Here is a 227,210-nt window from a genome sequence, read left to right as displayed (position 1 = left end):
TATAAACACCATGATTCACACCCAGAGTGTAAGCACCAATGTAAATACCCAGGGTAGGAATGCTGTGTAATCTTGGTTTTCCAGCAGCAACACCTGCTTTCCAAGCAGAAATTGAACTTAATTGCCTTTAGCATTTTGATTTGTTACCCTCAACACATCTATTTTCTTTTTATGAATTGCTACTCACTAAATAAATATTGGCAATTTATTAAGGTTATTGTCTGTTGTCATATAGCCATTAAATATATTTAGCGGACCACCTTTAAGTATAGAGTAGATTCCAGATCTTTGAGCCCTTGTTTAATTGGGGTGGTCATTTATTTTGGACAACTCTTAAGGAACAAAAACTAATTGAGAAAGTAGCTGAGATTCTCTTTTCTTCAGGACGCTATGCTGCTTAATTGGTACTGGACACTGTTGCCGAACAGTTGCTAACTGGTGTCAGTCGCATGCTTTTCCATGCCCATTGAACACCACGCTATGCTTTGAGCGGTAACCTGCTAATTACCATCAATTGCATGAGTTTGTGCTGAAATAATAGTGATTTTTGTCACTGATAGTTGCTGACAAAATAAGCAGTATGGCAATTCGGAACTGTATTGCTCACTGCAGCATCAAGCATTCAGGCTTAGAGATGCCAGAAATGGCCAGGAGTGAAAATGAAATGATTTCACCACATCAACAAGTTAGAAATTATGAAGAATTTAAAGGCATCTTGAACATTACAATGAAAATGAAAATTTGAAGAATGCAATCATCTAAAGCATTGTGTGAAGGCAGTCCATATCTGCATAAGACCATAAGACATAGGAGCCATTCGGCCCATTGAATCTGCTCCACCATTCAATCATGGGCTGATCCAATTCTTCCAGACATCCCCACTCCTCTGCCTTCACCCCATACCCTTTGATGCCCTGGCTAATCAAGAACCTATCTATCACTGTCTTAAATATACCTAATGACTTGGCCTCCACAGCCGCTCGTGGCAACAAATTCCACAGATTCACCACCCTCTGACTAAAGTAATTTCTCCACATCTCAGTTCTAAACGTTCATCCTTCAATCCTGAAGTCATTCCCTCTTGTCCTAGAATCCTCTACCATGGGAAATAACTTTGCCATCTCTAGTCTGTTCAGGCCTTTTAACATTCAGAATGTTTCTATGAGATCCCAAGAGCTACCAGACGTTCCTCATACGGTAACCCTTTCGTTCCTGGAATCATTCTCCTGAATCTTCTCTGAACCCTCTCCAATATCAGTATATCCTTTCTAAAATAAGGAACCCAAAACTGTACATAATACTCCAAGTGTGGTCTCACGAGTGCCTTATAGAGCCTCAATATCACATCCCTGCTCTTATATTCTATACCTCTAGAAATGAATGCCAACATTGCATTCACTTTCCTCACAACCGACTCAACCTGAAGGTTAACATTTAGGGACTCCTAAGTCCCTTTGCATCTCCGCATTTTGAATTCTCCCTCCATCTAAATAATAGTCTGCCCATTTATTTCTTCCACCAAAGTGCATGACCAGCACTTTCCAACATTAAATTTCATTTGCCACTTCTTTGTCCATTTCCCTAAACTATCTAAGTCTCTCTGCAGGCTCCCTGCTTCCTCAACACTACCCGCTCCTCCACCTATCTTTGTATCATCAGAAAATTTAGCCACAAATCTATTAATCTCATAGTCCAAATCGTTGGCATACATCATGAAAAGCAGCCGTCCCAACACCAACCCCTATGGAACTTCCACTGGTAACCAGCAGCCAGCCAGAATAGGATCTCTTTATTCCCAGACTCTGTTTTCTGCAGTAGATGTCTGCACTGATTTTGTTCATTTACAGTCAATCAAAAGAACTAGGCAAATGAATCCCTCTGTCGGTAACTTTTTGTTATTATTACACAGTTTTATAATAGTGTGGACTTATTGGTGGTGTTCTAATTTGTTCTGTATTTCACTTAAATGCTTACTCAGTTAAACAGCAGTATGTCTTTTTTATACCTTTTACCTGTTTCCATGAATCTTTGCGCATTGGGGCAGCAGCTTAGTTGGGCTAAAATGTACTGATCCCAATGTGTCCCAATTAAATGGAATACACTGTAGATCATAAAATATATTTAAGCTGCCTCATTTAACATACTTAAGATACAGTTAAATAGGTCTTTGCATCGCAGAGGAACAAAGAGTTATGGGGGAAAATGCACGTAGGTGGAGCCCAGTCCACGGTCAGATCAGCCGTGACTCCACTGCATGGCAGAGAAGGCTCGATGAGCCAGGTGGCCGACTCCTGCTCCTGTTTCCTACGTTTCTTATTTTCTCATTGGAGCATTGGAGAATGAGGGGTGATCTTATAGAGGTGTGCAGATTTTTTAATTATTTAATGATACAGCAGAGAGTAGGCCATTCGGGCCCTTTGAGCTACGCAGTCCTATCAACACCCGATAAAGCCAATTAACCTGAACCTAATCACGGGACAATTTTACAATGACCTAATAACAGTCTTTGGACTGTGGGAGGAAACTGGAGCACCTGGGAAAACTCATGCGTTCCACAGGGAGAACATATCGAGGGTGCTGGAATTGAACTCCAAAATGCCCCAACCTGTAATAGTGTCACGCTAACCGCTACACTACCATGGTGCCATTTTAATTAGGGGCATAGACAGAGTGAATGTACACAGTCTATTTCCCAGGACTGAGGGATCAAGAGCGAGGGGGCATACGTTTAAGGTGAGAGGGGAGAGATTTAATAGGAACCTGAGGGCCAAATTTTCCACCTGGAGGGAGGGTGGTCAGTGTATGGAATGAGCTGCCAAAGGAAATCACTGGGGCAGGAACATTAATAACATTGCAAGAGTATTTGAACAAGTTGATGTATAGGAAAGGTTAAGTGGAATATGGGCCAAATGAAGTCAATTGGCTCTAACTTAGACAGGAATCTTGGTCAGTAGGGCCAGATGGGCTGAAGGGCCTGACTCCATGCTATATGGCTCTATGATTCTGTGACTCATCTCCTCCACTGAGATTATTCCTTAACAGCAGAGAATTGTCTCATCAAAATTGCTTTGTCTCAATGGTATGGCGATCATTGAACTGTCCATTCTTGAGTGACACGCCACCAAATCCAAGAGACTAAAGAGAAAGATTAGATCTATTTGTCACATGTACCTCGAAACATACGGCAAAATCACCGTTTTGTATCAATGACCTACACTGTTTGAGGCTGAGCTCGGGGAAACCCCCAAGTCTCCGACAGACAGTGGCAGGAGTTGAACCCAGAATACTGGTGCTCTAAAGTCTAACACTAACTGCTATGCTACACATTCCATTCTTACAAAGATGTAAATCAGCTGAGTATCAATAAGTGGATACATGCAATTATTATTTTTATTATTATTACTACATGTAATTTACAATGTCATTAAATTACGATGTACTAATTTCCAGTTAACTTTTCCTAGCCATGTTCCTGTCCAAGTACTCTTTAAATTACCATGTAATTTAGTTAGACATAATTTAAGGTGTAAAGTAATCTACGGTTTTAAATGCTTTGCCACACCTCTGTGAGAACGTATGAGGCATTTTTGATAGCACTGGTCCTGTACTTGCAGGAGTTTAGAAGGATGAGGGGGGGTCTCATTGAAAGCTATCAAACATTGAAAGGTCTAGATGGAGTGGACGTGGAGAAGATGTCTCCAATAGTGGCAGAGTCTCAGACCAGAGGGCGGGCACAGCTTCAGAACAGAAGGGTGACTCTTTAGAACAAAGATGAGAAGGAATTTCCTTAGCCAGAGAATGGTGAACCTGTGGAATTCATTGTCACAGACAGCTATACAGGCCAAGTCATTAGGTATATTTAAAGCAGAGGTTGATAGGTTCTTGATTAGTCAAAGATAACAGGGAGAAGGCGGGAGAAGGCAGGAGAATGGCATTGAAAGGTATAATAAATCAGCCAATATGAGAAGGCAGGGCAGACTTGATGGGCCAAATGGCTTGGTTCTGCTCTTGTGTCCTATAAACTACAAGGCTCTCTAGCAGTTGTGAGGGGATCCAGGAGTGCCCCTACTAACTGTTTGGAGAGAGACATTTATCATTGATGGTTTGTTTGGAAAGGAGAGAGAGACAGAGTTATTTACCACCGATATATTGCTTTTGGAAAAGAGAGAGAGAGAGACGAAGATTAACAGTTGGACTGTCACTTTAAGGCATTGGAAGTAACTTTGGACTTTTACGGAGTTGGAGACAGCACCGAGCAGCTCGAAGGTTGCTGTGGTGACCAAAGGCAGATGCTTGATATTTCTTCAAGGACTTGTTGCCTGCTTGCACTCCTTTACAGACAAAGGAGGGAGAGACTCTTTGAATGGCAGGTGATGCTCAGCCTGGTGAAATAAATGAGAGGTCAGATGATACAGACCTCAGACACATGATCTGGACACTGAATGAGCATTGTTGTGCCCGCAGAAAAAGTGGGTTTTGGAGGATCGATCAGGCGGATCGATCCAAATTGTTATTCCAACGGTGAAGAAGGGGTTGACTGGTGGGGAGTTGTCTATGTGTCCACCCTCGCCTGGGTGATAGCTCCACCACAGAAGACCGGTCCCCCTGGTTAAAGTCACAGTCGGTGACTTGTAAAGGGTTTCGGAGGACGACAAGAAGATCAACGGCATCAGCTCACCTGAAGACTCAACTCACTCTCTCTCTCTCTCTCCCTCTCTCTCCATCACTACTCAACAAAATACCATGAACTGAACTGAACTGAACTTTACTCAACATTGTAAGACTGTATATTTTTACCCCTAGACTTAAAGCTTGGTTTTCATACATATATATTCCACACTTACCTTTATATATAATCATTGCTAACCTGTTTGATTTATCTACATTTATATTACTGTATTGCATAGTTACTAATAAATATTATTAGTTTATAGCAATACGAGACTCCAAAGTGTTTTCCATCTCTGCTGGTTTCTTAACTCCTGTCATGGGGTCCGTGACACAGTGCATCTGTTAGGGAGAAGCAGCCATGGATCGAAAGTATAATGTAAAATAAATGGCGACTATGAATACAAACAAGAATCAATTTTCAATCTGGGACTAAACAAATTAATACCATTGTCTGTAAAGGGAGTACAAGGGAAGGTTGAATAGGTTAGGACTTAATTTCCTAGTGTGTAGAAGAACGAGAGGGGATTTGAAAGAGGTGTACAAAATTATAAAGGGCATAGATAAGGTAAATGCAAGCAGGCTTTTTACCACTGAGGTTGGATGAGCCTAGAACTGGAGGTCACGGGTTAAGGGTGAAAGGTGAAATATTTAAGACTAACACGAGGGGAAGCTTCTTCACTCAGAGGGTGAGGTGAGTGTGGAATGAGCTGCCAGAGAAAGTGGTGGATACACATTTGATAGCAAAGATTAAGAGAAGTGTGGATCAGTACATGGACAGATGGGGTATGTAGGGTTTCGATCGAGGTGCAGATCGATGGGACTATGCAGAACAAGAGTCCAGCACAGACTAGAAGGGCCTGTTTCTGTGCTGTAGTGCTCTATGCCTCCATGAGCACACCACTATCTACATAATGCATGGAAATATGGCTCAGACCCGCCATTTCACTTTGCTTCTTGGAAACATGGCTCACTCCTGCCATTTTGGACATAATGCTGTAGCTTGATGGCTCCATCGTTCTCTGGAAAGACAAGTCCACTGAGTCTTTTAAAGGTATTGTAGGGGTAGGGTGTATGCTTCATCGTGCTGCACAGACTGGGTGGTTTTGTCTCAGTGCTGCTTACCCAACCTGGAACATCTAGCAGTCAAATATCATCCATTTTATCTGCCGAAGGAGTTTCCACCATCATGCTGGTAGTAGTGTACATTCCACCTCAGGCCAACGTCAGTCAGGCACTGGAGGAGCTGAGCATTGTGATCAGCGGCCATGAAACAGCACACCCTGATGCCTTCCCTGTCATTGCAGGAGAATTCAACCAGGCCAGCTTGGAGACTTCTCTGAGCAACTTCTGTGGAACCAGAGAAGCCACCGTCAAGAATGCTTACTGTGCCATCCCATGCCCACACCTTGGAAAGTCCGAACACCTGGCTTTCCTACTAGTCCAGGTGTGTAAGCAGAGACTAAAGACAGTACCACTAGTGGCAAGGACCAAGGGAGATCAAGGGAGGCAGTAGAGCACCTACAGGAATGCTTTGAGTCAGTGGACTGGATGATATTCATTGATTAACCTTTGGACCTGAATGAATACACCACAGTTGTCACTACTTCATCAAGACCTGTGTGGATGCGTGTCTGCCTTCGAGATCAAACATACCCGAACATCCCCGAAATAAAAGCTGTGGATGAACTAAAAGATTCGTAGTCTGCAGAGGGGTAGGTCTGTAGTATTCAAGGATGGTGATCCAGAACTATTCAAGAAGTCCAGGTACTCTACTTTAAGAGCAAAATAACCCAATTCTGATTGAAGTTAGAGACGAAATCAGATGCAAGACAACTCTGGCAGGGTTTGCAGGCATTACTTCCTACAAAGTGATACCTAACATCATGAATGGCTGTAATGCTTCACTCCCAGATGGACTCAATGCCTCTTTAGCATGCTTTGAAAGGGAGAATAAAACTACACCTGCGTGAAATCCTGCAATATCTGGTAACTTGTGATCTCTGTCCCGGAGGTTAACATCAGAACATCTTACCATATAACCATATAACAATTACAGCACGGAAACAGGCCATCTCGGCCCTTCTAGTCCGTGCCGAACGCTTACTCTCACCTAGTCCCACCGACCTGCACTCAGCCCATAACTCTCCATTCCTTTCCTGTCCATATACCTGTCCAGTTTAACTTTAAATGACAACATCGAACCTGCCTCAACCACTTCTGCTGGAAACTCGTTCCACACAGCTACCACTCTCTGAGTAAAGAAGTTCCCCCTCATGTTACCCCTAAACTTTTGCCCTTTAACCCTCAACTCATGTCCTCTTGTTTGAATCTTCCCCACTCTCAATGGAAAAAGCCTATCCACATCAACTCTATCTATCCCCCTCATAATTTTAAATACCTCTATCAAGTCCCCCCTCAACCTTCTACGCTCCAAAGAATAAAGACCCAACTTGTTCAACCTTTCTCTGTAACTTAGGTGATGAAACCCAGGTAACATCCTAGTGAAAATAAGGGTGAACCCTCGCAAGGCGTCAGGCCAAGATAGTGTAGGGCACTGAAAACCTGTGCCAACCAAATGGCTGGAGTGTTCAAGGATACCGTCAATCTCTCACTGCTGCAGTCAGAGGTTCCCACAGTCATACCAGTGGCCAAGAAGAGCAAGGTGAGTTGCATTCACATCTGCTATGATGAAACGCAGTGCTTTCAGAGGTTGGTCGTGGCTAGAAGCAACTCCTACCACCTAAGCGAGGGCTTGGACCTGCTGCAATTTGCAAATCACCGTTAATAAGTCTACAGTGGATGTAATCTCACAGACTCTCCCTTAGACCTCGGATAACCTGGACAATAGTAATACTTACGCCAGGCTGCTGTTTATTGATTACACCTCAGCGTTCAAATATCATACCCTTAGTACTAATCAACGAGCTCCAAAACTTAGGCCTCTGTAGCTCCCTCTGCAACTAGATCTTTGAAGTCCTGACCAGGAGCCCACAGTCAGTGCAGATCAGAAATAACATCTCACATTTCACGTTGCAATGTACGTGAGACAAATAAACTTAACCAATCAATCAATTAGAACTCCAGGCTGAGCTGGGCTCTAGGTTTGCTTTGTATCTGAAGGAAATCTAAGTGGTCACAGAGAGAGCAAGGGGTCTCCACACAAACAGCCAGAGGTCTTGTAGTCTTGCCGCCAAACATCAGTAATTCTGAGCCTCCAATCTGATGGCATGAATATCGATTTCTTCCCTAATTTCCATTAATTTCAGCCCCCCTCTCTTTTTCCATTTACCATTCTGCTTCCCTCTCGTCCCCTTCTCATTTCCTCACCTATCCATCATCTCCCTCTGGATCCCTATCTTCGACCCTTTATTCCATGGTCCAATATCCTCTCAAATTAGATTCTTCCTTCCTCTAGGAAGAGGTACAGTCGACATTTCAGGCCGAGACCCTTCGTCAGGACTAACTGAAAGAAGTTTAGTCCTGACGAAGGGTCTCGGCCCGAAACGTCGACTGTACCTCTTCCTAGAGATGCTGCCTGGACTGCTGTGTTCACTAGCAACTTTTATGTGTGTTGCTTGAAATTCCGGCATCTGCAGATTTGCCCATGTTTCCTCCTTCCTCAACCATTTACCTCTTCCAGCTACCACCTCCCAGCTTCTTACTTCATTCCTCCCTCCGCCACCCACCCACCCAACTGGTCTCACCTATTATTTGCCAACTTGTGCTCCTTCCACTCCCCCCACCTTCCTATTCTGGTTTCTTCCCCCTTCCTTTCCTGAGGTAGGAAGAGCCGCTGAGGAGAAGAGAAGTTGTGAGAGTGTAACTAGAATAGAGAATGGAAAAAGAGAGCGGGGGAGGGGAGAAGTTACCGGAAGTTAGAGAATCAATGTTTATGCCAGCAGTTTGGATATTCTGGTGCTGTCTGTACGGAGTTTGCAGGTTCCCCTCGTGACCATGTGGGTTTCCTCTGCATCCATGGATATGGATTATAATTGGTAGAAAAGTGGAACTAGTGTAAAAGAGTGCTTGAGGGTCATTGTGGAATCAATTTTTTTTTCAAGATGGTACAGGAGATACATGGCGACGTTTTTCAGGCAGCTCACAAAACTTCTAGATAGACTTCTTCTGGAACAGCTATTACCCCTCAACCATCAGGCTCCTGAACCAGCATGGGTAACTTAATTCACCTCAACGCTGAACTGATTCCACAACTTATAGACTCACTTTCAAGGACTCTACAACTCATGTTTTCAAAACTATTTATTATTCATTTCTTTTCCTATAGATGCTGCTTGGCCTGCTGCGTTCACCAGCAACTTTGATGTATGTTGCTATTATTCATTTATTGTTATTATTTAGTTTTTCTTTTTGCATTTGCACAGTTTATTGTCTTTTGCACATTGGTTGTGTGTTTGTCTTTGTGTGAAGTTTTTCACAAGATCACAAGACAAAGGAGCAAAAGTAGGCCATTTGGCCCATCGAGTCTGCTCAGCAGCTCCCCCATGAGCTAAACTATTCACCCATCTAGTTCCAATTTCTGGCTTTTTCCCCATATCCCTTGATACCCTGACTAATTAGATACCTGTCAATCAATTTCATTGATTTTATTATGTTTCTTTATATCTACTGCAAATGCCTGCAAGAAAATGACTTTCATAGTAGAACATAATGACATATATGTACTTTAATAATAAATTGAGTTTGTACTTACCTTGTGTAACGCCCTGGTTCACATTTTTACTGTTCTGCTGCAGGTATTTCATTTAGCAGCTCTGTGCTCAACCTGCCTTATGCAGCCAAGGAAACCAGGGTGTTTCACTTGTAATGGGCCGAAGGGCCTGTTTCTGTGCTGTAGGCTTTTGGACAAGTTATGTGCCTGAGAATTTTTTTTTAAAAAAGGCGGGGGACCTTTTATATTCCTTTCAGCACACCCACATCAATCCGGTATTTGTGCAACGTGGTTACTGTGTGAGAGTGACGAACCTTCGCACATCAAGCTCGAAATGTGAAAATGACCAGTAATTTTATTTTGGTAATGTTAATTAAGGGACAAACAGGAATAATATATTGTTTTTCATAATTGCCTTAGCATTGTCATTGTGGACAGCACAGGGCTAGCATAACTCTTCACAGCAGCAACCATGTCGGAAGAGGTTTGCATGTTCTCTCCATGACCGGGCTGCTTTTCCTCCGGGTGTTTCAGTTGCCTCTCACATTCCAAACTGAGTTGTGTGCATAATATGTTGGTGCCGGAAGCATGGCAACATTTGTGGGCAGCTCCCCGCACACTTGGACTGTGTTGGTCATTGACACAAATGTTGCATTTCATTGAATGTGAGAAATAAAGGTAATCTTTACTTGAGACCTGCCCCCTGACCTTTGCTTGGTCAAACATTAAGGCTTGGCCACAGTCAAAAACAGTGTCCGAGACTCGACCCCACATCTCCCCTTTCGTTAAACCTGTTCTCATACGAACTTCAAGCAACAAGTAACAGGATTATGACATCTAAATGTGTAGCGAGAGACACTGGCAAATTTCTACAGATGTACCACGGAGAGCAGTCTAACTGGTTGCATCGGCTGGTATGGAGGGGTCATTGCACAGAATCGGAAAAAGCTGCAGAAAGTGTAAACTCTGCCAGCACCATCAGGGGCATTGGCCTCCCCATCAAGGAGGAGGTACAGGAACCTGAAGGCACACACTCAACATTTTAGGGACAGCTTCTTCCCCTCCATTTCTGAATGGGCAATGAACCCATGAACACTACCTCAGAGTTTTTTACGTCTCTTTTTGCACTATTTATTTATATACATATATACCTTGTTGTAATTTATAGTTTTTATTATTATGTATTGCGAAGTACTGCTTCTGCAAAATAATTCACAACATATGCCAGTGATATTAAACCTGATACTAATTTATTTTCTAAAGTTAAAAGATCAATATTATACAAATTACATCTCTAAGTTTGGGTAATTTTTAGAGTGTAGATACAGCATAGGGTCTGTTAGTTAAACATAATATAACTATTTGTCATGTAGAACTCTACCTTGTAGATACAATACTCAGAGAAAGGAATCTCAGAATGTAGAGTACCTTCTAAATTTGTCATTAAAAAGCAGCCTGTTCATTGAAAAGACTCCAGTGGCCCTCATTCCAAATTTTTATGTAAAATTAGATTTTTGGAACACTGAACAATACAGTCGTTTCAGCACACAAAGTTGTGCCGAACTTTTAAACTACTCCGAGATCAGTCATAGAACACCAGGACAAGAGCCCTCCCTACCCCTCTCATTCACGTACCTATCCAAATTTCTGTTAAATGTTGAAATCGAAATCCCCTCTGGGTGAAGTTGTTTCCTCTTCAATATTTCACCTTTCACTCATAACACATGACCTCTAGTTCAAGTCTCACCCAACCTCAGTGGAAAAAGCCTGCTTGCATTTTCCCTATCTGTACCCCTCATAACTTTGAAAAACCTCTATAAAATCTCCCCTCATTCTTCTGCACTCTACGGATGAGCTCTAATCTATTTAACCTTTCCTCATAACTCAGGTCCTCAAATCCTGACAACAGCCTTGAACATTTTCTCTACAGTCTTTCAATCTTAGTGATATCTTTCCTGTAGGTAGGTGGCCAATATTTATACAATTTCAACATAACATCCTAACTCCTGTACTCAATACTTTGATTTATGAAGGCCAATGTACCAAAAGCTTTTGTTATGACCCTAACTACCTGTGATGTCACTTTCAAGGAACTATGGATCTGTATTTCCAGATCCCTCCATTCTACTGCTCTCCTCAATGCCCTACCGTTCACTCTGCAAGTCCTACCATGGTTGGTCCTCCCAAAGCGCAACATCTCACACTTGTCTGCATTAAATTCCATCCTCTATTTCTCCAGCTGGTCCAGATCGCACTGCAAGCTTTGATAGTCAATCCCTCCCACATCATCAATAATTTTTTTGGCGGTACCACAACTAGTGTCTGCCATCTGAGTTCCAGCAACGTGGGGTCAATCCTAACTTCGGGTGTTGTCTGTGATTGTACAGCCATTTGACATTTGACGGCTCCTCCATTTCAAAAAGAGTGTGCTGGTTCGTTAGTTACCCCCGATATGGGAGTATGATGGCACATGAATGAGACTAGGCTACAGGGCATTGCGGGGGGTGGGGGGGGGGAATATGGGACCAATGGGAGTGCTCCATGAGTTAGCAAAGTCTCCTGGGGCCAAGTAGCCCCCTTCAATAGGTTGCAGGGCAATGTGGGAAAGTAGGACCTCCTTCAATATAAGATCATAAGATATGTTTGTGATGTTTCTGAGAGGGTCCACAATATCCTGAAATGGGAGGGTGAGCAGCCAAAGGTTGCAGTACATATTGGTACCAACGACATAGATAGAAAAAGGTTGCAGGTCCTAAAAGCAGCATACAGAGAGCTATGAAGGAAGCGGAGAAGCAGGACCTCAAAGTTAGTAATCTCAGGATTGCTGCCTGTGCCAGTCGCGACAGTGAGTATAGGAATAGAATGAGGTGGAGTATTGGAGCAGGGGGCAGGAATTCAGATTTTTGGATCATTGGGACCTCTTCTGGGGCAAATGTGACCTGTACAAAAAGGACAGGTTGCACTTGAATCCGAGGGGGACCGATATCCTGGTGGGGAGGTTTGCTAATGCTATTCGGGAGGGTTTAAACTAGATTTGCAGGGGGGTGGGAACCGGTGAAGAAGTAGAGAATGGGGAGGTTGGAGCACAAGTAGAGACAGCTCGTAGGGAGTTTGTGAGGAAGGATAAGTAGATGTTAGAGCAAAGATGCGCTCAGCCTGATGGTTTGAGATAAGTCTATTTTAATGCACAGAGTATCATAAACAAGGTGGATGAACTTAGAGAGTGGATCAATATGTGGAACGATGATGTCGTGGCCATTACAGAGACTTGGATGTCTCAGGAGCAGGAATGCTAGGCTTTAGGTGCTTCAAAAAGATCAGAGAGAGAGAGGCAAAAGAGGTGGGGGCATGGCATTGCTAACTCGGGATAGTGTCACGGCTGCAGAAAAGGAGGACATCATGGATGGATGGTCTACTGAGTTAGTGTGGGCGGAAGTCAGAAACAGGAAAGGGGCAATAACTCTACTGGTTTTTTTTTTATAGACCCCTCAATAATAACAGGGCTATTGAGGAACAGATAGGAAGGCAGATTCTGGAACAGTGCAATAACAATAGGGTTGCTGTGATGGGAGATTTTAACCTTCCTAATATTGATAGGCACCTGCTTTGCACAAGGGGTTTAGATGGGGTGGAATTTGTTAGGTGTGTTCAGGAAGGTTTCCTTATGCAATATATAGATAAGCCAACTAGAGGAGAGTTTGCACTTGATCTGGTTTTGGGAAATGAACCCGGCCAGGTGTCAGATCTCTCAGTGGGAGAGCATTTTGGAGGTAGTGATCACAACTCTATCTCCTTCACCATAGTGCTGGGGAGGGACAGGAGCAGACAATTTGGGAAAACATTTAATTGGGGTGGGGGAAATATGATGCTATTAGGCAGGAACGGGAACATAAGTTGGGAGTAGATGTTCTCAGGGAAAGGCATGGCAGAAATGTGACAAATGTTCAGGGAACCTTTGCATGGAGTTCTGCATTGGTATGTTCCATTGAGGCAGGGAAAGGATGGCAGGGTAAAAGAACCATGGTATATAAAGGATGTAGAAAATCTAGTTAAAAAGAAAAGCTTACAAAAGGTTCAAGAAACTAGGTACTGTTAGAGCACTAGAAAATTACAAGGTTGCTAGGAAGGAGTTTAAGAATGGAATTAGGAGAGCCAGAAGGAGCCATGAAAAGGCCTTGGTGAGCAGGATTAAGGAAAACCCCAAGGCATTCTACAAGTATGTGAAGAATACAAGAGGATGAGACATGTGAGAACAGGACCAACCAGGCGTGATAGTGGAAACGTGTGCATGGAGTCAGAGGAGGTAGCAGGGGTACTTAATGAATACTTTGCTTCAGTATTCACCAAGAAAAAGACCTTGGCAATTGTGGGGTTGATTTACAGTGGACTGAAACGCTTGAGCATATAGACGTTAGGAAAGAGAATATGCTGGAGCTTTTGAAAAGCATTAAGTTAGATAGGTCACTAGGACCGGATGACATATACCCAATATACCGGATGTTGGAAGTGAGGGAGGAGATTGCTGAGCCTTTTGTGATGGTCTTTGCATCATCAGTAGAGACGGGAGAAATACCGGAGGATTGGAGGGTTGCAAATGTTGTTCCCTTGTTCAAGAAAGGGAGTAGAGATAACCCAGGAAATTATAAACCTGTGACTCTGACTTCAGTGGTGGGCAAGTTGTTGGAAAAGATCCTAACAGGCAGGATTTATGAGCATTTGGAGAAATATAATTTGATTAGGAATAGTCAGCATGGCTTTGTCTAGGGTAGATCATTCCTTACGAGCCTGATTGAATTCTTTGAGGATGTAAGAAAACACATTGATGAAGGTAGAGCAGTGGATGTAGTGTACATGGATTTCAGCAAGGCATTTGATAATGCTCCCCATGCAAGGCTCCTTCAGAAAGTAAGGAAGCATGGTATCCAAGGAGACCTTGCTTTGTGGATTCAGAATTGGCTTGCCCACAGAAGTGCTTGTAGATTCTTTGCATTCTGCATGGAGGTTGGTGACCAGTGGTGTTCCGCAGGGATCTGTTCTGGGACCCCTCCTCTTTGTGATTTTTATAAATGTCCTGGATGAGAAAGTAGAAGGGTGGGTTAGTAAGTCTGCTGATGACACAAAGGTTGGGGGTGTTGTGGATAGACTGGAGGGTTGTGAGAGGTTACAGTGGGACATCAATAGAATACAGAACTGGGCTGAGAAGTGGCAGACGGACCTCAACCTAGATAAGTGTGAAGTGATTCATTTTGGTAGGTCCAATTTGAAGACAGAATATAATATAAATAGCAAGATTCTTGGCAATGTGGAGGATCCGAGAGCTCTTACGGTCCGTGTCATAGGACACTCAAAGCTGCTGCCCAGGTTGACAGTGCTGTTAAGAAGGTGTATCATTCGTAGGATTGAGTTCAAGAGCTGTGAGGTAATGTTACAGCTGTATGAGACCTTGGTCAGACCTCACTTGGAGTACTGTGTTCAGTTCTGATCACCTCACTACAGGAAGGACGTGGATACTATAGAGAGAGTGGAGAGGAGATTTACAAGGATATTGCCTGGATTGGAGAGTGTGCCTTATGAAAATAGGTTGAGTGAACTTGAACTTTTCTCCTTGGAATGACGGAGGAGAGGTGACCTGATAAGAAGTGTATAAGATGATGATACACTTTGATCGTGTGGATAGTCAGAGGCCTTTTCCCTGGGATGAAATGGCTAACATAAGGGGGCATAGTTTTAAGGTGCTTGGAAAGAGGTACCGAGGGGATGTCAGGGGCAAGTTTTTCACGCAGAGAGTGGTTGGTGCATGGAATGCACTGCTGGCGGATGCAATAGGGCCTCTTAGGTAGGTACATGGAGCTATGCGCTAGGGAAACTCTAGGCAGTCTTGAGAGTAGGTTACATGGTCGGCACAACATCGTGGGCCAAAGGGTCTGTAATGTGCTGTAAATTTCTGTGTTCTATGTTTTATATAGGAGCAGAATTAGTCCATTTGGCAATTGCATCGTGGCTGATCCATTTTCCCTCTCAGCCCCAATCTCTTGCCTTCACCTTCCCCCCCACCCCCCCGGTCCCTTCAATGCCCTGACTAATCAAGAATCTATCAACCTCTGCCTTAAATATACCTAATGACTTGGCCTCCACAGCTGCCGGTGGCAACGAACTCCACAGATTCATCACTCTCTGGCTAATGAAATTCCTCCTCATTTCTGTTCTAAAAGGGCATCCTTCTATTCTGAGGCTGTGCCTTCCTTCAATATCCTCTATTGAAGCCTTTCGACATTCAATGGGTTTCACTGAGACCCCTCCAATTCTTCTTTCAAGCCCAGAGCCATCAAACACTCCCCAGACAACAAACCTTTCAAATCCAGACACATTTTTATGAACCTCCTTTGAACCCTCCCCAAAGTCAGCACATCCTTTCTTTGAATAGGGGCCCCAAAACTGCTCACAATACTCCGAGTCTTCACCAGTGCTTTATATAGCCTCAACACTACATCCTTGCTTTTATATTCTAGTCCTCTTGAATAAATGATATTATCACATTTGCCTTCCTCACAACTGACTCGACCTGCAAATTAACCTTTAAACACATCATAATGACCTATAAGGGAGAACATTAAATCTGAGGGGTTTAGACTCCAGTGGGGGCACACTTACTGACCACTCCATTTCTCCACCTGCTGCTGAAAAACTATAGGACCGACTTTAGTACGGGGCAGATCCGCAGGCACTACTCAGTTGGCAGGCCCAGATGTTGAGACACCAGTGATCCCCAAGGATGGAGGTCAAGTCAATAGGCACTGAAGATCATGGCCTGTGATCCCCAAGGTTAAGGACTGCAGCCTCTGCCCCATTCCCACCCCCGAGGACAAAGCCCAGTGATCCCTGATGCGGGATGGGAGGTAGGAAGAGGCTTGATTCTGCTGCTGTCGTGTCTTTCTTCTTGTATGTTGGCTGTGTGTTGTTCTGCTGAACATTGTGAGCATGGTATGTTGCCATTGATAACAGTGCCAGGCTGCCCAAGCACATCCTCAGGCTGTGTTGGTTGTTAACACAAATGATCTATTTCCTTGTACATGTAACTAAAAATTGAATGTATAATGCTACATATATATAATCTAACTGCTTTAGAATTTATTGAAAGAAAACAGAAAATGTCAAGCTGCATCTCTGGAAAGAGAAAAGAGAGTTAATGTTTCTGGTCCAAGCGTTTTCTATTCTGTCTGAGGGTCTTTTTGTACCTTGTAACACCAGGACAGCTTCTATAATACTATTGAACAGCTCTGTTGTGTAACAAGATAGACTCTAGACCTCACTACCTACCTCATTATGGCCACACCAGTCTGCCATTCCATGATGGCTGATTTATTATCCCACTCAACCCCATTCTCCTGCCTTCTCCCCGTAACCTTTGATGCCCTGACTAATCAAGGAGCTACCAGCCTCCGCTTTAATTATCCCAATGACATTCCCTCCACAGCTGTCTGTGGCAATGAATTCCATAGATTCACTGGCCTCTGGCTGAAAAACTTGCTCCTCATCTAAAAGGACATCCCCTCTACTCTGAGGCAGAGCCCTCTGGTCCTAGAATCCCCCACTATAGGAAACATCTTCTCCACATCCACTCCATCTAGGATTTTCAATATTCCATCCTGGAATGCATAGGTTTCCTCCGGGTGCTCTGGTTTCCTCCTACAGTCCAAAGATGTACCAGTTAGTAGGTTAGTTGCTCATTGTAAATTGCCCTGTGGTTCGGCTAGGGTTAAATAGGTGGGTCGCTGGGCAGTGTGGCTCACTGGGCTGGGAGGGCCTGTTCCACACTGTATCTCTACAGAAGTAAATAGATTCATTGTCACAGATGGCTGTGGAGGCCAAGTCATTGGATATATTTAAAGAGGAGGTTGATAGGTTCTTGATTAGTAAGGGTGTCGGAGGTTACGGGGGAAAGGCCCGAGGATGGGGTTGAGAGGGATAATAAATCAGCCATGATGGAATGGTGGAGCACACTCGATGGGCCAGTTCCCTCTCCACGGATGCTGCCTGGCCCGCTGACTATTTCTAGCGTTTGCTGTTTATACATCAGCTCATGGCAGCTCTCTGATTTTTAGGGTGTGAAAGGAGGTCTGCTCTTTTGGAGGGAGTTAGCCGTCTCTGGCCTTTACCGGAACTGCTTGGCGCTGGCCTCAGATTGTGAAATGTAGAGTATCTGCTCTTACACATCTCGCACTGTGGCTTGGTGGCAGGATTAATTAATAAATCAAAAGTAACGTAGAACTTAGCGCCACACCTTACAGCTTCAGCTACCAAGTTCAATTCTGCTGCCGTCTGTAAAGAGTTTGTACATTCTTCCCGTGACCATCTGGGGTTCCTCCGGTTTCCTCCCACATTCCAAAGACGTGCGGGTTAGGGTTAGTAAATTATGGGCATGCTGTATTGGTTCTGGAAGCACTGTCACACTTGCAGGCTTCCCCAGTGACACAAAGCGACACCTTTCCCTGAATGTTTCGAAGTTTGTACATGAGACAAGTAAAGCCTATCACTCTTTATCTTTGAAAGGTGGCGTCTTTGGCTGACCATGCTGAAGGAAAGGCGTGGTCCAAGTTTATTGGATATTAACTAACTGGATGAACATTTAGTTAGCATGGACCGGTTGGGCCGAACAGTCTTTCTGCACCGTACGGCTCTGAGAGCACATTTTGAATTAAGACAATAGTCAGAAAAATTTTAACAATAAATGCAAGTGTTGTGTCTTTCAATGCATTGAACATTGCAGGATGGTCTATCAGTCCAGACAGCAATTACCAATACATAAATACAAGAAATTCTGCAGATGCTGGAAATCCAGAGTAACACACACAAAATGCTGGAGGAACTCAGCAAGTCAGGCAGCATCTGTAGAGGATTTTAACAGTTGATGTTCTGAGCCAGGGTCCTTAACCAGGACTGGTAATGATGGGGGCAGAAGCCAGAATAAGCCCCAAATTCTTATTACCTGCCAGCTTGTACTCCTTACATTTCTTTCATGGCCGTCTCCAATCAGACTTTTTCTTCAGCCTTTTACCTTTTCCACCCATCATCTCCCAGCTTTTTGCTTCATTCCCTCTCCCCCACCCAGCCACCTTTTACATCATCAGGACTCACCTATCACCTAGCAGCGTGTGCTGTTCCCCCTCCTTCCACCCTCTTATTCTGGCTTCTACGTGAGCTGACGTTCAACTCCACTTTGCTGATTAAAGCTTCCATCATTCGCCAATTGAAGCGATGAGGAAAACTGAAGCACAGAGGAGAATGGGGAGGCCGAGCGTCGACGGCTTTCTGATTTCTGGTGGGGTTGCTCTGCTGCTGGACAGGGAACTTGTGTGGCCTATCACTGTGCCCAAAGTTTCTCTCTTTTGATAATGCTGGTGAATGTTACCGAGGTTTCTATGTATGAATTTTGGTCTATGTACCACGGACTTTTTTCAGTCTTATGGTTTATATATTCTGTGTTTTTGCCCGTTCTTCCATTGCTTTTTTTGTGCAGGGAAGGGAGATCTGGTGATCACTGTTCTTGTGACATATTGTGCTGGGGGGGGGCATTCTTTTTTTGTGCATGTGGGGTGTGTTTGCTAGTTCTCTCTGAACTGATTTACATGGTTTTTCTTTGTTTCATGGCTATTTGGAGAAGAAGAATCTCGGAGGTGTATACAGCATACATACTTTGAAAATAAGTGAAGCTTTCAACCTTTTTTATTCCAGAGATGATGAAGAGACAAGGCTCGGATCGCCAGCTGTTCATTCCCCTCTATAGGTGCTGCCCGACCTGCTGAGTAACTCCCCCATTCTCTGTGTGTTGAAGTGCTTTAATTGTCTGTAACTCTTCCAAGTGACCAAATGAATTGATGTAAAGAAATCATCTAGAACCATTTTATTAAAGTATACAATGCAACTTTCAGCTACAAAACCATCATTCAGGGTCACATCTCCAAGTTATATATTTCTCTTATTCAATTTAAGATTCAGTGATCGAATGAAGAGGTGAGATAGGGTGCAGCTACCCTTGGCTATGTGAGGGAGCCTTTCTCCTCTATACGGAGAGTCCGTTGGTTTGTTCCTGAGGGATCTGATTCTACTTGCTGCTCTGACCTTAGTGAGACTTCACCAATTGTTAGGTACCTTTTCTTTTTTTTTGCCATCGCCCGAATGGCAACCGACGGAGCGGGGTAGGGGTAGAGGTGCGGAAAGCAGCGGCCTGGGGTGTCGATGATCCACACCGCTTTAGACTTAATTTCCCACGAACTCAAGCCGTGAAACGCTACTCATAAAAGGAAGAGTTTTACACGAAACACAAAACGTCAGAAGGTCTGCAATATGATTTCACTGTCGAAGTTCCTCGTTTGTTCCTATATGAATTATAAGGCTTACGGTGTTTCCTTGAAGGAGTCTATGATGTGATTCATAATTGTACACATAATGACTGAGTTTAACGTAAGGATAAAAACCGACCGTCTCTTCTGTGTCTTTCCTTTGCTGTCTGGGGCTGTCCTCCAGTCTGGTGACCAGACCACTAAAACATAATGAACATCACACAGAGGACTGACAGACACAATCCAGCAGATGGCTGTCCACCTCACTGTCCCAATTGCTTACCAATTGGCGTCACAGGAAATCAAACACCCCTTCATTCTTTGCTGTGGTGACAAGGGAAAAGAAAAGCACACAAGAGGGTCAGGAGATTATTTCATAGGAAAATAAGATGGGAAATGATTGTTCGTTTTACAATAGATTCAGAATACTGTTTGTTTTCTTTTTTTAAAAAAAACGAAACCTTACAAGGATGAAAGTGTTAAAAAGAGGCAGACAGACAGGGTATTGTCCATTTACAAATGCAGTCTGGTTTTATAAAAGACTAAAGGTTGCAGGGCAGGGTGGGGAAAGGAAAGCAAAAAACAAGTATTTATGGTGATAAATCTCGCAAGATTAGTGCTGAATAAATATAATCCTGTTCACACTCCAGATCTGCTACTTCATCACACAGGGGGAGGGGAGGGTCCGCATTTTAGTTGTTCTGCATTTAGTAGGGCGACAGAACAGGTGATGCTCTCTTTACGGAGCATGAAGGAGGCAAGTCACATGACATCAACAAAGAACTCACTGGGGTTCCCCATCGCCATTCGGAAGGACTGCCGGCTGGCCGTTAGTTCAGGGGGCACCGAGGCCAGGTCGCGGACCGGAGGGGCTCCAGGGGGTGCCGCGGCTGACGGCGGGGGCATCATCATCAGGGGCGGGCTGTAGAGCGGGGGCAGGCCGGGCGGCCCATACGACTGCTGCGTGTGGTGGCTGTGGGCGCTGGCCGCCACCGAGTGGTGGCTCCGGTGGCTCAGGCCGCTGTGGTGGCTGTGCTCGCTGGCGGGGGCCGAGCGCTCGCTGGGGGCCCGTTCCCGCCGCAGGCCGCTCCGCGTGGTATGGTCCGACTCGCTGCCGCTGCCCCCAGACTTGGGCTCGCCGGCCTTGGCCTCCTTCTCCTTCCCTCCCCGCCGCTCGCTCCCACTCCGGTTGGACCCACTGCTCCGGCTCCCTGGGGGCAGAAACAAGCAGAAGGGGGTTCAGACACTCAGCCAGGGCTCATTACCAACAAGAATCAGAACCACCAGTAACGTCCACTGTTTATTTCCCCTCCATAGATGCTGCCCGACCCTCTGAGTTCCTCCAACATTTGGTGTGTGTTGCCTCAGTATCTGAATCAGGCATAATATTACTGACTTACGCCATGAAATTTGTTGTTTTCGAGGAGTAGTACAGTCCAAGACAAAAAAAATAGCAGACATTCTGATAATAAATAAATAATGTAAAAGAGGAATTCATGGACCATTCAGAAATCTGATGTTGGAGAGAAGGAAGCTGTTCCTAAAATGTTGAGTATGTGTCTTCAGGCTCCCGTACCTCCTCCCTGCTGGTAAGAGGTCCCCAGTGATAGATGCCACCTTCTTGAATCACTGCCTCGCGAAGACGTTCTCAACAGTGGGGAAACTTTTGTCTGTGATGGAACTGGCTGAGTCTACACCCTCTGCACTCTCACAGTGGACAGAATTCTGACTGGTTTCATGACCATCTGGGATGGAGGCTCCAACGCACAGGGTCACAAGAGGCTGCCACGGATTGCAGTCTCTGCCAGCTCCACCATAGTCACAAAGCTCCCCACCATCTTCAAGAGGCAGCATCCATCATTGAGGGTCCTCACCACCAGGAACCTGCCTTCTGCTCATTACCATCATCAGGAAGGAGGTACAGGAGCTTGAACACCCACACTCAACGAGTCAGAAACAGTTCCTTCCTCTCCCCCACCATCAGATTTCTGAACGGTCCATGAATCCAGGAATACTGCCTCGGTACAATACACACAAAAGCATAGTGTGGCAGTAAGCACAATGCCATTACAGCTCAGGGCGTCTGGAGTTCGGAGTTAATCCCAGCATCCTCTGTATATCCTCCCGTGCAATGTGTCTGTTTTCTCCGGGTTCTCCAGTTTCCTCCCACAGTCCAAAGACATACTGGGTCGGTTAACTGGTCGGTGTCGATTGTTCCACGATTAGGTTCGGGTTAATCGGGTTTGTTGGGGGTTGCTGGGGCAGCGTGTCTCGAAGGGCTGGAAGGGCCGGCTTGACGCTGTACCACTAAATAAAAATAAATTTAAAATGCTGGAGGAACTCAGTAAGTCGGGCAGCATCTATGGAAGCAAATGAACAGTCGATGCTTTGGCCTGAAACTCTTCATCGGGACTACCCTGTTATCCCTTTGTATCGTACTATGTAGGTTTTGGTTTGTTTTCAAGTAACTGCTACGTACTGTTAACTTATTTTATAACTTACGGTATTCTTATATCTTTGTACCACTGCCACTAAAAACAAGTTTTTCACTTTATATCTATGCCCTCTAGTGCTTGATTGCCCAACCCTGGGGTTGCAGAGTTACATTCACCCTATCTATGCCCCTCATGGTTTTATATAACGTCACCTCTTATTCTCCCACTCTCCAGTGAAAAAAGTCCCGATCTGCTCACACTCTCTCCATAATTCAGTCCATCGAGTCCCGGCAACGTTCCTGTCAACCTCCTCTGAACCCTTTTCAGCTTAATGGTGTCTTTCCTAGATCAGAGTGGCCAAAACCATAACTTTCCCATAGCAAACGCTGTCTCACCAACGTCTTGTACCACTGCAACTGCTTTGATGAGCACCTTCACTCTGTCTTGAACGGGGAGCATTTCCCAGTGGCAACCATTTTAATTCTACTCCCCATTCCGACATGTCGGTCCATAGTCTCCTCTACTATCACAATGAGGCCACTCTCAGGTTGGAGAAGCGACGTCTCACATTCTGTCTGGGCAGTCTCCAACCTGACGGCATGAACATAGATTTCTCCAACATCTGATCATTTCTCCCCACCCCTCCTTTTACATTCCCATTTCTGGCTTCTTCTTACCTCTTTGCTTCTCGTCACCTGCCCATCACCTCCCTCTGCTGTCCCTCCTCCTTCCCTTTCTCCCATGGTCCACTCTCCTCTCCTATCAAATTCCTTCTTCTTTAGCCCTTTTCCACCCATGTCCTCCCAGCTTTTCACTTCAACCCTCCGCCACCTACCTATCTTCCTCCTCACTTGGCTACACCTATTTCAACTCCTCTCCCTTCCTATTCTGGCTTCTTGCCCCCTAATTTTACAGTCCTGATGAAGGGGTCCCAGCCCTAAGAAGTTGACTGTTTATTTCTTTCCATAGAGGCCGCCTGACTTGAATCCCTCCAATTTTTTGTGTGTGTTGACACAACTTCTGCTCTCCATGCTCTGAAGCTGTGAGAGGACACCTCGTGTAGGGATGGGGGGGGGGGGGTTGAGAAATTTGGACACACCCCTCCCCTTACCCACACAATGCAGGCTCCTCACCTTCACTAGGCTGACTGCCGGCACTGCCCCCTCCGTAGGTAAACCCCGTGACGTCGTGGTACCCCGGAGGCTGGGCGTTGTAGGGGTGCTGTGGCGGGTACTGGTAGGGGAAGGCGATGGGCCAGGGCGCGGCCCCCGGGTGAGGCAGTGGCGCCAGCGTGTCCTGGTCGGAGGCGCCGCTCGATCCATCGTGGTCGTGCAAGGTCAGGTTGGCCATGTCTGTGGGAGCAAGAGATACGGCACGTCATTAGTTCTATCACACGCCAAACGCCACAGCTTCAGGCCTGGAAGGCAAGAGCGAGGGAGGCCCGGTGGCCGAGGGAGGGTATTTCGATGCAGGAGAAGGGGGAGGAGGGGTAGCAGTAAGCCACTCGGCCCATCATACGCCACCTTTCAAAGAGAGATTAGGTTTAATTGTTCCATGTACATCGACCATACAGTGCAAAGTGCCATTTGCGCTAATGACTGACACAGTCCGAGGAAGTGCTGAATTCAGCCCACCAGTGCTGCCATGCTTGTGGCACCAACACAGTGTGTGCAGAACTTCCTAACAGTAACCTGCACATCTTTGGAACGTGGGAGGAAAGTTCTAACAGCGCAGGACCAGGCCTTCCGGCCCACGTTGTCTGTGCTGTCAATCCAAAGCGTGCTGCAACAACATTATGCAACTGCTACGCTAATGTGTCACCCCCCACACCCCACCTGCTTCAGCACCCTCCCCAAAACCTCAGCGTCCTACCTGTAATGGGCTGGCCAGGGAAGCACACAATGCAGCCCAAGTGAAGTGTTATACAGCAGCAACACGACTTCCCAATGTTTACGCTCACTGGCGTGCCCAGCAAGGGCAAGCGTACTTTGCACCTCCCAATACTACCCTATCCACTTGTGTTGTCGTGGACCTGCACCCCAAGGTCCCTCTGCTTATCCCTATTCTTTTAAAGGGGGCTGGCATGATGGTGTAGTGGTTAGCACAATGCTTTACAGTACCAGCAACCCGGGTTCATTTCCTGCTGCTGCCTATAAGGAGTTTGTACATTCACCCCATCACCCCCTGGGTTTCCTCCGGGTGCTCTGGTTTCCTCCCACAGTCCATAGACATATGGATTAGTAGGTTAGCTGGTCGTTGCAAATTGTCCTGTGATCAGGATAGGGTTTAATCGGTGGGTTGCTAGGCAGCTCGGCTCGAAGGCCCAGAAGGGCCTATTGCGTACCGTATTTCAATAGACACAAATACAACGCAGTAACAGGCTCCTCCGGCCCAGGGAGCCCACACCGCACAACTAACCTACTAACCTGCCCCTGTGGGGAGGAAACTGGGACACCCAGAGGAATCCGCCACGGTCGCCAAGATGTTAGAGAGAACGTACAAACTCCACACAGACAGCGGAATTGAATCTGGGTCACTGACGCTGTAAGTGATCATCATCAAGTATTTATCTATTAATCAAATATTAAATATTCACCTCCTGCCTCCAGAGATGAAGCCTCCACAACCCTCTGGCAAGCAGACGCCATAGCAAAGGGGCGTAGGTGTACAAGTTTCAATGATGGTTACCCCTGCTCCGTTCCTCCTGAAGGCACTGGTTCCAGAGGGGCAAGCAACCTCAATTATAAACTACCTGTCTAAGCAGAATGGAAGAGTAGCAGGCCATATTCTCCTGTGGGGTATCACAGCCCAGCCAAATACTGTCCTCCGCAGCTAGGAGCGGGAAAGTTTACCATGAGATGCATGATATTCCTCAGGAGAAAGGGACAAAGCACTAGCCCCTAAACCCCAGCACTGCACTGAAAACGAGTTCAGTTTGGGTTGCCCCATAATGGGAAGGACGGGGAAGTTTCAGAGCGGAAGCAGAGGAGATTTACCAGGATGATGCCTGGACTAGAGACTGTGTCTTATGAACATGGCTTTGGAGCAAAGAAGGATGAGTGTAACCTTAATAGATGATAAGAGACATTATGATAGAGCGGACAGCCAGAGACTTTTTCTCAGAGCAGAAATGGCTAATACCAGGAGGGATGATTTTAAGGTGATTGGAGGAGAGTAAAGGGAAGGTGTCAGAGGTAGGTTTTTTTTTTACACAGAGAGTGGTGGGTGTGGGGATTATAGTGCCGGGGTGGTGGTAGAGTCAGATTCAGTATATACCTTTAAGAGTCTCTCAGACTCAAATAGGCACATGGATAAGAGAAAAGTGGAGGGTTATGCGGGAGAGAATGGTTAGATGGATGTTAGAGTAGGTTAAAAGGTCCTCACAACATCGTAGGCTGTACTGTGCTGTAGTGTTCCATGTTTACTCTCCCCAAGACTGAGATTCATTGGCAGGGACGAATTTGGGCACAAGATTCCCACCAATGTGTGGCGAGTCGCAGGATTGAAGGGAAGCTAGTCTATTGTCGATGCATTGACTTGCAGCGTGTGCACTCAAGGAACCTGAGAGCGTGCGTACACAGTGTATATTTGCGTCTGTCCACGACATGTCTCAGAGTGCGTGCTGGCATATACCCGTGGCAGCACAAAGAGCATGCCCCTGTATATTCCAAATATACGAGCCAAATATTCAGCGAGGAGGAGGCAGATGTCAAGAGAAATCTTGCCCGACAAATCTGTTGGAGTTCTTTGAGGAAATAACATGCAGGATAGACAAAGGAGAGTCAGTGGACATTGTTTACTTGGATTTTCAGAAGACCTTTGACAATGTGCCACACATGAGGATGCTAAAACAAGATAAGTGCCCATGGTAGATAGAAGATTGGTTGATTGGCAGGAGACAAAGAGTGGGAATAAAGGATTGGCTGCCAGCGAAATGCAATATTAGCATTCATTTCAGGAGGACTGGAATACAAAAGCAAGGATGTAATGCTGAGACTTTATAAGGCACTGGTCAGACCACACTTGGAGTATTGTGAGCAGCTTAGGGCTCCATTTCTAAGAAAGGATGTCCTGGCATTGGAGAGGGTCACGAGAATGATCCCAAAAAATGATTGATTAACGTACAAGAGAAGAGTTTGATGGTTGCCTGTACTCACAGAAGTTTAGAAGAATGAGGGGGATCTCACTAAAATCTATTGAATATTGAAAGACCTAGGCAGAGTGGATGTAGAGAGGATGTTTCCTATAGTGGGGGAGTCAAAGACAAGAGAACAAGAGGGATGTCCCTTTACAGCAGAGATGAGGAGGAATTTCTTCAGCCAGAGGGTGGTGAATCTGTGGAATTTACTGCCACAGACGGCTGTGGAGGCCAAGTCATTGAGTATAGCTAAAGTGGAGGTTGATAGGTAATGGCATCAATAGTTATGGGGAGAAGGCAGGAGAATGGGGTTGAGAGGGAAAATAAATCAGCCACGATCGAATAGTGGAATAGATGCAAAGGGCCAAATGGCCTAATACTGCTCCTATGTCTTATGGTGTTATAGATAAGACAGCTCTTGGGCATGTGGTTGACACAGCTAGAAGAGAAAGCAGGAGCTCAGTAGGTCAGGGAATAAACAGTCGACATTTCGGGCTGACACCCTTCATCAGGTCCTGAGAGATAGTTAGAAATACACTTGACCTTTTTCTATTTATTCCTAATGGCGATTAATGGCGCCAATTGGCGACCCTTTTGCTTGCATCTTCGGAAACAGCTCTGTTTCCATCTTTAATATCTGTATTTTTCCCCTTCAGGGTTCTTTTGAAGACCCTGACCTGGAGTTACACGCTGACTACGGTTCTTTGCAGGAATGTGATCGGCTCATGGGGTATCATAACTGGCCGTTGATCGGCACGCCAAAGGCTCAGCCTCAGAGCCCAGCTCGAATTCGGAAGCCTAGGATCTCGGGGCTCTGGAGACGGACGGATCAAGGGTTGGTGTCACAACAGGAGACCTGTGTGTCATTGAGGGAGTTGGAATATCTGCTGTGTGCCTGGGGACCCAGGATCTTTGCGATCTTCAGGCACAGAGCTCGAAAAAAGCGACATAACGGACTTATAACATCGTAAACCAGTGAGCTGTTTGTTATGTCTCCCAGCTCGCTGGGAAAATGGAGACACCTCTTTCTCCCCTATCAGGCAGAGACAGAACCTTCAGTATGTCATATAGCAGGAGAAACACAAAGTCTTTGGGGTAACTGTAAGTCTGTGTCCCGGCTATTGCTTTGCTTGGTCGCAGTGCTGATGCTCGCTGTTGTTTTTTGCCGGCGGGAGAGGGGGGATTGCTGCTCACTGCTGCTTATGTGCGGGAGGGGGGAGCTGGGGGGGTGACTTTGGGGTTCTAACATTTAAATGTCATTCATTCCTTAGGGGCACTCCTCTGTTTTCATGGATAGTTGTGAAGAAACAGCATTTCAGGATGTATATTGTATACACATCCCTGACATTAAATTGTACCTTTCAACCTCTGATTTCCATCAATATTTCTGAATTTCATTAGATCTGGGTGATATTAATTAATTTTAAATTCAGAGAGAATACAGAACAGTTCAGCACAAGAGCAAAACATTTGACCCTGAACTAATTAAACTGGCACTAAATACCAAACTAAGCTAATTCCTTCTGCTTATTCTTCCATTCCCTGCACATTCAAACAGTCTCTTCAATACCATGGTAGTGTAGCAGTTAGAATACCGCTTTTTCAGCGCCAGTGACCTGCGTTCAATTCCGCCAGTGCCTGTAAAGACTTAGTACATTCTCTCCATGATTGCACGGGTCTCCTCTGGGCCCTCCACATCCCAAAACGTATGGGTTACCGTTAGTGCGTTGTGGGTATGCCATGTTGTGCTGGAAGTGTGACGGCACTTGCAGGCCACCCCAGCACAATCCTCATTGATTTAATTTGAATCAATATGGCACATTTGACTGTACATTTCGGTATTTCAATGTACATGTAACAAATAAAGCTCACCTTTATATCCTTTTTCCCTCCATCACCAATTCTGACAGCACAGTCCTGGCACCAAACAATCCCTGTGTAAAAAAACTTGCCCCTCACTCCTCTTTTGAATTTACCTCCCTCTCACCTTAAATGCATGGCCTTAAATGTATTTGACATTTCAAGACTGGGAAAAGAGATATTGTCTGCCTACTCTGTCAATGCCTTTTATAATTTTATAAATCTCCATGAGGTCTCTCATCAGCCGCCACCTCTCCAGAGAAAACAACCCAAGTTTGTCCACATGCTCCCTAATCCCGGCAGCATGCTGGTGAGACTCTTCCCCACCCTCCCCATCATCCTGTAATGCAGGGGTTCCCAAGCTGGAGTCCCAACACCCCATGGTAAGTGGCTGGGGTACATGGCATAAAAATGGTTGGTAACCTCGGCTGTAACGGGATGCCTGACAAAGACAACCTGTAGTGATGAGGTGACCAACTCACTGCCACAGAGGTCCCCGAAGATGTAGTAACACTGCTCCGAGAAGGTGATTTTGTTCACGGTGTGTCGGATGTAGCCAGCTTTAAGCAAGTTGCTGGCGTATTTTCGGGCTTCTCGCCGGTCTGGAAAGCCCTCGACATGATTGTAGAGCCAGTCGACGACATCAGAACCTGGAGAGATGTAATCGCATGGTAGACAGTCAGTCAGTCAATCTCCATTTCTGAAACAATTAACCCATTAAGATCAGCATAATATGCAAATGTTTCCCTTCAGTCAATTATCACAGAGCGAGTAAACACTTTTATATGCATTTTTTACAAAATGCCAGACAAATTTCTGTGTTTACGGGACAGACAGCTATAGTTTCTGCTCACGCTGTTTTAGTTTGCAAACAGTTAGAATGTAAATCAAATTTCATTAATTAAGAATTTGTAGATTATTGTTGACTCCTCTTCTTCTGCTCTTTCAGGAAGAGCTTTCCTGACCATAATGGTTCAGTGCTGATAACATTTTTAAGAACGTGTTAACTCAAAAAAACCTGCTTCAACATCTTTTTTGGGGTGAAAGACAAACTACATTTTAAGAACGTAAGAAATAGGAGCAGGAGTTGGCCTTCTGGCCCATTGAGCCTGCTCTGCCATTCAGTAAGATCATGGCTAATCTGGCCATGGACTCATCTCCACCTACCTGCCTTTTCCACATAACCCTTAGTTCCCCTACTATGAAAAAATCTATCCAACCTTATCTTAAATGTATTTACTGACATAGCCTCCACTGCTTTAAACTAAAGTATTTGTTGAAAAGTAAATTATTCAAAGTCCAAAGTAAATTTATTATCAAAGTATATATACATTACCATATACTACCTTGAGATTCATTTTCTTGTGGGCATTTACAGGAAAAAACTATAAATACAATAGAATTTACAAAAAACTGTACATAGACAGACAAACACCAACAACCAATGTGCAAAAGAAGACAAAATAAGCAAATAACCAAATCAATACTGAGAACAAGAGTTGTAAAGACTTCTTGAAAGTGAGTCGGTGCATTGTAGAACCAGTTCAGAGTAGTGGGGTTTGAAGTTGTCCACGCCTATTTAGGTGACTGATGGTTGAAGTGTAATAACTGTTCCTGAACTTGGAGGTGTGGCACGTCCTGTGCGATGGTAGTAGTGAGGACAGCATAACCCGGGTGGTGGTTGTCCTTGATGATGGATGTTGTTTCTTGTGGCAGCCCTCAACGTTAACGTGCTCAAGAAGGAAGGGTTTGCCTGTGACGGATTGGACTTTAGGCACCAAAGCTTTCTTATAGACAATAGACAATAGGTGCAGGAGTAGGCCATTCACTGTGATCATGGCTGATCATCCGCTATCAGTTTCCAGTTCCTGCCTTATCCCCATAACCTTTGATTCCACTATCTTTAAGAGCTCTATCCATCTCTTTCTTGAAAGCATCCAGAGACTTGACCTCCACAGCCTTCTGGGGCAGAGCATTCCATATATCCATCACTCTCTGGGTGAAAAAGTTTTTCCTCAACTCCGTTCTAAATGGCCTACTCCTAATTCTTAAACTGTGGCCTCTGGTTCTGGACTCACCCATCAGCGGGAACATGCTTCCTGCCTGCAGTGTGTCCAATCCCTTAATAATCTTACATGTTTCAATAAGATCCCCTCTCAGCCTTCTAAATTCCAGAGTATACAAGCCCAGTTGCTCCAATCTTTCGACATATGACAGTCCCGCCATCCCGGGAATTAACCTTGTGAACCTACGCTGCACTCCCTCAATAGCAAGAATGTCCTTCCTCAAATTTGGAGACCAAAACTGTACACAATACTCCAGGTGTGGTCTCACCAGGGCCCTGTACAGCTGCAGAAGGACCTCTTTGCTCCTATACTCAATTCCCCTTGTTATGAAGGCCAACATGCCATTAGCTTTCTTCACTGCCTGCTGTACCTGCATGCTTGCTTTCAGTGACTGATGCATGTTGCAAACTGTACAAAAATCTGGCAATACTCAGCTGTTCAGAATGGATAAAAAGAGCTTGAGGTTTAGTTGAAGAGTTTTCATCAGAAATGAAAAGAGTAGTGGTCTTCACCCACCAATCACAGGCAAGTCAGTGGTATCTGCAGGAGATGCTGCCTTAAAAGGGCAACATCCATGTTGAGTTAGTGTACAGGAATAAGATAGGTCACTTGATTGACTGGGGCCTCAAAAACGCCCTTTCACTCAACATCAGTAAAGAATTGTCTTGGATGCTTCTCTTGCGACTGCAAGACCCTGTTGAAAATTGGTAATGTAAAATACTGCAGGTCTGTTTCCTTTGTTTATTGGTGAGACAGACTGCGTGGCCCCGTAGTGAGGTCTAGGCTTCAAGCCGCAGGCTTGCCTGTTGTAGCCGCCCTGGAGAGGAGACTCCAGAGGTGGTGCAGTGTGGCATCCAGGCAGGGTTGGGGGCTGACCCCTCCCAGCACTACTGCTCCCTAGTGTTTGCGCAGTGGAATGACAAGCTAGATTGCATGTGTGCATGCATATATTCATCTATGGATTGCTGAAAACTGCTCGCTGTTGCCGATAACACCAATGCACCATCGACTTACAGGGCATGCCACTCAGGGACTTGGGCTATATTTTTTTTGTGTGACTGTATATAAGTGTATATAAGGTACTATATATAAGTGTTGATACAACGTTTTGTACCTTGGCCCCAGAGTAATATTGTTTCATTTGGTTGTATTCATGGGTACTCCTGTATGGTTGAATGACAATAAAACTTGAACTGATTGTTAACTTCAAAAATGGGAAGGATGGAGACCTGGCACCCGTCTACATTGGAGGTTAAGGAGTGTAGAGAGTTAGCAGCTTTGAATTTCTGGACGTTAACACATCAGATGACTTGTCTTTGGTCCCCTCCTGACACCCAGCTCTCACCTGTGGCTCCAAGTAGCTCTCTGCATGCGACAGCCGCCACACCCGGTACACCCACTTCGACTGGCAGGCTGAACCAGGTGAGGGGTAGCCGGCAGCCCCATACCCCAGTGAGACAGGATGCAAAGTCAGCATTAGCAGACCTGGCAGGTGAGATCTACAGGGAGATCCAACGGCCAGGAGGGTGGTTCTGTAATGCTCCGTGCAGAGCGAAGGGCAGGACAAGGCACAGAAGGCATCGTGGTCATCCACTGCAACCAGGGAAGACCCCAGTTTGTGATGCTTGTTCATACCACCGGATCTGGACTTCTGTGGAACTATCCCAGTGCAATGGCTCTTCCCACACAGGTTTCCTGTCATCATCGGATATGATAGACAACCACCAACAACTTATTCTTGTAATTTATAGTAGTTTTATGTCTATGCACTTTACTACTGATGTACAACAACAAATTTCACATCATAATTTTATGGCACATCAGTCAGTGATAATAAATTTGATTCTGACTCCAATCTACACAGTTAACTGGCCTACTGGCTGGGTTACACATACCAATGAAAGCGTTTGGGATTGTTATTTTAAGCCACATCCGGTCTCGAACTTCCAGGCCTGATTCCGGAGATGCCATCGCCTTGACAATGGTGACGATGTCACTGTGAATCGATAGATGGAAATCATCGAAGCCTGCAGGATGAATAAGTACATGAATCAACTCCTGTTGATGTGGGCTCTGGTGTAAGTGACAGGACATCATCTAAACCCTTTGCCGCCAGCTGGCAGGATCGTCCGCGCACCCAAACCTAAGCTACAGATTTCACCGTGAATGCAGCAAACGAATTCTGCAGATGGTGGAAACCCAGATCAACACACACAGACTGCTGGAGGAACTCAGCAGGTCAGGCAGTGTCTATGGAGAGGAATAAACAGTTGACGTTTCGGGCCGAGACTCTTCTTCAGCCCTGGCCCAAAATGCCGACTGTTTATTCATTTCCATTGAAGCTAAATCACCAGCTGAGTTCCTCCAACATTTTGTGTGGAGTGCTTGGAATTGTTGTGTATTTATTTATTTATTTATATAGCCGAGAACGGACCCTTCCAGCTATCCACTTAATTAACTCTAGCCTAATTATAGGACAATTTACAACAACCAATTAACCATCTGGGAGGAAACCAGAGCACCCAGAAGAAACCCACACATCATGGGGAGAACATACAAACTCTTTACAGGTGGCACCAGAATTGAACTCCAAGCTCCAATGCCCCAGGCTGTGATAGCGTTGCACTAACTGCTACGCCACCCATTGCTTTGAGACTAAGAAGAGATTTACGACTTCATTAGGTTTGGAGTTTTGACACTTTCCTTGGCGTGCTTGAGATAGATTTCTTGGCTCAGAGCCATCATAATCTACCTATGGTAGGGAGGAGAGTTGAACCATCAATGGGTCACTAGATTCCTGGATGTGCCCAAGAGTCTCCTAAGTGTCCCTGAAGTACCTTTCCTTACCAACACCCCTAGCAGTGTGTTCCATGCACTCATCACTCTGTACAAAAACCCTACCTCTGACACTCTCCCCCCCCATACATTCCTTTAAAGTTATGCCCCCCTGTATTAGCCATTTCCACCCTGAGGAAAAAGCCTGTGGCCATCCACTCAATCTATGCCTCATCATCTTGTACACCTTGACTAAGTTGCCTCTTATCCTCCTTTGCTCCAAAGGTTGTGGGTACGCTATGTTGGTATCGAATCTACGGCCAACTTGCAGGCAGCCACACCCCACCAATCCACTTGCACATCCTTAAGTTGTGTCGTTCGCTAATGCAAATGAAGCATTTCACTGTGTGTTGTATAACAGAATCTTTCCATCCTTCTGGCACGAAATGCATTGTAACTTCCGGGTGAACCCAGGCAAATGCAGGCGCGCGCAGACACAAGCAAACCGTGGAGCGATAAGCTGAGCAGCTCGGTGATCTGAGAGCCGTGCTGCGTTAATGCCAGGCAAGCGATCAATGGCAACGTGCAGGTGGGACTTACGTTCGGTTTCTGGGATGGAGCTGGTGATGGAGGAGCTGGTGGAAGTAATGGTGCTCATGGACGGGCTCATACCATAGGGCTGATAGGCTCCCGTCATGGCTGCAGTGTGCGAAACCCAGGCTGCTGGATCAATTGGGCGGATGGGCTCACCTGTAGGACACAACAAGCAGATGTTAGTACAGTCACCAATTCACACAGCTTGGAAACAGGCCCTCCAGCCCAACTCACCCATGCCGACCAATGTTCCCATCTAAGCTAGGCCCATTTGTCCGTGTTTGGCCCATACCCCTTTTAAACCCTTCCTATCCACGTACCTGTCCAAGTACATTTTAAATGCTATTAATGTATCTGCCTCAACCATTCCCTAATTTCCCACCAGTGTTGCCCTCCAGTGTTTACTCAGTGGAAGACAAGCTGGACTACATTCGTCTGTGGCTGCAAGATGAGGAACTGCTGCATGCTCGTTCCTACAGAATCGTAACTGCAGGACAAAATCCCATGCAACGTTAATCTTCAGGCCATGACACTCTGGGACTTGGTCTATATAATTCTTTTTGTGTGACTGTACGTTTTCCTGGGTGAAAACATTGTCTCTCGGGTTCCCATGAAATCTCTCCCTTCTCACCCTAAATATTTTGTGTGCCCTCTTCTAATTACTACCATCAGGGAAAAGGTATAGAGGCCAGAAGACACAAACTCAATGAGTCAGACACATCTCCTTCCCCTCTGCCATCTGACTTCTGAGCAGTCTATGAGTGCTTGAACACTACCTCATTATTTCTTTTTAAATTTTTTATTGAAAATTATAGCAATTTTCTCTGTCTTGCACAGTCCTGCTGGCACAAAACAACAAATTTCACAATACTCAGAACACTGGTGATAATAAACCCAATTTTGATTTGCTTTCCCTGGGGAAAAGCCCATGACCATCCACCTTATCTATGTCTCTTTCGTGGTGAAAAAGACTAAGGAGCTGGTGGTAGACCTGAGGAGAGCTAAGGTACCAGCGACCCCTGTTTCCATCCAGGGGGTCAGTGTGGACATGGTGGAGCATTACACATACCTGGGGATACGAACTGACAATAAACTGGACTGGTCTAAGAACACTGAGGCTGTCTACAAGAAGGGTCAGAGCCGTCTCTTTTTCCTGAGGAGATTGAGGTCCTTTAACATCTGTCGGACGATGCTGAGGATGTTCTACAAGTCTGTGGTGGCCAGTGCTATCATGTTTGCTGTTGTGTGCTGGGGCAGCAGGCTGAGGGTAGCAGACACCAACAGAATCAACAAACTCATTCGTAAGGCCAGTGATGTTGTGGGGATGGAACTGGACTCTCTGACGGTGGTGTCTGAAAAGAGGATGCTGTCCAAGTTGCATTCCATCTTGGACAATGTCTCCCATCCACTACATAATGTACTGGGTGGGCACAGGAGTACATCCATCCAGAGACTCATTCCACCGAGATGCAGCACAGAGCGTCATAGGAAGTCATTCCTGCCTGTGGCCATCAAACTTTACAACTCCTCCCTTGGAGAGTCAGACACCCTGAGCCAATAGGCTGGTCCTGGACTTATTTCCTGGCATAACTTACATATTACTATTTAATTATTTATGGCTTTATTACTATTTATTATTTATGGTGCAACTGTAATGAAAACCAATTTCCCCCGGGATCAATGAAGTATGACTATGACTATTTTAAGATCAAATATACTCCAGAGTCACATCAAAACCTCTTTGGCTGTATCACCCAAACCAGAACGGCCACAAGGGCAGCACAAGCATTGATTTGAAAAGGATACCAGACCATTTGCATACAAAATTATCAGTGATGATAGGGTTATCCGGTATAGATAGGGTTATCAGTATAGATAGGGTTAATGGGAGAAGGCAGGAGAATGAGGTTGAGGGAGAAATGACAGAGCAGATGCGATGAGCTGAATAGCCTAATTCTACTCTTATGTCTATGCTCTAGGGTAAAGGGAGAAATGTTTAAGGGTAACATGAAAGGGAACTTCTTCACTCAAGAGGCCGGTGAGAGACTGGAATGAGAAGTGGTGGATGAGGGTTTGATCGCAACATTTAAGAGAAGTTTGAATGAGTACATGGATGGGAGGGGTCTGGAGGGCCGTGGTCCGGGTACTAGGCAGTTTAAATGTTTGACATGAAGTACAAGAGCTAAAGGGCCCGTTTCTGTGTTGTGACTCTAAGGCTACGTCCACACTACGCCGGATAATTTTGAAAACGAAGCCTTTTCTCTTCGTTTTGACCCTCCGTCCACACTGAACCGGCGTTTTCATCCCCCGAAAACGGAGATTTTCGAAAACACTCTCCAGAGTGTGTAAATTTGAAAACGATGGTTTCACGTTGCAGTGTGTATGGGGTAAACGGAGAGATTTTAAAACATTGTCATGACAACACCACAACAACAATGCTTTTTCTGCTTCTGTTTGGGACTGCGCAAGCGCTGCCGGATGGCTGTTCTTGGTTCTTGATCTTCCAAAATATTCCACATGGAATTTAAACTGGAGGTGGCTTTCAAGCTGGTCCCCTTGGTTTCTGTGTTTGCATCCTCTGTTCTTCTGCCCGTACCCTCCGGTCTCCCAGTCTGTGGTGGTCGTACCCTCGACCTCCTGTACCCCGGGGTCTCCAAACCGGCACTGTCACTGACTGACCACCACTGTTATAGCGCGCAGTCAGTGTGAACGGCGTGAGAGTTAAATTGTAAAGTGAGCTTTTTTGACTAGATCCCCTAAGTTGATTTGATTGAGTCTATCTTTAAAAATATTAATGTCAGAAATACTGCGCAGGTCTGGCGGCAGAAGATTCCACTCTCATGTTGATCTTGGGTAGAGGACGGCTTCATGCGTGTGTTGTTTACTTTATTGTCCACGTTAATAGCTTGTTTGGAATTAAACATCTCCACTGCTTTGCTGACTTTGTAGTCGTTTGTAACTCACAGGAACAGCTCGACCTCATTGTCTGTCTAAACAGAGAAGTCCGGTCTGAATTTTCCAGCGGAGGTTTTCTTTGTGTTCCTCGAAGACATTGTTGAAAACTGAAAACTTTCTTTCGCTGTTGTTGTTGGTACTCTGGTTTTATTCTATGGAAATTGCACAACGCCACCACGGAAATGTAAATATTGTACCATTTCCTCTTCGCTTGTTTTCTGTAGATGTGTCTGCGTATGCCCAGTAGGAGTAGATTCGCCCAAGTATCCGTTTTGGTGTGGACAGAGATATTTTGAAAAACGCGTAGAGTGGATACCTGTCATTTTTACTTGAAACTGGTGTTTTCAAAATTATCCGGCATAGTGTGGACATAGCCTAAGTATTCCTCCACTTTTCCTTCCATAACTGTGTTTGTATTGCCCTGTCACAAGATGTATCCCAACTCACACCTCCAGAAAATTTCCCATTTTCTCTTCATCTTTTTTTTTTATTATGACGGATCTGTCCATCAGTTTGAGATAATAAATTCAATTCCATGCCTTATTGTCTAATCCAGTCTTATTGTGGCTGGACCTCCCTGTCACTGCTGTGCTCCAGCTCCACCCAGTGGAAGGAGGGTTAGATTACAGCATGAGAAGTTTACATCGTTCATTCTTACAGGAGAGTTTATAATAGAAAACAAAGAGCCACAGAAACAAAAATTGCTGACGATACCTGAAGAGGTGGTAGTGTAGAAGCCTATGAAAAATCACAGGGGATCCTGTTTAGCTCGTTATAGGAGCTGAGGACTGACAAGTGGGGTATGTTAGCGTAGGGGTATGCACAACACTTTAAAGTGCCAGTGATCAGTAATCGGGGTTCAATTCCCACCGCTGTGTGTACATTCTCCCCGTGATGGCGTGGTTTTCCTCTCACGTTCCAACGATGTTTGTCTTAGGGCTGGTAAGTTTTGCGCACGCTATGTTGGTGCAGGAAGCTTGGTGACACTTGCGGAGCGCCCACAGCACATTTAAGAAGCAAACGAAACATTCCACAGTAATTTTTGATGTACATTTGACAAATCAAAGCAAATCTTTAACACGTTGTGCACATCCAGATAAATGTGAGATATTGCACTTAAGGAGCTGAAACCGGGGTAGGACTTGTTCAGGGAATGCTAGGGTCCTGGAGAGATTCACAAATCAGAGGGACCTCACAGTGCAAGTTCACCGAAAGCGTCATTACAGGTAGACAGGTGTTGAAGAAAGTGTCTGGCACACTGGTCGGGGCACAGAGTGTAGGAGTTGGAAAGTTACGTTACAGGTATATGCGGCATTGGTGAGGCCTCAGTTGGAATACTATGTACAGTTTTGGTCACCCTGTTATAGGAAACGTGTTAGTAAACTAGAAGAGTAAATATGTACCAGGATGTTGCCTGGACTTGGGGGCCTGAGTTATAAGGAGAGGTTGTGTAGACTCGAACATTATTCCCTGAAATGTAGGAGATTGAGGGATGACTTGGCAGAGGTTCAGTATAGAAGATCATGAAGATCATATAGGGCCTCTGCCCCTTCCCTCTTCAGTCCTGACGAAGGGTTCTGGCCCGAAACGTTGACTGATCGTTTCCACGGATGCTGCCCGACCTGCTGAGTTCCTACAGCATGTTGTGAGTGTTGCGAAGATCATGACGGACATAGACAGGGTGAAAGCACATAGTACTTTTCCCATGCAGGGGATGGTAAAACAAGAGAGCATAGGTTTAAAATCTGAAGTATACAGGTAACGTCAGCAGCAACTTCTTCACACAAAAGGTATTGCGTATTGGAACGAGATGTCAGAAATAGCGGCTGAAGCGGGCACATTGGCAACATTCACAAGCCATTTAGATAAGAGGATAGATAGGAGAGGTTCAGGGAGCTCCAGGCCAAACACCAGCAGACAGGACTGAGCTCACTGACCAACAGTCAGCATGCATGAGTTGGGCCGAAGGTCCTGATTTTGTGCTGCAAATTCTGTGACACCGATAAGAGATGGCAAGTCTCATTTCATCCTCTTTTCTCCCATGTCTTATACAAATATTTTTCTTCAGGATCAATGTACAATCTCTGGAAAGGACTTACTTCTGGGAAGTGTGAAACAGGCGCGAGGAGTGGGGTCCCAGCACTTGGCAACGGTCAGTGTGATAGGCCTGAGGGAGAGAATGCAAAAGAACTTAGAACTTCCACATACCTTGATCTCTGTGTCTATCCGCACTGTACTTTCAGCATAGCCGTTACACTAGACTCTACGCTGTTATTGTTTTACCTTCTGTTACCTCAATATACTGTGTAATGATCTGACCTATATAAACAGCATGCAAGACAGGTTCTTCACTGTGTCTCAGTACAGGTAATAATAAAAAAAAAATTCCAATTCCAACTGCACAAGAAAATACTTCAAGTATTTTGTTCAGTTCTGGCCACCTCGTTATAGGAAGGATGTGGAAGCGTTAGAGAGGGTGCAGAGGAGATTTACCAGGGTGCTGCCCGGATTAGAGAGCATGTCTTATGAGGCTATGCTGAGTGAGCTGGGGTTTTTCTTTCTGGAATGAAGAAGGATGAGACGTGACTTGATAGAGGTGTATAAGATGTTAAGAGGCACAGATAGAGTAGACAGCCAGCCTTTTTCTCAAGGCAAAAATGGCTAATACAAGAGGGCATAACTTTAAGATATACGAGGGGTGATTGATAAGTTCGCGGCCTGAGGTAGGAGGAGTCAATTTTAGAAAACCTAGCACATTTATTTTTCAACATAGTCCCCTCCTACATGTACACACTTAGTCCAGTGGCCGTGGAGCATTCGGATCCCTTCTTTGTAGAAGTGGTCCACAGCAGGGTGATTGATAAGTTCGTGGCCTAAGGTGGAAGTAGATGAGTTATTAACTTCAAACTTTCTGCGTTATCACTCAAAGAGTTGAACTGCACGTGCATGTAACAAGAGCGTCTTGGACCTCCAGGTGGTCCACAGCAGGGGTGATTGATAAGTCCGTGGCCTGAGGTAGAAACAGATGAGTTACACAGCTCTTGTTGCATGCATGTGCAGTTCAACTCTTTGAGTGAAAATGCAGAAAGTTTGAAGTTAATAACTCATCTATGTCTACCATAGGCCACGAACTTATGAATTACCCCTACTGTGGACTACTTCTGGAGGTCCAAGACGCCGACTTCTACAAAGAAGGGATCCGTATGCTCCACAACCGCTGGACTAAGTGTGTAAATGTAGGAAAAATAAATGCGCTAGGTTTTCTAAAGTTGACTCCTTCTACCTTAGGCTATGAACTTATCAATCACCCCTCCTATGAAGGGATGTCAGAGGTAGATATTCACGTAGTGGTTGGTGTGTGTGCAATACCGGGGTGATAGTAGAGGCAAATACATTAAGGACATTCACGAGATCTTTAGAAAGGCACATTATCATCATCATCATGTGCCTTGTCAAATGACGTAGGCGATCATGGTCTTTCCATGACCATGATTGTTCTTGGCAAATTTTTCTACAGAAGTGGTTCGTCATTACCTTCTTCAGGGCAGTGTCTTTACAAGACGGATGACCCCAGCCATTATCAATACTCTTCAGAGATTGTTTGCCTGCCATCAGCGGTCACATAACCAGAACGTGATACGCAGCAGCCACCATACTACTAAGCAAGTGCTACACCTTGCCCAAGGGTGACCTGCAGGCTAGCAGAGGGAAGGAGTGCCTTCCATTTCCTTTGGTAAAGACGTAACCCCACCCACGATAGGCACATGGATGAAAAAAAATGAAGGGCTATGTGGGACAGAAGGATTAGATTGAACTTGGAGTAGATTAGAAGATTGGCACAACATTATAGCCCAAAGGGGCTGTATTGTGCTGTACTGTTTCTATACACTAAATAAATAAAACAATTAAAAATTTCAGAAGCTAAATAGATAAATGAAACAAAATTATTTCAGCATCTGTTCCTGATGTACACTATAGCACCGGGCTGCATGAAAAAAACAAATGAGCAATGTGAATCTGAAGTAACGGAGACTGGCTCACGCCCATTCTCTCCCTCAGTTAACTGTTCCTTTCTGAAGACTGCTCAAAGAATTATTTTATAGCCCCTTTATAAACTGTTGAACATGTCAAAGTGCTTTACAATCCCTGGAGTAATTAGAATATAATCCTTGTAATGTTGGAAGTGAGTCAGTAGGTTCACCAGATTGATTCCTGGGATGGCAGGACTTTCATATGATGAAAGACTGGATCGACTAGGCTTATACTCGCCAGAATTTAGAAGATTGAGGGGGAATCTTATTGAAACATATAAAATCCTAAAGGGATTGGACAGGCTAGATGCAGGAAGATTGTTCTCGATGTTGGGGAAGTCCAGAATGAGGGGTCACAGTTTGAGGATAAAGGGGAAGCCTTTTAGGACGAGATTAGGAAAAACTTCTTCACACAGAGAGTGGTGAATCTGTGGAATTCTCTGCCACAGGAAACAGTTGAGGCCAGTTCATTGGCTATATTTAAGAGGGAGTTAGATATGGCCCTTGTGGCTATGGGGATCAGGGGGTGTGGAGGGAAGGCTGGTACAGGGTTCTGAGTTGGATGATCAGCCATGATCATACTGAATGGCGGTGCAGGCTCGAAGGGCCGAATGGCCTACTCCTGCACCTATTTTCTATGTTTTCTATGTTTCCTATGTTGTGAACGAGGTTCAGGAAGTTATTACCCCTCAACCATCAGCCTTGATGTTGTAAACAGAAGGTACTCTAAAGCAGCAATGGTGAGGTTATAATTTAACTGGTGTAGACCTGGCAATCAATATTAGGGAGACCTTTCTACATTTCCTTGGGATTGTATCACATGATCTATCAGCTTGCTTTCTGGTCTCACTCAGTATGTCACTGAGAAGAGAAAGAAGAGACGACAGTTGCTGGAATCTGCAGCAAAACCCAATCTGCTAGAGGAAGTACAGTTGTGGTTATGTGATTAACAGGATCAGAAAATTTGCGGATCACTCCAAGATTGGGGGTGTAGTGGACAGTGAGGAAGACTATCATGGCTTGCAGCGGGATCTGCATCAGCTGGAAAAATGGGCTGAAAATTGGCAGAATGAATTTAATGCAGACAGTTACGAGGTGTTACACTTCAGTAGAACTAACCAGAGTAGGTTTTACACAGAGAATGGTAGGGCACGGAGGAGTGTAGTAGCACAAAGGGATCTGGGAATACAAGTACATAATTCATTGCAAGTGGTATCAAGTAAAGAAAGCTATTGGCACGTTGGCCTTCATAAATCAATGTATTGAGTACAGAAGATGGGATATTAATGTTGAGGTCGTATGAGGCGTTGGTGAGGCCTAATTTGGAGTATTGCGTGCACTTTTGGTCACCTACCTACAGGAAAGATGAAAACAAGGTTGAAAGAGTGCAGAGAAAATTTACAAGATGTTGCCAGGTCTGGAGGACCTGAGTTGTAAGGATAGATTGAATAGGCTAGGACCATACTCTTTAAAACATAGAAGATTGAAAGGAGATTTGATAGAGGCATACAAAATTATGAGGGGTATAGATAGGGTAAATGCAAGCAGGACTTTCCTACTGAGCAACACACATCAAAGTTGCTGGTGTACGCAGCAGGCCAGGCAGCATCTCTAGCAGCAGCATCTTTCCTACTGAGGTTGGGTGGGACTACAATCAGGGGTCATGGGTTGAAAGTGAAAGGTGAGAAGTGTAAGGGAAACATGAGGGGAAATTTCTTCACTCAGAGGGTCCTGAGAGGTGGAATGAGCTGCCAGCACAAGTAGTTTACGTGAGCTCAATTTCAACATATGACAGGTTTGGATAGATAGCACGGATATGGAAGGGTATGGTCCCAGAGCAGGTCGAGCACCATCTGTTGTCAGGAGGTGTGGCCGGGAGGGGGGGTAGAGTTGTAAGGATTTAGCAATGCAGGGTTTTGACCTCAAACATCAACAGTTCCTCTCCTCGCACAGATGCTGCTCAACCTACTGGGACACTTGGGGGTCTGGATGATGTGGGACTTGAACCCATGACTTTCAGACTCGAACGTGTCTACAACAGAATCATGAAGGGAAACTCTCTTACCCGGGCTTGTGCACAATTTCCCTCAGAACCCGGACTGCGTCATCATTACTCATATTCTCAAAGTTGATGTCATTAACCTGAGAGGACGGAAAAAGACCAGTTAGAGGCAGGAACATAAATACACCACACACTTGTTCAAAGCTGTTCCACCTTCAACATCGTAACCTATTCCAGCCTAATCTCCACTTACAGTACACACAGGTCTGTACTGAATCTTGTATCATCCACATGCCTCTGCAAAAGATTCCAGACCTACACAGTGGTCACTATATTAGGTATGTCCTGTACCTAATAAGGAGTCCACTGAGTGTATGTTCGTGGATTTCTACTGCTGTAGTCCATCCACATTCAAAGATGCTCTTTTGAACACCACTGTTGTAACACGTGGTTATTTGAGTTACTGTCGCCTTCCTGTCGGCTTGAACCAGTCTGGCCATTCTCCTCTGACCTCTCTCATTAACAAGGCATTTTCACCCACAGAACTGATGCTCACTGGATGTTCTTCTTGTTTCTCACACCATTCTCTGTAAACTCTAGAGACTGTTCTGTGAGGTTCATTTGTTTGCAGGCATTCACAGTAAATACAAGGAACACAATAGAATCAATGGAAGACCACGCCCAACAAACTTCCACATACAAACTAATTGCCTTTGTGTTCCATTACACACTCTTGTGCCCTACCCTAAATAGTCTCAGTCAGGGGGTCCCAACCTGAGGTCTACGGACTTCTTGCTGAATGGTATTGGTCATGGCATAAAAAGGTTGGGAACTTCCGGTCTAAGTCCTACGCTAGCTTGACTTTCCAAATTGTATCACCTCACACTTATCTATACTGAAATCCATTTGCCAGTCCTTAGACCACTTCCATAACTGATCAAGATCCCCCTGTATTCTATCATAACCTTCTTCACCATCAACACCTAATTTTGTGTCATCTGCAAACTTACGCATCTTTTATTATTAGATTGTGAGGACACTCAGTCCTCGTTTATTGTCATTTAGAAACGCATGCATTAAAAATATGATACAACGTTCCTCGAATGATATCATAAGAAACACAGGACAAACCAAGACTAAAACTGACAAAACCACGTAATTATAACATATAGTTACAACAGTGCAAAGCAATACCGTAATTTGATAAAGAACAGACCATGGGCACGGTAAAAAAAAGTCTCAAAGTCCCGATAGCCCTATCATCTCACGCAGGCGGCAGAAGGGCGGAACTCTCCCTGCTATGAACCTCCAAGCGCTGCCAACATGCCGATGCATTGGAAGCACACAGTGGACTGAGTCCATCCAAAAACTTCGAGCCTCCGACCACCATCCTCTGCCAAGCGCTTCGACCCCGGCCGCCGAGCAACAAGCAAAGCCGAAAACTCAGGGCCTTCTCCTCCAGAAATTCTGGACCACACAGTAGCAGCAGCAGCGAAGCAGGCATTTCAGAAGTTTAACCAGATGCTCTTCCGTGCTCTCACGTCCGTCTCCATCAAATCAGGATTGTGTACGGCACTCTACTTGACAAATAACAGACACCACTACCAGAGTGGCCGCTGCGAACTGTGTCGCACCGCCATCTTCTCCTCCCACCTCAAACTTATGCATCCCCATCCCAATCATTGATCAACTAAATATAAAGGGTCCAAGCACTGACCCCAGCAGGACACAACGAGACACTGGCCTCTATTCTGAGAACCAATCTTGAACCACCACTTTCTAACTCTCAGAGACTCAAGAGATTCTGCTGATGCTGGAAATCTTGAGTATGTATTATTGATTGGGAAGGGAATCAATTAAGAGGAGAAGGCAGAAGAATGGGGCTGAGAGGGATATAAAATCAGCCCTAATTAAATGGCAGAGAAGATTCAATAGGCTGATTTGCCCAATTCTGCTTCTATGTCTTCGGTCTTATGGAATACACACAAAATGCTGAAGTTACTCAGCAGTTCAAGCAGCATCTATGGGGACGGGGGAAGAAACAGTTGACATCTTTCCTATGGAGGATCTCAGCTCAAAACCTCGACTGTGTATTTTACAGATACTGCTTGGCCTGCTGAGTACCTCCAGTATCTTGTGTGTGTTCTACAAATTATTCACCAAACATTTAGATTTCAGGGACACTGATTATCTACTGTAGGTTCTCCAGCACAGAACAGGCCATTTATCCCGACAAGTCCGTGACTGAGTTTATGCCCTTGTCACCTTTTAACACTTCACTTACGTACAAGACGTTGGTGAGGCCTCATCTGGAAGCATTGTGTTCAGTTTAAGTTGCCCTACTATTGAGAGGATGCCATCTAGCTGGAAAGAGTGCAGAGATTTAGGAGAACGTTACTGGCATTCGAGGGACTGAGTTATAAAGAAAGTTTGAGCAGGTAGGTGCCTTTCGCATTAGAGTGTGGGAGAATGAGGGATGATCTTACAAATATCATGTAAAATCACGAGGGTGCATAGATAGGGTGCCTGTGCACCGTCTTTTTGTCAGGGAATCACAAACTAGAGGGCATAGGTCTAGGTGAGAAGGGAGTGATCTAATAAAAACACAAAGGGCAACTTTTTCCACTCACAGAGTGGTCAGTACATGTAACGAGCTGCCAGAGGAAATGATGGTGATAGGTACATTAACAAAATTTAAAAGATACATGGGTAGAAAAAATTACAGGGGGATGGGCTAAACAGGGGCAAATGCAGCTAGACTAAAGCCAACATGAACAAAGAGTGATTGGCTGAACAGCCTGCATCAGGCCTGTACATTCTAAGCTGCACCAGCTCTTTCCAGTTTCGAGTCATTCTTCTGTCTTTGACAAATGTCATTTTCTCAAAGTTCTTTTATTTGTATATTGGCTGTCTCTCAGTCTGTATTTTTTTTTTATAAATTCTAGGCATTTCTTTATTCTTCTATAAATGCCTGAAAGAAAATGAATCCCAAGGTAGTAGATGGTAACATACACTCAGTGGCCACTTTATTAGGTACATCTGTTCCTTAATGTAAATGCCTAATCGGCCAATCGTGTGGCATCTACTCAATGCATAAAAGCATGCAGACATGGTCAAGAGGTTCAGTTGTTCAGGCCAAATATCAGAATGGGGAAAAAATGACTTTGACCATGGAATCATTGTTGGTGCCAGATGGCATGGTTTGAGTATCTCAGAGCCTGAGATTTTCGCACATTACAGTCTCTAGAGTTTACAGAGACTAGTGAGAGAAAAAAAAATCCAGTGAGTGGCGGTTCTCTAGACAATAACGGCTTGATAATGAGAGAGGTCTGAGGAGAATGACTAAATTGGATCAAGCTGACGGAAAGGCAACAGTAACTCAAGTAACCACATGTTACAACAGTGGTGTGCAAAAGAACTGAATGCACAACACATCGAACCCTGAAGTGGATGGGCTACAGCAGAAGACTATGGAAATACCCCCAGTGGCCACTTTATCAGACACAGGAGGTAGCTAATAAAGTGACCACTGAGGGTATACATACTGTGATAATAAATTTACTTTGAAATTTAACTCATGAACACACTGGTGAGGTATCGATATAGGGCAGATATTACCACACACTCACCTGCAGTAACATGTCCCCCGGTTCGATTCTCCCATCGGCAGCCACAGCCCCTCCCTTCATGATGGAGCCAATATAAATCCCTCCATCACCCCTCTCGTTGCTCTGACCCACGATGCTGATTCCCAGGAAATTGTACTTCTCTGAAGAGGATAAATGTAACGATCACAGCATTGCACAGAAACGAGCCATTACTTGTCCACCGATTCCACCTGCTCTGTCCAATATCAAAACGATCCAGATACATAACATCTCACAATCCATCCCTTCATTTCTTTTATTCAACGAGATAGTCAATCAAGAACTTCCCTTAATTTAATTTTAATTGTTTTAAACTTTTGTAAAAATTTCTGAAATGAAGCAGGGTTACAGGCCCTTCTGAGCCAACAAGCCAGTTGTACCCGCGTGACCAATTAACCTATTAACCCCGAACATCTTTGGAGCGTGGGAGGAAACTGGAGCACCCGGAGGAAACCCATGTGGTCACAGGAAGAATATACAAACTGCTTACAGACAGTGCCTGGAATTGAACCCTAGGCACTCATGCTGTAATACTGTTAACGCTGACCACCACACTACCATGTCACCCTTTGTGGAGCCGGTGCTGACTGTGCTTTATTCCATTTTCAGTTCACAAGTATTTTTCCACCACTCATTCCTAGACTGAATGAAGATCTTGTGATCTTTCCCGCCACCATTGTTAAACTAATTAGTGATGTCACAAGGGACGGTAGACGCTGCAATCTGAAGCAACAAGCAATCTGCTGAAGGAACTCATGGGGTCGAGCAGCAGCTGTGGGGGGCGGGAGGGAGGAGGAATTGTCAATGAAACCCTGCATCAGGACACTAATTTATTTTTAGTTCCATTAACTATCGAATCATCTTTTAACAATTATACTTATACTTTATACTTTACTGTCACCAAACAATTGGTACTAAAATGTACAATCATCACAGCGATATCTGAATCTGCGCTTCACACTCCCTGGATTACAGATATTAAATATTAAAAATAGTTAAAATTAGTAAATATTAAAAATTTAAATTATAAATCATAAATAGAAAATAGAAAAATGGGAAGTAAGGTAGTGCAAAAAAAACCGAGAGGTAGGTCCGTATATTTGGAGGGTACGGCCCAGATCCGGGTCAGGATCTGTTCAGCAGTCTTATCACAGTTGGAAAGAAGAATTAATGACCAATTTGCCAAACTTATAATTCTATTTTATTTTCCAACATCAACATTATACAATCTGCTAAATCTTCCCCTTGTTTTTTAATGTCTGCAACAGCAATACATCTGGAGCAGGGATTTTAACATAGAAACCATAGAACCATAGAACCTACAGCACAGAAACAGGCCCTTTGGCCCTTCTTGGCTGTGCCGAACCATTTTCTGCCTAGTCCCACTGACCTGCACACGGACAATATCCCTCCATACACCTCCCATCCATGTATCTGTCCAATTTATTCTTAAATGTTAAAAAAGAACCTGCATTTACCACCTCGTCTGGCAGCTCATTCCATACTCCCACCACTCTCTGTGTGAGGAAGCCCCCCCTAATGTTCCCTTTAAACTTTCCCCCCCTCACCCTTAACCCATGTCCTCTGGTTTTTTTCTCCCCTTGCCTCAGTGGAAAAAGCCTGCTTGCATTCACTCTGTCTATACCCATCATAATTTTATATACCTCTATCAAATCTCCCCTCATTCTTCTATGCTCCAGGGAATAAAGTCCTAACCTATTCAACCTTTCTCTGTAACTGAGTTTCTCAAGTCCTGGCAACATCCTTGTAAGCCTTCTCTGCACTCTTTCAACCTTATTTATATCCTTCCTGTAATTTGGTGACCAAAACTGAACACAACACTCCAGATTCGGCCTCACCAATGCCTTATACAACCTCATCATAACATTCCGGCTCTTATACTCAATACTTTGATTAATAAAGGCCAACGTACCAAAAGCTCTCTTTACGACCCTATCTACCTGTGACGACACTTTTAGGGAATTTTGTATCTGTATTCCCAGATCCCTCTGTTCCACTGCACTCCTCAGTGCCTTACCATTAACCCTGTATGTTCTACCTTGGTTTGTCCTTCCAACGTGCAATACCTCACACTTGTCAGTATTAAACTCCACCTGCCATTTTTCAGCCCATTTTTCCAGCTGGTCCAAGTCCCTCTGCAGGCTCTGAAAACCTTCCTCACTGTCTACTACACCTCCAATCTTTGTATCATCAGCAAACTTGCTGATCCAATTTACCACATTATCATCCAGATCATTGATATAGATGACAAATAACAATGGACCCAGCACTGATCCCTGTGGCACACCACTAGTCACAGGCCTCCACTCAAAGAAGCAATTCTCTACCACCACTCTCTGGCTTCTTCCATCGAGCCAATGTCTAATCCAATTTACCACCTCTCCATGTATACCTAGCGACTGAATTTTCCTAACTAACCTCCCATGCGGGACAATTCACTCTCCTGCAAACACAGCTGTCATTATGTCTTTCAAATCTCTTCTAGTCTCAGGTCACCATGTTAGACTGTAAATCTGAGGCTAAGAAAATATTCTGTATTGATATGAGGCTACAGGAGAGAAAAAAAGTGAATGATTTAACTTAATTGTTAATGGAATCGAGAAAAGGACTTTTTTTAAAAATGGCCAGTTACTACGTTCTGAAAGGGTAGATTCATCAAGAACAGTAAACAGAAATGGGATTAGGTGTGAATTTGCGCAAATCTGCAAGGCTGTGGGGTTAAATTGGTTTTTCAGAGACACAATGGGCCGAATGTCCTTTAGTACATTATGTTGCATGTCAGATATGATGGCCAGCTCTTGCTACACTCTCTCACTTGCTAGTATTTATTTATTTGTTCAGGGACACAGTGCAGAACAGGCTCTTCCAGCCCAAAGAGCCACACCGCCCAGCAACCCAGCTATTTAACACTAGCCTAATCACAGGACAATTTACAATGGTCAATTAACCCATTAATGGGGAATGCGGGAGGAAAGTGGAGCATCCAGAAACACCACAGCTCAGGGGGAGAACAAACAAACTCCGTACAGACACTGCTGGAATCGAACTCAATAGTGTCGCACTAACCTCTAGGTGTTGCAAGAGATGGTCAGGCATCCACAGCCCAGAGCCGCGCACTTACCCATGTTTAAAGTGACCGTGATGATGTTGAGGGACATAGTGGAGTCTGTGATGCTGCTGAAGGACGAGGACTGAAAGAAAACACAAACATAATCCGGTAAGTCCAGCCATGCTGCTGGGACCAGAACACAGATCCTCCACAGGGTCCCTGAGCGATAACGGGGAATGGTTCTGAAGGGACCGGTAGCGGAATGGTCCCTCTACGGATCAACACGATTACCACTTACATACTCTGACAGGCACTTCTGCAAATACCCAAACGTTAGAGGGAAGGGTTAAACCACCAGACTCAAAAACAGTTACCCAGGCAGTAAGGCTGATCATTACCTCCACACCCCCCAACCACCACTTGTTTATCATTTCCTGTCAGTCACCTTATATACAGACACTCCTGTGCCCAGTGTCACTCTAATCAATCTACAGTTTGTACATAAACTATCTTATGTATTTATATTAATTGTGTTTTTTTATGCAGTATCAGATTCGACGTAACAATTAACTTGTTCTCCAAATCACTTGTGTACAGGAAATGACATTAAACAATCTTGAATCTAATCTTAAGAGTAGGTTTAAGGATTCTATTTTCTAACACTTTGTCATTCAATTTGGAGTGAAGGAGAATGAGAGGTGACTTAATAGAAGTGTACAAGATGATGAGAGGCATAAATCTAATTCTACCCACTGCCTCGTGAGGAATCCCCACACCCCCTGGATGAATGCCCCCACCCCCTCAGTGAGGAATCACTTCACTCCCTCAGTGAGGAATCCACCCACCCCCCTCAGTGGAGGAATGCCCCCACCCCCTCAGTGAGGAATCCACCCACCCCCTCAGTGAGGAATCACTTCACTCCATCAGTGAAGAATCACTTCACTCCCTCAGTGAGGAATCCACCCACCCCCCTCAGTGGAGGAATGCCCCCACCCCCTCCGTAAGGAATCCATTCACCCCCTCAGTGAGGACCGCCCCTACCCTCCCCGAGGACCGCACCCACCCCCTCCCCGAGGACCGCCCCCACCCCCACCCCCTCCCCGAGGACCGCCCCTACCCTCCCTGAGGACCGCCCCCACCCTATCCCCGAGGACAGCCCCCACCCCATCCCCGAGGACCGCCCCCACCCCCTCCCCGAGGACCGCCCCCACCCCATCCCCGAGGACCACCCCCACCCCCTCCCCAAGGACTGCCCCTACCCTCTCGATGCGGGGGATCCGGGGTTTCCGCCGTCGCCGCTTGTGTCGCCGCATCAGTTTGGACGAGTTGCTCTGCTCCGTGGAGCTGCTGAACCTGGAGCGAGTGACGGACAGACTGTTAGGTCATCGCAGGTCGCCGTACACAACCTCCAAAATTACCTCAGCCTTTCTTTATTCATTTATTGACATACAGGGCACAACAGGCCCTTCTGGTCCTTCAAACCACACACCCAGCAATCCCCCAATATAACCCCATGGGACAATTTACAATGACCAATTAACAACCGGTACGTCTTTGGAACGTGGGAGGAAACCAGAGCACCTGGAGGAAACCCACACGGTCACGGAGAGAACACAACGCAGCCTGAGGTACTTAGCCCAGCTGGGGTCAAGAGCATGAGGCAGCACCTAGTAACCTCACCCTCTCCAGCCCACGCCGCACAATGGCAGGTGGAGGTCACAAAGCTCAGACCAGGGAGAGCAGACGCACAACACACCTTCATCAAAGTCTCGAGCTAAGGCTGTTGGATTGCTGGCGTTTACGTCCAAGTGGCTGGAGTCTAGAGGGATGGGAGGGATGGCTCATTGCAAGTCCACCACTCCCTGAAGTGGTGCCTATCATGGTGGCACGGGAGCGTAGCAGTTAGCACAAAACCGTACAGCGCCAGCGACTGTGTTTGGGATTCAGTTCCCGATGCTGTCTGCCAGGATCTTGTACCTTATTCTGTGACCGCCTGGGTTTCCTCCGGGTGCTCCAGTTTCCTCCCACATTCCAGAGACATACAGATTAGGGTTAGCGGGTTGTGGGCATGCTCTGTTGGCATGGCGATACTTGCAGGCTGCCCCCTGCACATCCTCGGACTGTGTTGGTTGTTGATGCAAACAAGGCATTTCGCTGTTTGTTTCAATGTACATGTGATCAATAAAGCTGATCTTTAATCTTTCATTGGTCAGGGTGCCGAGTGTAGACATTAGCAAGTCATATTGCAGCTGTATAAAGCATTGGTTAGGGCCACATTTAAGAGTCATACAACATAGAAATAGGCCCTTTGGCCCAACTGATCCATTCTAACCAAATCTAGAATTGGAAGTAGTTCATTATTGTCACATGCACTGACATACAGTGCAAAGCTCATCTTGCATTCTGCTCATAGGTTCAGATCATTACACAGTGCATTGAAGTAGAATAAGGTAAAACAATAACAGAATGCAGAATAAAGTGTAACAGCGATGAAGTGTGTGCAATGCAGGCAGACAGTAAAGTACAAGATTATAATGAGAAGGGCTGTGAAGTCAGGCAAACTGCTACGGTACCATGGTGCCCATGTTCTGTCTGCCCTATTGGCAGAGTACTCGGGTGTATCTCAAAATCATGGTTCTGGATGTTAGGCAAGGGTTAGAGATTTGAAGAATAAAACAGATTAGAGAAAACCGTTTAGCTCCTCTGCAAAGATGAGTTCATCTTAAACCTGATTTATACTTCTGCGTTAACTCGACGCCGTAACCCACGCAAGTGGCCTATGCGCATTGTGAGCATTTATACTTGTGCGGGGGTGTGTCTACATCGCTCTGCAATTCCCACTTGTCGCACATGCGCACTCACCTGCCCGTGCAAGGCTTCATGGTCATGGTAGTCTTTCTCGGGGTAAACAAGAAGCGAGCGTCTTTTTTCGTAAAAGCAAAATGTGTCCTCCGTAACTTCGGAGGTCTGTAAAGCTTTATGGAAAGCATTGCAGCCAGAGTTCCTTCCCTGCCCTTCAGTCGCCCAATGGGAAGCTATTGCAGTGTGGGAGGAAATGCGATGCTACCAAGCAGACCAATCACAGTTGTTGTGGTCTGCGTTGCCCTGACGCGTAGTTACATTTTGGGAGAGGTGCGCGTCAGGCTATGGCGTAGGGATCCGCGTAGGCTCTGCCTAGGGTTCACGGTGACGCAGTACTTACTGCGTTGAGTTGACGCACAAGTATAAATCGGCCTTCACTCATTGGTTTCAGCAGTAAAGCGCAAGAAGCCAATTCTGCCACTAGAGGGCAGGAGGTATCATAGAAACAATGTTTTGCTTGGAACATTAAAACTGAAGAAAAATATTAATCAACCTGTCTCGATCATACTAGGTCATGTGGGTGCAACATGTTCAACACAGTGAAATGTTTTGTGTTTTTCGCAGGAGGATGTACAGCTGAAATGTTAAACTGAGCTACACGAGATGTATACACAATACCAAGAATGGGTGTCCTGCGGACAGAGTGAAGGGCTCAAGGTTCCTTGGTGTACACATAACGGGTGATCTAACCCGGACCCACAACACCTCCTCAGAAGTTAAGAAGGCATAGCAGTGTCTGCACTTTCTGAGGACATTGAGGTCTACAAGTCTCCCTACCCCCGTTCTAACAACTTTCTACAGGAGCACGATCGACAGTGTCCTGTCTGGCTACATCACTGTGCGGTACGGAAACTGCAAGGCATCGGACCACAAGACTGAACAGAGGACAGTAAAAACTGCTGAGAGGATCACCGGGCTCTCCCTCCCCCCACCTGACACTTACTGGGAGTGTTGTGGACCAAGGGCCCAAAATATCGTTCAGGATCCCTACCACCCACCCCACAATCTCTTTGACCCACTACCATCAGGAAAGAGGTATAGGAGCATCAGTACTAGGACTGTTAGACTGGGGAACAGCTTCTTCCCTCAGGCTGAAACTAATGGATACACTGCCACTACTGAGGTCTCGTCACCAGGACAAAAAGTGTTTTATGTTTACCTGTATTAGGAATTATATTTTATTAACTATTTGTGGTAATATTTTGTTTCATGTGCTATGTATGATGTGTTTTCAGGGTGCATCTTGGATCCGATGAATGTTGTTTCATTTGGCTGCATGTTATGTTTACACACACACACACACACACACACACAGAGTCAGATGACAATAAACTTGAACTTGAACGTGGCCCCATCCTCTTCACCTTTGGGCATCCAGTATGGAGGGAGGAGAAAGTCCGAGTTAACCCACTCCTGTGGCTGGCTAAGACATCTATGTGGGTCCTGGAGAACGGGCAGCGGAGGGTTCTGCCTGAGCTGACTGCCTGGCCATGTTCAGGGGGATATGCCTGTGAACGGGTAGCCATGGAAACAGCACGCGATATCCATGGTTAACATGGATGCATTTCGGGGCCACTGGGCACAGCGGGGGAAAAATGCCATCCTCACTGAGGGTGGGAATGTGTTAGTTTAGTCTGTGTTAGGCACGATTCATCTGGTTTTTGTTTCTAATGTGATTGTACAAGAGCGCCATAGTAGTTTGAATTGATAATAAATGCATTTTTGTAAAAAAAAACAGTATAAGAACAAGTAAGGAATTGAGCTGCTTGAAGATGGGAGAAAGGCACAGAGCTAATTATTCTGGAATCAGGCCCTCATCCATCCAAAGTTCAAAGTAGATTTATTATCAAAGTGCATATATGTCACCATGTAACACCCTGAAATTTAAAAGCAGGTGTTAAAATCAGGATTAATCCTACAATCACCATTTCCCCATGATTCGATTTGTACTGAACACTCTGGTAAACTTATACAGGTGTAATATTGCAAGTGACCTGTCCCGTTGCATCACAGCAATTCGAATGCCCAGGAATGCAAGAAGCTGCAGAGAGTGGTGGACTTTGCCCACTACATCACGAGCACATCCCTCCCCAGATCTACAGGAGCTGCTGCCTTAAGAAGGCAACATCCATCATCAAAGATCCCCTCCATCCGGGCCACACCACCTTCTCACAGCTACCATCGGGCAGGAACATAGAACATAGAACAGTACAGCACAGTACAGGCCCTTCGGCCCACAATGTTGTGCCGACCCTCAAACCCTGCCTCCCATATAAGCAAACAACAGGAATTCTGCAGATGCTGGAAATTCAAGCAACATACATCAAAGTTGCTGGTGAACGCAGCAGGCCAGGCAGCATCTATAGGAAGAAGTGCAGTCGACGTTTCAGGCCGAGACCCTTCGTCAGGACTAACTGAAGGAAGAGTGAGTAAGGGATTTGAAAGCTGGAGGGGGAGGGGGAGATGCAAAATGATAGGAGAAGACAGGAGGGGGAGGGATGGAGCCGAGAGCTGGACAGGTGATAGGCAGAAGGGGATACGAGAGGATCATGGGACAGGAGGTCCGGGAAGAAAGACGGGGGGGGGGGTGACCCAGAGGATGGGCAAGAGGTATATTCAGAGGGACAGAGGGAGAAAAAGGAGAGTGAGAGAAAGAATGTGTGCATTAAAAAGAGTAACAGATGGGGTACGAGGGGGAGGTGGGGCCTAGCGGAAGTTAGAGAAGTCAATGTTCATGCCATCAGGTTGGAGGCTACCCATACGGAATATAAGGTGTTGTTCCTCCAACCTGAGTGTGGCTTCATCTTTACAGTAGAGGAGGCCGTGGATAGACATGTCAGAATGGGAATGGGATGTGGAATTAAAATGTGTGGCCACTGGGAGATCCTGCTTTCTCTGGCGGACAGAGCGTAGATGTTCAGCAAAGCGGTCTCCCAGTCTGCGTCGGGTCTCACCAATATATAAAAGGCCACATCGGGAGCACCGGACGCAGTATATCACCCCAGTCGACTCACAGGTGAAGTGATGCCTCACCTGGAAGGACTGTTTGGGACCCTGAATGGTGGTAAGGGAGGAAGTGTAAGGGCATGTGTAGCACTTGTTCCGCTTACACGGATAAGTGCCAGGAGGGAGATCAGTGGGGAGGGATGGGGGGGACGAATGGACAAGGGAGTTGTGTAGGGAGCGATCCCTGCGGAATGCAGAGAGAGGGGGGGAGGGAAAGATATGCTTAGTGGTGGGATCCCGTTGGAGGTGGCGGAAGTTACGGAGAATAATATGTTGGACCCGGAGGCTGGTGGGGTGGTAGGTGAGGACCAGGGGAACCCTATTCCTAGTGGGGTGGTGGGAGGATGGAGTGAGAGCAGATGTATGTGAAATCCCATATAAGCCCCCACCTTAAATTCCTCCATATACCTGTCTTCCTTTGTACTTAAGGAAGTACAAAAACCTTAAGTCCCACATCACCAGGTTCAGGAACAGCAAATTCCCTTCAACCATTCGGTTCTTGAACCAACTGTCACAGCCCTAAACACTCCAGTTTAGCAACAGTACGATGCATTCCACTGGGTGTTTCGATGCACATGGTGCCATTAGTGCGACACTATTACAGCTCCAGGTGTCAGAGTTCAGACTTCAAATCCACCCATCTCTAAGGTGCTCTCTGGATGAAATGTAGATGTGTAGGTTAGTAAGTCTGCAGATGATACAAAGATTGGTGTGATACAAAGGATAGAGTAGAAAACTGGCAAAGAATTCAGCAGGATATAGATAAGCTGTAGATATGGAAGGAGAAATGGCAGCTGGAATTTAATTCGGCCAAATATGAATTGCTGCACCTTGACTGATGAAATATGAAGAATAGTACACCATAACACTGGGGGGGGGGGGGGGCTCAACTTCAGCTTCTCAGGCAGTATCTATGGAAATGAATAAACAGTTGAAGTTTCAGGCTGAGAACCTTCTTCAGGACTGTTAAGGGCAAGACTGTAAATAGTGTTGATGAGCAGAGGGATCTTGGGGTCCATGTTGATAGCTCCCTGAAAGTAGTTATGCAGGTGGTTAAGAAGGCAGATGGCGTCCTTGACTTCATTAGTGGAGGCACCGAGTTCAAAAGTCAGAAGGTTACGTTGCAGCTTTATAAAACTCTACTTAGGCCGTATCTTGAATATTTCACACAGTTCTGGTTGCCCCCGCTATAGAAAGGATGTCGAGGCTTTGGACAGGGTGCAGAAGAGGTTTACCAGGATGCTGCCAGGATTACAGGGCATCTGCTATACCGAGAGGTTGGACAAACTTGGGTTGTTTACTCTGGAGCAGTGGAGGCTGAGGGGAGATCTGATAGAGCTTTACAAGATTATGAGGCATAGCACATGCCATCTAATCCTGGTGAACCTCTTCTGCACCCTCTCTAAAGCCTCCAAATCCTTCCCGTACTGGGAAAAACTATCGCACACCACAGTTTATTGATCTTTCACGGCAAACCACCTATCACACATACATCCTACTTGAGGTCCTTGAGATCATACTCATGCATGACATCCCAGGAGAGGTCTCACCAAAACCTAATACCATTGCAACTCTCATACCTGCTTGTTGAATCATCTTCATCCGAGTCAAAAAAGCTTGTGGACTCGAGCTCGCTGCTCATCAGGGTGGAGGAGCTCTCATAGCCGCCAATCTCATGTCGCCTCTCCATCTTCGTGTGGCCATTGACTCGGGGAACTGTAGGAGATCAGAGGTTAAAGGTCACCATTGTATAGAGAGGAAAGCATTGGAAACACATCAAGGTTCAGAGAGGTAACACAGATGTACAAAGTACGTACACTATGTCAACATTTAAACAGAATCAGATTTAATATCACCGGCATATGTCATGAAATCTGTTGTTTTGCAGCAGCAGTACAGTGCAATACATTAATAGTGAAAACTGAATTGCAGTGCACAAGTTACCTTCAATAAGTAGAGCAAAGAAAATAGTGAGGTAGTGTACATGGGTTCAACGTCCATTCAGAAATCAGATGGCCGAGGGGAAGAAGCTGTTCCTGAATCCTGATGGTAGCAATGAGAAGAGGGCATGTCCAGGGTGATCGGGGTCATTAATGATAGATGCCACCTTTCTGAGGCATCGCTCCTTGAAGATGGCCTGGATGCTGGGGAGGCCAGTGCCCATGATGGAGCTGACTAAGTTTACAGATCCCTGCAGCTTTTTTCGATCCTGTGCACCTCATACCAGACAGTGATGCGGCAGGGTAGAATGCTCCGCACGGTAGGTCTGTAGAAATTTGTGTGCTGACCATGAAGTTCTAAACTCAGATGAAGGTTTTAAGGTCTATTGGACAAAAATAGCCACGTACCCTCACTAAAGGGAAATTAAACTGTGACTATCTACTCTGAAAAACTAGTTGACTTCCCTGTTTCTCCTCCACTGTGAGGTTATCTGCCAATGCTCACTATTTGAGTGGAGGAGATACTTCCAGCTAACAAATCAGTGTAAACAAAGTTCACATGTTTTAGTGATGCATGTTTAAATTTAAATTTAAATGTGTATCACTAAATATAGAAATAGTGACTACCATTAAAAATAAAATGCCAGATTTCTGGTAATGTGCTCAGACACAACGGCCTCTATGGCAGTCAACAAAAGGTGCCATTGTCTTTTTAAATGTATTTCCAAGGCCCTGCTGAACATTTAAGAACTTTTAAGTACTGCAGGCCTACCCCATCAGTGAGCTGCTCATTGGTGGAGAAAGTGAAGGAGCTGGACATGATACAGACCGTGCGACAGAGTGGAGTTAATGCATGAGGGAAGTGTGCAATCTATCAGTGAGCGACTGTTCTTGTGATTGTAAGACCCTGTCAAACATTGGAGGTGTGGAATGCTGCAAGCCCAATTTATTGGTTTATTGGTGAATGGCTACGTGTGCCTTTTGTGTGAATGTTGGTACTGTGTTCTACGCCTTGGCCTTGGAGGAACAATGTTTTGTTTGGCTGTATTCATGGGTATTTACATACGGTCCAACGACAATTAAACTGGAACTTCTACAAAATTCTTAAACCATAATTAAAGCTCACAGAGGATTTCTATCTCATAAAAAAAATTCCAAATTGCCAACAATTCTAAAATGCAAAGGATTTCCAAACACAGGTACATTTCCTAAAAGCTAAAACTACATACCAGCGAGTTGCAGATGAACGAATCGTCCATCATAGAAACTGAAGGGGAAAGAAATAAATTCTAGTTCACTCTGTCTTTCTGTCATTCTTCTTGATGTTCTTTGGCCATTCCTAATAAGTCTGACTGCTCTCCACATTTATAAAAATTGCTGGTGAATGCAGCAGGCCAGGCAGCCACTGGTGACTTCACACACACAAGAGACCTTTTCACACAGGTGGTCTAAAAGCTCCTGAAGGCAGAGCTCCCACATACCCACAGTGAATGCTGTGAAGCTGACTCTTTGAGTATATAAATCTTCCAACTATTAATAGACCAACTATTTAATGTGCTAAGTGATAGTATCAATCTGGTTTACAAGCTTCTTTGAAATAAATAACTTAGCCAGTGTTGTCTGGTTTGATGCAGGCCAATTAACATAATCCCACTGTTTAACACTGCATCTCTTGAGCAGTCAGCCCTAGATGTAGGCCAGCAGTCTGAGCTCTGTCAAAGGTAATTTACTTTTGCAAAGCTGTCCTTTAACCTTTGGCCTGATTATTGCTTGCAAGTTACATTAAGAATTGAAGACTGGCTCCCATTTATGACAAGAGGCTGAATAAAGAATATTGGTTGGAAGTTTAACTTCCTCAAAATCAATGCTTTGATCTCCAGAAGCTCACAGCTGCTGTATTCGGAAAGCTGAGCTTGGCAAAAACGAAAGGGCCCCAGGCCCTGGACAGTGAATATCCATCACAAACTGATCCAAGTGTTGGGGAGCACAGAAGTGTAGTGGTTAGAATAATACTATTACAGGACGAACGACCCCGGTTCAATTCCCACCGCTGTCTGTAAATGGTTTGTACATTCTCCTGAAGACTGCGTGGCTTCCTCCAGGTGCTATGGTTTCCTCCCAAATTCCAAAGACATACAGTTATGGTTAGCGAGTTGTGGGCACACTACGTTGCCGCCGTTAGCATCCCAACACTTGCGGGCTGCCTTGTACTGAGTTGGTCACTGATGCAAAGAACCCATTTCACTGTATGTTTCAATGTACACGTGAAAATGGCAGCGGGAGAAGAAGATGGCGGTGCAACGCAGCTCGCAGCGGCCACTCCGGTGGTGATGTCTGTTATCTGTCAAGTAGGGTGCTGTGCACAATCCTGATTTGATGGAGACAGACGTGAGAGCATGGAGGAACATCTGGTGAAACTTCTGAAATGCCTGCTTTGCTGCTGCTGCTACTGTGTGGTCCAGAATCTCCGGAGGGGAAGGCCCCGAGTCCTCGGCTTTGCTTGTTGCTCGGCGGCTGGGGTGGGGTCGAAGCGCTCGGCAGAGATGGTGCTCGGTGCTCAGTGTCGGAGGGCTGGTCGGAGACTCGAAGCTTTCGGACGGACTCAGAGTCGGCTGCGGTCAGGTGCTTCCAATGCATCGGCAAGTCTGCGGCGCTTGGAGGTTCATAGCAGGGAGAGTTTCTCCCTTCTACCGTCTGCGTGAGATGATGGGTCTATCGGGACTTGAGACTTTTTTTTAAACTGTGCCCATGGTCTGCTCTTTATCAAATTACGGTATTGCTTTGCACTATTGTAACTATATGTTATAATTATGTGGTTTTGTCAGTTTTAGGACAAACCAAGACTGTGTTTCTGTGATATCTTTCTGGAGGAACATTGTATCATTTTTTTAATGCATGCATTTCTAAATGACAATAAACGAGGACTGAGTGTCCTCATAACCTAATCTAATCTAAAAGGATTGGCTTTATTTGTCACCCGACAGTGAGCTGTGTTGCAGTGGGTAAAACAGTACTGCAGAGGAGGACCCCACAAAGATGACATTTTAATTGAATGAGGTGGGTGGCACCCGGTGAACTCAGGACATTACTAGCAGACAAATCCATCCCAGGATATAGATCATATTGCTGACACTTTATTTTTGCTTCTGAATCTGCAGTGAGTCCAGTCTAGTAAGAAGCTGTATGTGAATACTGGCAGCAAGACAATCTGTAACCAAATATTTTGGCTCCCGAGTCACAGAAGCTGGAGGTACGGTAATTTCTCGAGTAGCTTTCGTGATATCTGGAAAATCTGGTAGAGAGTCCTGTTGGCTGCTGATGGAGTAGCATCATTTTAGATTGCTCCTACCCTGTTTACTTAATTGTCTCCTACCAGTCTTTTTTTTAAAAAACCTTATTATAATACTTTAATACTGCTTTACTGTGGCTGGGAAAAGAACCAAAGAGTCTGCAAAAGAAAGAGAAACAGGAGATCAATTCCCAGTCACTTTGGATTCAATCAGTGACTTCCTTAAACGGCAAAAATCCAAATTTTCTGAGGAGTTTCAACGACTTAACGGCAAACTGGATACAATTCAACAAACTTTATCAGAGCATGAGAACAGAATTCAGGAAAATACCGCGAAGCTGACGACACTTGAAGAGGATGTTGACGATACAATTAAACCCTGCAAACAGTTATCTCTATCCAATGATAAAATGCTGAAAAAGATCATCAGTCTCGAAAATAGAAACAGGAGAAATAGCTTGCGAATTCTGGGTCTTGAAGAATCGATTGAAGGCGCTGACCCTACAAAGTTGTTTGCAAGCTTTCTGAAACAGCTTTTCCCTGCTTTATTCACTTCCGAGCCGAAGCTCGATCGAGCATATCACTCACCGACTTTGAAGCCATTGTCGGCAGCGGCAAAACCCAGATCGGTCATACTAAGCTTTAATGAATTTTGTATTAAGGACCTTTTAATTCACCAAACCCGTCGACAAGGAATGATTGATTTCCAAAATTACAAGGTTAGATTTGTGGACGAGTATTCGCCTGAAATTATGGCTGATCACAAGAAGTATAAAGAAGTTATGTCGGAATTTTACAATAAAGGATATAAACCATCCCTTCGGTTTCCCACCCGTCTGAGTATTGTTTTGAAGAACGGATTGTGAAAAAGAATAAAGTTGGTTGAAGAAGCAAAAGAGTTTCTGAAGGATGAAGTTTAAAACTGCTATATTTCTTATTTGATCAATTTTTTTTCTTCTGTTAATATGAATTTGAAATAAGGTTTCATTAAGCTTATGTTTTGGCCGTTCATATATTGTCTTTTGTTATTTTTTTTGATACTTTTTATTATATCCCTTTTTGAGGCTTTATTTTAATACAGCTTTCTTTGAATTTGTTTAAACTGATCCTTTCATATTTTTGAATACTGAGTTATTTTTCTTTTTATGTTGAGTCTTGGTAGGGACATAATGACCTTGTGGGACCGGAGTTTTTTCTGTCAACAGGATTTTTTGGGGAGGGCACTTAGTTCTTAGCTCACTGACTGTCTATTGGTCAGCTTTCGCACTTTGGGTGGGAGAGGGAGTAATGCCTATTTTTCTCTGGGAGCTATGCTGGGTTGTTAGTCCTGACGAAGGGTCTCGGCCCGAAACATCGACTGTACCTCTTCCTAGAGATGCTGCCTGGCCTGCTGCGTTCACCAGCAACTTTGATGTGTGTTGCTTGAATATATGTTTGTTTGAATACCTTACCTTATGGTTTGCTTTCTAGTTTTAATAACTTATGGCCAGATCTTCTAATTACACGTTGATTGGTATTTAAAATGGTTTGAAATATTAACTTATTTAGTTTGAATGTGAAAGGGCTGAATCACCCCATCAAAAGGAACAAAGTGCTTGCTTATATTAAAAAATTTAAAGCACCCATTATTTTCTTACAAGAAATGCACATAAGCAGCTGTGATAGCTTAAATATTTTTACTCGGTGGAAGGATATGCAGTTCCATTCTTCATTTAATGCAAAATCACGTGGAGTTTTGATTTTTGTAGATAATACAGTTTCCTTTGTTCAGCATAAAGTTTTTTCGGACCCTCATGGTCGATTTGTTATTGTATCAGGGAGCTTAGACAGTAAATTAATTGTTTTTGCTAATGTATATGCCCCCAACATACACAATCCAGCATTTTTTGAACGTCTATTTTCATTTTTGCCAGATTTGAGTACTTACTCCCTTGTGAGGGGAGGAGATTTTAACTGCTGGTTAGATCCAGTATTAGATCACTCATCTGTCAAACCAGCCACACTTAATAAATCAGCTTTGTTTATCCAATCCTTTCTAACTAAATGTGGTATAGTTGATGCTTGGCGTTTTCTCCATCTGACAGACAGGGAGTACTCTATTTTTTACTCATGTTCATCGTTCTTATACCAGGATTGATTTTTTTTTATTGTAGTCAAATGATTCCATTGGTTTGATCGATCGAATATAAAGAGATTGCTATTTCTGACCACTCTCCTGTACTTCTATTTTTAAATCTTCCTGGTCCTATCCCTATGAGTAGATTTTGGCGATTTAACTTAACTCTGTTATCCGACAATGACTCTTTAAAATTTATCTAGAATCAAATTACTCTTTGTTTTGAAGAAAATACGTTGGAAGAGATGTCTAGTCTTATTATATGGGATACTTTTAAAGCATACATCCAGGGTCAAATTATTTCTTATACTGCAAACATCATTTAAAAAGCTAACAAAGGGAGAAATGAATTAGCCAATCAGTTAAAACAACTGGACCATAAATATGCTTCAGTACCTGATCCTGAAACATATAAGAGTTGTATTGAAACTAAAATGAAATATGATCTTCTTTTAACGTATCCAATTGAAAGCCAACTTTTAAAAGATAGAATTCAATTTTATATTCACGGTGATAAAACTGGTAAGCTACTGGCTAATCAATTGAAGCCATTTACAGCCAAGTGGCAAATTAAAGAAATACGTAAAATTAATGGGAACATGACAACTGACCACCTTGAAATTAATGACACTTTTAGGGAATTTTATTCTAAATTGTATTGTTCTGACTTTGTTAATGATAATATTGCAATGAATAATTTCTTAGATCAATTAAATATTCCTAATCTTTCGTTAGATGATCGTAGGCATTTGGATCAACCCATTTCCCAGGAGGAAATTGCTTAGGCTATTTGAGAATTGCATTCTGGGAAATCCCCAGGACCCGATGGATTCTCTGGAGAGTTTTATAAGGCTTTTTCCTCCTTGCTTATACCACTTTTATGTTCTGCCCTTACAGATTCCTTTAAGATAGGAAGACTATCACAGTCTTTTTACGAAGCTTCCATTTCGCTCATTCTCAAAAAGAATAAGAATCCTACTGAATGTTCTTCATATAGACGTATCTCTTTACTCAATTTTGATACTAAAATTTTATCTAAAGTGTTGGCTCGCAGACTTGAAAATATTATATCTTCTATAGTTTCGGATGACCAGACAGGATTTATTAAAAATTGATATTCCCGTTCTAATATACAGCATTTGTTAAATGTTATGTACTCTCCGTCTGAGGAATTATCGGAATGTGTGATATTTTTGGATGCGGAGAAGGCTTTTGACAGAGTTGAATGGAAATTTCTATTTACATCCTTAGAAAAATTTAATATTGGACCTAATTTTATTCATTGGATTAAATTACTTTATCTATCTCCCTCCGCTCGGGTTCTTACTTATTTTCAGAATTCTAAACCCTTTAATTACTCCAACGTGGAACTAGACAAGGTTTCCCTTTGAGCCCTCTGCTTTTTGATTTGGTATTAAAACCCTTAGCAATTGCTTTTTGAGAGTCTAAAGTGATTACTGGTATTTTAAGGAGAGGTACTATTCAAAAAGTGTCGCTCTATGCTGATGACTTATTCCTTTTTATATCGAATGTTACAACCTTTTTACCATTTGTGTTCTGTTTACTGACTAATTTTAGTCAGTTCTCAGGATATAAATTAAATTTATAGAAGAGTGAACTGTTTCTTTTAAACAATTTAATGCCAACTGATATTAACCTTCCCTTTAAAATTTTAAGAAAACAATATACGTATTTAGGAGTAACAATTACTAAGAATTATAAAGATTTATTTAAGGAAAATTTTTAAAGTTTATTGAATTATGTTAAAAAAACACTTTCTAATTGGTCGCCTCTCTCTTTATCACTGATTGGCCGAGTCAATTCTATTAAAATGAATATCTTACCTAAATTTATATACCTTTTTCAAGCTGTGTCTGTTTTTATTCCTAAATCTTTTTTTGACTCCTTGGATTCAATTCTTTCTTTCTTCCTATATATGGAAGAATAAAAAACCTTGTATAAATAAAGCTCATCTTCAAAAAACCAAACAGAATGGAGGATTTGCCTTACCCGATTTTAGGTTATATTATTGGGCAGTTAATATACGTAATACTACGTTCTGGATATATTACATTAACCATGAGAATTCCCCTACATGGGTTTCTCTTGAAGTCAACTCTGTTATTAAATTTTCCATTATTTGTTTACTTGGATCCTCGCTTCCTTTATCTTTAAATAAACTAATTGACAACGTGGTGGTTAAACATATATTGAGGATTTGGTTACAGTTTAGAAAACATTTTGGTTTATTGAGATTCTCCTTCTCAAGTCCCATATTTTCTAATTGTTTTTTTTAAACCATCTTTAATTGACTTATCTTTTAAAGAATGGGATAGATTGGGTATTAAACGATTTCAGGATTTGTTTGATGGAGGGAATCTCTCCCCTTTTGAGCAACTTTCAACAAAATTTAACCTTTCCAACACTCACTTTTTTCGATACTTACAGATTAGAGATTTCTTAAGATCTCAATTATTTGCATTTCCTATAAGTCCAGATAAGAATATATTAGATACAATTTTTAATCTGAAACCCTTTGATAACAGTTCAATATCTTACATTCATTGTCTACTGTTGGGACTGAAAAAGGCCTCTTTAGATAAAATTAAAGGAGATTGTGAAAAGAATTTACAGATTTTCATAATGAATGAGATCTGGAAGATATTAAAATTGATTAATTCTTCATCATTATGTGTTTGTCATTCTTTATTACAGTTCAAGGTGGTACATATAGTTCATATGTCTAAAGCTTTCCCGTTTCTATGCAGATATTTCCCCTTACTGTGATAGATGTACTGATGGAGTGGCCACACTAATTCATATGTTTTGGACATGTCCGAGCCTTGAAAAATTCTGGAAAGATGTATTTCAAACTTTTTCTGCACTTTTCAATGTCAGCTTTAAGCCCAATCCTTTGACTGCTTTGTTTGGTATTGTTGAGGATAGTGCTACAAAACTGAAGCCATCTAATTTGTGGGTATTGGCCTTTATGTCTCTTATGGCCAGGAGGACGACCTTGCTCAAGTGGAAGGAGGCCACCCCACCCACTCATGTTCAATGGCTATCTGACGTTATGTTGTGCCTTGATCTACAGAAGATTCATTGTTTGATTTCTGATTCTAAACATGATTTTCTAATATTATGGGGACCCTTTCTGAATTATTTTCACAATCTTTGAACTGTTATTAAAGTATGGATCTGAGCCATTATTATTATTATAATAATATCATATGGTGAGGTATTCTTCTTTTTTCTTCTTTTTTTTTACCAACCAGCTCATTTTGGTAGTGGGGGTAATTTTTTTAATAAAATACAATTATTTTATTCTATTTCATTTCATAATTCAATCTTTTTTTGTACATGATTGATTTGGAATGTGGGATACTGTGATCATATTACTGTGATTTAAATGTAATGTAATTCATATTATTTACTTGTATCCTTATGAATTTTGTATTTGTATTCATGTAATTTATATAATATCAATAAAAATATTGAAAGAGAAAACCTGAAATACTTTGCAGTCAGCAGATATATTGGTTTATTTTTGTCACCTGTACTGACAAACAGTGGAAATATTCTGATTTGTTGATGTGTTGCCATTGGAGAGGGTCCAGAGGAGGCTCATGAGAAGTATTCCCGAAATGAAAGAAGTGTTTGATGGCTCTTGCTGGAGTTTAGAAGAACAAGGAGAGATCTTATTGAAACCTATCGAATATTGATAAGCCTACATAGAGTGGATGTGGAGAGGGTGTTTACTATGGAGGGGGAGTCTAGGATCAGAGGGCGCTATCTCAGAATAGTGGGACGTCCATTTAGAGCCAAGGTGAGGAGGAATTTCTTCAGCCAGAAGGTGGTGAATCCATGGAATTGGTACGTATCGAACAGTGGGACAGACTTGATGGGTTGAACGGCCTATTCCTGTGTCTTGTGGTCTTTTGTATGCCATTCATAGATATTATTTTGTTACACAGTGTATTGAGGTTAAACAAGAATGCAGAACAAAGTTTTATATTTACAGTATAACACTGACTCACAATCTTACTGACATTACCCTGGCTCATTTCCCTTCCCACCCCGTCCACATTGTCTAGGAATCACACAGCACAGAACCACACTATTCGGCCCACCAGATCCTGACTGGCCAGGAGTTAGTAGAAGTACAGTAATCTTTTGCGCATTAATCCATAAGACAATAAGACTTAGGAACAGCATCTGGTCATCCGGCCCATCGAGTCTACTCTCCCATTTGATCATAGCTGATTTATTATCCCTCTCAACCCCATTCTGCTGCCTTCACCCAATAACTTTTGATGCCCTTACTAACCAAGACTCTCTCAACCTCCGCTTTAAATACACCCAATGACCTGGCCTCCACAGCTATCTGTGGCAATGAATTCCACAGATTCACCACCCTGCTCCTTCCTTGTCTCCCATGGTTCACTCTCCTCTTCTATCAGACTCATTCTTCTTCAGCCCTTTACCTCTTCCATCTATCACCCTCTGGCTTTTTAACCAGCCTTCCCCAGCCACCTATGTTCCCCCTCAGCTAATCTCACCAGCCAGCTTGTACCCCTTCCCCACAGTCCCCTCCCCACCACCACATTTTAATTCTGGCTTCTTCCCTCTTCTTTTCCAGTCCTGATGAAGGGTCTCGGCCCGAAACACCAACATGATGCTGCCTGACCTGCTGAGTTCCTCCAACTGCGTGCGTGCGTGCATGTGTGTTGTTTTTTTTACTTATTTATTTAGAAATACAGATCCTTTCTGCGCCTCTCAGCAACCCACCCATTTAATCACAGGACAACTTACACTGACCAAGTAACCTGCTAACCTGTACACCTTTGGCCTGTGGGAGGAAGCGCGTGCGGCCCAGGGAAAACGTACAAACTCCTTACGGGCAGCGCTAGAACTGAACTCCGAACTCCGATGCCCTGAGTTGTAACAAAGTTGTGTCAACTGCTGTATTACCACAATGCCCTAAGTATGCCACGTGCCTTCTTTACAACCTTGTCTACTATGCGGCCATTTTAAGGGAGCTATGCACCCCAAGCATAGCTCTCTGTCACAGGATGAAATAACACACTGATAAAACTGGTGGGGATTTACAACATTGTCATGGACAAGCTTGTAAGATGTCTACTCCTCAACTGTCCTGTCTTACAAAACCTCACAGCACACCATTGTGCATGTGTGTTCTTTCAACACACACGCACAATGCTGGAGGCAGGCAGCATTTGCGGAAAGGAATAAACAGTCGATATTTTCAGGCTGAGACCCTTCATCATAATTGCAAGTCTTTCACAGCCTTCCCATAATAAACTGTTCACCACACCCAGAATCCAATTAGATTGGTCAGTACCCCATCTGAGAATTCAACTGTAATAAGAGCACTTAAAGGTGGCTTTCAATGTTCCTTATCTCATTCATGTTTAAGGGAAACTGATCCTATTTGAGAGATTCTCTCCCTCTCTCGTTGTTGTACACTTCCAGAGAGCATCAAGTTCAACGTTAACTCCTCCAAGTCTGAACCTGTGGAGGGGGAGCACGGAGAGATGAATACCACAGTCCCAAACCACAAACCAGAATCATAAACGACAATAAGAATATTTCAAATAGGATCTAATGCCCATGTGCTTGTGAGGCAACTGCAAGTTTCTCATTGTGCCAGTGCATGCATGTGTCAGAATCAGAATCAGGTTTAATATCACTGGCAGATGTAATGAAATTTGTTGTTTTACGCAGCAGTAGATTGCTATACATAATAAAAAAGAACTGTAAATTACAATTTAAGAAATATATATAATTAATAAGGGACCACGAAGTTACATCAATGATCTTCAGATCTCGTGTCTGACAGTTAAGTGTGGAGCAGTCTTTAGAAAAAGCTTGGTGCCTTTAAGGGTCATTGCCAAGGCCAAGACTGTAACCGCGGCAGGAGAGGCAGAATTCAAACCAGACAGTAGCTCAGAGGGATGAGGCCTCCTCTGTCTACCCTCTTGTTAGTGAATGCACAGTCACTTGAAAATAAGTTTGACAACCTCAGGGCAAGGCTGCTGTATCAGAGGCGGATCGCAATTGTTTGTTGCATTCAGACTTGGTTGACAGTGAACACAGCGGAAACAGCTATCCGACCAAACAGCTCAATGATTTTAAGAATGGATCGAACCTCGGATTCTGGTAACGAAATTCTGGCAGCGTATTGTTTTTAGTCAATTCTCATTGGTGCACAGACGTTGGAGTTATCTCACTTCTTGTTTCCCTGACCAACGATTTAATGTTGGCCATTCCACTTGCCTTGAGAGTTCTCGTCCGTGATCCTGACTGCAGGTTACAGACCACCAGTGGCCGATTACCAACAAACACACTCAAAACTGCGCAATGTTGTCTGTAAACAAGAAACGGCCCATCCCAATGCATTTCAAGTTATCATCTGCGACTTTAACCAGGCCTGATTGAAGAAAACCCCGCCCGATTATCACCAGCACATAATGCACCTGAGGTCCCAACACACTAGGTCATTGCTACACTACAATAACGAGTGCCTATTGTTCCTTCCCGAGACCGCATTTTGGCAAGTCGGATGATTTGGCTGCACTCCTGCCACTTGCATACAGTCAGAGCCCAAAGAGCAAGCCTCCAGAGATTAGAACAACCCAGAGGTGGTTGCTGGAGACAGAGGAACAGTGAGAGGATTGCCTTAAGTCAGTTGACTGGACCATGTTCAACAACTCATCCAAGGACCTGAGAGACTACACCCGGGTCGTCCCCACGAAATCGTTCCGCGTCTTCCCTAATCAGAAACCCTGGCTGAACAATGAAATCTGGAACCTGCTGAGAGACAGATCAGAGGGATTCAAGTCTGAGATCAAGAATGCAACAAAAGGTGTAGGTACAGTATGTTCTCTGACAAACCTTCTCTCACGTGAAGTGGAGATTCCGTTCTACACGCGAATCAATGAGGGATGCTCGACAGCGGTGGCAGGATTCGAATGTCATAACCTCCCACTATCTGCATTTGGACAATTTGTTTACAGTAACAGTTCCTGATGTTTACAGTTACTGTTCTATAGATTTGCTAAGTATGCCTGCAGAAAAAAATCTCAAGGTGGAGACAGGTATGTACTCTGATAATAAATGGAACTTTGAACTTTGAATTAAATTAAACATATAGTGCAAAAAAAGGGAGAAAAAAGAAAAAGATAGTGAGGTAGTGTAAATGGAATCATTGTCCATTCAGAAATCTGATGGTGGAGGGAAGGGGCTGTTCCTGAATCGTTGTGTGTGTTTTGTCAGGCTCCTGTACCTCCTCCCTGATGGTAGCAATGAGAAAAGGGCATGTACTGAGTGATGGCAGTCCCTGAATATGGATGCTGGCTTCCCCCTCATCTATACTGAGTTGAAAGGCTTCTAAGGTTCATAAACACATACACACAGATCCACACACATACATACACATGCACCTAAACACAAATACACATACGAACACAGACCCATATTCTTTGAGGAAATAACAGGCATGATAGAGAAAGGAGAGTCAGTGGATGTTGTTTACTTGGATTTTCAGAAGGTCTTTGGCACGTGAGTCTGCTTAACAAGAGCCCATGGCATTACAGGAAAGATGGATAGAAGATTGGCTGACAAGCAGGAGGAAAAGTGTTGGAACAAAGGGGACCTATTCTGGTTGGCAGCATGAGACTAGTGGTATTCCACAAGGGTCAGTAATGATACTACTTCTTTTCACATTATATGTCAATGATTTTGATGATGGAATTGATGGCTTTGTGGTCAAGTATGCAGGTGATACAAAGGTAGCTGGAGAGGCAGGTAGCTTTAAGAGAGAAGGGAATCAAAGGTTTCAAAAGTACATTTAATGTCAGAGAAATGTATACAATATACATCCTGGAATTCTTTTCTTCACAAACACCCATGAAAACAAGAGTGCCCCAAAGAATGAATGACAGTTAAATGGTAGAACCCCAAAGCCCTCCCATGCATAAGCATCAGCAAAGCAACGACAACCCCCACCAGCAAAAAAAGCATCGGCAAACCCCCCCCCCACCACCAACCACTCAAGCGCGCAGCAAATCTTCAATAATGACACAGATTTGCAGTACCCTAAAGACGCCTGGTAATTCGACATACCACAGGCTCTCTCTTCCCCTAATAAGTGAAAAAGAGGTGCCCCCAAAGGGCCTGGACAAATTGGGAGAATGGGCCGAGAACTAGCAGATAGAATACAGTGTAGGGAAGTGTATGGTCATGCACTCTGGCAGAAGGAATAAAAGTGTAAACTGTTTTCTAAAAAGGAAGGTAATTAAAAAATCTGAGGTGCAAAGGGACTTGGGACTCCTTGTACAGGATTTCCTAAAGGTTAATTTACAGGTCAGAATCAGAATCAGGTTTATTATCACAGGCATGTGACGTGAAATTTGTTAATTAAGCAGCAGCAGTTCAATGCAATATATAATCTAGCAGAGAAAATAAATAAATATTTTTTAAAATAATAAACAAGTGAATCAATTACGTATATTGAATAGATTAAAAACATGCAAAAACAGAAATACTATATATCAAAAAAGGTGAGGTAGTGTTCATGGGTTCAATGTCCATTTGGGAATCGGATGGCAGAGGGGAAGAAGCTGTTCCTGAATCGCTGAGTGTGTGCCTTCAGGCTTCTGTACCTCCTTCCTGATGGTAACAGTGAGAAAAGGGCATGCCCAGGGTGCTGGAGGTCCTTGATAATGGACGCTACCTTTCTGAGACACCACTCCCTAAAGATGTCCTGGGTACTTTGCAGGCTAGTGCCCAAGATGGAGCTGACTAGATTTACAACCTTCTGCAGCTTCTTTTGGTCCTGTGCAGTAGCCCCTCCATATCAGACAGTGATGCAGCCTGTCAGAATGCTCTCCCCGGTACAACTATAGAAGTTTTTTGAGTGTATTTGTTGACATACCAAATCTCTTCAAACTCCTAATAAAGTATAGCCACTGCCTTGCCTTCTTTATAACTACATCAATGTGTTGGGTCCAGGTTAGATCCTCAGAGATCTTGACACCCAGCTGCTCACTCTCTTCACTTCTGATCCCTCTATGACAGGGGTCCCCAACCTTTTTCGCACTGTGGACCGGTTTCATATTGACAATATTCTTGTGGACCAGCCGACTGGGGGGGGGGGGGGGCGGTGGTAGGGCTGTCAACGAACAAGAGTAGCAGTCACATACGTTGGGTTTACCCCGATAAGACCACAATGACCATGAAGCCTTGCGCGGGCACCAGTGCGCATGCGTATACGTGCCAATTGTTTTCTACAAATCGGTTTTGGCGATTCTGTCTGGGGGGGGGTGTTAATCACGAACGCAATATCGGTGATAAGTGGCTAATACACTCAATTTCGTTTCTAAAAAGGTTTATCTAATGAGTTTAATATTAAACACAAAGCGCATATTTTCCTCGCATGAATATAGTGATAAGTCAATTATCAGGGGAGCTTGAAGTAAGTGTTGAACGAACTTCCAGTAGAAGTAGTAGAGGCAGGTTTGATATTATCATTTAAAGAAAAATTGGATAGGTATATGGACAGGAAAGGAATGGAAGGTTACGTGCTGAGTGCAGGTCGGTGGGACTAGGTGAGAGTAGCGTTCGGCATGGACTAGAAGGGCCGAGATGGCCTGTTTCTGTGCTGTAATTGTTATATGGTTATATAAGTCAATAGCATCATAACATTTTAAGTAACATTTGGATATTATACACATAGCACATATTTTCCCCTTATGAACATATAAAATCATTGCAACACACCAATATCGCTGAATCAGTGGGAGCCCTGGGATTGTTTTCCTGCAACAAGACGGTCCTGTCGAGGGGTGATGGGAGACAGCGATACTCGAACGGGGTTCCTTATGTCCACTCTAATCCGCAATTTGGTTTTCATTGCATTCATTGCAGAGATATGTTGGAAATGGAAGCAACGTTTTCAGTGCTTTCGTGGCTATCTCAGGATATTTAGCCTTGACTTTGATACAGAATGCTGGCAGAGATGTTATGTCAAACATGCTTTTCAGCCTGCCGTCATTTGCAAGCTCGAGGAGTTGATCTCCTTCCCGCGCTGACACGGATGCCACGTGGGTAATGACCTCGCGTGCGTTCAAGCCCAACAGTGGGCGTGACACGGAATGAGAAAAGGTGCAGCTGACTCCTATCACCAAATCATATTGTTTCCTCGCGACCCGGTAGCACATGCTTTGTGGCCCGGTACCAGTCCACGGCCCGGTGGTTGGGGACCCCTGCTCTATGAGGACAGGTGTGTGTTGAGACTGTGCTAAGGAAGGCAAATGCAATGTTTGCATTCATTTCGAGAGGATAAGAATACAAGAGCAGAGATGTGATGCTGAAGCTTTCTATGGAACTGGAAGACCACACTTGGGAATATTGTGAGCAGTTTTGGTTCCCTTATCTAAAAAAGATATGTTGTCATTGGAGAGGGTCCAGAGGAGATTCACAAGAATAATTTCAGGAATGCAAGGGCTAACATATTGAATTGAATTGAATTGACTTTATTACTCCCCAAGGATGTAAGTAAAAATCTTTATGTTAAGTCTCTGTCTAAGTGTGCAATATGCAAATACTTTGAGAGGCTGGCAGGATCTGTGTGACTGGTCTGGGCCTGTACTCGCTGGAGTTTAGAAAAATGAAGTGGGATCCTATTGGAACCTATCAAATATTGAAAGGCCTTGGATGTGGAGAGGACACTTCCTGTAGTGGGTGAGTCTAGGACCAGAGGACGCAGCCACAGAATAAAAGGATGTCCATTTAGAACAGAGATTAGGAAGAATTTCTTTCACCAGGGTGTGGTGAATCTGTGGAATTTATTGCCACAGACGGCTGTGGATGCCGATCATTGAGTATATTTAATGCAGAGGTTGATCAAGGCGTCAAATGTTACGGGAAGAAGGCAGGAGAATGTGGATAAGGGGGAAAGTAAATCAGCCATGATGAAATGACCATGGAATTGATGGGCCAAATGGCTTAATTCAGCTGCTATGTCTTATGCACCTAAACACACACACACACACACACCTAAACACACACACACACACACACACACACACACACACACACACACACACACACACACACAGCCCCAATCAAGGAGGAGATGACAGGTGGGATCATCAATCTTTCAATCTCTCCTTAATTTTGTTCGGAGCATGCACACAGTTGTCATTATTGCCACTTAATATTGCTTTCAAACATCTTACAACTTAATGAGTCTGTAATTATCCTCAGATACAATGCTCCTTTGCTCAGTATCACTATCTTTCTATGTCTGAGACACACTGAGGCACAACGCCTAGGTATCTGCTCCCACCAACACCCCTACTCCCATGTCAAGCTCCAATTCCACACAATTAATTGGGATAGGGAGAAATATGATGCTATTAGGCAGGAAATTGGGAACATAGATTTGGAGCAGATGTTCTCAGGGAAATGCACAGCAGAAATGTGGCAAATGTTCAGGGAACATTTGCATGGAGTTCTGCACAGGTATGCTCTATTGAGGCAGGGAAAGGATGGTAGGGTAAAAGAACCATGGTATACAAAGGATGTGGAAAATTTAGTTAGGAAAAGAAAAGCTTATGAAAGGTTCAAGAAACTAGGTACTGTTAGAACTCTAGAAAATTACAAGGATGCCAGGAGGGAGCTCAAGGATGAAATTAGGAGAGCCAGAAGGGGCCATGAGAAGACCTTGGTGAGCAGGATTAAGGAAAACCCCAAAGCATTCTACAAGTATGTGAAGAGCAAGAGGACGAGCCGTGTGAGAATAGGACCAATTAGGTGCAATAGTGGAAACATGTGCATGGAGGCGGAGGTACTTAATGAATACTTTGTTTCAGTATTCACCAGGGAAAGGACCTTGGCAATTGTGGGGATGAATTACAGTGGACTAAAATGCTTGACATATTGAGAAAGAGGATATGCTGGAGCTGTTGAAAGGTATTACATTTGATAAATTGCAAGGACTGGATGAGATATACCCTAGGCTACTGCGGTAAATGAGGAAGATTGTTGAGCCTCTGGCGATGATCTTTGCATCAACAATAGGGACGGGAGAAGTACCAGAGGATTGGAAGATTGCAAACGTTGTTCCATTGTTCAAGAAAGGGAGCAGAGAAAACCCAGGAAATTATAGACCAGCGAGTCTTACTTCAGTGCTGGGCAAGTTGTTGGACAGGATCTGTGAGCATTTAGAGAGACATCATCTGATTATGGATAGTCAGCATGATTTTGTCAAGGGCAGGTCATGCCTTACGAACCTGATTAAATTCTTTGAGGATGTAACTAAACACATTGATGAAGGTAGAGCAGTGGATGTAGTATGGATTTCAGTAGGGCCTTTGATAAGGTTCCCCATACAAGGCTCATTCAGAAAGAATTGAGGCTTGGGATCCAAGGAGACCTTGCTTTGTGGATCCAGAATTGGCTTGCCCATAGAAGGCAAAGGGTAGTTGTAGATGGTTTGTATTCTGCATGGAGGTCAGTGACCAGTGGTGTTCTGCAGGGATCTGTTCTGGGACCCTTCTTTGAGATTTTTATAAATGACCTGGATGAGGATGTAGAATGGTGGGTTAGTAGGTTTGCTGATGATACAATGGTTGGGGCTGTTGTGGAAGGTTGTCAGAGGTTACAGCGCAGTATCAATAAGATGGGCTGAGAAGTGGCAGATGGAGTTTAACCCAGATAAGTGTTAAGTGGTTCATTTTGGTAATGGTAAGACTCTTGGCAGTGTGGAGGATCAGCGAGATCTTGGAGTCCATGTCCATAGGACACTCAAAGCTGCTACACAGGTTGACAACGTTGTTAAGAAGGCATATGGTGTGTTGGCCTTCATCAACTGTGGGATTGAGTTCAAGAGCCGTTACAGCTATACAAGACCTTAGTAAGACCCTACTTGAAGTACTATGTTCAGTTCTGGTCACCTCACTATCGGATGGATGTGGATACTACTGACAGAGTGCAGAGGAGGTTCACAAGGATGTTGCCTGGATTGAAGAGCGTGCCTTATAAGCATAGGTTGAGTGAATTTGGCCTTTTCTCCTTGGTGCAACGGAGAATGAGGTTGACCTGAAAGAGGTGTAGAAGGTGGTGAGAGGCCTAGATCGTGTGGATAGCCGAAAGCTCTTTCCCAGGGCTGAAATGGCTAACATGGGGGGGCACAGTTTTGAGGTGCTTGGAAGTAGGTACAAGGGGGATGTCAGAGGTAAGTTTTTCACACAGAGAGTGGTGAGTGTGTGGAATGCACTGCCAGTGACAGTGATAGAGGCTGATGCAATAAGATCTTTTAAGAGACCCTTAGATAGGTACGTGGAGCTTAGAAAAATAGAGGGCTAAGCAGTAGGGGAATTCTAGGCAGTTTCTAGAGTAGGTTGCATGGGCCGAGGGGCCTGTAATGAGCTGTAGGTTTCTATGTTCTATGCTCTATGACCCACACTGCACCCAGACACCAAACTCTTGTCCAACTCTCAGAGTCACACAGCATGCAAACAGGCCCTTCAGCCCAACTCAACTGCGGGAAGAAGCCAAGGTCAATGAGCCAGTCCTCACTGGGGGACTGGAGGTAGAGAGGGCCAGAAGCTTTAAATTTCTTGGCATGTCACCAAAAGCTTTGACAAACTTCTACAGATGCACAATGGAGAGAATCTTGACTGGCTGCATCACAGCTTGGGATGGGAACACCAACGCCGAGGAATGAAAACGTCTACAGAAAGCAGTAGATACAGCCCAGTCCGTCACAGAGAAAGCCTTCCCCACCACTGAGCACAGTTACGGGCAGCATTAACACCGGGCAGCATTAACACCAGGCAGCAGCATCCATCATCAAGAAACCCCACCAAGTTCAGGAAGAATTATTATCCTATAACCATCGGACTTCAGAACCAGTGTGGATAACTTTACTCCCCTCAACGCTGATCAGATTCCACAATATATTCGATAAGTTTCAATGAAATCCCCCCTCATTCTTCCCGTGAGTGCAAGTCTACAGCCTTCAAACACTCCTCGTACAATACCAGCACATCCTTTCATTGATAAGTGGCCCAAAATTCCCAATGGCCAAAGATGCTCACAACACCCCTCATGATTTTACAAGGTATGTATCTCCATCCCATCCTATTTCTGTAGGTGTGCTCCTGAGCCACACTTAAAACGTGCATCTGATTACTAAACTAGGCTTGTGTCAAGGTCCAGCTCCTGACACCTGCGGAGGTTAAGAAGCAACACACACAAAATGCTGCAGGAACTCAGCAGGTCAGGCAGTGTCTTTGGAGGAATAAACAGTGGATATTTCAAACCAAGACTTCTGCGGGACTAGGCAAGAATAAGGAAGTGGAGGGTGGAGGGGGGAGGAGAGGTGATAGGGCAGGTGATGAGAACAGAAGGGTGAGATGCTAACCAGAACAGGAAATGGAAAAATCAATGTTCATGCCATCAGATTGGAGACCATCTCCATTGCGTGTTTGGCCTCATCATGGCAGGAGCGGGGGCCATGGACCGACATGTTGGAATGGGGATGGGAAGTGAAATTGAAAAGCATGGCTATTCACTTCCATCCACAGATGCTGCCTAACCTCCCGAGTTCCTCCAGCATTTTGTGTGTTGCTCAAGATTTCCAGCATCTGCAGAATCTCATGTGTTAATGTTGTGGTTACTAGACTGGAGTGTGGTGACTTGATGCAATTACAAAGAAGGCACAACAGTAGCTGTATTTCATTAGGAGCCTGCGGAGAATTGGTGTGGAAAGCATTCAAACTGGTCACATCACCATCTGGTCTGGAGGGGACTCTGCACGGGATCGGAAAAAGCTGCAGGAAGTTGTAAACTCAGCCAGCTCCATCATGAGCACTAGCCTCCCCAGCATCCAGACCATTGTCAAAAGGCAATGCCTCAGAAAGGCAGCATCCATCATTAAGGATCTCCATCACCCAGGACATGCCTTCTTCTCATTGGTCCCATCAAGGAGGTGGTACAGGAGCCTGAAGACACACTCTCAATGTTTTAGGAACAGATTTTCCCATCTGCTAACAGATTTCTGAATAGACAATGAACCCATGCACACTGCATTACTATTTCTTTCTCTCTTTTTGCTCTATTTATTTAATTTAATTTTTATACTCATAATTCCCTGGTTTATTTTATTAATACTGTTTTGCTGTTGGATATTTTATTTTCTGAAGACTCTTAAAATGCAATAAGTGTTTCTTTAATTACATTTTTTGCTGTTCAAAATAAAAATTCAGTTGATTAATGAGCTAGGCTTGTTGAATTAGCCAATAGGATTCATCTTGGGAACATTCTGGAGAGAGCTCGGGATAAAGGACGGGGAGCCATTTTCTAGGGAGCGTGGGATCGAAAGAGGAGAATAGAAACGGACACAGAATGTGCAAAGAACCTTCAGTTAGTTAGCTTGCACACGTCATTGGAGAAAGATTGACGCTTTTTCCCTTGGACGTTGCATGGGTATTTATTTATGTTTCGCTTGGACTGGTTCTTCAGCGCAGAACAGTTTGGGTACCATGAGTAAACAAAATGCAGCAAACTGAATCGATTACATGGCCATATGCTCCAATGATAAAGTGCAGGCTATGGACTAATATATATATATATATATATATATATATGATAGGGCCTTTTTAAATTTTGTTTGTTATAGTTCAAAATATGTTGTCAGTACAATTTAATTCCAAGTTTTTACTGGTGTGAGCTAAATTATTGATTCCTGGCAAATAGTAAATTTCCATGGGTGTGTTAGTATTTGTACAAGTAATAGCCTATTTTCCCTTGAAGGAACAATCAAGTTTTTATGTATTGTGTTTACCCAAACCATCACCACTGAGACGTGTTTATTTACTGGAAATTACCCTTTCATCGTTATTTCCCATGCACTGTAGTTATGTTGCTGTAGCTTGTATTTACAGTAACAGTTAACTCAATACCAGCCTACGGTGAGAAGGTTGTAATTTTTGTTTTTATTGTATTGTACAGTACTGCTGCCACAGAACAAATTTCACTGTACAAGACATAAACCTGATTCTAATCCTTGCAGATCCACCTATTACTGTTAGCATTTCTGTACTCTTTTAAAACTAAATTCTCTACCTCTAAGAATTACTATTGTTTTACTGTATTCTACCTCAATGCACTGTGAAATGATCTGATCTGTATGAACAGTGTGCAAGACAAGCTTTTCACTGCATCTCATAATTCAATTGCCTCCATGGACACTTAAAATAGAAAGCACACTGAGATTTACAAGAAGCTAGTTATGACAGATGACCACTGCTAGAATTTGACCCATGCCAATTGTTATTGATGCATCACAGACAGCATCCTATCCAGATGTATCACGGCTTGGAAGGGTAACTTACCCACCCAGAATTGCAAGAAACTGCAGAGATGGGGACACAGGTCAGTACACCCATGGAAACCAACCTCCCCTCAATGGACTCTGTCTACACTTCTCACTGCCTCAGCAAAGCAGAGAGTAGAATCAAAGCACTCACCCACCCCAGACATTCTCCCTTCTGCCATCGGGCAGAAGATACACATAGCACTAGGCTTAAGGACACCTCCTATCCCACTGCTATAAGATGACTAACCAGTCCCCTACGATAATAAGATGGGACTGTTGATCTCAGTATCTACCCCTATTATAGCCTTGCATCTTAATGTCTACCTGACCTGCACTTTCTCTGTGTCTGTTACAATTTATTCTACGTTCCGCTATTGCCTTGCCGTTGTCCTACCTCAGAGCACAGTGAGATAAATCGATTTCCATGGACAGAATGAAATCAAGTTCTTTACTGAACCTCGGTATATGTGATTAGCATTAAACTACTTTGACAAGACAAGAAGAAATCTTACAGATTCATTGATGTTATTCCTTACCCAGTCTGGGCTACACGCGACTCCAGACCCAACCCAGATGACATTGGGACATCTGCAAGCAGCTGTGGATCAGTAGTCAGTACATTCTGTCAGCAGCTCTGGGATGTGCTCCCACAATTTAATCAGAATTAGGATTATTATCAGTGGCATGTGTCGTGAAATTTGTTAACTTAGCAGGAGTAGAACAATGCAATACATGATAACATAGGGAAAAATAAATAAGTAAATCAAGTGTATAATAAGTGCATGTGTATAAAATAGTTAAATTAAAAATGGTGCAAAAACAGTAATTTTTTTAAAAAGCGAGGTACTGTTCATGGGTTCAATGTCCATTTAGGAATCAGATGGCAGAGGGGAAGAAACTTCCTGAGTCACTGAGGCTACGTCCACACTAGACCAGATAAATCCGTAACTGAAGCTTTTTCTCTTCGTTTTGACCCTCCGTCCGCACTGAAATGGCGTTTTACTCCCCCGAAAATGGAGCTTTTCTAAAACACTCTCTAGAGAGTTTAAATCTGAAAACGCTGGTTGGGCGTTGTAGTGTGTACGGGGTAACCAGAGGTTTTAAAAAACCTGTTGTCCCTTTCATTGGTGAAAAGACTATGGCTGTAGGAAATGTTTCCAGGGTGACCCCTCTATGGGAGTGGGGAAGATGTTGGTGGGGCCACCCAGGTGTCTGTGTGTCCGTATGTGTAGCTATGGTTGTTGACTTCAGGAGGACACGGAACGACCACTCTCCACTGAACATTGACGACTCTCCACTGAACATTGACGACTCCTCCGTAGAGATCGTTCAGAGCACTAAATTTCCTGGTGTTCACCTGGTGGAGAATCTCACCTGGTCCCTCAACACCAGCTCCATAGCAATGAAAGCCCAGCAGTGTCTCTACTTTCTGCGAAGGCTGAGGAAAGTCCATCTCCCACCCCCCATCCTCACCAATTTATATAGAGATTGTATTGAGAGCATCCTGAGCAGCTGCATCACTGCCTGGTTCGGAAATTGCACCGTCTCGGATCGCAAGACCCTACAGCGGATACAGGTTTCCCCCACCATCCGAAGGTAGAGCGTTCCTATGAATCGGTTCGTAAGCCGGAATGTCGTAAAGCAAAGAAGCAATTACCATTCATTTATATGGGAAAAATCTGTGAGCGTTCGCAGACCCAAAAATAACCTACCAAATCATGCCAAATAACACATAAAACCTAAAATAACAGTAACATATAGAAAAAGCAGGAATGATATGATAAATACACAGCCTATATAAATTAGAAATACTTCTCTACAACGATTGCCTGCACAGATCTCCGTAGCAAAAATCTTATGCAAGCGCCGTCTGCAAAACCACAGCGCAAGTGCTCTCGGCAGAAAATCTCACGCAAGCGCTGTCGGCAGAAACACTCTCTCCAGTAACCCTTAAGCTATGAAGCTGCCAAATCATACCAAATAACATGTAAAACTACACAGCCGATATAAAGTAGAAATAATGTATGTACAGTGTAGTATCACTTACTGGAATTAGGAAGTCAGCCTGCCGAGCACACTGATGATGGTGTGTTAGGCTGAGTCGTCGCAGGTTGGGGTGGTGCAGTGGCCCCCACCCTCCGGGCAGCGAACTGATACCGATTCACGAAGCATGCAGTGGTACAGCGGTAGCTGGGATGCATCCAGCACATCTTTAAGAAAAAAGCTGAAATAAACAAGCTAATTAATTAGGTTCCGCCCGGCATGTAATTGTCCGCCCAGATCAGAGGCTGCATTTACGTGCCGGGCGGCACCTAATTAATTAGCTTGCTTATTTCGGCTTTTTTCTTAAAGATGCGCTGTGTGCCTCCTGGCTACTGCTGCATTCTCCGCGAATCGGTATCTGTCTGGGGCCCGGGGGTTGGGGTGGTTGGACACTGGGGTGTCATCTCATCGTCATCTATTTCCATCAGGGCAGGCAGCTCATCTTCTCCTATGACTGCCTGCCTTGATGTCGAAGGTCGAGGTTTGTCGTCTGCTGTGGCTGATGTGGAAGGCTTGCTTGACTGCTGAGCCTCGCGCATTTTTCTATCATACAGTTCTTTGTAAGCACTCAAACCATTCTGCAAATATGCCCTAAACCTACATACCCTTTCAAAATTAAAGTCGTACTTTATCATTACTCATTCGGTTTTGATTGTCATCCTTTCCTCTTCCAATTGCATCAGCTCTTCATCTATCAGTTCTTGGTCATGGGATGCCAAAACCTCTTCAACATCATCTTCATCAACTTCCATAAGCCAAACTCATTTTGTCCTTGCTTTGTTCACCATGATCGAAACGCTTAATTATGTCTAGTTTTACGCTGTGTAACACTCTTATGAGTTCTTTTAGGCTTTTCTGATAGCTTAGAACTCATCTTGCTAACGGCTGTTTACAGGCACGTGTTTAAGCAATGCTGGCGAGAATGCCGTTCCGAATCCAGGGGGTGCTCGGGGCACGCGCTGATTTTTTTTTCGCGCGCTGCCTTTTTTCATAACAGTGAGGTTTCGTAAAGCAAACGTTCGAAAAGTGGGGGACACCTGTAGTGAGGTCAGCTGAGAAGATCATCGGGGTCTCTCTTCCCACCATTAGAAACATTTGCACAACACGCTGCATCCGTAAAGCAAACAGCATTATGAAGGACCCCACACACCCCTCATACAAACTCTTCTCCCTCCTGCCATCTGGCAAAAGGCACCAAAGTATTCGGCTCTCACGACCAGACTATGTAACAGTTTCTTCCCCCAAGTCATCAGACTCCTCAATACCCAGAGCCTGGACAGACATCAACCTACTGCCCTCTACTGTGCCTATTGTCTTGTTTATTATTTATTGTAATGCCTGCACTGTTTTGTGTACTTTATGCAGTCCTGGGTAGATCTAAAGCCTAGTGTAGTTTTGTATTGTTTTACATAGTTCAGTGTAGTTTTTGTATTGTTCATGTAGCACCATGGTCCTGAAAAACGTTGTCTCATTTTCACTGTGTACTGTACCAGCAGTTATGGTTAAAAAATGACAATAAAAAGTGACTTGACTTGACTTGACTATTGTAGTGGCTGTGAGGCTGGTATTGTGGTGGTGAAAAGTACTGGGGGGGTGGGGAGCCATCATATTCCTCATCATTGTAAATCCCTCTGCAACAGAGTTAGTCAGTTTTTCAATGTTTGTCGTTACCCGAGTCATACTGTCCGTGAAATCCCTGTCAGTTGCCTCCATATGCTCCAGTATTTGTTTTTTTAGTTTTAAGTCCTCCTGTGCAAGAGCCAACAGCTGTCCATCATTTGGAAATTTCCTCTTAAGTTTTCCAGTCTGTAACTGGACAAACGCGCACCAAGTATACCATTTCCTCTTCGCTTGTTTTCTGTAGATGCGTCCTGCGCATGCCCAGTAGGAGGAGATTCGCCCAAATACCCGTTTTAATGTGGACAGAGGTATTTTCAAAAATGCCTGGTGTGGATGCTTATCGTTTTTACGCAAAACTGGTGTTTTCAAAATTATCTGATCTAGTGGGGACGCAGCCTGAGCGTGTGCCTTCAGGCTTCTGTACCTCCTACCTGATGGTAACCGTGAGAAGAATGGATGACTGGGGTACATGATGATGGATGCTACCTTTCTGAGACACCACTCCTTGAAGACGTCTTGGATACTACAGAGGCTAGTACCCATGATAGAAATGACTAATTTTACAACTTCCTGGTGCTTCTTTCGATCCTGTGGAGTAGCACCCACTCCCATACTAGACAGTGATGCAGCCTGTCAGAATGCTCACCACAGTACATCTATGGAAGTTTGTGAGTGTTTTAGGTGCAAACCAAATCTCTTCAAACTCTGAATGAAATATAGCCATTGTCTTGTTGTCTTTATAGCTGCATCGATATATTGTGACCAGGTTAGATCCTCATCGAGATACTGACACCAAGGAACTTGAAATTGCTCACTCCCTCCACTTCTGATCCCTCCAAGGATTGGTTAATATTCCTTCATCTTAACCTTCCTGAAGTCCACAATCAGCTCTTTCTTCTTACTGATATTGAGTGCCAGGTTGTTGCTGCGACACCTCTCAACTAGCTGGTATATCACGCACCTGTACACCCTCTCATCTCTATCTGAGATTCTAGCAACCATGGTTGTATCGTCAGCAAGTTTATAGATGGTATTTGAGCTATACCGAGCCACAGAGTCATGGGTATAGAGAGAGTACAGCACCAGTGGTGCACCAGTGTTGATCGTCAGCAAAGAGGAGATATCATCACCAATCCACAGAGATTGTGGTCTTCTGGTTAGGAAATTGGGGATCCAGTTGCTGAGGGAGGTACAGAGGCCCAGGTTCTGTAGCTTATCAATCAGGACTGTAGGAATAATGGTGTTAAACACTGAGCTATAGTCAACGACCAGCATCCTGACATAAGTATTTGCATTGTCCAGTTGATCTAAGGCTGTGTGAAGAGCCATTGAGATTGCATCAGCCATCGACCTATTGTGGTGATAGGCAAATCGCAGTGGGTCCAGCTCCTTGCTGAGGCAGGAGTTCATTCTAGCCATGACCAACCTCTCAAAGCTTTTCATCACCATAGACGCCAGTGCTACAGGGCAACAGTCATTAAGGCAGCTCACACTATTCTTCTTAGGTACTGGTGTAATTGTTTCCTTTTTGAAGCAGGTGGGAACTTCTGACCATAGCAGTGAGAAGTTGAAAATGTCCTTGAATACACCCACCAACTACTGAATATACCACCTGGTTGGCACAAATTTTCAGAGCCTTACCAGGTACTCCACCCGGGCCAGCTGGCTTACGAGGGTTCACCTTCCTGAAAAACAACCATATATCAGCCTCCAAGACCGAGATCACAGGGTCACTGGGTGTAGCAGGGATCTTCACAGCTATAGTTATATCCTCCCTTTCAAAGCGGGCATAGAAGGCGTTGAGCTCATCAGGTAGTGAAGCATCACTGACATTCATGCTATTGGGTTTCACTTTGTAGGAAGCAATCCCTTCCAAATCCTGCCAGAGTTGACCTGCCTCCAATGTTGACTTCAACTTTGCTCAGAATTGTCTCTTTGCTCTTGAAATAGCCCTCCGAAAGTCATACCTGGTTTCCTTGTACCGACCTGGGTCACAAAACATAAATGACACAGATCTAGCCCTTAGCAGACAAGAAACCTCCTGGTTCATCTACGGCTTTTGGTTTGGGAAGGTACAGCACGTTTTCATAGGCACACACTCATCCACACCGGTTTTAATGAAGTTGGTAACAACTGTGACATCCTCATCCAGATTCGAAGATGAATCCCTGATTACAGTCCTGTCTGCCACTTCGAAGCAGTCCTGTAAGCGCTCCTGTGCTTCCCTTGTCCATACCTTCTTGATCTATACAAACGCGTCGTCCAGGCTGCCAATCTCAATGCAGTTAACAACGGAGTCAATGTCAGAGTCATCCAGCACAAAAAGAGGCCATTTGGCCCAAGTTGACCAAAGGTAGTAAGGTAGAAGGGCTAAAGTGCGTGTACTTCAATGCAAGAAGCATCAGGAACAAAGGTGATGAACTGAGAGCTTGGATACATGCATGGAATTATGATGTAGTGGCCAGTACAGAGACTTGGCTGGCACCAGGGCAGGAATGGATTCTCAATATTCCTGGATTTCAGTGCTTTAAAAAGAATAGAGAGAGGGGAAAAGGAGGAGGGGGTGGCATTACTGGTCAGGGATACTATTACAGCTACAGAAAGGGTGGGTAATGTAGCAGGATCCTCTTTTGAGTCAGCATGGGTGGAAGTCAGGAAAAGGAAGGGAGCAGTTACTCTATTGGGGGTATTCTAAAGGCCCCGTTGTAGCAGCAGAGATACCGGGGAGCAGATTGGGAGGCAGATTGTGGAAAGGTGCAAAAATAACAGGGTTGTTATCATGGGTGACTAACTTCCCTAATATTGATTGGCACCTGATTAGTTCCAATGGTTTAGATGGGGCAAAGTTTGTTAAGTGCATCCAGGATGGATTCCTGTCACAGTATGTTGACAGGCTGACTAGGGGGAATGCCATACTAGATCTAGTACTAGGTAATGAACCGGGTCAGGTCACAGATCTCTCAGTGGGTGAGCATCTGGGGGGACAATGACCACCGCTCCCTTGCCTTTAGCATTATCATGGAAAAGGATAGAATCAGAGAGGACAGGAAAATTTTTAATTGGGGAAGGGCAAATTATGAGGCTATAAGGCTAGAACTTGTGGGTGTGAATTGGGATAATGTTTTTGCAGGGAAATATACTATGGACATGTGGTCGATGTTTAGAGATCTCTTGCAGGATATTAAGGATAAATTTGTTCCAGTGAGGAAGATAAAGAATGGTAGGGTGAAGGAACCATGGGTGACAAGTGAGGTAGAAAATCTAGTCAGGTGGAAGAAGGCAGCATACATGAGGTTTAGGAAGCAAGGATCAGATGGGTCTATTGAGGAATACAGGGTAGCAAGAAAGGAGCTTAAGAAGGGGCTTAAGAGGAGAGCAAGAAGGGGGCAGAAGGCCTTGGCGAGTAGGGTAAAGGAAAACCCCAAGGCATTCTTCAATTATATGAAGAACAAAAGGATGACAGGAGTGAAGGTAGGAACATTTAGAGATAAAGGTGGGAAGATGTGCCTGGAACCTGTGGAAGTGAGCGAGGTCCTCAATAAATACTTCTCTTCGGTATTCACCAGTGAGAGGGAGCTTGATGACGGTGAGGACAATATGAGTGAGGTTGATGTTCTGGAGTATGTTGATATTAAGGGAGAGGAAGTGTTGGAATTGTTAAAATACATTAGGACAGATAAGTCCCCGGGGCCTGACAGACTATTTCCCAGGCTGCTCCACGAGGCGAGAGAAGAGATTGCTGAGCCTCTGGCTAGGATCTTTATGTCCTCGTTGTCCACAGGAATGGTACCGGAGGAGTGGAGGAAAGCAAATGTTGTTCCCTTGTTCAAAAAAGGTAGTAGGGATAGTCTGGGTAATTATAGACCAGTGAGCCTTACGTCTGTGGTGGGAAAGCTGTTAGAAAAGATTCTTAGAGATAGGATCTTTGGGCATTTCGAGAATCATGGTCTGATCAGGGACAGTCAGCATGGTTTTGTGAAGGGCAGATCGTGTCTAACAAGCCTGATAGAGTTCTTTCAGGAGGTGACTAGGCATATAGATGAGGGTAGTGCAGTGGATGTGATCTATATGGAATTTAGTAAGGCATTTGACAAGGTTCCACATGGTAGGCTTATTCAGAAAGTCAGAAAGCATGGGATCTAGGGAAGTTTGGCCAGGTGGATTCAGAATTGGCTTGCCTGCAGAAGGCAGAGGGTGGTGGTGGAGGGAGTACATTCAGATTGGAGGATTGTGACTAGTGGTGCCCCACAAGGATCGGTTCTGGGGGTAGAAGGGTGGGTTGGCAAGTTTGCAGATGACATAAAGGTTGGTGGTGTTGTGGATAGTGTAGAGGATTGTCGAAGATTGCAGAGAGACATTGACAGGATGCCGAAGTGGGCTGAGAAGTGGCAGATGGAGTTCAGGCAGATGGAGTTCAGCCCGGAGAAGTGTGAGGTGGTACACTTTGGAAGGACAAGCACCAAGGCAGAGTACAAAGTAAATGGCAGGATATTTGGTAGTGTAGAGGAGCAGAGAGATCTGGGGGTACATGTCCACAGATCCCTGAAAGTTGCCTCACAGGTAGATAGGGGAGTTAAGAAAGCTTATGGGGTGTTAGCTTTCATAAGTTGAGAGATAGAGTTTAAGAGTCGCGAGGTAATGATGCAGCTCTATAAAACTCTGGTTAGGCCACACTTGGAGTATTGTGTCCAGTTCTGGTCACCTCACTATAGGAAGGATGTGGAAGCATTGGAAAGGATACAGAGGAAATTTACCAGGATGCTGCCTGGTTTAGAAAGTATGCATTATGATCAGAGATCAAGGGACCTAGGGCTTTACGCTTTGGAGAGAAGGAAGATGAGAGGAGACATGATAGAGGTGTACAAGATAATAAGAGGAATAGATAGAGTGGACAGCCAGTGCCTCTTTCCCAGGGCACCACTGCTCAATACAAGAGGACATGGCTTTAAGGTAAGGGGTGGGAAGTTCAATGGGGGATATTAGAGGAAGGTTTTTTACTCAGAGAGTGGTTGATGCGTGGAATGCACTGCCTGAGTCAGTGGTGGAGGCAGATACACTAGTGAAGTTTAAGAGACTACTGGACAGGTATATGGAAGAATTTAAGTTGGGGGCTTATATGGGAGGCAGGGTTTGAGGGTCGGCACAACATTGTGGGCCGAAGGGCCTATACTGTGCTGTACTATTCTATATTCTATGTTGACCATGATGTCCATAGAACAGTACAGCACAGTACAGGCCCTTCAGCCCACAATGTTGTGCCGACCCAACCTATGGTAGTGTTGCAGTTAGCGTAAACGTTCATGGTTCAATTCTCGCCGTTGTCTATGTTATCCCCATGACCGTGTGGCTTTCCTCTGGGTGCTGTGGTTTCTTCCCGTATTCCAAAGACATACAGGTCAGGTTTAGTTAGTTGTGGGCATGCTAAGTTGGTGCCTGAAGCGTGGTGACAATTGTGGGCTGTCCCCCAACGCATCCTTTGATTGTGTTGGTCCTTGACGCAAACAGTGCATTTCACTGTTTCAACATTTCAATGTACATGTGACAAATAATGCTATCTTAAAGCTGCTATTAGCAGAGAGTCTTAACTGTTTATTTTACAGACTCTATCCCTCCCCCTTCTCATCTCCACAATGTTGTGGTTTCAAGGTCAATTACCCCACCAGAACAAGGTCAACTATTTGCATGTTCCTTAAACCTGATACCTGTGTCACCAGCCTTAGACGCTCCGGGCGGACACCAGAGAAGGTAGAGTAATGACTTGATGTTCTCCCACCCCTCTCCGTCTCTCCACGGGACTGATCAAAGGCTGGAGTTGATACACTATTCTGGATGTGCAGTGCATCGGCCCGGGACCCTGGGAACGTTCCCTGCTCTTCTCAGTACCAATCCAAATAATTTATTAGAGCCTGTTTATGTCAGACGGAACAGCTCTCCCACACATGCATTCCAACACATAGGTCTCTTCTAAGGCTTGATACAGGAACGGCCATTCAAACCCTCCTAACTATTGCATCATCTTTTATGTTGGAAAAAAAACAATTATTGATATACGGTGTGGAAGAGAACCCTCTGGCCCTTTGAGCCTTCGACCCTGCTTTAATCCGAGCCTAATCGTGGGATAATTTACAATGACCAATTAACCTACCAACAGATACATCTTCGGAACGTGTGAGCAAAGTGGAGCACCCAGAGGGAAAAAATACACAGTCATGAGGAGACCGTACCAACTCAGTATGTTCAGCAGCAGGAACCTGGGTCACCTGCAGTGCAAAGTGTTGTGCTAATCACAACACTTCCATCCCTTTATCTTTTTATTTACAGCTTTATTTAGTATTTATGTTTTTATTTAGAGATTCAGCATGGTTACGGGCCCTAATCAGCCCAACGAGACTGCACCCCAATGAACCGAAGGAAACACAGGGAGAAGGTACAAACTCTTTGCAGGCAGTAGCAGGAATTGAACCTGGGTCTCTGGTGATGTAAGAGTGTTGTGCGAACTCTTACACTACCGTGCTGCCCCAAATTTATTAGTCCTTGCCTAACACACCTGTATCATTGCACAGAACTGCTAAGATGGTGCCGACCGGTGATATCTGTCGACATCATGGCTCAGATTGAGTTATTTTGTTATAGGGATGCTTTTGGGACATCACAGGGTGCTAAGATTTCAGGTTAGGGTTTAGGGACTGGGGTCGGAGGTGTGTGGGGTGTGCGGTACATGGTGCATGTATGTGAATGCTGGGTGGGAAGTTTTGCTTTGCTTCGTTGTTTTGTTGCTTGTGTTGCTCTGCTGATCAGAGTTGGGACAGGAATATGGCGACACATGGCTGTTACCACAAATGGCACATTTCGCTGAATGTTCCAATGTATGTGCGGTAAAGAAATCGGAATCTTGGAGTGCCGTGTACAACTCTGGGCACCGTGCTACTGAACAGATGTGGTGGCACTAAAGACAGTGCAGGAGTGATTAACCAGAGGGCTTTGGTTACAAGGAGAGATTGGACAGGTTCCGCTTGTTGTCTCAGAAGTGTTAGGAGACTGAATGGAGTTTACAAGATTATGAGGGTTATGAAGGATAGATCGTAATTTTCCGCTTTCCAGCGAATGGGGTACAACATTACAGAGGAACAACACGTCCCATCTGTACTGTACCCCAGTGTTATACAGTGACAGACCCGTCCCCAACGGTACTGTACCCATGTTATACAGTGACAGACCCATCCCCACCGGTACCGTACCCCGGTGTTATACAGTGACAGACCCGTCCCTACCGGTACTGTACCCCAGTGTTACACAGTGACAGACCCGTCCCCATCAGCATCGTACCCCGGTGTTATACAGTGACAGACCTGTCCCCATCCGTACCGTACCCCAGTGTTATACAGTGACAGACCTGTCCCCACCAGTACTGTACCCCTGTGTATGATATATCCCCTCTGATACTATACTCTGGTTTAATACACTGACAGATCTCAGCTGTACTGCAACACACTTGATAATGGCATTGCTAGGTCCAAATCGATTGTTGTAATTGTTCTACTGGTTGGCCCCAATGGTTTTGATGGGTACAGAGTCCATACTTCATGGATCCAGGAAAGGTTCTGTGACCTTACACAGAAACAAGCAGTGGGAGATCCGTGCAGATGAGTGGAAGGTGCAAGAATCCAGAGTCTGCATGGTGGCAGAAAGTCACAAATGTTAAACACAAGGGAATCTGCAGATGCTGGAAATCCAGAGTAACACACACACACAAAATGCTGCAGGAACTCAGCAGGTCAGGCAGCAACTATGGAAATTGAGAAGGAAGGTAGGTGGGAGGAGGGGAAGGAGGATAGCTAATGAAGCCAGGTATGTGGAAAAGGTAAAGGGCTGGAGAAGAAGGAACCTGATTGGAGAAAAGCATGGACCATGGAAGGAGGAGGGGCACAGGTGAAGATCGGCAGGTGAGAAGAGGTAAGAGTCGAGAGTGGGGTATTGAAGCAGAGGGAACGGAGAGGGGATAAAACATTACCGGCAGGAGAAATTGATATTCATGTCATCAGGTTGGGAGCTACCCAGACAGAATATAAGGTGTTGCTCCTCCACCCTGAGAGAGACCTCATCACGGCACCGGATGATGCCATGGACCGACACGTCTTAGCGGGAATGGAAATGAGAATTAAAATGGTTGGCGGATGGAGCTGCGGTGCTCGACAAAGTTGTCACCTCAATCTATGACAAATCTCACCAATGTAAGGATGCCGCATCGAGGGAACTGGATACATAAATCTGTGAGTCTTTCATCCTTTACAAACACCACACCCCTGAAAAATGAGTGAACATACAGAGCCTAACCCTAACCCCATTTTCACAATTTGTTGTCTTGTTTTCTAAACTTAAAATATATTGAAGTAGGATTTGTAAGCTAATCTACAAAGTATCATACATCACTTCGAATCAAAAGGAAAATGCCAAGATCTGTAACAATTTACTAAAAATTAGAAACCAAAATTGTGAGGCTGAAAAAGTACTCATCCGCTTTGTAATTACCACGCTGACTCTTCCTCAGGTGCAATACGGTATATTGCCTTACAAACTCACACAATTTGTTGATGTAGAAAATTGGAGGACCACCTGTTTTTAATGAATTCACCAGAATAAATACCCCCTCTCTCTGTAAGGTCCAACAGTATGGCAGAGTTTCAACAGACCAAACCAAAATGAAGACAAAGGAAAACTCAGGACAAGTCTGGGGAATGATAGTAGAGAAGCACAAATCTGAGGAAGGGTTGAAGACCAGCTCAAAGGCACTGAACATGCCTCAGAGCTCAGTGCCGTCCACAACGAAAGAATGGAAAAAAATATGAAATCACAGCCACACTGTCCCTTTAAACTTTGTAACCAGAGAAGAATGTAAGAGAGGTTACCATAATGCCAATAGTCTGGCTAAGTGAGCTGCAGAAATCAGTGGCTGCGACTGGAGATGAAGTTCACGGCTCCACAATCTCTGAGGCCTTGCACAAAAAGGTATTTATGGAGGAGTGGCAAGGAAGAAGCCTTGGCTATAAAAAAGCATAACTGCCTGTATAGACTTTGCAAAGCATAATTTAGAAGATACTGTGAAGAAGTGGAAGAAGGTCTTGTGGTCAGATGAGTCTAAAGTGGAACTTTTTGGCCTGGATACTCAGCGATATGTATGACATAAATTTAATACTATGCATCACTATTCCTACTCATGTTCTGGGGATAGTTTTCAGTAGCAGAGACTGCAAATCTGGTCAGGATTGATGGGAAGATGAATGCTGCTAAATACAGAGAGATTCTGGATTAAAAACCTGCTAGTCTCTGCCAGAAAAGCTTAAACTGGGGAGGAGGTTCACCCTTAATCAGGACGATGACCCAAAGCACAGTGCCAGAGCAACCATGGAGTGGTTTCAAATGAAGAAAATTGATGTGCTTGAGTGGCCCAGTCAGAGTCCTGACCTTAACCTGATTGAACATCTCTGGCAAGACCTCGAGATCTCTGATCATTGCCACTCCCCAACTAACCTGGCACAGCCTGAGCAATTTTGCAAGGAGGAATGGGCAAATTTTGCTCCATTACTCTGGGCCAAGCTAACAGAGACTTATCCAAAAAGACTACTGTCTGTAATAGCTGCGAGAAGTGGTTCAACTAAGTACTGAGCAATGGGGGACGAACACTTTTGAATTGCGACATATCAGGTTTTTAATTTTTAGTTTCTCATGCTTTACAATTTTCCCTGTTAGAAGCATGTAATTCACAAATAAAAATCCCAGTTAAATTGATCAAAATCCCCGGTGTTAGTACTCAATTAAGTGAAGAAAGGTTGGGACGGAATATTTATTAATTATTGAGGTACAGCACAGATTAGGCCCTCTGACCCCTCGAGCCGCACCACCCAGCATCCCCCGATTTAACCCCGGCCTAATCACAGGACAATTCGCAATGACCAGTTAACCCACCAACCAACGTGTCTTTGGAACTTGGGAGGAAACCTGAGCACCCGGAAGAAACCTACGCGGTCCTCGGGGAGAACGTACAAATTCCTTCCAGGCAGCCGCGGGACTTGAAGCCGGATCACCTGTGTTATGCTAACCACTACGCTACCGTGCCACACTTTTGCAAGGCGCTACACCATCGAATGCAGATCAGTACACACAGGAACAGTCCCTTCAGCCCACAGTGTTATGCTGAACCAATTAAATTAGTAACCAAATGGGCAACTAATCTCTTCTATCTACACAATGTCCATATCCTTCCATTTTCCTCACATTCCTGTGCCTATCTAAATGTCTCTTTAAAAGTCCTGAATAGTCATAGTCATACTTTATTGATCCCGGAGGAAATTGGTTTTCGTTACAGTTTGCACCATTAATAATTAAATAGTAATATGTAAATTATGCCAGGAAATAAGACCAGGACCAGCCTATTGGCTCAGGGTGTCTGACCTTCCAAGGGAGGAGTTGTAAAGTTTGATGGCCACAGGCAGGAATGACTTCCTATGACGCTCTGTGTTGCATCTCGGTGGAATGAGTCTCTGGCTGAATGTACTCCTGTGCCCAACCAGTACATTATGTAGTGGATGGGAGACATTATCCAAGAGGGCATGCAACTTGGACAGCATCCTCTTTTCAGACACCACCGTCAGAGAGTCCAGTTCCATCCCCACAACATCACTGGCCTTACGAATGAGTTTGTTGATTCTGTTGGTGTCTGCTACCCTCAGCCTGCTGCCCCAGCACACAACAGCAAACATGATAGCACTGGCCACCACAGACTCGTAGAACATCCTCAGCATCGTCCGACAGATGTTAAAGGACCTCAGTCTCCTCAGGAAGTACCTCTACCACCACCCCAGGCAGCATATTCCATGCACCCACCACTCTCTGTGTATTACATCTCCTTTATAATTACCCCCCTTTCGACTTAAGCGCATGCGCTCTGGTATTAGACATTTCAACCCTGGGAAACAGATACATATGTCTGCTCTGTCTGGGTAATAGTGAAAGAGCAAGGGATGCCACACTAATACCTGGAAACAGTGTCTGCAGTCCGAAAAAGACAACTGCTTGTGTCTCATCTTCCTAGGAAGGTGTGGGGGGTGGGGTGAGGTTAGTGGGTGGGATGTCAGAAAATACAGTGTGGGGTACGAGGGGGATGAAGGGCTGAAGGGAACACTTACAAATCTGGGCAGCAGGTCGCTCCTCAGGGAAGCAGCGAGCTCGATGCAATGTCGGCAGGGCCCACCGGAGCAGGGGGGCTCGTACCCGGCGCACGGGCTGCCTCTGACTTCTCCCCCTCACCCTGAAGCACAGGAACACCATCCTCGGCCGCCACACCCCCGGTCCCGGACTCCCTGGTGAAATGGGGGCAGCGGTTCCCCAGCTGTAAGGAGAGCTCACTTTATGATGTGGGTGGAAAGGCTGGACGCCAGAGGCAGAAGTCAGGGTGAGGGGACACCCGGTGTGGACAAAAAGCCTCTATCTTCAGCTGGGCCGTGGCAAAGGGGGCTAACGCAAGCACGCTGCCCGCCAGCACTGTCTCTAATACTGAGCAGCAGACACCAGCACCCACGTCACCGTCACTGACTCTAGCAGACACACCTTCTCCAATGGGAGTTCACAGCGCAGAGACTCCAAACACAGAAAGGTACTCAGGAGGGAAAAGAAATAATTCAGTTCCTTGCGGTTACAGATTAGAAGAACAAACTTCCTATCATTAAAATCCAAAGTTCCAGGGATCTTCAAGGGTCATTTTCCAGTCTCCAGAAGCACTGCCTGACAAAGGTATCATTCCATCGTCCAGTCTCCAGGATCAAGGTGAGAATAAGGCAGCTAGCCCTCATGAAACTGACAGCACAAGCTCTGCAAGGAGAGTTCTGATGATCCAGGGGACCCTCCACGGGTGGGGTATACTGGCACTTTACATTCCTTGGCGTGCGTAACCCCGTCCAGTCTGCAGATGAAGCTCACCGGGAGGGTTAATCCCTGGTGCAGAACCTCCTGTGCTTTGCTTTCCTGCCTTCTGTGCCACAAGTTACAGGGAAAATTCCAAGTGCTTTTTCTGTCCAGTGGGAAAAAACCTAGCAGTGGGCCCCACAGGGAGGTGACTCCCCTTCTACTAATGCTCTTCCAACAGACCCTCAGCAGTCCCAGGAGATAATGACGGAAACAGGACTTTAATTGTGCTACCTCATCAGGCTGTTGACACAGAGCTAACTAATCACAGCTCCGTCCCGGTCCATAGACCTAATCACAGCTCCTGATACAGACAGAGAGCCAATCAAAGCTCCCACGCACATACAGCCAGTCACATCTCCCACTTTGTGAGCAGCTAGCTAATCACAGGTCCCTCCCAGCAGCCAGCCAGCCAATAGCAATTCCTACATTGGCTCCCCATCTGCAATCAGAGTTCTAATATTACAAATGCCAAGAAAGTGAACACTGAGTTTCTCTGGCATTTTGTGTGCTGCTACAGAGGAGTTATTAAACTGGAAAGAGTACAGAAAAGATTTACAAGGATGTGGCCAGGACTTGGGCGATTGAGTTATAGGGAGGGATTGAGTTATAGGGGGGATGGAGTTATTGGGGGGATGGGATGGAGTTATTGGGGGATGGAGTTATGGGGGGGATGGAGTTATGGGGGGGATGGAGTTATGGGGGGATGGAGTTATGGGGGGATGGAGTTATGGGGGATGGAGTTATGGGGGATGGAGTTATGGGGGGATGGAGTTATGGGGGGATGGAGTTATGGGGGATGGAGTTATGGGGGATGGAGTTATGGGGGGGATGGAGTTATGGGGGGATGGAGTTATGGGGGGATGGAGTTATGGGGGGATGGAGTTATGGGGGGATGGAGTTATGGGGGGATGGAGTTATGGGGGGATGGAGTTATGGGGGGATGGAGTTATGGGGGATGGAGTTATGGGGGATGGAGTTATGGGGGATGGAGTTATGGGGGGATGGAGTTATGGGGGATGGAGTTATGGGGGGATGGAGTTATGGGGGGATGGAGTTATGGGGGATGGAGTTATGGGGGGATGGAGTTATGGGGGGATGGAGTTATGGGGGGATGGAGTTATGGGGGGATGGAGTTATGGGGGGATGGAGTTATGGGGGATTGAGTTATGGGGGATTGAGTTATGGGGGATGGAGTTATGGGGGGGATGGAGTTATGGGGGGGATGGAGTTATGGGGGGGATGGAGTTATGGGGGGATGGAGTTATGGGGGGATGGAGTTATGGGGGGATGGAGTTATGGGGGGATGGAGTTATGGGGGGATGGAGTTATGGGGGGGATGGAGTTATGGGGGATTGAGTTATGGGGGGATGGAGTTATGGGGGGATTGAGTTATGGGGGGAGGTTGGATGGGCTAGGTCTTAATTCATTCGAGTATCAGAGACTGAAATCGTTATTGATGCAGTTACAAAGAAAGCACAATAGCAGCTATATTTCATTAGGAGTTTGAGGAGAATTGGTATGTCACGAAAGACACTTGCAACTTTCTACAAGTGTAATGTACTGTAGAGAGCATAATGGTTGCATCACTGACTGGTGTGAAGGGGCCACTGCACAGGACTGGAAAAAGCTACAGAAAGTTGTAGACTTATCCAGCTCCATCGTGAGCACCAGCCTCCCCACATCGAGAATATCTTCAAAAGGTAACACCTCAAGAAGATGGCATCCATTATTAAGGACCCCATCACCCAGGGCATGCCCTCTTATTGATACCATCAACGAGGTGGTATGGGAACCTGAAGACAGCTTTTCCCCTCTGCCATCAGATTTCTGAATGGACAATGAACCCATGAACACTAGCTCACTATTTCTTCCCTCTCATTTTGCACTACTTACTAATTTTTCGGGTGGCCGGGCGGAGATACATCTCTACCAAAGGAGGTGTAAGGTGCTCCTTCCCTCTGTTCACCTGTAGGTCACCCTTGGGCAAGGTGTAGCACCTGCTTAGCCTCTGCTGATCAGGGTCATGTGAAGCCATGGGATCGGTGGTGGATGGTTGTATGAGCAGCTGGTGCATATCACCAGTCCTGGTTATGTGACCACTGATGTCAGGCAGTAATCTCTGAAGAGTATTGATAATGGCTGGGGTCACCCGTCTTGTAAAGACTCTGCACATAAGTAGGCAACGGAAGACTACTTCTGCTGAAAAATTTGCTAAGAACAGTCATGGTCAACATGATGATCGCCTTTCTCATACGTCCTGGCACATCATAATGAAGATGGTGACTTAATTTTATTTTCTACTGTATATGTACTTATTGTAATTTAAATAGGCATCCGTTAGTCTCGTGAGACCATGGATTCGCACCTTGGAAGGTTACCGGGGCGCAGGCCTGGGCAAGGTTGTATGGAAGACCAGCAGTTGCCCATGCTGCAAGTCTTCCCTCTCCACGCCACTGACGTTGCTCAAGGGAAGGGCATTAGGACCCATACAGCTTGGCACTGGTGTCGTCGCAGAGCAATGTGTGATTAAGTGCCTTGGTAAATTTTCTACAGAAGTGGTTTGCCATTGCCGTCTTCTGGGCAGTGTCTTTTACAAGACGGGTGACCCCAGGCATTATCAATACTCTTCAAAGATTATCTGCCTGGCCTCAGTGGTCGCCAGGACTTGTGATATGCACCAGCTGCTCATACGACCATCTACCGCCTGCTCCCATAGCCTCACGTGACCCTGTTTGGGGGCCAAGGTGCTACACCTTGCCCGAGTGTGACCTGCAGGCTAGCAGAGGAAGGAGTGTATTCCACCTCCTTTGACGGAGATGTATCTCCAAGCTGCCGCTGAGGGGTAGAATTACAACTCTTAAAACATGGTTGGTTAGGTACATGGATTAGAAAAGTTCCAAGATTCAAGTTTATTTATCACGTTTACATCAAATCATAGTGACACAAGAGACTCTGCAGATGCTGGAAATCCAGAGCGACACACACAAAATGCCCGAGGAACCCAGCAGGTCAGGCAGCCTCTATGGAGAGGAATAAACAGCTGACCTTTCAAGCTGAGACATTTTAACAGGGGTAGTGAAATGCGTTAACAACCAACACACCTGCAGGCAGCCCGGGAGTGTCACTGCCCATCCCAGCGCCAACGCAGCATGCCCACGGCACACATTTTGAGGCGTAAAGGCGATTGGGACTGGCTTGGACGGGACACCAAGGTCAGCATGTACCAGTCGGGCCAAAGGGCCGGTGTCCTTGCTGTATAAACTCGGACTCTCTCTATGACATTTCTGGAATGAAAGAGTTAAAGAGCTGAAGAACTCAGGTTTGGTACAGTGATGGCAAGGGTTACCATTTCAGACACAGAGGAGCATCTGGTATAGGGATTGAGAATGTCTACAGATGAGTGCACAGGGATGTTCACTGCCAGGAAAACCACATAATGAAAATTACACAACAAAAGGCTGCTAATTGATTGTTAATGGCTGATTAAACAATGATGGTAACTTAAATGTTTCTGCTGTGATTCCTGAACCTAATCCCAGCCTGTGGTATTCTGAAGACAGTTTCTGCCTTGTGCTTGCAAATTCCTGGCATCTACCTCCGAGGAGTTGGCTAAACATTAGAACAGAGAACATTACAACACAGTACAGGCCCTTCAGCCTACGATGTTGTACTGATCTTTATACCTAACCCAAGATCAATCTAACCCTTCCCTCCCATGTAGTCCTCCATTTTTATGCCATTCACGTTCCCATCTGAAATGCCCCTGACATACCTGCATCTACCTCCACCCCTGGCACCACCACTCTCTGTGTACAAAAACTTAATTTATTCGGAGTTTCATAAACACAAGCAATTCTGCACATGCTGGAAATACAATGTAACACACACAAAATGCTCAACAAACTCACCAGGTCAGGCGGCATCTATGGAGAAAAAAAAGAAGGGATAAGAGTTGAACTAGAATGGCAAATATAAAAGGGGAGTAGAAGGAGAGGGGAGGAATTACTGGCAGATCCCCTCCATCCAGGCCTGCCACCTTATCACAGCTACTATACTTTATACTTTACACTTTATTCTTTATTGTCACCAAACAATTGATACTAGAACGTACAATCATCACAGCGATATTTGATTCTGCGTTTCCCACTCTCTGGAGTACAAATCAATAGTAAGTATTAAAAATTTAAATTATAAATCATAAATAGAAAATAGAAAATGTAAAGTAAGGTAGTGCAAAAAAAACCGAGAGGCAGGTCCGGATATTTGCAGGGTACGGCCCAGATCCGGGTCAGGATCCATTCAGCAGTCTTATCACAGTTGGAAAGAAGCTATTCCCAGATCTGGCTGTACGAGTCTTCAAGCTCCTGAGCCTTCTCCCGGAGGGAAGAGGGACAAAAAGTGTGTTGACTGGGTGGGTCGTGTCCTTGATTATCCTGGCAGCACTGCTCCGACAACGTGCGGTGTAAAGTGAGTCCAAGGACGGAAGATTGGTTTGTGTGATGTGCTGGGCTGTGTTCACAATCTTCTGCAGCTTCTTCCAGTCTTGGACAGGACAACTTCCATATCAGGTTGTGATGCACCCTAGAAGAATGCTTTCTACGGTGCATCTATAAAAATTAGTGAGGGTTTGGACAGGAGGTACAGAAGCCTGAAGTCCCACACCATCAGGTTCAAGAATAGCAACTTCCCTTCAACTACGACGATGAGAAAATCTGCAGGACTGTAAATCCGAGCCACACACACAAAATGCTGGAGGAACTCAGCAGGCCAGGCAATATCTATGGAAAAAGAGTAAGCAGTTGACATTTTGGGCTGAGCCCCTTCCTCAGGGCTGGCCTGCTGAGTACCTCCAGTATTCTGTGTGTGTTACTTCCCTTCAACCATTCGGTTCTCCGACCAGCCTACACGACCCTAAAGCTAAGTTTAGCAATAAAACTTTGATCAGTTTCGACTAAAAAAATTCTCTGTTCCAATACTGCATGTCATTGTAAATATTCTGTTTAATACATATTGATGTATTTCTAATGAATGTTACTTAGATGTGTCTGTAATGCTGCCACAAGTAAGGTTTTCATTGTGCCTGTGCACACATGGACTTTTGCATCTGACAATAAAGTCTAGGACCTTGGTTGTTACTACAGACGTAAAGTTACTTATTACGTTGGATGCTGCCTTCCAGTTCCGCCACTCCCTTGACTTCTTTGCAAAGTGCTAAATCCATAATTAATGAACAGTCACAATATGCAGTGACAGTGTTGGCTTAGTTTGTTTGCAATGTTAGAATGGGAGCTATTAAGTCAGCAGATTCTTGGCACTGAACGTCGATGCAGGTCCCTGCATCTGTTTGCTCCAAGCTTTTTTGTGTCTCATCTTGGAGGAGAGCTGGTCTCACTCGTCCAGCCTCCCGAGCTCGTAGAAAAGGGGCCGCTACACACTCAGGTCACCTTTCAGGGTCCAGGTGGAGGGTTAAATGTCTCTGGGAAAGAGGGGACGTGTCGCAAGCCTTTACTGTGCCCGCATCAGTCTGAACTCTGGCAGGCTGCAGCATAGGGTGAATGTTACTAATTAAAATGATACACAAATACTGCCAAATCTGTGTAGTCTTGCACCTGTGTTTATTACAGAATCACGAATTATGTTTGATTTAGGGCCGTTATCAACAAAATGTGGCAATTAGTTGTGAAGCTGGCCAAATGAGTCCCGTCCAGGTTCATAGCAGAGACTCATCAATTCATAAACTGCTCTGTCAAAGTGATTCACTGCTGAGCAGACTCTGGAATTCTGAAATGTATCTGGATCACGTAATCACCTCCAGCCCAACAAGACATACAATACGTAGGAGCAGAATTAGTTCATTCGGCTCATCAAGTCTGCGCTGTCATTCTATCATGGCTGATTTAATATCCCTGTCAATCCCAGTCTCCTACCTTTTACCCCTAACCTTTGATGCTCTGACTAACCAAGCACCCATCAACCTCTGCTATAAAAATACCCAATGACTTGACCTCCACAGTTATCTGTGGCAATGAATTCCACAGATTCATCACCACCAGGCTAAAGAAATGTCTCCTCATCTCTTTCTAAACAGATGTCCTAGCACTCTGTGGCTGCTGACTCTGGTCCAAGACCCCTCTACTTTAAGAAACAGCCTCCCCATATCCACTCTATCTTGGCGTTTCAATATTCAATAGTGTCCAATGAGATCACTCCTCATTCTTACTCCCTTGATATCCCTCAGTTCCTCCAATCTTCACCTTCCTCTTTCATTCCTGAATTTAATTATTTCCATCAGTTGCCAAGGCCTGAAGCTAATCTCTACAATCTTAGGCTATGTCCTCATTAGACCGGATAATTTTGAAAACGCCGGTTTCACGTAAAAATGACAAGTGTCCACACTAGGCATCTTTGAAAATACCTCCGTCCACATTAAAACGGGTATTTGGGTGAATCTCCTCCTACTGGGGATGCACAGGGCACAAAAAACAAACGAAGAGGAAACAGTATACTTGGTGCGCGTTTGTCCAGTTACAGACTAGAAAAACTTAAAAGGAAATTGCCAAACGAAAGACTTGGTGCGCGTTTCTCCAGAAACATTTCCTCAGCCATAGTCTCTTCACTAATGAAAGGGACAACAGCTACAACTAAATGCAATAAGGCTTGTTACTGGGCAAAAGTGAAATTTGCTGTTACCTCATTTGTTTGCCTTTACTTTTGCCATGTCTTTGCGTATTATTTTGCTGTAATAAAACGAGTTAATGGGCAAAAGTGACAATTGCATCTGTTGAATGTTTGCACAAGCAATACATTAATAAAGCACCTTGTTAAATGTATAAAACATGTCTGCATCAGAGTTATCTTGTATTTCCATACAATGTTACATTAGGCTGTTACGTATCTATTGTCAGATGTTGTTGTGGTGTTGGAGGTTGCGTTCAAGAAAACAATGAAATGCCAGGCTGTCGCCACCATTTGCTCCGGCACGTCAAGACAGCGGTTTTAAAAATAGCCGGTTATCCCGTACACACTACACCAGATATTAAGCGTTTTCAGATTTATTCACTCTGGAGAGCGTTTCCAAAAAGCTCCGTTTTCAGGGAAGGAAAACGCCATTTCAGTGTGGACGGAGGGTCAAACAAAGAGAAAAAGCTTCGGTTATGGATTCATCCGGTCCAGTGTGGACGTAGCCTTAGTCTGTCTCTCGTTCTACCTCTACAATCTTAATTTCTCTCTCTTTCTATTTCTACAATATTAATCTGTCTCTCTCTCTCACACACACTCACACGCACATAGGCACATACACTCACAGATACACACAATCACCTCCTTTGAAACACTCATCATCTAACCTATTAAATAAACTTTCAGCCATTTGAACTAATATCTGCTTTTGCGACTTTGTGCCAAAATCAATGCTTTCCCTGTTCATAAACTCTCTCAGTTCAAAGCGCCTAGACTCGCCTTCCGTGAATCGAAGCAAGGTTTCAGGGGCAAGTAATCCAAGAGGCGATCAGCCTCAGAACCTGAAGAGCCGGTGCTGTCGGTGTCCATGCGGTCAGAGTCACCCTGGCAGACGGCTGGGCCTGCATCTGCTGCAGAAACACAGGTAGCCTGAGTGCTGTGGACTCAGAAAACTGTTTGCCACACTGATTTCATCCACCCTGGACCGCAGAAGTTCTCTATTACAAAAGCTTGAGGAAAAACTCCTGTGGCGTTCCCTGAAAAAGATCCCTTCACCTTCCCAGATTCGTTCTAGTGTCATACTCTTCTTCTTTTGTAACACCTTCCCCGACCTCCTCAAAACTACAGAATCACAAATTATCGCAAACATGAGGAATTCTGCAGATGCTGGAATTTCAAGCAACACACATCAAAGTTGCTGGTGAACGCAGCAGGCCAGGCAGCATCTGTAGGGAGAGGTACAGTCGAGGTTTCGGGCCGTCCTGATGAAGAGTCTCGGCCTGAAACCTCGACTGTATCTCTTCCTAGAGATGCTGCCTGGCCTGCTGCGTTCACCAGCAACTTTTGTGTGTGTTGAATCACAAATTATGTTTGATTTAGGGCTGTTATCAACAAAATATGGCAATTAGTTGTGAAGCTGGCCAAATGAGTCCCGTCCAGGTTCATAGCAGAGACTCATCAATTCATAAACTGCTCTGTCAAAGTGATTCACTGCTGAAACAGTCCCCGAAATTCTGCAATGTATCTGGATCACATAAAAATTAATGACAGTGAGCTGTTTACTTTTCACTGCACTGGTTACCTGTGGCAATATTTTATTTTATGTGCTGTGTGTGATATATGTTTTGTGGTCTGGAGGAACATTGCTTCGTTTGGTTGTACAGTCAGGTGACAATGAAGTTGAACTTGAAACACAAATTGTTGTAGAATAGAACACAGAGCAGAAGAGGTCCTTCAGTTCGCCATGTTATGCTGACCCTTTGACCTACTCCATGGTTTATCTAACCCCCCCCCCACATAGCCCCCCATTTTTCAATCATCCATGTGCCTGTCTAAGGCCCCTAATGTATCTGCCTCTACCACCACCCCTGGCAGTGCGTTCCACACACCCACCACTTACTATGTGAAAACACCTACCTCTGACATCCTTCCAATCCTTTCCTTCAATCACCTGAAAATTATGCCCCCTTGTATTAGCCATTTCTGCTCTGGGGAAAAAAGTGCTGGCTCGCCACTTTATCAATGCCTTTTATCATTTTATACACCTCTGCTAAGTTACCTCTCAACTTACTTCATTCCAAAGAGTAAAGCCCAAGCTCTCTCAACCTTTCCTCCCAAGGGAACAATCTCTAATCCAGGCAGCATCCTGGTAAATCAGCTCTGCACCATCTCTAAAGCTCCCACATCCTTTCCGTACTGAAGCGACCAGAACCCGACTTGAATACTGGTTGAACCAGAGTTTTACCTTGCAGCTCTTAAACTTAATGCGCAACTAACGAAGGGCAACACACCCTACACTTCTTAACCAACCTATCAACTTGTGTGGCAACTTTGAGGGACCTATGGTGGTAGAACCAAAGATCCTTCTGTTCCTGTGTTGGACCTTGCATTACGTTCATCTCAGAAGAGATATGAAGAGAGTAAATTGCTTTTTTTCTGTGCTGTCACATTCTAGCAACCTGCGGACCACACAGATCTGCTCACCACTCATACGGTACTGAGGTCGAGAGGGCTGAAAACTTAAATGTTCTAAGGAGCGAACATCACCAATAGCTTATCCCAGTCCAATTACATAGATGCTGTAGCCAAGAAAACTGACTATTGCTGCTACTTCCTTAGGATGCTAAAGAAATTTGGTATGTCTTCCTTTGACCCATGCCAACTCTTAACAATGAACCACAGAAAGCATCCAATCCCAACACAAACGGCTTGTTACAGCAACTGCTTTGCAGGTGATGGCAAGAAACTGCAGAGAGTTGTACACAAAGCCCTACACCAGTGTCCCCTCCATCGATTCTGTTTACTCTTCTCGCTGCTTTGGCAAAGCAGCCAACTTAATTAAAGACTCCACCCACCCAGGACACTTTCTCTTCTCCCCTCTCCCACCGAGCAGAAGGTACAAAAGCCTGAAAGCACTTACCACCAAGCTCAAGAACAACTTTGATCTGGCTGTTATTTTTTTTTCTCTCCGCACCTGGTGGTGTATCGGGCGGCAACCTTACAGTTTCTTTAGCATTTGTCTATTTTTTACGAGTCTGAGTTGCTAGCTCATGGATGGAAAGTATGCAGGAAGCGGGCCAGATTCGAACCCGGGACCACTCACCTGAAAGTCTGGTGCAGATGCCACTACATCACCAGCCAGCTTACCCACTGTTATAAGACTGTGGAACTGCTCCCGAGGGCTTATGGCCTCACAATCTACCTTGTCATGATGTTGCACCTTACTGCCTGCATGCAATGCACTCTTTCTAAAAGATTAAAGATTAGCTTTCTTGGTCACATTTACATCAAAACATCAAACCTGATAGTGAAAATCCATTGTTTGCATCAACAACCAATACATTCTGAGATTGTACTGGCGACAGCCCGCAAGCGCCTTCTTGCTTCTGCCCAGAACTATCCCCCATGCCTTTGCAATGTGGCAGGTTTCTGGAGCACAAAGGAGGAGCCCACATAGTCATGGGGAGAACATATAAACTCCTTACAGACAAGGGCAGGAACTGAACCCTGATCATGATGGAGCTGTGAAGTGTTATGCACTACCGTGCTGGCTTGCATCCTCCTTTGTGTTAATGCTTTCCCTTGTACGACTTCAATGCATCATTATTATGGACGGTGTGCAAGACATCTTATCATCCTCCCTCAGTACGTGCAACAATAATACACCAATTCCAATTCACCAACACCGCTCTCACCCTCAGGTCAACCCAATCACTCTCCTTTCTCTGCAACCTACACCTCCACGGCATTCTTCATTTACAGAGCGGCGCCCCTGAGTGATTTACGAGCAGACACTGTGAGACTTCGGAGGTCAGAGGTCAGGGGGCAGTGAGAAGGCAATGAGCAAGAACAGCAAACCGAAAGGGAGAGTACAGGGAGAGGGGATGCAATAGAAAGACCACGGAAAACTCACAGACAATAGAACTGTGGTTTTTGGTGACAAAATAATAAGGAAGAATGGGAAAGATCTGGGCCCTATAAAGAGAAATTCAAGTTTAATGTCATATCCACAGGCACATATCTGCTCAGGTGTAATGGAAAAACTCACAGCGGCATCTCAGACACACGACATCATAGAAACAGCATTCAGAAGGGGAAAAAAAACAAGGTATATGCAGTTTTTACAAGAAAGAACACATTCAGAACAAAAGAACAGGACGGCACTGTAGCATAGCGATTAATGTAATGATTGACAGTGCCAGCGACCCAGGCTCAATTCCCACCGCAGTCTGTAACGAGTTTGTATGTTTTTAATCAAACGTTTCCTCCAGGTGCTCCAGTTTGCTTCCACTTACAAGGGGTGGCGATATTTGCGGGATGCCCCCCAGCAAATCCCTGGAGCGTGTTGGTCGTTGATGCAAACTATGCATTTCACCGTACATTTCGATATACAGCGCCAGAAAGGAAGCTCTACAGCAGCTGGTTAAAACTGCCCAATGCGTCACTAGCACCAGTCTACATGCCATCAGTGACCAGTATACACGGAAAAGGGCCAGTAACGTCATGAAGGATCCCACCCACCCTGCTCATGGACTGTTTGTCCCACTCCCAGCAGGGAGGAGGATACGTGGCATCCACTCCAGGACCACCAGACTTAAAAGCAGTTACTTTCCCCAAGCAGTGAGACTGATCCACACCTCCACCCAGTAACCCATCACTACTTTATTATTTTGCATCAGTCACTGTACGTACAGCCTAGAGCCACTTTATGGACATACAATCAATATACATAAGCTATCTTATGTATTTATGTTTATTGTGTTTTTAATTATTATTATTGTGTTCCTCATCTTGTTGTGTTTGTTTTTGTGCTGCATCAAATCCGAAGTAACAATTATTTTGTTCTCCTTTACACTTGTGTGCTGGAAATGACATTAAACAATCTTGCATTTTCAATGTTCATGTGACCAATAAATGTAATCTAGTCTTTATCTTATAAAAGGTTCATTTCAGAGCAATCAAAGTGATCAGTGTTGCCAAAAATGTAATAATTAGGGTCGTGTCGGTCATTTCAAAACCAAATGCTTGAAAGTTCAAATGGGCAGATTTGTCAACGAGGTGTGTGGTGTTCTGGGTTTCATTAGTCGGGGATTGAGTTCAAGAGCCATGAGGTAAGGTTGCAGCTCTATAAAGTTCTAGTTAAACCACACTTGGAACGTTGTAAACACAGGAGATTCTGCAGATGCTGGAAATTTAGAGTAAAACAGACAACAGCCTGGAGGAACACAGCAGGTCAGGCAGCATCTACGGAAAGGAATAAACAGTCAACGTTTCGGGCCAAGACCCTTCTTCAGGAACGGAAAGGAAGGAGGAAGAATAAGGTGAAGGGGGTGGGGGGAAGGAGTACAAGTTAGGAGGTGATAGGTGAAGCCAAGTTGGTGGGAGCGGGGGAATGATGCAAGAAGCTGAGAGGTGAGATGTGAGAGGTGTTAAAGGTAACGGGCTGAAGGAGGAGGAATATGATGGGAGAGGAGACTGGGCCATGGGAAACCAGGGGAAAGGAAGAGGGGCACCAGGGGGAAGGGATAGACAGGTGATGAGAAGTACAAGGGGAACCAGAATGTGGAATTTAATAAGAGGGAAGTGAGAGGGGGAAAGATTACCAGAAGCTGGAGAAATTGATGCTCATGCCATCAAGTTGGAGGCTACCCAGATGAATGTGAGGTATCACTCCTCCAGCCTGAGAATGGCCTCATCATGGCAGTAGAGGAGGCCATGGATTGACATGGGAATGGGGAATGGGGAACGGAACTGAAATGGTTGCCGCTGGGAAATCCTGCTTTTTTGCGGATGGAGCAAAGCAGTATTGTGTTCAGTTCTGTTCACCTCATTATAGGAAGGATGTGGAAGCTTTGGATGGTTTTATCAGAGACACAAGAAGAGGCAAATGCTAGAATCTGGAGATGCTGATGAACTCCTCATGTCAGGAGCGAAGTGGATAGTAGAAGTCTCAGGTCGATACCCTTCACCTGGACTGTAAGATGGAAGGAACTGGCCACTATAAAATGGGGGTGAGAGATGGAGCAAGAGCTGACAGGTGACAGGTAGACACCTCGGGGGAAGTGTGGAAATAGTGGTAGTTCTGCTCTATGAGATACAGGAGCAGAATGAAGCCAGTCAGCCCATCGAGTCTGCTCTGCCATTCCATCATGGCTGATTTAGTATCCCTCTCAATCCCATTTTCCTGCCTTCTCCCAGTAACTTTGACACCCTGACTAATCAAGAATCAACATTCACTTTAAATATAGCCAATTTGACTTGGCCTCCACAGCACTGACAGCGTTAATCCTGTCCCCGCCACAGTGTTAAACCTGCCCTCACACAGAGTTAGCCCTGTCCCCACCACAGTGTTAACCGTGTGCCTACCACAGCATTAACCCTGTGCAACACACACAAAATGCTGGAAGAACTTAACAGGCCAGGCAGCATGGAGGAAAAGATGCTGCCTGGCCCACCGCGTCACTCCAGTGTTTTGTGTGTGTTGCTCGGATTTCCAGCATCTGCATACTGTATTTTCTCTTGTTTGTGATTAGCACTCACCCTGTTCCCACTAAGGTACCACCTTCTGTCTCCACCATAGCACTAAAGCTACCCCTACAACAGCAGTCCACACTTGTTTCCAGTCCCAGTTCTAGATGAGTGAAGAAGCTCCCTGCAGGGAGTAACGGGATCCGGCGACACTGACCACTGCACTGCTGTTATGCTTACACAAGTGTACACAGTTCACAAATCAACAGACAAAGCCCAATAAATAAGTCGCACGGCCTCTCCTCCTTGACAACTGCACAAACACGATGAGACAGGAATCGCGGTGCATGGGAAAGGTCATGTGCCCGGATTCAGTCCAATAGGCTCTGAGTGGAGAGGAGGGAGTGAGGGGGGAGCAGGTCAGAGTGAGGTTATTCACTCTGTGCCGTTAGTCTCAGCTGTGTACCATACAAAGTGTTCCCTTTCCGCCAAAATGCATCGTTTCGTAATTCACAGTGTGAAGTTCAAGTCCGACCGTCTATGCCCAGTTTCAGGTGATTGACAGCATCCTCACTGCTCGGCCACAGCCTCTGTGTTTACAAGATCTCACTTTGTGCCGACTGTCAGACTGTCACGGGGTTACAAACTCTCAATTTACAGACACCACTGCAACAATCAACTTCCAATAAGACCATAAGATGCTGGAGGAGAATTAGGCCATTCAGCCCATCATAGCTTATTTATTTACTTAGAGATACGATGCCCTCCCTTGCCATTGAGCTTGTGCTGCCCAGCAACCCAGCTAATCACAGGACAATTTACAACCACCAGTTAACCCAGCAACTGGTACGTCTTTGGACTGTGGGAAGAAACCCACATCATCGTAGGCAGATGGACAAGATCCTTACAGATCCTGCCGGAGCTGAAGTCTGAACTGCGACGCCCCGAGCAGTACTAGGGTCGTGCTGACCGCTATGCGACTATGGCGAGCCAAGGCCAAGTTATTGCCCTTCTGGCAAAATGCATCACAGCTCAGCCCATCATGGGTAAAGCCTTCTCCACCACTGAGCACACTTATAAGGAACACAGTTGCAGGAAAGACCTCCACCGCCAAGGACATCCTCTCTTCTTGCTGCTGATATCAGGAACAAAGTACAGGAACCTCAGGACCCACACCACCAGGTTCAGGGGTAGTTACTACCCATCAACCAGCAGGCTCTTGAACAAAATTCCTACACTGAACTGATTCCACAATCTACAGACTCACATTTAAGGGCTCTATAACTCATGCTCTCAATATTTATTGTATATTGATTATTATTATTACTTTCTCACTTTTTGTATTTGCACATTGGTTATTTGTCTGCCTTTGTAGTGTGAGGTTTTACATCGATTCTTTTGTGCTCTTTATGATTATTGTGAATGTCTGCAAGAAAATGAATCTCAGGGTCGTACAATATTGTGCAAAAGTCTTAGGCACATTTATACAGCTAGGCTGCCTAATACTTTTGCTCAGTACTGTATTTGTCAGCATGCAGTAGCGAGGGTGTTGGTAAATCTGGCAGGAGCGAAGGATGTTGGGAATGTTAAGAGTAGAGTGCAGCGGGAGCGGTGTGGGACAGGTGACAGAGAAGGAGTACCAGGGGCAGGGGTGGCAGGGGTGCAGACACACCCAGCCCTGAGACTCCAGGCAAGGTCATTTGATTCCAAATAATTGGTTTATTGATCATTACAGAATGTCTCTCTGGTGCGTCCTGCTCCCTTCCCCTTTTCCCAACCATGATTCCCCCTCTCCCTGCCCCCTTCCCACTCTCAGTCCACAACACAGACTCATATCAGAATCAGGTTTTTTTTTCCCAATCACTCACCCACCACACCCCTCCCGTGGCACTCCACCCTCGCCATTTCTAACGTCCTTTTCACTCGCCAGATTTACAAACTCACTCTCCACTTCGTGTTGGCAAATAAGTACTACGCAAAAGTTTTAGGCACCCTCACTATAGATATGTGCCCAAGACTTTTGCACTGTACTGTATGTACAGTGATATTAAACCTGATTCTAATTCAGATTCACACCTACAAACAGAAAGTAGAACCAGCTGCCCTTCTTTACCCACTTGTTCTTACCAGCCGTGTGCTTTAAATGCCACTCATTACAATGCTGTGGAATGGTGGTTATATCAAATGATTTATGTGTGGCTTCCAGCCTATGTACAAAATCGATTTACGTCCATGTTTCTTTTTCCCCTTGGTCATTAGCTCTGACAGCATCCGTGGAGGGAAACAAACAGTGCATGTTTTGGCCCAAGACCCTTCATCAAGACTGGTAAGGAAGGGGGCAGAAGAGTCACAGCCCGAATGATGACTGTTTATTTCTGTCCATAGATGCTGCCTGACCTGCTGAGATCCTCTAGTATTTCAGAATCAGAATCGGGTGTATTACCAGCACGTCTTGTGAAACTTATTAACTTAGCAGCAGCAGCTCAATGCAATGCATAATATAGAAGGAAAATAATAATAATAAATCAATTACAGTAAATGTATATTGAATAGATTAAAAATCATGCAAAAACAGAAATTATATACATTTTTAAAAAGTGAGATAGTGTTCACAATTCAATGTCCATTTAGGAATCGGATGGCAGAGGGGAAGAAGTTGTTCCTGGGTGCTGGAGGTCCTTAATGATGATACAACTTTTCTGAGACATTGCTCCTTGAAGATGTTCTGGGTGCTTTGCAGGCTGGTACCCAAGATGGAGCTGACTAAATTTAGAACCCTCGGCAGCTACTTTCGGTCCTGTGCAGTGGCCCACTCCACCCCCCCATACCAGACAGTGATGCAGCCTGTCAGAATGCTCTCCACGGTACATCTATAGAAGTTTTTGACTGTATTTGTTGACATACCAAATCTCTTCAAACTCCTAATGAAGTATAGTCACTGTCTTGCCTTCTTAATGACTGCATCGGTATGTTGGGACCTGGTTAAGTCCTTGGAAATCTTGACACCCAGGAACTTGAAACTGCTCACTCTCTCCACTTCTGATCCCTCTATGAGGATTGGTATGTGTTCCTTCATCTTACCCTTCCTGAAGTCCACAATCAGCTCTTTCGTCTTACTGACAGGTTGTTGCTGCGACACCACCCCACTAGTTGGCATATCTTGCTCCTGTACGCCCTCTCATCTCCACCTGGGATTCTACCAGCAATGGTTGTATCGTCGGCAAATTTATAGATGGCATTTGAGCTATGCCTAGCCACACAGTCAAGGGTTTAGAGAGAGTAGATCAGTGGGCTAAGCACACACCACTGAGGTGCACCAGTGTTGATCGTCAGCGAGGAGGAGACGTTATCACCAATCCGCACAGATTGTGGTCTTCCAGTTAGGAAGTATAGGATCCAATTTTGAGTGTGATGCTCTGGGTTTCCAGTACCTGCAGATATTGCTTGTGTTTCCAAAACCTCTAATGGTTCTGCTTTGATCAATATTTTGCATATTTGGTATATGCAAACACAAGGTGGTCATTCAATATTGATGAACTAAACCAAGGCCAATGCAAGAGTAACACAAGAATTACATGGAACCTGATAAAAATACTGAGAGTCACAGAGCACTACAGCACAGAAACAGGCACTTCAGCCCATCTAGACCATAATGAACTTTTACTGTCCCATCGACCTCCACGCGGACGATAGCCCTCCTGTCTATGTATCTATCCAAACTTCCCTTAAACATTGAAATTGATCTTGTATCCACCACTTCCACTGGCAGTTCCACACTCACACCACCCTCTGAGTTAAGTTCTCTTTAAACATTTTGCCTTTCACCTTTAACCCATGGCCTCTAGTTCTAGTCTCACCCAAACTCAACAGAAAAAGTATGCTTGTCATAGTTTTGTGTACCTCTATCAAATCTCCTCTCATTCTCCTACGCTCCAGGAATAAAGTTCTAACCTACTTAACCTTTTTCAAGTCCCGGCAACACCCTCATAAATTTTCACAAGACTCTTTCCTTTGTGTTTCTGCTCGTTTCCCTCCACCATTCACCCAACCTGATCTAGAGCCGGTCATTGTTTTCAGAAAGGGAGGGGGTAGTGCACATGCTCCTTTCTACACCAACAGCGCGGAGTTTGAGAGGACTGAGAGATTCAAGTTCCTAGAGGTGAGGAACGATGAGAGATGACCTGATAGAGGTGAAGATGCTAAGAGGTACAGATAGAGTGGATAGCCAGCACCTTACTCCCAGAGCAGAAATGGCTAAGAGGGAGCATAATTTTAAGGTGTTTGGAGAAAAGTATAGGGAGATGTGAGAGGCGGTTGTTGGTTTTTTTTTCCCCACACAGAGTTGTAGAACACACTGTGTTCCACAACCCTCTCACAACTCCATCAACCTTCATGCCATCTATAACACATTTCCCTATATCTCAAGTCCTGACTCCTGGCAGCATCCTTGTAAATATCACCGTCATCATTATGTGCCATGTCGTATGAAGTGGTCGATCGATCATCGTCGTGACAATGATCATGATTGGTCTTGGCTTATTTTTAATATACAGAAGTGGTTTGCCATTGCCTTCTTCTGGGCAGTGTCTTTACAAGACGGGTGACCCCAGCCATTATCAATACTCCTCTGCCTGGTGTCAGTGATCGTATAACCAGGGCTCGTGACGTGCACAAGCTGCTCATACGACCATCCACCACCTGCTCCCATGGCTTCACTTGACCCTGACCGGTGGGAGGTGGGTGTCTAAGTAAATGCTACACCTTGCCTCACACCTTCTTTAGTAGAGATGTATCTCCACCCCGCCATCCACGTAAACCTACCGTATTGAAAAAGCAAGAGTAAACAACACAGATTTGAACCCCAAACCTCTGATTACTCATACACATGTGATACGATCAAGTATTAAAAGAACCAGTCTGCACAGTATCCACTCTGATGACACTCCATCAGGGCCACTCACCGGGCTCGTGCCCATCCTTCCGACGTAGCCTCTCCTTTCGTGATGAAACCACAGACTCCGTCTCAGTCTCATTGTCCAGGTTGTCCTGACTCCCGGCTGCGTTCGCACTGTTGAGAAATACAATACAGACACCGTGAGAAAGGGTTCCCACGTTACTGCCATGTGGTGTATCTTGGACGGTCAACATCACAACAGAACAGAAGCACAGCAGAATTTCCCAGCTGTAGCAAACAATGAGACAAACACTGAGAACATAAAGCACAATTTATTTCTGTACAACCATAAGAAATAGGAGCAGAATGAGGCCATTCAGCCCATCAAGTCTGCTCCGCCATTCCATCATGGCTGATCCTGGATCCCACTCAACCCCATACACCTGATCTCTCGCTAAAAGAACATAAGAACATAAGAAATAGGAGCAGGAGTAGGCCACCAGCCCATCGAGCCTGCCCCGCCATTCAATAAGATCATGGCTGATCTGTCCGTAAACTCAGCTCCATCTACCTGCCTTTTCCCCATAACCCTTAATTCCCCTACTGTGTAAAAACCTATCTTAAATATATTTAGTGAAGAAGCCTCAACTGCTTCCCTGGGCAGAGAATTCCACAGACTCACCACTCTCTGGGAAAAACTGTTTCTCCTCGTCTCCGTCCTAAATCTTCTCCCCTGAATCTTGAGGCAATGTCCCCTCACCTACCAATGGAAACAACTTTCCTACTTCTATCTTATCTATTCCTTTCAAAATTTTGTATGTTTCTATAAGATCCCCTCTCATTCATCTGAATTCCAGAGAGTATAGTCCCAGGTGACTCAACCTCTCCTCATAGGTTAACCCCTTCATCCCTGGAATCAACCTGGTGATCCTCCTCTGCACTGCCTCCAAAGCCAGTATATCCTTCCTCAAGTATGGAGACCAGAACTGCACACAGTACTCCAGGTGCGGCCTCACCAGTACCCTGTATAGTTGCAGCATGACCTCCCTGCTCTCAAATTCAATCCCTCTAGCAATGAAGGCCAACATTCTGTTTGCCTTCTTAATAACCTGTTGTACCTGCAAGCCAACTTATTGCGATTCATGAACAAGCACTCCCAAGTCCCTCTGCACAACAGCATGCTGCAATCTTTCACCATTTAAATAATAATCTGCTCTTCAATAGCCTTTGATGCCCTGACCAATCAGCAAACAATCAACTTCCGGCTTAAATATACACACAGACTTGGCCTCCACCACAGTCTGTGGCAGAGCATTCCACAGATTCACTACTCTCCGGCTGAAAAATTCCTCCTTACCTCTGTTCTAAAAAGTTGCCCCTCAATTTCAAGACTGTGCCCTCCAGTTCTGGATAGCCCCACCATAGAAAACATCCTCTCCACAGCCACCATATCCAGTCCTTCACAACATTCGGTAGGTCCAAATGAGATTCCCTCCACCCCCATTCTTCTAAATTCCAAAGGCGCCAAACACTCCCCATGTGTTAACCCTTTCACTCCTGGAAAAATCTCATCCACGTTCTCTGGACTCTCTCAAATGACAACGTATCATTTTTTGAGATATGGGGCCCAAAACTGCTGATAATATTCCAAGTGCGCCTGACTACAGTCATATAAAGGCTCAGCATTATCTCCTTGCTTTTATATTCTATTCCCCTTGACATAAATGCCAACATTGCATTTGCCTTCTTTACCACACACTCAACCTGTGAATTAACCTTCTGGGAGTCTTGCACGAGGACCCCCAAGTCCCTCTGCACCTCTGATGTTTGAATCTTGTCCCCATTTAGATAATAGTCTGCACTATTGTTCCTTTCACCAAAATGCATATTCGTACATTTCCCAACACTGTATTCCATCTGCCACTTTTTTGCCCATTCTTCCAACTTCCTGGTGCAATCGCATTGCTTCATCAGCACTACCTACCCCTCCACCTATCTTCATATCATCCGCAAACTTTGCCACAAAGCTATCAATTCCGTTATCTAAAGCATTGACAAATAATGTGAGAAGTAGCTGTCCCAATACTGATTCCTGAGGAACACCACTAGTCACCAGCAGCCAACCAAAAAAAAGGCTCCTTCTATTCCCCCTCTCTGCCTCCTGTCTGTCAGCCATTCTACTATACATGCCAGTATCTTTCCTGTAATGCCATAGCATTTTATTCTGTTAAGCTGCCTCATGTATGGCACCTTATCAAACGTGTTCTGAAAGTCCAAGTAAATGACATCCACTGCTTCTCTTTTGTCCACCCTGCTTGTTACTTTTCGAAGAATTCTAACAGATTTGTCAGGCCAAGATTTCCCTTTGCAGAAACCATGCTGACTTTGACTTATTTTATCATTGATGTCCAAGCACCCTGAAACCTTATCCTTAATAATAGACTTTCCCAACCACTGAGGTTAGGCTAACTGGCCTATAATTTCCTTTCTTTTAGATTCCTCCCATCTTAAAGAGTGGAGTGACATTTGCAATCTTCCAGTTCTCTGGAATAATGCCATAATCAAGTGACTCTTGAAAGATCAAGGCCAATACATCCGCTATCTCTTCACAACCCTCTTTCAGTATGCTGGGATGTAGTCCATCTGATCCAGGTGATGGATCTACCTTATGACCTTTGAGTTTGCCTAGCACTTTTTCCTTTGTAATAGCAATGGCACTCACTCTTATTCCCTGACACTCATAGACCTCTGGCACACTGCTGGAGTTTTCCACAGAAAAGAGTGATTCAAAGTACCCATTGAGTTCATCTGCCATTTCGTTGTCCCCCATTACTACCTCACCAGTTTCCAATGGTCCAATATCAACTCTCACCTCCCTTTTACTCTTTGTATAACTGAAAAAAAAAGTATCCTGCTTTACATTATCAGCTAGTTTGTCCTCATATTTAATCTTTTCCCTTCCAATAGCTATTTTAGTTGCCTTTTGTTGGATTTTTAAAGTTTCTCAATCATCCAATTTCCCACTTATTTTTGCCCTCTCCTTGGCTTTTATGCAGTCCTTAACATCCCTTGTTAGCCATGGTTTCCTAACCCTGCCATTTGAGAACAACTTCTGTGGAACATATCTATCCTGTGCCTTGCAAACTATTCCCGGAAACTTCAGCTATCTCTGCCCTGCCAGTTTCCTCCTCCAATCCACTTGGGCAAGCTCCTCTCTCGTGCCTCTGTAATTCCCTTTATTCCATTGCGATAACGATAAATGTGACTTGTGCTTCTCCCTTGCAAACTGCAGCATGAATTCAATCATATTATGATGACTGCCTCCTAAGGGTTCCTTTATATTAAGCTCCCTAATAAGGTCTGAGTTTATTACACAACACCCAATCTAAGATAGTCTTTCCCCAAGTCAGCTCAAGCACAAGCTGCTCTAAAACGCCATCTCGTAGGCATTCAACAAATTCCCCCCTTCCGATCGGACACCAATCTGATTTTCTCAATCACCTTGCATATTGAAGGCCCCCATTACAATTGTGTCATTACCCTTATTACATGCCTTTTCCAATTCCCTTGTAGTCTCAACCCCACATCTTGGCTACTATTTGGAGGCCTATATATGATTGCCATAATGTTTTTTTAACCCTTGCAGTTTCTTAACTCCATACACAAAGATTCAACATTCTCTGACCCTATGTCACCTTTCTAAAGATGTAATCCCATCTCTTACCAACAGAAGCACACCACCATCTATGTCTTCTTGCCTGTCCTTTCAATAAAAAGTATATCCTTTGTTGTTAAGCTCCCAAGTGTGACCTTCTTTCAACCATGACTCAGTGATGCCCACAGAAGTCATCGCGACGAACCTCTAATTGCGTGACAAGCTATTCCATCACCATCTGGTATGAAGGCTCCAATGTACAGGATCCGAAAAGGCTGCAGAGGGTTGTAGACCCAGCCAGCTGCATCACGGCCACCAGCCGAGCCCTCCATAAAGGACATCTTCAGGAGGTGATGCAAAACAGCAGAATGGAGTCCCAATGAACAGTCTCAGCCCAAAGCATCGACTGTTTGTTCTCCTCCACAGTTGTTTCCTGACCTGTTGAGTTCCTCCATCATTCTGTTTGTGTTGCTGTCTCCCAGGGGAGTGGTGAGAATGCTCCATCACCTGTCACAGTACTGCCTGCTCTCCTTTCGGAGAACTTTCCTGTCATTATCTCCTCTCCTTCTTCCACAATCCCAATTTTGCCTCTTTTAACTTTCCAAGACATACGGCATTTTTGACCACATATTCCAGGATTTAAATATACCCAATAACTTGGACCCAACACAGCTATGAATTCCACAGATTGAACACCTTCTGGTGAACGAAATTTCTCCTCATCTCTGTTCTAAAGGATGTCCTATTCTTCGGCTGTGTCCTTTGGTCCTAGACCCTCCCACTATTGGCAACATCCTCGTCATACCTTTCAATATTCGGTAGTGCTAAAAGCAATTTCCCCTCATTCTAAACTCCAGAGAGTACAGCCCAAAGCAAACAAATGCTCCTCATAAATTAACCCTTTCATTCCTGGGATCATTCTTGTGAACCTCCTCTGGACCCCTTCAATGCCAGCACATACTTTCTTAGATAAGGAACCAAAACTGCTCACAATACTCCAAGTGCAGTCTGACCAATGCCTTATAAAGCCTCAGTATTACAACCTTGCTTTTATATTCTAGTCCTCAGATAATACAAAGATTGGTGGAGGGGCAGGTAGTGTTGGGGAAACAGGCTGTAGAAGGACTTAGACAGATTAGAAGAATGGGCAAGAAAGTGGCAAATGAAATACAATGTTGAAAAATGCATGGTCATGCACTTTGGTAGGAGAAATAAGTGTGCAGAGTATTTTCTAAATGGGGAGAAAATCCAAAAATCTGAGATGCAAAGGGACTTGAGAGTCCTTGTGCATGAAGAAAAGATGTGCTGGCATTGGAGAGGGTTCAGAGAAAGCTCACAAGGATGATTCGAGGAATGAAAGGGTTATCATACGAGAAATGTTTGATGGGTCTGGGAATTTGGAAGGATGAAGGGGAATGTCACTGAAACCTGTCAGATGTTGAAAGGCCTAGACTGAGTAGATGTGGAAAGATCTCCCACACGGTGAGGGAGTCTAGGACAAGTGGGCACATCCACAGGATAGATGGACATCCATTTAAAACAGAGAAATTTCTTTAGCCAGAGGGTGGTGAATTTGTGTAATTTATTACCACAGGTAGCTTTGGAGGCCAGGTCATTGGATGTATTTAAAACAGAGCTTGAAAGGTTCTTGATCAGACAAGGCATCAAAGTTTAAAGGGAGAAGGCTGGGGAGTGGGGCAGAGGAGGGGAAAAAAGGATCAGCCATGATTGAATGGCAGAGCAGACTCGATGGACCAAGCAGCCTCATTCTACCCCTCTGCCTTATGGTGTTCAGTGTGAAAGACATTTGCAGTATGACAGAAATTTGAGAGTGTCAGGGGGCTGACTTAAGTGTAGTTGCTATTGATAAGGAGAAAGTGCTTGGCAGACTGAAAGGTCTGGAGGTAGATAAGTCACTTGGTCCTGAAGGACTACAGCCCAGGATTCTGAAAGAGGAAGCTAAAGAGATTGTAGAAGCATTCGTAGTGATCTTTCAAGAATCACTAGTCTCTGGAAAGGTTCCTGAGGACTGGAAAATTGTTCAGTCTGACTTCAATAGATGGGAAGATGTTTGAGTCCATTATTAAAGATGAGGTTTTGGGGTATTTGGAGGCACGTGATAAAATAGGCTAAAGTCAGCATGGTTTCCTTAAGAAGAGATCCTGCCTGACAAATCTGTTGGAATTTGTTTAAACAACAAGCAGGATAGACAAAGGAGTCAGTAATGTTGTTTCCTTGGATTTTCCAAATGGATTTGACAATGTGCCGCACATGAGGCTGCTAAACAGGAGGTGATGCATGTAATTACAGGAAAGATACCAGTGTGGAGAGATTGGCTGATTGGCAGGAGGTAAAGTGTGCGATTAAAGGGGGGCCTTCTCTTGTGGATGCTGGTGACTAGTGGTGTTCAGCAGGGTTCATTGTTGGGACTACTTTTTACATTGTATGTTAACAAGTTAGATGACAGAATTGATGGGAGAGAAGTGTCAGATGGAATACTGGAATACAGGGCAGGGAAGTGTATGGTCATGCATTTTGGTAGAAGGAATAGAGGCGTAGATTATTTACCAGATGGGGAGAAAATTCAAAAATCAGGTCAAACCAACCTGGGAGTCCTCTTGCAGGATTGCAGGGTGAGTCAATGGTAAGGAAGACAAATGCAATATTAGCATTCCTTTGGAGATTACTAGAATACAAGGGCAAGGATGTGATCCTGAGCCTTTATACGTCTTTGATGAAACTGGACTCAGACTATTGTGAGCAGTTTTGGACCCTTACCCAAGAAAGGAGGTGTTGCATGTGGAGGGGCTCCAGAGGAGGTTCATTACTGTTACCTTGGGAATGAAATCATTAACGCATGAGGAGCATTTGATAGCTCTGTCTCTGTACCTGGTGGATTTTAGAAGAATGAGGGGGGAATCCCATCGAAAAAGATCCGCCATGATGAATGGTAGAGCAGACTTGATGGGCTGAATGGCCTAATTCTGCTCCTGTGTCTTACTGTCTCTCAAAATGAATGCTAACTTTGCATTTGCCTTCCTTACCACTGACTCAACCTGCAAATTAACCTTTTGGGATTGCGTACTAAGTTTCCAGCTACTATATTCAGTGCCCTGGCTGATGAAGCTTAGCAAGGTTAATGCCTTCGTCACTACCGTAACTGCCGTAGACACCACTTGCAGCGAACCTAGCACTTGCACTCCGAGGTGGGAAGAGAAATCCGGAAGTTTATTTTGGATTTTGAAAGGCATTGAAGCAACTGCTAAAATTGCAGGAACTCTTGCCTGTTGAGGTAGAAGTGAAGCAATTCTGAGGGACAGCAGAAGTGAGAGACTGCTTTTACCCCAAGCGCAAGTCCCAGAACACAACCAAGTGTTAAATGTCAGCTCAGTGACCCCTGGTGGTGGCAGCCAGCATTTCAGTAGCCCTTGCGAAATCAGCAGCAGAATCTGAATCAGGTTTATTATCACTGTGAAATTTGTCGTTTTGTGGCAGCAGCACAGTGCAGTATGGGTGGAAGGGTGGAAATACGTCTCGACCAAAGGAGCTGTAAGGCCCTTCTTCCCTCTGCTAGCCTGCAAGTTACCCTTGGGAAAGGTGTAGCACCTGCTTAGCCCCCAGTCAGGGTCATGTGAAGCCACGGGAGTAGGTGGTGGATGGTCGTACGAGCAGCCGGTGAATATCACAAGTCCTGGTTATGCAACCACTAACACCAGGCAGACAATCTCTGAAGAGTATTGATAATGGCTAGGGTCACCCGTCTTGTAAAGACACTGCCCAGAAGGCGGCAACGGAAAACCACTTCTGTAGAAAAATTTGCCAAGAACAACCATGGGCACCCTGATCACCTACGTCATACAACATGGCACATAATGGTGACGATGAGGGCAGTGCAGTACATTTAGCGGAAAAAAGGAGCAAAAACACTGAGTAGAGGGTAGAGTTCATGAGCTGTTTCTAAAATGTCGAGTGTGCGTGTTCAGGCTCCTGTACTGCCTCCCTGATGGTAGCAATGAGAAGACAGCACGTCCTGGACGGTGAGGGGCCTCGATGATGGAAGCATCACCTTTTGAGGATGTCCTCAATGGTGGGGACGCCAGTGCCCGTGATGGAGCAGGCTGGAGACGTCACTGACCTGAACTGATGAGTAGATTTCAGGGGAGACTGTAGAATGCTTAACACCAAAGTCATCTTTAAAGTTTTTGAGGGAGATGAGCCAAATTCAGGGAATAGGGACTAGCTCAGGTGGGCATCTGGTCGGCATACTATACAACTCAATCACTCTATTTGTAGGGAAGTCAGGTGAGAGGGTAGATTTCATGCAAAGAAGATTTAAGAATCAGCTTCATTTCTCACATGAATAGCAAAACCTACAGTGAAATGTGTTATTTACGTCAATGACCAACACAAACCGAGGATGTGCTGGGGGCAGCCCGCAAGGGTCACCAGGCTTCTGGCGCCAACAGAGCATGCCCATGGCTCATTATCCCTAACCCACAATGTGGGAGAAAACGGGAACCCCCGGAGCAGCTCCACGTCGCCACGGGGAGAACGCGCATAGTGTTTGCGGACAGCAGCGGGAACAGAACCCCCAATGCCGTCGCTATAAAGGATTGTGCAACCGTGCCGCCTGGCAAAGGATCAGCTGTGATCTCACTAGACGGCAGGGCAGACTCCAGCAACCGAAAGCTCACTCTCCTCTGTGCCTGACCCTGGGACTACTCACTGAACCGAAAATTCCCCCTGACCCCCAATAATACCGAAGAGGCAGTTTCGTCAGTAACATAATAAGATAAAAGGAGGCTTTGTAACGACGGCCACAATGCACCTCCTTCAGCAGAACCACACTCTTGACTAATCCAGTAATGAACATTATTAGCTAGCCGGCATGCAGAGCGGTGAATTCCTAGAGCTAACCTCACAATAACAAGGGGAGCTGGGACTGATGGGGGTTGGGGAGAGGAGAACTTCCATTCCCTGACTTTCAAAAAGCAGCAGGAACAGAAGCCTGATGGAATTTGGGACTGTTGGTGCTGGCAGCACCGTGACACTTGTGGGCTACCCCCAGCACATCCTCGGACTCTGCTGTTTGTTGGGGTAAAACAATACATTTCATTATACACTCAGTGGCCACTTTATCAGGTACACCTGTACATCTTTCCCTTGATCTAACTGGCCAACCATGTGGCAGCAGCTCAATGCATCAAAGCATGCAGACATGGTCAAGAGGTTCAGTTGCTGCTCACACTTAACATCAGAATATGATAGGTGAAGCCCCATGGTCTCACCTGTCACCTTCTAGCTTGTCCTCCTCCTCCTCCCCCACACCTTCTTACTCTGCCATCTTCCCTCTTCTTTCCCAGTCCTGATGAATGATCTTGGCCTGATACATCGACTGTTAATTCATTTAGAAATGTGATCTAAGTGGCTTGCCCTTAAAATTCCTTTGGTAGAGACATATTTCCACTCAACTGAGGTAATTTACAGGGGCCAATTAATTCAACAGCATGGCTTGAGGATATGGGAGGAAGCTTGACAAAACGCATAGGATCACAGGACCGTATGCAAGCTCCACACAGACCGAGCCGAGCTCAGGGTTGAACCTGGGACCCTGCAGTCACGGGGCAGGAGCTCTACTATCTGAGCCACTGAGCCGCCCACCGTTATGGAGAGATTCAGCTCAGGGCTTCCCCAGGTGAAATCTGGAAACGCTGAGCGAAGTTACGATGGCGTTAAACGGCGACTCCTTTGTTTGCATCTTCGGAAACAGCTCTATTTCCATCTTTAATATCTTTATTTTTCCCTTTCAGGGTTCTTTTGAAGATCCTGACCTGGAGTTACACGCTGATTTTGGTTCCTTGCGGGAATGGGACCCGTTCTCGGGGTTTCAGGACTGGCCGTCGTTCGGCATGCCAACGGTTCGGACTGAGAGTCCGGCTCGGATTTGGAAGCCTAAGATCTCGGGGCTCTGGAGACGGGTGGATTGAGGGTCGGTGTCACGGCAGGAGACCCGTGTGTCATCCGGAGAGTCAGAAAATCTACAGCTGTGTATCCGGAGACCCGGGATCTTTGAGAACAGAGCTCGGAAAAAGCAATGTAACGAACTTTTAACGTTGCAAACCAGCGAGTTGTTTGTTATGTCTCCCCACTCACTGGGAAAATGGAGACATCTCTTTCTCCCTTATTAGGCAGAGAGGGAGAGCCTGTGGAATGCTGAATGCCAGGTGAAACACAAAGTCTTTGGGGTAACTGCAAGTCTGTGTCTTTGCTAATGCTTTGCTCATGCTTGAGTGCTCGGTGGTGGGTGCTGATGCTTTTTTTTTTGCTGGTGGGGGAGGGAGGATCGTTGCTTGCTACTGCTTATGTGTGGGAGGGAGGGGAGCTGGGGGTACTTTGGGGTTCTTACGTTTAACTGTCGTTCATTATTTGGGGCACTTGTCTGTTTTTGTGGATGTTTGCGAAGAAAAAGCATTTCAGGACGTATATAAGACCATAAGATATAGGAGGGGAAGTAGGCCATTCAGCCCATTGAGTCTGTTCTGTCATTCAATCATGGGCTGATCTAATTCTTCCAGTCATTCCCACTCCCCTGCTTTCACCCCATACCCTTTGATGCCCTGGCTATTGTATACATTTCTCTGACATTACATTGGACCTTTGAACCCCCGGCAGCAATTAGGAAATAGCTTCTGTAAATGGCTATTGAAGCTGGTTCAACTGTTAATTCTATATCTGAGATTGATATATTTTTGTTATAAACACACAGATTAACAGGAGTCAGTTCAAGGAGGCAGCATCCACCTCTAAGGACCCTCATCAATCAGAACATACCCTGTTCTCATTACCACCTACAGAAGCCAAACTTAATTTCTTCCCCTCCACCATCAGATTTCTGAATGGCCCATGGACCCATCAACACTACTACTTTAATCTTTTTTATTACTATATTTTATGAACTATATAGTGTAAGACCATAGGACATAGGAGCAGAATTAGGCCATTCAGTCCATCAAGTCTGCTCCACCATTCAATCACGGCTGATTTATTTTCCCTTTCAACCCCATTCTTCTGCCTTCTCCCTGTACCCTTTGATGGCCTGACTAATCAAGAGCCTCAAAGTTAAAGCTCAAAGTAAATGTATTATCAAAGTACATATATGTCACTTTGTACTACCCTGGAATTCATTTTCTTGTGGGTGTTCACACTAAATACAATAGAATCAATGACAAATCGCACATAACAAAAACAGGCAAACAACCAGTGTGCAAAAGACAACAAACTATACAAACACAAAAAGAAAAAAATAATAATAAATAAGCAATAAATATCAAGAATGTGAATTGTAGAGTCCTTAAAATATAAACAATGACTTGGGCTGCACAGCAGACTATGACAACGAATTCCACAGACTCACCACCCTCTGGCTAAAGAAACTCCTCCTCATCCCTATTCTTTTTTTTTTGTAATTTATTTTTTATTGAATTTCATCATCAGACAAACATTTCCATAAGATGTATTTCAGCTACTGTACATATATATCATATGATATTTGTCACAAATCTCCACAAAATATTTATCTGAGGTATACACTTATAGAAAGGAGAGGCAAGAAAGAACAATCAAAAGAAGAAAACTATGTACGAGTAGGGAGCGATCTTTTTACAACATATTCATCGACTTGTGAGAATAAATTTAGGCCTATGAGGTGTTATGTAGTTAAACCATTTTTTTCCAGTATGAATAAAATTGTTCCTACTTATTATTGTCTCATCTCTATTCTAAAGGGACATCCTTGTCTTGAGGCTGTGCTCTCTGGTCCTAGACTCCCCAACTATTTGAAACATCCTTTCCATATTCATTCTATCCAAGTTTTTCAATATTCGATAGGATTCAATGAGAACCCGTCTCATTATTCTAAATTCCAGCGAGTCATCAGTCACCCAGAGCCATCAGACGCTCTTCATACGTTAACTTTTTCATTCCTGAGGTCGTTCTTGTGAACCTCCTCTGGACCCTCTCCAAACATAGTCGATCATTTCTTAGATAAGAGGCCCAAAGCTGCTCAGAATACTCCAAACGTGGTCTGACTAATGACTTACAAAACCACAGCTTTATTTTGTCTTTGCAACGTATTGCTGCTGCAGAACAACAAATCTCAGGTGATATTTCAAGATAATCATCAGCTCATTGAATGTTGGAACTGGTTCAAGAGGGTGAACAGCGTCCTCCTACTGCATGCCGGAGTCGGCCTCCTTAATACAGAGCACACTTCCCAATGTACTTACTGGAAGGAGGGGGGTCTTGAGTCTCCGATTCCTCCCGTTCTCTCGATGGGGGGCGGCAGATCTGACTGGATGTCCGCGCACATGGACCCCGAGTCCGAGTGGGAGCCCTCGGCTGACACCAGCTGCAAGAGGGGAGAAGCACATGACAATAAAGGTCAGAGCGGACTGGGAGGATGTTGCAACGCTCAACCCTTTCTTGGAGCTGCTCCTCAAAATGGTGCAAGATGACCTAGGCAACACACACAAAATGCTGGAGGAACCCAGAAGGTCAGGCAGCATCTGTGGAAATGTTGATGCAGTTAATGTTTCAGGCTGAGACCCTTCTTTAGGGCTGATTACCTATATATGTCAAATGTGCAGCAAAAATGATAAAACATACAGTGAAATGTGCTGTGGAGCATAGTGCCGGTAAAATGCCAGAGGGCAGGAAATACTGTGTGTGATAGCCTTCAAGCTGACTTTTATTTACAAAGAACCCACTAAATCACATTCCAGTCTTTAAGTGCTAACCATGGCACATTTATTGTACACGTGGCATGGTGGCATAATGGTTAAGTTGGTGTATTTAATATCCAGACACATGTTCACTGAGCCGGAGACACAAGTTCAAACCAACCAGAATAGGAAGGTATTTAAATTCAGGTAACTAGTAACGTCAAGGTTACAACGGTCACACAAAGATTAAAGATTAGCTTTATTTCCAACATAGAGTCATAGAAAACTGCAGCACAGAAACAAGCCCTTTGGCCTGTCCAGTCCGTGCTGAACCATTTAAACTGCCTAGTCCCGTCAACCTACACCCAGACCATGACTCTGCATACACCTCACATCCATGTACCAATCCAAACATCTCTTAAATGGTGAAATTAAAATTGCATCCACTTCCGCTGGCAGCTCATTCCACACTCTCACCACTCTCTGCGTGAAGAAGTTTCCCTTCATGTTCCCCTTAAATATTTCACCTTTCACGCAAACTATCATCTCTCACTCTAGTCTCACCCAACCTCAGTGGAAAAAGCTTGCTTGCATCTACCCTATCTATGCCCCTCATAATTTTGTATACGTCTGTCAATTCTCCCCTTAATCTTCTACATTCCAAGGAATAAAGTCCTAACCTATTCAATCTTTCCTGATAAGTCAGATCCTCCGGACCCATCAACATCCTTGTAAATTTTCTTGGCATTCTTTCAATTTTATTTACATCTTTCCTGTAGGTATTTGACCAAAACTGCACACGATACCCCAAATTAGGCCTCACCAATGTCTTACACAACTTCAACATAACATCCCATCTCCTGCGCTCAATATACTTCAGTACTAAGGTGGCCAATGGGGTGCCAAAAGCTTACATTACAACCTGGTCTACTTGTAATGCCACTTTCAATAAACATCGAACAGTGAAATGTATCATTTACATCAACAACCAACACCGTCTGAGGATTCTGTTGGGGGCAGCCATGCTTTGTGGTGCTTCAGGAGGCAAACTTGCTGTTTTTGTTTTACGGGGTCAAGTTGCTAGCTCCCAACGCTCAACTCAGCATGGATGGAATGCGTGCAAGGAGCTGGCCGAATTCGAACCTGTGACCACTCGGTTCAAAGTCCGGTGCGGATGCCCACAACTTATTAACCCTAATCAGTACGTCTTCGGAGTGCGGGAGGCAATCCGCAGCCGCCGAAGAAAACCCACACGGTCAAGGGGAGAACATACAGACATCGGCGGGAATTGATCCCAGATCATCCTACTGATGGTGCTGGTTACCCTAACCACTGTGCTACCGTGCCGCCCCCAGTGTGTAAGTGTGGTTAAATTAATGATCAGCTTACATAAGCCTGCATATGTGACACAAGCCGAAATATCACTGCTGTACCAAGCTAACCAACATCTCATGTCCACCTCTCACGGTCCCAGAACACATTCTATGCTGTTGTTGCATGAATGAAATTGCCGAAGAAAATTACTGGTAGATACAAAGCAGCTTCTTTATTTGACAAAACAAGGTCCAGAGGGCATCATATGGAGATGCTTTTAGTGGAAAGGTCTGCTGGCCCAAAGTGGGGCTCAATATATTATGTGCTAAACATCAAAGGACAACTCCATATTTATAATGTATGGACAATGCTTTCTTTGAAACTACATACAACCTTCACGCCTCCTGATTCCTATCCATGCCACAGACGTCAGCATCATCTGCACTGGGATTCACAGCTTTTAAATCTACAATACATTTACTTGGTATTTTATGTGCTAATCTTAAAGGACAATTCCGTATTACAAAGCATAGACAATGCTTTCTTTGAAACTGCATACAAACTTCACACCTCCCTTTTTGCACGCACACCATAGACATCCAAGTAAATTTTAATCAGCATTGACTGGTCTGAGATTCACAGCTTTTAGGAACCCATTGTTCAGACATGCACTCCAAATAAAATTCACAATACATATTCAAAGTGAGAAGATTGGTAGCTGAAGCCATTTGCTAAATGTAAATGACCAAAACCCAAAAAAATCACTGTAACACACATCAAAGTTGCTGGTGAACACAGCAGGCCAGGCAGCATCTCTAGGAAGAGGTACAGTCGACGTTTCAGGCCGAGACCCTTCGTCAGGACTAACTGAAGGAGAAGTTAGTAAGAGATTTGAAAGTGGAAGGGGGAGGGGAAATCCAAAATGATAGGAGAAGACAGGAAGGGGAGGGATGGAGCCAAGAGCTGGGCAGGTGATAGGCAAGGGGGATATGAGAGGATCATGTCCAGCTCTTGGCTCCATCCCTCCCCCTCCTGTCTTCTCCTATCATTTTGGATCTCCCCCTCCCCCTCCAACTTTCAAATCCCTTACTCACTCTTCCTTCAGTTAGTCCTGACGAAGGGTCTCGGCCTGAAACGTGGACTGCACCTCTTCCTAGAGATGCTGCCTGGCCTGCAGCGTTCACCAGCAACTTTGATGTGTGTTGCTTGAATTTCCAGCATCTGCAGAACGCCTGTTGTTTGCGTTTTTAAAATCACTGTAACATGCACAATCAGAAAAGCTCACCAATGCCTCTACTTTCTGAGGAGGCCAAAGAGAGCTGGACTATTCACACCTATACTCATGTCCTACGGATGCACAGTAGACAGCATCCCAGCATGCTGCATCACTGCACAGTATGGAAAGTACGCTGTAACCGACAGGAAGGCTCTACGATGGGTAGTCAAAACTGTCCAAAGCATCACCGGCACCATTCTACCCACCATCAAGGACATATATACAGAAAGGAGATGGAAAAGGACTGGCAACATCATGAAGGCCCAACCCACCCTGCTCACGGACTAGCAACACACATCAAAGTTGCTGGTGAACGCAGCAGGCCAAGCAGTATCTATAGAAAGAGGTACAGTCAACGTTTCGGGCTGAGACCCTTCACCAGGACTAACTGAAGGAAGAGAGGATAAGAGATTTGAAAGTGGGAGGGGGAGGGAGAGATCCAAAATGACAGGAGAAGACAGGAGGGGGAGGGATGGAGCCAAGAGCTGGACAGGTGATAGGCAAAAGGGATATGAGAGGACAGGAGGCCTAGGGAGAAAGAAAGGGGGAGGGGGGAAGCCCAGAAGATGGGCAAGGAGTATAGTGAGAGGGACAGAGGGAGAAAAAGGAGAGAGAGAGACTCTGCTCACGGACTGTTTGTCCCACTCCATCATTGAGGAGGCTATGTAGCATCCACACCAGGACAACCTGATTCAAAAGCAGTTACTTTCCCCAAGCAGTGAGGCCGATCTACACTTGCACCTATTAACCAACCCAGCACAACCACCAACCATCACTACTTTATCACTTGCTGTCAGAGTCACCATATGTACACACACTCCTGGGCCTAGTATCACTTAATGGACATGCAATCAAACCATTATACAGTACTGTGCAAAAATCTGAGGCACATATACACAGCTAGGGTGCCTAAGACTTTTGCACAGTACTGTATTTTGTCAACGTAGAGGAGAGAGTGAATTCGTAAAGCTGGCGGGAGCAAAGGGTGTTGGGAATGGTGAGGGAGGAGTGTGGCAGAGGAGCAGGGAAGGACTGCCGAGCCGGCAGCAGTACAGTGCCAAAGTCGGGCACCTTACCTATATTGTTTTATTGTGCTTTTTTATTATTGTGTTCTTATCTTCTGTGGGTTTTTTTACGCTGCATCAGATCTGGAATAGTTATTATTTCATTCTCCATTACACTTGTGTATTGGAAACGACATTAAATAATCTTAAAACAAATAAAAATGTAAAATAAAGACTGCAGATGCTGGAAACCTGAAACAAAAACAGAAACGAATGGAAATACTGGATAGGTCAATGCTTTCTTTGACACCACATACAACCTTCACACCTCCTGTTTCATATCCATACCACAGACGTCAGCATCATCTGCACTGGGATTCACAGCTTTTAAATCCACAAACACGAGGAGTACACTTACTTGGTATTTTATGTGCTAAGCTTAAAGGACAATTCCATATTACAAAGTATAGACAATGTTTTCTTTGAGAGTGGAGGAGATTCAAACAAGAGGACATGAGTTGAGAGTTAAAGGGCAAAAGTTTAGGGGTAACATGAGGGAGAACTTCTTTACTCAGAGAGTGGTAGCTGTGTGGAACGAGCTTCCAGCAGAAGTGGTTGAGGCAGGTTCGATGTTGTCATTTAAAGTTAAATTGGATAGATATATGGACAGGAAGGGAATGGAGGGTTATGGGCTGAGTGCTGGTCGGTGGGACTAGGTGAGAGTAAGAGTTCGGCACGGACTAGAAGGGCCGAGGTGGCCTGTTTCCGTGCTGTAATTGTTATATGGTTATATATGGTTATAGGTCAGGCAGCATCTGTGGAGAGAGAAGCAGTTGCCATTATTTCAAGTCTGAGATACTTGATCACAACTGGAATAGAGATAAAAGGTGTTAGTTCCCAGTAGCAGAGAGGGTGAGGGGTGGGGAGGGGGTGGAATCTCACTGAAACCCACCGAATATTGAAAGGCTGAGATAAAGTGGATGTGGAGAGGATGCTTCCTATAATGGAGGAGCCTTGGACCAGAGGACACAGACTCGGAATACAAGGATGCCCATTAGAGCAGAGATGGGGAGGAATTTCTTCAGCCAGAGAATAGTGAATCTGTGGGTAGATTTAAAGCAGAAGTTGATAGGCTTTTGATGAGTTAGGGTGTCAAAGGTTATGGGAGGAATGCAGGAAAATGCAGTGAGGAGGGAAAATAAATCAGCCATGATTGAATGATGGAGAAGGCTCGAACGGGTGAGTATTCCTACGTCTTATAGACCTTGTCCATGCCTGGCGTGATGCTACGAGATTTCACTGGGCTGCAGTCAATAGTGAGGACTCCTGGGGTAGGCCTCTCCCACCTGTACACCACAGAATGTGATGGCAGATCTGATCGGCAAGACAAACTGTTCACTGTATCTCTGTACATGTGACAATAATAAGCCAATTCTGAAGGAACATGGACAGGCAGGGAATGGAGAGGTATAGAGCTTATAGAGGCAGGAAGGTTTACTTTAACATGGTATCACAGTCTGGCCAGAAGTGGTGGGTCAAAGAGCCTCCACCTGTCCACACTGTTGGCTGTTGCATGTTCTACAGATGGCTAACTGGCAGAAATGGCTGACTGACACAAAGAATGGTTAGCCTTCTGACAAACTGCAAATGTACAAATATTAATTAAATAATGTCATTTCACTGACATCTCAATGTTCAAACTTACCCATCAGTCGTGTTTTGAAGAATAAAACACAAAATACTCTGCAGATGCTGGGGTCAAAGCAACACTTACAACACACTGGAGGAACTCAGCAGGTCGGGCAGCATCCGTGGAAAGGAACAATCAACGTTTCGGGCCGAGACCAAAGTTTTTGGTCCTGACGAAGGACCTCGGCCCAAAACGTTGACCGTTCATTTCCACGGATGCTGCCCGACCTGCTGAGTTCCTCCAGCGTGTTGAGCGTGACGTTTTGAAGAATACTCTGCATTCACTAATTTATGCAGAGATACCACGGTCAACAGTCCATCTGGTTGTACTAGAGGACCATTCAATAGCCTTATAACAATGGGGTCGAAGCTGTCCTTGAGCCAGATGGAGAGTGTTAGTTTTAGTTTAGAGATACAGCACAGTTACAGGCCCTTCAAGCCCAACGAGCTTCTACCATCCAATAACACTCATGTGACTAATTAGCTAACTCGTCTGTGTTTGGACTGTGGGAGGAAACTGGAGCACCCGGAGGTGACCCACACAGTCATGGGGAGCACATACAAACTCCTTACAGACAGTGGCAGAAACTGAATCTGGGTTGCTGGCAAATAGTGATCCACTGACCAGTACACTACTGTACCACGGCGCTTCTTCTTCAGATGTCATAAAGTGAACAAGGTGAAGCTAGAAAGAGCGTTAGAAACTGGGCTCAGGTGAGTTTAAAGGGAGCAGGATTTCTGAACAATCCAAGAACAGATTCCCAGAGCCAAAGAAACTGGGCTCTGGTGAGCTTAAAGGGAGCAGGATTTCTGAACGATCTGAGAACAGATTCCCAGTGTTGGAGATAACACAGGGAAGGTGCTGGAGATGAGGGACTTCAATCTTGTAGGTTGACTTGGAGATGGAGTTGTTCTTCTGAAAGTTCAGATGAGTATCCAAAATTAAGACGGGGTCTGACAGACGCAGGACACAGATTTAGACCGAGAACCAAAGGAGTGAGGTCTGTTGTTGACGGACCATATGACCATTAGACACAGGAGCAGAAATAGGCCATTCAGCCCATTCAGTTGTTCTGCCATTCCTGGCGACTCCCCTTACCTCCAAATTCATTCAATAGCCTATCTACTTTGTCCAAATTGCCAACTTACATGCATATATCTATACTTGAAACAATAAAAATGATCTGGAGTATTCTCTTATAAAAAGAAAAAATAGGCCATAAGACCACAAGGGAGCAGAATTAAGCCATTCTGTCATGAATTTATTATCTCTCTTAACCCCATTCTCCAGCTTTCTCCCCATAATCTTTGGTGCTCTTACTAATCAACAACTTGTAAACCTCAGCTTTAATTTCAGCCAATGACCCGGCCTCCACAGCTGTCTATGGCAACAAATCCCACAGATACACCATCCTCTAGCTAAAGAAATTCCTCCTTTTCTCTGCTCCTTTTATACTGAGACTAGAGCCTGTGACCCTAGACTCCGCCACTGTAGGAAACCTCCTCTCAACATCCACTCTGTTTAGGCCAGGGGTACTCAACCTGGGGTCCACCAAACCCTTACTTAATCATCTAGTGCATGACATAAAAACATTTGGGAACCCTCTTTTCAATATTCGGTAGGTTTCAATGAAATTCCACCTCCCCCCCATTCACCTAAACTCAAGGCCACCAAATGCCCCTCATATATTTTCATACTCGGGATCATTCTCAGGAGGAGGGAGGAGAATATGGCAGCACGACGCAGCGCACGCTGCTGTTCTGAATGAATATCGTACGTGTTAAATAGGGGGGCGTGTACAATCCGGATTTGATGCAGACAGCCTTGAGAAGCACGGAGGAACACCTGGAGTAACTTCTGAAATGCCTGCTTCGCTGCTGCTGCTACTGTGCGATCGAGAATCTCCGGAGGGGAAGGCCCCAAATCCTCGGCTTTGCCTGTTGCTGGGGCCGGGGTCGAAGCGCTCGGCAGAGATGGTGCTCGGTGCTCAGTGTCGAAGAGCTGGCCGGAGGCTCAGAGTTTTTCGGATGGACTCGGAGTTGGACTGTGGTCGGATGCTTCCAGGATGCTGCATCGGCAAGTTGGCAGCGCTGGAGGTTCACCGTCTGTGTGAGATGATGGGACTTTCGAGAGACTTTGAGTCTTTTACCGTGCCATGATCTGTTCTTATCAAATTACGGTATTGCTTTGCACTGTTGTAACTATATGTTATAATTCTGTGGTTTTGTTAGTTTTTCAGTCGGTTTGTCATGTGTTTCTGTGATATCATTCTGGAAAAACATTGTATCATTTCTTAATGCATGCATTACTAAATGACAATAAAAGAGGACTGCGCGTCCTCATAATCCAATCTAATTCTCGTGAATGACCCCCCCCGCCCCCCACCGAGTGCCAACATGGCCTTTCTTAGATAAGGGGCCCAGAATTACTCCCGAATACAGAAGTGCGATCTGACTGATGCCCACAGGGGTGACTGTAAAATCCGGGAAGTCACACATACCGTTCACCGTTTTAAACTCACTTTTCACAGTGCATCGTTGTGATCTGGCCCGAAAGGGATTGGAAACAGCTGCAATGGCAGCTTCCAAAAGAAATCTGATAACAAGCTAGAGGGAAAAGCATTAGGTGGAGAGGTGGAAAGAGGCAGAAAATTGATTGATTGGCTCTCTCTGAGAGCCAACACTGACTTGATAGGGCCATATGGCCTCCTTGTGTGCAGAATCGTTCTGTGATTTATATCTTCTGCCTTTGACAAACATCTGCTGATTAACTCGTAGTTCCTGTTCAGATGTACTTGCTTACCTATCTTGGCTTCCAGCCCAAAAACGCCTCAGACCTAAAATTCTCATCCCCGTTCTAACAATTCCCTCCCCCACCCCGTGATTGGCTCCTCCCTCTCTCTGCTCTGAACTCCTCCCTGTTTCTGGTTTCATGCTCCCCCCTGATTTAACATTAGAGTTCAAAGTAAACCTATATGTTACCCTTTACAACCCTGAGATTCATTTTCTTGTCGGCATTCACAGTAAATACAAAGAAACACAACAGAATCAATGAAAATCCCACACAAGAAAGACGGACAAAGAACCAGTGTCAAGGACTACAGACTGTGCAAATACAAAAAGGAAGAAAACAAAATAATAATAAAAAATAAATAAGCAATAAATACCAATTATATAAGTTGAAGAGTTCTTGGAAGTGTGTCCATAGGTTATAACCATATAACCATATAACAATTACAGCACGGAAACAGGCCATCTCGGCCCTTCTAGTCCGTGCTGAACCCTTACTCTCACCTAGTCCCACCGACCTGCACTCAGCCCATAACCCTCCATTCCTTTCCTGTCCATATATCTATCCAATTTAACTTTAAATGGGATCACAGCTGGGTTGCTGAGTTCGAGGGCGCCCCTCATCCCTCAAGTGTTCTTTAAAGCTCATCACTTTACTAAGCTTTCAAAGATAAAGATTTTTTTTTAAGTTTTAAAGATTATTTTAGCAGGTCAGTCAGCATCTTTGCCAGGGAATATACAGTCGATGTCTTGGCCTGAAAACTTTGAACGTTTACTCTTTTCCATAGATGCTGCCTGACATGCCGAGTTCCTGCAGCATTCCGTGTGTGTTGCTCTGGATTTCCAGCATCTGCAGAACCTCTTATGTTAAAGATTAGCTTTATTTGTCACACGTATATTGAAATACTGGTGTCAAACGAGTCATTTGTGTCAAAACCAACACAGCCCGAGTGTGTGCTGGGGGTGGCTCACAAGTGTCACAGTGCTTCCATCGCCAACACAGCATTCCCACAACTTACTAACCCTAACCCATATGTCTTTGGAATGTGGGAGGAAACTGGAGCACTTGGAGGAAACCCATAATTTCCCCACCTCCTTCCTCTTACCTCACTGTCCTCTCCTATCAAACTCCTTCTTCTTCAGCCCTTTACCTCTTTACCCTATCACCTCCCAGTTTTACCCTTCACCCCCCCCCACCTTCCCCACTCACCTGGTTTCAACTATAACCCATCAGCTTGTGTTCCTTTTCTCTCCCCCCACCTTCTTATCCTGGATTCCGCCCCCTTCCCTTCCAGTACTAATGAAATGAAGGTCCTCAGTCCAAAACCTTGACTGTTTATTTCCCTCCATAGATGCTGCCTGACCTGCCGAGTTCCTCCAGGATTTTGTGTGTGTCGCTCGAGATTTCCAGCATCGATAGAATCTCTTGCTTCTCAGAATTAGAAAGCAGAGGGTGGTGGTTCAAGGTTGGTCCTCAAAATGGGGGCCAGTGCCTCATTGTGTCCCTCCGGGGTCGGTGTTAGGACCCTTGATATTCAGTTATTTGCATTAATAAATCTTGGATGGGGATGCACAAGCTTCGATCAGCAATTTGCAGATGACACACAATTAGGAAGTGTTGTTGATGGTGAAGAAGATTATTGTAGATTACAGGGGATCTTGATCAGTTAGGGCAGCGGTCCCCAACCACCGGGCCGCAAGGCATGTGCTACCGGGCCGCGAGGAAACGATATGATTTGGCGATATGAGTCAGCTGCACCGTTCCTCATTCCCTGTCATGCCCACTGTTGAGCCGTCACGCATGCGAGGTCACTACGCGCGTGTCCTCCATGTCAGCGCGGGAAGGAGATCAACTCCTCGAGCTTGCAAATGACGATGGGCTAAAAACCATGTTTGACATAACATCTCTGCCGGCATTCTGGATCAAAGTCAAGGCTCAATATCCTGAGACAGCCATGAAAGCACTGAAAACATTGCTTCCATTTCCAACATATCTCTGCAATGAATGCAACGAAAACTAAATTGCGGAATAGACTGGACATAAGGAACCCCCTTCGAGTATCGCTGTCTCCCATCACCCCTCGATGGGACCGTGTTGTTGCAGGGAAACAAGCCCAGGGCTCCCACTGATTCAGCGATATTGGTGTGTTGCAATGATTTTATATGTTCATACGGGGAAAATATGCGCTGTGTGTTTAATATCCAAACGTTACTTAAAATGTTATGATGCTATTGACTTATATTGTTGTTGTTGTTGTTCGTCCATCGTTGATGTCGATGAAGACCTCGACACCATTATGATGGTGTCAAGACTAGCGCATGACTTGGATTTAAGTGAGGGAGAGTTGCGCAGCGTCAGCCTCACTCTTCCCAATTCCCATCTGGATCCAGTGGCAAGACAGAGTCGAGACGGCTGGAGATGGGACTAGGCGCAGTGGATGATCAGGATGTCTTCTGTGTCTTGTCCTGCTCTACACGTTCCACGACGCTTGCAGAGACTGCCTTCTTGACCGTTGGACCTTCCATTGGTCTCGTCCGCTCAATCCGCCGGAGTCTGTCTTCACGTTCTGGGATAGACAACTCCCTATCTCACCGAGGGTTTGAGACCTGTCGGCTACCCTCACCTGGTTTAGCCGGCTTGTCGAAGCCGCTGCCCAGGGTGTGGCCGCTGTCGCATGCAAACAGCTACAGGGAGCCACAGGTGAGAGCTGAGTGCCAGGTGGGGACCAAAGGTGGACTAACCGCCTTGACTTATATAACCATATAACAATTACAACACGGAAACAGGCCATCTCTGCCCTTCTCGTCCGTGCCAAACGCTATTCTCACCTTGTCCCATCGACCCGCACTCAGCCCATAACACTCCATTCCTTTCCTGTCCATATACCTATCCAATTTTTCTTTAAATGATAATATCGAACCTGCCTCTACCACTTCTACTGGAAGTTCGTTCAACACTTCTGTCCTCCCCTGATAATTGACTTATCGCTATATTCATGCGAGGAAAATATGCACTGTGTGTTTAATATTAAATTTGTTAGATAAACCCTTTTAGAAATGAAATTGAGTGTATTAGCCACTTATTACCGATATTCCGGTCGTGATTAACATCCCCCCCCCCGAACAGAATCGCCAAAAACGATTTGTAGAGAAATAATCGGCACGTGCACACATGCGTAAGTCACACATGTGCACTGGTGCCCGCGCAAGGTTTCATGGTCATTGTAGTCTTATCTGGGTAAACACAATGTATTTGACTGCTACTCTTGTCCGTTGGCAACCATCCCCCCCATCCCTGGTCAGCCGGTCCACAAGAATATTGTCAATATGAAACCGGTCCGCAGTGCAAAAAAGGCTGGGGACCCCTGAATTAGGGTAATGGGCCAAGGAGTGGCAAATGGATTCCTATATGGGTAAGTATGAGGTGATGCATTTTAGAAAGTCACACCATCATAGGACTTTGAATTATAGGCACTATGAATTAATGGAACAGAGAGATCGAAGAGTACAAATACAAACTTAATTGAAAGTGGCAGGCTGGACTTTATCAGTCAGGGCGTTGATTAGAGCAGTTGGGATATTATTTTGCAGATGGCACTGGTAAGAACACAGTTGTTGTACCATGTACAGTTCTGGTCACTAATTATAGGAAATGTTTAGTTAAACTGGAAAGAGTGCAGAAGAGATTTACAAGGAAGCTGCTAAGACTACATACAGGGCCTGATTTGTAGGAAGAGGTTGGCCATGCCAGGTCTTTATTGCTTGCAAGGTAGGAGAATGAAAGACTACCTTACAGAAATATGAGAGGCAAAGATAAGGTGGGTGGTAACAGCCTTTTCCCTAGGGTAGGGAGTTCCAAAACTTGAGGGCATAGTTTTAGGATGAGGGGAGAAAGATTTAAAAGGAACTTGATGACTAAATTTTAAAACAGAGTATATGAAATGAGCTGCCACAGAAGGAAGTTCAGGCTGGTAAGACAGTATCATTTATGAACCACTTGGCAGGTACAGGGAGGGACAAGGCTTGGAGAGATATGGGCCAAATGCAGGAAACTGGAATAGTTGGGTGGACACCGTGGTCGGAATGGACTGGTTGGGCCAAAGGGCCTGTACCTGTGCTGTATTGGACTATGAATCGATTACTTTTGTCCTTCCTCAATCGCCCCCTGAAATGTATGGCTATTTCAATAAACTATGTCAGAGTTCACTATATAGGTTAACTGGAGTCAGAGGGCAAGAATAAGGCAGATGCCCTCTGTGCCACCCCATAGTCAGCAGCCTCGCAAGTTAGATGGGTTTGTAGTGGGTGATCAGGTCGAACTGGGCAAGTAGCTGCGTCTCCTCGCTTTGGGAGAGAAGTGAGTCACGTGGGAAGCTTCTGATTCTGTGAATTGAGGACTAATTGTCAGGTATCCAAAACAAAGACAGATTACTGGAACTTGAGCTGATGGGTTGAGTGTTGACTTGTCACCTGATCCCCTTTCTATTGACAACTGCTTTTCCGCCTTAGAGGGTTGGAATGTTCCTTTGTATTTCACTAGCTTGACCTGTTCAGTTCTGGTAACTGTATTTCTCTATTTCCTTTCTGTATCAATGAAGGCCATTTGGCCCCTGAATTCTATACTAGTTCACAGAGGAATCCACTCCTTGTTAACTTACCCTGTATAACATTCCCATCAACTGTGTCACAGGTAGCTAGGCTCATAAAGAGAGCTTTTGGCAGATTGGCCATCATATGGATAGACAACTGGCTGACAGGCAGGAGGCAAAGAGTGGGAGTAAAGTGGGCCTATTCTGGTTATACCGCAGGAGTCAGTGTCGGGGCCGCTTTTATCGTGTTATAAAACAATGATTTGGATGACGGAATTGATGGCTTTGCGGCCAAGTCTGCAGGCAATACAGAGGTAGGTGGAGAGACAGGTAGTATTGAGGAAGCTAGAGAACCAGGAGGAAATCCACACGGTCATGGAGAAACGTACAAACTCTTCACAGTCAGCAGCGGGAATTGAACCCTGATTTTCCGACTGTTGGCATTATACAGTGTGGCACAAACCGCTCCTATACCGTGGCACCCACCCCCAAGCATTCTTACCTCCGAGACAGAGGTCTGAGTCTCACTGCAGAAGAGACACAAGGACAGAAATCCAGTGTAGTACTGTGGGGTGGGGTGGGGGTGGGGGGGTGGTTTCAGTGGTGCAGGGGTGCTTTCATGTGAGGTAGCTAATAGAGGCACCACCAGCTTCCTCAGAAGAATGCAGAAGACCGCTGACCACAGAATAACAGGGACTATTTTGGTACCTCAAGTGCGATTTAAGACATTGAACAGCACAGCACAGGAACAGGCTCTTCAGACAACAATGTTATGCCAAAACAATTAAGTTAGATATAAGAAATAAAATACCTAACTAAACTAATCCCTTCTACATACACAATGTCCATATCCCACCATTCTCTGCACATTCATGTACCCATCCAAGAGCCTCTTGAAGGCCTCTGTTGTATCTGTTTCCACATTACCCCTGGCAGCACATTCCAGACACCATCTGCACGTCTCCTATTCAATCCTGGGAAAACTAGGTACTGGCTATCTACTCGGTCTCTCATAATATCAAAAACATCCTTCAGGTCTCCCCCTCAGCCTCGAGCACTGCGGAGGAAATAACCCACAAGACCATAAGGGATAGCAGCAGAATTAGGCCATTCCGCCCATCGAGACTGCTCCGACATTCCATCATGGCAGATCTATTTCAACAGAATCACCCCTCATTCTTCTAGAATCCATCAGGTACAGGCACATCACTATCAAATTGTCCTTCTGCATTAACCCTTTCATTCGCAAGATAATGTGAGTGAACCTCCTCCAGATTCCCCCCACAAGCAACACCTCCTTTCTTGGATAAGGGACCCAAAACTGCCCACAACAGTCTGAGTGTGGTTTCCTCATAGTTATAAAGGCTCAGGATCACACCCTTGCCCTTGTATTCTAGTCCTCTCCAAATGAATGCTAACATTGCATTTGCCTTCCTTACGATTGATTCAACCTGTAAGTCAACCTTTCGGCAATCCTGCAAGAGGACGCCCAGTTCTGTTTGCACCCGACTTTTGAATTTACTCCCCATTTAGAAAATAATCTACAACTTTATTCCTTCTACCAAAGTGCATGACCATAACTTCCCTACACTGTAGTCCATCTGACACTTTCTCCCCCCATTAATTCCCTCATCCACATTGTTCACCTACAATGTAAAAAGTGGTCCCAACAGTGAACAACATGGCCCCCTTTAATTGCACACTTTCCCTCCTGCCAATCAGCCAATCTTCTCCCCATGCTATATCTTTCCTGTAATTACATGAGGTTTTGTCCTGTTGAGCAGTCTCATGTGCAGCACATTGTCAAATCCATTCTGAAAATCTAAGGAAACATTCAATAGCTCTCCTTTCTCTATCCTGCATGTTATTTCAAAGAATTTCAACAGATTTGTCAGGCAGGATCTCTGCTTAAGGAAACCATGCTGGCTTTCGTCTATTTTATCATGTGCCTCCAAGTACCCCAAAACCTCATCCTTAATAATGGACTCCAACATGAAATCAGATCAACTGGTCTATAATTCCTTTTCTTCTGCCTCCCTCCCTTCTTAAAGAGTGGAGTGCCATTTCCAATTTTTCTGTCCTTAGCAACCTTTCCAGAAACTAGTGATTCTCGAAAGATCATTACTAATGCCTCCACAATCTCTTCAGCCACCTCCTTGGAATCCTAGGATCTAGTCCATCAGGCCCAGGTAACTTATCTACCTTCAGACATTTCAGTTTCTAAAGTACCTTCTCCTTATTAATAGCAACTACACTCACATATGCCCCGTGACACACACAAATTTCTGTCATACTGCAAGTGTCTTTCACACTGAAGACCATAAGACATAGGGGTAGAATGAGACTGTTTGGTCCATCGAGTCTGCTCTGCCATTCAATCATGGCTGATCCTTTTTACCCCTCCTCTGCCCCACTACCCAGCCTTCTCCCTTTAAACTTTGATGCCGTGTCCAATCAAGAACCTATCAAGCTCTGTTGTAAATACATCCGAAGAGCTGGCCTCCAAAGCTACCTGTAGTAATAAATTCCACAAATTCACCACCCGCTGGCTAAAGAAATTTCTCTACATCTCTGTTTTAAATGGATGTCCCTCTATCCTGTGGATGTGCCCACTTGTCCTAGACTCTCCCACCATGGGGGAGATAGAACATAGAACATAGAATAGTACAGCACAGTACAGGCCCTTTGGCCCACAATGTTATGCTGACCCTCAAACCCTGCCTCCCATATAAGCCCCCACCTTAGATTCCTCCATATACCTGTCTAGTAGTCTCTTAAACTTCACTAGTGTATCTGCCTCCACTACTGACTCAGGCAGTGCATTCCACGCACCAACCACTCTCTGAGTAAAAAACCTTCCTCTAATATCCCCCTTGAACTTCCCACCCCTTACCTTAAAGCCATGTCCTCTTGTATTGAGCAGTGGTGCCCTGGGGAAGAGGTGCTGGCTATCCACTCTATCTATTCCTCTTATTATCTTGTACACCTCTATCATGTCTCCTCTCATCCTCCTTATCTCCAAAGAGTAAAGCCCTAGCTCCCTTAATCTCTGATCATAATGCATACTTTCTAAACCAGGCAGCATCCTGGTAAATCTCCTCTGTACCCTTTCCAATGCTTCCACATCCTTCCTATAGTGAGGTGACCAGAACTGGACACAATACTCCAAGTGTGGCCTAACCAGAGTTTTGTAGAGCTGCATCATTACATCGCGACTCTTAAAGACTCTATCCCTCAACTTATGAAAGCTAACACCCCATAAGCTTTCTTAACTACCCTATCCACCTGTGAGGCAACTTTCCGGGATCTGTGGACATGTACCCCGAGATCCCTCTGCTCCTCCACACTACCAAGTATCCTGCCATTTACTTTGTACTCTGCCTCGGAGTTTGTCCTTCCAAAGTGTACTACCTCACACTTCTCCGGGTTGAACTCCATCTGCCACTTCTCAGCCCACTTCTGCATCCCATCAATGTCTCTCTGTAATCTTTGACAATCCTCTACACTATCTACAACACCACCAACCTTTGTGTTGTCTGCAAACTTGCCAACCCACCCTTCTACCCCCACATCCAGGTCGTTAATAAAAATCACGAAAAGTAGAGGTCCCAGAACAGATTCTTGTGGGACACCACTAGTCACAATCCTCCAATCTGAATGTATTCCCTCCACCGCCACCCTCTGCCTTCTGCAGGCAAGCCAATTCTGAATCCACCTGGCCAAACTTCCCTGGATCCCATGCCTTCTAACTTTCTGAATAAGCCCACCGTGTGGAACCTTGTCAAATGCCTTACTAAAATTCATATAGATCACATCCACTACACTACCCTCATCTATATGCCTGGTCACCTCCTCAAAGAACCCTATCAGGCTTGTTAGACACGATCTGCCCTTCACAAAGCCATTCCACATCCGACAGGTTTCAGTGACATTCCCCTTCATCCTTCCAAATTCCTAGACCCATCAAACATTCCTTGTAGGAGAACCCTTTCATTCCTCGAATCATCCTTTTCAGCCTTCTCTGAACCCTCTCCAATGCCAGCACATCTTTTCTTTATGCATAAGGATTCCCAAGTCCCTTTGCATCTCAGATTTTCGGATTTTCTCCCCATTTAGAAAATAGTCTGCACATTTATTTCTTCTACCAAGGTGCATGACCATGCATTTTTCAACATTGTATTTCATTTGCCACTTTCTTGTAATCTGTCTAAGTCCTCCTAACCTGTCTAAGTCCTTCTGCAGCCTGTTTCCCCAACGCTACCTGCCCCTCCACTAATCTTTGTATCATCTGAGGACTAGAATATAAAAGCAAGGTTGTAATGCTGAGACTTAACTCAGAACCCTGCCCCAGCCTTCCCTCCATACCCTCTGATCCCCGTAGCCACAAGGGCCATATCTAACTCCCTCTTAAATATAGCCAATGAACTGGCCTCAACTGTTTCCTGTGGCAGAGAATTCCACAGATTCACCACTCTCTGTGTGAAGAAGTTTTTCCTAATCTCGGTCCTAAAAGGCTTCCCCTTTATCCTCAAACTGTGACCCCTCGTTCTGGACTTCCCCAACATCAGGAACAATCTTCCTGCATCTAGCCTGTCCAATCCCTTTAGGATTTTATACGTTTCAATCAGGTCCCCCCTCAATCTTCTAAATTCCAACGAGTACAAGCCCAGTTCATCCAGTCTTTCTTCATATGAAAGTCCTGCCATCCCAGGAATCAATCTGGTGAACCTTCTTTGTACTCCCTCTATGGCAAGGATGTCTTTCCTCAGATTAGGGGACCAAAACTGCACACAATACTCCAGGTGTGGTCTCACCAAGGCCTTGTACAACTGCAGTAGTACCTCCCTGCTCCTGTACTCGAATCCTGTCGCTATAAATGCCAGCATACCATTCGCCTTTTTCACCGCCTGCTGTACCTGCATGCCCACTTTCAATGACTGGTGTATAATGACACCCAGGTCCCGTTGCACCTCCCCTTTTCCTAATCGGCCACCATTCAGGTAATAATCTGTTTTCCTATTTTTGCCACCAAAGTGGATAACTTCACATTTATCCACATTAAATTGCATCTGCCATGAATTTGCCCACTCACCCAACCTATCCAAGTCACTCTGCATCCTCTTAGCATCCTCCTCACAGCTAACACTGCCACCCAGCTTCGTGTCATCCGCAAACTTGGAGATGCTGCATTTAATTCCCTCATCCAAGTCATTGATATATATTGTAAACAACTGGGGTCCCAGCACTGAGCCTTGCGGTACCCCACTAGTCACCGCCTGCCATTCTGAAAAGGTCCCGTTTATTCCCACTCTTTGCTTCCTGCCTGCTAACCAATTCTCTATCCACCTCAAACAACAGGAATTCTGCAGATGCTGGAAATTCAAGCAACATACATCAAAGTTGCAGGTGAATGCAGCAGGCCAAGCAGCATCTATAGGAAGAGGCGCAGTCGACGTTTCAGGTCGAGACCCTTCGTCAGGACTAACTGAAGGAAGAGTGAGTAAGGGATTTGAAAGCTGGAGGGGGAGGGGGAGATGCAAAATGATAGGAGAAGACAGGAGGGGGAGGGATAGAGCTGAGAGCTGGACAGGTGACAGGCAAAAGGGGATACGAGAGGATCATGGGACAGGAGGTCCGGGAAGAAAGACGGGGGGGGGGTTGACCCAGAGGATGGGCAAGAGGTATATTCAGAGGGACAGAGGGAGAAAAAGGAGAGTGAGAGAAAGAATGTGTGCATAAAAATGAGTAACAGATGGGGTACGAGGGGGAGGTGGGGCCTTAGCGGAAGTTAGAGAAGTCGATGTTCATGCCATCAGGTTGGAGGCTACCCAGACGGAATATAAGGTGTTGTTCCTCCAACCTGAGTGTGGCTTCATCTTTACAGTAGAGGAGGCTGTGGATAGACATGTCAGAATGGGAATGGGATGTGGAATTAAAATGTGTGGCCACTGGGAGATCCTGCTTTCTCTGGCGGACAGAGCGTAGATGTTCAGCAAAGCGGTCTCCCAGTCTGCGTCGGGTCTCACCAATATATACAAGGCCACATCGGGAGCACCGGACGCAGTATATCACCCCAGTCGACTCACAGGTGAAGTGATGCCTCACCTGGAAGGACTGTTTGGGGCCCTGAATGGTGGTAAGGGAGGAAGTGTAAGGGCATGTGTAGCACTTGTTCCGCTTACACGGATAAGTGCCAGGAGGGAGATCAGTGGGGAGGGATGGGGGGGACGAATGGACAAGGGAGTTGTGTAGGGAGCGATCCCTGCGGAATGCAGAGAGAGGGGGGGAGGGAAAGATGTGCTTAGTGGTGGGATCCCGTTGGAGGTGGCGGAAGTTACGGAGAATAATATGTTGGACCCGGAGGCTGGTGGGGTGGTAGGTGAGGACCAGGGGAACCCTATTCCTAGTGGGGTGGTGGGAGGATGGAGTGAGAGCAGATGTACGTGAAATGGGGGAGATGTGTTTAAGAGCAGAGTTGATAGTGGAGGAAGGGAAGCCCCTTCCTTTAAAAAAGGAAGACATCTCCCTCGTCCTAGAATGAAAAGCCTCATCCTGAGAGCAGATGCGGCGGAGACGGAGGAATTCCGAGAAGGGGATGGCGTTTTTGCAAGAGACGGGGTGAGAAGAGGAATAGTCCAGATGGCTGTGAGAGTCAGTAGGCTTATAGTAGACATCAGTGGATAAGCTGTCTCCAGAGACAGAGACAGAAAGATCTAGAAAGGGGAGGGAGGTGTCGGAAATGGACCAGGTAAACTTGAGGGCAGGGTGAAAGTTGGAGGCAAAGTTAATAAAGTCAACGAGTTCTGCATGTGTGCAGGAAGCAGCGCCAATGCAGTCGTCGATGTAGCGAAGGAAAAGTGGGGGACAGATACCAGAATAGGCACGGGACATAGATTGTAGGCATAGCTAGGACCCATACGGGTGCCCATAGCTACACCTTTAGTTTGGAGGAAATGGGAGGAGCAAAAGGAGAAATTATTAAGAGTAAGGACTAATTCCGCTAGACGGAGCAGAGTGGTGGTAGAGGGGAACTGATTAGGTCTGGAATCCAAAAAGAAGCGTAGAGCTTTGATCTCTATCCACATCAATACCTTACCCCCAATACCGTGTGCTTTAAGTTTGCACACTAATCTCCTGTGTGGGACCTTGTCAAAAGCCTTTTGAAAATCCAAATATACCACATCCACTGGTTCTCCCCTATCCACTCTACTAGTTACATCCTCAAAAAATTCTATGAGATTCGTCAGACATGATTTTCCTTTCACAAATCCATGCTGACTTTGTCCGATGATTTCACCGCTTTCCAAATGTGCTGTTATCACATCTTTGATAACTGACTCTAGCAGTTTCCCCACCACCGACGTTAGGCTAACCGGTCTATAATTCCCCGGTTTCTCTCTCCCTCCTTTTTTAAAAAGTGGGGTTACATTAGCCACCCTCCAATCCTCAGGAACTAGTCCAGAATCTAATGAGTTTTGAAAAATTATCACTAATGCATCCACTATTTCTTGGGCTACTTCCTTAAGCACTCTGGGATGCAGACCATCTGGCCCTGGGGATTTATCTGCCTTCAATCCCTTCAATTTACCTAACACCACTTCCCTACTAACATGTATTTCGCTCAGTTCCTCCATCTCACTGGACCCTCTGTCCCCTACTATTTCTGGAAGATTATTTATGTCCTCCTTAGTGAAGACAGAACCAAAGTAATTATTCAATTGGTCTGCCATGTCCTTGCTCCCCATAATCAATTCACCTGTTTCTGTCTGTAGGGGACCTACATTTGTCTTTACCAGTCTTTTCTTTTTTACATATCTAGAAAAGCTTTTACAGTCAGTTTCTATGCTCCCTGCCATTTTTCTCTCATAATCTTTTTTCCCGTATGCGCTGGCATTGAAGGGATCCAGAGGAGGTTCACAAGAATGATCCCAGGAATGAAAGGGTTAATTTATGAGGAGCATTTGTTTGCTCTGGGCTGTACTCTCTGGAGTTTAGAATGAGGGGAAATTGCATTGCCAATAGTGGGAGGGTCTGGAACCAACGGACGCAGCCACAGAACAGGACATCCCTTTAGAACAGAGATGAGGAGAAATTTCTTCAACATCTACTCTGTCCAGGCCTTTCAACATATAAACAGTTTCAATGAGATTGAAAAGGATCCTTTTATTCCCACTCGCTGTGTCCTACCAATCAGCCAATGCTGTAGCCATGCCCCTAACACCACGGACTCTCAAGGCAGCATCACATGTGGCAAAAGCCTTCTGAAAGTCCAAATATACAACATCCACTACAACCCCTTTATCTATCCTACTTGTAATCTCCTCAAAGAATTCCAACAGGTTCATCAGGCAAGACTTTCCCGTACGGAAACCACGCTGACTTTGTCCTAACTTGTCCTGTGACACCAAGTATTCCATAACCTCATCCTTAACAATTGACTCCAGTATCTTCCCAACTACTGGGATCAGGCTAACTAGTCTACAATTTCCTTTCCGCACCACACCAGAGTCCAATGATTTTTGAAAGATTGATGCAAACTACTTGAGTTCATCTGTCATTTTTTTTGGCCCTCATTACTACCTCTCCAGCATTGTTTTCCATCAGTCTGATATCTACTCCGGTCTCTCTTTTATATATCTGAAAAATATTTTTCTATCCTCTTTTATGTTATTGGCTAGCTTACCTTTATATTTAATCTTTTCTCTTCTTATTACCTTCTTAGTTGCCTTCTGTTTGTTTTTAAAAACTCCCTAATCCTCTAACTTCCCACCAATTTGTGCTGTATCATGTGCTCTCTCTTTTGCTTTTATAACCCAAGATTCTCCAACCTCTCCTTATACCTCATGCCCTCTAATCCAGGCTGCATCTGGACAAACTTCGTCTCTTATTTATCCTTCAATTTCACAAAACAGATTAGAAAAAAAAAGTCGAAACACTGTGCAGATGCTGAAAATCTAAAATAAAAGCAAAGATACTTGAAACACTCAGCAGGTCAGGCAGCGTCTGTAGAAGGAGAAACTATTAATGTTTGAGGCCCCTAATTGAGGAAGGATCTTAAACCTGCAGCATTAATTGCTTCTCTTTCCACAGATGCTAACTGACCAAAACTACAATAAATTACATCACACAGATACCGTGGGATAATCTAGGAGACTCTTGGATAGCACATGGATCAAAGAAAAATGGAGGATTATATAGGTGGTATTAAAGTGTTTCCGGCATTATGTATTTTTAACAGCATTTACAGATGATCCAGCCATCATCACATATTTTTTTCCAGAAACCTGCAATTCAAAATAGTGTGTTGTGTATCATACATACATAAAACATACAACAGTACAGGCCCTTTGGCCCACAATGCCGACCCTTTAACTTACACCAAAATCACTAATGCTTCCCTCCCACATAACCCTCCGCTTTCATATCATCCCTGTACCTATCTAAGAGTGCCTTAAATATTCCTAATGTATCTGCCTGTACTGCCACCCCCGGCAATGTGTTCCACATACCCACCACTCTGTGGGGAAAAAACCTCAGTAAAATCCCCACTATACTTTCCTCCAATTGCCTTAAAATTATGCTCCCTTTTGAGCCTTAAGGCCCTCCGTCGGTCAGGGTCAACCATGGACATTGTGTCCCAGCTACCTATGTGATATACAATTCTGTACGTGAGCCAGGGCCATATAATATAGAGAGCAGGCTGTTGCACACGTAGCAGGCTCCCCTCTCCATGCAGCTGATCTATCCAAAGCAACGGCAGAGATCAGCGGCATCACAGGAACTGCCAGTGTTGAGCTCAACGTAGGACTGCCTTAAGGACCCTGGATCCAGATTCATGCTCCAGGTTTACTCCCGAACCCCTCCCCATGAGCAGGTGTTCAAAGACAGGCCAGTTGGTAGGTTAACTGGTCATTATTAATTGCCTCGTGATTGGGCTGGGATTAAATCAAGGGGCTGCTGGGCAGCACAGTTCGAAGAGCCAGAAGGGTTGTTTCGCGTTGTCTCAATATATAAGCAAATAAATAAAAGAGGAGAATTCTTTACGTTGTGATAGTGAGTGTACTGCCCAAAAGATCATAAGATACAAGAGCAAAATTAGGCCATTCAACCAATTGGGTCTTTTCCATCATGCCCAATTTATTATCCCTTTCAACTCCATTCTTCCTCCTTCTCCCCATAACCTTTGACACCCTTACTAATCAAGAACCTACTAAACTTCATTTTAAATATTCCCAATGACTTAGCCTCCACACCCATTGGTGGCAATGAATTCCACAGACCTACTTCCGTCTGGCTCCTCCTCATCTCCGTTTTAAAGAGTCATCACTCTAGTCAGAGGCTGTGCCCTCTGGTCCTAGACTCCTACATTATAAGAAACATCCTCCCCACATTCACTCTATCTTGGCCTTTCAGTATTGGATATGTTTCAATGAAATCTGTCCTCCAGTGAGTACAGGCCCAGAACCATCAAATGTCCCTCAAATGTTAACCTTTTCATTCCTGGGATTATAACACAGTACAAAAAGATTTAACAGAAACTTAGGAATCGAATCCTTATCTTATTGCCAGTACTGTAAAGCACTCTGCTAGTCACTACGACACCGTGCCAAGGAGAATTGTTTATGTAGCTAAGTGCTGTGACTTCAAATGTATTGGCACATAACACATTGCAATTAGATTCATTAGACACTTGGATGGAATTGAAAAGAAAAATCAGAATATAGGAGGGAGAAGGGGAGAAGGAGATAGGACATGCTGATTGTGAGAACAATACTGACTGGCAGGGATTGTATGGCCTGTTTCTCTATACATTGCTGTTAAGATCAGAAACCATTTACTCACCCATGATACCACACGGCCGTTGAAGCAGGGTAACCTGGCATTATCATCCGATATCTCTTCCTTCACCACCCTGTTGGAAAATGGAGACAAGTTTAGACCTTCTGAAGTACCAACACAAATATCACACTCAAATTACTGCCATCTGGAATTGCCATTACAAAGAAGGCATATCAGCGACTGTACTTTCCCAGAAGTTTACGTAGATTTGGCATGTTATTCAAAACTCTGACAAAATTCTGTAGATACCCGGCAGAGTATCCTGACTTGTTGTACATTAACCTAGTATGGAAACAAAAATGTCCAGGGATGGAAAAGCCTACAAGAAGTATTGAATAAACACAAGAATTTTTGCAGATGCTGGAAATCCAAAGTAATATACAAAGAAAATGTTGGGAGGAACTGAGTAGGTCAGGCAGCATTTATAGAAATGAATAAGTAACACTTCAGGCTGAGACTCTTCATCAGGAATGGTGGAACCATCAAAAAGTGGTGGATATGGGATCTACAAGGAGCACTGCCACAAGAAAGCAGCATCCATTAGCGAAGACCACCCCCCCCCCCCATCCAAACCATGCTCTTTTCTCACTGCAGCTATTGGGAAGGAAGCAGATGAGCATTAGGTCCCACTGGTTTAGGAACAGTTATTACCCTTCAACCACCACGCTCCTGAATCTACACTCACCACAACACTGAATACAACATACAGATTCACTTTCAAGGGTTCTACAACTCATGTTCTCAGTATTTTTTATTTACTTATTAATTATTATTATTTGCTTAGTTTGCCTCTGTTACACATTGTTTGCTTGTCAGTCTGTTTGTGCGCTGTTTTTCCTTATGTCTATAGTACTTCTCTGTTTTACTGTGAATGCCTGCAAGAAAAGGAGTCTCAGGGTAGTATTTGGTGACATATATGTACCTTGATAATAAATTTACTTTGGACTTTGAAGATGGATCACAGCAGGGTAACCAAGTGTTAGACAATATCATGAATACTATTATGTATCCACAGGCCTGTGAATTCCAAGGATTCACAACCACACGAGGAAGGTATTTTACTCCATTTAATGCTATGTGACTGACCATTTATTCTAAGAGTACTATCCAAGGAATAATTTTAGAATTAGTGAGATCTGTTACATATATGACCATAAGATATAGGAGCAGAAGTAGGCCATTCGACCCATCAAGTCTGCTCCACCATTCAATCGTGGGTTGATCCAATTCTTCCAGTCATCCCCACTCACCTGCCTTCTCCCCATACCTTTTGATGCCCTGGCTAATCAAGAACCTATCTTATCTCCACCTTAAATACACCCAATGACTTGGCCTCCACAGCCGCTCGTGACAACAAATTCCACAGATTTACCACCCTCTGACTAAAGTAATTTCTCCACATCTCAGTTCTAAATAGACATCCTTCAATCCTGAAGTTGTGCCCTCTTGTCCTAGAATCCCCTACCATGGGAAATAACTTTGCCATATCTAACCTGTTCAGGTCTTTTAACATTCGGAATGTTTCTATGATGTCCCCCCTCATTCTCCTGAACTCCAGGGAATACAGCCCAAGATCTGCCATCTACGGCAACCCTTTCATTATGTGATCAATCAGACTTGCCACATCCTCGCAAATGATCTGGTATGGTTCAAGATCTCTTCTTCAGAGCTGTAGATAATACATTCTACTCCCTCCTCAAAGGTCAAGTCGAGGCCAAGTCACTGGGTATATTTAAAGTGGAGGCTGATAGGTTCTTCTTTAGTAAGGGTGTCAAAGATTATGGGTAGAAGACAGGAGATTGGTTTAGACAGGGATAATGCATCAGCCATTTTGGGCTGATGGCCATATCAGCATTGGGCTGAATGGCCTAATTCTGTTCCTATGACTTATGGACAACTGTCTCATCCCAGTAACTACATGGAAAAGCTCTTGTGATCCCTCCAAACTTTGCTTCCAAAGCCACAAGACCACTTTAAATACTGTATACTCAATGAGTTGGCTTCCACAGAAGTCTATGGCAATTAGTTCCACAGACTTACCATCACCTGGCTAAAGCAGACATCCCACTCTGCTAAAACTCATTTCAGGGAGGTAGCACCATCAATTCATGGGAGACCCCCGGAACTTCCGGGAGAGGTGTGATGTCTGCAATAGAGTAGCTCCATAGCAGCTAGCCAGCTAGTTTAAATAACGTTAGCTATGCTAATGACCGAATGACACCTGTTAAACTCACCTCAACATGTCTTTTACAGTCTTAACCCACCATGGGCAATAGAAAAGTCACTGTTGCAAACAGTGCAGCGAGCAACACTGTCATTACTTTTGACCCCTATTAGGCAGGGGTACACTTTAGTGTAGTCTGGGGTGACGGACATTTTATATTTTCTTTTTTTTGGAACACTCTCTCACGGCGTGCTCTCGCTCTCTCTCATACTCTCTCTCTCTCTTTCACTCTTGCGCTCTCTCGCTTGCTCGTTCCAAAAAAATTGATTTCTGGGATACTGCATATAATTTGCGGGCATCAGGGAGCCACTATTAATATGCGTGAGACTCCCGGAAGTTCCGGGAGAGGTGGGATGTCTGCTAAAGGTATTCCTCTTCATCTCTGTTCTAAAAGGACATCCCTCTAATCTGAGTCTGTGCCCTTTGGAGCTAGACACCCCCACTATAGGAATAACATTCACTCTATCTAGGCTATCTAGGGCACAATGAGATCCCTCCCCAGCATTCTTCTAAACTCCAGTGACTATAGGCCAAGGACCATCAAATGCTCCTTTCATTTGAAATGAGCACCTTCGTTCCTGGGCCAACACCTCCACTCCTCTTGATGGACCATGATTTGCAACTTTGTCATTAGAAACGGTCACACATTATGCAAGAGGGCCTTCAGCTCAACCCGTCCATGCTCTATCGCCCACAAAGCTAGTCCCATCCGTCTGGGCTCAGCACCCCTCTTACTGATCTAAACCTCTCCTACATTTACCTAGAAGGCAGCACAGTAGCACTAACAGTTAACGTAACCTTTACAGCAACAGCGATCGGTTTCTGCTGCTGTTTGTAAGGAGTTTATACACTCTCCCTGTGACTGCATGGGTCTCCTCAGCATCTCCCAGCTTCCTCTCACATTCCAAAGAGAGGCAGATTAGGGTTCACAAGTTATGGAGCTAGCAACACTTGCAGGCTTCCTCCAGCATATCCTCTGACTGTGTTGGTCATTAACGTATATGGCGCATTTCACTGTATGTTTCATGTTTTGATGTACATAAAGCTAATCTTTAAAAGAAAGGTCTTTAAATCTCTTAGCAAATTGCAGTGGAGTGATCAAGTTTAGTCAAGGTTTAACAATCTGGAACATGAAGCAAACTTTAACCCCATATCAGGATCTATGGACCCTCAGGATCAGAGTCATTTTGAATATCACTGATATATGACATGAAATTTGGTGTTTTGTGACAACAGTACAGTGGAATAAGTAAAAGTATACCACCAACATCACAGTGACAGCTATCGTGGTTCAATTCCTGTCGCTGTCTGTAAGGAGACTGAACGTTCTCACCGTGACCTCGTGGGGCTCCTCCGGGTGATCCAGTTTTCTCCCACATTCCAAACACATACGGGTAGTGCGTTGTGGGTATGTATGTTGGTGCCTGAAGCGGAGTTACACTTGCAGGCTGCCCCCAGCACATCCTCGGACTGCACTGGTTGTTGACACAAACAGGGAGTTTCACCAGGACACTGCCTGCATTAAAGTGTATAAGCTCTAAGAAGAGCTTGGATAAACTTAGATTCTTTTCTCTGGAGCGTCAGAAAGGGGTAATCTGACTTAACATCAGCAAATGTATAGACAGGGGAGGCAATCAGAATCTTTATCTCATGATAGTAATGTTGAATACTAGAAGGCATAACTTTAAGGTGAGAGGGAAAAGTTTAGTTGGAACGTGTGGGACAAGTTTCTTTGTACAGAGAGTGGTGGGTGCTTGGAATGCACTGTCAGGGTGTTGGTGGAAGCAGATACAATAGAGGTATTCAAAAGACTTATGATAAGCACATAAGTAGGCAGGGAATGGAGGAATATGGATCATGTGCAGGCAGGCAGAATTAGTTTAATTGGGCATAAGGCTCCAGGCAATTACAAAGAAGCCAAACCAAAGGTTATATTTCATTCGGAGTTTTGGGAGATTTGGTATGTCACCAAAGGTCCTAGCAAATTTCTACAGCGGTACCGCGGACAGCATTCTAACTGGCTGCATGACCAACTGGTATGACAAAGCCAATATAGAAGGTTGGAAAAAGCTGCAGAAAATTCTAAATTCAGCCAGCTCCATCATAGGCCTAGCCTCCCTAGTGCGAAGCTTCAAAAGGAGATGCCTCAAAAAGATGGCATTTAACAAATTAAGGAACCCTCCCATCCCAGGGCATGCCCTCTTCTCTAGGAAGGGGTGCAGGAGCTTGAAGACACACAATCAACGTTTCAGGAACGGGTTCTTCCCCTTCACCATCAGATTTCTGAATGGACATTAAACCCATGTACACTACCTCAATGTACTTGCTCTATTTTTGTTCTATTTATGTTTGTTTTCTTCTGCTCTGTAGCCCATCCACAATATTCAGTGTGTTGTGCGTTCAGAGATGCCTTTCTCCACACCACTGTTGTAATGCGAGGTTATTTAAGTTACTTGCACCTTCCTGTTAGTTTGAACTAGTCTGGCCATTCTCCTCTGACCTCTCTCATTAACAAGGCACTTTTACCCACAGAATTGCAGCTCACAAGATTTTTTTTACACTATTCTCTGTAAACTCTAGTGACTGTTGTGCATGAGATCAGCAGTTTCTGAGATACTTAAACCACCCCATCAAGCACCAACAATTAAACCACGGTCAAAGTCACTTAGAGCGCATTTCTTCCCTATTTTGATGTTTGGTGTGAACAATCACTAAACATCTTGATCATGTCTGCACGATTTCATGCACTGAGTTGCTGCCACATGATTGGCTGATTAGATATTTGCATTGACAAGCAGGTGAGCAGGTGTACATAATAAAGTGGCCACTGCGTTTGAATTTAGAAATTTTGAACTTTGAATACTGGTCTAACAGGTTGATCCTTTTAGATATCTTTCATTTTATTCTCAGTTTCCTGATATTTTCTGATCCAACTCTTTTGGCTCATAGGACTATAAGACCATAAGATATAGAACCAGAATTAGGCCATTAGGTCCATCCAGTCTGCCCCTTCCCCTTCCCCTTCCCCCGTATCCATTCATGCCCTGACTAATCAAGAAAGTATCAACCTCTGCCTTAAGTATACATCAGCCTCTACAGCTGCCTGTCACAATGAATTCCACAGATTCACCGCTCTCTGGTTAAAGAAATTCCTCCTGATCTCCATCCTAAAAGGGTGCCTCTCTATTCCGAGGCTGCGTCCTCTGGCCTTAGACTCTCCCACCATCAAAATATCCTCTCCACATCCACTCGATCGAGGCCTTTCAACATTCAATAGGCTTCAATGAAGTCACACCTCATTCTTCTGAATTCCAGTGGTAGAGGCCCAGAGCCATCAAATGCTCCTCATATAGCAAGCCTTTGAATCCCAGAATCATTGTCATGAACCTCCTTTGAACCCTCTCCAATGTCAGCACATCCTTTCTTAGTTAAGGGGCTCAAAACTGCTCACAATATTTCAATTGAGGCCTCACCAGTGCTTCATAAAGCCTCAACATTAGAACCTTGCTTTTATATTCTAATTCTCTTAAAATGAATGCAAACATTGCATTTGCCTTCCTCATCACAGACTCAACTTTCAAATTAACCTTTAGGGAATCCTGCACCGAGGATTTCCAAATCCCTTTGCACCTTTGATTTCTTTTAAATTTTCTCTCCATTCTACCCTTTTATTTCTTCTTCCAAAGTGCATAACTGTATTCCATCTGCCACTTCTTTGCCCATTTTCCTAATCTGTCTAAGTTCTTCTGTAGCCTCTCTACATCCTCAAAACTATCTGCCCTTCCACCTATCTCCATATTGTCCACAAGCTTGGCCACAAAGCCTTCAATTCCATCATCCAACTCACTGACATGTAACATAAAAAGCTGTCCCAACACAGGCCCCTGCAGAACACCATTAGTCACCAGCAGCTAAACAGAAAAGGTTCCCTTTATTCCCACTCTTTGTCTCCTGCCAATCAGCCACTCCTTTATCCATACTAAAATCTTTACTATAATTCCATGGGCTCTTACCTGGTTAAGCAGCCTCATGTGTGGCGCCTTATCAAAGGCCTTCTGAAAATCCAAGTACACAACATCAACCAATTATCCTTTGTCTATCCTGTTGGTTATTTCTTTAAAGAATTCCAACAGATTTGTCAGACCAGATTTCCCATTGAAGAAACCATGCTGACTAAGGCCTATTCTATCATGTGCCTTCAAGTACCCTGAAACCACATCATTAACAATCGACTCCAACATCTTCCCAACCACTGAGGTCAGACTAACTGGCCTATAATTTCCTTTCTTCTGCCCCTCTCCCTCCATGAAGACTGGAGTAAAAATTGCAATTTTTCAGTTCTCAGGAACCATGCCAGAATCAATTTATTCTTGAAAGATCATTGCCAATGCTCCCACAATCTCTTCAGCAACATCCTTTGGAACCCGGGGGGCGGGGGGGGGGGGGCGTATACCATCTGGTCCAGGTGAGTTATCTACCTTCAGACCTTACAGTTTCTCAAGCACTTTCTCCTTATTAATACACTCATGTCTGTCCCTGACACTCTCAAGTTCCTGTCATACTGTATGTCTTTCACACTGAAGACCATAAAACCATAAGGTATAGGAGTAGAATTAGGCCATTTGGCCCATTGAGTCTGCTCCACCATTTAGTCATGGCTGATCCTTTTTTATTCCCCTCCTTAGCCCCACTCCCTGGCTAGTAATGGCAACTTCACACACTTCTGTCCCCTGATACTCTTGAACCTCCAGCATACTGCTAATATCTTCCACAATGAAGACTGAAGCAAGATACTGATTCAGTTTATCTGACATTTCCTTGTCCCCACTACTACTTCTCCAGCATCGTTTTCCTGCCGTCTGATATACACTCTCGCCTCTCTTTTACATTTTATGTTTCTGCAGAAACTTTTGGTATCCTCGTTAATAATATTGGCTAACTTACTTCTGTATTACATCTTTTCCTTCATTATAACTTTTTAATTGCCTTCTGTTGGCTTTTAAAAGCCTCCCAATCCTTTAACTTCCCACTAACTTTTGCTCTATTTGAGAAGCCCTCTCTCTGGCTTTTATGTTTGCTTTGACTTCTCTTCTCAGCGACACTTGGGTCATCCTGCCTTTAGAATCCTTCTTCTTACAGATATATCTATCCTGTGCTTTCTGAATCGCTCCCAGAAATTCCAGCCTTTACTGCTCTGCCGTCATCCCCGCCAGTGTTCTTTTCCAATCAATTCTGGCCAACTCCTCTCTCATGCCTCTGTAATTCCCTTTACTCCACTGCATCTGACTTTAGCTTCTCCTTCTCAAATTTCAGGGTGAATTTGATCATATTATGATCACTTGTCCATCAGGGTTCTTCTACCTTAAACTCTCTAATCAATTCCAGATTATTGCAGAACATTCAATCCAGAATAGCTGGTCTCTAGTGGTCTCACCCACGAGCTGCTCTAAAAAGCCACCTCATAGGCACTCTAGGAATTCCCCTCTTGGGATCCAGCACCAACTTGAATTTCCCAATCTACCTGCATATTGAAATCCCCTATGACTATTGTAACATTGCCCTTTTAGCATGGATTTTCTGTCTTCCCCTTGCAATTTGTAGACTACATCTTTACCACTGCTTGGGGGTTTCTATATAACTTCCATTGGGGTCTTTTTATCTTTGCAGTTCCTTAGCTCAGTGCACAATGATTCAACACCTTCAGACCCGATGGCACCTTCTTCCAATAACTTGATTTTGTTTTTTATCCAACAGAGCCTTGCCACCCCCACTTCCGAACTGCTTGAAATTTCAATACAACGTGTATCCTTGGACATTAAGCTCCTTTCAGCCTCGATTCAGTGACGCTCACAACGTCATACACACCGATCTGTATCTGTGCGACAAGTCAATCCACCTTATTCCATATACTGTGTGCATTCAAATATAACACCTTCAATCCTGTGTTCAACTTTTCGATTTTGCCGGCCTTTTACATTGCAACTTGTTCTGTTGACTGTGATTTTACCCTATCATCAGTCTGTCCTTGCTAACAATCTCACTATATACTGCCTCTGTATGTAAACCAATTCCGGATCCTAGTGTTGAGATCGGGTGGAAGGGTGGAGACGTGTCTCTACCAAAGGAGGTGTCAGACACTCCTTCCCTCCGCTACCCTGCAGGTCGCCCTTGGGCAAGGTGTAGCCATGGCTTAGCAACCCCCTACCCCCGCGATCAGGGACACGTGAAGCCACGGGAGCAGGTGGTGGATGGTCGTATGAGCAGCTGGTGCATATCACAAGTCCTGGTTATGTGACCACTGACACCAGGCAGACAATCTCTAAAGAGTATTGATAATAGCTGGGGTCACCCATCTTGTAAAGACACTGGCCAGAAGGCATCAACTGCATCAACCTGTGTAGGAAAATTTGCCAAGAACAATCATGGTCATGATCGCCTACGTCAAACAACACGGCACATAAAGAACAAACGAATGCTTCCCTGGAACACTTCCATCACCAGGGGCTATACTTGCCAGCTCTGTTCCAATGATAAAAGGATCACTAAAGATTTCTGAATGGCTCCAACTTGGGTGCCACAGTAGTGTAGCGGTTAGTGCAATGCTGAAGTTCAGAGTTCAATTCTGCGCTGTTTTGTACTGAGTCTCTGTGGTCCTCCTTGTGGTTTTCCCCAGGTGCTCCGGGTTCCTCCCACAGTCTGAAGATCTACCAGGTAGGTTAACCGAGCATTGCAAATTGTCACATGATTAGGTTTGGGTCAATCAGTGTTGTGGGATTGCTGGGGTAGCATGGCTTTAAGAAGTGCCAACTCCACGCTGTATCGCTAAATAAATAAAACATTTTAGAAAACACACTCATTAAATCTAGCGCTGGATGGAACAGGGAGGAAACGCCCATGTGAGACAATTTGCTGTCTATGGCCCCTCCCTGGACTTCTGACGGGCAGTCAAGTAGAAGCCAAAGCCAACAGATTCAGAGCAAAGTGTGTGTGTTTGGCCTTTCAGGAAGGGAGAAGCCTTCCTCCATTGGCATGACAACGTATAGAAGACAGGAAGTGGTAGAGGCTGAGAGATCAATACAGGAAGCTGTGGTAAATCACAGCTCCAGTCACGACTTCACCACAGACCACAGCTGCCCCTGATATGACTCCGTCTGACTCTGAACAGACTATTGTATTAATATTTAAGAGGATTATTCTAGTTTGCTCTCATCCCCTCCAATTTAACTGTTTTTCCACATGTAACCTTGACACAGCAGCTCTGGAATGATGAGCAGCTGGGCATGCATTCGTGTCACCTCTGCACGCAATGATGATTTTTCTCCTAAAGGGCTGTCTGCAGGCAGTACACACACTGAACAAACACAGTCCTCTAGTGTTATTATGAGGTAAACAGGGGAGCACTTCTGGTGACGTTGACCTAGAATGACCCAGGACATGATCTGTTCTCATTCCTACCATCAGGGAGGAGGTACAGGAGCCGAAGACACACATTCAATGTTTTAGGAACGTTGCCCTCTGCCATCAGATTTCTGAATGGACAATGAGCCCACCCAGGAATGCCACCTTACTATCATCGCTCTCTTTTTGCACTGCTTATTTGAGTTTCTACATTTCTTGCTCCTGTATAGCAAGTTATGTCTTGCACTGTACCATTGCTGCCAAACAACAAAGTTCACAGCCTGATTTGATTCTGACATGACCAATGTTTATTGATCAAGCGATCAATACCGATTTCTGAAAAATTACCGAGTTACCAATTTCAAAGTTCAAAGTCAATTTATTATTAACGTATGCATAGTCACCATATACTACCTTGAGATTCATTTTCTTGCAGGCATTCACAGTAGAACAAAGATATACAACAGAAGCAATGAAAAATTAAACAAACAAGTACTGACAATCAATGTGCAGAAGATAAACTTTGCAAGTGTCACGCAGGTGAGGAACTGCTAGAAAGTTCAGCGAGCTGAGACACGAGCTGGGAAGTCACCATGGTAACAGCTCGGAGCAATTGAGCTAACGGACGCTGGAATTTTCGATGGATATTAAAAAGTTGATCCTTCGGTCTGATAACGGCAGAGGAGACACGACACGAGAGAACTGCGGAAGCTACGCGAGAAACCACTGGTGGAGTTTAAGACCACCACGAGGGTGGAGGCGACGGACCGATTAATTTCGACCCGTGATTAGCAGTGCGGGTAAGAGCTTGCCTGTGGGGGTCTGCCAGTGGTGAACCCGTGCCGTGGGTTAGTAGCCCGTTCCCTAGAAGGGGCTCTGTCCATCTGTGTCTGTGTGGGAGTCGCACGAAGTGACTCTGAAGACTTCGGAAGCAAGAAGAACTAAAGCTGCCAACTTGAACATCAACTCAATTAACTCACTCTCTCTCTCCATCAATTCAACGATGCAACACAAAGTTTATAATAGTTTATAACCTGTATTGTATTATTCAGTTTAATGATATTAATTCGTAGTAGTAATAAATATAGTCTTAATTTATAGTAAACCAGACTCCAGGTGTTTTCCATTTCTGCTGGTCCTTTTCAACCCGTCATGGGGTTCATGACACAAGTAATAAAAAGATAGATAGGTAGAAAGATAGATAGATAGATACTATTGAGAACATGAGCTGACAGTCCTTGAAACTGAGTCCACAGGTTGTGGAATCAGTTCAATGTTGAGGTGAGTGAAGTTATCCATGCTGGTTGAGGAGCTTTATGGTTACAAGGGTAATAACTGTTTCTGAAACTGGTGGTGTGGGCCCTGAGGCTCCTGTACCTCCTTCCCAATGGCAGCAACAAGAAGAGACCATGGTCTGGATGTTGGGGTCTTTGATGATGAAAGCTGTTTTCTTGCGATAGTGCTCCTTGTAGATGTGCTTAATGCTGGGGAAGACTTTGCCCATGTGGACTAGGCTGTATCATGCTATAGATAAGCTAAGATATTGATTCAAGAAAGATGTCTGGGCAATGAAGCTTGTATGACCAGCTGAGTTCCTCCAGTGTTTTGTGTCTGATTTCCAGCTTCTGCAGAGTCTCTTGTGTTTACATAATCAACCTGATTATATAAACAATCTGATTCTCTATTCTTGGCTTCAAGCAGGTTGGGCCCTTGGGTACACACATTCTACAGATGCTGGAAATTTTAAGTGACACACACACACCCCCTATAAAACCATAAGAGACAGGAGCAGAATTAGGCCATTCAGCCCATCAGGTGTTCTGCATCATTTCATCATTGCTGATCCATTTTCCCTCTCAACCCCATTCTCCTGCCTTCTCCCCATAAACCTTTCAAGCCCTAACTAATCAAGAACCTATCAACCTTCAGCTTTAATACATCTAATGACCTGGCTTCCATAACTACCTGTGGCAATGAATTCCACAGATTCACCATTCTCTGGTTAAACAAATTCCGCCTCATCTCCAGTCTAAATGAATGCCCCTCCATTCTGAGGCTGTACCCTCTGGTCTTGGAAAGAGCTGGAAGAACTCAGCAGATCAGGCAGTATCTATGGAAGGGAATAAAACATTAACTTTTCGGGCCAAAGCGCTTCCTTTTCAGTCTTGATAAAGGGTCTCGGCATGATACTTAGAGGATTTATTCCCATCTATAGATACTACCCAAGCTCCTCCAGCATTTTGTGCGCATTGTTAGTTCGTTAGTTAGTTACTACCTGAACGCCACTGGCATCTAGAGCAGCAGAGAAGGTCCTCCATCTCTGTCTGTGCTTGGCCATCTTCTCTGTTGTACCCCAGATGTGGAGATGAGGAATACCCCCACACACAAGCATCGGATTCTTCATTTGATTGCTGCTTCTGTCAGTTTTGTTTGACCAGTAAGGGTTGTTGGCCCTGAGCTGAACCCCTGGATCTGGAGGACTGGTGGACCACTCTTAGACTGGCCTCTACCCTTTGACCTGTTTGGCATGGGTGACCCTACCAAGGTTCAAGGCACAAGGGCATGACTTCTGCCAACAGAGTTCCCTGGGTCCCTGAGGTACACAACTGTCCAAACCCTATGGCAAGGTTGTGGTCCTCTCGGAGGTTGTGCATGTTGGCATGTTGGCCCTTGGATATTTGCTCCATATGCGTCACTGGCAGTACAGAGCGACACATGCTGTGGTTATCAGCTGGTCGCTCGATCTCCTGTGTTTTTTCGATGCACCATCTGGTGTTTAGGTCATGGGTATATTGTTGAATCCTGGCCTTCAGGCATCTGTGGGATTTGCTCCTCCCTCCAAGGCCTGATGCAGTTTCCAATACAAAACAACCTTGTATTTACAGCTAATTAGCACTTGGGTTTACTGGTAGTTGATATCAAGTCTGTTAACCCGATTATCCAAAACAGCCCAACACAACTTGCGGATCTTTTTAAATTCAAGCTGTTTCCAAATTTGTTTTTCAGCATAATCAAAGTAAATGCATTACCAAAGTATGCATTATGTCACCCCGAGATTCATTTTCTTGCACCAATCACAGGGCAAAGAAATACAATAGAATCAATGAAAAAACACACTCAAAGACTGACAAACAACCAATGTGCAAAATATAAACACTGCAAATATTAAAAAAAAATAATAATATTGAGAACATCAGTCTGTAGAGGACTCAGGTTGTGCAGTCAGTTCAGAGTTGAGGTGAGTGAAATTATTCATGCTGGTCCAGGAAGCTGATGAGCATCCTTGATCAAAGACCATGTTCTCTTCTCGCTGCTGCCATCAGGAAGGAGGTACAGGAGCCTCAGGTCCCACATTGCTAGGTTCAAAGATTCAAGACTCAAAATACACGTATTATCAAAGAACGTTCAGGAACAGTTATTACCCTACACCATCAGGATCTTGAACCAGAGGGGATAACTTCACTCACCCCAGCACTGAACTGATTCCGCAATCTATGGACTCACGTTCAAAGGCTCTACAACTCATGTTTCCGGTATGATTTATTTACTTTTTGTATTTATACAGTCTGCTTCCCTTTGCACATTTTGCTTTCTGCCAGTTTGCTGTGTAGTTTTTGATTGATTCTATATTTCTTTGTACTATTGTAATTGTTTGCAAGAAAATGAAGCTCGGGGTATGGTGACATTTATGCATTTTGATAATAAATTTATGTTGAAGACTCTGTAAAAAGTTATCCTTCAAGTCCCTTTTAAATCTTTCTCCTCTCATCCCTTATTCTAGACTCCACAACTCTGAGGAGTCCTTACAGATGGCCCCGGAATTGAACTCCTAAGTCCGGAATGCCCCGAGCTGCACTAACTGCTATACTGCCAAGGCGGCCTGAAAAAGGTAAAAGTCACTGGTGGGGTCGCATTTTGATTGTCGTCTTCAGATTTGAGCATCCTGCTGAGGGAAAGACACTGTTAAGACAGTGGAGATTTGTCAGCATGTTACTGGGTCTCGATCGACTGTGGAGAGAGGATACACAGGTTGGGACTCTCTTCCCTGGAATGTGAGACAGTGAGGACATGATCTTATGGAGATGTGCAGAACTAGGAGGGACATTGATAGGGTGAATGCATATGGCATTTTCCAGGCAAAGGGATTGAGATACCAGAAAGAATAGGATTTCCCATGGCCAACCATTTTAACTCCAATCCCCACTGCCATTCCACCATGTTGGTCATGGACTTCCCTACTGCCAAGTGGAGGCCACTTTCAGGTCGGAGGAGCCACACCTCATATTCGGTTTGGGTAGTCTCCAAGCTGACGGCACGAACATTGATTTCCCCAACTTCCAGTACTTTTTCCCCTCTCCCCTTCCAATTCCCACTCTAGCTCCCCTTTACCTCTCCATCTACCTATCACCTCCCCCGGTGTCCCCCTGCCTTCCTTTTCTCCCATAGTCCACTCTCCTCTGCTATCAGATTCTTTCTTCTCCAGCCCTTTGCTTTTTCCTCCCATCACCTCCCAGCTTCTTACTTCATTCCCCCCTCCTCCTCCACCCACCTGGTTTCACCTATCACCCTCTATTTGTACTCCTTCCCTACCCCTACCTACTTATTTGGGCTTCTTCCCCCTTCCTATCCAGTGAAGGGTCTCAGCACAAAACGTTACCTGTTTATTCATTTCCACAGATGTGGCCTGATCGGCATTTTGTGTGTGTTGCCCTAGAAGAGGGAACCGGTTTCGGATAAGAGGAGGGAGAATTAGTCATGGAATCAGAGTGCTACAGGACAAAACCAGGCACTTCAACCCATCTAGTCAGTGTCAACCTGGTCTCATAAGAACATAAGAAATAGGAGCAGGAGTAGGCCATCCAGCCCATCGAGCATGCCCCGCCATTCAATAAGATCATGGCTAATTTGTCCGTAAACTCAGCTCCATCTACCTGCCTTTTCCCCATAACCTTTAATTCCCCTACTATATAAAAATCTATCTAACTGTATCTTAAATATATTTAGTGAAGAAGCCTCAACTGCTTCCCTGGGCAAAGAATTCCACAGGTTCACCACTCTCTGGGAAAAACAGTTTCTCCTCATCTCCGTCCCAAATCTTCTCCCCTGAATCTTGAGGCAATGACCCCTCATTCTAGTCTCACCTACCAATGGAAACAACTTTCCTACTTCTATCTTAATCTATCCCTTTCAAAATTTTGTATGTTTCTATAAGATCCCCTCTCATTCTTCTGAAATCCAGAGTATAGTCCCAGGTGACTCATCTCCCCTCATAAGTTAACCCCTTCATCTCTGGAATCAATCAGGTGAACCTCCTCTGCACTGCCTCCAAAGCCAGTATATCCTTCCTCAAGTATGGAGACCAGAACTGCACACAGTACTCCAGGTGCGGCCTCACCAGTACCCTGTATAGTTGCAGCATGACCTCCCTGCTCTTGAATTCAGTCCCTCTAGCAATGAAGGCCAACATTCTGTTTGTCTTCTTAAGAACCTGTTGTTCCTGCAAGCCAACTTTTTGCGATTCATGCACAAGCACTCCCAAGTCCCTCTGCACAACAGCATGCTGCAATCTTTCCCTATTTAAATAATAATCTGCTCTTCTATTATTCCTTCCAAAGTGGATGATCTCACATTTACCAACATTGTATTCCATCTGCCAGACCTTGGCCCACTCATTTAACCTATCTATATCCCTCTGCAGACTCTCCACATCCTCTGTACAACTTGCTTTTCCACTCAGTTTAGTGTCATCAGCAAATTTTGCTACACTACACTCAGTCCCCTCTTCCAAACCATCAATGTAAATGGTAAACAGCTGCGGGCCCAGCACCGACCCCTGCAGCACCCCATTCACCAGACTGCCAACTGGAGAAACACCCATTTATACCAACTCTCTGCCTTCTATTGGTTAACCAATCCACTATCCATGCCAATACACTTCCTCCGACTCCATGCATCCGTATCTTATTTATAAGTCTCTTGTGCAGCACCTTATCGAACGCCTTCCGGAAATCCATGTATATGACATCCACCTGTTCCCCTCTATCCACTGCACTCATTATGTCCTCAAAGAACTTCAGTAAGTTTGTCAAACAAGACCTGCTCTTTCTGAATCCATGCTGCGTCTGTCTAATGGAACCACTCCTTTCTAAATGTTTTGCTATTTCTTCCTTAATGACAACTTCAAGCATTTTCCCGACTACAGATGTTAAGCTAACTGGCCTATGCAGTTGGCCCTCCTTATCCGCGAGTTCCACATGCGCGAATTCAACCAACCGCGAATCGAGGAAACCCGGAAGTGCTCTTCCAGCACTTGCAGTTCGAGCATGTACAGACTTTTTTTTCTTGTCAGTATTCCCTAAACAATGCAGTATAACAACTATTTTACATAGCATTTACATTGTATTAGGTATTATAAATAATCTAGAGATGATTTAAAGTATACGGGAGGATGTGCGTGGGTTATCATGGATCGGGATCGGAAAAAAAACGTAAGTTCTCTTACTAAGCAAGTCAAAATGGGTACATCCGGTATTATTTAGCATCAGTTAGTCAAACGTTTGTCTTAGTATATATATTTTACCTTTCTATGAATATAAAATACCTAAGAAACGTATGTTTCAGCGCCGGGCTCGAGAACAGATGTTCCCGAGTTCGATCCAGTGACAGATCGCTCCTGAGCATGCTGTCCATCCCTGCCGGGTTGATGTGAAGGATCAAAAACCAAAAACCCCAAAACACAATAATTAAACCACTGTTTTGCTTAGCAATAATTGTAGCTTTAATCAGGGCAGGGATTTTCTCACTTTATCCTTTAAAATTGTTCCGATTGTTGACTGACTGTAGCCTAATGCTTTTCCAATAACCGATGGCGTTTCACCTCTTTCTGATCGCTTTATTATTTCCACTTTATTTTAAATCGCGATTGTGATCATTTTCATGAACAGAAACACTGCGGATTCAGAGATCCGCTGCCGGGTCCTAATGCCCACCACACTGAGGCAGGTTAAATAAGGTCCGGGGTTCCGCTGGGTCCCAAGGTCCATCACATTGAGACAGGTTGAATAAACAACTTGAGCATCCACATTTTTTGGTATCCGCGAGGGGTCCTGGAACCAATCCCTCGCGGATAAGGAGGGCCGACTGTAGTTGCCTGTCTTTTGCCTACATCCTTTTTTAAAAAGTGGTGTGACATTTGCTGTCTTCCAATCCGCTGGGACCTGCCCAGAGTCTAGAGAATTTTGGTAGATGATTATCAACGCGTCTACTATAACCTCTGCCAATTACCTCAGCACCCTGAGATGTATTGCATCAGAACCAGGGGACTTATCTACCTTCAGGCCCTCTAGTTTGCTTATCGCTATCTCTTTAGTGACAGTGATTTTATCCAGGTCCTCCACTCCCATTTCGTCCATAACATCATTCTTTGGCATATTAGACATGTCCTCCACCATGAAGATCAACACAAAATAGTTGTTCAATGCCTCAGCCATTTCCTTATCACCCAATATCAATTTCCCCTTATTGTCTTCCAAGGGACCTACGTTGACTTTAGCCACCCTCTTCCGCTTTATATATTTATAAAAACTTCTGCTATCTGTTTTCATATTTTGCACCAATTTACTTTCATACTCTATCTTCCCTTTCCTCATTTCTTACTTAGTTGTTCTTTGCTACTTTTTAAAGTTTTCCCAATCCTCCAGTCTCCCACTACTCTTTGTGACTTTGTACACGAGCTTTTAATTCGATACTATCTTTTATTTCCTTAGTTATCCAAGGCTGGTTCACCCCACACTTACTGTCCTTACTTTTGACTGGAATATACTTTTGTTGAGCACTGTGAAAAATCTTTTCAAAAGTATTCCACTGTTCCTTAACTGCCCTACCAAATAGCCTGTCTCCCAATCCACATTAGCCAACTCCTCCCTCTTCCCATTGTAGCCTCCCTTGTTCAAGCATAATACACTAGTTTTAGATCTAACTATTTCATTCTCCATCTGTATGAGAAATTCAATCATACTATGATCATTCTTTCCAAGAGGATCCCTGACTACAAGATCGTTAACACGCACAACACGGGGGAGGAACTCAGCAGGTTGGGCAGCATCTGTGGAAATGAACAGTCAACATTTCGGGCCGAGACCCTTCGTCAGGACTGTAGAGGGAAGGGGCAGAGGCCTTATACAAAAGGTGGGGGGAGGGTGGGAAGGAGAAGGCTGGTAGGTTCCAGGTGAAAAACCAGTAAGGGGAAAGATCAAGGGGTAGGGGAGGGGAAGCAGGGAGGTGATAGGCAAGAAAGGTGAAGAAGGAATAGAGGAAAGCACAATGGGTAGTAGAAGGAGGCAGAACCATGAGGGAGGTGATAGGCAGCTGGAGGAAGGGGCAGAGTGAAATAGGGATAGGGGAAGGGAGGGGGAGGGAATTACTAGAAGTTGGAGAATTCAGTGTTCATACCAAGGGGCTGGAGACTACCCAGACGGTATATGAGGTGTTGCTCCTCCAACCTGAGTTTGGCCTCATCATGGCATATCCGAATGGGAATGTGAAGCAGAGTCGAAGCGGGTGACTACTAGGAGATCCTGTCTGTTGTGGCGGACGGAGCGGAGCTGCTCGACGGAGCGGTCCGCCAATCTGCGTCGGGTCTCACCGATGTAGAGGAGGCCGCACCGGGAGCACCGGATACAATAGATGACCCCAACAGACTCACAAGTGAAGTGTTGCCTCACCTGGAAGGACAGTTTGGGACCCTGAATGGTGGCAAGAGAGGAGGTGTAGGGACAGGTGTAGCACTTACACTTTGCAGGGATAAGTGCCGGGTGGGAGATCCATGGGGAGGGACGTGTGGATCAGGGAGTCGTGGACGGACCGATCCCTGCGGAAAGCGGAGAGGAGTGGTGAGGGAAAGATGTGCTTAGTGGTGGGGTCCTGTTGAAGATGGCGGAAGTTGCGGAGGATAATGTGCTGGATCCGTAGGGTGCTGGGCTGGTAGGTGAGGACAAGGGGAACTCTGTCCTTGTTGTGGTGGCGGGAGAATGGGGTGAGGGCCGAAGTGCGGGAAATGGAGGAGATGCGAGTGAGGGCATCATTGATGACGGCAGAAGGGAACCACGATCCTTAAAGAAAGAGAATCCCGGTGCGGCCTCCTCTACATCGGTGAGACCCGACGCAGATTGGGGGACCGCTTCATCGAGCACCTCCACTACTTCCGCCACAACAGACAGGATCTCCCGGTTGCCACCCACTTCAACTCTGCTTCACGTTCCCATTCGGATATGTCCATACATGGTCTCCTCTACTGCCATGATGAGGCTAAACTCAGGTTGGAGGAGCAACACCTCATATACCGTCTAGGTAGTCTCCAGCCCCTTGGTATGAACATTGAATTCTCCAACTTCTGGTAATTCCCTCCCCTCCCTTCCCCTATCCCAGTTTCGGTCTGCCCCCTCCCCCAGCTGCCTATCACCTCCCTCATGGTTCCGCCTCCTTCTACTACCCATTGTGTTTTCCCCTATTCCTTCTTCACCTTTCCTGCCTATTCCCTTCCTGCTTCCCCTACCCCACTTTCCTCTTACTGGTTTTTCACCTGGCACCTACCAGCCTTCTCCTTCCCAGCCTCCCCCCACCTTCTTTATAGGGCCCCTGCCCCCTCCCTCTTCAGTCCTGATGAAGGGTTCCGGCCCGAAACGCTGATTGTTCGTTTCCACGGATGCTGCCCGACCTGCTGAGTTCCTCCAGCGTGTTGTGCGTGTTGCTTTGATCCCAGCATCTGCAGAGTATTTTGTGTTTACAGGATCGTTAATCTTACCTGTCTCATTGTACAGGACTGTATCTAAGATAGCATTCTCCCTTGTAGGTTCCCTAACATGCTGCCATGTTACAAGAAAGCCATCACAGATGTGTTCTATGAAGTCCTCAAGACTTCCTTGACCAACATGTCTAAGGTAGGGACATGTTCGGCACAGCTTTGTGGGCTGAAGGGCCTGTATTGTGCTCTAGGTTTTCCAGGTTTCTAACCTGATTCACCCAATCTATGTGGAAGTTAAAATCCCCCATGACAACTGCCGTTCTGTCCTTATAAGCCTCAGTTATTTCTTGTTTAATCACCTCTGCGATATTTTTATTAGGGGGCCTATAGACAAATCCTACTGGTGATTTTTTTTCCCTTTACTATTCTTAATCTCTACCCAGATGGACTCAACATTCTGCTTTGTAGATCTTATATCGTCTCTCACAATTGCCCTGATCTCATCCTTAATTAAGTGCGCCACCCCCCACCTCCTTTGCCTTCCTGCCAATCTTTCCATATTACCTGATACCCTTGGAAATTTAATTCCCAGTCATCTCCACCTTGCAACCAGGTTTCTGTAGTGGCCACTAAATCATATGCCTTGGTACTGATCTGTGCTACAAGTTCACTAACCTTGTTTCTAATACTACGGGCATTTAGGTAAAGTGCCCTTATACTCATTGTCCTTTTAGAATCTAGTGACCTATGCGATTTTTGCTTTTTACTTTTATGCTCTCTACTCTTACTATTTTCTTCACTACCTCTAGCTTTGGTCTCTGCATCACCTCCTTCTTCTTTTCTGTGTGGGTTCCCATCCCCCTGCCATATTAGTTTAAAACCTCCCCAACAGCACCAGCAAACAATCTCCCTAGGACATTGATCCCGGCCCCGCCCAGATGTAAACCATCCAGATGGTACTGGTCCCACCTCCCCCAGAAGCAGTTCCAATGCCCCAGGAATCTGAAACCCTCCCTCCTGCACCACAGCTCAAGCCACATATTCATTCTGGCCATCCTGCTATGCTAACTCTGGCTAGTATGTGGCACCGGTAATAATCCTGAGATTATTACCTTTGAGGTCCTACTCTTTATCTCCTAGCTCCCTAAATTCAGCTTGTAGGACCTCATCCCGCTTTCCATGTACGTATCGTTGGTACCTACATGCACCATGACAGCTGGCTGCTCACCCTCCCCTTTCAGAATGCCCTGCAGCCTCTCCGAGGTGTCTCTGACCCTTGCACCCGGGAGACAACACACTATACGGCAGTCCCGTTTGTGGCCACAGAAGCTCCTCTCTATTCCCCTTACCATGGAATCCCCTACCACAACAGCTCCACCACTCTTTTTCTTGCCCTCTTGTCTAGCCCCATGACCTGCACCCGGACCATAGTCCTCCAAACCATCCGCATCCATGTACCTTCCACACTCTCATCACCCCGAGTGAGTAAATTCCCTCTCATGTGCCCCTTAAACATTTCACCTTTGACCCTTAACCCATGACCTCCCATTGTAATCCCACCCAACCTGAGGGGAAAAAGCCTGCTTACCTCTGCCCTACCCATACCCTTCATGATCTGTATACATCCATAAGATCTCCCCTCATTCTCCTACACTCCACCAGGGAAGAAAGTCCTAACCCATTCAACCTTTCCCTGTAACTCACTCCCTCGAGTAGTGGCGACATCCTTGCAAATGTTCTCTGCACCATTTCAACCATATAATTTAATAAGAACCTGAAAGGTAACTTCGTCCACACAGAGACTCATCAGCAACTGCAATGAGCTGCCAGAGTAAGTGGTTGAGGCAGATATATTAACATTTGGAGAGTATTTACTAAGAAATGTTTACAGGGATATGGGCCAAATGCAGACAAATGGGACTAGTTAAAATGGGAATCTTGACCAGCATGGACGAGATGGGCTGAAGGGCCTGCTTCCTTGTTGTGAGACCAGTCACTGAATGGCGATGTAGACCTAGATAAGCTTAAATTGTTTTAGTTTGGAGTGTTGAGCCCAGCTTGTAGAGATCTAGAGCTTTGTTGGTTGCTAAGCCCGAAGGCCAAAGCCAGAGTCCCATAAGGCCTTAAGACACAGGAGCAGAGTTAGGCCTTTATGTCATTTGGTGCATCAAGTCTGCTTCACTGTAAGATCATGGCTGATTTATTTTCCCTCCCAACCCCATTCTCACTTGTCCCCGTTACCTAAAACATCTTAATTAATCCAGAATCTCATCAGACCCCACTTTAAATATACGCAATTACTTGGCCACAGCTACCTGTGGCAAAAAAAAATTCCACAGATTCGCACCCACAGGCTAAAGAAATTCCTCATTTCTGTCCTTGTATTCTGAGGCTTTGCCCTCTGGTCCTATATAGGAAACATCCTCTCCACATCCACTCTGTCCAGGCCTTTCACCTTTCAATAGGTTTCAATGAGATCCCCAATCATTCTTCTAAACTCCAGTGAGTACAAGCCCAGAGCCAAACACTCCTCATATGTCAACCCTTTCATTCCTGGGATCATTCTCGTGTACCTCCCCTGGAACTTCTGCAATGCCAGCACATCCTTTCTTAGAAATGGGGCTCACCCAGGCCCCGAGGTCAGCAAATCTGGAGATCTAAGAGCTAATGTCTACGATTCCGGGGCCATGGTCTGGAGATCAGTGGCCCAGAAGCGGTCTCTACCCAGAGGAAGCCCGTTTGTGGTGTGTGAGTAGGTGTGACACCCTCAATGTGTAGTAAAACTTGCAGGCTGCCCCCAGCACATCGCGAGGCTGCATTAGTTGTTAACACAAACACCACATTTCACTGTAAGTATGTGTTACTGCATGTGTGCTTCATGGATAAATCATAATGAATCTAATCTAAATACTCAAATGGGCCCCACCTTGTTTAAACTGAGAATTGGGGCAGGAATGACCTCAGTTCAAGCGGCATTCAATTGTCAGAGTGAAGCACTCTGCCGTCCTTGTTCCATCTGGCACCACAATGCATCCGTGTATTGACTGCAGAGCCTTCGTGCATATCAATGCGGAGTCTGAGCCAGCGGCGGGGAGGGAAGCAGTCCACACCCTCTCCATTTCAGTCTAGACCTTCAAAAGAAGGCCACATTGCTCTCCAGGTCAACACAGCCACGGGACAGCTGTCAAGGAGCTCTGGGGGAAGGGTAGGGAGCAGAACAGCGCAGATGGAAATGTCTCTGGGAACCTTACCTCACACCAGCAGATTGAACATAGAATAGTACAGCACAGGAAAAGGCCATTTGGCCCACAATGTTGTACCTTCCAATTAGATAAGTAATCAAATGGCCATAACCTCTCGTAACCACAAAATAATCTACAGATGCTGGGGTCAAAGCAACACTCACAACATGCTGGAGGAACTCAGCAGATCAGGCAGCACCCTTGGAAAAGATTGGTCGACGTTTTGGGCCAGAACCCTTCTTCATGAGTCCTGACGAAGGGTTCCAGCCCGAAACGTCGACCGATCTTTTCCACGGATGCTGCCCAACCTGCTGAGTTCCTCCAGCGTGTTGTGAGTGTTGCAAACTAACCTCTTCTGCCTACACAATGCCCATATCCTACCATTTTCCTCACATTCATGTGCCTATCCAAACATCTCTTAGAAGTCGCTAATGTTTCTGCCTCTACCATCACCCCAGGCAGCACATTTCAGGCCCCCACTCCTCTCTGTGTAAAAAAACTTGCCCCTCACATTAATTTGGAATCATCCCCTCACCTTAATACCCTTTGGTATTAGACATCTCAACCCTGGGATAAAGATACTGACTGTCCACTCTACCTATACTTCTCATAATCTTATAAAGCTCTGTCAGATCTCCCCTCAGCCCCCACTGCCGCAGGAAGCAGCTCCAACCAACTGGTGGTTATATAGTCAACACTAACCTTAAGCTACACTCCTCAATCCCCCCCAATCACCTCCCCTGGTGCCCATCCTCCTTCCCTGTCTCCCACAGTCCACCCTCCTCTCCTATTAGATTCCTTCTCCTTCAACCCTTTACCTTTTCCATCTATCACCTCCAGCTTCTTACTTCATCACCCCTCCCCACCCATCCACCATCCCTCACTCCTGGTCTCACCTGCCAGCTTGTACCCCTAACCCTCCCCACAACTTCCTATTCTGGCTGCTTTGCCCTTCCCTTCTAGTTCTGATGGAAAATCTCAGCCACAAACTATTTACTCTCCTGCCTGACCTGAGTTCCTGCAACATTTTGCGGGCATGTCCCTAAGCAATTCTAAACTGCCATTCACATTCTCAACCCTAACTCTAAGTCACAACCTCCATTAACCATAAACACCTGCACTAAACATCTCCTGATCCTAAGCAACACGCGCGGAGTCTCAACCCCTCCACTTTCACCTCACACACACACACAATTCTAAAGGCAGCACTTACCCCCGTCCCGTGAATATTCTCCCCCAGCATGCACATACAAACATACAATTCCTATGCTGGGGAAGTCCAAGACCAAATGACACAGCCTCAGATGAGGAGAACCTTCTTTATCCACAGAGTAGCAAATCTGTGGAATTCTTTGCCATAGGCAACTGTGGAGACCAAGTCTTTATGTTATTTAAGGCAGAGGTTGATAGATTCTTGACTGGTCAGGACATGAAGGGATGGGGTAGAAGACAGGAGATTGGGGCCGGGAGGAAAATTGGGTCAACCATGACAAAATGGCGGAACAAGTTCGATGGGCCAAATGCCCTAATTCTGGTCCCATATCTTATGGTCTAATACCTGGCACTTGTCTCCCACTCAAAATAGGTAGATGACAATTAGACATACAGTAGATCCCAATAAAGGCAAATGGTGTAGGACCAGCTTATTGAAGGTGTAGGCCAGATCAAAGAAGCAGGGCCCAGTGACACTGAATCTCCAGTAACGAGATTGATAAACACAAGAGGGTTAATTTTCGCACTGCCAGTGTACTAACACTCCAACACAAATAATCAAACTGTCCTCGCGAAATGTAAAATCCCTTCTCCAGCTTGGAAAGCAGAAATTTCTCACAAACCTCAAAGACGGCAGTGATTGGAGCTTTGTGAGAAGGAGGCCTCTCTGCTGGCTCGCAGCGTCGAGCGGTATGTAGCAGATAGCTGAGCTGCAGACACACGGCCAAAGTGAGCAGGAGCCGAGAGAGATGTGAACCAAAGCAAGGCCACCAGAAATAGAAGGGAAGCAGAAAGGTGCTGGGCAAGGCTGGGCCAGAATCCGCTGCTTACCCGCAGGGAGCAACCAAAGGTAATGCACGGGTCCTTTTCAACTTGTCTCTGGTAAAGGCTGGGGGAATGGTACAAGAGGAATGACCAAACAGAAGCATGGCCAGATGGCCTCTAATGCCATTCTAATGCTAAATACACAGCAAGCTCTGACAGATTTGGAAGGGGTCCATTAATTTAAATTCTATCCCATCTTTGGAAGCTTCATAGGTATCTTCATACCCATTCCTTCCCCAGGCAACAACCTTCAACAGCCTCTCTCAACAAACATGGCCACCGCCACCTGCGTCCTTCAATCACTCCTGCCACCTCCCTTCTCCCACAGAGAACATTGAAAATCATAAGGCCATGAGAAATAGAAGAATTGGGCCATTCAGCCTATCTGTTTAGAGTTAGTAAGTTGTGGTCACGCTCTGCAGCACTGGAACCATGGCTGCCTCCAGCAATTCCTTGGACTGTATTGTTTGTTCATGCAAAAGGCACGCTTCACTGCATGTTTCAATATTACGATGTATATGCCACCAGTAAAACTAATCTCAATCTGATCTTAATCCATCAAGTCTACACTGCCATTCCATCATGGCTGATTTCCCTCTCAAACCCTATTATTCTGCCTTCTCCCTGTAACTTTTGATGCCCTTACTAATCAGGAATCTATGAACATCCACCCTGGGAAAACTCCTCTGGTGAGCCAGCAACTTGACACTCTATGTCCATTATTGAACAGCATAGTTGATTGTCATTCAGCCGTATGGATATATACCGCCAAACAAGACAACATTCCTCTGGACCAAGGTGCACAACACAGTACAAACAAAGCAACAAGCGACACACAAAAACGCTGGAGGAACTCAACAGGTCAGGCAGCATCTGTGGAAAAGAGTAAGCAGTTTATGTTTCTGGCTGAGACATAGAAACATAGAAACCCTACAGCACAATACAGGCCCTTCGGCCCACAGAGTTTTGCCGAACATGTCCCTACCTTAGAAATTACTCTAGGCTTACCTATAGCCCTCTATTTTACTAAACTCCATGTACCTATCTAAAAGTCTCTTAAAAGACCCTATCGTATCTGCCTCCACCACCGTTGCCGGCAGCCCATTCCACGCACTCACCACTCTCTGTGTAAAAAAACTTACCCCTGACATCTCCTCTGTACCTCCTCCCCAGCACCTTAAACCTGTGCCCTCTTGTGGCAGCCATTTCAGCTCTGAGAAAAAGCCTCTGACTATCCACACGATCAATACCTCTCATCATCTTTTCCATCTCTATCAGGTCACCTCTCATCCTCCGTCGCTCCAAGGAGAAAAGGCCGAGTTCACTCAACCTGTTTTCAGAAGGCATGCTCCCCGATCCTGGCAACATCCTTGTAAATCTCCTCTGCACCCTTTCTATGGCTTCCACATCCTTCCTGTAGTGAGGCGACCAGAACTGAGCACAGTACTCCAAGTGTGGTCTGACCAGGATCCTATATAACTGTAACATTACCTCTTGGCTGTTGAATTCAGTCCCACTGTTGCTGAAGGCCAGTACACCATATGCCTTCTTAACCACAGAGTCAACCTGCGTAGCTGCTTTGAGTGTCCTATGGACTCAGACCCGAAGATCCCTCTGATCCTCCACACTGCCAAGAGTCTTACCATTGATACTATATTCTGCCATCATATTTGACCTACCAAAATGAACCACTTCACACTTATCTGGGTTGGACTCCATCTGCCACTTCTCAGCCCAGTTTTGCATCCTATCAATGTCCTGCTATAACCTCTGACAGCCTTCCACACTATCCACAACACCCCCAACCTTTGCGTCATCAGCAAACTTACTAACCCATCCCTCCACTTCCTCATCCAGGTCATTTATAAAAATCACGAAGTAAGGGTCCCAGAGCAGATCCCTGAGGCACACCACTGGTCACCGACCTCCATGCAGAATATGACCCATCTACAACCACTTTTTGCCTTCTGTGGGCAAGCCAGTTCCTGATCCACAAAGCAATGTCCCCTTGGACCCCATGCCTCCTTACTTTCTCAATAAGACTGCTCTTCCTTCAACAATGTGTTTAGTCACATCCTCAAAAAATTCAATCAGGCTCATAAGGCATGACCTGCCTTTGACAAAGCCATGCTGACTATTCCTAATCATATTATACCTCTCCAAATGTTCAAAAATCCTGACTCTCAGGATCTTCTCCAACAACTTACCAACCACTGAGTTAAGATTCACTGGTCTATAATTTCCTGGGCTAGCACTACTCCCTTTCTTGAATAAAGGAACAACATCTGCAACCCTCCAAAACCTCTCCCGTCCCCACTGATGATGCAAAGATCATCGCAAAAGGCTCAGCAATCTCCTTCCTCATCTCCCACAGTAGCCTGAGGTACATCTCATCTGGTCCTGGCGACTTATCCAACTTGATGGTTTCCAAAAGCTGCAGCACATTGTCTTCCTTAATATCTACATGCTCAAGCTTTTCAGTCTGCTGCAAATCATCGCTACAATCACCAAGATCCTTTTCCATAGTGAATACTGAAGTAAAGGACAGTATCCCTGAGAGAATCCCATCTCTGCTGAGCATCTCCTTCTGGTGGGTCTGCAAGGAGAGCATCCTCCAGTGACTTGATGAATTCTGCAGCTTTGTCTGGGTGATGTGTCTTACTGGCATCGATGCGCTGCTTGCCTGGAGGCTTGGCACAGTGCATCTTCTTCAGCCGAAGTCTGATCTTGCAGCAAACCAGAGAGTGATCCGTGTCGCAGTCGGCACTCTGAAAGGAGCGAGTCATGAGCACGTTTCTCAGGTGAAGGCGTCTTGTGATTATCAGGTCTAGCTGGACTTCAGCTTGACCATCAGCCTGAAGAAAACCAACGTGTTGGGCCAGGGCGATGAGCACCCCTCTGCCATTACCATCAACAACTACAAGCTGGAGGTAGTTCACGAGTTTACATACCATGGCTCCACATCACGGACAGCCTCTCCCTAGACCCCGAGATCAATAGACAGATCGGACGAGCAGCCTCAACATTTACCAGGCTGGCAAAGAGAGTTTGGGAGAGCAGAAAGCTGACGACGCACACCAAAGTTGCAGTCTACAGGGCCTGTGTCCTCAGCACACTGCTTTACCGCAGCGAGGCCTGGAGCCTCTACTACAGACAAGAGCGGCGTCTCAACGCCTTCCACCTTTGCAGCCTGAGACGCATCCTGGATATCACGTGGACTGGCCGAGTCACCAACAATGAGGTCCTGGCCTGCGCCCAGATACCCAGCCTCTTCACCCTGCTCCAACAACGCTGTCTCCGCTGGCTGGGCCACGTACACCGCATGTCAGATGGGAGGATCCTGAAAAATCTGCTGTACGGGGAACTGGCCTCCGGCAAGAGAGCACAAGGGCGGCCCCATCTTCGTTTCAAAGACGTTTGCAAGAGAGACATGAAGTCACTGAAAATGAACGTCGAGAGGTGGGAGGACATCGCTCTCACTGGAGGCTGGAACTACGCAGAGGTCTAAAAAGAGGAGAAGAGAAGCTGAGGCTTGCTGCTGAAGAAAAGCGCACTCGTCGGAAAAACAGCACCAAGACAACACTGGAGGACAGCGCCTTCAAGTGCAGTCGCTGCAGCCAAGACTGTCACTCCCGTGTGGGCCTCTACAGCCACAACAGACACTGCTCTAACACAGACTGAAGCAAGACTTTCCAGGCGCAGATCCATGGTCTCGCGAGACTAACGGATGCCACTACTACTGAAGTAAAGAATTCATTAAGTACCTCTGCTATTTCCTCCGGTTCCATACACACTTTCCCACTGTCGCACTTGATAGGTCCTATTCTCTCACATCTTATCCTCTTGCTCTTCACATACTTGTAGGAGACCTTGGAGTTTTCTTTAATCCTGCCCGCCAAGGCCTTCTCATGGCCCCTTCTGGCTCTCCTAATTTCCTTTTTAAGCTCCTTCCTGTTAGCCTTATAATCTTCTAGATCTCTATCATTACCTAGCTCTCTGAACCTTTTGTAAGCTTTTCTTTTCTTCTTGACTAGATTTATTACAGCCTTTGTACACCACGGTTCCTGTACCCTACCATAACTTCCCTGTCTTATTGGAACGTACCTATGCATAACTCCACACAAATATCCCCTGAATATTTGCCACATTTCTTCCGTACCTTTCCCTGAAAACATCTGTTTCCAATTTAAGCCTCCAATTTCCTGCCTGATAGCCTCATAATTCTCCTTACTCCAATTAAATGCTTTTCTAACTTGTCTGTTCCTATCTCTCTCTAATGCTATTGTAAAGGAGATAGAATTATGATCACTCCCAAAATGCTCTCCCACTGAGAGATCTGATACTCTACCTGACCAGAGACCCTTCATCAGGACAAGTTACTCACACATATCACATATAAATTAATATTACCATAAATACATTAACAAATAAAAAGGTGCACTTGCAACGTAAGTAACAAAGTAAACAGTATAATTCTACTGGCACTTCAAACGTGATCAGACCTGGATGGTGGCAGGGCGTTCAGTGGTCGACGGGCTGGAAAAGCAGCTATTTCCCATCTGAACAGTTCCTATCCTAATGCCACAGTGTATCCTGCCTGATGGTATGGGATCAAAGAGACATAGGAGCAGTATTAGGCCATTTGGCCCATCATATCTGCTCCACTATTCCATCATGCCTGATTTATTACCTCTCTCAACTCCATTCTCCCGCCTTCTCCCTGTAACCTTTGGCACTCTGATTAATCAAGAAACTTGATTAAATTACCGCTTTAAATACACCCAAAGACTTGGCCTCCACAGCAGTTAGCAGCAATGAATTCTACAGATTCACCACCTTCTGGCTAAAGAAATTCATCCTCTTCTCTGTTCTAAAAGGATGCCTCTCTCTTCTGAGGTTGTGCCCTCTGGTCTTAAGATTCCCTCACTACAGGAAACATCCTCCCCATATCCAATCTATTTCGGCCTCTCAATATTTGATAAGTTTCAATGAGATCCCCTCACCTCCCCCACTCATTCTGCTAAACTCCAGTGGGGAAAAGCCCAGAGCCATCAAACACTCATTTGTTAACCCTTCATTCCCAGGATCATTCCCATGAAACTCCTCTGGATCCTCTCCAATGCCAGCACATCCTGTGTTGGAAAAAGGGTCCAAAACTGGTGGCAGAGTGATTGTTATCAGATCACATTGCTAGCATGACCTATATTCCCTGTGGAAGCAGCAAAAGTGAACTTGTGAAAGATGGACACTGCAGAGAACACTGTGGCCAGTTTACACATCAAGGTCAGAGACCTCGACACCAAAGAGAGCTCCCCACATTTAGCAGGAAATATTAAGAGAAGGTGAGGGACTAGAGAACACACAAATGCAGAGGGGTCTGAGTATACCAGGGTACGACCGTCAGAATGCTCGTATGTTAGCTGCACGGCACGATCCTCACCGATTTGATTTGATGCAAACGATGCATTTTACAGTATGTTTCAATGTACATGTGCCAAATAAAGCAAATAATTAATCCTTCTCTGTCTGTATAGCCAGGAATCAGCAATTGCAAAAACTGCAGAGCTCAGCACATCACAGAAAACAGCCTCCCCTTCATGGGCTCTGTCTACTGTCCTCACTGCCTCAGTAAAGCAGGCAGTGTAACCATGGACTCTGTCTGTACCTCTCACTGCCTCAGTAAAGCAGGCAGTGTAACCATGGACTCTGTCTGTACCTCTCACTGCCTCAGTAAAGCAGGCAGTGTAACCATGGACTTCACCTACATTGGCCAATATCTCTTTTCCCCTCTCGCATGAGGCAGAAGATACAAAAGCCTGAAAACACATACCACCAGGCTCAATCACAGCTTGAATCACGCGGTTATCAGACTCCTGAATGGACCTTGTGGATGGTAAAATGGACTCTTGTCCTAATATACCACTTTATCATCTTGCACTTTGTCATTTAACTGCACTGTACAGTTCAAAAGTTTTTACACTTTATTCTGCATTGTTACCTTGTTCCTTGTTTTACAGCACTACATACATATATAGTGGGGGTGCCTAAAACTTTTATGCAGTACTCCATTTGTCAACGTAGAACGGAGAGCGAGTTTGTAAATCTGGCAGGAGCAAAGGGCGCTGGGAATGGTGAGAGTGGAGCGCCAGTGGCAGAGGGATGGAGTGGGTGCAGACACACCCAGCCCTGAGACACCAGGCAAGGTCATTTGATTCCAAATGATTGGTTTATTGATCATTACAGAATGTCTCTTTGGTATTTCCCGTTCCCTCCCCTCTACCTTCCCCCTTTCTGCTACCATGATTCCCCTTTCCCCGCCCCCTTCCCACTTTCAGTCCACAATAGTGACTCAAACCTGATTCTGATATATCGTCACTCACATCATGAAATTTGTTTTGTTTTTGTGGCAGCAGTACAGTGCAATACATAAAACTACCGCAGTACTGTGCGAAGGTCTTGGGCTCCCTAGCTATACAGTGGTGCTAGAAAGTTTGTGAACCCTGTAGAATTTTCTCTATTTCTGCATAGATATAAACTAAAATGTGATCAGATCTTCACTTAAGTCCTAAAACTAGGTAAAGAAAACCCAATTAAATAGATAACTCAAAAAAAAATTCATGTTGATTTATTTATTGAGAAAAATGATCGAATATTACATATATTTGTGGGGAAAAGTATGTGAACCTACAAAAGCTATTTGGAGTCAGATGCTCCAATCAGTGAGATGAGATTGGAGGTGTAGGTCGTAGAGGTGCTCTGACATACAAAGTCAGGTTAATGACAGAGCCAGCTCTTCTCAAGAAAGATCTCTTTATGTGCACCATGCCTCGATCAAAACAACCTTCAGAAGACCTTAGAAGAAAAATTGTAGAGATGCATGAAGCTGAAAAAGGCTACAAAATCCTGAGTGTTCATCAGTCCACAGTAAGAGATATAGTCTACAAATGGAGGCAATTTAGTATTGTTGCTACTCTCCCTAGGAGCGGACATCCTGCGAAGATCACACCAAGAGCACAACAACCTGTAGAAATTTCTAGAACTTGCTAAAGTCTCCATTCATGTGTCCACTACTGGGAAAACACTGAACAAGGACAGTGTTCATGGAAAGAAGCTACTGCTCTCCAAAAAAATAAAAACATGGCTGCATGTCTCAAGTTTGCAAAAGACCTGTATGTTCTACAATGCTTCTAGGACAATGTTCTGTGGACAGGAGACAAAAGTTGAACTTTTTGGCAGAAATGCACATTGCTATGTTTGGAGGGGAAAGGACACTGCACACCCACACCAAAACCTCATTCCAACTGTGAAGCACGGTAGAAGGAGCATCACGGTTTGGGGCTGCTTTGCTGCAACAGGACCTGGACAGCTTGCAATCATTGAGGGACAATGAATTCAAAATTGCATCAAGACGCTTTACAGGAGAATGTCAGGGTGGCAGTCTGTGAGCTGAAGCAGATTTGTAAGGAGGAATAGCCTAAAATTCCTCCAAGCCGATGAGCAGGACTGGTCACCAGTCACTGGAAACATTTAGTTGAAGTTACTGCTGTACAAGGGGAGTGACACCAGTTACTGAAAGCAAAGATTCACGTATTTTTCCAACAAATACATGTAATATTGGATCATTTTTCCCCATTAACTGAATGAACAAGTGTAATGTTTTTTGTGTTATTTATTTGATTGGATTCTCTTTATCTAGTTTTAGGACTTATGTGATTTACACAGAAATAGAGAAAATTCTACAGTTCACAAGCTTTCTAGCACAACTGTATATCTTGGCCTAAGACAATCGCAGAGTACTGTACATCAAAGCACTGTGCAATGAATTGATCTGCATGGATAGCAGACATCCCACCTCTCCCGGAAGTTCTGGGAGTCTCCCGCATATTAATAGTGGCTCCCTGATGCCCGCAAATTATATACAATATCACGGAAATCAATTTTTTTGAGAGCGAGCGAGTGAAAGCAAGACAGAGCGCGAGAGCGACCACGAGAGAGCGCGCGCACGAGAGAGAGCGAGAGCACAAGAAAGCAAGTGAGAGAGCGAGCGCGAGAAAGCAAGAGCGTGAGCAAGAGAGCGCGAGAGAGAAAGCAAGGGTGCGAGCGAGAGAGAGAGAGCGCGAGAGAGAAAACAAGAGAGAGAGCGCATGAGCCAGAGAGAGAGGGAGAGCGCACCATGGCAGAGTGTTCCAAAAAGATATAAAACGTACGTCACCCCAGACTACTCTAAAGTGTACCCCTGCCTAATAGGGGTCAAAAATAATGACAGTGTTGCTCGCTGCACTGTTTGCAACAGTGACTTTTCTATTGCCCATGGTGGGTTAAGACTGTAAAAGACATGTTGAGGTGGGTTTAACAGGTGTCATTTGTTCATTAGCACAGCTAACGTTATTTAAACTAGCTGGCCAGCTGCTAAGGAGCTACTCTGTTGCAGACATCCCAACTCTTCTGGAAGTCTCCCACAAATTGATGGTGCTACCTCCCTGAAATGAGTTTTTGCAGGGTGGGATGTCTGGGACAGTATGCAAGACAGCTTTTCAATGTTCATGTGACAATAATAAGCCAACACTAATACACATCGGGTAACTTAGAGTGCACAATTAGCCCAACAGCAGTACCTGAGGAGATAGAGGCAAGCGAGGTTCTCCCCCCAACCAAAATTTACAGCAGCACCATAGAGAGTGTCCTCTCGAGCTAAATCTCCAACTGGTATGGGAGCAGCCAGGCACTGGAGCAGATGTCCCTACAAAGGACTGTGAGAATGGCTGAGAGGATCACAAGGACTCCCTACCACCCACTGGGGCCATTTATCAGGAGAGCTGCATACAAACCAAATCATTAGAAAAAGGTAACAGAAGGTCAGAAGGTGATGAATCATTGTGGATAGAGTTAAGGAACTGCAAGGGTAAAAGGACCCTAATGGGATTTGTATACTGACTCCCAAACAGTAGTAAGGATGTGGTCTACAAATTACTACAGGAGATAGAAAATGCATACCAAAAGAGCAATGGTACAATAGTCACGGGGGACTTTAATATGCAGGTAGATTGGGAAAATCAGGTGGGCGCTGGAGGGGGAACTTCTAGAGTGCCTATGAGATTTTTTTTTAAGAACAGCTCATGGTTGAGCCCGCTAGAGGATCAGCTATTCTGGATTGAGTGTTGTGCAATGGACCGGAATTGATTACAGAGCTTAAGGTAAAAGAACCCTTTGGAGCAAGTGATCATAATATCACAACCGTGGCTAACAAGAAAAGTCAAGGCCAACATAAAAGCCAAAGGGAGGACATGTCACGAAGCAAAAATTAACAGGAAGTTGGAAGACTGGGAAGCTTTTTAAAACCAGCTCAAAGGCAACAAAAAAGTCATTAAGATAAAGATGGAATACGAAAGTAAGCTGGCCAATAATATTAAAGAGGATACCAAAAGTTTCTTCAGATACATGGAGTGTTTAAAAAAAGGGCAAGAGTGGACATCGGACTGCTGGAAAATGATGCAGGAGAGGTAGTAATGGGGACAATGAAATGGCAGATAACTCTAGGGAAGACACCAGCAGTATGGTGGAAGTTTCAGGGGCATGAAGTGTGTGAAGTTACCATAACTAAAGAGAAGGTTCTTGGGAAACTGAAAGGTCTGAAGGTAGATAAGTCACCTGGACCAGACGGTGTACACCCCAGAGTTCTGAAAGAGGTGGCTGAAGAGATTGTGGAGGCATTAGTAGTGATCTTTCAAGAATCACAAGATTCTGGAATGGTTCTGAAAGACTGGAAAATTGTAAATGTCACTCCACTCTTCAAGAAGGGAAAGAGGCAGAAGAAAGGAAAGTTTAGGCCAGTTAGTCTGACCTCGGTGGTTGGGAAGGTGTGGAGTCAATTATTAAGGATGAGGTCTCAAGGTACTTAAGAGGCACATAATAAAATAGACCGTAGTCAGCATGGTTTCTTAAAGGTAAAATCTTGATTAATAGAACTGTTGGAACTCTTTGAAGAAATAACAAGCAGGATAGACAAAGGAGAATTGGTTGATGTTGTGTACTTGGATTTTCAGAAGGCCTCTGACAAGGTGCCACACGTGAGGCTGCTAAACAAGCTATGAGCCCATGATATTACAGGAAAGATTCTAGCATAGATAAAGCAGTGGCTGTTTGGCAGGAGGCAAAGAGTGGGAATATAGGGAGCCTTTTCTGACTGGCTGCCAGTGACTAATAGTGTTCCACAGGAGTCTTTGTCTGGATCGATTCTTTTTACGTTATATATCAATGATTACGATGATGGAGTTGATGGCTTTGTTGCAAAGCGTGCAGACGATATGAAGATAGATGGAGGGGCAGGTAATTTTGAGGAAGTAGAGGCTACAGAAGGGCTTAAATAGATGGGCAACAAAATGGCAGATGGAATACAGGGATGTGTTGGTCAGGCACTTTGGTAGAACTAATGAAAGGGTTAACTATTTTCTAATTGGATAGAAAATACAAAAAAACTGAGGTGCAAAGAGACTTAGGAGTCCTTGTGCAGGATTCCTTAAAGGTTAATTTACAGGTTGAGTTGGTGGTGAGGAAGGCAAATGCAATGATAGCATTCATTTCAAGAGGACTAGAATATAAAAGCAAGAATGTCATGTTGAGACTTTATAAAGCACTGGTGAGGCCTCTCCTGGAGTATTGAGAGCAGTTTTGGGCCCCTTATCTTAGAAAGGCTGTGCTGAAACTGGAGAGGGTTCAAGGGAGGTTTACGAAAATGATTCCAGGATGGAATGCAACACACATAAAAGTTGCTGGTGAACGCAGCAGGCCAGGCAGCATCTCCAGGAAGAGGTCTTTTTTTAAAAATGAAGTCAACGAGCTCAGCATGCGTGCAGGAAGCAGCGCCAATGCAGTCGTTGATGTAGTGAAGGAAAAGTGGGGGACAGATACAATGGCTTGTCACATGAAGGGTGTTTGATGGCTCTGAACCTGTATTCACTAGAATTAATTGAAACCTATGGAATGGTGAAAGGCCTTGACAGAGCGGATGTAGAGAGATGTTTCGTATAGTGAGAGAGTCTAAGACCAGAGGACACATCCTCAGAATAGAAGGGTGTCCTTTTAGAATGGAGATGAGGAGGAATTTCTTTAGCCATAAAGTGGTGAATCTGTGGAATTCATTGTCACAGGCAGCTGTGGAGGCCAAGTCTTTATGTGTGTTTAAGACAGAGGCTGATAGATTCCTGATTGGTCAGGGCATGAGGGGAGACTGCAGGAGAATGGGGCTAAGAAACTTAGATCAGCCATGATGAAGTGATAGAGCAAGAGCATCTGTCGGACGATGCTGAGGATGTTCTACGAGTCTGTGGTGGCCAGTGCTATCATGTTTGCTTGTTGTGTGCTGGGGCAGCAGGCTGAGGGTAGCAGACACCAACAATCAACAAACTCATTTGTAAGGCCAGTGATGTTGTGGGGATGGAACTGGACTCTCTGACAGTGGTGTCTGAAAAGAGGATGCTGTCTAAGTTGCATGCCATCTTGGACAATGTCTCCCATTCACTACATAATGTACTGGTTGGGCACAGGAGTACATTCAGCCAGAGACTCATTCCACCGAGATGCAGCACAGAGCGTCATAGGAAGTCATTCCTGCCTGTGGCCATCAAACTTTACAACTCCTCCCTTGGAGGGTCAGACACCCTGAGCCAATAGGCTGGTCCTGGACTTATTTCCTGGCATAATTTACATATTACTATTTAACTATTTATGGTTTTATTACTATTTAATTATTTATGGTGCAACTGTAACGAAAAGCAATTTCCCCCGGGATCAATAAAGTATGACTATGACTATGATTTGATGGGCCAAATGGCCTAACTCTGTCCTGTATCTGATGGACTTATCAAGACTCTTAGTATTATCAAGGATCCCACCCATCCATCCATCCATCCAGCATCCACTTTGACTTTCCACCACCGGGCAGGAGACTCCGATGCGTAAAGACAAGAACAGTCAGGATGAGAAACAGTTTCTTCCTTCAGGTTTCTGAACTCCGTGCTGCATCGCATTTGAAGTGTCACTTGTTAGTTTGTTCTGTACCCTGCAATATTTAATTTCTGTACTTTACCTTGTTTATTTATGAGTAATTCATTGTAGATTTTATTCTTAATCTCCAAAGTTATCGTGTGTTTTATGTGTGCGGCTGTGCTTCACATCCTGGTCCAAGAAACGCTGTTTCCTTTGACGGTATCCATGCACGTAGTTAAATTACAATAAGCTTGACTTGACAGCATGGCTTGAGGACAATGGAGGAAATGTGACAAAGTGTACACAATTATAGGGACAGCGTGGAACCTCCACGTAGACTACAGCCCAGGCCAGACTTGAACCTTCCACCCTGCAGCTGTGAGGCGGCAGCTTTACCAGCCAACCACCGTGTCACCAGTGTTGTGGGGAAGTTCGGCTCAGGCCTTTCCCGAGAGCAATGCTTTACACTTTAATCTGTATTGCTATTATTTCACCCTTTCCTACCTCTGCATCAACAGGCAAGCTTTTCACTGGATCTCAGTGGAGGTGACAATCATAAAAAAAACAATCACAGCGTATTATGTTCATTGCGAGGGGAACTGAATACAGATGTGGGGACATTAACTTCAGATACATAGGGCATTGGTGAGGCCACACCTTGATTACTGTACACAGTATTTATGTCCTGAATTAAATGAAGACACGAACATGTTGCAAACGGTTCAGGGAAGGTTTCTTGACTATAAGACCATAAGACATACAATATATGCAGAAATCTTATATATATATATCGCTAGGGTGCCTTAGAGTTTTGCACAGTACTGTAGTAATTTTATGCATTGCAGTGCTGCAAAAAAAAACCAAATTTCATGACACATGTGCGTGATGATAAACCTGATTCTGATATGGGTCTCTATTATGGACTGAGAGTGGGAAGGAGGCAGGGAGAGGAGAATCATGGTTGGACAAAGGGGAAGGGAGTGGGGAGGAAGTGGGGAGCACCAGAGAGATGTTCTGTTTGATGAGAAACCAGTTGTTTGGAATCAAGCGACCTTGCCTGATGTCTCAGGGCTGGGTGCGTCTGCACCTACACCCTCGCCACTCCCCCCCCCCCCGCACACCTTTTCTGCCACCCGTTCCACACCCCTCGCATGGCCCTCCACCTCACCATTCCCAACATCCTTTGCTGCTCCTGCCAGATTTAAAAACTCATCATCTGCTCCACGATGACAAATAGAGTACTGCGCAAACATCAGCTCTCTCTCTCTCTCTCACTCTCTCTATATGCCTAAGACTTTTGCACAATACTGTAGCAGCAGAATTAAACCATTCAGTTCATCAAGTCATAGCTTGATTTATTATTCCCTCTCAGTGCCTTTCTCCTGCCTTCTCCCTGTAACCTTTGACACCCCGATAATCAAGACCCTATCAACCTCCGCCTTAAATATACTCAACAACTTGGCCTCCACAGCCACCAGAGGCAATGAATTCCAGAGATTCATCACCCTCTGGCTAAAGAAAATCCCCTTCATTTCTGTTCTAAAGGGACATTTTTGTATTCTGAGACAATTCCCTCTCCCTTTGGTCCTGGACTCTCCTGCTGCTGGAAACATCCCCTCCACTCTCTCCAGCCTTTTAATCTACTATGGAAGGAGTTAGTTATCTACTGAGGAAAATCTGGCAAGGCTATGCTTGCACCGTCTGGACTGCAAAAAAGGAGTTAACCGAGGGATACAAGACCCTGAAATGTCCTGGTAGGGCATACGTCACAAAATCAGAGTCATGCAGTTATACACCACAGAAGCAGGCACTTCGGCCCATCTAGTTCATGCTGAACAAGAGGACAGATCCAAGCTATTCCCATCTGACAGCGTTTTGCCCGTAACCTTCTAAAACCATAGCACCACAAGACACAGGAGCAGAATCAGCCCATCAAGCATGCTCCACCATTCCATAATGACTGATTTATTTTTCCTCTCAACTCCAAGAAGCAAATGTTTTCTGTTAGGGGAGAAGATAGAAGTGGAGGAACACACACAAAATGCTGGAGGAACTCAGTGGGTCAGGCAGCATCTATGGAGAGCAAGAAACAGTTGACATTTTTGGCAAAGACCCTTCATTAGGACTGGAAGGGAAGGAAGTGGAGGTGACTGGCTAAAAGCCCACTTTTTATAGAAACAAAGAAAAGGCTCTCCTCCCATGAGAATTTAGAAATCACTTCTTCAAAGGAACACATACCAAATGCTGGAAGAACTCAACAGGTCAGCCAGAATATATAGAGAGCAATAATGAGCCAACTTTTCCGGCCGAGACCCTTCGTCAGGATTTCTTCAAAGGAGACAGGCAGCAAACGGAGGAATACAGAATAAGGGCAGGCAGACAAAATTAGTTAAATTGGCATCACAGTTAACACACCCAAGGTGGACCAAACAGCCTCTTCCTGCACTGTGTCACAAGCGCTGTGAGCCTGTGCACCTGTATTTGTTAACTGTCGTCTTAACTAGAGTCGACAGACCCTTATGCTTTCTGTTTACGCTTCTCAAGTTTACTTTGGCAGGCACGGGCTTTCAGCAGGCTGTGCTTATTTAAAGGGAACTCCCAATTAGTGCTTATCGCGGGGTACTTGTGCGTGTTTCGAGAATGATTCGGCACTCCATGTTGCTCAGCCAAGCCACCGATGCTCTGTTGGAATTCCCAATGAATAAGCTCTTGTTCCTACCTCAACGCGGGAGTCTGTCGTTCCTCTGCACCTGGGTCAGTCGTCTGCCAATGCACACCATGACAGCACTGTGTTATTGTCAGTGACCCACCAGATCTGATGGGGAGGGGTCTCAGGCCCAATCCTCAACCAGCCCTTTGCCAACACAAACGTTGACTGAGCAGGTGAGTTCCTCCCCTAGTATGTTTTATTTTATATTTCATCTTCCTTTCTGATGGAGGCGTCATCTTCAAAGTTCAAAGTAAATTTATTTGAAAGCATGCACAGTATATGTCACGACATACCACCTTCAGATATATTTTCTTGCAAATATTTAGTGGAAAAAAAAGAAATATGAAAGTAATGAGTAACAAGGGTCTCCATTGGTCTAGGCTGCCATGGATATTGTGTCCCAGCTATCCACATGATAACGCAAGCCAAGGCAATACGATATGGAGAGCGAGCTGTTGCCTAGGTAGCAGGCTCCCTCCCCCTTGTCACACAGCTGATGAGCCCAAAGGAATGGCAGAGATCGATACAGTTTGGCATCAGTAGCATCACAGGAGTTGCAAATCAGCAGTGAACTCAACTGTGTGTGGGACTGCCTTAGGACTCCAGCTCTCGATTTTTCCCTTGGGGTTTACTCCCAATGCCTTCCCCGTGAGCGGATATAGCCACAAGGCAGCGGAGGCTTGAGATCAGAGTTTTCCTTCTCCTCGGTGAGCTGCCAACCACGGCTGATTAACCCCATCTACCCGAAGCTACGAGTTCTAAGGTGCCAGTAACCCACCACTGCCCCTTCTCCTATCAGTAGGTTCCGCTGGGCTTGGTAGCTAAGCCACACGGGAAAGCCAGGAGCCGGACTTGGTTGAGACGCACACCACTAGGAGCTTATCTCAACTATCACCCCCGGTGACAGCAACTAGAATAGAACGACTGAAAAACTACTCATAAAAAAATACTGACAAATGACTGATGTGCAAAAGGAAGACAAATCATGCAAATAACATGAAAGTAAACAAGCAATACTGAGAAACACACACAAAATGCCAGAGGAAGTCAGCGGGTCGGGCAGTACTTAAGGAAAGGAAAAATCAGTCACCATTTCAGGCCGAGACCCTGCATCAAGACTGATGAAGGGTCTCGCCCCAAAGCGTCGACTGTTTATTGCCCTCCATTGGTGCTGTCCCACCTGCTGAGCTCTTCCAGCATTATGTATCTGTTATCCAGATTTGCAGCATCTCCAGAATCTTGTGTTTATAAATAAAATTGAGAACATGTGCTATGGAGTCCTTGAAAGGGAGCCTAGAGGTTATGGAGGCAGTTCAAGGCAGGGATCAATAGGCTCATGATAAACGGATCAACATACGAGAGAGTTTTGGACAAGTACGTGGTTGGGAGAGGTATGGAGGCTTCTGGTCTGGGTGCAAGTTGATGGGACTAGGCAGAATTAACAGCTTGGTGTGGACTAGATGAGCCAAAGGACCTGCTTCTGTCCTGTACTGCCCCATGATCATTGAAAGTGACGGATTGCAAGAAAAACTATTCCTCCTAAGAAACTGAGTTGCTAATTTGTTAATCTCACGTGCCAAGTTTGGGCAAGAACTGATTTCTTTTCCCTTCCCTTCCAGTCCTGATGAAGGGCCTCGGCCTGAAACCTCAACTGTTTATTCCTTGCCATAGATGCCAGCTGACTTGCTGAGTTCCCTCAGCAGTTTGTGTGGGCTACTCTGCAGTTCCAGCATCTGCAGAATCTCTCGTGTCTATAAATAACAGGTGTGCTTCAGTTTGACAAATCCTGCACCTAATTCTCTGACAGAAATGCCACACCACCAACAACTACTGTGGCCATGTTACAATCACAGATTCATCTGCCTTTGCAAAATGAATTAACATGGCTGATGTGTACCCATCTCCAGGATTCACAAGTTGGAGCGTACAGAAGTTATAAATATCTTTTTGGATGTTTGCTAGAGTACAGATGGATGCACTGTACAAACCTGTCCTCCCCGCCCCCATCTCCACACCAGTACGTAGGTTAAATTATTGCACAGATTTGGCTGGTAGCTGAATGAATGGAAGGCAATTTTTGCATTCAGAACAAAGGTTCACATTCACTCAGTAGCCATTTTATTCGATACCTCCTGTACCGAATAAAGTGGTCACTCAGTGCATGTTTGTGGTCTTCAGTTGCTGGAACCCATCTACTTCAAGGTTCAACATGTTGTGCATTCAACAATGCTCTTGAACTGTCACGTTCCTGTCAGCTTGAACCAGACTGGACATTCTCCCCTGACCTCTCTCAATAACAAGGCATCTCCACCCACAGAACTGTTACACACTGGATTTTTCTTGCTTTTTGCACCATTCTCTGTAAACTTGAGATCCGGGGTTCCTCTCCTGGGGTCCACAGGTCACTTAGTTAGGGTATGGCTCCATGGCATAAGAAAGATTGGGAAACCCTACTCTAGACACTGTTGTGCATGAAAATCCCAGAGATCAGCAGTTTCTGTAATACTCAAACCACCCTATCTGGCACCAACATTCATTCCATGGTCAATATCACTTAGATCACATTTCTTCCCCATTCTGATGTTTGGGTCTGAACAGCAACTGAATCTCTTGACCACGTCTGCATGCTTTTATGCAGTGAGTTGCTGCCACATGACAAGCCAAGTAGCCAATTAAAATGCAGGTGCACAGGTGTACCTAATAAAGTGGCCACTGAGCGTATGTGAAGACCCTACTTGCCGATCCATCCGCCTGCTCACTGCTTCAGAACAGGCGAAGCATCTGCTCTCAAGAGAGCTAAGCTCATTTGCCATATAAATCCAGAGAATCTTCTCCCAGTGTCCGCACATCAGTGCTTTTGTGGAGCATCTGGCATCTATAAACTTTAACCTTCCCTACATCAAATACAGCTCTGTAGATTCAATGTTAAACCAAAATCAAGAGATCGGAAAAGGCTGAGTGACGAAGTTCCCCCTCAGGTTCCCGTTAGACATTTCACATTTCACCCTTAATCAACCCTATGATTACACTGCTGATGGGAAGCGCTGTCTCATTCTGCCCTGCAGAGCTGATGTACAGTTAGAATGACAATAAAGTTTTTTGAATCTTTGAATCTTAACCCATGACCTCTAGTTCTAGACTCACACAACCTCAATGGAAAAAGCCTGCTTGTGTTTACCCAATCTATAACCCTCATAATTTTGCATATCAAGCCTCCCCTCATTCCACTGCACTCCAGGGAATAAAGTACTAAGCTATTGAAGCCTCACCTATTACTGAGATCCTGGCAACATCCTTGTAATTGTTTTCTGCACTCTTTCAATCTTATTGAAACTCTTCCTGCAGGTGGGTGAGCAGAAATGGATTCAATACTCCAAATTAGACCACCTACTATGAAGAGAGAATGTGCCAGTTGAATCTATACTCACTAGAGTTTGAGAATGAGTGGTAAGATGACAGAAAAGAAACGTGCACGATTCTGTTTGTGGAGGGTGTTGAGGGCAGAAGTGGAAAAGCCAGCCTCCCCTCCAAGGACTCGGTCTATACTTCTTGATGCCTCAGTAAAACAGCCAATGTAACTTAAGACCCATCAAACCCGACATTCCCTCTCATCGGGGAGAAGATGCGAAAGTCTGAAAGTACATTCCACCAGGATCAAGGTCAGCTTCTATCCCACTGTTAGAAGACTATTGAATGGTTCCCTAGTATGAAAAGGTGAACTCTTAACCTCACAATCTACTTCCTGATGATCCTGCGCCTTACCGCCTGCCTGCACGGCACTTTCCCAATAACTGCAACACTTCACTCTGCATCGTTATTGTTTCACCTCAATGCAAGGTCTGATCAGCATGATCAATCTCCAGAGCTGCAGCAACTGCAGAATCTCTCATGTTTGTGGTGAGCGATTAATGAAAGCTAGCCATCATAGCTTTGGCAGTAGAAAGATCTTGCCTGGCCAATTCAACGACTACTGAGTGGTACAATAAGATAGGCTCTTCACCTGACCACCTACCTCACTTTCTCTGTAGTTGTTACACTTTATCCTGCACTCCGTTATTGTTTTACCTTGTTTCATCTCAATGCACTATGCAATTATCTATTTGTATTAATAGTACGCAAGTCAAGCTTTTCACTGTATCCTGGTACATGTGACAATAACAAACCAATTTCAATTTCCCTCGTGGGCGTAGCTGGAGGTTGTGAAGGTGGGGAGGTGAATGGTTTCCGATTGTCAACTCTTTAAATGGAGGAGATATATCTCTCAGAGGGTTTTCAATCTTTGGAATTCTCTACCCAAAGAGCTGTGGAAACCTACACTCAACAAGTACAGTACCTGGACCCAGAACAGGGACTGTAGTTCCAGAATATTTCTGAGACTGCAAGGAACAGCAGGAAGTTGTGAAAACACCTTCCCTCCACGGACGCTGTCTACACTCCTCACTACCTCGGGAGAACAGTCAACACAACCAAAGATCTCATCTGGACATTTTCTCTTCTCTCCTCTCCCATCAGACAGAAGATACAAAAGCCTGAAGGCACATACTACCAGGTTCAAGAACAGCTTCTACCCCACTGCAATAATAATATGGACATGTCTATGGAATAAGGGTGGACCTTTGATCTCGCAATCTATCTCACTATGAACTTGCACTTTTATTATCTTCCTGCATTGCATTTTCTCTGTATTTATTCTGCATTACCTTATTGTTGAACCTCACACAATCACAACAATGAAATTATCTGTATGGATGGAATGCAAACCACAAAGATTTTCACTATATTTGGGCACGTATGACAACTGTTCCCTCGAAGCTGCATGGGTGCACAGCCCAGAGTAATTCAAATGCTCCCACACACATGCTACTGGCATTGGCGGCAGCTAGAAAATGATTACAAAATGTTGAAGATTTTCTTTGCTGTACTGTATTTCATTATACCCTTCAATTAATAAATAAAATCAAAAGTACGTGATTTTTCAATTTTCATTCTAACTATTCGAAGTATGCATGGTACAAAAAAAATTTAAAGTGCCATGTAGTTTTCAGGCCGTGTAAAAATTTCCTGCTTAGAGCAACGGTTGGTCCACGCAGCTGGAAAAAAAAGTCATTGGGAACATTGCCTATGATACCATTCTTTAGCCAGAGGGTGGTAGGGTGGTGAATCTCTGGAGTTAATTGCCACAAACAGTTAAAAAGACCAAGTCATTGGGTATATTTAAAGCAGAGATTGATAGGTTCTTGATTAGTCAGGTTGTCAAAGATTAGGGGGAGAAAGCAAGATAATGGGGTTGAGGGATAACAAATCAGCCACACTGGAATGGACAGACCATGTTTAATGGGCTGAATTGTCCAGTTCTACTCAAATGTATTATGGTCTTATGAAATGGATTATTTGCGTTAACAACAAACACAGTACTCCAGTGCCTACATGTCACTTTCTCTGTAACTGTAGCAATTTATTCTGCATTCTGTTGTTGTCTTACCTTGGACTACCTTGAAGCACTGTGTAAATGTAATGACCTGAATGGATGGCATACAAACCACAAAGATTTTCCACCACACTTTGCTACATATGACAATAATAAACCGATTTACCAATTTGCTACAACTTGTGTAGAGAAACATTTCAAGAAGTTAAACCCTGCCTTTCCCTCCACAGAAGTTGCTGGAACTGACGAGTATTCAGAGAGTTTGTTGTTTTTTAAAAATTCCTGATTCAACAGCACTTAAGACTTTGATCGAGGGTTAGACGTGTCAGCTGAGATTTTCTGACAGCTCTCAAGCATTATCTGTGGCGGAATTAAAAACAGTGGCTGAATATTGATTTAGTTAGAGATGTCGTGCAGAACGAGCCCTTCCAGCCCAACGAGCCTGCGTCTCCCAGCAACCTTGCCACTTCTTCAGCATTTGCCTGTTTTTTAACGAGGCTGAGTTGCGATCTTGACTCTCAACCCAGCACGCAAGGAGCCGGTTGGATTCAAACTCAGGATTACTCGAAGTCCAGTGCAGATGCCCCTACACCACTGGCCGGCCAACACTAGACTAATCACAGGACAACTTACAATGACCAATTAACCTATTAATCGGTAGACCTTTGGAGTGTGTGGGAGGAGACCGGGGGAAAGCCAAGCAGTCACGGAGAGAACGTACAAACTCCTCACAGATGGTGCTGGAATTGAACTCCGAACCCCGATGCTGTGAGCCGCGGTAACTTCACGCGAACCGCAATGCTACCATGGTGCCCCAGAAAAATAAAACAATTTACCAATTTGTCACGACAGGTGGAGAGAAACATTTAAAAATACGAAACCTCATTCCTCTCTCGACAGAAGTTGTCTGAACTGACAAGCATTCAGAGAATTTGCTGGGTTTTTAATTCCCGATTCAATAGCATTTGGATCTTGATCGAGGCTTAGACGTGTCACTGACAGCTCCCAAGCAACCTCTGTGATATAGTGACTGAAAATGAGTTGATTCGCACTGCCAGTCAACCTAATATCCTCCACGTTTCCTGACCTTGGAGGGTAAGCAAGTAGACTTAACACAGGCAGAATTCTGATGGGCCCCGGCCTGCCCCTCACCAGATTCTAAACTCCATTAGAGAGAGAAAGGCAGATCTGAAACCCAGGGAAAAGAGCAATTACAAAGGTAAACAGACCACAAATAGGGAAGCGTGCCCTCACACAGCTCCTGACATTACGTTGTACCCTAATGGATCTGTGGGCAGCCATGCGCTTATTTCCTATAAATAGTGAACAATCCCTCTGATGACAATGTCCAAAGCTCAAATTAATTTTATTATCAAAGCACATATACGTCACCATATTCAATCCTAAGATTAATTTTCTTGTGGGCATACATGGTAATTCCAAGAAACATAACAGAATTAATGAAAGACTTGAGAAGACCAACAGATTGGCCAGACAACCAATGTGCAAAAGATAACAAACCATGCAAACTTGAGAGAGAAAGATTAAATAGATAAATAGATAGATGGAGAAGCATTAAATAGAGAACATGCAATGAACAGTCCTCGAAAGTGAGTCTATAGGCTGTGGGAATAGTTCAGCGATGGGGAGAGTGAAGTTATCCCCTCTGGTTCAGGAACCTGATGGTTGAGGTGCAATAACTGTTCCTGAACCTGGTGGTATGGGTCCTCATCAAATCTCTATCCTGTACTGTCCAATATCCCAAACCAATCACACCTAACTTGCCCCCAATACCAACTAATAACCAATCACATCCAACTCACTCCAACACCATTTCATAACCAATCATGACTAACTCTCGTCAACAGTATTTAAAAGCCCAAACTATCCTCTCTCTCTGGTCCATAATAATTCTACTTCAGAATCAGAATCACTTTATTGCCAGTATGTGACACACACCAGAATTGACTGCGGTTCAGTGCCAAGCATAAAACACAAGACAATACAACCAACAATTTGCAAGACAATAGTGCAAGCACATATGAGCAATCAACAATTAGCAGAACAATCACATGGCAAACATCAATACTCAAACTGAAATAAATGTGAACAAAAGAACAGACTCAATAATTATCACAGAACAAGGAGAGCAGGAAAGGTGACTGAACGGGTGTTGTGCAGGGACAGTCAGGGTATCACACCTGAGTGAGTTTTGTAGAGAAACTGGAGAGCTACAGGAATGAAGCTTCGGAGATGATGTGTAATCCTGGTGGTGATAGATTTACAGCATCTCCCTGATGGCAATTTGATGAATAAGAGCATAAGATATAGGAGTAGAATTGGGCCATTTGGCCCATCGAGTACACTCTGTCATTTCATCATGGCTGATCCAATTTTCCTCTCAGCTCCTATCTCCTGCCTTCCCCATATTCTCTCGGACTCAAAGAGCTAGGACTTTACTCTCTGGAGAGAAGGAGGATGAGAGGAGACATGATAGAGGTATAGAAGATATTAAGAGGAATAGATAGAGTGCATAGCCAGCACCTCTTCCCCAGGGCACCACTGCTCAGTACAAGAGGGCATGGCTTTAAGGTAAGGGGTGGGAAGTTCAAGGGGGATATTAGAGGAAGGTTTTTTACTCAGAGAGTGGTTGGTGCATGGAATACACTGCCTGAGTCAGTGGTGGAGGCAGATACACTAGTGAAATTTAAGAAACTACTAGACAGGTATATGGGGGAATTTAAGGTGGTGGGGGTCATATGGGAGGCAGGGTTTAAGGGTCAGCACAACATTGTGGGCCGAAGGGCCTGTACTGTGCTGTACTGTTCTATGTTCTATATTCCTTCATGCCCCGACCAATCAGGAATCTATCAACCTCTGGCTTAAATATACATAAAGACTTGGCCTCCACAGCTGATTGTGGCAAAGAATTCCACAGTTTCACCACTCTCTGGCTAAAGAAACTCCTCCTCATCTCCATTCTAAGAGGATGCCCCTCCATTCTGAGCCTGTGCCCTCTGGTCGTAGACTCTCCCACCATAGGAAATATCCTGTTGAGGCGCCTGTCCTCTAGGTGGGTGGGCGGAGTAGGCAGTCCTCTTTTCAGCTCGTTTCGCTGTTAATCCAGATGCATCACGGCTGGGTACGGCAGCTGTCCTAGCTGAGACCACAAGAAACTGCAGAGAACTGTAGGCACAGCTCAGCACATCATGGAAACCTGCCTCCCCTCCGTAGCCAGCAGAATCAAAGTCCCTCCCGCCCCCCCCCCCAGACAATCTCCCTTCTGCCCTCACCTACCAGGCAGGAGATACAAAAGCCTGAAAGCACGTACCACCAGGCTGAAGGACAGCTTCCACACTTGTTATAAGACTATTGAATGGCTCCCTAGTGCGGTAAAATGGATTCCTGATTCTGCCATCTAACTGAACTCAGCATCACAGTGCACATTACAAGCAGCATAAACACGCTTAGACAGAATCCAGGTGCATTGGGCACAATCACAGGAGATTCTGAAAATCCTGATATTCTAACACATACAAAACCCTGGAGGAACTCAGCAAGTCAGGCAGCATCAGTGGAAGGAAATGAACAGCCGACGTTTCGGGCCAAGACTCTTCGTTGGAATTTGAAACATCGATAGTGTGCTTCCCTCTGCAGAAGCTGCCCGAGTTCCTCCAACATGTTGGTGTATACAAGGTACTATAAACGGTATTCACAGGCGTACATAGTGTTTGTGATATGAAAGACACACAAAGCAGAAACATGATACACAGATCCTCAGATACAAAGCTGTGATTCACAATTCACTCCAAAAGGAATTAAACAGCAGAGAGAGCTCTTGAAACTGCATTTTAATTACCTTTTCTCCCATGCTACCACATCACACGATAAAACATTTATGTGATTTCTGCAGAATATATATCCACGACGATCTGCTCCCTGATCAGTAATCCTGCCTCTGGGTAAAATGGCCCTACACGTCGAAGCAGGAGTCACATCACTGCTAATATATTCCATTACTGAGAAGACATAGCACACGCGTCTCAAGGATCTATCACTGAAGGAGTGCTTTGCATTTATACAGTATAAAGCATAACTTGGTTGAGGTGTACAAGACGACTGACGCAATCGAGATGTACAAGATAGCATTTGACGCCTCTGGGCCTGTACTCACTGGAGCTTAGAAGAATGAAGGAAGATCTCATTGCAACACAGAAGAGTACAGGATCAGGCCCTTTGACCTACAATGTTGTGCTGAACCAAATAATAAAATGGATAACTAAACTAATCCCTTCTGCCTACACAACGTCCATATCCCTCCATTGTCCTCACATCCATTGGCCCATCTAAACATCTCTTAAATTTCCCTAATGTATCTGCCTCTACCACCACCCCAGGAAACTTGCTCATCACATCTCCTTTAAAGATCACTCCCCTCACCTGAAATGCATGCGCTACCAAACACTGAAAGATCCGGGTCATGAATGTGGAGAGATGTTTCCTATAGTGAAAGTGTTTAGAACCAGAAGGCACAGCCTCACAGTAGGAAGATATCTGCTTTGTGTCAAAGAGAGGCAACGTATCATTTAGAACAGGGATGTGGAGGAATTTATTTAACCAGAGGGAGGTGAATCTGTGGAATTCATTGCCACAGTCAGCTGTGGAGAACAAGTCATTGGGTATATCTAAAGCAGAGGTTGATAGGTTCTTGACTAGTCGGGGTGTCAAAGGTTACAGGCAGAAGGCAAGAGAATGAGTTTGAGAGGCAAAATAAATCAGCCATGATAGAGCAGACTCGATGGACCAAATGGCCCAATTTTGCTGCTATATTTTATGTCTTACGATAAGAGGCATAGATAAAGTGGACAGCCAGCGCCTTTTTGAGTGGCGTAACTATAAGGTGTTGAGAACGAAGTACTCTCCAGTCCCAGACTCCCTCGCTATAGGAAACATCATGGGGGGGTCATGGGGGGGGGGCGGTGGAGGATGTCAAACGCAAGTATTTCACAGAGAAGTGAGTGTGTTGCCGCGGGTGGGGACGGGGCAGATATATTAGCGATATTTAACAGACCCTCAGTTAGGCAAACGGATGATAGAAAAACAAAGAACTATGTGGGAGGGAAGGTTAGATTAATCTTAGAGTAGGTTACATGGTCGGCACAACATCGTGGGCTGACATCATGTTCTACAACCTCAGGAGGTTGCACCTTGAGGTCTGCTGCTGCATCATTCAGGAGCGGCAGAAAGTTCTCATTGCAAACAGACATGCTTGATTTTTAAGTTTGGGGTAACTTCCATGGTCTCAGTAAAAACTCCAAGCGAGGCAGTATACTAGCACAAATACTTTACAGCACTAATGATTGTTTTCCTGATGCTGTCTGTAGGCAGTTTGCAATTTCTCCCCATGAGTGTGTGGCTCAGGTTAGTGAGATGTGGGGATGCTACGTTGCTGCGGTCCGCCCTCAGCACATCCTCGGACTGTGTTGTTGTCATAAAAATGACGCACTCCACTCTGTTTCAATCTACATGAAATGCTCATCATTAAAGCTCTTTTATGGAAACTTCCCTTGTGCCAGACTACGACCACCAGCTCAGAATTCTCCTGCATCAACAACTTCCCTACGCGTGTCCCAGCTCACAGAAAAGGCATCGGGCATCTATCTAATTTATTTATCTGTTTGTTTATTTTTTATTTTAGCGGTACAAAGCGCAGTAGGTCCTTCTGGCCCTTCAAGTCACACCACCCCAGAAACCCCCGACAAACCCAATTAACCCTACCCTAACAGGACAATTTACAATGAGCAACTAGCCTACACAGTACATCTGTGGACTGTGGAGGAAACGGGATCGCCCGGGGAAAACCTATGCATTCTCAGGGATGACGCACAGAGACTCCTCACAGAGCCTGCACCGGAGTCAACCCCCCGGTTAATCACGACATGCTAACCGCAACGCTAATTTATGTATTTATGTCGTCATTCAGCATTGCATTGATACTGAAAGGAATAAAGTACTCAAGCTGATCTGTCGGCTCAGGTAGCGTGCACCTCCCCTTGACCCCCAGTCTGATAGTACCATCAGTTTAATATTCCCCTTTTCATGGCCTCACCTTTATTCCTCCTAGAGTCAGAGTCCTAGAACACTACAGCACAGGAACAGGCCCTTCGTCCCCTCTAGTCCATGCCAAACCATTGTTCTGCCTTGTTCCATTGACCTGCACCTGAACCACATGCCCCTCCCATCCACCTACCTATCTAAATTTCTCCTAAACGTTCAAATCAACCCTGCATCCAGCACTTCCACTGTCAACTCATACCACACTCTTACCATCCTCTGAGTGAAATAGTTCACCCTCAGGTTCCCTTCAAATATTTCACCTTTCACCCTTAACCCATGACCTCTAGTCATGCTTACACTTACCCGATCTAAGCACCTCATAATTCTGTATACCTCTAACAAATCTCCCCTCATTCTCCTATGATCTGGCGAATAAAGTCCTAACCTATTCTACCTTTCGCTATAACTCAGGTCCTCAAGTCCCAGCAACATCCTCATAAAGCTTCTCTGTACTCTTTCAATCTTATTGATATATTTACAGTAGGTAGGTGAACAGAACTGCACGCCAAACTCCAAACTGCCCACACCAACGTCTGGTATAATTTCAACATAACAGCCCAACTCCTGTACTGAATACAGGAGAACAATATGCCGAAAGCTCTCTTTACGTCCCTATCTACCTGCTTCTCGTCCATAAAGTCACCCCTTTCTTGTTTTGAACTTCTAATGCACGAACTCATTTTCACTGTCCAATCAATGACAACCCAGCCTTCAGCTTCCCACACACATACACCCCAACACGCTCTCCCTCACTTCTCTGCAATCAGCCTTTCTTTTAAAAAGTGTGGAGTGTTCTGACTAATTGCATCCTGGCCTGGTATAGAACCACTAGTGCCCAGGAATGAAAAAGCCAACAGAAAGTGGTGGATACAGGCCAGCCCTTCACAGGCAAAGTCCTCCCCATCACTGAGCACCTTTAGGAGAAGAACCCTTAATTCCCGTACTATACAAAAATCTATCCAGCTGCATCTTAAATATATTTAATTATCCTCAACTGCTTCCTTGGGCAGAGAATATATATATATTACATATACATACACACAAAATCTAACAAGACATTTTACTTAACGCCAGTGACCAAAACATTCCAAAAACACTTGTCATGGCTCATAAGCCATCACCACACCACATCATTTCCCAACAAAAATTCCAGGATCTCTCCTGCTCTGCACAATATCAGATGCAAATATTCTGACATCCATGTACTTCACTGTATGGGCTCTACCACTCGAAAGACTTTTTCCTTTTTTTTAAGTATATGAGTTTCCCTTGATAAAGCAAGTTTTGATAAACTTGTCACAAACAAGAGAAAATCTGCCGATGCTGGAAATCCAAGCAGCACACACACAAAACGCTGAGGGAAGTCAGCAGGCCTGCTGAAGTGTCTTAGCTTGAAATGTCGACTGTACTCTTTTCCATAGATGCTGCCCGGCCTCTGAGTTCCTCCAGTATTGCATGTGTGCGTTGCTTTGATAAACTTGGATTTTTCAAGAAGGACATCCCTCTTAGGGTGAGCAGAGCAAAGGTTAGGAGGGATGTCAGAGGTAGGGTTTTGGCACGGAGAGTGGTGAATACGTGGTGGTAGAGGCATTTATGATACTCTTAGATAGGAACATGGATGAAACAAAAATGGAAGGGTATGGGCTGTGTAGGATGAAAGAATAAGATTGATCTTGTAAAAGGCTAACAGGGTGTCACAACATCTTGGGCCAACAGGCTCATTCTACACTGTACTGATCTGTGCAAAGCCCTCCCCACCCCATAACACATCTACAAGGAGACATCCCACCAACCAGAGGACATGTTCCCTTCTACCTGGAAGGAGGTACAGGAGCCTCAGGTCGCACACGACCAGGTGCGGGAACAGTAATTACCCCTCAAAAATCAGGCTCTTGAATCAGTGTGGTTAACTTCACTCACCTCAACACCGAACTGATCACTGAACACAACCTGCGGACTCACTTTCAAGAACTCTACGACTCGTGTACTCATTTTATTTAGCAATACAGCAAGTAATCGGCTATCACACCAGCCCAGCAACCCAGCAAACCCTGTTTAACCCTAACCTAATCAAAGGGCAATTTACAATGGCCAATTAAGCTAACCGATATGTCTTTGGACTGTGGGAAGTAACAGGAGCACCGGAAAAATCCCACACATTCCACAGAGAGGTAATTCAGAGACTCCTTACAGAATGGCGCCGAAATTGAACTCTGAACTCCGGAACGTCCCAAGTGGTCACGCTAACCACTACGCTACCAAGACACCCACAGTCTTTATTGATTATTATTACTTTTTTTTAATTTGCACAGTTTATTTTCATTTGCAAATTGATTGAATATCAGTCTTTGTGTGTAGTTTTCCATCGATTCTATTGTATTTTTGTGTTTGACTTTGAATGCCCGCAAGAAAATGAATTTCAAGCTTGTATATAGGGACATTTACATACTCGGATAATAAATTTATTTTGAACTTCTATGTTCTATAAACTGTTTTTATGAACTGGCAGAGAATGAAGAGCGGTCTGACCAAAGTTTGCAAGATCACGAGAGACACAGATAGTCAGTATTTTGTTCCTAGGGTTGAAATATTGAATACCAGAGGGCATGCACTCTGGCTGAAGGATTGTTAAGTTAAAAGGAAATGTGTGTGCCAAGGGTCATGTGTGCATCCAGGGGTGGTGCATGATGCAAATATGATCCAAGTGTTCTTAGACAGGCAGATCAATGTGCAAAGAGTGGAGGGGCATGGACATTGTGTAGGCAGAAGGGATTAGTTTAATTGGGCATTAAATTATGTTTAATTACCTTGGTACCACATCGTGGGCCAAAGGGCCTGTTCCTGTGGTGTACTGTGGCAACTTTATCAGGTAGAACCTGCTTGTTAATGCAAATATCCAATTAGCCATTGGCAGCTACTCAATGTATAAAAGCATGCAGACATAGTCAAGAGGTTCAGTTATTGTTCAGATCAAACATCAGAATGGGGACGAAATGTGACCTAAGTGACTTTGACTGTGGAATGATTATTGGTGCCAGATGGGGTGGTTTGAGTATCCCAGAGGAACAATTGATCTTCCGGGATTTTCATGCACAACAGTCTCTAAAGTTTACAGAGAATATGCAAGAAAAAAAAATCATCCAGTGAGTGGCAGTTCTATGGCCAAAAACACCTCGTTAATGAGAGAGGTCAGAGGAGAATGGCCAGACTGATTCACACTGACAGGAAGGTGACAGTAACTCAGATAAACACGCATTACAACAGTGGTGTGCAGAACAGCATCTCTGAATGCTCAACATGTTGAACCCTGAAGCGGATGGGCTACTCAGCAGAAAACCATGAACATGCATTCAGTGGCCTCTTTATTAGGTGAAGGATAAACCTAATGAAGTGGCCTCTGAGTGCTTGCCTTATGCGCAAGGTGTTGTGTCAATTCAAAGTCAGGGACATTTCTTGTACGCAGAACAAATCTGTCCACGTAGGTTGTGTACTAATTACAACAGCATACCCCCTAATGCAGTTTATTGTCTTGTACTGTCCACCCATTATCTCTGAATGGAGACTCTTCATTTACTGCACCGTTCTGTCATGGCCAAAAGTCATGAGACTCCACAGCCTACAGACTCGAGACTGTAATTCTGGAAGTGTGTATCCGGATTAGAATGCGTGACTGCAAACTCAAGTTATCAGTGTGACACTTTTACCAACTCAGCCAACCTGACAAGGATCAAAGCGGACATCCTGGTGATACATTTCCTCTCTTAGATTCAGGGAAGCTGAATAACCACATTAAAATGACATTTGGAACAAGTTCATGTGTAGGAGGAGTTGACAGGGACATAGAGTGAGCAATGGAAGCAAGAACTATGGCCAGCACAGACAAGTTGGGCTGAAGGGCCAGTTTCTATGCTGCATTAGCGTACTTAATGGACAACACGGCAGCATGGTGGCGAGCACAACACTTTACAGTACAGGCGGTGACCCGGGTTCAATTCCCACCGCAGCTTGCAAGGAGTCTGTACGTTCTCCCCATGACCGCGTGGGTTTCCTTCAGGACTTCCGGTTTCCTCCCACAGTCCAAAGATGCACCGGTTGTTAGGTTAATTGGTCATTGTAACCTGTCCCGTGATTAGGCTAGGTTATATCAGGGGTTGCTAGGTGTCATGGCTCGAAGTAAATAAATTATGGGATGGAAGCACCGGGGTCCAAGAATAGAAAAGGGCATTACAGCCCAGTCCATCACAGGGAAAGCCCTCCCCACCATTGAGCACATCTACAAGGAGTGCTGCCACGAAAAAGCGACTTCCATCATCAAGGACCTCCACCATCCAGGCCATGCTCGCTTCTCGCAGCTGCCATCAGGCAGAACGTACAGAACCCTTTGGTCCCATATCACCAGTTTCAGAAATAGTTATTACAATTCAACTCTCAAACTCCTGAACCAGCATGGATAACTTCACTCAGAACACTGAACTGAAGCCAACCTATGGACTCATTTTCAGGACTCTAAAACTCATGTTCTGAAGAGCTGAAAAAGCAGTCTTTTTCAACCCAATTTTTTTCTGCATTTATTATCTGGATGTGTCCAGCTCCATCATAAGAAAGGAGCAGGAGACAACCAATCGCTGCTTCACACCCTGAACCATCCAATCAGATCCTCAAGGCTGCTCTGCACCCTGAACTAACTAGTTGGTATCAGAGAAGTGTCACCAATGTCTTTGCCTCCTACACCTCTGGCAACACCTCCCACCAAGTGGGTACATCTTTTACCTCCCCCCACACACCACTCCTGTTTCCCAGCTGCACCCCACCCTTCTACAACACTGGAAAACACGGCAACATTTGTCATACGACATCCAGCTCCACCTCACCACTACCCATTCACTGCCGACAATGAATCAGACTGCCTGCTGAGTAATGTGATCAGCAACAGGTATCAACAGTAACAGAACGCAGAATAAAGTGTTGCAGTTGGAGAGAAAGCACAGTGCAGGCAGAGATACGGCGCAACGTCACAATGAGGTAGATTGTGAGGTCAAGGGTCTATCTTGTCATATTAGGGGACCATCCAATAGTCCTATAACAGCAGGATAGAAGCTGCCTTTGAGCCTGGTGGTACGTGCTTCAGGCTTTTGTATTTTCTGCCTGATGACAGAGGATGGAAGAGAACATATCTGGGTTGGGAAGGATCTTTGAATAAAGTAACTGCTTTACTGAGGCAGCAGGAAGTGTCCATGCAGGTGGATGTGTCCACAACTCACAAGGAAGGCAAGCCAGCATTTCTACTTTACTTAGCAGGGTTAGCTTGTTGCTCAACACTCCAACTTCTACAGATACAGAGATGAAAGTGTCCTGACAGGTTGCATCGTGGTCTGCTATGGCAATTCCAGTGCCCAGGAATGTGCGAAGCTGCAGAGATTATTGGACCTGACGGGCACGTCCCTCCCATTCACAGGAGGCATTGCCTCAGGAAGACAACATCCATGGTCAAAGATCCCCACCCTCTGGGCCGTGCCATCACTGTTCCCTCTGAGCTGTGTGGGTGCACAGCTGCCCAGTGAATGACAAGCTCCCTCACAACAGCCTTGAATTCCACCACACTGGAATAAAGGCAGATAAAAAAAAAGCTTACGAAACATATAAGATTTTCTTTGTTGTGCTTCATTACACCCTTTAATTAAGAAATTAAATCAGAAGTGCATAATTTTTCCATTTTCATTTTAAACATTCATAGTATGCGTAGCACAAAAAAAAACATTTAAGATGTCACGCAGTTTCCAGGCTGTGCAAAAATTTCCTGCTTAGAGCAATGGTTGGTCCACAGCTGTAAAAAGGATTAGAGGGTGCATTGCATGCCATCTTCTCATAGCTACCATCGGGCAGGAGGTACAGAAGCCTGGAGCTCCACACCACCAGGTTCAACGACAGCTACTACCCTTCAACACTTGGTTTGTTGAACCAACCAGCACAACACTAATTACTGGAGTTTAGCAACACTCGGACTACTTCGCACTCAGATGGACTTATTCGCTCTAATCATGTTTTTCTGTTTTAAAAAAAAGTGTAATTTATTTAACTTCCTATAGTGGAAGAGTCTGAAGCCAGAGGGCACAGCCTCAGAATAAAAGGGCGTCCCTTTCGAACAGAGATGAGGAGCAATTTCTTCAGCCAGAGGGTGGGGAATCTGTGGAATTCATTGCCACAGATGGTCATTGGGTATATTTAAAGCAGAGGTTGATAGGTTCCGGATTAGTAAGGGTGTCAAAGGTTACGGGGGGGGGGAGGCAGGCAGGAGAATGGGGTCGAGAGGGATAATAAATCAGCCATGATTGAATGTGGAGCAGACTTCATGGTGCGAACGGCCCAATTGTGCTGCTAAGTCTTAACTTAAGTTCTTTCTTGTGAGTGCCTGTGATGCTACAGCACCTGTGCAGGAATGACAATAAAATTTGTCTTCCAACTCTCTACGGTTTCTTGCAGTGACACACCTGTTGCCGTACCAAACCTCAATGCATCTGGATAGGATACGTCATTGTGTGTGTACAAATACATTTGCCCACATTTGAAAATCACTGCCTTGAGAACAAAATGTAATGTTGATGAATTTGGCTCCTATATCTTAAGTCAGAGCTTTTCCTTTTGACCTGCCTCAGTGTACTTATACATTCAATTACCTGTCTGGGTGGCAACACAACACTTTCCATTGTATCTCAGTACGTGTGACAATAATAAACCAATTATCGTTTATTGTCAGATCTCTGTGCCTCTCTGATTCTAACTCTAAAGAGGGGCTGGCTATTTCCTGTCACAGGACCGCCTGACCCGCTGCGTCTGCCCGGACACAGATGCCGAAGGTAAACCGAACCTCCAGAGGAACTCAGTGGGCTGGGAAGCCTCTGTAGCGGTGGGGATAAGAATCATCGACGTTTTGGGTTTGAAACGCTGCACCAATACCTCCAGCAGATTGTTTGTGAGACACAGGAGGTGGTGGAACCTGGAGCTGCATACAATCCGCTGCAGGGTCGAGCAGAGTCTGTGGAATTGTCGTAAGGTTAGATACAGCGTTTCTACCCACTGAGTTCCTCCAGCAGATTGTCGCTCGAAATCTGAGTTCTCTAAATCAACCCTAAGTTTGCCTGATGAAGGGTCTCAGCCCGAAACGTGGACTCTTTATTCTGCTCCATAGATGCTGCCTGACCTGTTGAGTTCCTCCAGCAATTTGTGCGTGTCACCTTTGCCTGTGCTGGGAGTTCACATTTATTGCCTCCCTTCGGCTGGTTTCTAACACGCCGCTGGCGGGCTTTGCACCGGGTGAAAGGTGCTCTGGGGAGGTTCACGCCCGCTGCCTTCTCCCAGACCTGGTGTTTCAGTGAAACGGCAGCCGCCGCTTCTTCCAGAATGGCAGCCACCGAGCTGTCAGTCTAGAGACGGTGCCCCAGGCTCCAGCTGCTGGCTTCCCCTAGACCGCAGAAACGGGACTACCTGGATCTCCTAACCGGGGAAGGCCCAGCACCCGGCCGCCGGGAATACCCTCTGCCCCGTTACAAAAAATACGCCGGACTCTCGGCAAAAACAGTCCCACACAAAAGCAGCTCCGCCATTTTCCTACAATGATGGGGGCTTAGGTCCCGCGGACTCTTCCCGAACCCACACACCTCTCCTCTTCCCTCCGGCCCCGGGCCAAGGGCTCTGTCTCGGCCCGTGCAACAGACTCCAGTCCCGGGACATGCAGAGACATGGTCCTAGGAAGGTGTCAGCCTGGAGCGGGGATGATCTTGGCCCAACTCAGCCTAGCCCGCAGCCGGTCCTCGCCCCCGGGCCCTGGGTCGAATCAACGGGAGAAGGGAAAACAAAATGAGTGGAAAGGAGGGGAGCGGGCGTCGGCCGGTCACTCCCCCGTCCCGGAGATCGTCCCAGCCCCGGGCACTGACAGCAGACCCAATCCCTGAGCACCAGCCGGCTGTAGTGTCAACTCCAAACCCCCCGGCTTCAGAGACAACGCCCGGCCTGAGGGCCACAATCAGTGCCTGGGCATCAGAATAACAGCAGGCCTTGGGGCTGAGGCTGGGTTCCCCTCTTCCCGGCTCCAGCTCCCTCCTCTATCACCTTCTCCTCCTATCCCAAATCTTCCCCTTCGCCCACTTTCTGCCTCACATCTTTCCCTCTCCTTTCCCCTTCTTCCCCCCTCTTCAACCTCTCCCTCCCCTCGTCGCTCTCCGCTTAATCTCCGTCCTCGCCTTTCCCCATCCGTCCTCCCTGGCCCAGTTCTCTCCCCTCTCCCGGGATATACTCTCTCTCAGCACCCCCGATCTCCCTTCCCCCTGGATCCCATCTCTCCGCTCTCGGCCCTCTCTCCCTCCGAACTCCCCCACCCCCAGTTCTCCCTCCTCCTCCCGTGGCTCTCCCTCTCGCCGGATTCCCGTTCTAGCTCTCCCTCCCCTTAGCCCGGCTCCCCACCACCGACGGCCCCAGCCCCGGCTCTCACCCGAAGTCCTGGTCCATGGATTTGAAGAAGAACTTGTAGTTGGGCTTGTTCAGCACCTGCTTGAAGTCGGCCAGGGTGACGCGCTCGGCGGCCAGCGGCAGCTTCACCAGGTACGGCGTCTCCTGATCGTCGATGTGGTAGATGATCTTGGTCTCACCCATGGTCGCCCCTGGAGCTCGGGCTCCGGGCCTCGGAGAGGCCGCCCTGCAATCTCCCCCTGCCGTCGGGCCCACCTTCCGAATCCAACTGCCTCTCGATACGTTGTATCTCCGAGCCGCCGATCGCGCTCGCTTCCCCTACCGATACTTTATATCTCCTGGCGCCGACCAGCCGATACTTTGTATCCCCTCCTGTCGATCAGTCGATACTTTGTATCCCCTGTCGCCAATCAGTCGATACTTTGTGGTCCCTGTCGCCGATATGCCGACACTTTGGAAGTGATTTCCCCCTTTTTCACCCCCTCACTGCCGAGTGCCTCCTTTCTCCGGCCTGATACTTTGTATCCTTCGCTCTCGCCCCCCCCCCCCTTCCAGCGCAGACCAGGCCCAGCGCTCCGCCCAGCGGCTGCCAGCGGCGACCCCGAGCCCCAATCAGACGGCGAGGGGAGCGGTAGCCGCCGCCCGTCACCGTCACGGGCCGGGCTGCCAGCTGGCGCCGCCGCCTCTCCTGCCCTCCCTCCCTCCCCGGCGCCGCTCGGTGCCAGGGCTGCGGGCTCGACGGATTGCCAGCCCGCACTGCCGTGCAGAGGGAAGGGGAGTTCGCGGTCTCAGGGGTAGGGCGCTACATAGCCAGCACCTCCCCACGCCAAGCAACGTGAAGCGTTGCTCCGTTCCCGGGCCGGAGGGGAGCGGGGTGGGGGCAGCCCCGGCCACCCAGGGTATCGGTTGGCACTTGCAGGCGTTAGGATCGCGGATGTGGCCATTGCCCTAAAGGTCTTCCTTGAGATACCCTTGAAAGGCCTTAGATAGAGTGGACGTGGCGAGGATGTTTCGGACAGCAGGAGAGTTTAGGACCAGAGGGCGCAGAATATAAGGACGTCCATTTAGAACGGAGATGAGGGGGAATTCCTTCAGCCAAGGAGTAGTGAATCATTCATTGTCAAAGTCGGCTGTGGAGGTCAAGTTGTTGGGTATACGTACATAAAGCGGAGGTTGATAGGTTCCAAATTAGTAAAGGTGTTAAAGGTTACGGGAAGAAGGCAGGAGAATGGGGTTCAGAGAGCTGATAAATCACCCATGATGGAATGGCAGAATGGACTCGATGGGCAGAATGGCCTAATGCCACTCTAGTACCAGTCCATGTAATGAGGATGCTCCCTCCTACACTTCATCCTTGTAATCAGGCAGAGGCTGTTTTGTGAAATTTGTCTTTGTGGCAGCAGTAACAATACATATTACCTGTAATAGAGAAAAAACGTGACTTACAATAAGTACAAATAGACTAAATAGTCAAATTAAATAAGTAGTGTAAAAAACGTGGTGAGTTAGCGTTCACGGGTTCAATGTCCATTCAGAAATTCAGACAGAACGGCCCACCACACTTGTACCGAGTATGAAGCCTCCCTGCACATGATTTATATCATTTATTTTTATACAGAAATACAACAGTGTAACAGGCCCCTCGGTCCAATGAGTCTGCATTACCCAATTACACTCATGTTACCAATTAATTTTTTGGACTGTGGGAGGAAACTGAAGGTCCCGGAGGAAACCCACACGAAGAACATGCAAACTCCTTATAGACAGTGGTGGGAACTGAACCTGGATCATTGGCACTGTAAGGGCTTACCATGCCATTCAAATCACTCCATTCCCAGCTTGTCTAAATGCCTCAAAGATATCTGCTTCCATCACCACTTCTCCTGCCCAACCATTCAGGCCCCCACCCCTCTGTGCATGTGGAAAAATGCCTTGTAATTCTCATAGAACATCACACCACAGTGCAGCCCCTTCAGCCCAAGTTATTGTAGTGATGCTTTAACCTACTCTGAGTCCAATCTAACCCTTCCCTCCCACATAGGCATCCGTAAGACCATAAGACAAAGGAGCAGAAGTCGGCCATTCGGCCCATCAAGTCTGCTCCGCCATTTTATCATGAGCTGATCCATTCTCCCATTTAGTCCCACTGCCCCGCCTTCTCACCATAACCTTTGATGCCCTGGCTACTCAGATACCTATCAATCTCTGCCTTAAATACACCCAATGACTTGGCCTCCACTGCTGCCCGTGGCAACAAATTCCATAGACTCACCACCCTCTGGCTAAAAAAATTTCTTCACATTTCTGTTCTGAATGGGCGCCCTTCAATCCTTAAGTCATGCCCTCTCGTACTAGACTCCCCCATCATGGGAAACAACTTTGCCACATCCACTCTGTCCATGCCTTTCAACATTCGAAATGTTTCTATGAGGTCTCCCCTCATTCTTCTAAACTCCAAGGAATACAGTCCATGTTTCTTTCATCTGTGTACCACTATTAAGAGTCTCTTAAATGTCCCTAATGTATCTGCCATCTGCCACTGCATTAGCCCTGTCACCAACCACTCTCCGTATATAAAAAGAAGCCTACCTCTGATATCACCCCACCTCCCCCGCCATCCATCCTCCAATCATCTTAAAATAGGTGCAGAGGGATTTGGGAGTCCTCCAGCAGAATTCCCTGAAGGTTAACTTGCAGGTTGTGTCAGTGGTAAGGAAGGCAAATGCAATGTTAACATTCAATTCAAAAGGATAGAATATAAAAGCAAGGATATAATGCTGTGGTTTTATAAGGCATTGGTCAGGCCACACTTGGAGTATTGTGAGCAATTTTGAGCCCCTTTTCTAAGAAAAGATATGCTGGCATTGAAGACAGTCCAGAGGAGGTTCACAAGAATGATCCCAGGAATGAAGGGGTTTATGTATGAGGAGTGTTTGGTGGCTCTGGTCCTGTACTTGCCAGAGTTGAGAAGAAAGAGGGAGGAACCCATCGAACATTGAAGGGCCTCATGGAGTGGACTTGGAGAGAATGTTTCCAATTGGAGAAGAGTCTAGGATCAAAGGGCACAGGCTTAGAATGCAAGGACTTCCCTTTAGAACAGAGATGAGGAATAATACACACAAAACACTGAAGGAACTCAGGTCAGGGGGCCTGTTGGGGTTGTACCAAATGAATTTTAGAAAAGTGGGACGTGACTTATTTAAAAACCCTGTTCTTGAACAGGGTGGATGTGGATTGGATGTAGAACTCAGGGTTACCGTTTATAAATAACGTGTTTTCAATAGAAGATTGGGATGAGATGAGTTTTGTTTTCTCAGGGCTGTTAGTAAATTGGCTTATTATTGTCACATGTACTGAGGTACAGTGAAAATCTTTGTTTTGCAGCCCATCCATACAGATCAGTGTTCTCCAGCATCTCGTGCATGTTGCTTTGAATTTCCAGCAGCTATAGAATCTCTTGTGTTAGAAATGAGGAGGAATTTCTTTCACCAGAGGGTAATGAATCTGTGGAATTAATTCACAACAAATGGCTGTGAAGGCCAATTCATTGGGTATATGTAAAGTGGAAGTTGACAGTTTCTTGATCAGTAATTGTGTCAAATGTTATGGGGAGCAGGGAGGAGAATGGGTTTGGTCGACATTTCGGGCCCGAAACGTCGACCGATCTTTTCCACGGTGCTGCCCGACCTGCTGAGTTCCTCCAGCGTGTTGTGAGTGTTGCTTTGACCCCAGTATCTGCAGATTATTTTGTGTTTAGGAGAATGGGTTTGTGAGGGGAAATACCTCAGACAGGATTGAATGGCCTGGTTCTGCTCCTTTCCAAGTCAAGGTGACGTTGAACATGGAGGGGAATCTGTGTTCCATGTACCATGCCCTTCTTGGTCACTGTGGTTGAAGTTTGCATGATATAGATGGTACACACTGTGGCTGTGACAATGGGGTCTAAGAATATCCTCCACTCTGAGAGGAACAAGAATAAACATGCACAGTAGTGCATCAGATAGCATAACGCTCTAAAGGGACAGTGATCTGGGTTCATTTTGCCCTGTTTTTCTGTTGGAGTTTGTATGTTCTCCCCATGACTGCGTGGGTTTCCTTCGGGTGCTCCGGATCCTCCCACATTCCAAAGACGCATGAGTGAGGGTTAGTAAGTTGTGGGAGATGCAGTGTGGAACAGGTCAATGAGCCACACCGCCCAGCAAACTACCTATTTAACCCCAGCCTAGTCACAGGACAATTTACACTGACCAGTTAACCTGCTGGCTGGTGTGTTTCCGGGCTGTGAGAGGAAACCCGTGGGAAGGACGTACAGATTTCTCACAGACGGTGTCAGAGTTGAACTCCGGACTCCAACACCCCAAGCCGTAATCGTGTAATGCTCACTGCCATGGTACCGTGGCGCCCTGCGCACCACCGCTGGCGGCGAAAACACGGTGACACTCACGGGCCGCCCCCAGCGCAATATCGGACTCTATTGGAACGCTGACCCAGAACGAAGCATTTCACTGAATGTTCCAACGTGGCAATGTACACGTGATAAGTAAAGTTAATCTTTAAAATCTTTAAATCTGCTTTAATTAAAAATGGATTACTGAAATATTAGGAAATCAGGTTATCTGTTCAGTCCAGAGGGCTGCTGTGTGCTCGGACAAAGGATGAGGTGCTGTTCCTCAGTTCGTGTTGGGCCTCAGTGTAATGGTACAAAATCACGTTTATTATCACTGACGTGAAATTTGTTGTTTTTGCATCATCAATTTCGCCGATGACACAACCGTGGTGGGTCTCATCAGCAAGAACGATGGGTCAGCATACAGAGAGGAGGTGCAGTGGCTAACGGACTGGTGCAGAGCCAACAACCTGTCTCTGAATGTGAACGAAACAAAAGAGATGGTTGTTGACTTCAGGAGGACACGGAGTGACCACTCTCCGCTGAACATCGACGACTCCTCCGCAGAGATCGTTAAGAGCACCAAATTTCTTGGTGTTCACTTGGCGGAGAATCTCACCTGGTCCCTCAACACCAGCTCCATAGCAAAGAAAGCCCAGCAGCGTCTCTACTTTCTGCAAAGGCTGAGAAAAGTCCATCTCCCACCCCCCATCCTCACCACATTCTACAGAGGTTGTATTGAGAGCATCCTGAGCAGCTGCATCACTGCCTGGTTCGGAAATTGCACCATCTCGGATCGCAAGACCCTGCAGTGGATAGTGAGGTCAGCTGAGAAGATCATCGGGTCTCTCTTCACGCCATTATAGACATTTACACCACATGTTGCATCCGTAAAGCAAACAGCATTATGAAGGACCCCACGCACCCCTCATACAAACTTTTCTCCCTCCTACCATCTGGAAAAAGGCACCGAAGCATGCGGGCTTTCATGACCAGACTATGTAACAGTTTCTTCCCCCACGCCATCAGACTCCTCAATACCCAGAGCCTGGCTTGACACCAATCTACTGCCCTCTACTGTGCCTTGTTGTCTTGTTTACTATTTATTGTAATGCCTGCACTGTTTTGTGCACTTTATGCAGTCCTGGATAGGTCTGTAGTCTAGTGTAGTTTCTGTGTTTTTTTCTTACATAGTTCAGTGTAGTTTTTGTATTGTTTCATGTAGCACCATGGTCCTGGAAAACGTTGTCTCAGTTTTACTATGTTCTGTACCAGCAGTTAGGGTTGAAATGACAATAAAAAGTGACTTGACTTGATTTGAGCAGTACAGTGCAAGACATAAATATTTCTATAAGTCACAATATATTTAAAAATAAATAAAGAGTGCAAAAAGAAAGATATTGCCCCTGAACAGATACTGCGAAAAGAAAGCAAAATTGTGAGCTAGCTCGAAACATTGACTGCTTATTCCTTTCAACGTTCCCGCTAATTATTTTTACAGCTGTGTGGACCAACCATTGCTCTGAGCAAGAATTTTTTACATAGCCTGAAAAATCTCACGGCACTTTAAATGTTCTTTTTGTAATAAGCACACTATGAATATTTAGAATGAAAACTGACAAATCGCATTTTGACTTTATTTGTTAATTGAAGGGTATAATGAAATACAGTACAACAAAGACAATCTTTCACATTTTGTAAACTTTTCCTAGCTGTGTCCAATTCCAGCTGCGTGACAACAAAGGCTATGTGCATGGGACCATTTCAGTTACTGCGTAGCCGCATGCCCACTCAGATTAAAGGGAACAGTGATTCTTTCCCATGGATGCTGCCTGACTTGTTGAGTTCCTCCAGTACTTTGTGTGTGTTGCTCAAGACTTCTAGTATCCACAGAATCTCTTGTGTCTCCTGGGGGCAGCAGACTGGAAGTTCCTGGATTTAAATCACTCTGCCTGAATAGAGTTAATCAGAATCTGAATGGGGTTTATTATCACTGACATAGATCATGAAATTTGTTTTGTTTTAAAGCAGTAGAGTGTAATGCATATAAATGTAACTATGTTAGAATAATAAACATATATGTAAAACATGTGGTACAAAAAGGGAACAAAATAGTGAGGTAATATTCATCGGTTCATTGCCTATTCAGAAATCTGATGGCAGTGGAGAAGAAACTGCTCTTAAAATGTTGAGTGTGGGTCTTCTGGCTCCTGTACCCACAGTAGTTATGAAGAGGACATGTCCCAGAAGGCAAGGGTCTTCTGAGATGTCACTTTATGAAGAAGACGACGCAGGAGGCCATGGAACCAGAGGTTAATAAACCGATCCCCTGTATATTCTGGTTGTGACCAGGACACTGGAATAATCTCTGTTGTGTGCCTGGAATGCATTGGGTGGAATTTTCCAAGCCCAGAGTTGGAATGGGGTGAGGAATTAAGGTACCTGTCCCTATAAACTAAAGACAAAAAATTGACTGCACATGCCAGCAATCTTTCCTACAGAGAACAGAGAGAGACAGAGAACAGTACAGCTCAGGAACTGGCCATTTGGTCCACAGTGTTGTGCCAAACCAGCTAAAAAAGCAAATTAAAAACACCTGAACACTAATCCCTCCTATCTATACAATGTCCATGTCCCTCCATCTTCCTCACATCCATGTGCCTATCCAAACTTAAAAGCCTCTAATGCATTTGCCTCAATCACCATACATTCCAGGCATCCACCACTCTCTGAGTATAAACTTACCCCTCACATCCCCTTTGAACCTACCCCCTTACCTGCAATGCATCCCCTCTGGTATTAGACATTTCAACCCTAGGAAACAGATACTTCCCTGTCTACTCTGTCTATGCCTCCTATAATCTTGTATATCACCCTGACACAGTGGTGTTAAGAAAACAACCTCTCCCTCAATGTCGCTACAACAAAGGAGCTGTTTGTGGACTACAGGAGGAATGGAGACAGGCTAACCCCTTTTGACATCTATGGATCTGGGGTTGAGGAGGTGAACAGCTTTAAGTTCCTCGGCTTAAACATCACCGAGGATCTCACGTGATCTGTACATACCGGCTGCGATGTGAAAAAGTCACAACAGCGCCTCTTTCACCTCAGACAGTTAAAGAAGTTTGGTAAGGGCCCTCAGATTCTGAGAACTTTCTATAGGGGCACAATTGGGAGCATCCTGACTGGCTCCATCACTGCCGGGCATGGGAACTGTACTTCCACTATTCAGGATACTGTATTTACAAAGACGGGTGTGTAAAAAGGGCCCAAAGGATCATTCGAGACCTGAGTCACCCCAACCACAAACTGTTCCAGCTACTACCATCCATGAATTGGTACCGCAGTATAAAAGCCAGGATCAACAGGCTCCGGGACAGCTTCTTCCACCAGGCCATCAGACTGATTAATTCAGCTGACACAACTGTATTTCTATGTTATATTGACTATCCTGTTGTACATAATATTTATTACAAATTACTGCATATTTAAATAGAAACTTAACGTAAATATTTGTACTCCTCATGTATATGAAGGATGTAAGTAATGAAGTCAATTCAATTCAATCAGATCTCCCTCAGTTTCTGACGCTCCAGAGAAAACACAGACTCAAGGCTGTAACTGCTGCCAAACGTGCATCCACTAAAAACTGACTTGAAGGGGGTAAATACTTATGCAATCAATTATTTTGTGTTTTATATTTGTAATTAATTAAGATAGAAACGTAGAAAACCTACAGCACAATACAGGCCCTTCAGCCCACAAAGCTGTGCCGAACATGTCCCTACCTTAGAACTACCTAGGCTTTACCCTATTTTTCTAAGCTCCATGTATCCATCCAGGAGTCTCTTAAAAGACCTTATCGTATCCTCCTCCACCGCCATTGCCGGCAGCCCATTCCACGCACTCACCACTCTCTGAGTAAAAAACTTACCCCTGACATCTCCTCTGTACCTACTTCCAAGCACCTTAAAACTGTGCCCTCTTGTGCTAGCTAATTCAGGCCTGGCGAAAAGCCTCTGACTACCCACATGATCAATGCCTCTCATCATCTTATACACCTCTATCAGGTCACCTCTCATCCTCCGTTGCTCCAAGGAGAAAAGGCCGAGTTCGCTCAACCTATTCTCATAAGGCATGCTCCCCATTCTAGGCAACATCCTTGTAAATCTCCTCTACACCCCTTCTATGGTTTCCACATCCTTCCTATAGTGAGGTGACCAGAACTGAGCACAGTACTCCAAGTGGGGTCTGACCAGGGTCCTATATAGCTGCAACATTACCTCTCGGCTCTTGAACTCAATCCCACGGTTGATGAAGGCCAATACACCGTATTGAGTTAACCTGAATAGCAGCTTTGACTGTCACTTTGTAGAGACCTGTTTTCACATTAGCCCAAAAGAGTCTTTTTCTGTTGATCAGTGTAAAAAGAAGCCAAACTAAATCCATTGTGATTCAATGTTGTAAAACAATAAAACACGAAAACCCTTGGGGGCTGGGGGAATACTTTCTCTATGTGCCCAGGACTTTTGTACAGTACTGTAGCTGACTTGAACCTGGTAGTGTGGACCCTGAAGACTTCTATACATCCCTTCTGGGGTGGTGGGTGGAGATACCTCTCTACCAAAGGAGGTGTAAGGTGATCCTTCCCTCCACTAACCTGCAGGTCACCCTCGGGCAAGGTGTAGAACCCGCTTAGCCCCCCCCCACCCTGATCAAGGTTGCGTGAAGGCATGGGATCAGGTGATGGATGGTCGTATGAGCAGCTGGTGCATATCACAAGTCCTGACTGCATGACCACTGACGCCAGGCAGACAATCTGTGAAGAGTATTGATAATGGCTGGGGTCACCTGTCCCGTAAAGACACTGACCAGGAGAAGGCAATGGTAAAACACAGCTGTAGAAAAATTTGCCACGAAGAATCACGGTCATGGATAGACCGTGATTGCCCACATCAGAAGACATAGCGCATAATGAACAAATGAACCTCTCTTCCAGTCCTGATGAAGGGTCTTGACTTGAAATGCTGACTATCCATTTCCTTACATACCCACTGAGTTCCCTCAGTGATTTGTGTGTCCGTTGAATACAGGAGAGCCATAAAACAAACACCCAGACTGTGTCTGCATTCTGCAGTGTACAGGACATCACACTGTGAACATTCGAAATAGTACAGTGGATTAGAAAACCTGCAATGAATCACATTAGCTTTTAAATGATGCTTTATGGGAACATTTGGTTTACTTTTATTTTAAGCAACACACAAAAATTGCTGGAGAAACTCAGCAGGTCAGGTAATGCTGCATCAATGGAAAAAGAGTAAACAGTCGATGTTTTGGGCTAAGATCTTTCATCAGGACTGGAAAGGATTGGGAAAAAACCGGAGTATGGGGACAGGGAGGAAGAAGTGAAACCGGGAGGTGGGGAAGGGGTGAAGGAAAGGTTGGGAAGTTGATTGGTGAGAGAGGTACAGGGCTGGGGGTGGGGGGAGTCTGATAGGAGAGGACAGAAGACCATGGAAGAAAGGGGGAGGAGCACTTGAGGGAGGTGTTGGGTAGGCAAGAAGAGAAGGTGAAAGAGCAACAAGAATGGGGAATGGTGAAGGAGTGATGTGGTAGTAATTACCAGAAGGAGAAATCGATGTTCATGCCATCAGGTTGGAGGCAACGCAGACGGAATACGAGATGTTGTTCCTCAACTTGAGTGTGGCCTTATTTTTTATTTTTATTTAATTATTTAGAGATACAGCACGGTAAGGGCCCTTCAGCCCAACAAGCCTGCACTACCCAATTACACCCATGTGACCAATTAATCTACTAAACAGTACATCTTTGAATGTGGGAGGAAACTGGAACACCCGGAGCAAACTGGAACACCTAGAGGAAACTGGAACTCCCGGAGGAAACCGGAACACCCAGAGGAAACCGGAACACCCGGTGGAAACCGGAACTCCCGGTGGAAACCGGAACTCCCGGTGGAAACCGCAACACCTAGAGGAAACCGGAACTCCCGGAGGAAACCGGAACTCCCGGAGGAAACTGCAACACCCAGAGGAAACTGGAACACCCGGAGGAAACCGGAACTCCCGGAGGAAACCGGAACACCCGGCGGAAACCGGAACTCCCGGAGGAAACCGCAACACCCAGAGGAAACCGGAACACCCGGAGGAAACCGCAACACCCAGAGGAAACCGGAACACCCGGAGGAAACCGGAACACCCAGAGGAAACCGGAACACCCGGCGGAAACCGGAACTCCCAGAGGAAACCGCAACACCCAGAGGAAATCGGAACTCCCGGAGGAAACCGCAACACCTAGAGGAAACCGGAACACCCAGAGGAAACCGGAACACCCGGTGGAAACCGGAACTCCCGGAGGAAACCGCAACACCTAGAGGAAACCGGAACTCCCGGAGGAAACCGGAACTCCCGGAGGAAACCGGAACACCCGGCGGAAACCGGAACTCCCGGAGGAAACCGCAACACCCAGAGGAAACCGGAACACCCGGAGGAAACCGCAACACCCAGAGGAAACCGGAACACCCGGAGGAAACCGGAACTCCCGGAGGAAACCGGAACACCCAGAGGAAACCGGAACACCCGGCGGAAACCGGAACTCCCGGAGGAAACCGCAACACCCAGAGGAAATCGGAACTCCCGGAGGAAACCGCAACACCCAGAGGAAACCGGAACACCCGGAGGAAACCGGAACACCCAGAGGAAACTGGAACACCCAGAGGAAACCGGAACACCCAGAGGAAACCAGAGCACGTGGAGGAAACCGGAACACCCGGAGGAAACCAGAACACGCGGAGGAAACCGGAACACCCGGAGGAAACCAGAGCACGCGGAGGAAAACATACAAATGCCTTAAGGACAGTGGTGGGAATTGAACCTGGGTCACTGGCACTGTAATAGTGCTACGCCACCTATTAGTTGAAACGTTGATTGTTGAGGGGTAATAATTATAACTATTATAATAGTTATAACTGTTTCTTCATGAACAGCTTCTTCCCCTCTGCCACCTGGTTCCTAAATGGACATTGAACCCCTGAACACTACCTCAACTTTTTTAAATATTATTTCTGCACTATTTTAATGTAACTAATATATATATATATATATATATATATATATATATATATATAATGGGTTTACTTCTTTTCCCATTTTATCATGTGAACCTAAAGATGTTGGATCGAAGGCTCCTGTACCTCCTGCTCGATGGTAGTAGTGAGAAGAGAGCACGTCCTGGATGCAAACCACGGTCACAAAGAGAACGCACAAACTCCTGACACACAACAGCGGGAATCGAACCCTGGTCGGTGGTAAAGGTATTGCACTAACTACTGCACTACAAGGGATGTGTGGATATCACTGGATTTATTGTCACCCAGTCTGATCTGCAGGGACGGGTACCAGAAGTAGAGCCCGTGAATCAGGACTAGAATCACATAAAGACCTGTTCAGACTCCATAAGGATGACTGGGCTCCCTCTATGAAGGATATTGATGAACCAGATGAACCAGTACCTTGTCATGTCATGAACCTCGTTCCTAGAATGCTGGAATTTCCTCTCTATTTTGTTTAATTAACTGAATCTCCCCAGCTGCTATGGTTGTGAAAATTGAAACTCTGCAGCAAGAGGCTGTGAGGGCCAGGGTTTAATTGAAAATCTTCAAGGTTTTTTTGTTTGGTGAGGCTGGTGAGGAAAAACCAGGGAAATGGCACCAAGCGATATGCAGTCATTTTTGCCTTTAGACTGTAGGGGCTGGATGACCTCTTCTTGTGCTCGTGACCTTGAACTTCTGAACTTTGCTCTATTACTCTGGGATTTCTGTAACAAGCTCTCCACCCACAACATCATTCCCCTTCTACATAATATGTTTCTGTGACATTATTTATTTACACTCAGTGGCCACTTTATTAGGTAACTCCTGTAGCTAATAAAGTGTTCACTGAGTGTATGTTTGTGATCTCCTGCTGTTGTAGCTCATCCACTTCAAGGTTTGATATGTTGTGCATTCAGAGATGCTCTTCTGCACACCACTGTTGTAATATTTGGTTATGTGAGTTACTGTCGCCTTCCTGCTAGCTTGAACCAGTCTGGCCATTCTCCTCTGACCTCTCTCATTAACAAGGCATTTTCACCCACAGAACTGCCACTCACTGGATGTTTCTTTGTTTTTCACACCATCCTCTGTAAAATCTAGAGAATGTTGTTCATGGAAATCTCAGGAAATCGGCAGTATCTGAGATACTCAAACTACCCCGTCTGGCACCAACAATCATTCTGTGGTCAAAGTCACTTAGATTACATTTCTTCCCCATTCTGATGTTTGTTCTGAACAACAACTGAAGCTCGACCATTTTTGATTTTTATGCATTGAGTTGCTGCCACAACATTACTTGATTAGATATTTGCAGTAACGAGATGAGTACAGGTGTATCTAATAATATGGCCACTGAGTGTATTTTAGTTTAGAGATACAGCACAATAACAGGTCCTACTGGTCCAACGAACCCATGTTGCTCAATTCAAAGATGCAAAGTACTTTCGTTATCAAAGTTTGTATACAGAGCACTACTCTGGGATTCGTCCTTCTGCAGGCAGCCCCAGAGCAAAGAAACACCATGGAACTTGTCCAAGAAACATCAACGCCCAGCACACAATAAAAGGACAAATTGCGCAAACCTATGTGACCAATTAACCTACTAACGTGGACATCTTTCAAATGTGCTTGGCAACTGGAGCACCCAGAGGAAACCCACACGGTCACGGGGAGAACGTACCTCTTGCAGATAGCGATGGGATTTGAACCCAGGATGCTGGTATTGTAAAGCATTACACTAAGTGCTACTCTACCATGCTACACCCAAATTATCTGCAGTAATGGTTAAAGGTTAATTAAGGTTCGCTCATTTATTATCTAAGCATGTATCCAGATACAACTCTGATATTTGTCTTCTTCAGATAGCCACGAAAAAAGAAAGAACATGCAAGTTGTTCAGAGGGGAATATCAAACCATCAAATCCACACCCCACACAAAAAAAAGCATAGCAAAGAGCAACCCCCCCCCCCAATACCCACTTTCCCACAAAAAATGGACCAGGAACATCGATTTCCCCCCTCAGAAAAAAACTCCCCCACGCAAATAACTAACAGAGCACAACAGAACATTAACCCCCAAACAAGGGCCTGTATTGTGCTGTAGTATGTTTCTATGTAAACACCCTCCCCTCGGAAAAGGAACAGGCGATAAAATGCACAGGATATCAAAATCATCAGTCTGGAAAAAGTCCACAGTCCATAAACACAATAGTCCAATCCATAAACATCCTGTGGTATCTCCAACATTCACCACACGTGGCAGAGAGGCCTACCCACCTGCCACAGCGAGCCGCACAGTGATAAGCTGCTCATGGACCCCTTCTCTGACAGCGATCAAAAGGCAGGTAGTTCGCACTGAAACTCCTGCTCGCCTTCTGCATTCGCCTCAATGTCTCAGTCCTCCTCGACACTTTAATCGGTGATTAATGGACACTTTAAACAGTAAAATGGAGTTGAGCATCAACTCGTGCCACGTCTCGAAGTTTCTTCTCGTCAGGACTGTCTGAGTATGCACTCACTTCCCGGAACCTTCTTGGAGCCAGTGAAGTGCTGGATCACTCAAACCTCCCCAAACTCCAGGAGGGAGGTGAAGTAGGGGTGTCTCCTACTCCTAGCTTGTTATTAACAGTCTGCTCTGCTGTTCGACTGGTGATCCACTGGATGTCCCAGTCATTCTTCATCCGATATCTAGTCCTCTACCTCTCTCTCATGCAAAACTTCCCTCTAAGACCATAAGATGATAAGAGGCAGGGTGTCAACATCTCTGAAGATCTATCCTGGGTCCAACATATTGACGCAGTTATAGCCGGCAGCTATATTTCGTTAGGAGTTTGAGGAGATTTGTTATGTCACCAAGACTCACAATTTTCTACAGATGTACTGTGGAGAGCTTTCCGACTGGTTGCATCAATGTCTGGTACGGAAGGCCCCCTGCACAGGATCGGAAAAAGCTGCAGGAAGTTGTAAACTCAGCCAGCTCCACCATGGGCATTGGCCTCCCCAGCATCGAGGACAACTTCCAAAGGTGATGGCTCAAATAGGTGGCATCCATTATGAAGGACCCTCTGTATCCAGGACACGCCCTCTTCCCATAACTACATCAAGGAGGAGATGGAGGAGACTGAAGAAACACGCTCAGTGATTTAGGAGCAGCGTTTTTCCCTCCACCATCAGATTTCTGAATGGACAATGAACCGATAAACACGACTTTACTTTTTTGCTCTTGTCTTGCACTAACTACTGTATTTTTTTTTCTATTTCTTATTGTAACTTACAGTAAGTTTTACATTTTACACTGTACTGCTGCTACAAAACAACAAATTTCACAGTATATGTCAGCAGTAATAAAACTGATTCTAATTCACGTTTGTACAGAATACAGCTGAAATATTCCTTGCCAGGTTTTGGCCAGTATTACACCCAGTGGTCACTTTATTAGGTACACCAGAACCGGGCTATTAATGCCAATATCTAATCAGCCAATCACGTGGCAGCAACTCAATGCATAAAAGCATGCTGACATGGTCAAGAGGTTCAGTTGTTGTTCAGACCAAATATCAGAATGGGGAAGAAATGTGATCTAAGTGACTGTGACCATGGAATGATTGTTGGTGCCAGATGAGGTGCTTGGAGTATCTCAGAAACTGCTGTTTCCTGGGATTTTCACACAGCACTCTCCAGAGCAGGGGTTCCCAACTTGGGGCCCACGGATCCCTCGGTTAATGACAAGTTCCATGGCATAAAAAAGGTTGGAAACCCCTGATCTCGAGTTTACACAGAATTGTGCAAAAAAACAAAACCATCCAGTGAGTGGCAGCTCTGCAGGCAAAAACACCTCGTTACTGAGAGCTGTCTGGGGAGAATGGCCAGACCGGTTCAGGCTGACAGGAAGGTGACAGTAACTCAAATAACCACACGTTACCACAGTGGTGTGCAGAAGAGCATCTCTGAATGCACAACACGTTGAACCTTGACGTGGATGGGCTACAGCAGCAGAAGATCATGAACATTCAAACAGTGGCCACTTTGTTAGGCACAAGAAATACATAATAAAATGTACTAGGTAGACATTCAATGTATTTGCTGGAAGCCCAAGCTGGCTGGAAGAACTCCACATGATTGACACTGATCTGTCAGCAGAGACAAGCGAGAATCCAAGTCCTCTGGTTCTGCTTTTATGTAAATTCATTTGACCATGAATCTGACTGTAATCAAATTCTGGGAAACCAATGCAATTTCATGCATAGTTTCTGTCGGAATTGCCAAATTGTTACCAGCCTGGAAAACTCCACCCTTCTGTATGTGTTGTGGAACAAGATTTGCAGGGGCCTGAAGATGACATTGGGGCCACCATTGGCGAATTAGTTTCATTATTGAACTGTATCGGATTGATTGCGACAATATGACGGGGGCGCCCTCAGCCGATAGATCGCACAGTGAATCAACGGGAGGCACTCTCCTTATGTGTTAGTTTTCAAGTGCTCATGTTTTCCCTTCTTGACGGCCCTGGTTCATCTCTCCCACACTGTTTGTCCAGAGCGGCCCATCATGAACATGGCTCAGTAGAAACGCTTAATCATACTACCCCTTTATCGGTATCGCTCCGCACAATTATTGTCACTGGTGTTGAGGGACAGTGCATGTCATCACACAGATCCTTTCATCACATCAGTACCTTGAGGTAGGGGACAGGACAAGGTAGCACAGGGGTTAGCATGACCTATTACAGTGCCAGCCACTCTCTGTAAGTGTAAGGAGTTTGTATGTTCTCCCTGTGACTACATGGGTTTCCTCCCGGGCAAAACATTTTAGTGCTGGCAGCATGGCGACACTCGCGGGCTGCTCCCAGTACTGTGTTGGTCGTTGACACAAAGATTACTTCTCGCTGTTCGTTTCAATGTTTCAACGTTACATGTGACAAATCTCATCTCTCTCTTTCTCAAGGGAAAAACAATAACAGAATGCAGAATAAAGGTTTACAGTTACAGAGAAAGCGCAGCGCAGGTCGGCTGTAAATCCATTACAAGGTAGATTGTGAGGTCGAGAGTCCGCTTTATCACACTGGGGAAATATTCAATAGTTTATAACAGTGGGACAGCAGCTGCCTTGAACCTGCTTTCAGGCAGAGGGGAGAAGAGAGAATGGACATATAGACAGAGTCCATGGAGGGGAGGCTGGTTTCTGTGATGTGCTGAACTGCGTCCACAACTCTCTGCAGTTTCTTGCAGTCACGGGCAAAGCAGTTGCCATACCAAGCCACAATTCATGCAGACAGGATGCTTTCTAGGGCAATACTGTGCCAACTTCTTCTTGTAAGTGTAAGTTCTCTGCCCCAGATGACTTGGAAGCTAAATCATTAGCGGCATTTAAAGGAGGTAGATAAATATTTCACCTACTTCTGATATTTCCCCTAAACTTTCCTCCAATCACTGAACGTACAAACATTATTAATTCCTTATAACACAATTATCTATCTCCCCCGCCCCCCTTATATTATTCTAATGTTGTGACAAAGCTAATTAGGTTAAGGGTCCAATACATGTATTTCACATTGGTAGCTCATTCAATTTACATAGCAGCTGTGTAAAAAGAATTAGCAACACACATCAAAGTTGCTGGTGAACGCAGCAGGTCAGTTAGTCCTGACGAAGGGTACCGGCCTGAAACGTCGACTGTACCTCTTCCTAGAGATGCTGCCTGACCTGCTGCGTTCACCAGCAACTTTGATGTGTATTGCTTGAATTTCCAGCATCTGCAGAATTCCTCGTGTTTGCGTGTAAAAAGAATTGTTCAAGTTCCTTTAAATCTTTCTCATCTCATCTTAAACCAGTGCCCTATGCTTCTTGATTCATCAACACTGGGAAAAATACTATGTGTATTCAGCCTATCCACAACACATGAATTTATACATCTCTATAAGATCACCTCTCGTCCCCTGTCCCAAGGGAAAAAGTCTTACACAGCCCAATCCCTCCCTACAACTCAGTCCCTCCTGGCAAAATCCTTGTAAATATTTTCTGCACTCTTAGTATAATTACACCTTTCCTACAGCAACTCAACCAAAACTGAACAAATAAATGCATCCTCGCCAACGTCTTGTACAACCGCAGCATAACCTCCAACAGAAAGGAGATGGAATTTCTTTAGCTAGAGTGTGGTGAATTCATTGCCACAGAGGATTGTGGAGGCCAAATCATTGGGTATATTAAAAGCAGCGGTTGATAGGTTCTTGATTAGTAATTAGAATTTTATTTCTTACATGCATCTTACAACATGAGGGAGTAAAAATTTTATGTTGTGTCTCCATGGCAATGTACAAGCAATGAGGAAGGGAGATGTGGGAGGATATTGCCCAAACACTAAGGTTGTATACATAATTGTTTTGTACACTATGTACGTACAGTCAGATATGCAATCAGATCAATGTGTATTAATCAATCTGATGGCCTGGTGAAAGAAGCTGCCCCTGTCCTGGCCTTAATACTGTGATACCATTTGCCAGATGGAAGTAGTTGAAACAGTTTGCCTGATGATCCTCTGGGCCCTTTTTACACTCCTACTGCTGTAAATGTCTTGAATAGAGAAAAAGTTCACATCCACAGGTGCGCTGGGCGGTCCGCACCACTCTGTGCAGTGCCCTGCGACTGAGCAAAGTTCCTGTGCCAGTCAGGATGCTCACGATGGTGCCCCTGTAGAAAGTCCTTAGGATTTGGGGATTCATGCCAAACACCTTCAGCCCTCTGAGGTGAAAGAGGCACTGTTGTGCTTTTTTCACCACACGGCCAGTATGTACAGTCCAGGTGAAATCCTCAGCAATGTGTACACCAAGGAACCTGAAACTACTCACCCTCTCAAATAGTCAATAGGGGCTAGCTTGTCTCCATTCCTCCTGTACTCCACAATCAACTCCTTCATTCTTTTGACATTGAGGGAGAGGTTGTTTTCTTGGCACCACTGTGTCAGGGCATTGATTTCTCCTCTGTAGGCTGTCTCATCATTGTTGGAAATAAGGCCTGTCAATGTCGTGTCATCTGCAAATTTGATCAGGAGATTGGAGATAGATGTGCATGACAACAGTTGTGGGTGTATCAGGAGTAGAGGAGGGGAGGCAGGACACAGCCTGGGGGGGTCAAAGGTTATGGGGGGAACACAGGAGGGAAATTAGCCAATTCTGCTCCTATGTCTTATGTGACTCAGTGCAGATTGACTAAGTCTGGCATGCCATAATTGATCTACCCTCTGCATTCCTCACAGCCCCAGTGGCCTGGGTTTGATCCTGATCTATGTTAACCTACTCTATGATCAATCTATCCATTGCCTCCCACATAACCCTCCAGTTTTCACTATATCTATGTGTCTATCTAAGTCTTTTAAATGCTGCTTTACCACCACCACCACCACTGACAGTGGATCCCACGTACCCACCACTCTTGTTAAAATCCTACCTCTGACAATCCCTGTATGTTTTCTTTCAATCACCTTAAAATTATGTCCCCTGGTATTAGCCATTTATGCCCTGAAGAAAAATTCTGATTGCATACTCTTATCATCTTGTACACCTCTGTCAAATCATCTCTAACCCTCCCTGTGATTGGATGAGTTTCCTCTGGTTCGCTCCTGAACCCCAAACTGAAGTGGGCAGGCAGGTTCATTGGCCCCAGGATGAAGGCAGCCATAGGACACTTAGGAGAGTGTTTGGTGGGCATTTGACAGAATACTTTCAGGGGAATAAGTGGGAGAAAGCATTAAATGGGAATGCTCCAAGAACTACCACAAACTCAGTGGGTTAAATGGTGTTCTTGGTTGAGTGGTAAGTGTGAAACACAAGATATTCTGCAGATGCTGGAAATCCACAGCAACGAACACAAAATGCGGAAGGAAATCAGCAGGTCAGGCAGCATCTATGGAAATGGACCAACAGTTGATGATTCAGGCTGAGACCCTTACTTCAT

General features: G+C 45.1%; 1 protein-coding gene across 1 annotated transcript; it reads right to left on the bottom strand.

Moving 5' to 3' along the window:
* Positions 1–19,226: 19,226 nt before the first annotated feature.
* Positions 19,227–208,475, bottom strand: LOC134345119 (segment polarity protein dishevelled homolog DVL-3). The gene is made up of 15 exons (XM_063045299.1): positions 207,783–208,475; positions 148,418–148,487; positions 124,479–124,600; positions 112,606–112,712; positions 56,702–56,837; positions 50,513–50,606; positions 49,326–49,395; positions 46,166–46,305; positions 42,600–42,676; positions 38,603–38,670; positions 33,555–33,704; positions 32,075–32,206; positions 28,596–28,763; positions 23,249–23,467; positions 19,227–20,891 (listed from the first exon to the last, which is right to left on the bottom strand). Exons 1-15 carry the CDS (start codon positions 207,941–207,943, stop codon positions 20,443–20,445), a joined length of 2,163 nt encoding a protein of 720 aa, XP_062901369.1. The 5' UTR covers positions 207,944–208,475; the 3' UTR covers positions 19,227–20,442.
* Positions 208,476–227,210: the final 18,735 nt, after the last annotated feature.

Source organism: Mobula hypostoma, chromosome 4 (assembly GCF_963921235.1).
Source record: "Mobula hypostoma chromosome 4, sMobHyp1.1, whole genome shotgun sequence".
Classification (NCBI taxonomy): domain Eukaryota; kingdom Metazoa; phylum Chordata; class Chondrichthyes; order Myliobatiformes; family Myliobatidae; genus Mobula; species Mobula hypostoma.
This window is presented reverse-complemented; position numbering and strand designations above follow the sequence as displayed.

Coding starts and splice junctions, on each gene's coding strand:
- LOC134345119 (XM_063045299.1), bottom strand. CDS start 207,943: ATGGGTGAGACCAAGATCATCTACCACATCGACGATCAGGAGACGCCG. Junction 42,677..46,165: donor CGGGGGACATGTTACTGCAG/GTGAGTGTGTGG, acceptor CCGTCCTCTCAG/GTTAATGACATCAACTTTGA. Junction 33,705..38,602: donor CTGTTTCACACTTCCCAGAA/GTAAGTCCTTTC, acceptor TGTGTCCTACAG/GTGAGCCCATCCGCCCAATT.